Here is a 288358-nt window from a genome sequence, read left to right as displayed (position 1 = left end):
CAGGTGGACTCTCAACCACTGCGCCACCAGGGAAGCCCATGTTATTTCTCCTTTTTCATTTCTAATTTTATTGATTTGTGTCCTCTCCCTTTTTTCCTTGATGAGTCTGGCTAAGAGTTTATCAATTTTATTTATCTTCTCAAAGAACCAGCTTTGCTATTGTTTTCTTTGTTTCTATTTCATTTATTTCTGCTCTGATCTTTATGATTTCTTTCCTTTGAAACATCTTTTTCCCATGCCCTAGATATCTTTCAGAAAGACAGTTCTGGTGACTTTGGGATTCATCTTAGAGTCTTATCTGTGTCAATAGTGTGAACTTTTCATTACAGTTTGCAATTAGTTTTTTCAATTATTTCCCAGAGATACTTGTGATTTAAAATGACAGAAACCAAGAGGTTCAAGCCTAGAAAGGTGGGTGAAAAGTGATTTCCACCTGGAGAAAGTCATGGCATTTCTATGCAGAGCCGTGTGCCCTGATCCTTGCTTGAAAGCTGGAGGAGTTTACTCAGAAGAGGCAGGTGGGAGCAGAGGCCGCTTAATGTCTCCCTGGGAGGAGGTGAGGAGTCTGGCTCCTGGTTAAAAACCTGTGGGTGATTTGTGTGATTTTGCAGGCCTGACCATCAGCAATTACAAAGGCTTTGCCTGGCAGGCCTGCAGGCAGCTTCCGTTGCTTTGGTGCATAGCCCGAGAGGTGCAGTTAAGGACTCAGGCCCCACTCGCTGGTCATGCCCTTCGCATATTTACATTCCTAGCTCAGAAGCGCCTTCATTCCTAGGTTTCTATGACTGAGGCCTTGGGCAGAGGTCCTCTTCAGGTGCTGTCTCTCCTGAGGCCTCCTTATGTGGGGGCGGGGGGAGGAGGAAACTGTGAAGACTCTTCCCCTCCTCTGACTCACTTCTTTTCCACTCCTAGCCCTTCCCCTCCCCCCACCCAACTTTAGGATCCATAAAACTGCCTTTTTCTCAGGGGCTCCCTCAACAGAGAGATGACCACCACATCTAGGCTGGTCCACCCGACCTTGGGCCGGTGTGCAGTTCCATGAGGGAAAATAGAACAGGGCCATGTGTACTTTCTCCAGTTGTAGAACTTTCATTTATGCCATCACAGTGAGTGATTAAAAGCTTGTTGCTTTAATTGGCTACCTGGACCCCTGAGAGCATAGCCCGCTCGCTCTTTCCCAGCTGAGCTCCCAACAGGGGGACCCCTCCAGCTCCCTCCCTTCTGGGAGCACACAGTCAAAGCATGGCCCCATTTCTGTTGGAGGCTATGACCTCTCCTACATGTGTTTCTATTTCATTTCTAGATTGGATTTCTCTGTCTCTCTCACAAACAGTAATTGACCAAGGACAAGACAAAACTCAGGATTGCCATGAGGGCTGGGCAGGGAGTCAGCAGAAAAGGGAAGAACAATGAAGCAGGCATTGGCCAGATCAGGACTTACAGACGTGAGAACAACCCAACCTCAGAGACTAACTTCTTCCTGTCTACACTTCTGAAGAGGAACCTAAAAGTCCAAGAGGTGAGTGACCTGGCCAGGGCCACCCAATCAGAACCCAGGTTCTGATTATTTCCAGGTTTCCTTCTTGATCTTCTTTCTGCTTCCTACTACAGGTTCTGTGCAGGGCTGTGCCCCTGGTTCCCAGGACCACACTAAGCCCTGTGTGGTCAGAACTCCGCTCCCACCCCCGGAGCCTGCAGCCTAACAGGGGAAGAAGAGACTAGAGCAGGGTTCTCAAATTAGAGTGCTTAGAATCCCCTGGAGGGCTGGTTAAAACACAGATTGCCAGCCCCTCCCCCAGGGTTTCTAATTCAGTAGGCCTGTGGTGGGGTCTGAGAATTTGCATTTCTAACAAGTGCCCGGGTGTAGCTGATGAGAACCACTGGACCAGCCTATATATGACCAAAAAGCAGCAGAGAAAGGAAGAATGGAAGCTGAGTAAAGGGAAGTAGGAAGAGGGAAAGGAGTAGGAGTGACATGGTTTATTAGGGCAAGAAATGAGCTCCACGGGATGGTTTTTGGGAGGTTTGTTTTTCTCTTCCTCGTCCATCCTGACTTCAGGCTTATCTAGAAGTTTTCACAGTATCCTTTAAACCCCTCCCCTGACTGCTGAGGGAACCTGGCCCACAGGTGAGGTAATCTAAGCCTCCACTTAGATTATTAGATTCCCTAGAGCTGGAGTTAAAAAGCCCTGAGCTGGCTTCTCTCCCAACATGCCTCACGGCTGCTTCCCTGTTCAGGTAGCTACAGGCTGCACAGCTACCTGCCTCCCCTGAAGCCCGAGGGCTCGTGTCCCAAAGACCTTGAGAATGAAGAGTCTTGGAAGGTGGTTGCGGACAACTCAGTCACCTCTCTCTGGCTTCCGTGGTGCACTTCCATGAGCCCTGGAAGATCAAGGCTGCTGACTCAGAGAAAGGTAAGGAGGTGCGCCCATGGCAAGGAGATGGGTGGAGGGATTAAATAAACTCCACAGCCACATTGACTCAGCTCATCTTTCAAGTTCTTCTGAATCATCAGTGAACATGGACTTGCTTTCTTAATCATTGGATCTGAATGTGGGTCACTGAGGTCTCAACCTGTGTTTGAATGTAATAGCATGGAGAAGAGCCAGATATACACACAGGAAAAATAAAAATAGTTCTCATGTGGGTGTGAAAACCCAGGAGCGACCCTCCTCTCCAAATCTGTTTACTGTTTGCCGAGCTCCACAGGGCTGTGGGAAAAATAAGGCACAAATGTTATGTCCAGTGGCCCAAAGCTGTTCCAGGGGTAGCAGTAACCTCAGGAGGAGGCCAGAGATTGGCCAAGGCAAAGGCAGAGATCAGGGACCCTCCGCTTGGGGTACAGGCACGAGAGGGCCCAGAGTGATGACAGTGGGAGCTGTGCCCCACCTCGTTTTCCTAAGCCCTGTCCAGCTGCTTAGTGACCCACAGAGGACCAACCAACAAGCTTCTGGGAGCTTCACAGACCCTGGCTGGCTCTGTATTTAAGAGACTGATAACACATTGAGGCAAAAGCACACCATGCCACTCAGAATGCAGAGACTTCTACGTAGTTTCTGTGTTGTGATGAACTCCAGAAGAGAGAATCAGAAACCTGAGATCGATTTTCTATAGCAAAAGCCTGAGAATGTTTTCAAAAGACTCAGGTAGAGGCTTCCCTGGTGGCGCAGTGGTTGAGAGTCCGCCTGCCGACGCAGGGGACACGGGTGCGTGCCCCGGTCCGGGAGGATCCCACATGCCGTGGAGCGGCTGGGCCCGTGAGCCATGGCCGCTGAGCCTGTGCGTCCGGAGCCTGTGCTCTGCAACGGGAGAGGCCACAGCGGTGAGAGGCCCGCGTACCGCAAAAAAAAAAAAAAAAAGACTCAGGTAGGGTCTGGGGCTGTGAGGTCCCTCATGTCATCCCTGTTCCTCCAGCTTTAGGGGTGGGGAGCTGCCATGGAGACCCCCAGTCCCTTCCAGAAAAGCCCCTGCGTGCCTGGTGGGTGTTTCTCTTCCTGGAGAGGAGATGGGTGGGGCCCTGGATGAGCTTCCTGAAACCACAGGAAAAGAGGAGGCTGCTGATTCACCAACAGCTGCTTCCTGGAATTGCAGTGTCAGGCTGGCAAATGAGCGATATTTTTCCAAGGTGATCCAGAGCTGTTACAATATTCCTGCTCTATCCCCATCAGACCTTCCTGTAAGTCAAACCAGAAAGCTACCCAAACCACACATTCATGAGCAGTCAAGGACACGAGATTCCAGACACACTGTTTCCAACATGCCTTAATATCCCTCTTGAGACCTGGTCCAATCAACCCCATGCCTCTGGACTTTCTTAGCGGGGCCATGCAGTTGTCTGGCTGGCCCTGCAGTCATGTGGAAGTCCATGTGTGTTTCCAGGTCATCCAGGAACTGCAGGACTGGCCTGATTCCCAAAATGGGACTGTCAGCTGAGTAAAGAGCAGGGCCTTGCGCTGGCTGTGCCTAGCCTTTCACAAAGATCCATTCTCTGTCTGGTCCTGCCCAGCTCTCCAGCTTGTCTGAATAGAAAGCTACCATGTCTCATGCTGGATCAGTCTTGGCCTTTCCTCAGAAATAAACACTGGTTTGGAAGTGCCCCTGCTTGACCCTGGTGTCTGTTTCTCACATAAAAGAGATACAAAAGAGAATCCAAGTCTCTCTCCTGCTTTTGGAAGGTCCTGGCTTCTATTTGGGATGAAATCCCTATGGGTGCACCTGGGGAGGTGCAGAGAGGGGCGAGGAGAAATTCTGGGCTTCTCACATTCTGCCTCTGAGACAGATTGCAGTGGGAAACAAAAAATAAAGCTCCTTGGTTCCACTTCACTTATTCCTTCCTCGGCAAGTGGAGAGCCAGTGAGAGTGGAGGTGTCTGGGGAATAAGACAGATGGAGCTGAGAACTAGGTCCTGCTCTTAGGAGCAGTGACTGAACTCCACACCTCCTCTAGGATTAGCTGGAACATGATTCTTCCTCCTCCCCTCCCCCCTCCCCTCCCCCCTCCCCTCCCCCTCCCCTCCCCCCTCCCCTCCCCCCTCCCCTCCCCCCCTCCCCTCCCCCTCCCCTCCCCTCCCCTCCCCTCCCCTCCCCTCCCCCCTCCCCCCTCCCCCCTCCCCCTCCCCTCCCCCTCCCCCTCCCCCTCCCCCTCCCCCTCCCCCTCCCCCTCCCCCTCCCCCTCCCCCCTCCCCTCCCCTCCCTCCCTCCTCCTCAACTGATGCTTATGGAGCCTTTAGATGGGGGAAATGCTGACTGAGCTAAAGGTCTCTGCATTTTTTTTAAATAAATTTATTGACTGATTGATTTTTGGCTGCATTGGGTCTTCGTTGCTTCCCACGGGCTTTTCTCTAGTTGTGGCGAGCGGGGGCTACTCTTTGTTGCGGTGCGAGGGCTTCTCATTGCGGTGGCTTCTCTTGTTGCAGAGCACGGGCTCTAGGCGCGCGGGCTTCAGTAGTTGTGGCTTGAGGGCTCTAGAGTGCAGGCCCAGTAGTTGTGGCGCACGGGCTTAGTTGCTCCGCGGCATGTGGGATCTTCCCAGACCAGGGATCAAACCTGTAGTCCCCTGCGTTGGCAGGCGGATTCTCAACCACTGCGCCACCAGGGAAGCCCCTAAAGGTCTCTGCTTTTAAACCTAATTCCTCAGTTATGCTAAATGTAACTATAACTTGTATGGAGAGGTAAGAGTTTAAGTCATCCTTTTTAAAAATCCTCGTCACAGTCATATAAAGTGGGTATTGTTGCTGCTTAATCAATGAAGGGAGGGAGGTTTGGGAGAGTTTAACAACTGGCCCAGGGAGAATGCAGGGTCAGGTTTCACATCCATGTCTCCTGACTCAAAGTCCATATTCTTCAAGATCCATAGTATAGACTCAGCAGTTACTGCTGGCAGCCCCTTGGAGTCCAGGAGACAGCTCTGAGCCTCAGAAAGTCAGTCCCTAGAATCACACTTGGGGCCTGTCAAATGATAAAACTAAAACAATCCAGTAACATGTTTGATGTGCTTTGTTCAAGGGAAAGCCATCCATAGATTGGAGGAGGACAGTGCCTCAAGTGCTACTCTTGAGGGATTTTGGGTGAGAGGGAGTTCTTTAGTGCATTAGAAGAGGCAACGCTGAAGCAAGGCATGGTTGGCTAGGAGGTCAGGGACTTCCTTATAAGGCTAATGGATCCTATTTTTCTAGGCTCAGGTGAGCTAGCTACAGCTGAGTTGGAGGATTATGATTGGTGTAGTTAGGTTTCCTTGACAGGTGTTTCCCATAAGTGCTGGCTGACTTAGGTTTAGATTTGTGATGTGGGCTGCCCCCCCGGGGGCAGCCTCCATTTAGGGGTCCTGATATATGAATTAACTTTATTAGGGCCCCAACATTCTGAGAAGATACAGACCAAGCAGAAAATTCTGCTGTGCCTGTGGCTGTGTCTCAGTGTCAGTCTGCAAAAGCACTTGTGGTTGTGATATTGTGATTTATAATAAGAAATATATATTTGGTCTTGGACACTATTCCTGGCACAGAGCTCCTAAGACCCTTGGGATTTCCTATGATGAGAGTGATAAAGATGTCTTGTTATATTAATGAAGCAAATTTGGAAAGCACCTAAGGATGGGGTTGGTTGCCAGTGGAGCCATCATGTGATTAGAGGGCTGGAAATTCCAGTCCCACCCCTCCCCCTGCATCCCTTCCCCTGCACCCCTCCCTCTGCACTGAGAGGAGAGGGGCTGGAAATTAAGTTCAATACAAAGGCAATGATGTAATCAACCATGCTTATATAATAATGCCTCCATAAAAACCCAAAAGGACTGGGTTCAGAGAGCTTCCAGGTTGGTGAACACCCAGAGATTTGGGCAGAGTAGTGTGCTCTGAGAAGCATGGAAGCTCCGTGCCCTTTCTCCATACCTTGCCCTATGTACCTCTTCCAGCTGGCTGTCCCTGAGTTACATTCTTTTATAATAAACCGGTAATCTAGTAAGTAGATGTTTCTCTGAGTTCTGTAAGCTGCGTTAGCAAATTAATTGAACCCCAGGAGGTGGTTATGAGAACCTCCTATAATCTATAACTGGTTGGTCAGAAGCACAGGTGATAATCTGAATTGTAGGACTTAACCTGAGGGATCTGCCACTATCTCCAGGTAGGTGTCAGAATTGAGTTGAATTATAAGACACAGCTGGAGTCAGGGACTTGCTGGTTGTGGGGAACTTACCCCTCCCACCCAGCCTCACTGAATTGGTGACCAGAATCTTAGTGGTCCTCACAGGGCTTGCCCCAGTGCTGTAACACAGGACAAACAGAATGAACAGAGCAGCGTGTCTTACCCTCTCAGGATAAGTTGCCAAAGCTTTCTTTTTTTCTTTTAAAGAAAACTTTTAATTTGAGAAATATTTGGTAATTTAAAAGGTTATTGTCTATTGATCATTTTCCTATATATCGAGATATAATTGACATATGACATTGTATTAGTTTCAGGTGTACAACATAATGAGTTGACACATGTGTGTATTGTAAAGTGATCACCACAATAAGTTAAGATCTGTCACCTCACATAGTTACAATTTTTTTCTTATGATGAGAACTTTTATAATTTACTCCTAGCAACTTTTTTTTTTTTTTTTTCGCGGTACGCGGGCCTCTCACTGCTGTGGCCTCTCCCGTTGCGGAGTACAGGCTCTGGATGCACAGGCTCAGCGGCCATGGCTCACAGGCCCAGCCGCTCCGCGGCATGTGGGATCCTCCCCGACCGGGGCATGAACCCGTGTCCCCTGCATCGGCAGGCGGACTCTCAACCACTGCGCCACCAGGGAAGCCCCCACTCCTAGCAACTTTTAAATATACAATACACTATGGTTTACTATAGTCACCATGCTGCATCCTCAGAATTTATTTATCTTATAACTGGAAGTTTGTACCTTTTCACTCTCTTCACCCATTTCACTGCCACTCCCCCATCTGTTCCCTGTATCTGTGAGGTTTTTTTTTTTTTAAGATTACACATATATTTGAGATCATACAGTATTTGTCTTTCTCTGTCTGACTTATTTCACTTTGTATAACACCCTCTAGGTCCATCCATGTTGTTTCCAATTGCAGAATTTCCTTCTTTTTATGACTGAATAATATTCCGTCCTCATATGTGTATACCACATCTTCTTTCTCCATTCATCCACCAGTGGACTATTAGGTTAAATTCATGTCTTAGCTATTGTAATAATGCTGCAATGAATTAACATGGAATGTATATATTTTTCAAGATAGTAACTTTGTTTCTTTTGGATAAATACCCAGAAGTGGAATTGCAGGATCACATACGGTAGTTCTGTTTTTAATTTTTTTAAGGAATCTCCATAATGTTTCCATAGTGGCTGCACCAATTTACATTCCCACCAACAGTGCACAAAGGTTCTCTTTTCTTCACATCCTTGCCAACATTTGTTTCCTCCTGTTCTTATAATAGCCATTCTAATGGGTGGGAGGTGATATCTTACTGTGTTGTTGTTTTTTTTACCACTTATTTTAATTGAAGTATAGTTAATTTACAATGTGTTAGTTTCGGCTGTGCAGCAAAGTGATTCACTTACATAATGTATATATAAGTGAATATATATACATATTCTTTTTGAGATTCTTTTCCACTATAGGCTATTATAAGATATTGAGTATAGTTCCCTGTGCTGTATAGTACATCCTTGTTGTTTACCTATTTTATACATAGTAGTGTGTATATGTTAATCCCAAACACCTAATTTATCTCCTGCCCTGCCCCGGGCTATCCCCTTTGGTAACCATAAGTTTGTTTTCTTTGTCTGTGAGTATTTCTGTTTTGTAAAGTTCATTTGTATAATTTTTTTAGAGTCAACATATAAGTGATATCATGTGATATTTGTCTTTCTCTGACTTACTTCACTCAATGTGGTAATCTCTAGGCCCATCAATGTTGCTGAATGGCATTATTTCATTCTTTTTAATGGTTGAGTAATATTCCATTGTGTGTATATGTGTATGTGTGTGTGTTTGTGTGTGTGTATATATATATATATACACCACATCTTCTATATTCATTTATCTGTCAATGGACATTTAGGTTGCTTCTACGTCTTGGCTATTGTAAATAGTACTGCTATGAACATAGGAGTGCATGTATCTTTTTGAATTATAGTTTTGTCCAGATATATATACCCAGGAGTGGGATTGCTGGATCATATGGTAACTCTTATTAATGTTTTAGGGAACCTCCATACATTTCTCCATAGTGGCTGCACCAATTAACATTCCTACCAATAGTGTAGGAGTGTTCCCTTTTTTCCACACCCTCTCCAGCGTTTGTTATTTGTACACTTTTTAATGATGGCCATTCTGAGTGGTGTGAGGTGATACCTCATTGTAGTTTTGATTTGCATTTCTCAGATAATTAACCATATTGAGCATCTTTTCATGTGTCTATTGGCCATCTATATGTCTTCTTTGGAGAAATGACTATTTAGGTCTTCTGCCCATTTTTTGATTGGGTTGTTTGGGTTCTTTTGATATTAAACAGTATGAGCTGTATATTTTGGAAATTAATCCCTTGTCAGTAGCATCATTTGCAAATATTTTCTGCCAGTCTATAGGTTGTCTTTTTATTTGGTTTATGGTTTCCTTTGCTGTGCAAAAGCTTCTAAGTTTAATTTAATTTTTGTTTTTATTTCCATTACTCTAGGAGACAGATCCAAAAAGATATTGCTGCGATTCATGTCAGAAGAATGCTCTGCCTATGTTTTGCTCTAGGAGTTTTATAGTATCCGGTCTTATATTTAGGTCCTTAGTACATTTTGAGTTTATATTTGTATATGGTGTTAGAGAATGTTCTAATTTCATTCTTTTACATGTAGCTGTACCATTTATTGAAGAGACTGTCTTTTCTCCACATCCTTGCCAACATTCTCTTGTCTTTTTGATAATAGCCATTGTAAGGGGTGTGAGGTGTATCTCACTGTGGTTTTGATTTGCATTTCCCTGATTAAGTCTATTGAGCAACTTTTTAATGTACTTGTTGGCCATTTGTATGTATTCTTTGGGAAAAAGTCTATTGAGATCCTCTGCCCATTTTTCAGTTAGACTTTTTTCGTGTGCTATGGAGTTGTATGAGTTTTTATATTTTGGATATTAACTTATCAGATATATGATTTGCAAATATCTTCTCCCATTCTGTAGGTTGCCTTTTCATTTTGTTGATGATTTCCTTTGCTATTCAGAACTTTTAGTTTGATATAGTCCCACTTGTTTGTTTTCACTTGTATTGCCTTTGTTTTTGGTTGTCAAATAAAAAGAAATTATTGCCAATACTTATGTAAAGGAGCTTGCTCCCTTTGTCTCCTTCTAGGAGTTCTGTTGTTTCAGGTTTTATGTTCAAGTCTTTAATCCATTTTGAATTGACTTTTGTATATGGTGAAAATAGGGATCCAGTTTCCTTCTTTTGCATGTGGCTGTCCAGGTTCCCAACACCATTTACTGAAGAGACGGACCTTTTTCCATTGTATGTTCTTGACTCCTTTATAGTAAATTAACTGACCATATACGCGCTCTCTATTATGGTCCATTGACCTATGTGTCTGTTTTTGTGCCAATACTACACTTTTAAATATATATATATTTATTGGAGTATAATTGCTTTACAATGCTGTGTTAGTTTCTGCTGTACAACAAACAAAATGAATCAGCTATATGTATACATATATCCCCATATGCCCTCCCTCTTGAGCTTCCCTCCCACCCTCCCTATCCCACCCCTCTAGGTCATCACAAAGTATCAAGCTGATCTCCCTGTGTTATTCAGCAGCTTCCCACTAGCTATCTATTTTACATTTGGTAGTGTATACATGTCAATGCTACTCTCTCACTTCGTCCCAGCTTCCCCATCCCCCACCCCGTGTCCTCAAGTCCGTTTTGTATGTCTGCGTCTTTATTCCTGCCCTGCCACTAGGTTCATCAGTACCATTTTTTAAAATTCCATATATGTGAGTTAGCATACAGTATTTTTCTCTTTCTGACTTTCTTCACTCTGTATGACAGACTCAAGGTCCATCCACCTCATTACAAATAACTCAATTTCATTCCTTTTTATGGCTGCGTAAGAATTCCAATGTATATATGTGCCACATCGTCTTTATCCATTCATCTGTCAATGGACATTTAGGTTGTTTTCATGTCCTGGCTATTGTAAATAGTGCTGCAGTGAACATTGTGGTACATGTATCTTTTTGAATTATGGTTTTCTCAGGGTATATGCCCAGTAGTGGGATTGCTGGGTCATATGGTAGTTCTATTTTTAATTGTTTAAGGAACCTCCATACTGTTCTCTACAGTGGCTGTATCAATTTACATTCCCACCAACAGTGCAAGAGGGTTCCCTTTTCTCCATACCCTCTCCAACATTTATTGTTTGTAGATTTTTGATGAACATTCTGCCTAGTGTGAGGTGATACCTCATTGTAGTTTTGATTTGCATTCCTCTAATGATTAGTGATGTTGAGCATCTTTTCATGTGTTTGTTGGCAATCTCTATATCTTCTTCGGAGAAATGTCTGTTTAGGTCTTCTGCCCATTTTTGGATTGGGTTGTTTGTTTTTTTGACATTGAGCTGTATGAGTTGCTTGTATTTTTTGGAGATTAATCCTTTGTCAGTTGCTTCGTTTGCAAATATTTTCTCCCATTCTGAGGGTTGTCTTTTTGTCTTGTTTATGGTTTCCTTTGCTGTGCAAAAGCTTTTAAGTTTTGTTAGGTCCCATTTGTTTATTTTATTTCCATTACTCTAGGAGGTGGGTCAAAAAAGTTCTTGCTGTGATTTATGTCATAGAGTGTTCTACCTATGTTTTCCTCTAAGAGTGTTATAGTGTCTGGCCTTACATTTAGGTCTTTGATCCATTTTGAGTTTATTTTTGTGTATGGTATTAGGAAGTGTTCTAATTTCATTCTTTTACACGTAACTGTCCCGTTTTCCCAGCACCACTTATTGAAGAGGCTGTCTTTTCTCCATTGTATATTCTTTCCTCCTTTGTCAAAGATAAGGTGACCATAGGTGCATGGGTTCATCTCTGGGCTTTCTATCCTGTTCCACTGGTCTATATTTCTGTTTTTCTGCCAGTACCATACTATCTTCACTACTGTAGCTTTGTAGTATAGCCTGAAGTCAGGGAGCCTGATTCCTCCAACTCCACTTTTCTTTCTCAAGATTGCTTTGGCTATTCAGGGTCTTTTGTGTTTCCATACAAATTGTAAAATTTTTTGTTCTAGTTCTGTGAAAAATGCCATTGGTAATTTGATAGAGATTGCATTGAATCTGTGGATTGCTTTGGGTAGTATAGTCATTTTCACAATGTTGATTCTTCAGTCCAAGAACATCTTATATCTTTCCATCTGTTTGTGTCATCTTTGATTTCTTTCATCAGTGTCTTATAGTTTGTGGAGCACAGGTCTTTTGCTTCCTTAAGTAGATTTATTTCTAGATATTTTATTCTTCTTGTTGCAGTGGTAAATGGGAGTGTTTCCTTAATTTCTCTTTCAGATTTTTCATCATTAGTGTATAGGAATGCAAGAGATTTCTGTGCATTAATTTTGTATCATGCTACTTTACCAAATTTATTGATTAGCTCTAGTAGTGTTCTGGTGGCCTCTTTATGCTTTTCTATGTATAGTATCATGTCATCTGCAAACAGTGACAGTTTTACTTCTTCTTTTCCAATTTGGGTTCCTTTTATTTCTTTTTCTTCTCTGATCGCTGTGGCTAAAACTATGTTGAATAATAGTGGTGAGAGTGGGCATCCTTGTCTTGTTCCTGATCTTAGAGGAACTGCTTTCAGTTTTTTACCATTGAGAATGATGTTGGCTGTGGGTTTGTCATATATGGCTTTTATTATGTTGAGGTAGGTTCCCTCTATACCCACTTTCTGGAGAGTTTTTATCATAAATGGGTGTTGAATTTTGTCAAAAGTTCTTTCTGCATCTATTGACATTATCATATGGTTTTATCCTTCAGTTTGTTAATATGGTGTATCACATTGATTGGTTTGCATATATTGAAGAATCCTTGCATTCCTGGGATAAACCCCAGTTCATCATGTGTATGATCCTTCTAATGTGCTGTTAGATTCTGTTTGCTAGTTTTTGTTGAGGATTTTTGCATCTACATTCATCAGTGATATTGGCCTGTAATTTTCATTTTTTGTGACACCTTTTTCTGGTTTTGGTATCAGGGTGACGGTGGCCTCATAGAATGAGTTTGGGAGTGTTCCTGCATCTGCTATATTTTAGAAGAGTTTGAGAAGGATAGGTGTTAGCTCTTGTTTAAATGTTTAGTAGAATTCGCCTGTGAAGCCATCTGGCCCTGGGCTTTTGTTTGTTGGAAGATTTTTTTTTTTTTAATTTATTTTTGGGTGTGTTGGGTCTTCGTTTCTGTGCGAGGGCTTTCTCTAGTTGCGGGGAGTGGGGGCCACTCCTCATCGCAGTGCGTGGGCCTCTCACTGTCGCAGCCTCTCGCTGCGGAGCACAGGCTCCAGGCGCGCAGGCTCAGTAGTTGTGGTTCACGGGCCCAGTTGCTCCGCGGCATGTGGGATCCTCCCAGACCAGGGCCCGAACCCATGTCCCCTGCATTGGCAGGCAGACTCCCAACCACTGCACCACCAGGGAAGCCCTGTTGGAAGATTTTTAACCACGGTTTCAATTTCAGTGCATGTGATTGGTCTGTTTATATTTTCTATTCCTGGTTCAGTCTAGGAAGATTGTGCTTTTCTAAGGATTTGTCCATTTCTTTCAGGTTGTCCATTTTATTGGCATATAGTTGCTTGTAGTAATCTCTCATGATTCTTTGTATTTCTGCAGTGTCAGTTGTTACTTCTTTTTCATTTCTAATTCTATTGATTTGAGTCTTCTCCCTTTTTTTCTTGATGAGTCTGGCTAGTGATTTATCAATTTTGTTTATCTTCTCAAAGAACCAGATTTTAGTTTTATTGATCTTTGCTATTGTTTCTTTCATTTTCTTTTTTTTCTGATCTGATCTTTATGATTTCTTTCCTTCTACTAACTTTGGGGTTTTTTTGTTCTTCTTTCTCTAATTGCTTTAGGTGTAAGGTTAGGCTGTTTATTTGAGATTTTTCTTGTTTCTTGAGGTAGGATTGTATTGCTGTAAACTTCCCTCTCAGAACTGCTTTTGTTGCATCCCATAGGTTTTGGGTCATCATGTTTTCATTGTCATTTGTTTCTCGGTATTTTTTGATTTCCTCTGATTTCTTCAGTGATCTCTTGGTTGTTTAGTAGCGTATTGTTTAGCCTCCATGTGTTTGTATTTTTACAGTTTTTTCCCTGTAATTGATATCTAGTCTCATAGCATTGTGTTCAGAAAAGATGCTTGATACCATTTCAATTTTCTTAAATTTACCGAGGTTTGATTTGTGACCTAAGATACGATCTATCCTGTAGCATGTTCCATGGGCCCTTGAGAAGAAAGGGTATTCTGTTGTTTTTGGATGGAATGTCCTATAAATATCAATTAAGTCCACCTTGTTTAATGTGTCATTTAAAGCTTGTGTTTCCTTATTTATTTTCATTTTGGTTGATCTGTCCATTGGTGAAAGTGGGGTGTTAAAGTCCCCTACTATGATTTTGTTACTGTCAATTTCCCCTTTTATGGCTGTTAGCATTTGCCTTATATATTGAGGTGCTCCTATGTTGGGTGTATAAATATTTACAATTGTTATATCTTCTTCTTGGATTGATCCCTTGATCATTATGTAGTGCCTTTCTTTGTCTCTTGTAACAGTCTTTATTTTAAAGTCTATTTTGTCTGATGAGGATTGCTACTCCAGCTTTCTTTTGCTTTCCATTTGCATGGAATATCTTTTTCCATCCTCTCACTTTCAGTCTGTATGTGTCCCTAGGTCTGAAGTAGGTCTCTTGTAGACAGCATATATATGGGTCTTGTTTTTGTATCCATTCAGCCAGTCTATGTCTTTTGGTTGGAGCATTTAATCCATTTACATTTAAGGTAATTATTGATATGTATGTTCCTATCACCATTTTCTTAATTGTTTTGGGTTTGTTTTTGTAGGTCTTTTCCTTTTCTTGTGTTTCCTGCCTAGAGAAGTTCCTTTGGCATTTGTTGTCAAGCTGGTTTGGTGGTGCTGAATTCTCTTAACTTTGCTTGTCTGTAAAGGTTTTAATTTCTCCATCAAATCTGAATGAGATCCTTGCTGGGTAGAGTAATCTTGGTTGTAGGTTTTTCCCTTTCCTCACGTTAAATATGTCCTGCCACTCCCTTCTGGCTTGCAGAGTTTCTGCTGAAAGATCAGCACTTATCCTTATGGGAATTCCCTTGTATGTTATTTGGTGCTTTTCCTTTGATGCTTTTAGTATTTTTTTTCTTTCTTTTTAATTTTTGATAGTTTGATTAATATGTGTCTTGGCATGTTTCTCCTTGGATTTATCCTGTATGGGACTCTCTGTGCTTCCTCGACTTGACTATTTCCCTTCCCATGTTAGGGAAGTTTTCAAGTATAATCTCTTCAAATATTTTCTCAGACCCTTTCTTTTCCTCCTCTTCTTCTGGGATCCCTATAATTCGGATGTTGGTGCGTTTAATATTGTCCCAGAGGTCTCTGAGACTGTCTTCAATTCTTTTCATTCTTTTTTCTTTATTCTTCTCTGTGGTAGTTATTTCCACTATTTTATCTTCCAGGTCACTTATGCGTTCTTCTGCCTCAGTTACTCTGCTATTGATTCCTTCTAGAGAATTTCTACTTTCACTTGTTGTGTTGTTCATCATCGTTTGTTTGCTCTTTAGTTCTTTTAGGTCCTTGTTAAACCTTCTTGTATTTTCTCCATTATAGTTCCAAGATTTTGGATCATCTTTACTCTGAATTCTTTCTCAGGTAGACTGCCTATTTCCTCTTCATTTGTTTGGTCTGGTGGGTTTTTACCTTGCTACTTCATCTGCTGTGTGTTTCTCTGTCTTCTCATTTTGCTTAACTTACTGTGTTTGGGGTCTCCATTTCACAGGCTGCAGGTTCATAGTTCCTGTTGTTTTTGGTGTCTGCCCCCAGTGGGTGAGGTTGGTTCAGTGGCTTGTGTAGGCTTCCTGGTGGCAGGGACTGGTGCCTTTATTCTGGTGGGTGGGGCTGGATCTTGTCTTTCTGATGGGCATGGCCACATCCAACCATGTGTTTTGGGGTGTCTGTGAACTTAGTATGATTTTAGGCAGCCTCTCTGCTAATGGGTGGGGTTGTGTTCCTGTCTTGCTAGTTGTTTGGCATGGGGCGTCCAGCACTGGAGCTTGCTGGCCGTTGGGTGGAGCTGGGTCTTAGAGTTTAGATGGAGATCTCTTGGAGAGCTCTCGCCAATTGATATTACGTGGTTCTGGGAGGTCTCTGGTGGTCCAGTGTCCTGAACTTGGCTCTCCCACCCCAGAGGCTCAGGCCTGACATCAGGCCGAAGCACTAAGACCCTCTCAGCCACACGGCTCAGAAGAAAAGGGAGGAAAAAAGAAAGAAGAAAAATAATAAAAAGAAAAAAATAATAAAATAAAAATACTAAAATAAAATTTTTTTATTGTTAAAATTTTTTAAAAAATTTTAATTATTAAAATAAAAATGTTTTTTAAAAAACAAGAGAGCAACAAAACCAACAAACAACTCCACCAATGATAACACATGCTAAAAACTATAATAAGATAAACATAAAAATCAGAAACAAGTCAGTCACAGAGAGCAAACCCCAAGACTATAGTTACTCCCAAAATTGAGGCAGTGGGCTGCCTCAATTTTAGGTTGATTCGTTGTCTATTCCAGTATTCCACAGATGCAGGGTACCTCAAATTGATTGTGGGTTTTAATCCACTGCTCCTGAGGCTGCCTAGAGAAATTTCCCTTTCTCTTCTTTGTTCACACAGCTCCTGGGGTTCAGCTTTGGCTTTGGCCCACCTCTGCGTATAGGTTGCCCTCAGGCTTTTGTTCCAGCCCAGACAGGATGGGGTTAAAGCAGTGGCTGATTATGGGGCTTTGGCTCACTCGTGCCGGGGGAGGGAGAGGTAAGGTAGTTATAATTGGAATGCAAGTCAGGCCTAAAGGGGCAGAGGCCGGCATGACGTTGCAACAGCCTGAGGCGTGCCGTGTGTTACCCCGGGGAAGTTGTCCCTGAATCACGGGACCCTGGCAGTGGCGGGCTGCACAGGCTCCTGGGTCAGGGGTGCGGTGTGGATTGTGACCTGTGCTTGCACACAGGATTCTTGGTGAATACAGCAGCAGCGTTAGTGTTTCATGCCCATCTCTGGCGTCTGTAGCCATGGCTTGCACCCGTCTCTGGAGCTCTTTTAGGTGGTGCTCTGCCTTCTGTGGGCAGACAGGGAAGGAATCCCCTCTCTTCGCGCACCCCGAAACAATGGTCTCTTGACTCTTAGGCAGTTCCAGGCTTTTTACTGGACTCCCTTCTGGCTAGCTGTGCGCTGTAGCCCCCTTCGGGCTGCGTTCATGCAGCCAACCCCAGTCCTCTCCCTGGGATCTGACCTCCGAAGCCCAAGCATCAGATCCCAGCCATCACCCGCCCCAGCGGGTGAGCAGACTAGCCTCTCGGCTGGTGAGTGCTGGTCAGCACCAATCCTCTGTGCAGGAATCTCTCCACTTTGCCCTCTGCACCCCTGTTGCTGCGCTCTCCTCCATGGCTCTGAAGCTTCCTGCCTGCCCCCTCCCGTCTCTGCCAGTGAAGGGGCTTCCTAGTGTGTGGAAACTTCTCCTCCTTCACAGCTCCCTCCCAGAGGTGCAGGTCCCATCCTTATTCTTTTGTCTCTGTTTATTCTTTTTTCTTTTGCCCTACCCAGGTATGTCGGGGAGTTTCTTGCCTTTTGGGAAGTCTGAAGTCTTCTGCCAGCATTCAGTAGGTGTTCTGTAGGAGTTGTTCCACATATAGATGTATTTCTGATGTATTTGTGGGGAGGAAGGTGATCTCCACTTCTTACTCCTCTGCCATCTTGAAGGTCCCCCCTCTATTTTGTTGCTTTTGAATGGACTGTTCTATATATGTCTGTTAATTCCATCTGATCTAACATGTTATTTAAGGCCAATGTTTCCATATTGATTCTCTGTCTGGATGAATTATCCATTGATGAAAGTGGGATATAGAAGTCCCCTACTACTATTGTATTGCTGTCTATTTCTTCCTTTAGGTCTGTTAATATTTGCTTTATATATTTATATGCTCCTATTTGGATGCATAAATCTTTACAAATGTTATAACCTCATGTTGGATTAACTCCTTTATCATTATATAATTATCTTATTTACCTCTTATTACAGTCTTTGTCTTAAAGTCTATTTTGTTTATGTAAGTGTAGTTACCCCAGCTTTCTTTTGGTTTCCATTTGCATGGAATATCTTTTTCCACCCCATCACTTTCTGTCTGTGTGTGTCCTTCAAAGTGAGTCTCTTATAGACAGCATATAGTTGGGACTTTTTTTTTTAACATTATTAATCCATTAAGCCACTCTCTGTTTTGATTGGTGAATGTAATACATTTACATTTAAAGTAATTATTAATGGGCCTGGACTTATTGCCATTTTGTTGATTATTTTCTGGCTATTTTGTATTTCCTTTGTTCCTTTTTTTTCTCTTTCTCTCTTCCTTTGTGATTTGATGATTTTCTGTAGTGATATGCTTATATTCTTTTATCTTTCATGTATCTACTATAGGTTTTTGCTTGTGGTAACCATGGAGCTCATATAAAATATCTTATATTTGTAACTGTCTATTTTATATTGATAAGTTCAAGTGCATTCTAAATCTCTACAGTTTTACTCTCCTATATCCATTTTATGTTTTTGACATCACAATTTACATCTTTTTATCTTGTGTATTCCTTTTTTTTTTTTTTTAAAGGTTTCTCCTGGGGTTTTTATTCTCCATCTTTTTTTTTTTTTATTAGTTTCTGCTTTATAACAAAGTGAATCAGTCATACATATACATCTGTTCCCACATCCCTTCCCTCATGCATCTCCCTCCCTCCCACCTTCCCCATCCCACCCCTCCAGGCGGTCACAAAGCACCAGGCTGATCTCCCTGTGCTCTGCGGCTGCTTCCCACTATCTATCTACCTTACGTTTGGTAGTGTATATATGTCCATGCCTCTCTTTCGCTTTGTCACAGCTTACCCTTCCCCCTCCCCATATCCTCAAGTCCATTCTCAAGTAGGTCTGTGTCTTTATTCCCGTTTTACCCCTAGGTTCTTCATGACTTTTTTTTTTTTTTAATTCCATATATATGTGTTAGCATACGGTATTTGTCTTTCTCTTTCTGACTTACTTCACTCTGTATGACAGACTCTAGGTCTATCCACCTCATTACAAATAGCTCAGTTTCGTTTCTTTTTATGGCTGAGTAATATTCCATTGTATATATGTGCCACATCTTCTTTATCCATTCATCCGATGATGGACACTTAGGTTGTTTCCAGCTCTGGGCTATTGTGAATAGAGCTGCAATGATCATTTTGGTACATGTCTCTTTTTGAATTATGGTTTTCTCAGGGTATATGCCTAGTAGTGGGATTGCTGGGTCATATGGTAGTTCTATTTTTAGTTTTTTAAGGAACCTCCATACTGTTCTCCATAGTGGCTGTACCAATTCACATTCCCACCAGCAGTGCAAGAGTGTTCCCTTTTCTCCACACCCTCTCCAGCATTTATTGTTTCTAGATTTCTTGATGATGGCCATTCTGACTGGTGTGAGATGATATCTCATTGTAGTTTTGATTTGCATTTCTCTAATGATTAATGATGTTGAGCATTCTTTCATGTGTTTGTTGGCAGTCTGTATATCTTCTTTGGAGAAATGCCTATTTAAGTCTTCTGCCCATTTTTGGATTGGGTTGTTTGTTTTTTGCTATTGAGCTGCATGAGCTGTTTATAAATTTTGGAGATTAATCCTTTGTCCGTTGCTTCATTTGCAAATATTTTCTCCCATTCTGAGGGTTGTCTTTTGGTCTTGTTTATGGTTTCCTTTGCTGTGCAAAAGCTTTGAAGTTTCATTAGGTCCCATTTGTTTATCTTTGTTTTTAGTTCCATTTCTCTAGGAGGTGGGTCCAAAAGGATCTTGCTGTGATTTATGTCATAGAGTGTTCTACCTATGTTTTCCTCTAAGAGTTTGATAGTTTCTGGCCTTACATTTAGGTCTTTAATCCATTTTGAGCTTATTTTTGTGTATGGCGTTAGGGAATGATCTAATCTCATACTTTTACATGTCCCTGTCCAGTTTTCCCAGCACCACTTATTGAAGAGGCTGTCCTTTCTCCACTGTACATTCCTGCCTCCTTTATCAAAGATAAGTTGGCCATATGTGCGTGGGTTTATCTCTGGGATTTCTATCCAGATCCACTGATCTATCTTTCTGTTTTTATGCCAGTACCACACTGTCTTAATTACTGTAGCTTTGTAGTATAGTCTGAAGTCAGGGAGCCTGATTCCTCCAGCTCCGTTTTTCGTTCTCAAGATTGCTTTGGCTATTCGTGGTCTTTTGTTTTTCCAAACAAATTTTGAAATTTTTTGTTCTAGTTCTGTGAAAAATGCCAGTGGTAGTTTGATAGGGATTGCATTGAATCTGTAGATTGCTTTGGGTAGTAGAGTCATTTTCACAATATTGATTCTTCCAATCCAGGAGCATGGTATATCTCTCCATCTATTTGTATCATCTTTAATTTCTTTCATCAGTGTCTTATAATTTTCTGCATACAGGTCTTTTGTCTCCTTAGGTAGGTTTATTCCTAGATATTTTATTCTTTTTGTTGCAATGGTAAATGGGAGTGTTTTCTTGATTTCATTTTCAGATTTTTCATCATTAGTGTACAGGAATGCCAGAGATTTCTGTGCATTAATTTTGTATCCTGCTACTTTACCAAATTCATTGATTAGCTCTAGTAGTTTTTCGGTAGCATCTTTAGGATTATCTATGTATAGTATCATGTCACCTGCAAACAGTGACAGCTTTACTTCTTCTTTTCCAATTTGGATTCCTTTTATTTCCTTTTCTTCTCTGATTGCTGTGGCTAAAACTTCCAAAACTAGGTTGAATAAGAGTGGTGAGAGTGGGCAACCTTGTCTTGTTCCTGATCTTAGTGGAAATGGTTTCAGTTTTTCACCATTGAGGACAATGTTGGCTGTGGTTTTGTCATATATGGCCTTTATTATGTTGAGGAAAGTTCCCTCTATGCCTACTTTCTGCAGGGTTTTTATCATAAATGGGTGTTGAATTTTGTCGAAAGCTTTCTCTGCATCTATTGAGATGATCATATGGTTTTTCTCCTTCAACTTGTTAATATGGTGTATCACATTGATTGATTTGCGTATATTGAAGAATCCTTGCATTCCTGGAATAAACCCCACTTGATCATGGTGTATGATCCTTTTAATGTGCTGTTGGATTCTGTTTGCTAGTATTTTGTTGAGGATTTTTGCATCTATGTTCATCAGTGATATTGGCCTGTAGTTTTCTTTCTTTGTGACATCCTTGCCTGGTTTTGGTATCAAGGTGATGGTGGCCTCATAGAATGAGTTTGGGAGTGTTCCTTCCTCTGATATTGTTTGGAAGAGTTTGAGAAGGATGGGTGTTAGCTCTTCTCTAAATGTTTGATAGAATTCGCCTGTGAAGCCATCTGGTCCTGGGCTTTTGTTTGATGGAAGATTTTTAATCACAGTTTCAATTTCAGTGCTTGTGATTGGTCTATGCATATTTTCTATTTCTTCCTGAGTCAGTCTTGGTAGGTTGTGCATTTCTAAGAATTTGTCCATTTCTTCCAGGTTGTCCATTTTATTGGCATAGAGTTGCTTATAGTAATCTCTCATGATCTTTTGTATTTCTGCAGTGTCAGTTGTTACTTCTCCTTTTTCATTTCTAATTCTATTGATTTGAGTCTTCTCCCTTCTTTTCTTGATGAGTCTGGCTAATGGTTTGTCAATTTTGTTTATCTTCTCAAAGAACCAGCTTTTAGTTTGGTTGATCTTTGCTATCGTTTCCTTCATTTCTTTTTCATTTATTTCTGATCTGATCTTTATGATTTCTTTCCTTCTGCTAACTTTGGGGGTTTTTTGTTCTTCTTTCTCTAATTGCTTTAGGTGCAGGGTCAGGTTGTTTACTCGAAATGTTTCCTGTTTCTTAAGGTGGGATTGTATTGCTATAAACTTCCCCCTTAGAACTGCTTTTGCTGCATCCCATAGGTTTTGGGTCGTCGTGTCTCCATTGTCATTTGTTTCTAGGTATTTTTTAATTTCCTCTTTGATTTCTTCAGTGATCACTTCGTTATTGAGTAGTGTATTGTTTAGCCTCCATGTGTTTGTATTTTTTACAGATCTTTTCCTGTAATTGATGTCTAGTCTCATAGCATTGTGGTCGGAAAAGATACTTGATACAATTTCAATTTTCTTAAATTTACCAAGGCTTGATTTGTGACCCAAGATATGATCTATCCTGGAGCATGTTCCATGAGCACTTGAGAAAAATGTGTATTCTGTTGTTTTTGGATGGAATGTCCTATAAATATCAATGAAGTCCATCTTGTTTAATGTATCATTTAAAGCTTGTGTTTCCTTATTTATTTTCATTTTGGATGATCTGTCCATTGGTGAAAGTGGGGTGTTAAAGTCCCCTACTATGATTGTGTTACTGTCGATTTCCCCTTTTATGGCTGTTAGTATTTGCCTTATGTATTGAGGTGCTCCTATGTTGGGTGCATAAATATTACAATTGTTATATCTTCTTCTTGGATCGATCCCTTTATCGTTATGTAGTGTCCTTCTTTGTCTCTTCTAATAGTCTTTATTTTAAAGTCTATTTTGTCTGATATAAGAATTGCTACTCCAGCTTTCTTTTGATTTCCATTTGCATGGAATATCTTTTTCCATCCCCTTACTTTCAATCTGTATGTGTCTCTAGGTCTGAAGTGGGTCTCTTGTAGACAGCATATATATGGGTCTTGTTTTTGTATCCATTCAGCCACTCTGTGTCTTTTGGTGGGAGCATTTAGTCCATTTACATTTAAGGTAATTATTGATATGTATGTTTCTATTCCCATTTCCTTAATTGCTTTGGGTTCGTTATTGTAGGTATATTCCTTCTGTTGTGTTTCTTGCCTAGAGAAGTTCCTTTAGCATTTGTTGTAAAGCTGGTTTGGTGGTGCTGAACTCTCTCAGCTTTTGCTTGTCTGTAAACGTTTTAATTTCTCCATCAAATCTGAATGAGATCCTTGCTGGGTAGAGTAATCTTGGTTGCAGGCTTCTTTCCTTCATCACTTTAATTATGTCCTGTCACTCCCTTCTGGCTTGTAGAGTTTCTGCTGAGAGATCAGCTGTTAACCTGATGGGGATTCCCTTGTGTGTTATTTGTTGTTTTTCCCTTGCTGCTTTTAATATGATTTCTTTGTGTTTAATTTTTGACAGTTTGATTAATATGTGTCTTGGCGTATTTCTCCTTGGATTTATTCCGTATGGGACTCTCTGTTCCTCCTGGACTTGATTAACTATTTCCTTTCCCATATTAGGGAAGTTTTCAACTATAATCTCTTCAAATATTTTCTCAGTCCCTTTCTTTTTCTCTTCTTCTTCTGGAACCCCTATAATTCGAATGTTGGTGCGTTTAATGTTGTCCCAGAGGTCTCTGAGACTGTCCTCTATTCTTTTCATTCTTTTTTCTTTATTTTGCTCTGCATCAGTTATTTCCACTATTTTATCTTCCACCTCACTTATCCGTTCTTCTGCCTCAGTTATTCTGCTATTGATCCCATCTAGAGTATTTTTCATTTCATTTATTGTGTTTTTAATCGATGCTTGATTCATCTTTAGTTCTTCTAGGTCCTTGTTAACTGTTTCTTGCATATTGTCTATTCTATTTCCAAGATTTTGGATCTTGGAAATAGAATCTTGGATCAGCTTTACTATCATTATTCTGAATTCTTTTTCAGGTAGACTGCCTATTACCTCTTCATTTGTTAGGTCTGGTAGGTTTTTATCTTGCTCCTTCACCTGCTGTGTGTTTTTCTGCTTTCTCATTTTGCTTATGTTACTGTGTTTGGGGTCTCCTTTTTGCAGGCTGCAGATTCGTAGTTCCCGTTGTTTTTGGTATCTGTCCCCCGTGGCTAAGGTTGTTTCAGTAGGTTGTGTAGGCTTCCTGGTGGGGGGGACTAGTGCCTGTGTTCTGGTGGTTGAGGCTCGATCTTGTCTTTCTGGTGGACAGGTCCACGTCTGGTGGTGTGTTCTGGGGTGCCTGTGGTCTTATTATGTTTTTATGTAGCCTCTCTGCTAATGGGTGGGGTTGTGTTCCTGCCTTGCTAGTTGCTTGGCATAGGGTGACCAGCACTGTAGCTTGCTGGTCGTTGACTGAAGCTGGGTGCTGGTGTTGAGATGGAGATCCCTGGGAGATTTTCGCTGCTTGATATTATGTGGAGCTGGGAGGTTTCTTGTGGACCCGTGTCCTGAAGTTGGCTCTCCCACTTCAGAGGCACAGCACTGACTCCTGGCTGCAGCACCAAGAGCCTTTCATCCACCCGGCTCAGAATAACAGTGAGAAAAAGTAGAAAGAAAGAATTAGTAGAAGAAAGAAAGAGAGAGGGAAAGAAAGGAAGAAGGGAAGAAAGGAAGGAAGGAAGAAAGAAAGAAAGGAGGGAGGGAGGGAGGAAGGATGGAAAGAAAGAAGGAAAGAAAGGAAGGAGGGAGGGAGGAATGAAAGCAAAAGGAAGAGTGAATGGAAGAAGGGAGGGAGGGAGGGAGGAAGGAAAGAAAGAAAGAAAGAAATACAGGAGGGAGGGAGGGAGGGAGGAAAGAAAAAGAAAGTGGAAAGAAGAAGGGTGGGAGGGAGGGAGGGAGGAAAGAAAAAGAAAGAAGGAAAGGAGGAGCGGAGGGAGGGAGGGAGGAAGGGAAGGTAGGAAAAAAAGAAAGAGCAGGTAAAGTAAAATAGAATAAAGTATGAAATATAGTAGCGTTATTAAAATTAAAAAGTAATTATTGAAAAAAAACACAGACCGATCGAACCCTGGGACATATGGTGGAAGCAAAGCTATACAGAGAGAATCTTACACAGAAGATTACACATACACATTCACAAAAAGAGAGCAGGGGGAAAAATCAAAAATCTTGCTCTCCAAGTCCACCTCCTCGATTTGGGATAATTCGTTGTAAAAAGAGGAAAAGGGCGAGAAGTCTGAAATCTTGCTAAGTCCACCTTCTTAATTTGGGATAATTCGTTGTAAAAAGAGGAAAAAGGGGGGAAAGTCTTAAATCTTGTCCTCAAAGTCCACTTCCTCAATTTGGGATGATTCGCTGTCCATTCATGCACTCCACAGACGCAGGGCACATCAAATGGACCGTGGAGCTTTAATCCGCTGCCTCCTAGGCTGCACAGAGAGATTTCCCTGTCTCTGCTCTCACAACTCCCGGGTCTCAGCCTTGGACCTGGCCCCGCCTCTGCGCGTAGGTCACCGGAGGGCGTCCGTTCTTCGCTCAGACAGGACGGGTTTAAAGGAGCCGCTGATTCGGGGGCTCTGGCTCACTCAGGCAGAGGGGAGGGAGGGGAATGCCCTCTCCTCGCGCACCAGACAACAAAAGGGAAAAAAGTCTCTTGCCTCTCCGGTAGCTCCAGACCCTTTCCCCGGACTCCCTCCGGGCTAGCACTAACCCCTTCAGGCTCTCTTCCTGCCGCCAGCCCCAGTCCTCTCCCTGCGCTCCGACTGAAAGCCGATACCCGAGCCTCAGCTCCCAGCCCCGCCCGCCCCGGCGGCCGAGCAGACAAGCCTCTCGGGCTGGTGTGTGCCTGAGGGCACCGATCCTCTGTGCCAAAATCTCTCCGCTTTGCCCTCCGCACCCCTGTTGCTGTGCTCTCCTCCGCTACTCCGAAGCTTTCCCCCTCCGCCACCTGCAGTCTCCGCCCGCGAAGGGGCTTGTAGTGTGTAGAAACCTTCCCTCCTTCACGGCTCCCTCCCAATGGTGCAGGTCCCGTCCATATCCTATTGTCTCTGTTTATTCTTTTTTTCTTTTGACCTACCCAGGTATGTGGGGAGTTTCTTGCCTTTTGGGGGGTCTGAGGTCTTCTGTCAGCGTTCAGTAGGTGTTCTGTTGGAGTTGTTCCACGTGTAGATGAATTTCTGATGTATCTGTGGGGAGGAAGGTGATCTCCGCGTCTTACTCTTCCGCCATCTTCCTCCGGCTCTATCTTGTGTATTCCTTAACACATTATTGTATTGTTGTTTTTGCTTGTTTTGTCTTTTAACTTTCATACTAGATTTACAAGTGATTAACCCACCAACATTACAACATTAGGGTATTCTGAATTTAACTATATGTTTACATTTACCAGCAAGATTTATAATTTCATATGTTTTCCTGCTACTAATTAATACACTTGGTTAGCTTAAAGAAGTCCGTTTAACATCTCTGTAAGGCTGGTGTATTTGTGATGAAACCCTTCAGCTTTTGCTCATCTGGGGAACTCTTTATCGCTCCTTCAATTCTGATAGACAATTTTGCTGGGTAGAGTATTCTTAGTTGCTTTCTTTTTTTTTTCTTCCTTCCACCGGCACTTTGCAGACCAGAAGAGAGTGGCATCATATATTCGAAGTTTCTACTGAAAAATCTCCTCATAGTCTTATGGGGGTTCCCTTGTACATAAGTTGCTCTCTCCTTGTCTCTAACTTTTGGCAATTTATTGTGTATCTTGGGGCAGATCCCTTTGAGTTCATCTTATTTGGAACTCTCTGGGCTTTCTGGATACAGATGTCTGTTTCCTTCCCCAGGTTTCCTTCTGTTTTAGCCATTATTTCTTCAAATAAGTTTTCTGACACTTTCTCTCTCTTCTTTCCTTCTGGGATCTCTATAACGTGCCTACTGGTTCAGTTGATATATGCAATCAGTCCCTTAAGCTTTCTTCACTCCCTTCACTCTTTCTTTCTTTCTTTCTCTTTTTTTAACTCCTCTGATTGGGTGATTTCCACTGCCATGTCTTTGGATACACTGATGCTTTTTTTTCCTTTCATACAGTCTGCTATTGAACAGTTCTATTGAATTTTTTAGTTCAGTTATTTTATTCTTCAGCTCTGTAATTTTTGTTTGGTACTTTCTTATATTTTCTGTCTCTTTGTTGAAGTTCTCACTTTGTTCATGCATTGTTCTCCTGACCTTAGTGTGCATATTTATGACCATTATTTGGAGCTCTTTTTAAAATTTTTAAATTTTATATTGGACTATAGTTGATTTACAGTGTTGTGTTAGTTTCAGGTGTACAGCAAAGTGATTCAGTTATACATTTACATATATCTATTCTTTTTCAAATTATTTTCACATTTAGGTTATTACAGAATATTGAGCAGAGTTCCCTGTGCTATGCAGTGGGTCCTTGTTGGTTACCTATTTTAAATATAGTAATGTGTATATATCAATCCCAAACTCCCAACTTACCCCTTCCCCCCACCTTTCCTGTTTGGTAACCATAAGTTTGTTTTCTAAGTCTGTGAGTCTGTTTCTGTTTTGTAAATAAGTGCATTTGTATCCTTTTTTTTTTAGATTCCACATATAAGCAATATCATATGATATTTGTCTTTCTGTGTCTGACTTACTTCACTTAGTATGATAATCTCCAGGTCCATTCATGATGCTTCAAATAGCATTATTTCATTCTTTTTTATGGCTGAGTAATATTCCATTGTATATATGTACCACATCTTCTTTATCCCTCTGTTGATGGACATTAAGGTTGCTTTCATGTCCTGGCAATTGTAAACAGTGCTGCAATGAACATTGGGGTACATGTATCCTTTTGAACCATGGTTTTCTGTGGATATATGCCCAGGATTGGGATTGCTGGATCATATGGTAGCTCTATTTTTAATTTTTTAAGGAACCTCCATACTGTTCTCCACAGTGACTGTACCTGTTTACATTCCCACCAACAGTGTAGGAGGGTTCCCTTTTCTCCGCACCCTCTCCAGCATTTATTGTTTGTTTGTAGACTTTCTGATGCTGGCCATTCTGACTGGTGTGAACTGATACCTCATTATAGTTTTGATTTGCATTTCTCTAATAATTAGCAGTGTTGAGCATATTTTCACGTGTGTCTTGGTCATCTGTATGTCTTCTTTGGAGAAATGTTTATTTAGGTCCTCTACCCATCTTTTGATTGGGTTGTTTGTTTTTTTAAGTATTGAGCTCATGTGCTGTTTGTAAATTTTGGATATTAATCCTTTGTCAATCACATCGTTTACAAATTCTTTCTTCCATTCTGTGGGTTGTCTTTTCATTTTGTTTATGGTTTCCTTTGCTCTGCAAAAGCTTTTGAGTTTAATTAGTTCCCATTTGTTTCTTTTTGTTTTTATTTCCATTACTGTAGGAGATGGCTTGAAAAAGATATTGCTGCAATTTATGTTAGAGTGTTCTGCCTATGTTTTCCTCTAAGAGATATATAGTATCCAGTCTTATATTTAGGTCTTTAATCCATTTTCAGTTTATTTTTGTGTATGGTGTGAGAGAATGTTCTAATTTCACTCTTTTACAGTAGCTGTCCAGTTTTCCCAGCACCAGTCATCGAAGAGACTGTCTTTCTTCCATTGTATAGTTTTGCCTCCTTTGTCATAGATTAACTGACCACAGTTAATAAGGTGTGTGGGTTTATCTCTGGGATTTCTAGCCTGTTCCATTGATCTATATTTCTGGTTCTGTGCCAGTACAATACTGTTTTGATTACTGTAGTTTTGTATTATAGTCTGAAGTCAGGGTGTCTGATTCCACCAGCTCTGTTTATCTTTCTCAGGATTGCTTTGGCTATTCAGGGTCTTTTGTATCTCCATACAAATTTAAAAAATTTTTGTTCTACTTCTGTGAAAAATGCAGTTGGCAATTTGATAGGGATTGCATTGAATCTGTAGATTGTCTTGGGTAGGATAGTCATTTTGACAGTGTTGATTATTCCAATCCAAGAACATGGTATATCTTTCCATCTGTGTCATCTTCAATTTCTTTCACCAGTGTTTTATAGTTTTTGGAGTACAGGTCTTTTGCCTCCTTAGGTAGGTTTATCTCTAGGTATTTTATTCTTTTTGTTTCAGTGGTGAATGGGATTGTTTCCTTAATTTCTCTTTCTGATCTTTTGTTGCTAGTGTATAGAAATGCAAGAGATTTCTGTGTATTAATTATGTATCCTGCAACTTTGCCAAATCCATTGATGAGCTCTATTAGTTCTCTAGTAGCATCTTTAGGATTTTTTATGTATAGTATCATGTCATCTGCAAGCAGTGACAGTTTTATTTCTTTTTCTTCTCTGATTGCTGTTGCTAGGACTTCCAAAACTATGTTGAATGAAAGTGTCGAGAGTGGACATCCTTGTCTTCTTCCTGATCTTAGAGGAAATGCTTTCAGCTTTTCACCATTGAGTATGATGTTGGCTATAGATTTGTCATATATGGCCTTTATTATGCTGAAGTATGTTCCCTCTGTGCCCACTTTCTGGAGCATTTTCATCATAAATAGGTGTTGAATTTTGTCAAAAGCTTTTTCTGCATCTACTGAGGTGATCATATGGTTTTTATTCTTCAGTTTGTTAATGTGGTGTATCACACTGGCTGATTTGCATATACTGAAAAACACTTGCATCCCTGGGACAAATCTCAGTTGATCGTTGTGTATGACTCTTTTAAAGCATTGTTGGATTCAGTTTGCTAGTATTTTGTTGAGAATTTTTGCATCTGTGTTCATCAGTGATATTGGCCTGTAATTTTCTTTTCTTGTAGTATCTTTGTCTGGTTTTGGTATCAGGGTGTTGGTGGCCTCACAGAATGAGGTTAGCAGTGTTTCTTTCTCTGCAATTTTTTGGAAGAGTTTCAGAAGGATAGGGGGTAACTCTTCTCTAAATGTTTGATAGAATTCACCTGTGAAGCCATCTTGTCCTGAACTTTTGTTTGGGAGTTTTTTAATCACTTTCAATTTCAGTACTTGTGATTCATCTGTTCATATTTTCTATTTCTTCCTGGTTCAGTTTTGGGAGATTGTATCTAAGAACTTGTCCATTTCTTCTAGGTTCCCATTTTGTTGGAATATAGTTTCTTGTAACAGTCTCTTATGATTCTTTGTATTTCTGTGGTGTCTGTTGTAACTTCTCCTCTTTCATTTTAAATTTTATTGATTTGAGGCATCTCCCTTTTTTTGTTGATGAGTCTGGCTAAAGGTTTATCAATTTTGTTTACCTTTTCAAAGAATCACCTTTTAGTTTCATTGACCTTTTCTATTATTTTCTTCATCTCTGTTTCATTTATTTCTGCTCTGATCTTTATGATTTCTTTCCTTCTACTAACTTCGGGTTTTCTTTGTTCTTCTTTCTCTAGTTGCTTTACATGTAAGGTTAGCTTGTTTATTTGTGATTTTTCTTGTTTCCTGAGGTAAGATTCTATTGCTATAAACTTACCTGTTAGAACTGCCTTTGCTGTGTCCCATAGGTTTAGGATCGTTGTGCTTTTGTTTTCATTTGTCTCTAGGTATTTTTTTATTTTTTCTTTGATGTCTTCAGTGACCCATTTGTTGTTCAGTAGCATATTGTTTAGCCTCCACGTGTTTGTGTTTTTTATAGTTTTTTTCTTGTAATTGATTTCTAATCTCCTAGCATTGTGGTCGCAAAAGATGCCTGATATGATTTCAAATTTCTTAAATTTACCAAGGTTCGTTTTGTGGCCCAGCATGTGATCAATCCTGGGGAATGTTCCACGTGCACTTGAGAAGCAAGTGTATTCTGCTGCTTTTGGAAGGAATGCTCTATAAATACAAATTACATCCACCTGATCTAATGTGTCATTTAAGACCTGTGTTTCCCTATTGATTTTTTGTCTGGATGATCTGTCCATTGACGCAAGTGGGGTGTTAAAGTCCCTCACTATTACTGTGTTACTGTCGATCTCTCCTTTCATGGATTTTAGCATTTACCTTATTTATTGAGGTGCTCCTATGTTGAGTGCATATATATTTAAAATTGTTATATCTTCATCTTGGAGTTGTCCCTTGATCATTATGTACCGTCCTTCTTTGTCTCTTAACAGTCTTTATTTTAAAGTCAATTTTGTCTGATTCAAGTATTGCTACTCCAGCTTTCTTTTGCTTTCCATTTGCATGGAATATCTTTTTCCATCCCCTCACTTTCAGTCTGTATATGTCCTTAGATCTGAAGTGCATCTCTTGTAGACAGCATATATATGGGTCTTGTTTTCATATCCATTCAGCCAGTCTATGTCTTTTGTTTGGAGCATTTAATCCATTTACTTTTAAGGTAATTATTGATTTGTATGTTCTTATTGCCATTTTGTTAATTGTTTTGGATTTTTTCTTGTAAGTCTAGTCCCTTCCTCTTTTGTTCTCTTCTCGTGATTTGATGACTAACTTTACTCTTGTGTTTGGATTCTTTATTCTTTTTTTGTGTGTGTATCTGTTGAAGATTTTTGGTTTGCAGTTACCATGAGGTTTTGATATAGCAGTCTATATATAAACAAGATTGTTTTAAGTTGCTGGTCTTTTCATTTCAAATACATTTCCAATATCCTTCATTTGTGCTCTCCTTACGATTGCTAGTTTTGATATCATATTTGTGTGTGGATGATTTACTACCTTTACTGTATATTTGCCTTTACTGGTGATTTCTTCCATTTGTAATTTTCTTGTTTCTAGTTGTGTCCTTTTCTGCCTAGAGAAGTTCCTTTAGCATCTGTTGCAAAGCTGGCCTGGTGGTGCTGAATTCTCTTAGTTTTTGCTTATCTGTAAAGCGTTTGATTTCTCTGTCAAATCTGAATGAGAGTCTTGCCAGGTAGAGTATTCTTGGTTGTAGGTTTTTCCCTTTCATCACTTTAAAGGTATCATGCCACTCCTTCTGGCCTGTAGAGTTTCTGCTGAAAAATCAGCTGATAACCTTTTGGGAATTCCCTTGTATGTTATTTCTTGCTTATCCCATGTTGCTTTTAATATTTTCTTTTTGTCTTTAATTTTTTCAATTTGATTACTATGTGTCTCAGCATGTTCCATCTTGGGTTTATCCTGCCTGGAACTCTGTACTTCCTGGACTTGGGTCACTGCTTCCTTTCTCATATTAGGGACGTTTTCAGCTATTATCTCTTCAAATATTTTCTCAGGTCCTTTCTCTCTCTCTTCTCCTTCTGGGATGCCTATAATGCAAATGTTGTTGCATTTAATGTTGTCCCAGAGGTCTCTCAGACTGTCCTTATTTCTTTTCATTCTTTTTTCTTTATTCTGTTCCAATGCAGTGATTCCCACCATGAAATTTTTAGTTCAGTTATTGTATTCTTCAGTTCTGTAAATTCTGTTTGGTACTTTCTTATATTTTCTTATACTTTCTCTTTGTTGAAATTCTCACTTTGTTCATACATTGTTCTCCTGACCTTAATGTGCATCTTTTTTTTTTTTTTGCTGTACACGGGCCTCTCACTGTTGTGGCCTCTCCCGTTGCGGAGCACAGGCTCCGGACGCGCAGGCTCAGCAGCCATGGCTCACAGGCCCAGCCGCTCTGCGGCATGTGGGATTCCCCTGGACCAGGGCACGAACCCGTGTCCCCTGCATCGGCAGGCGGACTCTCAACCACTGCGCCACCAGGGAAGTCCCTTAGTGTGCATCTTTATTACCATTATTTTTAACTCCTTATGAGGTAAATCACTTATCTCCATTCCATTAAGGTCTTTTTCTGGGTTTTTATTTTGTTCTTTTGTTTTGAACATATTCCTGTGTTTTTCATTTCCCTTGACTCTCTGTGTTGGTTTCTGTGCATTAGATAAAACAGCTAGCTCTCAGTCTGGAAGTGGCCTTGTGTAGGAGATGAAACTTACTGTTCAACCCTGCCCTAGCTCTTGGTTGTCTCTCAAACATTTGTGATTGTCCAAGCAACCATCTTTAATCTTGGTGACTCCCAGTCAGTGAGGGGTGTGCCAAGACCTGTCAGTGTCACAAATGGGGGATCTCAGTCAACCCCAGATGTAGGCTGATAGGAAACCAAACCCACAGGAAGCAGCATTTAAAATATGCAAATATGCCTCTTTCAGGGGGAACACTGGATATGGGCATTTCAGTCTGTTCCCTCTGTACTGAGCCCTGGGGGATAGCCAGTTAAGAACTGTTTATTTTTGGCTACCATCCCATTGAACCTCTTAACACAAGCTCCACTGGCCACCAGACTCTCAGGGATGTATCCTTTGGGTAGCAGCCACAAAACCCAGGGTACCAGATGTATGCACAAGCTTCGTTATCAGAGACACTGGTTACCTGGGGTGGGACAGAGGGAGACTGCAAAGATGGCACCCACTGGCCTCCCTGGTATCTGGAGAGGATAGCAGTTAGCCCCTAGAGATGTGTTAAGTTCAAAGCCCGACCTTCAGGCTGCAGCTTTTTTTTTTTTTTTTTTTTTTTTTTGCTGTACGCGGGCCTCTCACTGCTGTGGCCTCTCCCGTTGCAGAGCACAGGCTCCGGACACACAGGCTCCGCGGCCATGGCTCGCGGGCCCAGCCGCTCCGCGGCATGTGGGATCCTCCGGGATCGGGGCACGAACCCGCGTCCCCTGCATCGGCAGGCGGACCCCCAACCACTGCGCCACCAGGGAAGCCCAGGCTGCAGCTTTTAAGATATGTAGATAGTCCTCTTTCATGGGAAGACTGGGCATTTCAGTCTGTTGCCTCTGTGCTGTGCCTTGGGTGGATAGCTAGTTAAGAACTGTTTTTCCATCTGTTACAGTGCTGTTGAACCCACAAATATAAGCTCTGCTGGCCACTGGAGTCAGGTTATCAAGGATTTCATCCCCTTGGTGGCAGCTGGTAATGCTGGGGTGCCAGATGTATGCACAAGTTCCTTTCTGTGAGATACCTGTGACCTGGAGTGAGACACAAGCAGAGTGTGAAAATGGCATCTTCCAGCCACCCCAGTCTCTGGAGATGACTGTAGTTGACCCCTAGATGCCTTAGAAGCCTACCCCTCAGGCCATAGCTTTTAAGGTAAGCAAATAGGCCTCTTTCCCAGAAAACCTGGGCATTTAGTTCTGCTGCTTGGGGTCATAGTCATGATGAATTCATGGGAATAAGTTAAGAACTGTTTCTTAGTTTTTTATAGCCTTGTGGGTCTCAGGGACGCAAGCCCAGTTGCCTTTCAGAGCTAGATATTTTGGGGGCTCATCTATCAGGTGGAAGTCTTAAAAGTTGTTACACCAGATATGAAGACTAAACCCTTCACTCCTCAGAAGTTGAGAGTTGTGAGTTCCCTCCTGGTTGTGTGTTACTAAGCTGGGGGTGGGGTTTATGGTGAGATTGTCTCAGCCTCTCCTATCTGTTTTGATGTGGGTTTTTTTCTCATTTGCCCAATGTGTACAAGTCACTCGGCTAGTGTCTGGATTTCTTTCAGAGGAACTTGTTCCATATGTAGCTATAGATTTGGTGTGTCCGTAGGAGGAGGGGAGTTCAGGAGCCTCTTATGATGCCATTTTGAACCAAAACTGCAAACACTTTCTTAACCTTCTCCCTCCCACACCTTATTTTCTCAAATCTTAATCTAAGACTTCATTTCTGTTTTTCAAAGAGTTGAGTGTCTTGACTCTAAGAACAACCATTTCTTAATGCTTCTGGTTTTTCCCACTGAACTCTTTGCCCCTGAAATGTCCAGTAGCTGGGAATGCAGACTGGGGCCAATACTGCTGGTTACCTTATACACAGCCTCCTTTATCCCCTTCACACTCCTAGAGCTCCGATTGTGTCCTCCATTCTTGCCCTCCAGGAAGAAATGAATCCCTCTCTAGGCCCAGTGGGCTAAGTCATAATTTGTCCAAGACTTAGCCTCTAAGCCACTGGTTTTATATTCTAAATGCACATTGAAACCATGTGGGGCGATTTAAAAGTCCCACCAATCCCACCTGGGACTCCTGGGCACACTCAGGAGCTGTAGTTCGGCTTCTATTACTCTTGTCAAGTATTGGTTTTAGGTATAGTCATGTGTGATGGTAAACTGGCTGATGGGATATGAAGATGTAAGGCTGGGACACTTCTGGGACTGTTTTACACTTTTAAAAAAGTAGAAGTCACGATTCAGAGGTGTTCTTTTTCTGTCTCTGGAGGTTGCTGTCTGTATGTGCCCCGAGGTGAAGGAGCATTGTTTAGTTTAGTAAGGGATATGTGGACGTTATCACATTTGATCCTCATACTACCCTATGAGGTACTTAATAGCTTGATTTTCATTATATACTCATTTTAAACAAGGAAACTAAGGTTCACAGAAATTTTAGTACTTTCTCCCTAGTGACAACAAGTAGAGCAGAGCCAGAATGAACCAGATCATCCCGGTTCTGAAGACCATGATTTTCTTATTATTTCTTACCAGGGGATGTGCTGGTAAGTGGTCAAAATAGTGCTGCAAAACAAAACAGAACCCTGATTTGTACCACTTACCAGTTTTCTGGTGTAAATATTCCCACCAGGCCCAATTTTAAGCTGACATTGTGAGCTCACTCAACACTGACTTGGGAAGAGATGTGTTTGATTGGTTCCCGTGAGCCAGTACAAGCCAGCTCCAGCAGAGCACGAGAAGATGGGACAACGGCTCAAAGGCAGCCTTTTTTTTTTTTTAAATTGGGGTATAGTTGTTTTACAATGTTGTGTTAGTTTCTACTGTACAGCGAAATGAAGTAGAGTTCCCTGTACTATACAGCAGGTTCTCATTAGTTATCTGTTTTATACATATTAGTGTATATATGTTAATCCCAATCTTCCAATTCATCCCACCTCCCCTTTACCCCGTTGGTGTCCATACGTTTGTTCTCTACATCTGGGTCTCTATTTCTGCCTTGCAAACCGGTTCATCTGTACCATTTTTTCTAGATTCCACAAATATGCGTTAATATATATTTGTTTTTCTCTTTCTGACATACTTCACTCTGTACGACAGTCTCTAGGTCCATCCACGTCTATATAAATGACCCAATTTTGTTCCTCTTTATGGCTGAGTAATATTCCATTGTATATATGTACTACACCTTCTTTATCCATTAGTCTGTTGATGGACATTTAGGTTGCTTCCATGACCTGGCTATTGTAAATAGTGCTGCAATGAACATTGGGGTGCATGTGTCTTTTTGAATTATGGTTTTCTCAGGGTATATGCCCAGTAGTGGGATTGCTGGGTCATATGGTAATTCTATTTGTAGTTTCTTAAGGAACCTCCATACTGTTCTCCATAGTGGCTGTATCAATTTACATTCCCCCCCAAGAGTGCAAGAGGGTTCCCTATTCTCCACATCCTCTCCAGCATTTATTGTCTAGATTTTCTGATGATGCCCATCCTAACCGGTGTGAGGTAATACCTCATTGTAGTTTTGATTTGCATTTCTCTAATAATTAGTGATGTTGAACAGCTTTTCATGTGCCTCTTGGCCATCTGCATGTCTTCTTTGGAGAAATGTCTATTTAGGTCTTCTGTCCATTTTTGATTGGGCTGTTTGTTTTTTTGATATTGAACTGCATGAGCTGCTTGTAAATTTTGTAGATTAATCCTTTGTCCATTGATTCGTTTGCAAATATTTTCTCCCATTCTGAGGGTTGTCTTTTCATCTCGTTTATGGTTTCCTTTGCTATGCAAAAGCTTTTAAGTTTAATTAGGTCCCATATGTTTATTTTTGTTTTTATTTCCATTATTCTAGTAGGTGGGTCAAAGGAGATCTTGCTGTGATTTATGTCCAAGGGTGTTCTTCCTATGTTTTCCTCTAAGAGTTTTATAGTGTCCAGTCTTACATTTAGGTCTTTAATCCATTTTGAGTTTATTTTTGTGTATGATGTGCAAGTGTTCTAATTTCATTCTTTTACACGTAGCTGCCCAGTTTTCCCAGCACCATTTATTGAAGAGACTGTCTTTTCTCCATTGTATATCCTTGCCTCCTTTGTCATAGATTAGTTGACCATAGGTGCGTGGGTTTATCTTTGGGCTTTCTATCTTGTTCCATTGATCTATATTTCTGTTTTTGTGCCAGTACTATATTGTCTTGATTACTGTAGCTTTGTGGTATAGTCTGAAGTCAGGGAGTCTGATTAGTCCAGCTCCATTTTTTTTTTTTCTCAAAATTGCTTTGGCTATTTGGAGTCTTTTGTGTCTCCATACAAATTTTAAGGTTTCTTGTTCTAGTTCTGTAAAAAATGCCATTAATAGTTTGATAGGGGTTGCATTGAATCTGTAGATTGTTTTGGGTAGTATAGTCATTTTCACAATATTGATTCTTCTAATCCAAGAACATGGTATATCTCTCCAACTGTTTGTGTCATCTTTGATTTCTTTCATCAGTGTCTTATAGTTTTCTGAGTCCAGGTATTTTACCTCCTTAGGTAGGTTTATTCCTAGGTATTTTATTCTTTTTGTTGCAGTGATGAATGGGAGTGTTTCCTTAATTTCTCTTTCTGATCTTTCCTTGTTAGTGTATAGGAATGCAAGCGATTCCTGTTGCAGGTTGTATCCTGCAACCTTACCAAATTCATTGATTAGCTCTAGTAGTTTTCTGGTGGCATCTTTAGGATTCTCTATGTATAGTATCATGTCATCTGCAAACAGTGACAGTTTTACTTCTTCTTTTCCAGTTTGGATTCCTTTTATTTCTTTTTCTTCTCTGAATGCCATGGCTAGGACTTCCAAAACTATGTTGTATAATAGTGGTGAGAGTGGACAGCTTGTCTTGTTCCTGATCTTAGAGGAAATGCTTTCAGTCTTTCACCATTGAGAATGATGTTTGCTGTGGGTTTGTCATATATAGCCTATATTATGTTGAGGTAGGTTCCCTCTATGCACACTTTCTGGAGAGTTTTCGTCATAAATAGGTGTTGAATTTTGTCAAAAGCTTTTTCTGAATCCATTGAGATGATCATATGGTTTTAATTCTTCAATTTGTTAATACAGTGTACTGCATTGATTGATTTGTGTATATTAAAGAATCCTTGAATCCCTGGGGTAATTCCCACTTGATCATGGTGTATGATCCTTTTAATGTGTTGTTGGATTCTGTTTGCTAGTATTTTGTTCAGGATTTTTGCATATATATTCATCAGTGATACTGGTCTGTAATTTTCTTTTTTTTTTGTAGTATGGTTGTCTGGTTTTGGTATCAGGGTGATGGTGGCTTCATAGAATGAGTTTGGGAGTGTTCCTTCCTCTGAAATTTTTTGGAAGAGTTTGAGGTGGATGGGTGTTAGCTCTTCTCTAAATGTTTGATAGAATTCACCTGTGAAGCCATCTGGTCCTGGACTTTTGTTTGTTGGAAGATTTTTAATCACAGTTTCAATTTCATTACTTGTGATTGGTCTGTTCATATTTCCTGTTTCTTCCTGGTTCAGTCTTGGAAGGTTATACCTTTCTAAGAATTTGTCCATTTCTTCCAGGTTGTCCATTTTTTTGGCATATAGTTGCTTGTAGCATTCTCTTATGATTCTTTGTATTTCTGTGGTGTCCATTGTAACTTCTTTTTCATTTCTAATTTTATTGGTTTGAGTCCTTTCCCTCCTTTTCTTGATGAGTCTGGCTAATGGTTTATCAGTTTTGTTTATCTTCTCAAAAAACCAGCTTTTAGTTTTATTCATCTTTGCTATTGTTCTCTTTGTTTCTATTTCATTTATTTCTGCTCTGATCTTTATGATTTCTTTCCTTCTACTAACTTTGGGTTTTCTTTGTTCTTCTTTCTCTAGTTCCTTTAGGTGTAAGGTTAGATTGTTTATTTGAGATTTTTCTTGTTTCTTGAGGTATGATTGTATTGCTATAAACTTCCCTCTTAGAAATGTTTTTGCTATGTCCCATAGGCTTTGGGTCATTGTGTTTTCATTGTCATTTGTCCCGGTATTTTTTGATTTCCTCTTTGATTTCTTTAGTGATCTCTTGGTCATTTAGCCTCCATGTGTTTGTGTTTTTTACAGGTTTTTTTTTTTCCTGTAATTGATATCTAGTCTCATAGTGTTGTGGTCAGAAAAGATGCTTGATACTATTTCAATTTTCTTAAATTTACTGAGGCTTGATTTGTGACCCAAGATGTGATCTATCCTGGAGAATGTTCTGTGTGTACTTGTGAAACCCAGCCTTTGATGGTAAGATCCATATTTCTCCCTAGCCTGACTCTCAACACATATCTCTCCAGAGCAGATCTCTGTGCTGGAGTTCTGCCTGGTTAGGGAGGATGTTTAGCTCTTCTTCCTACAAAGCAGATAAGCATGATGAGGGACAAATCAATAGGGGTGAATTCAGAGGTTTCCTAATGCCCCCAGGATGCTAATGATGCAGACAGGAGTCCCAGAGGACTATTTATCATTCTGCATGATGGTGAGTCAAGAGAGCCTTTATCATTTGCTTTACCTCTTTGTCATCTGAGCTGCTGTGCAGTTTGTACACACTTCCTGCGCCCGTCAGCAATGCTGAGCACAGGTGTAGGACTGTGTGGTATCGTGAAAGCAGCAGAGGCCAGGGCTTGTGGCCAGTGGAGACATTATGGTGAGCCAGCCCCAGGCCTCCCCCGGTGGGTCCAGAGAAGCAGCACAGTTACAGTGTGCTCGCTAAGCCCATTCAGTGTGTCATGATGGTCTCCCAGGGTTGAAAGGAGCCTCTCTGAGATGGTCCATTCTGACCTCCTGTCCACCATCTCACCAAAGATTGTAGAGTCCTTGAAGATGTCCAGTGATGGTGAACTCTTTCTTTCCCAAGGAAGCTGATTACACGTTTGAGTACCTTTGTGAAAAAATAGTTCCCTTTTATGCTAAAACAAATTATGTAATGCTTGTTGCAGCCTGACATGATCCTAGTTTTAAACCTGGGGGCTCTAAATTACCAGACTCTCTCCATATAGCAAGCATTAGGATGGACTAGGTTATGCCACAGTGACAAACAACCACCACAATCTTAGCAGTAATGAAAATATGAATAATTATTGCTGATCTTATAAAATGTCCATCAAGGGTTGGCCGGGGGCTTGGCTGGAGAGGAAAGAGAGTCTGTCCCAGCACTGAATGTTCAGGGTTACACACATTATACATCATTCTGCTCTTAACTTTTTGGCTAAAACTCTTCATATGGTCTCACCTGTCCATAATGGGGTCAAAAAGGGGCTCTTACTCAATGTCCAGGAGGCAGAGAGCTGGAAACACTTGAAGAGAAGCCTTAATGATCACCACAGTAGTTTTTGTATACTTGAAGGTAGTTACCATGTCATCCCTCATTTTCTTCTTGGGCTCACGCCCAGTTTACCCTCTCATTGCTGTGTTACACACTTTTTCTCCCTTCATCACCCAGTTCACTCTTCTCTGAATGTGATCGAGCTTTGTATCTCTGTACTGGTGTCTGCAACTGAGTGCAGTTTTCCGGGCATAATCTAATCATGGCAAGCTCAGTGGGGCTCATCATCCCCTTCATCTGAAACATGACATTGGGAACTCTGGGGCCTCGGTTGCATTTTTATTTTTTTGGGCAGCCACAGCACCCTGTGGTTGTCTATTCACTGGACCATAAGCTCCAGGGGGGAGTGTGGGGACTGTGACTGTCTTGCTTGTCATAGTGTCCCATAACTTAGCAAAAGTTCTTTTAAATCCTAATAAACATTCGTTGAATACATACATTGAATTTATTCTCTTTGCCTCTGCCCACTTTTTTGCTCCTGCTATCATCTCCATCTTGCCCTGATATAATCAGCTTTCTCAGACCCAAGTACAAGTTTCATTTATTTCTTAAATTTGTTCCAGGTAGAGCTGAGAAAGTGTATTATCTTTGTAGTCAAAAAGTGGGTGTTTGACCCCCAGCTCTGATGGTGTCATTCAAGAGCACATATTTCTGAAGCACCTATAATGGCTCAGGTGCCACAGGACCACAAGCCTGCCTTACATTGAGTGGGTTCATTTGGGTAAACACTATCACATCTCTAGATTAGAATGCAGGAATCTTTGGGTGTGTGTTTTGTTTTTGTTTTTTTTTTGCTTTAGTGTTTTCCAGCCACAAAAGCATGCCAGGCATATAGTCTGTGCTTAATAAATATTAGTTTCGTGATTGAATGGATCTCTAAGCTTCACTTTGCTTTTATGTATCAGAATCTCCTGGGAGGGCATGTGTAGTTTGAAAACAAAGTAGCACTTTGTCTCATTATCAGATTTTTGTGGTTGGTTATGATGTTTGAAATCTAAAATAAGACTAACGGAAGTTGTGAAATTTGTCTGTGAATCTCCGGGAAGCAAGGGTTACCCAAGGTTGCAGAACACTGTTTCAGATTGATACTAATCTATTAATCACCATACATTGGGTACCATTGTTCATTGAATCCTGCTGGGCCACATGGAAGTAAGACTTTGTCATGTATATTGTTGAAGCTCAGCTATGTGAAACTGATCATACAAACCTGATCCACCAGTCTAGTAAACATCAAAGAAGAAAACAAGATTAGACTTTCAAGACTCGTTTTTTTATGAGCCCCGGTACAGTCCTAATGATCAATAACCCTTCTGGTACTCATAAATGACTGCTTAAATAATTCTGCAATTTTGCCTCTACTTACCTAAATAATTGATATCTCTTCATCTACCTTGGCCTACGATTCATTTTCTCAATAACTATTGTATGCTTGAAAATCATTTTCTTTGAGAAAATAGAGAGGGAGCTGAGTTGAGGAATATTGCTTTCTCTTTCATTCTTAAGTGCTTGATTATCACTTGCTAAAAGGGGGCTTATCCGTCTTGTGATCTTGGGCTGATCATAATTTTAGAAAGCCTTTTTCCTTTCCATGTATGGACAAGCATGAGAAATATGAAGGGCAACCACGTATGACATATTGATATGTGATTTGGGGGACAAGCGATCTGTGTGAGCCTCAGGGGAATCCGGATGGAGAGAGCTAGCAGAGAGGGTGTGTGGGTGTGCCAGGGTGTGAAGTTTGCAGAGATGGACGGGGAGGAAATCTGAGTGATGGAGGTTTTGTGTGTGGTGAGAGTAGTATGGAGTTGATGTCTACTGGTGGAGGCTGATGAACCATATCCCTCTGTTCGTCTCTAGTCTTGAGAGCACAAGCCTGGAAGAACTTCAGAGATCATCCTGGTAATTTCTGACACTGTCAGATCAAATGACTACTAGACTAGCCCTGGTTTCTAATTTGAAATGTTTCCAAAGAAGATTCCTCTTTCAACCTTTACAACCACTTGAATGTTGGACTGTACTCAGTGCCTGCACAATCTTCACTTTGTCTAGCCCAAATTCTCCCAGCTGTGGTCCGAGCCCTTAGAAGAATGAAACCTCTGTGAGGTAAGAACTGCCTTGGTGGCATGAGAAAGGCAGCTCTGGGTGGTCTTTGAGTGTTACATAAGGACAGGGGTGCTATGGTCCAGGTTCTAGGGAGAAGACATAGGACTACGCGCTCTCTGGTTTTACCAGAAACCTTCATAGGTATCTTAATCCAGGAAGAACAGGCCCTGTATACTACGGTTGGCTTCCAATCCTTAGGTATTGCTAGGACGCAGTGGACATCTTGAGCACACGTGTTCTCTTTTCCGAGCTGGTGCACAGGCGTGCTGAGGGTCCAGAGGGTACCCGGCAGGTATTGGTGTTGAGGTGTGGTTCTTGTGTTATTTGGTCAGAAGTCAGTTAAATGTACCTTCAGATTAAATCCAGCAGAACGAAAGAATTCCTGAAAGGCTTGAGAGAAGAGCCATTTTAGGGGAAAACCATGGGTACTTCTTAGTCTCTTTTTTTAGGGTGAGCAGCACAGTTTCAAGCTTAATGCTGACTCTGCATGTCAATCAGGGCAGCATGGACTCCAAACAGCCTAGGAGAAGTTTTTAAAAGACTCTCCTGAGAAATCTCAGCAGCCAACTAGTTAGCAAAGTACAAACCCCTCCAACTTGGAGCCGGCAGGCATCCCCATAGGTGAGATGGGCAGGATGGAGAACATGGGGGTCCCACTCTGCCCATTTTCTGGGGGCCGTCACAGGCAACCTTCCCTTGGTCCTCTGGAATAGCTCACAGTAATCATTGTTACCACTGACTGAGCATTTTCTATGTCCCACCCTGTAGTATGGGCTTCACGTAGAGTATCACAGCTAAGCCCTGCAGTAATAGGATGGGCCAGGCAGGTGTCATTCTCACTCCCACTTCACAGATGAGCCCTGTGGTCACAGGTTCTTCTGAACTGATTTGCGGATTGGACCAAGCAGGCCAGAGTGCAGCGTGTGGGCCAGAAAATGGGAGGCCGGGGAAATGACCCCCTTTCTCCAAGCACGCGTGTTAAGAGGCAGAGTGAGCACACAGCCCTACGCTCTGCCCAGCTCACTCCTGTGACGGCTCGCCTCCAAGAACCATGGGCGGCACAGGCAGGGCTGCGCTCAGAGGCTGTCTATGCCAGGGCAGTAGCTGACACGGGGAGTGGGGTGCGGTGGGGGTGATGCTGGAGATGCAGAAACACAAGGGAAGGACGGCTGCCATTTCTGGGCTCTAAAAGAGCCTATAACGTAGGCAAATCAGGATTTTATGTCATCTTGGTGGTTGGAAAACTGGCTGTATGACCGGTTGGGCTGTAAAAATCAAATGAGAGAGGAAGGGAGAGAGTACAGAACTGACTTATTACACCAGGGAATAAAGAGTGTGGAAGGGGGGGCTTCCCTGGTGGCGCAGTGGTTGGGAGTCCGCCTGCCGATGCAGGGGACGCGGGTTCGTGCCCCGGTCCGGGAAGATCCCACATGCCGCGGAGCGGCTGGGCCCGTGAGCCATGGCCGCTGGGCCTGCGCGTCCGGAGCCTGTGCTCCGCAACGGGAGAGGCCACAACAGTGAGAGACCCGCGTACCGCAAAAAAAAAAAAAGAAAAAAGAAAAAAAAAAGAGTGTGGAAGGGGAGGGGGAGGAGAGAAAGCACCTACAAGGGAGTGGAGGTGATGGGGGGGCAGCTGAGACAGGAAGAAGCCGACGGTGGCATTCAGCTTTGGTTCTAATTCAACACAGGAAGGAAGGGAGACGACAAAGCCTCATTTATAGCCGCACTTGGACCCGTTCTGTCCGACCCACACCTCAGTTCAGAGCAACATATGACCACAGGGCTCATTTCCACCGCAAATGTCTCCGGCTGTATCTGAGTCTTATCCCCAGATGACATAAAATGAGAAGTTGTAGGACACTGAGCCAGGGGCAATCACAGTGCGCTGCCTAGTCATTTTAAGTCAACACAGCCAGATTAAGCAATCAGGATGACCAAATCCAGGAATAAAGAGGACCTAGAGCTTTATGACGTTGGCCTGTGGTATGGTCAAGGCCAGATCTGTGGCTGGAATATTTTTATGGCAATGTGAACCTAATTAAGATCAACAAATGATAAATGGGGCATTTTTATTTTGCTCCTTTCTCTACTACCAAGTTACATCAGCTCTGTAGCTGGAAATATGCAGCTGCCCAGGTAGGACTTGGGCTATATGCCTCTTTCCTGATGATGCCATACTACCAGCAGGGGGTGGATCACAAGGGTGCGTTACCAAAACACAAAGAAGCTCCTCCAGGAGGGGAGAGGAAGGGAATGGAACCCCTCACCCTGCACCCTCACCCTCAAGGCTCAGAGGTTACCCCAGGGGTTCAGGCAGGGTTTACAGCATCCAGTCTGGGTTTATGACCCAGACTACCAGACTGTTTCCTCTTCCTTGGGGCGGTCCAAGTCCTGATTGCATCATTCTGGCCTGCCCCAGTTCCTTTAAGGGGGGCGTGAGCAGCTCCAGGCCCTTGACATGCAAATCACACAGTTTCACTGCTGGTAAATGGTTCTGCAGACCGGCTGAGTAATACCATCCTGCCCAGCTGGCAGTTTATCTAGTGCTTTCTGCTAAATCCGGTTTACACGCTTTTTATTCTCAATACCTTACAAAAGTGGGAAAAATAAAATTGGCCTTAATAGAGGAATTTCAACAAATTGGGCTAAAACTAGGGACTCAGGAGTTAAACTGCCTTGTCCCAATCCTGACCCTACTGCTTTACTTGTGTGACTTTAAACAAGTTACTTAATCTCTCTTAATACCTCAGTTTCCCCAGTTGTACAATGAAGATGAGAGTACCCACCCACTGAATGAGTAAATACATTCAAAGTGTTTGCATCAGGGCTTCATACATAGTAAATGTGCAATCAGTGTTAGCCATTAGCAAGTGAAAACCCCTTCTGCAGTCAAAGGATCATCAACATGTCAGAGCAAATGCTTTACGGTTTATTCTCCTTTCAAATACTGCATGTCAAGGCTCCATGTCTAACTTAGTCAGATTGGCATGGAATAGTTTGGGAGGGTAGGGACAAATGGGTGTCGGGAAGAGGGAGCAGGGTGATAAGGCCTGAGGATTTCTCAAGATTCCTGTTGCAAGAGGCGAGATGGTCTTGAGGGAGGGATGTGTCAGTGTGACCTCATCTTGATCTCCATGGTACCTGCTGAGCTCAGGGAACGGGGCAGCCCCAGCAGACTCAGCACCTGCTGATCAAATGGCTTGTGGCCAGCCCGCCTCAGGAAGTGTGGGCCTGTGGCCTTGTGATTCTCAGAAGGGATGCGAGGTTTAGGAGAACTGATGAAAGTTGTGAAACAGAGCTCTAACCCTGGAGTCGGAGACTGAGCTTTAGGTCAATATCACGTACCTCCTCTCTCTCCTCACATATAAAGGAGCGATGGGGATGAAGCACTGGAAATCCCATCATTGCAGGCTTTGGCTGTTGGATAATCTGTCTTTGATAGGTCTGGAATGATCTTAGAAGAATGGACTGAACCTGAACTGGGGGACCCAGGTAGCAGGCTTGAGAATAGATTGTGACGAGGGAAGCTGCTAAGTCTAGAAGGTATTTGGGTCCTCTGCAGGCCTGTGATAATGGATTTTTTAAGTGAACACAGGAGGCCTGCTTTATTCTTTGTGGTTCTTTACACTGTGGAGTAAACCATATCCAGTAGCTAATCAGCCCCACTGCTCTTCAGAGCTGCGAAGTCACTACAAATGCCAAAAAAAGTCCTCAAGTCAGAATGAGCCTCCCTTTCCAGAAGTCTGTTGGATCAGAACAGCAAAGATTTAGACTCTAGACCAGATCCACTCTTTACCAAGTCTGAAACCTTTGGGTAATCAACTAACTCAGCTTCTCAGAGCCTCTCTTGTTCACAAGCCTCTCTTGTGTAAAATGTACCATGGTATTCACACTGGAAATAGTGGTAGAATGAGCTGCTTGCCTCACAGGGATATTGGGAAGATGTAGTAAAATTGCATGGGTGAGAGTATCTAGTGCACTGCTAAGAGCTAAACATAAAGGGCGGCTCCTAGCTACTCTCTTCACTCGAAAGTCATTTTTCACATTGGGATGCAAAAAAGAATCCCCAACAGAGACCATCACTTCTGCCCAGATACCCCTTGGCTGCTCTATAATTCCCAGTCCTGTTTGTAGTTAGAGGGAGGCCATGTTCTGGCCAACCTGGTGTGAGCAGAGCTGATGCGTGTCCCTCCTAGGAGACGTAGTTAAATAGTAAGCACCGCCTCCATCTCTCCCTTCCCTTGCTATGGCAATCTTGGAAGTTGCATTATCAGATGGCATAGTTATGAGTTGGAAGAGGGCCGTTGAACTTGCTCTCACTGCATGAGAAATAAGCAATTACTATGTCTAGCTGCTAGGAGTTTGAGGGTTACTCTGTGGCAGCAATACTTAGCAGTCATTACCCTGACTCAGAATGAAAGTCGTGGTTAGGAAGAGATAGGCCACATTCATTTAAGTGACATACACAATGTGATGCCAACCTTTGCTCTCAGGAAGTTGCTGTGAGTCAAGAGTTTTATCCATTCTGCTCAAAACTTATTTTAATTACATATCTCCTCTCCTAGTGGGGATGGGACAAATCCTTCTAGACAAGAGAAATCCCTTTTGTTACAAAATGTATTTATTTCAGCCAGATAAAATTCTCCAACTGCATACATGGGTACATATTATAAGGTCCTTCTTTGATACATGTCCTGCTTACAAGAGCCGTTTCTAATTATTAAAAGGCATACCAAACAAACATCTTTGTCTCTTAAAATATAATTTAAATAAATTGCTAAGGTATAAGCCGTAAGTCTGGTCATGGATGCGAGCGGAGTGCGATTCTTCAGTGATGAGTCCAGAGCAATATTGGCACACTGCCCCCACGATGAGATTCCACAAGTCAGCGAGCACCTGAGCTCACCTGCTGATTGACCTGCCAATTATGTGGATAGTTGCTCTTGGGGCATCGAGCTGCCTTCTGTGAAAAAAGTTATGTGCAAAGTATGACGTAGGCAATGTGGAGAGGCCTTTCACAGAATGCAAACGCCATTCACGCAACTTAAGGATGAAAGCTTGGTGAAAGCAAATCTGTTGTTTACACTGCTGGGTATTGTGGCCCCGTCTCACTGGGCACTCAATAAATATCTATTAAATGAAAGTAAGGATAAAAGAATAAGCTGTAGCAGTTGCCTTGGTGCTCATCTGTTGTCAGGATGGGGCTTTAAGTTATGAGCTTTATGGACACACTTTTTTGTTCAGAGTAAACTGTTCTATTTGGAAGCCATCCCTTTCCTTCTCTTCAAGTTCTTCATTAGCATTTACAGACTTCTTGCAGAAGTCTGCCAGTATTCGGGGCTCGTTGGCTTACAGAAGAGCCCGACACTCCATACAAAGTCTTGGTTTGTCCCTTGAAGTAAAATGCCTGATGGGCTCAGAAGTTCTAGGATCTGATTTATTCTTCACACCTTTTCTCCTTTTGGCTCCTGTTAATATCCCAAACCCCAAGTAGCTATGGAAACTCAGAGGCTGAGCAGTGTATTTCTTCATGAAATCTCATTTCAGTATCAACTGTTTCCAGGACCGTGGCTCCCTCAGGACTTGAAACACTGTAGTTGATCTCTTGACGTTCCGTCCTTCACAGAGTTCTCCACCTGCTCCCCGAAGGTAAGGTTCTTGTTCTAAGGCTGATGCTGAGGAGTTCCCCACAAAGGAAATTCCTGGAAAATCTCTGTTCCCCTTTTGATTCTCATACCATCTCTCCCATTCCCCATAAGGCTATGGATGCAATTCTGGAGAGACAAAGGAAAAGTTTCTAAACTCATCCTGGTTAATCATAGGAAGATGTCCCTCATCAATTGGAGTTAAAACTGGTTCTTCCTTTATGAAGTCAGGGTCAAAATTACTGACGTCTTCTCGGGATTTCTGTCAGAAAGGAAACAAGGAAAATTTCAGATTCTATGCACTTGAGGCTTAGTCATCTTCCATGGGACTTAGCCCATTTCAATGAGTTCGGAGGACTGCCCTGCAACTCTCGCAGTAGTGTTATTCACAGTTATGACAATTGGTTAAACAGTGCTTTATGCTAATTCTACTGCATTGTGTATTACTAGGGCATTTGGTAACTGCCAATTCACTAACCCCACAAAAATCTTGCTGAGCAGGCCAGCCTTAGGTTGGGAAACTAAAAAATTAATTTGCTCACCTGACCCAGCCAGCTGGTTCACCCTCCCCATTTCACTGAGGTACCACTTCTCAGCAGGCCTAATGGAGAGGCACAAAAACCAACAGAGGTAGAGCTAATTCACGCTTGCCCCACCTCCTGTTTTACAAAGGTCTATATGCTTGAAGAGATTTTTCTTGAAAGACTTCTTGGAAATGTTGAGTTTAGGGAACAAATGCCTCTCACTTTACTCAATGGTCAGATTCATTCTGCCCTGCTGGCAAAGCTTTCCCTCCTCCCAGAGGGGCTGGCAGGGGAATGTCCATTAAAGGAAGTGGCTTTGTCTCTGTGTCTCAACCTAGCAGGCCGTTACAGATTAAGCTAATGACGCTTGGAAATGTGTATTTTACATCTTCATAAACTAATGCTGGAGAGATCATTTTTACCATTGCGAGACCTCCTACTTCTCTTCCTTGAGTCAATGATATTTTTCTCTCTGCCTTTGAGCACGCCTCGTCCCCCTAACTCTTGATGTACTGCCAGCCCAGCTTCTCTGCCTTCCCATTGTGGTTCTCTTGACCCACCCATGAGAAAGAGCTTAGCTCTCAGACTGAGAGCTGGACCACCCTCAGGAATGCCACCCCACTCAGCTGCCTCACTTCCTAGTGAGGTGCTCCTAGTCAAAGAGGACTCGGCCTCTTCTGCCCTGAGCTGCAGTAGCTGTTACAGACCTGAGCTCTCCAAGCCAGGGAGCCAGGCTTAGGGCTTTGAGGAGCATTTCATGGCCTCTCTACTTTCTTGGGGGCTTGAGAAAGGCACCCTGACTAAGGAGCATAAGGAAATCAGCTAGGAACAATGAATTTCTCAACCAAACACTTTTGGGGAAACCTGGAAAGTTTCAAGGCCTCTTAGACCCCAGGAACTTTTAAATTAAGAGAGGATGGGGCCAGGGCAAGCAAGAGGTTAAAAACTTTTTGAGAAGTAACCCTGGCACACAGAGAGACGTTGCCTCAGGGGCAAGGAGCCCAGCCTCCTCCTGGGTGAAGTGCCTTGCAAAGCATCAGGCTGAACTTCCAGTCTGATCATTCCCCAGTGGACCATCTGGCTGCTCAGTGAAACACTGAGACATTTTAAGCAAGAAGAAGGTCTACTAAGGTGGTCTTGGACACTTACAATTCTGGGTCTGAAAGGTGGTTCTACTTGGCGATGGTTCAGCTGGGTCCAGTCGATCTCCTTAAAGAAAGGATGTCTCAGGATGGCATGCTCGCCACCCTGACTCGGGCTGCCCAAGCGCATAGTGGGGTTCTTGGTCATGAACTGAGAGGGAGAGAAAGAGAGTCAATCATTCAATCCTAGACAATAAGTATGTCACAAGACGGTAGGCATTCGCTCTGGCAGAAGAACCGATGTGAGGCTTTCTGGCTGATCTGGCTTAACCGGCTGAATTTTCCCATCACAGGCGGCACAGCCACCATGAATCATCCCGTAAAGGCGCAATTTTCCTTTACACATGAGGCGCAAATTGCTCATGTGTATTTATGGCCTTCCCCACTTCCATTTCAGACATGGCAACTAAAATAAAACCGAGGGGCCCGGTTTTCTTTCCTGTAAATACCATGTATATTTTTTTTCCTCTTTAAAGAAAAGAAACGCTTTATAAAATAGTGTGCTTTTCTCCAGCACTGCAGTTGTGGACAGCCGGCATCTTATGAATGGGGCTACTTTTCAGAACAGCTGTGCCATTCTTCTGAGAGACCCAACCAGCCGGCCAGGATTCCCACTCTCTGACAAGACCACAGAGAGAAGAATGAGAGTCATTTTTCTGAAGAGCTGTGTGAAGAAGCCGCAAGGGTGAAAACCTTAAAGTTCTGTGTTCGGGCTCCAGGAAAAACAAAGTTGGCCGCTTTTATTATGCAAAAAAGATATCACAGTTTTGAGTGAAAAGTTTTTTTTCTTTCAGATGCTCCCTTCTTTCCTGCCTGCCCCTCCATTTTGAAATGTTTCATGACTGAGACTCATGCCACATAGTCCAAAATTTAAAAGCACTGCCATACGTTCAAGGAATGTGTGTATATAAATCCTCTGTATTTATATCAATTGGGCAACTTCCTCGTGGCTGAGCTCCTATCAAGATGTTTTGGGCTAACCCTCCTTTCACAGAGTGGTCAGTAAAGGCATTCTGATCGTATCCTGACCAAAGACCAGTATAGGATAATTCACTTTTCATGGCCAGAATGTCATTTTCAATTTTAAAGACACATAAGCTAATTTCCCATTATCAAAAGAAAATTGCCTTGGATAAAAACTTTTTAAAAAACTTAAATCAAGTTATCTTTAAATGGATGTATAACAGTCCCCAAGCACCCCTTTCCAAGTCTGATTTATGAACACAAAAGTAATGGTGTGTTCATAGAAATGGCTTTGGAGTGGAATTTACACAGTATTTTGGAAAAAATCTTGAGGGTGCACCCAAGAAAGGGTAGGGTTGGGAGGTGAGCAGCCCTGCCATGTCAGGTGTCCAAAGCTGCAAAACCTCCTGGATTGCTTCAGGTGAACGGGATCAGGTGGAGGGAGGAGGCTGCCGAAATCCCTAAGCAAATCTGACAGGACAGACCTCATAAAATGCTAAAAAAGCTTCCAAGGGGAGCTAGTAAAAACTGAAGACACGGATGGGGTTTAATGGTTTCTCCTCTTTCCTAGAGACAAGGAATGAAAGGCCTGGTGCTGAATTTGGACGTGGAACTCGAAAGTCAAAGCAGCTTTCAGAGCTCCACAGCAGTTAGCACTCTGGGCACGCACGGTGATCAGCGTAGACTTAGGAAATATATCTCATAAACAACTCTGTTCTGACAGAGCTAGGAGCTCATGCTGCGTGGGCTCTCCCCAGATAAGTCTGTGCAACTCAGAAAGGCAGGGGAAAGTAAATACACAAAAGAAATGAGTAGGTTCTCTCCTTAGGAAAGTCAATGGGATACAATCCCTGATGGAATAGCCATGTCTGTTCTAAGAGCCAATTAACAAAAAACAAACAATGCTGCAAAAAACTCAAGCTACAAGGACAGCAGAACAGACCCAGATGGCTTGTGGGAAACTCCCAGGCCTGCCAACGGTGCGAGCAGAGGACACCTTGTGAATGTGTGAGTACAACTTGTTCTTCTGGGCCAGAGGAACAGTGTGGGGCTCTCGATGCCAGGGTGGAAGAAGCCCTGGTGTCTGAACAACTTTGCCCATTTTTCCCTGACCCGGCGCGGAAGCCAGCCTCCCAAGGGGCACTGTGGAAAAGCACTGCCCGAGGAACAGGAGACCAAATCGTGGCTGCGCTCCTCTGTAAACTTCATCCCTGGGAATGGAGTCAGGCAGAATAACCCTTTCACTAGCTTATGCTTAGAATTCTGGTAAATCCTTTCGAATAATCCAGCAGTTTTGTTTTAACTTTGGCTGTATCTAAAGGGCTCAAGATATCCATTCTCCACATTAAAAAAAAGTTCAATTTACAAAGGTTTGCAGGTGTCTATGCAAGGCAGTGCACTAGGCCTCATAGGGGGTGGGTACACGGATGACAAGGACAGTGTCTCCCCCCATGAAGGAGCTGATCCAGAGAAGGGGCAAAGGCAAGCACACTTTATCTGTAACACAGCTGGACGAAAGGAAGAGAGACACAGCCACGTGCAGCGGGAGCTTCGGAGAGAGACTGGGAAAATCGCATTGGGGGCTGGTGGTGAGAGGGCAGGCGATGGCCTCCCAGAAGAGGTGACAGTTGATGACATGAGGCAGATACATAGAATTAACAGAGCCAGGAAGGAAGAGCGCAGTCACGCCCGAGAATGCAGTTGGCACGGCTGTAGGCAAGCACCGGCCACGTTGGTGAGGGAGCCTGTAGGGTGGTAGGGCTGGCGTGAAAGGACGGCCGAGGAACCGTGGGGCAGCCAGTAGGACCCGACAAAAGCGTGCGAGGAGGTGAATGACGAGAGCTGCCCTGTGATTCAGGGATGACTCTAGCCATGATGGGATGGATAAATCCCTAATGGAGGGGTAAGAGATTTGTGGGTAGGGGGCTGACTAGTTAGGAGGCTGAGACGACAGCTGAGCAGACACGACAAGTCTGGAAACTAGATTTTCTGGTTAGTGGAAAGGAAAAGAGGGGAGCAGGTCCTGGAGGGCTTGTGGAAGAAAAATGAGCACATTCCGCACTGCCTGGAGCTGGGGGAAAGGGGCAGGAGGACAGCCAGGTCCCAGGGTCCTCTCCGGCTGTTGAGGGACGGAAAAGGATAGCAAAAGAGAAACTGATTATTGTTGGGAGTATTAGTGTTAATAGAAGTATCGTAGTAGTAGCGGTAGTAACTTTTGTCGAAGGGATGAAAACAAAAACATCTACCATTTCTCAAGGTCTTACAGATCTGGGAGGTTGGTGAGCTCAGCTTTGCATCTGAGATGCGCAAACATCCCCCAGGAGCTGACAAGCCCTGTAAGCCTGGGGTGCAGGCCAGGGTGAGAGGTCTGACACACAGGGCCATCACCGTTTGGTGAGAAAGAGCTGATGCTGGAAGGGCAGGTTGAGGTGCAGGGAAGGCAGAGGTGGAGGGAGAGAGAATAGAACTGAGAGCAGCTCCAGGCCACAGACATTTTATTTGGCCCATATAGAGTGTTTTTAAAATAATTTTAACTACTTGTCAAACATTTAAAAAGTAGCAAATGTCACATCGCACACACGAAAGTCAAGTTTTCCAAATTCCCTTGGAAGATGGAATATTCTGGAACATTGGACTTGCAATTCTTCTTGGTGAAAATGACCTGGAGTTGAGCAGTGGCTGCCTGAGGCAGGTGACCCCCTGGTCCCACCACTCCCCTCGGCCTCATACCTGGCTGGCTCTCCACATGCCTGAGCCCTGGCTCTGAGCCCTGGCATAGGGTGGAAAGAAGGCCGGGGTGGCAGCAGGAGCTCGTGAGAAAGCCGGAGCAGGATGAAGGCCATGGAACAGAAACCAGCGCAGGGACCATTCCGGGCAGGAGGAGGGGTGATCGGTGGTGCTGAGGGCGTGGAAGGCTGGGCGGGGAGGGTTATAGCTCCTCTATGACTAACCCCTCCCCCCTCCAAAGATGCAGAGGTGGGAAGTTCAGGGAACACTGGACATCAGTTCCAGGCCTGGAATCTTTCACAGTACATGTCGGTGGAGGGGTACGGGGTTGGGGGCAGGAGGGGTTCACTGCCCTAGGCCAGGCCCAGGACTCGCCTTAAACACCGTGTTCCTGCTGCTGTGATGGTGACAGCACGATCCCGTTGCAGAAAACTTCCTCTGTTTGCTTATGTCCCTACTGGGACCCGAATGCCAAACAAGTTAACAACCATGGCGTTTACAGCCACCACTCAGCTGTGTCTAAGGTCATACTGAAAACTTGCCTCACCTCAACTGACCTTCTCCCCGACTGTGGTCCCAACGGGGAAGTCAGCCAAAGAGGAAAATAAAGTGACTCCATGGAAGATTCTGGACGCATATACTAAAGGAAGCAGAATGGCTGCTAGGGTCAATGCAAGCACGTTATAAGCCGCAAAGAGGGAGGAGGCCAGGGTGGAAAATCTGATTCCACCCCGAATGTAAGTCTCCAGCTAACTGGAGAGCAGGGGCAAGAATGTGTGGACTCGTTTCATATTCCCCTTCCTCCTGTGGCCCTCATGAAAGTGGAATTTCTCTAGAGGATCCTGAAGGAATCAGAAGCACACCTGCCCAGAGAATGAGAAACAACAGTTCCTTCAAGGCTGCAGAGAAGGCATGACCACAGGGGAAAGCAGTCAGCCAGGCACCTTCCTGAAGAAACATAAGCAATGTAGGCCAGGTCTGTACAGGAATGTCCTGCAAAGCCTCCTGCCAGCCAGGGACGGATTATAAAGGATGTAAGAGCTCCTCTGCTATGGAGGGCCCAGAGGGGAGCTGGTTAGGCTCTGCAGCTTCACGGCTGTGTTTGGAGGCCAGTTCTCCCACTGGTGAGCTGTGTGACTCTGGACAAATGTATTAACTTCCCTGGACCTCAGATTCCTCAACTATAAAATGGAGATTTTTCTGTATATCCTAATATTATAATGAGTAAATGAGATAATCAGTGTAAAATACCTGGCACAAGGGCAAGCCTTCAACCAATGCTAGTGAGTTTCAGCAAGCATCTTGTTAAACCACTTGGAGGGCCATCCTGTCCTACCTAAAGACAGGGGCATGGACTGAAAAGCCTCTGAGAGATGAACATCTGAGGTGAGCCTGAGCCCCGAGGCTTATCTGGCTCTGTCTCTCTCTCTCTTACTTTGCAGCCCGGAAAAGGGAACAAGGTCTGTTTCTGCCTTCATAGTCCCAGACTCCAACGGGGGGGGGTGGTAGTGATGGTCTCAGGAAAAACAATTTTTCTGACAGCAAAGATTTCTAAAGACAATCGAAAATAAGAATACAGATGATACGCGGGTTTTAACGTGCAGTTGTATCTGCTTTCACAGCAGAAGGGAAGTGCTGAATGCAGGGTGAAGGGTGCACTGGAGCACTTTCCTGTAATTCTGAGGTCAGCTATAGCACTTGTCGTGTCTTGTGGGCTCTGCTACACCTGAGGCGGCTTTGGTTTTGAGTTTTCAGATGTTCCAGAGGATAGAGTTCAAACTCACCCCGTGTTAACAATGTGTCTAGAGATAACAGGGTCCAAATGTACTCTGAAACTCATTCAAATGTAGGCAATGACTAAAATCGTATTTCCTTTCAAAATCTGATTTCATAGGAAGAGGACTAGTTATATAAATAGGGCAATTAATCTAATGAGATTTTCTTCCAGGAGAGAGAGAACACTGTATTTTCTACTTAACAGATGGATTTGGCTGTTGGGCAAACAAAAGGACCTTTTCCTTTCATTCAACTTCGGACCAAAGGGCAGAGAGTTAGCAGATAGTGCTGGCTAGCATGCCATAGGACATCCCCATCAGTATTCCAGGGAGATGCTCCTAGTTAGGAAGAAGGAATTTTATGACTCTACAGAGAGTCCTGAGGAGGGAGTGCAGAGAAAGAACACAGGACACAGAACAGAGTATGGTTCACGGCCATGAAGGCCACCCTGGGGTGGATAAAATGCATGCTTGTGTATGTTGCAGCCTCCTGTGTCTCTGTGTTTTGCCACTATCACCGGTAGAGTCTGACCTCGTTATGAAGACTAGTCAGCAACCTTCTCCTCTCATACCCCTTCCTGCCAGCTGCGGTGGTGGGCATACAGCTGACAACCACCTGTGCCAGCCACATTTCTCCAAAGAAGACATAAAAATAGCCAAGAGGCGCGTGAAAAGATGTTCAACACTGCTAATTATTAGAGAAATGCAAATCAAAACTACAATGAGTTATCACCTCACACCAGTCAGAATGGCCATCATCAGAAAATCTACAAACAACAAATGCTGGAAAGGGTGTGGAGAAAAGGGAACCCTCTTGCACTGTTGGTGGGAATGTAAATGGGTGCAGCCACTATGGAGAACAGTATGGAGGTTCCTTAAAAAGCTAAAAATAGAGCTACCATATGACCCAATTCCACTACTGGGCATCTACCCTGAGAAAACCATAATTTGAGAAGATACATGCACCCTAATGTTCATTGCAGCACTGTTCACAATAGCCAGCTCATGGAAGCAACCTAAATATCCATCGACAGAGGAATGGATAAAGAAGATGGAATATTACTCAGCCATAAAAAAGAACAAAATAATGCCATTAGCAGCAACATGGATGGACCTAGAGATTGTCATACTGAGTAAAGTAAGCCAGACAAAGACAAATATCATATGATATTGCTTATATGTAGAATCTAAAAAAATGGTAGAAATGAACTTATTTACAAAACAGAAATAGACTCACAGATGTAAAAAACTAACTTATGGTTACCAGGGGGGAAAGGGAGGGAGGGATAAATTGGGAGATTGGGATTGTCATATACACACTATTATATATAAAATAGATAACTAATAAGGACCTACTGTATAGCATAGGGAACTCTACTCAATACTCTGTAATGACCTATATGGGAAAAGAATCTAAAAAAGAGTGGATATATGTATATGTATAACTGATTAACTTTGCTGTACACCTAAAACTAACATAACATTGTAAATCAACTATACTCCAATAAAAATTTTTTTTAAAAAGGGGAAACTGAGGAACAGACCTATCTGGAACCTGCCCCAGGCCACACAGTTTGGGAGCAGTGGAGCTGAGATTTGAAGCCAGGCCCATCTAACAGTAGAAGCCTTTGCCCTCAGTCACTATGCTAAACCTCCTTTTGAGGTTTACCAATCTTCTCATTTGGATTCTGGATGAAAGAGCAGTGACAGGTCAGGAGCAATCCTGGGATGATGCTCAGGACCTCACCTGGATAAGAATGCACAGCACTATGTGTGCTTACTTATGTTGTACTTCCTTTGCTGGCCCACAAGCTATTCTGCTTTCTCTGACTCTATGGAGGGAGAAGTGATGGAGATGTACACCCAGAGCAGGTGCTAAGAGAAGGGAGAGAAAAGGAATAGTCTTGAACCCAAGGAATCCTGCATTCTGACCACCTGGTTTTATTTCCAACAACTGGGGTCTTCATATTGGAGAAGAAAAGACAGATGACACTGTTGATAGTTTCAAATAATGGAAGTGCTGTTGGCCAGAAGAGGCGGTTCTAAATGGGAGAAATAAGTATGGGGAGTGGAAGTTAAAGGAGTGTATGTAAGGCTGTCATAAGGAAAATTAAAACAAAAATTTCTAATACTCAATGCCATTAAGTGAGGGAAGGCGCTTCCCTGGGAGGAGCAGGACTGTCTTATTGGAGACACTGGAAGAACCACCTGAATGACCCATCTGTCGTCAGGTGGGAGGGGAGAGCAATGTCCTCCAGGGTCTGTGCCTACATCAAGAGTCTACAGTCTTATCCTTTCTTCTCTATTTGGAATTAGAAAAAAAATTGAAGATAACTGTACCTCCCTCAGCTGAAGATGCCATGTTTTCCTTGGGTCTGAAGTGGACTTGCTTTATAAAAATGAAATAAAACATGTTTAAGCTGATCTCCAGGAGCTAGTTACTGAAGGAGTGGGCAGGTGAGTATGTAAGTATATTTGAACACACCAATGGATCAATGTCTTACCTGAGCCACATCAGAATGTTCTGTGAGATATCTCCAGAGACAGTCTACAGTGCACTTTATTCCCTCCTAGTGAAAACAAATACAAAAATGCCCTGTATTGTTTCTCTTTCTGCACTGGGGCAGGAATAGTGCTAAAATCTGTTGCAGGTTTGTTGGCTATATTTTCCATCCTGTCTCTGATTAGAATCCAGCAGCCCTTACATGGGCATATACTTATTCCTTATCAATGCTCTTAACACGCTGCCTTGCCTGTGTTTTATACTCATTATAGCTTCCCCTGAAACCCAAGCCATCTCAGTAGCTTCACTAAGGTCATGTGATAACACTGGTTAAAAAAAGGTAAAGATCAGAGATGAGTCTCAGAGACAGAAGCCCAAGGTCGGGCCCTTGTGCCAATGCCAGTGTTGTTGGCCAAGATGGTTTTATTCCTGGCAAACCAGTCCCGAGCATCTCTGACTAATGGTGAGGGCTTCACTGCTCTCCAATACCTCCCAAGTGTTGAAGGAAAAGGAAGCTCACCTGATAGCTGTGATCCCCCAAAGTGCAGCTATTGAAAGGAAGCAAGTGCTAAAGAAGGATCCCCCAGAGGCATACTACACAATGTCTTTATTTCCTCCTGATGAAACCCAGGCCAACACCCTTCTTTATCCTGGATACACATTATCTTGGGTGTCCAAACCAAACCTAACCACCACCTGCTAAAAGTTAACGCTCTTTGATCACTGGAAGGAACAAATGAAAGAAAACAAAGTGTGCTACTTAGAGTTTGTAAGTGTGTTCCTTAGAGTTTTTCCAACTTAAAACAAAAAGCTCTTCTGACCCGCAGACATCAGTTAGCAAACCCCTCCATAGAAAATATTTCCATGCTCATTTTACAAAACCTGACATCTTTATGCTCCTGTCTGAGATATGAAGATTAAAGAGTCATGTGGTATTAATACTTCATTTAAAAAAAAAAAGCCTTCACACTGCTAGCCACAGATTAAATGTAAGTTTCCTAAGAACAGAGGTCCTCAACAATCTAAAATGGGGGAAGGAAGTTGAGAATAGTAACTTTAATAAAATGATAAAGAATGCCAAAAATGAAGCCTCTAGGAAGATCAGTATTTTTCTGTTTTCTGCCAACACTAACCTGGCCTATCTGTGAATAAATGGTCCATTTCTGAAGGTGTTAGTTTCAGTAAGAAGCCTGAAGCTCCATTTCCTCATATGGGAACTCCAGTCCCGGCAAAGGGCAGGGGCTGCCAGGCTTCACGTTAACCATCCTCTTTTTAAAGGACCTTTTAGTAACTTACTTTTGGATTTTCCCCGTAACACTATTTGAAACATTGGCTCTAATGATGGAGAGCTGGGTCCTCTGCATGACCCTGGTCCCGGTTTTCCCTCCACTTCCTCAGCCTCCTCCTGGCTGACCACCTTTGGCTTCTGCCTTGAGCATTCCAATCTTTGCCAGGAGGGGAGGAGGAAATGCAGAGGATCAAGCTCAGTGCCGCTCTGGTCAATTGCCTGGTAACAGGTGTGAGACACACTCAGGGCTAAAAGAGGATCCCAATTACTTGTGGTTCCTTCTCTGTACACAGAGGCAAACGAGACTCCTGCAGACAATGCACAGAGGATGAAGTCTGATAGGTGTGATGACAGATAAGCCCACATGCAAACACACAGTTTAATTTCTGTAAAGCTTAGGAGCGAAAGCATGCTATAATCTCCTTCTGAGGCCAAGTTTACAATGCCTCCCAGACCGACAAAGGTGACTCAGGAGAGTGCATCCAACTCCTTTCAGCACTTATTTAACCTGGCCACCTGTGTGAGCCCGGAGAAAAGGGCGTTGACCTCACCCAAGTCAGCACTGGCGCCTTGTGATCTCTCACCGGAGATGATTTAGCACAAAGGAATGCTCACCTCAGAGACAGAGGGCATCACCTTCCTAAGCTCTGGGGACTCACGAGGACTCCCTCAAGTCTTTCTGGAGCTGATGAGGCCAAAGCTCAGCGCAACCGCAGAAGCTCTAAGCAAACTACACATTTTCGTCTGTGTCACGATTATTCACATTTTGGGATAATTCACTGCCAGTTTAGGAAACTCGGTAACATGGTGGCCAACAGAAAACATGTATTTATACCAAAACCAAGTAAAAAAAAAAACCCATTAAAAAATCATCTTTAAGGTCAGCAATCTAGAAGGTCTAGGTCTGTTTTTCACACAAGAGTGTGTATCTTTATTTATCTTTCCTGTGCTACCTTCTGTGGATGTTCCCAGTTTTTACAACCTGTTCTCTGAGCGGGGAGGGGAGGATGGTTTTGCTTTTGGAACATGCACATTCCATGTGTGTGTTTAACACACACACACACACCTTCACAGCGAAGATGAGACGTGAGAGACAAAAGGGCAAGCAAGAAAAACAGTCTTCCGCTGTACCTTTTGGGGTGAATACTATGGTTATTTTCAGTTGTCAGGATCCCTGGTTAATGACTTGGGAATTTTTTTCAAGTAGAAAACTGGGCTAAAAGCTGTGTGCTCCCCCTCCCTTCCTCCTGCGACTGTGCTCCGTGGGGAGTGTTCTCACACGCCAGTTCTCAGCTCTCTATCCACGCTCATGTGAAATTTGGGAGGACTTCTGAGTTTTGGGTGTATGGCTACCCAATCTTGGGGGTGGGGGTAAAGATGATGGGAAGGGTGAGGGAAGGAAAGTAGCGCTGGGTTAGGAGTTACACTGGGTAAGATGTTGGGGCCCATCCTGTCCAATCCCTCACTCTCCTTAACCGACAGACAAGAACACCCCTCACCCCGAATTCAGGGGACTCACTGACTTCATACCATACGAAGCCCCCAGGTCTTGAACATCTATGGCTCTCTAGTGTTATATAAATGGGCATCCAAACAGCTTCTACAGACATGGAATAATAATAATACCTTCTATTTAAAAAGGTAAGAAGGCATTCAGAAAGCATTTCCTTCTGAAGGGAAGAAACAAAAGGGCAAGTAAAATATCCAGAAGACACCAATTCCAGGAACAGTGCTGACCTTACGTTCCAAAGAAAGGATCATCAGGAAATCTCAGGAAGCCAAGTAGAGATGACCCACCATGCTGATTCGGTGGTGAGAACGGATGTGAAGGGCTGGCTCGGAGATCTTGGCTTTCCTGCCTCTCTGGTGGGGAAGGATCACACACAGAGGCAAGGGCAGCAGCATGGGTAGAGCTCACCAATGGGTGCCTTCTCCTTCTCTGTTTATTTGTTAAAAATCTTTCTTTGGGGTGCACTCAGGTACTCAACTTGGGGGTTGGGGAGTGGAGAGAGGTAAATTAGGAGTTTGGGATTAACAGATACACACTACTGTATATAAAATAGAAAAATAGGGGCTTCCCTGGTGGCGCAGTGGTTGAGAATCTGCCTGCTAATGCAGGGGACACAGGTTCGAGCCCTGGTCTGGGAGGATCCCACATGCTGCGGAGCAACTAGGCCCGTGAGCCACAACTACTGAGCCTGCGCGCCTGGAGCCTGTGCTCCGCAAAAAGAGAGGCCACGAAAGTGAGAGGCCCGCGCACCACGATGAAGAGTGGCCCCCGCTTGCCACAACTAGAGAAAGCCCTCGCACAGAAACGAAGACGCAACACAGCAAAAATAAATAAATTAATAAACTCCTACCCCCAACATCTTCTTTTTAAAAAAAAAAAAAAGAAAAATAACAGGACCTACTGTATAGCACAAGGAATTATAGTCAATATCTTGTAATAATGGAAAAGAATCTGAAAAAGAATATATATATATAATATATATATAACTGAATCACTTTGCTGTACACCTGAAACGAACATAACATTGTAAATCAAGTACAATTTTAAAAAGGTATAAGAAAAAAAATGCTTAATTGGAAAAAAAAAAAGGCTCCTGGGAAAAACAGAAATACAGCTCTCTCCAAAATAAAAAGCTAACACAGCCTCATGTACAATTAAGTGCTTAATAATCTTGATGATGTTGGTGGATTGTTCAAAGGGAGGATGAAGATAATGGCACCTCTCAGCGTGCTGTAAAATTACTACTCATAACTTAACAATACTAATAACTTACTCCTGTATTGTGCATACCACTTTGAAAATGCTTTCATGGGTGCTACCTCATTTGAAGTGGGCACTGTAGGTGTTATCATCATTGCGTTACAGAGGTAAAGACTGGAAAGCAGTGGCAGGAGTAGAATGAGGTCTTGTGATTCTCAGACCAGTGTGTGCTCCTTCCATTCTACTGTGTGAGGCTGGTTCACCTCTCAGCCTCAGCTTCACCTACCAACCAGGGAGTTAGACAAAGTGTTTTTAAAGATCCTCCATCTCTGAAATTCTGTGTTTATGTTTCTAATAGTCACCAAGCTCCATGACAAATGATTACAACCCAAAACAGCATGCATGACTTCCTAACAGTTTTGGGGACTATGTAAGACACTACCCAGTGGAGTCAACATTAGGAACTTTTTTTTTTAATTGAAATATTCTTGATTTACAATGTTATATCAGTTTCAGGTATACAACATAGTGATCCAAACTTGTAATAGATTATACTCCATTTATAGTTATTATAAACTATTGGCTATATTCCCTGTGTTGTACGATCTATCCTTGTAGCTTGCTTATTTTATACATAGTAGTTTGTACCTCTTACTCCTCTACCCCCGTCTTGCCCCCTTCCCTCTCCCCACTGGTAACCACTAGTTTGTTCTCTATATCTGAGTCTGTTTCTTTTTTGTTATAGTCACTAGTTTATTTTTTAGATTCCACATATAAGTGATATCATACAATATCTGTCTTTCTCTAACTTATTTCCCTAAGCACGATACCCTCTAGGTTCATAACATTAGGAACTCTTGAAGTCACCAAGCTCCCAGAATCACAGGTGGTCACAAAATCCTTGGAAAAGGCCTGAAGTCTATATTTTTCAAGAAAGCAGTGTACCTTACCTTGATCTGGAATTACACAACAAAATGAAAGCTTGTTCAGGGTCCTTAAAAACATTTCAACTTACCTACCTCCTAACAGATACTTCCCCAAGCTCTCGGTTTTCCGGCCGAGGACCATTTGCTCCTGAATCTGGCTAGAACTACTCAAAAGCTACTGTAAGCATCAGTTTCTGGGGAAATCACACTGTAAAACCACTGGCCTATTTCACCACAAGTAAAACTAGCAGATGAGCTGCAGATTGAGATGTTTACACAACCTGAAGTCATTCCTTCCTGACCTCCTCACTGAATCTTCTTCCACTGTCACCCTTTCAATACTGGTGTCCCCAGGCCTTGTCCTCCTTTGACTCTTCACCCTCTCCCCCAGTCCATGCCTTCTCCCCTGTTCTCCCTACCATGTTACAGTGGTCATCTCCGACCTCTCTCCTGAGCTCCAGACCTATGTGGCCAACTGCAAGGAACAGACCACTTTCTGAATGTCTCCCCAACCCCTCAGAGGTCCCATTTCCTAAACTCATCTTTCCCAGCCCCTACCCTGCACCTAACACACCAACGGCGGAAGTGGTGACTGCAGTTGTTTGAACACGCAGGCTGCCTCTCCCCTCCGAGGCTTTGCACAAGTTACTCCCTCTGTCTAGAATACCCTTCTCCCCCTTGTCAACCCTACTGAACCCTTATTTGTTCCTCAGCACCCAGCCTACATGCCGCTTCCTCTGCCTTGTCCTTATGTCACTTCCCTGCCCTTGACCCCAGAGAGAGTTTTGATCATTCCTCCTCGGCAGCCAGCTAAGTATCCATTTACGTGTCCTCATTCCTACTAGGCTGTGAGCAACAGAAGAGGATGTGTCTTTTCATCTTTGCTTCCCGGCACTTAGCGCAGGCCAAGCCAAGGGAAGGCATCTGACAAATATTTGCCAAATGGAACTAGACAGGGATCCTAATTCCCTAATGTATCAGTTTCTCCTTCTACGGTCACAGGCTCATCTCAGGTCAAAAGAGAAAGATTCAAATGCACAATCTTTAAATAACACTAACATTGTTATCATAAACGTTATATCTTACTTTATGGGAAGTTAAATAGGTGGCAGATTCTTGTTCTGTGGGTATTAAGTACACAGGACCCTGGTAGCTTCCTCCAGTGGCTCATGCTTCTAGGACAAGTGGAAAGAATCACATCAGGGAGTAATCTGGGTGCTAAAATGTGGGGCCCTAAGGGTACAGGACACTTATTAATGAGACGTAGAAGAAAAATGGGGAAAGGCCAGGTGTAGTTAGCTTAGAACCCTGGACTGGGAGTCAGGAAAAGCTGGATTCTGATCCCAGGGTTTTTTCCTTACTGTGGTGTAATATACAGAACAAAATATTTACCTTCTTAACCATTTTTAAGTGTACAGTTCAGTGGGATTAAGTCTATTCACATTGCTGTACAACCATCACCACCATCCACCTACAGAACTTCTTTCATCTTCCCAAACTGAAATTCTACATCCCTTAAACCCTAGCTCTCCACCCACCCACGCCGCCAGCCCTCGGCAACCACCATTTTGCTTTGTCTCTATGAATGACTATTCTAGGTACCTCCTGTTAGTGGAATCATACATTTGTCCCTTTGTATTTGGCTTATTTCATTAAGCATAATTCATTCAAGGTTCATTCGGGTTATAACGTGCATCAGAATTTCCTTCCTTTGTAAGGCTGACTAAAACATTTTGTTTATCCATTCATCTATTGATGGACACTTGGGTTGCTTCCACCTTTTAGATATTGTGAATAATGCTATGAACATTGATGTACAAATATGTTCGAGCCCCTGCTTTCAATTCTTTGGGATATACAACCAGAAATAGAATTGCTAGGTCCTATGGTACTTCTATGTTTAATTTTCTGAGGAACTGCCTGCTATATTACTTTCCGCAGTGCCTGCATCATTTTACATTCCCATGAGAGTTGCGCAAGGGTTCTAATCTATTTGTTTGTTTTAAGTAATGTGCTGAATGGCCTTTGGTGAGTCACAATTTCTCTGGATCTCAGTTTCCTCATCTATTAGATGAAGGAATTTTAATGGACAATCTCTTAGGTTTCTTCTAGCAATTAAAAAAAACTGTATTGGTCTAATTGAATCAAGTTGCAATTACAGCCAGAAAGCAGTTTAAATGGTTTCCTAATACAATAAATAGAGTCATAATTTTTCAGAGAAAAGGGCAAAGGATCTAAAAATACACCCAGGGCTTCCCTGGTGGCACAGCGGTTAAGAGTCCGCCTGCCAATGGAGGGGACACGGGCTCGAGCCCTGGTCCAGGAAGATCCCACATGCCACGGAGCAACTAAGCCCATGCGCCACAACTACTGAGCCTGCCCTCTAGAGCCGGTGAGCCTCAACTACGGAGCCCACATGCCTAGAGTCCGTGCTCCACAAGAGAAGCCACCGCAATGAGAAGCCCATGCACTGCAACTAAGACTAGTCCCCGCTCGCCGCAACTAGAGAAAGCCCGCACGCAGCAACGAAGACTCAACGCAGCCAATAAATAAATAAATTTAAAAATAAAAAAATAATAAAAATGCAGCCAGCTCTCACTGACGACAGTGGTGGCTGCTTCCTGAGCACCTACTCTGTGCTCAGCACTGCTCCAGCTATCCTCCATGCATTATCTCAGACCCTGAGGGTACAGATGTGGAAACGGAGGAATGGCAAAATTGCGCCACCTTCCCGAGGTCCCACAACCAGCAGGTGAAAGAGCCAACATCTGCCCTCGGACAGCACTGCTCTGGAGGAAGGTTCCTCACCACCGCGCCCTGACGCTTCCCTCCTGGGTGCTTCGCCCCAAGTCTTGAGCGCTCTTCAGTGTTTTCTTTCTTTTCTTTGATCACACTTCTGTTTAAATGTCTCAGTCCTCTGCCGAGAACAGCTGAATTTCCTCAGCTACAGCACTGAAGCTTTTTATTTTTAGGTCTGGAGGCTGTAATGTACAAAACTGTCTCAGAAATCCTCTCGGGGACTGTTTGTTAGTAATTTTCTCTGACACCTTTTCCAGTGTTTTCCAGAAAATCACTTTTAAGGTACACTCCTTGAAGGAGGAAGCAAAAGAATGCTTACTGTGTTCCTGTGTGGTGTACATGTATGAATTCACTGAATCTGGACAGTAAACCCTATGACATGGATTTTATTATCTCAATTTTATAAGATTTTATGAGCAAGGACACGGAGATTCAGAGAGGTGTGTTAGCTCATCAAGGTCACTCAGCCAGAATGTAACAGAGCTGGGAGATAAGACCGCCACGGGGTGAAACCCAAGCTCCTTCCTAGGGGGAGACTCCCGGCAGAACACAGAGAGCCACTTAGGAAAATCAGTGCTCGGCCAGTGACACACCATGACCCGCTACCGTGACCCGCTGAGCTGCTAGCATTAGAAAGGGGCCAAAATAAAGGGAAGTGAAGAGGTTCACAGCTTCCCAGAAAGAAGTAGAGGGAACAACTCAGTCCACACTGAAGAGTAGATTCTCTTTAGGCACCAGAGGCTCTGTTTTCTCCCAGAACAAAGATTGTGGAGGGAGGATATTCCTGGATAACATATATCCTGGTTACCAAAAATATTTCTATATACATCAAAGGTATAGTTTAAAGTAATTGGGGGAGGGATAAATTAGGAGCTTGGGATTAACATACACACACTACTACATATAAAATAGATAAACAACAAGAACCTACTGGATAGCACAGGGAACTCTACTCAGTACCCTGTAATAACCTATATGGGAAAAGAATCTGAAAAAGAATGAACACATGTATATAGATAACTGAATTACTTTGCTGTACACCTGAAACTAACACAACATTTTAAATCAACTATACTCCAATAAAAGTAATTGGATTTATCTGGTTAAGGAGAAACCATCTTAATAGTTCCATATGATCTTAACATTGCTTAGTGCCTGTTCTAGGTTTTACAGAGATTGAGTTAAAAGGGGTGAAATCTAGGTCCCAGATTTAGTCAGGAAGAATTCTCTTAAGAGGATTCTAAATGCCAGAAAGAGGTTGAGGACTCCTAAAAATTGGAAATAAAAAAATCGAGAGAAGCAGATGTGGGTTAACGTTCAACTCAAACGATGATGTGGTCTCTAAAGACCACCGTAGAGAATTCTCAGGGACAATCATGTCATCAGCCCCAGGACACAGTGATCTGTATACAAAATGTCCTTAAAATGACACCAATTATATGACTGGAGATTTCTTTTTTTTTTTTTTTAAGATTTTTTATTTTTTGATGTGGACCATTTTTAAACCATTCAATAAGACTTTACTGAATTTGTTACAATGTTGCTTCTGTTTTATGCTTTGGGTTTTTGGCCATGAGGCATGTGGGATCTTAGCTCCCTGACGAGGGATCAAACACACACCCCCTGCATTGGAAGGTGAAGTCTTAACCACTGGACCACCAGGGAAGTCCCTATGACTGGCAATTTCTAAAGAGAGACAAGTCTTTCACCAGCATGGCTAATATTTCCCAAATTTAGTTTTTTTGTCTCAAATCACTGGAAAGGATATGATTTGAGCAAAGTAATTCTTCTCCCTTAGACACTATCCAGGAGAGAATGGATTGTTCTGACTTTTCCCTATTTGAAGAATATTCATCTTTATTCCTCCTATGCATTTAGTGGGAAATAATACATGGTTTTCTAATACAGAACTGACCCAAATTATATGTTATTCTCTCATTACATGTTACTTTCTTATTTTCAACATACAGCATCAAATCCACTTTCTTCCACACTTGAAAATAAGGCTTCCAGCACAATGCCTTAAATGCATGAATGAAAGGCTTTTTCAATGTGATATTCTACACTGCACCTGAATCCTGGGCCTGGCACCTGACTTGCACAAGGATAACATGGAAGCAAATAAGATCTTGCACAACTTTGGAAAACCTCTCTTCTCCTCTCCCAGAACTCTGGGAAAGGCCCCTTCATCCTTCGATGTTGCCAACAGAAACACAATCCGTATCGAAACAACTGGGAGTGCTGTTCACATGACCCAACGGCCTTATGTGTCCTGACTGGATGAAGCCGGCGCATCACTTCACCTACACTGAAGCCACAAGTGCTAGAAATACTTGATATATGGCAAACAATGCTATCAACTGCTCATGCATCGGCTCCAAAATAACTATTGCATAAGAGAAAAAAAACAGCCTGAGAAAACTCTGCTTCTTTGATTCTACAGATTAAAACACAGATTTCAGTTAGAGCTGGTAGCTTACTTGTAGGTGGTATTAAAAACAAACAAACAAACCCAAAGCCCAAGAAGCACACTCAGCAAGCTGGTTTGCAATAGTTCAAAAGCTGGCTGAGAGCACCACACTTACAGATTTCAGGATCCCTGTGGCATCTTCATGCAGCCATGTAGGGTAGACCACTTCATCATTCAGTATGGCTTCAAAGAGGTCATCTTCGTTCTCTGCCTCAAAGGGTGCGTGGCCACAGAGCATCTCGTAGAGCAGGACGCCCATTGCCCACCAATCCACTGCGGGCCCGTAGAGCATCTCCTGGAGGATCTGTGCATAGGGGTAATGTGAGAAGAACTTCGTGCATCTGATGAACAAATGCATCATTAATGACTAACGAAAATGATGGATTAGGAGATGAAGTAAAACAAGGGAGTCTCCTGTGTTGGCATACGTTTCATTCCATCTCTAGAGAGTGGTCTGTTTTCCCTGGGGTCAATTCAGAGGCCTTGTCATCCAGGTGATCAAACATCTATGGCCTGCTTAGGCCAAAGTAATAGTATATGCAGATCCAAACCAGAAAGGGTTTTGGAACTATATCTGTGGGCTCACTCACTCCTATGGGAAAGATTCAAGAGCTTGTCTTTATTTCTGCTAAATGGGGCTGGGGTCAAAGCACTGAGTAGAGGCAGAGAAAAAAATTAAATAGCTGTGCCTGGAACGTACTTTGTCCTCATTCAGGGCTAAACCCTAAAGCAACTGCAAAGTTGACAAAACTTTTGGACTCAAATTTGTACTGGGAGGAACCAAGGACATTTTCAGCCAATGAGCCACAAAGGAGTCTGGAGGCGTCAACTTTCAATGCCACCCACCAAGATGCAGCACATAAATGCAGCCTGTGTGGCTTTTCTGACGGGGCTGCTAGAGAGCCTGGATTGCCAAAGCTGCTCAAGCAGCGAGCACACTCACCTCTGGAGCAATGTAGTCGGGTGTGCCGCAGAAGGTGGCCGTGGTGACCCCGTTACAGATCCCCTCCTTGCACATTCCAAAGTCTGCCAGTTTACAGTGACCCTCGTGGTCCAAAAGTACATTGTCCAGTTTCAGATCTCTGCAAGAAACAAAAAGCAGCATGTGGTGAGGCAGCCAGGCCCCACACCATCCACCTGGCTGAGCTGGGTCACGGGATGGGAGATCACGCAGCCGGGAGAGCTTTCTGCACACACCCTTCAAAGGGCACACACGTCTTTGTGTTATCTGGAGAAGAAATTTAGATCTGCTCTTGACATTTGCCTCGTGGCTCCTAGACGATGGTTCCATCTGAATGGGCCAATAACCACATATCAAAACACAGGCTGCCCATTAGAAACTGAGAAGGTGACTTCCAGGCTTCCCACTTACCTTAAGCCCATGAGACATCTACCCACCCGCCCCCCGTTCTCTGGCATCTATCTCTGCCCACTGGACTTCACTCGGTGAACATTCCGGGGCAAGTGGCCACTGTGTGGCACAGACTGTGACAGGCATCAAGAGTACAGACGATCCTTCTTCCTAAGGAACTCACAGTATAACGGGGAGACAGATATTTGCTAGACTGTGAGCTCCATGGAGGAGGGACCAGGTGGGTTTGGTTCACCACTGTGCCTAGCATAGTGCGCTCAATAAATATTTGTTCAAAATATATACATGTAGGGCTTCCCTGGTGGCGCAGTGGTTGACAGTCCGCCTGCCGATGCAGGGGACACGGGTTCGTGCCCCGGTCCAGGAAGATCCCACATGCCGCGGAGCGGCTGGGCCTGTGAGCCATGGCCACTGAGCCTGCACGTCCGGAGCCTGTGCTCCGCAACGGGAGAGGCCACAACAGTGAGAGGCCCGCGTACTGCAAAAAAAAATAAATAAATAAATTAAAATATATATATATATACATATAGATGTGTGTGTATAGAGATACATACACATGCACACACACACACACACACACACACGTGGGGGAGGGAGGAGAGGAGAATGAGAAGGGGGTTGGGGCGGGAGACAGAACCAACTGTTGTATAATACAAGTGGTACAAAGGAAGTATGAACCGAGTGCTGTGAGAGAAACACAAGAAGGAACAATTCATTCCTTCTAGTGGGAGGACAGAGGGACATTTCCACAGTAGCAATAGACATTGAGCTGGGTCCTAAAACACGAGTCAGCGTCTTCCAGACAGGGAAGGGGTGTGAGAAGGTCGCTGTGGGCAGGTGGACAGGGCTATTGCCTGGAGCAGACGCAGAGGTGTGAGGTGCAGGTGGGCGCAGGAATCCCACGTGGTGTAGTAAGGATGGAGAGGGGGCTCGCATGGGAGCACGGGGGCCATCAAAATGCCAGGGCTAGGAGGCAAAGTTAGGTCCAAACTGTGAAGTGTCCTGAATGCCACACTAAGGAATTCTGATATTTAGATATTAGGCAAAAGTGACCCACTGAAGCTAATTAAGATTTCCAGCTGATGAGAAAAGATCAGCTAGAGGCAGCTGAAGCAGTCCGGGGAAGAGATGACCTGAATGAGGACGGTGACAGATGGAATGAAAACCAGGCGGTCAGTCAGCAGTGCTTTGGTGAAAACACAATTAGTATCAAGGCTCGATGACCATTTGGAGGGAGATGAGGAGAAGCAGCAAAATTGATGACCCCTGGGTTTCTGTCTTAGATTCAGTGGGTCAGTGGGGACGTTAATAACCAGGGAAAAGCAAAACGGGGTAAGAAGAGGGCTTGTTTAGGTGTACCCCAGATACACAGGAGCCTCAGATATTATGGTGAGCACAGGACAAAAAGGCACTTACCACCCTTCGTCCAACCCCTAGGAGCAGAATCCACTTAAGGGAAGTGCGTTTCCAGCAGCAGAACTGTCTGGTAAAAGGCCTCAGTGGAGGCAGGAACATGGGTTGGATGCTAATAAAACTGTCTGCAAATGAAAGGCAGTGCCCCCTGAACACCCCCTCCCCAACACAGGCTTCTGGCACCACCTCTCCCCTCGCCATGCATATCCGGGCATCATTACAGATGGAGGTCTGGCCCATGGCAAGCTGGGAAACAGTCCTACACACCGACGCCATTGCCAGCCTCTAAGCTCAGCCTCGGGAGAGGTCCAGAGAAGCAGCTGTGCCTATGGGGCGATACCTTTATGCTTTGCTTTTTGAAGGAATGACATGCTCAGAGGCAGCCATGCGGGCTTATCAGTAAGGAGAGGCTGCCCAGCCAGAAGGCGACGCTAGGTGCCTACCCTGCCCTGGAGGTTTGCAGTCACCCGCCAGGTGGGAGGCTGCCGAGGCCGAGGCCTCCTGGGGCTGTGCTGTTAGGAGTGCTGGTGGCCCCTCACTGGGCATCTTCACAGCGGGGGCCGCTGACTGCTGTTCTGGAGCTTCACGTCCCCAGTGGGCGGTGTCGAGGCACTCATAGCTTTGTTCTCCCATCTCTGCTCTGACAATAAAGGTCTGTTGGGCTGCTTGGCTCGAGGGGAAAGGCTGGTCTCTGTCCAGCCCGGAATCACGCTGTGGCTCAGAGGAAGCAGGTGATGACAGAACTGGCGAGACTGGTTTCCACACTGGGCCCTGTGAGTTGATCCAGCTGGACCATGCAGGTCCTACAGACAGTGGTCACTGGAAGAGACCCAGGAATGAAAACCAAGTCCTGTTTTCCAGGAATCCCCGATAAGCAAGGTGACAGCAGCAGAGCTTTCTCAGACCAGCCTCCTCTCTGTGCTCACGCTCCAGGCGTCTCCCGGGTGTCAGGCAAAGATGTGCTGGGTATTTGTGCAGCCACCACAGGAAGCGAGGCTCCTCTGCCTCTAACCCAAACCCGGCCTCCGTCCTCCAATCAGGCTCCCGCCCCTTTCCCTGAGCAGAATCCCACTTCCCCCACAAGGAATGCTTTCAGTGGGCTGTGGAAACTGTATCCTCCTCCACTGACCCCTAGACACACACACCCAGCATGAGCAAGATTTGTTTAGCCAACGTGAAGGCGGAATCCCAAAAGCACAGGTTGAGGGTGAGGATGACACTGGTCACGGCCACTGCCAAGAGCACGGTCTCACGCAGTTGTTCTTCCAGAAGTGGTTTCAGACCCGAGGCCCTATTAGCGCCTGGTTGTCTGGCTCCTCTGGGGACTGATGCAAACATTATAATCTCTAACCTCAGCCAACCACCTCTAGTCTGTGGCTTCAGGAGAGACCAAGGCCGTGGGGGACCCAAGCCTGGGGACTGGCTTTATCAGCACCATGTTCCAGCCCAGCGGTCCAGGCTCGTGTGGTCCTGCTCCCAGAGCGCTCTGACTCTCTCACATTGCCAAACAGGGTGACTGCATTTCTGAATTCTCCTGAAGCCGTTATGCCTGATAAGGGCTCAGAAAGGATCTCCTTGGGTAGCAGAAACAAGTGCTAACAGAAACCCACAATGGTCTAAAAGAGCTGACCTGAGATTGCTCAAGAGAGCTTGTCACTAGCGACCCAGGTAAAGAGGTCTGATTGTTTATTGCTCTGCAGCTGTCACAGGTAGCAGGAATTGTTCAGGGAGAGAAAGTGCTTTGTCATCAGTTTTCTAAGCTGCCCGTCACAATGCCCTCTGCACACAGAACTCTTGGAACACAGCCCCGATACTCAGGACACAGAACCGAGCAGCACTGGGGATGAGACTCAGCCTGGTCACAGGATGCCCCAGGACACAGAGGCAGGTTTTATACCTCAGTCCTGAGTTTGCAGTCTCATTTTAGGCGTTCTCAGAACTGGACCAGCCCTGAGGGAAATGCCATTGCTCGTTTCACACCAGATGCTACCTAATAGGACAAAACTCTCAAATTGGGATCCTAAGGGGGTTCGATTAAGAGCATAACATAATCCCAGGCTATCAGTTCTGCCCTCAGCCCAAATATCTCAAACCTCCACTGCAGGGTCTGTTCTGATGTCCCCAGCTAGTCAACTATGCCCCTGGAGCACCCAGTTCAGAGCCCTACGATAGCACACCTTCCACGGCACTCCAGAAGACTCTGTCTATGCACCTGTCTCCTCCCTTGGCTGGGGCTGAGCCTTATTCCTCCCTAGCCTCAGCTCAGGCCTGGCAGAAGATGCTGACCAAAGAGATAAACAGAAGAATGTCAGATGGATAACAGTGAGTTGTGCTGGTCAGTTCAGAGCCTGTTTTATTTTTAGGGGAAGGAAGTAAGTTCCATAAACTTCACTGGGACTTTTGTTCCAAAGTAATTAAACCTATAAAAATCCATGTGCTTTACCCCTTAGAGAGAGATTCCAGGGGAAAAGAAGAGCCCTGAAATATAAGTTCAAATTCTTTGCTTTAGTGAAGCTGGAGAAAAGAAACTGCTTTAGGAGGGGCAACTATAAAGCAGAGAGGACCCAAGCATAATCGTTTCCCCTGGTTTACATGCAGACGGAAGAGGGTTTTCAAGCAAATGCAAAGGTTACAGAACCATTTATGGCCACGGTCAGCTTCCGCTCTAAGGGTAAATAGATACCTTCACTTAAACAAGAACAACAAAAAAAGCAAAAAAGTCACCCTCTGACTCCTGAATTGAATATGAAATATGCAGAGGTCCGGTTTTGGGCTTTGGAGTTCCTCAGCCTCCGCTGCCCACATGTAACTCAGCAGCCAAAGTTAACAAGACTACACAATGAAGACTGCAAGTTCATACAGGGCAGAGGCTCAGATCCTAAACTGCTGAGTACACAATTACGGGCTCATCATGCATCGGCTTATTGAGCACTTGTATCTAATAGCTATACCTTTGTTATGCAGGCACAGAAGGGTAGAAAGAGTTATTTTATCTTCCCTGATGGTCTGAAAGGTACATTGTTCTTTCTGGGTAATCAGGGTTACTTAAAATGCCCACAGTGGTTTCAGAGAGGATTCTCAAGCGGTTGAAGACAAAGGAAATTCAGAAATTGTATTTATTTTGTTTCCACCATGAGCTATTCTGAGAGTCATAAAACATAATGACAAGAGACTTACTGCTTAGATCACTAGCATCAGTTACTCTTCCAAAAGAAATAAAGGACAGTGAGTTGAGAGCTGGCTCCCTGAACAAGAATGCATCTAAGAGGCTATTCAGTAGCTATTTTTAATGTATTTTAAAAAATTTTTATCTTGGAAAACCTCAAAGTTATACAAAAGTATAGTGAATAACATAACGACTCCCGTAGTGATCTCACAGCAAAAGCCGCTATCAATGCCCAATCGTGTTTCATCTGTGCATTTTCTCCCTTCTTGACCCACCTTTTTCCAGATCTGGAAGCAAATCCAAAACATGAAATCATCTCATTTATCCATACTTTAATATCTAAATCTAAAGGACAACAATTTTTTAATGAAGTACAACTTTGCTATTAGTTTTCCTAAAATATACAGTCAATATACTATTGTAAGTATATTGCTTTTTGTCTGTTTGCTCATTTGGGGGTATGTGTGTGTGTCCAGAGAACCTGAAAAAACCTTCTGTGGATGATGATGATGATAATGATGGTAATAATAACAACAATCAGTGTCATTAGTCACTAACATACATTGAATGTTCACTAAATGCTAAGTGCTTAATCCATATTCTTATTTTACCTTCAAAACAACCCTATGAAGTAGGCTCTACACCAACATCATTTAGTGAGCCAGGGATAAAGTCAGGATTTGAACTCAGTTCTGCTCACCTCCCTCCAAGGCCTGGGCTCCAAACCCACTACAATAGGCACACTCTCTTCCATGCAGTGCTATTGTGTCACTGGCTAATCCTCCTAGTAGACTGCTTCCCGAGAGGACTACATCAATTGAGAAACAAGAACCATCTGAAAATCAACAAATATCCTGACACTGAATTATGCCCAGAGGCCATTTTTGTGCACATTATTCAATGCAAAATCAAAATCCTGGAAAAATGATTTTTTTGCTTTGGTTCTTAGCTTGTGCGTGGGGGAGTTGATTGGATTTCACACAATCCTTGAAGGTACAGGAGTAAGGGAATGCATAGCAAATCCCTCTCTAGTTGTCAAATATTGAGAAGATAACTTGCTGCCCTCTTCTAAGGAAGAGAGGCTGGCATGTGGTCAAGAGTTAAGAGGTGGCATTTGCCAAGAGAGTGAGTTTGGATTATGATCTTAGTTTCAAAACAAAACCATTTAGGGCTGGCTTGGGTTTTGAATATGTGGGTTTATATAAACTTGACATTTTTTCAAAGCAAGACGGACAGTATTAAATTGGTAAAAGAATTTTGAAAAGTCACTGAAATAGCAAAAGCCTAAAATTTGGTTTTATCACAAGTTAGATATAGTAATGTCACTCATGTCACCTCAGAGAAGACATTCAGACATTCATCCACCCAACAAATCTTTGGGTGTCATCTGTGAGCCAGGCAATATGCAAGGGGCTCAGAATATTGAAGGGGGCAGGAAATGGCAGGAGCCTGATATACCTGGGTCCAGGGAGGATTTCAGTCTTTAGCCCAAGAGGAAAAAGAAACCACTGAAAGGTCTTAGACAGGAGAAGGATAGCATTAATCTGATTTCACAACAAGCCTCCAGCCACAGGAAGGATAATAGGTCAGAGGGGATGAGAAAGGACATGAAGAGACCAGCTGGAAAGCTAATGGAGTATTCAGAAAAGAACTGACAGTGGCCTGGATCAGGGTGGGCCAGTAAGGTAAAGAGAACTAGATCGATGGAGAACTACTAGGGGAAAAAAAGCAATGGGATTTAGTAATGCAAGGATGTAGAAGGTAAAAGGAAAGAAGGTGTGAGCACGTTCTGGCTCAAAGAATTTATTTTGGACATATTTTGGACATCTGAGTGCAGAGCACAGGCTCCGGACGCACAGGCTCAGCGGCCATGGCTCACGGGCCCAGCCACTCCGCGGCATGTGGGATCCTCCCGGACCGGGGCACAAACCCGTGTCCCCTGCATCAGCAGGCGGACTCCCAACCACTGCGCCACCAGGGAAGCCCCCTGAGGTGTTTTTTAGACATCTGAGTGGAGATGTTTAATGGGCAGCTGAATATACACGGCTAGAACTCAGATGAAAGGCCAGGCAAAGGATAGAAATTTGCCAGTCATTAGCTGGGTGTGGATGAGTTCACCTGGGGAGGGAGAATGGAATAAAAAGGAGAGGGCTTGATACTAAGCTTTGGGAAGTGTATCCTGAGGATAACATCCCTGGTCTTTTTCACACTGAGACCACAAACACTAGAGAGAAATTACAGTCAGAGTGGGTAGCATAGCTGAGTGCCGGGAAGCAGGGATCCAACTCTTTTGCTTCCAGTGGATCATAGGTAGTCCTGTTAAGATTTAAAAGGATTAGAAAACATTACCCTTTTACATTCAAAACCATCTTATGGATTCTTTCTAGGTTAAACTGTCAACCTCTGCTACATGAAGTGATGATTTGGAGAGTGTAAACTTAAGTCTTATTTTACAAAGATGTTTGTTGCTGTATTGTGCATGACAGCAAATTTTGGAAGCAAGCTAATTTATTTATTAATAGGGGAACAGCTAAATAAATTATGGTATATCCATGACAGAATTTTATGAAAGCTATTAAAATCGTATGAAGGGCAAAAAATGCAGGGAAATGTTTATGACAGAATTTTTGTCTTTTGAAAGTTATTTCTTTGGGGATTATACAAGTACTATTTTCATTACCTAAAATTTGGTCATTACTGACAAAATTATGGCGAAAATGACAGGTTCATAGTCGTCCAATCTTTTCTTCTTAATGCTACACTACCATAAATCATGAATTAACTTGCTTTTCTCACTTAATGAACTTTTGGACACATTTCTATATCCTGTAGATCTGCCTCATTCTTTGTAATGGTTACAAAAAATTCCATTATAAAGATGTTTCATAATTTAACTAGTCCCCTCTCTATGAACATTTAGATTGTTTCTAATTGTTTGCATCTTCAAACAATGGAGTAATGAACATTATTTGCACTCTTGTAGGAGGGTTAAATCTTTAGAAGTGGAAATGCTGTGTCAAAGGGTATAAATATTTAAAATTTAAATAGATGTTGAGCAACGGCCCTCCAAAAAGCTGGCACCAATTTATACTCCCGCCAACAGTGTACGAGAGCATCCATTTAGCTTCCTTATTCAGGTTAGATGTAATCATCCTTGTATCCTTGTCAATTTGCTAGGGGAAAATGATCTCATTGCTTTAACTTCATTTCTTGATAATTGAGATTAATCTTTAAAATATATATATGGTTAATGGCCATTTGTATTTCTTCTGTCTGTTGCCTATTCACAAGTTTTACCTATTTTAAAATTTGAGTTATTTTTTAGATTCTTTTTTAGAGGCTCATTATACATTATGGATAGAAATAACTTGTTATATGGGTTGCAAATATTATTGTTCAGCTTGTTTTTGTTTTGTTTATGGTAACTTTCATATTTTTATATAGTCAAATCTATCGATCTTTTTTTTTTTTTTTTTTTTTTTTTTTGCGGTATGCGGGCCTCTCACCATTGTGTCCAGAGCACAGGCTCCGGATGCGCAGGCCCAGCGGCCATGGCTCACGGGCCCAGCCGCTCCGTGGCATGTGGGATATTCCCGGACCGGGACACGAACCCGTGTCCCCTGCATCGGCAAGCGGACTCTCAACCACTATGCCACCAGGGAAGCCCCTATCAATCTTTTTATAGCTGCTGGGTTTCACGACTTATTTACAGACTGATACAATTCTAAATACAAAAGCAGAACACGAAATTGTATTTTCAATATTCTCTTATGTTACAATTGTTGGAGTGGGGGACAGAGGGAAGAAAGAAAGACAGGAGGGAAAAGGGAGAGGTGGGAAAGGCTAAAAGAAGAAGATGACAAGTTTACTTCTAGGTTATATGTTTATGAATGATTTTTCCTTTTTTGTATTTTCTAAATTTTATAGGAATTACGTATTACTTTGATAACCAGCAAAAAGTCATAAAATATGTATTTATATATTTTGGCTTTAATCCTTTTCTTTGGTCTCTCTACTGTTTAAGGTTGTAATTCCCAAGGAAGATGTAGAGGGAAAGTGATCTACTGGTAGGAATGGAAAGGATTTATTCTGGAACCCAGGCCGTAAGGGAACGTTGAAAAAATCACCTTATTTGCTTAGGGAATGTGAACATTTGTGGACTCAGAATTATGACCTGTTGTCATAAGCTCAGTTTTTTAACCACTGAAATTACCAATGCTTGTGGATAGCACTGGTATTTTCAATAGCCCTATGATATGTCCCTGTAGTCTTAACGAACTTAAGTATGAAAATGAGGCCCCTGCTAAAAGAAGCAACGTTCCCAATTATTAAATGAGGTCCCCATGCCATTTGTCCTCATGAAGTGACAATCTATCTGGTGTTTGTGAAGCTGATCTATTGCAACATCAGCTTAAGAACAAATACATGAAGCATGAACATTCATCATTATGAAGGTAAATGGGAAATAACTTACTTTCCGGTAAATGAAAGTCGATAAAACAATTTCCAACCCAGGAAGTGTTAGAGGCTCCTTTGTGGCTCTTTTCCCCCTACCTTTTCATATTTCTTCCCAACAGCTATTTGAGATGGGAAATGATCACAAAAATGACTCCGTGGCGAGTCTGGCTATTATATTCCCTTTAAAATGGGGCCAGGGACTCACGAACTAACCCGCACAGGCCAGGTGCTGGGCTCTATCCAGTGCTGGTGTTTGGTACACTTGATATGCAGGCTGCCTGTTTCCACCTTCACTCCTGTGTACACACAGGACCAACTTAACTTGAGCAAAGGGACTGAGAGATTGCCCCTTGCCTTGTCTTATGGTAGGAAAAATAAGTGCAAAGAAAACATTCATTGACTCTCTGGACAAATGCAAGAGGCAATGAGTTTGGTTAATGTCCACACTGCAGATCACACACCTCCTTAGGACCATCAAATGAATGAGCCATCAAACCGGCAGTTGAGCCTTCGATATATATTTTTTCCTTCCACACACCCCCACCCCGCCCACTCCCAGGAGGGTTGAAATTCCCTGGCTGAAGCAGCACACATTTATTTAGCACTCCTTACAGTACTCTTATTTTATAGTTGCCAAGAAAACCTCTCTCACCGACACTTCTTGCCAAAACGCTTCCTACGTGATACCTGGCAGCATTCGGTGAGAGAGCCGGAGGCAGGGTGGAGGGCTTCAGACAAAGACACCAAGGAGATGATAGCCCCTTGGTGGTCAGGGAACTCCGGGCCATGGGGCCTAGCTCCGACCACACAGAAAAGATGCTGGGCCCAACGGCATACCTGGACTTGATGGTCCGGGGGGGCACAAAAGTGATCAACAAGCTGAATCCTGCTTTAACTCCGCAGGCTCCCCGACTGCAGAGAGCCAAGTGCAGCTGATCCATGGAAAACTATCTGCCAGGGCAGCGTGGCTTCCCAACCACAGAAATCCACCAAGGAAATGGAGGTTCTCATCTAGCAAGACCACAAATAGCATCGGTGAGTCACAGGGATGCTGAAAGCCTGCAAGCTGGGGTCACGGTAGGTGGGGAGGAGACCCTCACTGGCTGGCCGTCTGCAGGGCACGTGCATGAAGATGAAGGATGGAAAGATTTCCAATAAGGAGGAATCAGAGCACGGCTCCCTCCTAAGCAGAAAGATTTTAATGACAATCAGGGCAGCTGTGGAGGAGGGGGGGATGGGCAGGGGCAGACGGATCCTACTGGTTTATGTTGGACACACGGTGCCAATACCAACAAACGGGTTCACAGAGTGAAGCTCTGTTAACGTTACTGGGCACACAGCACTAGGGAAATGCTAGCCATGGTTTCTGGAGACAATGGAGACAGTGTAAGGGACAATGAGACATCTTAACTTGTCTAGCTGCGGCTGGTTCCCTCTAAGGAAACCCAGGGCTCTTCTGACTAATGAGACTAGATCCTGTCACTGGGGCTGGTTCCCTGAAGCCAGTCCACTGCGAAGAAACAGTAAGGTCCCTCCTCTGCCAGGGTTACAGCTTGGGGCAAACAAGCAGCAAAAGCTGGTGCAGCCATGTGCTGAAGGAACATGCAGCCTTGCAGACCACGTGAAGGGGGCCGCGGGTACTGCTGGGAGGGGGTGAGGAGGAATGTTTTATGACAGGAAGGAGTAGAGTTTATAGCCCCAGCCCCAAGAAGGGATATGCAGGCTGCTTTTGGCAAATGGCTAAACACAAATCTTTGCCAGCATTAGTAATACCTTATGCAATAGCAATTTCAGAGGGGAGGGGCGGGGAGAGCAGGGGAGGGGTGGGGAGGGAGGGAGCCCTCGGACGACCTGAACAGGAACGTTTGGCCACATCAACAGGTATCATCTGGTTACCTGCTCTCCCCATCCGAGCAGAAACCTGAGCCATCTAAACGGAAGTCTCTGAAAAAACCCATGGACATCTATTCAGAACCACTCCCAGGCCCTCAGAATTGAATAGGAACCTCACATCTTAGTTCTGGATTACAGTCAGCACTGCTTTGTTTTCTAATTATGTTTTGCATCAAAAGTCTTGCTTTTCCCAATCAGATTACAAACTCCAAGGGTAGGCCTGGAATATTCCACAGCTCATTCCCAGACTACTGATCACAGGCTGGACTCAGGACAGCAACACACATCTGAGTTCCTTTCCAAGAAGGAACTTTACTGATTTCCTCCTAACGCTGCGCAGGTCAGAGAAAATGCGCAAAGCATCACATTTTCCCCTAAGATATTCCCTTTGGGAGAAGTCACTGCTACTTCCTGAACACCTTCCTAGTCTGTTCCCAGTACTTGGTCTTGTAACCAAAGAGCCCAGGTTTTTCAAAACACACATTTAAGTTGTTCACTTTGAAATATGTGATACTTGTCTGTGGAGACACTGTCCAAAGACTCGCCAATTTTATGTAGTAGCATTCTTCTTAATAAAGGTAATCTGTTAAATGCGTAAGAGTCATCATAACTTCCTAAGATCTTAAAAGTCAACAGACTTCACAAATCAGGGGGAATTAGCTTATGCATCTTATTTTTACTTTAGAAAGTATCACCAAACTTGTAAGCAGAAGTAGCAGATGAACATAGCTTTTGAGAGGAGACTAACCTTCTTCTTGCCTAAATGCTGGACTAATCTTGATCCAGTAAATAAAGGCTATTTCAGTTTGGTCACTTTCCCCAGTTCCTCAGTTTCTCTGTTAAAACACTGTTAAGGTCACAAGGTGATCAACCTTAGTCTAAACAGTTACTCACCCTGGATTTCATTCCATAAATAACCCATGCCACAACATTATACATATTCCCATATGTATATTACAGAGGCAATTAAAGACCTCCTGCAAATATAAGGTTTCATGCAGCAATAATAGTGGGGCATATTTTACATTTCCTAGGGAACCATAGTCCATGCTGATGATCTGGTAACAAATCCAGAGTGATCAATTCTGAAGACAGAGCAAATCTGGACTTGTGGCCGAAAATGACGGATGGGCTACAATCTGCTTCCTTCCCCCTCCCCCAGGCAACCTTAGGGAGGTTATTTGACTGACTTTTGTCTGCCTGTTCCTAAGAAGTAGCGTAGTGTGAGGTTAAGGGACTCTGGAGCCAGGCATCCTGCGTTTGAGTCTTGGCCCTATTCTTTACTAGCTGTGTGATCTGGGGCCAGTTACTTAATCACTCTGCGTATATTTCCTTATCATGAAACGCAGATAAGGAGAGTTCCTGCCTCACGGGAATTATGAGTGTTTTAAATATGAATTGCTTAAAACAGTGCCCACAATGCACTGAAGTGCTGTGGAAGCATTAGCTATTATTTCCTCATCAACAACAACAAAGAAACACGTAACCGATAACAGCATGGCCGGTTACTTAAGATTTTTATGAGAATCAAAACCAATAGAGAGGATACATGGACTTTATAAATTCTAAGTAACTACTGTAAGCTTTTGAGTTTGAGGCAGGGAGGTCTATTAGGTTATTAAATGACACATCTGGCTTATAAACGGCTCTGCGGGGAAGAGAGCAAGAAGCCAAAGCAGCGTGCCACGCAGTGCCCCAGCCTGGCGCCAACGAGCAAAATGTCTCAAGAACTGGTGCAACCCCATCATCCAACACCTTCGTCTCCTTTGCACATCTTTGCTGAGACCACTTTCTGAAGCACTAAGATGTAGGAACAAAGATCTCTGTTCAGCATCAGCAGCCCTGCCCAGCACAACGAGAAAAGGTTGGTTTAAGTTGAACTGCCAGGCAGTTCACTACAGGTGATCCATCCTTTCAACCAGAATAAGCTGGAGGAGGACAGGGAAGCCACTAAATCCTGTTGTTGGCTATCAACACTATCACTGTGGCTGGGGACATTTATTTCCATTCTGAAGAACTGACATGGGATCCACATCTCACAATGCAATCAAATAAAACTCCACTGGTACACCCAGTCCTCGTTTTCTACCCTCTCCCTGCCTAATTATTTAGGACATAAACCCAGTTATGGAGATGGGTCTCATACATTCAATGATGTGATAAAACCCAGGTCCTGCAAGGCCACTTTTGGGAGATGTTGTTTCTAATTGTTCACTGTTTAAACAATATGGTGATAAATGAAGGTATCTTTTCAGTGTGTCTAAGTCTATTAATATTTTTTATTACGTGTTTTCACAAATGAGCAGTCAACTCTGGGTACCATGCTTCCATTTAAGAATTTCTATCAAGGCCACTGCACTGGTGTTCACCTTCCTTTACCACGGGAAGCCAACAACGGTCACAGGTATTCAAAGGAAGGGGCAGGCAGAGAGTACAAGTTCCAAAATCCTGCCTCGGGCTGCTGCTATTTTATGATTCTCATTAAATGTGATCTCTAAGGCGGTGCCTCCTTGTTTTCATTTTTCTATCTTTGTATTTTTGAGTTCCCTTTGGTGCCTAACGCCGTGCTTTGCACCTACTGAGCCCCTAATACATGGCTGATATTCTTTTTTTTAAATAAATCTATCTATCTATTTATTTATTTTTGGCTGCGTTGGGTCTTCATTGCTGCGCAAGGGGTTTCTCTAGTTGCGGCGAGCAGGGGCTACACTTCGTTGCGGTGGCCGGTCTTCTCATTGCGGTGGCTTCTCTTGTTGTGGAGCATGGGCTCTAGGCACGCGGGCTTCAGTAGTTGTGGCACGTGGGCTCAGTAGTTGTGGCTCGCGGGCTCCACAGCGCAGCCTCAGTAGTTGTGGCTCACGGCATGTGGGATCTTCCCAGACCAGGGATCCAACCCATGTCCCCTGCATTGGCAGGCGGGTTCTTAACCACTGCACCACCAGGGAAGTCCCAATGGCTGATATTCTGAAGAGCACGCCCCCTCTGCCCTCTGGTGTTGGTTTGGTCCTGAGACCCCAATGAAGGTGGATTAAGGGAGGACGTGGAGGACTCTTAGGAAGCTGGTTGATTCTGGTTTGTGCTGGAACCCTGGCACCCATCTGGGACCTCTGGAGCAGACATGAAGCTGCCACTGCCTGCTGGGGTCCTGTCTTGGAGGTGACCTAGGACCAGTACAGTACCCCAGGAACCTTTGTGGCTCTGAACACACTTTCAAGTCCACCCCGCTCCAGACATGAATCCTTCCTGTGCCATCTAGAACCAAACCAATTCCATCCAAGAGAGAAAGGTAAACTGGCCCTGCTTGGTGACTGCCTGTTCATATTTGGCTGATAGGTGAGAGCAAACTGTGTTCCTGTAAAAGGAGGATATTAAAAATTCTGTTGATTTCCTAAACAGGATGTATGTGAATTCAACTGACTACTACAGGACACAGTGAACCTGGGAGTGGATTCTGTCATTAAGACAGTGGCCATGAGCAGAGAGCACAGGCAGTCAGGCCGGCTGGCTGAGTGCTGCTGGGCAGTGTGCAGGCTGGCATCTCGGTGCACCAGAACCTTCTGAGGGATACACATCCTACCCTCTCCTCAGAGGCAGCACAGGGGGTCAGGTGGTCAAGCTGGAATGCAGGTACCATCTGGTGCACTGTCTAGTCAAGGGACAAGGACACTTGTTCCAAGCAAGAAAGCAAGGTTTCTTGCCTCAGCTCTGCCACCCCTCTGGGCCTCAGTTTCCTCATCTGTAAAATGATGGGATGGGATTCAATGACATCCCCTCTCTACTGCTCACATCCAGTCAATCACTAAGAACTGACAATTACGCCTCCTGATTATATTTAGAATTGGATGCCTTCTCTGCACCACACTGCCATGGTCTCTATTCAGCCCATCTCTTCCCAGGTGGATCACTGCATTTCCTAACTGGTCTTGTTCCCCTTTTCTCCTCCATTCTCCATGCTCTACCAGTTATTTTTCAGAACTACAGTTCTGATCTTGTCCCTTGAACGTCTGAAACTTTAAGAGGCTCCTGTCTGGTTGTAGCATCCGTAATGCTCCACCACTGGGCCTCTGCCTGCCCTGCCAGCCTTACTTCCTCCCTACACTGTCCTCGCCTGCTTTACATTCCCAGATGAGCACCGTGCTCTCTGGTGGACAAATGTTCTCTGTGCCTAGAGCAGTGCTACTCAAAGTGTGGTCCGCGGACTGGTACTCACCTGCAAACTGCTACTGGCCCACAATGAAGTAGAAAATGAATGAAGTAGCAATGAAGTAAATAGAAAACTTGAGAATCAGCATGTAGAAACTTTTATAACTATTCAACAGTAATTTTATGTCTGTTGAATCTAATAAAAATTTGGGCTTCTATTTATGTCTTTTTAAAAGTTCATTTTTCTAGGAATTTACTTTTATTACATTTTATACAAGTATTGGTCCTGAATGGATTGGAAAGGAAGAAAAATCCACTGGTTTACCACTGCAGATAGTTTGAGGAGCTCTGGCCAGCATCTTTCTTCCTTCTTCTCTACTGGGCTTGTCTGACCACTTCAGTCTCACTGAAGCCTCTGTGCCTCAGAAACTTCCTGCGTCCCTTCCTTGGACAAGCATGATGTCTCTCCTCTGTGCTCCAGGGGAATCTGCTGCATACTTCTAATTACAGCATTGATTGCACTGACTGTATTTGTTGTTTTCCCTGCAGGTCTTTCCCATGCTTAATTCAGCTCTCTAACCTCAGAGCAAGGTGCCTGGGCTGAGTGGGCAATTAAGTGCTGATTAAACTGAACAAGCCCTAGTTTTTTACCCTAAACTCTGGTTACATGCCCTTTACCCATACACCCCTTGAGTATAAAATTTTTCTGGCCAGTGTTTCTCCCTCAAATACCTAGTTGGTGTTCTGTACATAATGGGTGCTCAGGAAATGAAGAAGAAATAATGGGAGCTGCTTTCTGCATTTGGTGGTGACTTCTTTGTGTCACCCAGCCAGTTGTACTCAATACTCTGGCTCTCAATCTAGTCCTAGAGTTAATATAAGAAAGCTGGGCTTGTAGGTTACAACAGCACATGACTAATGTGTGTGCCTCGTGATTAAGCATCCTTACAACCGTGTAGTATTATAACCAGACAAGACAAATTACCCCTGTACATTTTGTATAACATTAAAAGGTCAGTCCAGGAAGAAAAGCAATAATAAGATTCCTGAAGTCCTTCATCAAGTTGAAAAGCTCATCGGATGTTTTTTTTAAAAGGCATCTCATGGAAAACTCCAAAACCAGAAGGGACAGAATATTACAGAAGAATCGACTTAAAATCTCAGAAAATCCTTTAAGCCAAAACTAAAGAACACAATTCCCATCGTATGGGACTACTTTCTTTTTGGAAGTTGATAAATCCAAAATTGTCACTGGGAACCAGTGGTTCCCTGCATTTTCCAGAGAAGGCAGTTGGAGAACACATTTCCTGAACCTCAGCCTCTTGGGTTCTACTCCTAGATTTTCCCTTTGAAGTCATGGAAAAATTCTCTCCCCTCCTCTCTGCTTCAGAGACCTTTCTTTTAAAATGGTAATGTAATCGCCCGCGTTTTCAGGATGTAGTGTATGAAATTATCCCAAGACTTCATGAGGGCTTCTGAAGTCAGGGCCCCTAGGTTCACTTATGGTTAGGAACCAAACAAGCAAGCCCCAGAGACAGAACAAGTGATTTTTTTTTCCTTGTTGGAGAAGGGAGTCTTCCTCATTCAAATGAAAAATAAAGGATCAGCTGATGAAAGAAAAATCAACAACATTTAAGACCTGAAAAAAGTGATTATTTTGAAACAGAACATTCTGACTGGCTGATGTAGGTAATGTACAAGCCATCGGGTTCCACCCACTCTGATGAACCCCAGTTTCACTCTGAGTTTTATGGCCATTCTGAACAATGTTTTATCTGCCTATAGGGCTGGGTCCCGTTGACACAGATGTGAACTCGGAATTTTTGGTCTGGGTTACGTGACACATTCCTGGCCAGGAAGGTGGTGTTCTCTCTCCTCCTGTAACTTTCCATCAATGCAAACGAGGTCACAAATGCCAGGAGGCAGCAGCGACAGGTCTACATGGGAGAGACTCATCAGCCAAGGCAGGGTTCGTGCTTTCTCTTCTGCAAAAAGCGTTCATACCATCCTGCTGGCACACGTCGGGGAGGCTGTGAGCTTTGTGCCACAGATGAGTCGAGACACTCTCCAAGCCATTGCTCTGGGGATGCCTTTTCTTCCTTGCATGGCTCAGGAGGCAAGAAGTTTCCCCTGCCCTTCCAGGCCCTCAGAGGTCAGGAACTCAGGGCCATCAGAGAGGTTCTGCCTGTTCTGGGCTGGGAGTGGCCCCAGCAACTCCTGACTTCTGGCTGGCTGGAGCCAAACGTGACAGGGGTGAGTGGCCTGACGGAGTGTCCTTTCCTAGGGACAGCGAACGTGGCCTGCCATCTTGGAGCCACCGGGGGATGCTCTGGAGTGGGCACTCCAGAGACATCTATTCACTCTGGATGTTGCTCACCTGCCCAGTATTGGCTCTCAGGGAGCAGAGCCCCAGAATTGATAATTCTAGGTCCCAACCGGATGGAGACTGTTAACCCTCCCATTGGCTGGGGTGGGGAAAAACCCATGCGATATGTGAAAAGGGGAAACTCAGGAATACTATTGGCAGGGGCTCCACCTGAATCCTTAAACCGAAGTAAGATGGGAGTTCCCTGAGTGGGACTACGTTGTCAGGTAAATTCCAAAGCAGCTAATAAACACAGTCTACCTCCCGTCTCTAACCACTCCTAAGTGTCTCCTTTCTGGGCCCCTCCTCCTCCACCCTCCCTTGAAGGGTAGGCGGTTCCCTGAGGTTCTGTTCTTGGCCCTTGCCTGGGTTTATTTCCAGCACAGCTGCTAGACCATATGGCACCTTTGTGCAAATTAGAGAAAGGCACCCTTTTCTCAAGACGTGTTACCACCATCGCCTAGGAAATTCAGAGTCATCACACACATTATCACAGACTCTAACGGAGGGGCATTCCCTGGAGTTGCTCAGCACATGGTCTGCCCAGTTGTGCAGTGGAAGCCCATGGATTCAGATATCACCCTGGACAGATGGCTCCCAAGTTGAAACCTCTACCCTGACACCTCTCTCTGGAGATCCAGAGATGCCTGAGAAGTTAGCCATTAACTGATTTGGGGGCAAAGCTACTCGGGATGTTTCAACCCTTCAAACCCAAAAGGATGAAACTGGACATTACCCACTGCTGTCTTCACTCAGTTAAAAGTTACAAAGCAGAAACGCACACACCATTGTAGAGCAATTATACTCCAATAAAGATGTTAAAAAAAAAAAAGCTTTATAGAGTTCTCTGCGGGAAATCTTGGAGTCATCCTGAATGCCTACTCCTTGGTCCCCATATCCAATTCACAGGGTCCTCTCAGCTTTCCCTCTACTCCATCTCCCATCCCTCTTCTCTCTCCGTCACTGGCACTGGCTTGCTTCAAGCCATGACTAGGTCTTGCCTGACTTACTCCAAAGACTCCTACCTGAACTCCTGGCTTCTGGACTCGCTCCTCCGCACTCCATTTCACACAGCACACTTATTTCCTATTAGTCTCTTTTCTCCAAAGCTTCTGATGGTTTCGACTGACAGGCCAATAAAACTGAAACTTCCTAGCCCACATCCAAAACCTTCCATGTTCTCACCCCAACTTACCTCAACTGCCACCCGCCCCCTGCTCTGGTCCCTCAGTCACATTGAGTCCTCATGATTCCCCAGCACAGGACACTTCCTGCCCCCAGGCCTCTCTGCCCCTACTGTTCCAATTATCTGGAAAGTATTTCCATATTTTGCTGCTAACGAAAAACCTATGGCTCAAGTGCCATCTCTTCTCCAAAGCCTCTGCTGACCCTCTGCATCAGAATTAATAGCTTCCTTTTCTGTGTTCTCATCACATTCTGTTTTCGTTTCACTTTGACCATTTATGGTACCATGCCTTGAGCTGTCAATTTTATTTTATTTTTTTTTTCTGTACGCGGGCCTCTCACTGTTGTGGCCTCTCCCGTTGCGGAGCACAGGCTCCGGACGTGCAGGCTCAGCGGCCATGGCTCACGGGCCCAGCAGCTCCACAGCATGTGGGATCTTCCCAGACCGGGGCACGAATCCGTGTCCCCTGCATCGGCAGGCGGACTCTCAACCACTGTGCCACCAGGGAAGCCCTAAGCTGTCAATTTATGTATGTGTTTGGAGCCCCCAAGAGACTAAAGCCTTGAGGGCAAGGACCCTGTTTTATGTATCTTTTGGTTTTTAGAGCCAAACCCAGTACCAAGCAGATGTGCAGGACATACTGAATGAGTAACTGAATGGTGGAGACGGCTCCTTCACGGTCAAACAAAGGCCACAGAAAGACTTAACAATGGTCTACTCTGAGCCTGCATGTTGCAAACCCCAGCCAAACAAGGGAAAATGAGTGCACCACAGTATGTCAGGCGGGGTGAAGGGTACTTTCCAAACCAAAAGGTCCATTTAAGACAAACACACATTGATGCCATAACTCACAACCTGCATCAAATGTGATTCCTGGCAACCAAAAGCTCTTGGCAGGGGGCTGAGGCTTGGCACCTTGGAAGAGAATCGGCAGGGTTTGGGGCTTCTTTCTGAAGTTCCCTTCTGCCTCTGCACAGCTCTCCAGACCCTGGACTGACGCAGCCCTACCGCCCATGTTAATAACACATTACAGGAATCTGGACATGACTCAGAATAATGCTCACCTTGGGAAGGTGAGAACGTGGGTGGGAAAGAAGCGCTGCCAAATGGGATGCTTACAAGTCTAATCAGTAGCACCGTCTTGAGAGCAGAGCAAAAAAACTGACTCTAAGTTCTGAGTGAAGTAATGCCCTCAAGCTCCGCTCTTTGAGATACATCTACAGACATGAGAAATCCATCTAAGAAAGACCATTTACAGCATAGGGCCTCATGTGTGAGACAAACCCAACCACCTGACCAGCATTTTTTTTACCTTTATCCTATGTAATGCCAAACCTCCTCTTATCTGAGATGGGGTTCCCCCACTTGGGGGAAAGAAATGACCAGGAGCACAAATCTACCAAGACAGAAACTGGGGAGGGGTAGACTGACTTTGCTTCTCTGACACAGTGGAAAATGTGGGTGTCTGCACATACCACTGCCCTTATATCCTGTCCTCATGCAGAAGCCTGACTAGCACAGAAAAAAAAAAGGAAGAGCTTTCAAAGTCAGCTGATCATACACTTTTCTGGCCATCTAGATTTCTGCTTCCTGGATGGATGTCACTAGGATGGCCTTGATAATATCATTAACCAAGCCATCCTCCATCACTGTGCCTAGAGAGGGGGAAAAAAACACACCCCTATCCATACCTAGAGAAGAACAAGACTCCAACCTCTGTATTGCCTTGATGCTAAGATCTGTGCCCACTCCATCCCCTTTAGTGCTTTTGCAACAGGAGAGTTTCTTGAAACTAACGACAAAAAAACTTGCCAGTTGCCAGTATCCTCATTTTCATCATATCAGATACCATCAGCATCTTGTGATCTTTGGTTACTTGGAATCAAGGATATACAGTAACTTTCAGCAGGCACTCCCCTTGTCAATGGCTGTGTTAAAGGCTGGGGGAACCAAAGGGAAGGAGCTACTAACAGGGAAATTAAGACTTATGCATATTGATTCACCTTCAAAGAAAACAGAGTCTAGGTAATTCCATTTGAAGACACCAGTGCCTTAAAAGAGGCTTTGTGGAAGGCCACGGGCTGCAGGAACTTTCCTACTGCATTAAATGTCTGTTCAGGAGAAGTCACTGTGTGGCCAGAGGGAATAAGAGGCAGTCAAGTTCCTTCTTAGGGGTTGGTTTTTTTTCTTTCTTTCTTGGTCTGAGAAAGCGCCCCATGGAGCCATAGGGCAGGTGACTGATAGCCTCTCCCATCCTTCATGAAAGTCTAGGTTAAGGATAGTGTCTGGTTTTCTAGGAGACTCACTCTTGGCACTGAAGAGAAATTTTCTGGGAGAGTGGCAGGGGGTGGGTGATGGCTAAAGAAAAAGGGAAGATGAGCTTTCCAGAGAGAGCCCACTCAAGAAGCCAAGGCGTTCAGACTTGGCTTGGGAGGGTCATCATCGCCCACTCGAAGGAGCCTGCATTCCAGGGCTGGCATGTATGGTAACACCACATACCCCCCCGACACCCCCCAGCTGGGGCTGGGAAACTGCCACAGCCCCTCTGATTTGAGGCCCGGGGCCACAGTGTGGTGGAGTTCCTCCTGCTGACTCACGGGAGCTCCACAGAACTGTGTAGAAATTCCATGATGAAAGATGATCTTCATGACATTTCTGCTAGTGCTCGGATATTCCATCAGATTTCCTGGAGCAGAGTCTGGCTGCCATCCAAACTCTGGAGGGATGGTTCAATGTTTCCAAAGTGAGGTGGAAGAGCTCCCTGTGGTTGTAACATTCTAACACATACTGCCCTCATTTCCTCCGAGGACCCACAAGGGGACCTACTGCAATGGAAGACTGAACCAGGCCTGTGGGCACTGATGTGGAGCTAAAGGACATCTGGGAGTTTTGGAGGAAGTGAATGAGTGGCCAGGGCCAAATGTGGTCTGGCCTTGGGTTTCTTGTTTTTCTTTTTTAAACTGAACTTTAGTTCAGTACAGACACATGAGTTCTATTTGGTTAGAACTGTGGGACTGTAGTGTCCCCTTTGGTCCCTATTCTGGAGCTATTTGAGTTTGAGACCCCGTTCAGCAACGAAAAAAGTGGACGGAGAGGTAGCTGTCTGTCTCTCTCATCTCCCCTTTCTTTAGCTCTATCGAGTAAAACTAAACATGAAAAATGCACTTATTTCCTTCCATGTCATTTTCACGAGTAATTACTTTTACTTTTTTATATGCTTACATTAGAATACATGCTTTCTGTAGGCAGGGTCCTGGCCTATCTTGGTCACTATGATATCCTTAGACACAAAGTAGGTCTCAATGAATATTTGCTGCATGAATAAATGAATGACTTAACAGACGCATAAATAGATAGATGAATGTGGACCCATAAAGTTATGACTACTGACAAATTTATCTCTCATGCAAATATATTAAAGTATCATGCAAAGGAGATAAAACATGGGACTCAGGGGAAAAGCAATTTTCTTCCATGTGTCTTTCAAATTAAGATAGTGACCAATGCTAAAAAGATACTTCTAAATGGTTAATAACTAAATTTCCAATTCATGGCCTGGGAGAGAATAGTCCATGAAAAGAAAATTCTGGGGGAATTCCTTTCCTACAGAAGGGGAACCCTCTAAACTTCTAAAAAATATCCCCTTTTCTTTGGTTCTGCCATCTCACAGAAAAAAAGAAAAAGCTGTAGAATGTGGACACCTCTTTGTAGGGTGACTGTGCAATGTACTGTCCAAAATGGGCCTCTGAGTAAAAGGGGGGCGCTACTAAGGGGGACTCACAGGAGCAAACTGGGACTTCCCCGGGAAAACTAAGACACGGGGTGACCTACCTCTTCACCATGTAAGCTACCCACTCAGAGTTAAATTTCAATTTCTTGAAATTCTTCTCTTGAGAGTGCTTGTTCTTTCCTGAATTCTTCTCATCTTAACTCTTGGCTGAGTTGTTATCTTGAGAACTCATTCTTAGGAAGTACAGTATCTTGAGCTTCTCTGGGAAGTTATCAGTTCTAGAGTTAACTCTTTACACACCAAGTGTGACCCAGGCCACCCTTCCTGGATCATGTATCAAGTGAGATACTGTGAAAATGCTCTGCACAGTAAGCCCTCGATGCTCCCTCTTTCTTTTGATGCAAACAGAACATAAACATATACCATAGCTGCAGCAAACTGAACAAAGCCCAGCAGCCCCTCAGACAGACTTCAGAGGGAACGTGCTTTTTAACATACTCACTTCCTTTGGTAGTACCACAGCACAAAGATTACACTCAGCCTTCCCAGCCATAAAAGCTTCAGTTTTTCCCATTCTTGCTGCCAAAGCTGAAATGCCAAGAAATGCTGGGAACTGTGATTATACACACTTCATATTTTACACTCTGAAACCCCAAGGAATAAGCTGTGGAGAACAGAGTCCTATTTCTTAAATGGCAGCTGAATAGATAGGGCGGGCACTCAAGCTTTGCGGAGCACGGCTGAGTATTTGCATGGGGAGAAACAAACAGAGACCTCACAGATTTGTCCCGTCTGTGTGGACCTTCCTGGCATCTGGGGCAGACCTTGGCTAGCTTTTCTCATTTCTCTCTTTTTTGCTATTTTTTAACTTTCTGTATTACTCATCCAGATTCTTACTGGAAAAAAAAAAAAAATCAATGCCACACATATAAGTCAGTCATAAGGAAACTCAGCAACTGCCTCTGACAGGTTTGAACCTGTCTCTTCACAGACAAGAAAACAAAATTTCAGTGTTCTTTAGGCCCAAACGGAATCCCCCTTTTTTTAGAGTAGTAATAAAGCGGCCAGCCTGACAGCATTTAGATCTCAGGTTTGCTTTGTCAAAATTTTCCTCCCAAGCTGTAAATTAAGTCTTAAGTTAATTTCACCGCTACAGAGTATTTTTCTCAATTCCAGCATCCAGTGTAGGAATTAGAACAAACACACACAAACCAAAAAAACTGGTCTTCCTTCCTCCCTCCCTCCCTCCCTTCCTTCAAGAATTAACACAAGAGCCCTGGGTACCTCACTCAGGAAGGGCTCATGATGTCAAGAGCTGTTCTTCTAAAGGGTGAATTTCATGACTCACCATCACCTGCTTTCCTCTACTGCTCCCTCCCATTTCTTTGTCAAAGAAGTGTTAAAATCCTCACTAAGGGCAAACTTGGGAGGGGCCAGCTTCTCATTGCTTGGATTAAACGAAGATTTAACACCCGCTGTTGCTTAATTCACAAGATCTGGAAGGCTTCCACATGTTTACAGAGCATAAGAGCTCACGTCTGATTTTTTCCTCCCTTTGCCAGTGCCTGCTCCAGCGCTTTGCAGAGAAAGGGGTTTGAGAAGCTGCTGGTAAATGACCACTCTGCATCAAACCAAAGCGAGCACCATGCAGCCAGCGTGGACATGAGTGCCGCTGCGCCTTAATCCCGTTATAAATATAACCACTGATGCAGCTGCACGACGTGTAGGGCTGGAAATAAATTTCTCTTTGTAGCTATATAACTGCAATAAACTTTTATAAGCCTGTTGCATGATCTCAACAGACCTGAACAGTTTCTCCAACAAGAGCAGAATTCTTGGCACGTTTGAACCCTCACCCACAGATCCTGCTTGGAAAAGAGGAGGAGGCTCTAAACTGTTAGCTTTTTTACAAGAGTTTAGAGCTGGTCTTTCAAAAGGCTTAGGAAATCTTCAAGTGTATCCTATAGCACCATTTGTTTTTTTGATAGGAAACACAGAGCTTGTGTATATGTAAACCATTTCTGGTAGGACATACAAGAAATGGGTAACTGGTTGCCTTGAGAAAGAGAAATCAGGAAGCTGGACTTAGCTTTCACTGTAATCTTTTTAGAATAGCTCAACATTTCTTTTTTTTATCATATGTATGCATTAACTCATCTAATTAAGTTACATCGACACTGCTCTTTAGTCAATAACTAATACACTTTTTATACCCATCTTCATATCTTTTATCTCCCCCAATGTGTTCCTCTGGACAAGCTCAGTAGCTAGAAATAAAACAGAAATGAAGAGAAGAGAGAAGAAATATTGCTACAGCATGTGCCAGAAATGGAGGGATACCAAATGAAAATGAACAAGGAAACCAAAGCTCTGGATGCCAAGCCCTGATAGAGCCGTGACAAACGAGAGAAAAAGCCTGAGGATCTTGGCTCTTCATCCTGCGCCCCCTGGAGAACATCTCTTCCCTTGCTGACAATTCCCTTTCACTCCCTACTGACTGATTTCTCCTCTTCCTCTGCCCATCCCCCACTCCTTTTGCTTATTTCATTCAAAAATATTGGTTCTCAAAAATCACAAAGGTAACACATTCTCACTACAATCAGTGTGATACAGTATAAAGATACCTATCGAAAAATTAAGAACTGTCCACCCCATCCCAAACTTGTTTTGTATCTGCTCTCCCACAACTTCTTCCATGCACATATCTATGTACAGTTGGGTTTTGCTACCTTTTTTTTTAAAAGCAAAAAAATGGGACTTAAATGAGCATATGAACCATTTAAATTATTTTTCTCACTGATTTATCTATCAGGAAAAAACCACCCAGGTGAATAAATGTAAATCTAACTCATTCATTCTTTCAACAGTTGTATAATATTCTGCAGGGTATACTGTAATTTATTTAACCTTTCCTTATTAAATCTGTCCACCTCTTAAATGGGTTCACTGTTCAAGTTTCTTCCCTGGATCATTTTCTTCTTTATAACTGATAACATGTACGGAGAATTAACTGATACCAGATATGGGGATAAACAAGCAGCATGAATTGAATTCTCAAAATAACCTCATGGGATAAGCAGAACTGTCATCCCCATGTTATGGATTAGGAAGCTGAGGCTTAGAGGAATTAAAGAGTTTACCCAGTATCACAGAGCTAGTACACTGTGGAGGTAAGTTTCAAATCCAAGTTTGATTCCAAAGCCTTGCTCTTAACTGTAAGTCAATACTGCCTCATTTGCACACTGTTGCCACGCAATCAACCTGGAGCCTATGGCCACTGTCTTCAACGTTAGCCTGGTATTTACAACTTTGAGATGGTCAGTTGACTAGGCGTTCCACAGGCACCTCTAACTCGAGGTGTTCAGGTCTTCATCTCCCCCATCCCCACACCTGTGCTCATCCTCTGCCTCATCTTTGCAAAAGCAAACTCTGAAGAGCCTATTCTAAAGTCACATCAACAATCAACTTCCCACCATGCCTGCCACCCCTATAATCAGCATCAACAAAATTCAATTAAAGCCCAAGTCTTATTTAAGAGGAATAACATGAGCTATTAACATCACAACTCACTTTAGTTAACCAATTACTAGTTATGATGCTGCTGATTTTACTAGAGAAGAAGAACGTAACATATCAAATAGATACTGAATCAAGAATGAAAAATTACATGGATGGCTTATGATTGCTCAGAAATCAGTGATTGCAAAAAGATAACCAGAATGAACAATATCACACTAATCATATTTCCTTCTTTGACAGGTAAACTACATTGGAAGAACCAGATTGCCTCCAAATATCTGAAAGGTTTTCTTTTAGATTTGTGTTTTCTCAGTTTCCTCCTTATAGGTGGTTCAGAGCCAGCAAATGGAAGGTACTGAGAGATATTGTTTGAGTCAATACAAAGGTGAAATTTCCAAGTCATTGATGCCTAAAAGTGGAGGGAACAAGTTCCTTTTTGTTTGGAGGTGTTTAAATATAGACAAAATGACCCCTCAGCAGGCTATTAGGTATTCATGCTTTGAAAAAGAAGGGTACATAACTGTGAACTCCCTTCCAATCCCAAGGCTCAAAAATTGTGTCAGTGGGACATGGATCAGGGAAATATCAAGAATGTAGGATAGAGATTCTATATGTGAAAAAGCAGCTTTGGAGGGATATTCTGGAGGTAGGAGAAGCAGTGCCAAGGGAGGAAAGAGAAATGAAAGGTCATACAGTCAAACTGCCACCTTCCCATTTTGAGCACCATGCACACACTTTGGGAACTGGATCCCTCAGTGGTGTCATTCTCCAAGGTGCGGGGCAGTTTGCCTGTCAGTTTCACTCACTTTTCTTTGCAGCTGAACCCAGAAATTCATCAGTGTCTGGGCATTTTTGCTAAATGGTAACAGGGTGCTTGCACCAAGTTATATTTCTTCTTAGGAAGTTTGCTGATAAGTAAAATTTGACATTTGCAAGACAATGGAAAAAATTCCACCTTCAGGCAGACTATTTATCAAAAGGCAAACGGTAATACCACGTTCCGCTTAGCTATTTCTCCTGCCAGGCTTAAGTACTGGGATCCAGGGGGAGGATTTGGTCTCAGCACAACTGGAAAACATACCCTCCAAGACTAACATACACGGCTCAGTGAGCCAAAAGAATGACAATGCCCTCATCTAATCCTCAGCTGTTCTCTCGCGTCAATCCACGGTGTGTTCAACTCCAGCAGGTACTATTCTCCTCAGGGCTGAAATTATTCCCAGGTAGATTTTGTACTATCAAGTAGTTGCAAAGCACCTTGCTTCACATAATAGAAAATGTTGAAAACTGAATAAATGTATGAATGAACCACTGCAATGCACTGAATGGTTGCATACCTCCCAAATTCATATGTTGAAGCCCTAACCACCCCATATTTGGAGATGGGGCCTCTGGGAAGTAATTCAGGTTAGATAAGGTCATGAGGATGGGTCCCCCATGATGGGATTTGTGCCTTTATAAGAAGAGACGTTAGAGAGCTTGCTTCTCATCTCTTCTCCACCAGGCATGTGAAGATACAGCAAGAAGGTGGCTGTCTGCAAACCAGGAAGACAGGCCACACCAGACACCAAAATGGCCAGCATCTTGCTCTTGGACTTCCCAGATTCTACAAGTATAGACATAAATTTCTGTTGTTTAAGTCATCCAGTCTATGGTGATCATTATGGAAGCCTGAGCAGACTAGGATGATGACTCACAGACAAGGAGTGATCACAGCCTGAAGGCCAAGGCTTGACAGAACTTAATTGGTACAGCAGCAGCAAGGTACCTATTTTTGACATAATCATGTTGAAAAACTCATATTGGGGTATATTCAATATCATATTTGAGATTCCCTTTTGAAAATAATATTTTTAATGATTAAAAAGACAATGTTTGTTCAATGTAGAACATTTGAAAAGCGTTAAAAGGAAAATAAAAACCACCTACATTCCCTCAGATACTCAGACAACCACTGTTGATGTGCTGATGTTTATCCTCTTGAACTGTTTTCTCTACAGAGAGTAAAGCTGACAAGGAATGAGGTCTTCTGGGGGGTTTCTTCTGAACCATGACCATCACTGCACTCACAAAGTCACCTTAAAGAACCCCATCCTCTTATACTCACAAGGATGTTACTGAGAAGTGGTTTTATTTTCAGGATCCTAATATGGATATTCACATCCTATACTATCTATATAGAATCAACACTGGTTGCCTATAGGGGTGATTAGGGATTAACTGAAAGGAGCACAAGGAAACTTTCTGGGATGATGGAAACATTCTATCTGTTATTTAGAGAATTGATTACATATTGTGTACACTCATCAAAACCTATCAAATTGTACACTTAAGATCTATGGGGGTGGTGGTGGAGTGAAGTGGAAAGACAAACACAACCCACTGGGTAACACCAATACTCATCATTAAAACATGTGCTTTGATGCACTTTTCCAAAGAATGTTCAAAAAGTGAACATTACTGAGCATGTACTACATACCAGGCTCTGGGCTAAAGGCCTCACATGCACCACTCAGGTGTGCATTTCTAGGATCTGCATTTTATCAATGAAGAAACTGAGGCTTATAGCAGTTACGTAACTTGCTCAAAATTCCACAGCTGGGAAGTGGCAAGGCAGAACTGGAACCCAGGTCCCTCAAACCCCAGGAAAAAATGTTATAACAACATGCATGCCTTTTGACTCAGCAGTAATACCTCCAGGAATCTGTTCCAGGAAAAGAATCAAAGACTGATCCAAATAGATGTGTACAAGGATATAATAAATTCACCATTATTAATAAATCAACTTAAATGTACTATAAATTAAGTAGGTCCATATGGTAGACCACTCTGTATCATGTAATATTAGGTTTAAAAGAGAATGTAGGGCTTCCCTGGTGGCGCAGTGGTTGAGAGTCTGCCTGCCGATGCAGGGGACACGGGTTCGTGCCCTGGTCTGGGAGGATCCCACATGCCGCGGAGCGGCTGGGCCCGTGGGCCGTGGCCGCTGGGCCTGCGCATCCGGAGCCTGTGCTCCGCAGAGGGAGAGGCCACAACGGTGAGAGGCCCGCGGACCGCAAAAAAAAAAAAAAAAAAAAAAGAGAATGTAAATGACTTTCATGATAGGGGAAAATGGTCATGACAAATTAAGTGAAAAAAAAATCAGGTTAAAAATGTATATATACTATGACCTCAATTTTGTTTCTTTTTTTTTTTTTAAAAGTAAATACATTTTAAAACTCTAAGGAAATATATCTGAAGAAAATGATTATCTTTCAGTGGTAGGGTTATAGGTTATTTAATTTTAAATTTTCAACAGTTACTATATGTTACTTTCATAATTAGAGAAGAATCCATTTTATTTTAAAAATAAAAAACACCAGGGAAAATCATTGCTCTCACTAACGAATGTATACCGGTATACCCAAGACTGTATATACACATCTTTATGAGAAAAATGTCTTTGCACAGCCCCTTAATAATTTTAGGGTATTGATGGTATTCGATAACTTACACATAACTGTAAAAAAAGTGAAATCACCAGGATTTCTAACATAGTCACATATGTAAAATATACATGATAGGTTTAAGGAACTTACAAAACAATGTCCGGTTTGTAAAAATGATCTTGAAGAAGTTTTTACCCTTCCTTTTAGCAGAAAGGCATAAAAAAATGGAACAGATTACTGTTAAGTCCTCTGAACACAGCAGATAGACCTGATGTACATCTGAGAGGAATTAGCATCACCTAAAGCAGAAAAGTACACAACTTAAATTTTCTACAAATTCTGTGGATCTAAGTCATCCAGTGTAGAAGGGTCATGGCAGAGACCACCACTGTTTCTCAAACCCAAGTACTGTACAGCTCCTTTTGAAAGAACATGTGAAGAAACACTGATAGACATGTCTTTTCCTATGAAATACCTTTCACTTGAGAATTACAATCGCAAGGAAGAAATTTTATCTTTATAGTGAGTGAAAGATGTATGTTATCATCAAAATGAAAATCCAGAATTTTAAAATCCATAAGAATTAAAACAATCATTTGAAAAATACTATTATGGATGCTCAAACATTCTTTTCAGTAGGTCAAATTCTCAAAAGGCATTCATTTATAAAAAACAAAACAAAACACTACCTTGATTTCTCAGCAAATCATGGGTTTGGACCAGTATAATAGTGGTGATAGATGCTGGGTTAAATAGGCATGGTCCCTGCTCTCACGAGGCGGCCCATACGCCGAGAGGCATAGGCCAGGAAGGATGCTGAGGGAAGGGTATTATAGGACACTGTGTGAGCAGAGAGGGTGGGCACCCAACCCAGACAGAGGTGGGGGGCAAGGGCGTCCAGGAGAATTTCCCATTAGAGGTGACAACCAAGCAGAGACTGCGGGGGTCAGCAGGCATTCCCTTGGCAGAGAGAGGAAGAAGCGTTCCAGGCAAAGGGAAATGCATGTTCCAAGGCCTGGAGGATGGAGGAACTGGCACCTTCATGGATTCAAACCTGAGGTGGGATGACAGAGTTCCACCACAGGCTGCATGACCTTGAGCAAGTTACTTCCCAGAGCCTCAAGTTTCCTTATCTGTAATAGAAGGATGATGCCATTTTCTTGGAGACATGTCATAAGAAGGCAAAATTAAATAGGTACAACTCCTTGCAGAGGTGTTTGTTCTCATGAGATACATGCTCAGCACACATGGCTATTATTCTGTGTGGTAGAATCAGGGAGAGAGCTTGGATCATCTCCTCCGCTCTGCCCCAGACCTCTCTGTCCAGCCATCCTTGACCTCGAAGAGCACATGCCCCTCCCACAGTGTCCCTGCCGTTCCTTCGACCCGGAATGCTTTTCCCCCCGTTATTCATAGAGAGCCTGTTTCCTCTATCTGCTCAAAGAGCCCTTACAAGAGTAGCCTTTCTTAATCCTCTGTGTAAACAGTAAAATCATTCTCCTCAAACTTTATCTTCCCTGACATAGCTTTTTCTCTACAGAGTTTATCACCCTGACACTCAATATACTTACTTTTTGGTTGTCTGACTACCTGTGCTAGAATTTAAGCTCCTGGAGGGTAGGTGGTTTTGTCAGCTTTATTTCCAGAGCTTTGAACAGCGCCTGGCCCACGATGTGTACTCAACACCTAAGTGTGAAAGGAATGAATAAGTAACCCAAGCTAGAGGGCGGGGCCTTCCTTTATTCTTCCTTTAGTCTCTGAGGGTGTGACATAAAGCTTTGCATTAAGTAGGCATTTCACAGGCATTTGTTTAACTGTACAACTGAATCACTTTTTACAAATGGCAGTGTTCATCTGGTACCTAAAGATCAACGATTATATTTTTAGAGCTTAGCAAACGAATCCAAGATTGTATTTAATTATAATGAAGCAGTAGATTGCTGGATCAATTTGGTGGGGAATACAGCAAGGCTGGTGGTCTGATTTCATTAGCCAGTGGAATCAATTAACACATATATCAATTAGTCCCAAATAACCACAGCCTTTGTTCATGCAAAGGTCAAACACTGATGATATATGCCAGGATCAGTATTCTGATCTAATAAGTGAAGTACAGAAACAATCAAAGTGTTTCAGGGCTGAAATTTCTTTCTGTCATTAATCTGGATCCTTGGAGAAATTGTACCAGGATATTTATTCCAGTGATGGTCCAAAAATGTTCTTGAATCGCCCCTCAAATGAACAAAAAAAAAAATTTGCTTCAATACCAGAAAAAGTAAACTCAAAGTGAGTTCGACTGTTTCCCCCATACATTAGAGAGGCAGCTGACATTTAAACAAAATGCAACAGTATAGTCTTCAAGTTTTACAATCTGTCCTCTATGCTCCAGGGCTTCCCAAGGAAACTATCTTAAGGACTTATGATAAGTACATGGTAACTATATTAACTATACATGATATCAAAATATGGCTAAAATGCAAAGAAAATTATTTGGCTTGAAAGGAAAGCATAATCAGATTTAGTTTACTGTAAAAAAAATTGGTTCCCTTTCAGCTTTTGGCTCAGAGGAGCCCAGGGTGCAACTTTCTTCATTCATCCCGAATCCCGGTTCATCTGACACCAGCTGCCTCCACCATGCTGCCTAAGTTCGACCCCAACGAGATCAAAGTCGTATACCTGAGGTGCACTGATGGGGACTTTGGTGCCACATCTGCTCTGGTCCCCAAGATCGGCCCCCTGGGTCTGTCTCCAAAACAGGTTGGTAATGACATCACCAAGGCAACTGGTGATTGGAAGGGTCTGAGGATTACAGTGAAACTGACCATTCAGAACAGACAGGCCCAGATTAAGATGGTACCTTCTGCCTCTGCCTCTGGTCATCAAAGCCCTCAAGGAATCACCAAGAGACAGAAAGAAGCAGAAAAACATCAAACAGAGTGGAAGCATCACTTCTGATGCGATTGTCAACACTGCATGACAGATGTGGCATCCATCTTTGGCTAGAGAACTCTTTGGAAGCATTAAAGAGATCCTGGGGACTGCCCATCTGTGGGCTGCAATGTTGATGGCTGCCCCTCTCACCACATCACAGATGACATCAACAGTGGTGTGGTGAAATTCCCAGCTACAAGAACTACAAAGAAAAATAATTTAATAAAGGATTATTTGACGATCCCCACGCCTCCAAAAAAGATTGGTCTTCAGAGGGTTGATTTTTACAAGCCACAACTCTAATTTCTGTGAAGAATTCTCTATTTTTGAGGACGCATCATGAGTGAAATGTCAGCTCAAGCCTATGCTACAGAGAAAGTGCAAATCTGCTGATAGCATGTATGCAAAGAATAATCTCTATCGACGCGGCATGTTTCAAAGAGCTTTCACATTTCCATTTCCACCTGATTGGAGCTTCATCAACACCCTACAGGAAAGCTATGTCAATGGTACCCCACTGGACAGAAGGGCAAACAGGCTCAGAGTGTTCAGCAACCCACCCACATCCTCAGGACCAGCATGAAGCAGGGCTGGGACTAGCACCCAGGTCCTTCTGAAAACCATGCCCAGCATTCTTTCAGTTCAAAGAATACATGCTGCCTCTCAAACTTACTTTAAAATAAGTGATGCTTTTCTATTTTTTTTTGTAGCATTATATTTTAAATGGAATTGTACTCTGGGGACACTTACCCTAAATGATGCAGTATATCAGTATTTTGTTTAACCACAGCGCCAAATTTAGGCAGCTTTCCCATGGGGCCTGATTCCCTAGGGTTCTGTCTTTGGCTCACTGTTCCATTTAAGACACTGTTGTTGGATGATCTCATCCAGTCCTATGATCTGAACTAACAGCTATGTCCTGATGACTTCCAAATATATAGTTCCTGCCCCCCTTCACTGGGCTTCAGACTCAAACCCATCTGCCCATCTAGCATTTCCACTGGAATGTGTCTCAAGTACCTGACATCTTATGTTTCTAGTTCTCGTCTTCATCTTCTGCTGAGATCTCTTCCTAAGCTCATGGTCTCTCCTAGCTAACGGTACCATCCAACATCTATTCAAACTTCTAACTAAACACCTAGGAATGACCCCAGGTTTCTCATTCATGCCCTGGGTCCACCTAGTCATTAAGCCCTGTCTGTTCTACTTGCTGGTATCTCATAAATGTATGCCCTTCTCCTCAGCCCTACCGTCAATATCTTAGTTCAGAGCCTCATTATCTTCTTACCCAGAGCACCGTAACAGCTACAAACTGAACCTTCCCCTGCCGCCCACATGCACATGTCCACACACTCCCCCCACCCCTGCCAAATACATGTAAAATATAAATCGACTCACTCATGTCATGCAACTTGCTGAAAATTCTTCAAAGACTCTCCTTTACCTGCTACATAAAGCCAAATTTCCTGGTATGAAATTTGTACCTGACAGTGCAGGTTTTCTATCAAATAACTATTCTCCTTCTTTTTCCTTAATAAGAGAAACTCAATTTTTAGTTAGAACATAGCCATGTAGTAATTTCCTAGCCTTCACTGAAGCTAGGTACAGCCATGTGACCAAGTTCTGGACAATTCCATGGTAAGTATTGTGTGGAAGTTCAGAGAGCTGACTCAGCTGGAAGGAGTGCCCTTTGCCCTTCTTACTGCCTGGAACTGGAATACAGAGATGACTTCTGGAGCTGCAGCAACCATCTTAGACCATGAGGTGACCTTGGAGAGGGCAGAATAGAAAAGATAGAAATCTGCATCCCTGAGGACTCCATGGAGCTTTAATGGCAGAGCTGGACACCCTACCTCCAGATTCTTTACAGGGAAGAGAAATACATTTCTATTTAGTTTAAGCCACTGTCATTTTATATTTCCTGTGACAGGCAATGGTGCCAAATCCTAAGTGATACAGAATTCATACTTCTCAAGAATGTTAAGTCTTGCATAACTTCATTTCTGTCAACCCCTCTGGCCTTATCTTCCACCATACTTCAATCTTTAGGCTCTAGTGCTACCAAAATTCTAGTAGTTTTCCACTCCACCCACAGATTCACCAGGGACTTTCACACTTCTCAGATTTTGTTCAAGTCTGCGCCCTACCTAAACACCCTACTTAATTTTATTCAGCTTTTAATTTTCCACACTCAGCTCAGGCATCACCTCCCATAGGAAGTTTGCCTAAATCTCCTTCTTAAGCTAAGTGGCCATTCTCTGTGCTCCCATAATGCCCTGGGCATACTCCAGTTTTGGAGCCCATCTGCTATTATTTACGGGCCGTCTCTCCCACCCCACAGAAAGAACCTCAGAGGGCAGACAACACATCTACTCATTTTGTATCTATACCTCGTAACACAAGTGGGAGCTCAGTAATTATGTTCTGAGCTCAACTGCATTTTCCTCACTGAAATGGAGTGAACAATATCACAGGCTTCCGAATGTTTTGCTTAGCCCTTCAGGTCAGCAGTACACTGAAGACTGAAACAAAATTCTCTAATGGCAATATTTTTTTCTGGAGGTGAAAAACAAGCTGCAAGCGAGCCATCCTAAGAAAACATCCATTCTGAGAAGCAATTTATTGTTTGGATGTCTCAGACTTGAATTCTTTCATCTGTAACCAGGAACTCGGCACTAAGTAATCTTGTAGGTCTCATCTGGCTCTGATACTTTATAATTCCATTTTTGAATACAAACACATAGATTTGGACACAAGAAACTCACTGTGAGTGAATGGTTCCTCCAGGGACTGACAACACGACTAGCCTTACCCAACTTTTAAATAAATTATTTACAAGGAGTGCCTAAAAAATCTCAAAGTCATCAGAGGCCAGTGAGCACATTAGGATATTGAAATGTCAATTGTGGGAAGATAGGCCTCCTAAATTCCAACCACACTGGACTTCTTTCTCTAAAAGCCCTTGAGCTCGCCATGCTCCCTCCTGACACTGGGCACTTGCATTTGCTATTCCTTCTGTCTTGAATGCTCTTTCCTTCACTCTTTACTAGTTACCTCAGCTCATGAGTCACTTCCTTAGGAAAATCTTCCACCTTTCCTTGACCAGATTGAATCACCCTATGAGAGGTTCTCGTTCATTGCAATGCATTCCTCTTCTTCACAGCACTGGTCACAGTTGTGATTTTCTATTGGTATGATTATGTGATTGATGTCTTTCTCCCTCACTAGACCATACTCTCCACAAGGGAGCACTTTTGTTTTTGCTTATCACTGTATCCATATCCTTGGCAGAGAGTCAATGCTCAATAAATTCTTGTCAAACGTCCCCAAAGGCTGTGCAAGGGAGGGGAATAGGGGCTGATGAGTTTCATTTGGGGGACATGTCAAGCTATTTTAGTAAGCTGGAAATCCTCAGAGCTCCCCATCACACCTTTGAAAAAAGATCTCAGGAGTTAGGGATTGAAGTCACTTTCTGGTGACGGAGGAGCAGGCACTGAATGAGCCCATCATCTGGCAGAACATGCATGACAAGCTAAGAAGAGAGAAGGCAGGAATATGACTAAAATGTTTGGAGCTCCAGTAATAATCCTGAGTAAGAGCTCACAGCCAAAATCCAAAGTGAAAGTTACTAATGGATTGAAAATCCCACGGCTAGCACATCCTGAAAAAGCAAGGATGATATGAAGATAAAAACACGACAATTTGTGGCTGTCTTTGTAGCATGCAGATCAAGAAAGAGTAGACCTACTTCTTGGAGCAGAAAGAATGATGTTATCACATGGCAAAGGGAAAACAGAGCTCCTAAATTTGACTTTCAACTTTACCTAAAAAGACCATGTTTCTCACTAGAGTGAGTAGAATAAATACAAATATAGAATCGAATTCCACTGTAGATAGGAGTCCAGAATTCCAGGCTCAAATGAAAGGCATCTGGGGACTCTGAAACTCTGCTGATAAATACTTAGGAGTAAGAAATGGGAGTAAGAAATGGGGGTAAGAAATTCCCAGGAAATGGGAATCAGACAGGTGTTGCCACAATTCTCAAGAGGGGGAAGAGCTAGATATCAGAGAACAATGACTCAAGCACATGATATTCACCACGGACCCAACACACAAGTTGATTTGGAAACAGATGACTTGTGAATTCTTTTTTTTTTTTTAAGATTTTTTTTTGATGTGGACCATTTCTAAAGCCTTTATTGAATTTGTTACAATATTGTTTCTGTTTTATGTTTTGGTTTTCTGGCTGTGAGGCATTTGGGATCTTTGCTCCCTGACCAGGGGTCAAACCCTCACCCTCTGCATTGGAAAGCAAAGTCTTAACCGCTGGACCACCAGGGGAAGTCCAGACTTGTGAATTCTTAAACATGAAAGCAATGCTCACAGAGGTGGTCTCTCTTGGCGTGGTCTCTCTTGGCGTGGCCTCTCTGAGCAAAATAGTACTCAGCTAACTTCAGATCACACAGGTATGTGGAGTCAGCAAGGAACCTGATGGTAGCTTATGGTATCTTTGAGAAACAAGAGTCAGATGATATAAAGATTGGTGTATTCATGCAGATACAATGTCTCACAGCTGTGCTCAGAGACTAGCTCGATAGATCTCATCTGGCGGGGAGATCGCTAATCTTTCCAAATTCTGAATTTATGGGAAAAAAAAGTCAAATTAGGTAGTGATTGTTCTCTAATTTGAGGAGAAATCAAAAGTGATTTTCCTTAAAAGTTAATGTACTGTATCAGTATATGAGTACAAAACAATATGTCAGGTCTGGCAGTCAGCCTCTGTGGCCAGTTCCACATCTGGACGATGGGATGGCAAATTACCATTGATATCCATGCAGCCCGCATGATGAGAACTGAACAGGGCACAAAGCAGTCAGACCCATGAGTTGAAAAGTGTGTGTTGAAATGTGCTGTGTTCAAGTATAACCTGGGAAGCAGGAATCAAAACTTAAACTGGGCTCTTCTATAAATTCTTCCTCACTCAACCTATTTTAGATACATTCCATGCTTTGTCAGAAACAGCAAATCCAACGTGCGCTGGCTGGCTTTGGGAGTTAGGGGTTGACACGTCAAATGATGTCTGAGTTCTCCTCTAACACAGTTTATGAAACACGATAGAAAACAGTGCCCATAATGCTGGCAGGCAGGTAAATGGGATGCGTGCCTCTTTGTTTTCCCCATTTCTGTAGGGCTTGACTCTGGAAAAAAGTCAGTGCCCATGTAAATTATTCATGAGCACTGTCTGGGATTCCAGTCAGCCAATAAGCCCCAGACAAAGGAATGAATAGTCTTTTTTTCCCTCAGCAAAGTGACTGACTGACTGCTTATTTTGCAGCCCTCTCTTTTCTTGGTCTGTGGGCCACAGCAAGGCTCCAGACCTTCCAACCAAAGGCAACGGGGCAGACTCTTTTCTTGCTGTAACTCCCAAGAGCTGGGCTTCTGTTCCTCCATGGAACGCAAGTGAACACATCTGAGAATCAGGGTCAGAACACAAGCGGAAAAGAGCTTGAATGTAACTGGCCTGTCTCCCCTCACACAGGCACCGTCCGCTGAGAGGGAGAAGAAAGGCATAAGGCACTACCTTCTAAAGTCCCATTTGATGATGACTTGCAAATGGTACCATCTTTGTAACTTGCTGCAAAAGAAACACCTCCCCCAGAAAAAACCAAAAACATAGAACAGCCAAACAACAACAGCTCTATTTGGAGAGATCAGAGGCATCATTCAGGCATCATTCATCTTTTTAGCTCTGATAAAGGCCATCCCAGGACATGTATGATAAACAAGGCTGTCCTATGCTCCCACATTTCTCGCTGTGCTCTCTGGATCAAATTCACACCCTCTGTGACCCAAATGTACCCTTTGCTCTCTGTGAATTACAAGGACTTGGTTTTCAAAGGCTTATCCTTAAGACTCTGCTCTCAGGCCAGTACCCTGAATGGAATTAAATTATCCCATGAAATAAATCCACAGGATAAAAACAGCATTGGAATCTATCCTAATTAAATGTGTTCCCTTCAAAGTCAACCATATCAGTTAGAGCCTGCACATGGAGTTCAAGTCAAAGAGTGAATTAAATTCTCAGATTTGAACCGCAATATCAAGAACTGAAATAAAATTTCTCAAGATGTGGGCTGATACTGCTTCACCAGAAACCACATCAGGCTACAATGTCCATCCTCCATATTTCAAGACAAATGAAACAGGGAGATGGAGAGGCAGTCACATCCCACACAGGTCATCTAGTATGTGCCTCGCATTAAGGTAATACAGTGCTTATGAAAAGCCTGAGTATTCAAGAAAATGATTTAGGCCTTACTGCTTTTCCCCACTGCTAGTCTGAATGTTTGTGTCCTCCCTCCCCAACATTATGTTGAAATCCTAACCCTCAAAGGGTGATGGTATTAGTAGGTAGGGCCTTTGAGGGGTGCTTAGGTCATGAGGGTGGGGCCCTGATGAATAGGGTTAGTGCCTTATAAAAGGGGTTCCAAAGAGATCCCTGGCCCCTTCCACCACGTGAGGTCACAGTGAGAAGGTACCAGCTAGGAGCCAGGAAGAGGGCCCTCACCAAACATGACCATGCTGGTTCTTTGATCTTGGACTTCTAGTCTCTAGAACTATGAGAAATAAATTTCTGTGGTTTATGAGCCACCTAATCTGTGCTATTTTGTTACAGCAGCCTGAATGGACTAAAACACCCATTCTGCCTCATTTTCACAAATCAAAGTCGCCCCATCACCAAAAGGGGAGTAAGAAACCCACTCTTCAATGGGTTTATGTGACACTTTACTTTAAGGTTGTACTCTAAGCCTTCAAGTCTCTCCTGAGGAGACAGTATAGCCCAGTGGTTAAAAACATAATTTGAATTCTGGCTTCACTACCAGTTAATAGTCTGGTTATTAACTCATTTGAAGATCAGTAATTCATCTAAGTAACACAAGTAATACTATTGTTATATAATACCATTGTTGGGAGGATTAAGGGAGAAATTCAGGTCAAGTACTAGGCCTGTAACAAGTACTCCATTTAGCTCTTGTTGCCATTGTTAATCTTTTTAAATTTACAACACAAGTCCCTGTCAAGTAGGGAAGTGATTATTCTTAAAAATTAAATGTGCGGAAGGCTCTCCCTGGGCTAAACAGAGCAGAGATGAGTAGCTAAAGCAAGGAGAGGAGAACAAACGTGGAACACACAGCCCAGAGTCCGATACCACCATCAGGAAGGACCTAGAACTCCCTCCACCACCAGAGATCATGTCAGCAACCACCACCAATCATGCACTGGGCGGAGGGCTGAGACAGGAGAAATGCCCTGCTGGAGCCACCAGGAGAACATCACGTCCTGGTTGAGAAAGCTCAAAGCACAGGTCATCCAAAGTGACCTGGGGCCGCCTCATGACTTAGGAATGAAAGGAGATTCCTTATGACCTTCAAGGGACTACCCCACTGCTGGTTATCCAGCCTGGCTCCCCGTGCTGTACCCCTCTTCTACTTCACAGGGTGGGCTGTGACAGAAGAGCTGTGTCTACTTGAGGTTTCATGCTCTGCACTGCGAATTCACTAGAAAACATTTCTGCACAGTGCCTGCTCTACCTTCTTGTTTTTCCACTTCTTTCTGGTACCATCGACCAGTCCTACTGCATTCTTTACTGGTCTCACTTCTCTTTTTCTACTTTTTTCTCCCAGGGTACTTAAGAATATTCAGTTTTTGAAGCTCTCTCACACTTTAATAATGATGTTCATGCTGTCATGAGCTCACGAAAGGAACAGCCTTTAGCAAGCTAGTAAACAATCAGGAAATTCTTTACTTCAACATTCATGTGCCTAATATGAGACAGAATTTTTCTCAAGGGAAAGAAACAATTGCTTCTCAAGAGGGGAAAAAAAAGGAGTATATGTGGCGACTAAGTCATAATGTGATGTAAAGAGCAGGATGACATTGTCAACAGGGGAAAAAAAGGGAAATTTAAGAATAAAAATTATCTAACACTCACTATTACATTTCCCACCTTACTCAGCTTTGTGTCTGACTAAAGTTTAATTTGATCTCCCCTGAGCTCTGAGATCTAACAACATCAACCAGATTTCAAGCCCATTTAAAGTATGATATATTACAATCAAAAGATTGTGTGTCATGAAATGGAATCAAACAATATTTGGGAGGGGGCTTCAAGTGATAGGTATCATTGAGCAGGAGGACACTGCTCATCAACTGGTCACCTCTTGGCTCCCGGACTGGTAAGCCGCAAGCTCATTGGACTGTGATTCCTAATCACAGCAATTTAGGGCAAGAGGCATCCATGCTCTGCAGTTTAGGCATGGATTCTGAAAATGGAACGAATCACTCTCAAGGTTAAAACAGAAAAAAGAGAGCAGCAATGTGCTCAGCCCTTTGCAGGGTTTGGCCTTAGAAAACTCCGGCTGAACAAGTTCATGAACAGTCTCTTCTGAGAACTCTCAAGCCTATTTTATGAATACCACATGGGGGCAAGTTTTAGTTTGCAGGCATTGTTAATCGCTCTGTTATTCATTTATTCTAATGGACACCCAAAGCTTTGTGAATTTAATTCCAAAAACATTTCAATTGTTCATCATCAGAAACGGAAGGATGGGTTGAACAGGGGAATGAACCAGGGATGAATTATGAGAGGGGTTACCAGCAACCAAAACTCACCTATAGATGATTCCTTTGTCGTGTAGGAACATAAGCGCCGAAATGATTTCTGCAGCATAGAAACGAGCTCGTGCCTCATCAAAACGACGTGACTTCTGAATATGAAACATCAAGTCGCCTCCATTCACAAACTCCATCACAAAAAACAGACGATCCTGGGTACAAACACAAAAGAGACAAAAGAGGATCCAACGTGGTGTAGCCATTAGCCTAGAATTCAGTCAGTATCACATGACCTTGGGCTCCGGCGTGGGGAGAAGAGGTGGTTAAATGGAGGTACTCAATGGAACATCCTGACAGCGGGTCAGGGCAAAGCAGGAGGGTCTGGTGGATTAAATCCTTGGAATGGTGGGGATGGGGGCTGGTGGTGCTAGTAACACCTGGATCTCCTTTAAGTAATTCCACACAAGCTTGAATTTCTGCATTAAATAAAAAGTAGACAAGGCTTTGGTTCTAGTTTTAGTTCTGCACTTTAAACACTATGTAACCTTGAATTTAACTTTTTTTGGATGTTCGACATTAATAAGGTGAGGATGATGATACTATCTCTACCAGAATCATTGAGTTTTATAAACTGGAAGAGAGAAGCATAAATCAAAAAGTGCATGCCGGGCTTCCCTGGTGGCACAGTGGTTGAGAGTCCACCTGCCGATGCAGGAGACACGGGTTCGTGCCCCGGTCTGGGAAGATCCCACATGCCGCGGAGCAGCTGGGCCCATGAGCATGCCGCTGAACCTGCGCGTCTGGAGCCTGTGCTCTGCAACAGGAGAGGCCACAACAGTGAGAGGCCTGCGTACCGCCAAAAAAAAAAAAAAAAAGTGCATGCCTTTTTGTCTGGAACATGCAGGGTTAATCACAGCAAGTAAGGGACATCTGATAGGTCCTCACACCTGGGCGGAGAATAATCACAGAGAAAGGAAAACATTTTTGACAAATCAGCCAGACGACAGTCTAATGACAGCCTCAGGGTTGCCTCAAAGTTAGAAATTCCATTTGGCCCCTCAGAAGGTTCCTGAATCAGAAAAGGGAACTTAAAGTCAAGTGAGATGCTGTCTCCATCTGGAAGGAACTCTAACCCAGCAGGTGAAATGGGCTCTTAGAAGTCACTGTTGCAGTCAATGCACTAAGTACTGTGCAAGTGTTATGAATAAAGTGCTATGGAAAGCAACACTGCTTAATGGAAGAAGTGTACAAGTCTCCATTAAAAAGTGATTCTCCAAGATGGACAGCATAAAACGCTTTGCTTCAGGAACCTCTGAGATCAATGGACTTCCTCATTCCCTCTCATTAGCATTTATGGAGTCCCAAGTTAGCCAGTGCTGAATTAGGTGATGGGGACCCAACAAAGAGTAAAAAAAGGCACAAAACAGACACAGTCTCTATCCATAGAGAGTCTAGTGTGGGAGATACACATTACGTTTAAAAAGCCACAAAGTCACACAAACAGGCAAATTTACAAATTCTGGTAAATGCCGTGAAGGAAAAGTGGAGGAAGCAATGACATTGTGTCATCCGCTTGGGGGGGTCAGGGGAGGTCTCTCTGAGCAAGTGATGTGGGAGCTGAGACCTTCTGAATGAGTGCCATCAGGGCCAGTGGTCATCCTTTTGGGGGGTAGGAGGGTGGGAGGTCATTTTGTAAGGAAACTGGTATTTTACCAATTCACAAAGGATGTGTATACGCACACAGAAGCCATCCTTATTTGTGGTTTCAGTTGCTGCCAGCTCTGCTTGGCATTGCCATGCATTCACAGCTGAATGGTGGACAGAGATTGTGTATGCTGTCGTTTATCTCCTGATCCATCACTGGTTTAATCAGGCCCTTCCCAATCAGAAGACACTACAACTTATGACCTCCTCCTATTCCCAATTTTAAGACAAACCTTAATTAGAAGGGGAAAAAAAAAATCCTCTGGGTCTATGAAATGCCTCTTTCTGCTAATGAGAAGCAAGAATTTAAGAGTGAAAATGGAATGGCAAGACTCATGCACACAAAACCCAAAACCAAACACCAATAAAACAACTCTTCAGGTTGACCAATATAAGCCAACAGAATACTAAGTATATCAAGCCGTCTGACTAAGCTAATGGCCTTCATGTGAGTGTGACTGACCAGGGGGAGAGGCCGAGTTGGGTGGGACGAGCTTGGATGAGCAATGGGGTTCCCTATTTTCCATATGGGAAGGGCTCGGGTGGAAGGAGTAGGTTAGCAGTGGGCGGGGCGGAGGGTAAGCCTGAGATAGAGACAGGTCTAAGAGCTGCATCCGCGTGAGAAATGGTTATGCCGACGCTGTGTTAATTTGGAGGGGCCTCAGGGGCCTGGATGAATCCCCAGGTGGTAAAGCCGCCTCAAACCATCCCTCAGCAAGAAGGTCCATCTGATACATTTTTGTCATCTGGCCTGTTCACCTTTGCATGGTTGTGACTGGCAGTCACATGAATCCCAATAGCTTGAAATACCTGGCTACTAGAATTGGGTCAGTAGGTAAGTGGCTACTCCTTAGGCTGCTGGAAATCAGCGGGGGTTAGCAAGAACGTCTAAGACAGTAGGCATCAAGGGAAATTGTATCCATTCCTAGTTCCCCCCTAAAATAATTCTCATAATCTCAAGTCTGAAAAGCCAGACCCTGGGCTAAATTCCAGATCTGGGGAAGGACATACTGCCTTCGCTCCTCAGTCATGCCTGTCTGTCTCAGCCCCACCACCTGCCCTGGCGGCAGATTCTCAGATAATGCACGGGTTCCTGGGAGGCACGCACACCTGGCATGCACAGCAAGAGGTCATAAGCTTTAGAACTGCGAAAATACGCGTTTTTTTTCACCCAGAGTCTCATTTCTAACTTCCTGTCTGGCACCACTAAGAACAGACAGTACAGCTTCCAGCCCTCGGGCTACACGCAACTCTTTAAGCAAGCAGGAAGGGAGAACGAGCCAGGAGATACAAGGACACTTTAATGAAAAGTAATAGTCCATCTTACCAAAGACCTACAATAATGTCACAAGGTAGAAAACGAAAAGCATGTTTATCAGCTAGCAAAATGTGTTTGCTGTGAGGAGACCTTCTGTTTACATACAATTCTGTTCACTCTATTTTAAAATGTCTGCTGCCAAGGCAGTTCAAATTTGGTAGCAATTTCTCCACTATTTCTTTTGTAGAGGTGGAGATAAATGATAAAAATATCCAGCTTTTAGCGAAGATTCACTCATAGTGGGGGTGAGTGAGAAGCCATCCTCAGCAATAAACTTTCATTAAACATGTCCTCAGGTGGGGCTTCTAGAAAGTGTGCGATAAAGAGTAGCGGCTGCTGGTGGTGGCTGTAATGGTGAAGATGTTTTCAGTTAGAAAAAAAAAAAAGATCATACCCATGAATGTGCAGAATTATTTCAGTTATAGCCAAAGATGCAGATATGCACAGAAAAGACAAAAAGATACCTATGTATGACAAGTCAGCTTTCAGTTGTGAGATCTTGTATGTTATTTATCTCTTCTTTATACTTTTCAGTATCTCTGAAGGTTTCTTTAAAAAAAATTTTTTTTTATTACAAAAATCATTTTTGGCCACACAGTGCAGCTTGTAGGATCTTAGTTCCCCGACCAGAGACTGAACCCGGGCCCTCGGCAGTGAAAGCATGGAGTCCTAACCACTGGACCACCAGGAAATTCCCTCTGAAGGTTTCTATGATGAGTGTGCATTATTCTTATAATTAGAAACAAAGCAAAGTCACATATGGCTTCCTCCATATTTCCCTAATTTTCATCTGAAAGATGAGAGACTGGAAAAGTGCAATTTTGAGACTGTCTTAGAGCAGGTACTTAGGCAGTGGGAGGTGGGATTAGGAAAGCAGCTACAGAAAGAGGGGTCTTCACATCCCTGGCTGCCCATTATTCAGGGCCCCTAATAACAACCCTCTCCCTTAATAGCCATTCTGATGCCTGATATAAACAGGCCATCAGGCTTGTTGGAATCACATCCAAAATGAGACTCAGCAGGCTCTGGTTTGGGTCCCAGGGCTCCACTGAGAGGAGAGGGTCTGAGTTCTGGTACACAGGCTTCATAGAGTCTACTGAGTCTTTCAAAGACTTTTTTTTTTTTTTTTTAATACTACTCTATTTACTTATTTATTTTTGGCTGCGTCGGGTCCTTCTTGCTGTGCGTGGGCTCCTCATCGTGGTGGCTTCTCTTGTTGCCGGGCACGGGCTCTAGAGCACAGGCTCATTAGTTGTGGCACACAGGCCTAGTTGCTCCGTGGCATGTGGGATCTTCCCGGACCAGGACTGGAACCCGTGACCTAACCACTGCACCACCAGGGAAGTCCCCTCAGAGACCTTTTATGCTTGCTTTAAGGGGCTCAACAAGGAGGAATACACGTTTACCGAGCACACAGTATGCCAGGCCCTGGGTGGGGGCCAAGTATCATAAAATGAACAAGAGCCCAGGCCTGCTCTCAGGAAGCTCTTGTAGCCGGAGCACATCAGCCCAGTGTGCTAAGCACAGTAGAGGGGCACAGGGGGCATCATGCAGAAACAGAGCAGGGACACCGGAGCAGCCTGGAGGCTGGGGTGGGGTTGTGGGAAAGCTTTGAAGAGGAGCCAATTCACCAGCCTTGAAGGATGAGGAAGCACGAGTCAGGATGCAGTGGGATGGAGGGGGCAGGAATCAAGGTGAATGAACAGCTGAAGTGTCAGGTGTGAGGCAGGGTGTCGTGAGTGCAAAGGGGGATGTTCCCCAGGTGCTGAGGCTGCTTTCAGGATCAAGCCCTGGTACAAAAAGCCAAGTCTGGGCTTCCCTGGTGGCGCAGTGGTTGAGAGTCCGCCTGTCGATGCAGGGGACACGGGTTTGTGCCCCGGTCTGGGAAGATCCCACATGCCGCGGAGCGGCTGGGCCCATGAGCCACGGCCGATGAGCCTGTGCGTCCAGAGCCTGTGCTCCGCAACGGGAGAGGCCACAGCAGTGAGAGGCCCGCGTACCGCAAAAAAAAAAAAAAAAAAAAAAAAAAAAAGCCAAGGCTAGTTAGGAAGCTTCCCTTCACCCTATCCGCAGGTCACCCACAGCTGAGAACGGGGCCTTAGTCCTATAAATACACACGGTCATTCACTATCGGCCTCTGCCATAATTACAGGCCCAGTGTCTGGGCTAAAGCAGGTGGCAGCTATGCTTTTTAAGGGCTAGGCTTGAAAAAGACTGCAGTAGTGTTGGAACCCGCCACAAATAATAAACATCGGCTACGAACACCAATGACTCCAGCTGAATTTTACTCCTATGGCATGAATGCCATCAAGCTGGAAACCTTTCACATTGAACAAATGCCCTTTACAAAGCAGCGATGAAGCAACGAAGCAGAAGATCACCTCCTGCCTACAACTCCACTGTCTGTGCTGCTTAAGACCTAGTCTCACTGATGACTTGACAAACACTAAGTCATGCTGAAGAAACCCAACTGGGAAGCAACCAGAGGAAGCATCTGCTGGGATCCATGCATTTAGGGAGGCTCTCACTGTACGGTGGATTAAGGCTGCCATGAGTCATTTCTGGGGCAGGGAAGAGTTTCCAAATCCCACCTTGGGCAGTGAGGGCAGACGGCTGTTTCTGTATTTAAGCCTGTGTACATAGCATTCCAGTTTTTTCTAAAATCCAATTTCCTAGATGCTGAGCCTGGACACCTGCACGGCTTTCCCCGAGGCTTCTGGCTCCTGGAGGGGAAATCTTGCCCTGATCTGCACAGTAGAGAATCTAAGGTCCTGCAGACTGGCTTAACCTCAGTTCTAAAGCCAAGTGGCCCAGCCCTTTGTCTGCCCCTTGCTTCTCTCTTTTGTTCCTGATTCAACCAACCACAAATGTAAGTCATTAACATGGGGTGAGGAACACCTGGGGGAATAAAAGCAACTCAGAAATCCCTTTGTCCCACTCAGCTCAGCTCAGCTCAGCCCAGCCCAGCCCAGCCCAGCCCAGCCCAGCCCAGCGTGAGTTACAGGAGGCCAAGGAGCTGGTGCCTGGTTAATAATAGAATTCCTGTCATCACGTGCCTGGTTCCATTGACCGGCTGCAGCCTGGGCCAAGTCTGCCCTGGCTACTGTCATTTCAGGGATGTTACTTCCCTAGGCCAAAGGGGATAAAAATATCTTCTGACCTGAAAGTGGCTGTCAGTATAAGCAGCGTGCATTCCCTAAAGCCCCTCCTAAGGACTGTTTTTTTAGGAGGTAAAACTGCTGGGCAATTGCAAAAGGAAAAGTTAGAGAGAAAACACTAGTATAGATAGAAGTGCTATGGTACCTGTGGCAAGGTGACGTCTCCTAATGAGGGTGAGTGCAGAGTGAGCATGGGCCAGGGATGAGACCCCTTAGTGTCTGTGTGCCAGACACCTTCAGAGGTGTCTGCTCAGCCCACTGAGCCTTTCCTTTCTCAGAAACCTGCCCTGGCACCGTCACATGGGTAAGTGCTGGACATCCTGCACACAGCAAGTTGGACCAAGTTGCTTCCCGCCTCCTGCCCCAGTCCCCTTCCCAGAAAATTGGAACTGAGAGATAGACAGGTGTTCATGTAGGCTGTGCTGTGTGCAAGAACTGAGGAAATATGAATTAGGGAGCTGAGGCTGCCGCCTCCGTGGTGTCAACACATGAGATGTCTTGGTATATCAGAGCAGTGAAAGCCTAGATGAACAGATGGGGGAGAATGGGGCAAAGATAAGAAAGCGTGAATGGGCTGAGAAGGAAACTACCTGGGTCCCTCACACCCTTCCAGTTTCAGGTCCCCAGAGAGACCTGGCCATTGTGTGCCCTTGGGTTCCATGAGACACCACTGTACCTCTGATTCTTTTTTTTCACTTCTCCCTTTTTGCATGACTCTGGTTAAGTGTTTTTCCATTATTTGCTACCAGGAGAATTGTAACTGAAACATTCACCAATTTTTAAGGGGCATGAGGCTTCCTGATTTATATATCTAGGGTAATAACACCTCTGACTACACTGATCGTGTGAGGATTAAACCAGAAGCCGAGTGCCTGGCACAGCACCAGACCCAGAAAGGGATCTCAACAAATAGACTCTATTGTTATTACTACATCACACAAAGAGGACCAAAGCTACATCTGGGAGACCTTGTGGCCGGCACTGAAGTCCCTGGTGTAGCTAAAAGAAAGCACAGTGTAGGGGTCAGGAGTCAGGAAGCCCGAGATGCCAAAGCAGCTCCAGCTGTGCTCTATTTATTTTTTCGCTCTCAAAACTCTCATCGGCCAAATGGGGATAATAAGGTGATTGAACTCACAGGTGTTCGAGGATGAAATGATTTAAGCTTAGAATTTCAAACAGTTATGCAGCACATGGTACGTGCTTGATGAATGTCAGCAACTATTAGTACTAGTATTATCCTCCGCCTCATCACCTGCACTAGGCTGCAGCTGCCATGGCCGTCTGCTCCTGGGGCCTCTGGCCCCTGGGGTGCGGACTACAGTGAAGCAGGTAGGGAGCCGCCTGCCAATGGATGCGGAGATGGTGCCCCACTCATGGAGCACTCGGCCTGGCGAGTACACAGGAGCGAAACGGCAGCTGCAACCGCTACAGCAGCAGCTCCCCGACCCTCAGTTCAGGACAGGAATCTCGAGGGATCAGGGAGTCAGGAGGACCCCAGGGCAGCGGCTGGGTTGCAGGAGCACTTCCTGATACTGCACAGTCATGGCCCTGACCTGATAAAGAGGACTTATCTTTCTTGGACGTGACTATTTAACAAGGTGTCACAAAACTAGATTTGATAAGCCAAGACACATTCACCAAATAAGTTTTCTCATTTTTCTAATATTAGATAATAATTCATATTCTCTATTTTAAGAGCTTTATAATAATCATAATTATTATTGCAAGGCAAACGGGCTCCCCTATGAACTGCAAACACTATGGTAAACGAGACTGTTTATAGTAGCTCTTCTCCCCTTCTACAAAGTCGATTTGTTCTTATAAACAGACTGAGAAAGATTTTTCTGTTTAAACCAAGGATCCATGGTCACTGCCATTGACACACGTAAATCTCATTTAAAGATGTATTTACAGTGAGGATGCAGGTTACCTTTTGGAAATAAGACAAAGAATAGAAACAACGTTTAAAGTTAATGACTAATTTAGTTATTGCTTTAAGGCAATGTTAAGCTGGGAGCCACATCAATACTTACTTATCCAAGTTCTAAGAATTGCTTTGGAATTACTTCTAAATGAGTAATACATCAACCCTGTATCAAAAGCTGTGGAGTGCTATTGACTGCTGTGGACAAGGAAAAGGAAATCTCCAGTAATAGACAGCATTGTGTTGTATTTCTCATAAGTGCCTCTGTTTTATAATTTTTCTCTGACAAAGTCATCTACAGGGTGAATAGGGAGTTCAAATCAACAGGAAACCATTACTGACGTCAAAGAGGTGACAGCAGAAAAGCACCCCCTGTGAGGAAATCTGATTGCACCATGCCTGAACTGGAAACAACTTGAACTTAACCACATTAAGAATGATTACAAAGTCTTCAAGGAAGAAACAAGGAGAGGGAGTCGAATGGCTTTTTGTCTGTTTGTTTTGTTTTTAATTTATCATTTTGTGTAGCCCAGAAGATATGCGAAGTTAATTCAATTACCCAGCAACTCTTGTCAAGCCCACAGGCATGGTACATCCTATCTGAGCTCAGAAACTAGTCTTTGGGAAGGTGAAATATGTCTCCAATATAATAAGCCCTTAGGAGCTTGCATTTTAAACCTGGAGGGACACACAGTTCTTTCCAAAGACCAAGTGTTCTCCTGGCAAACTGGATACATTACGGTCCTCTCTTATAATGAAACTCAACAAGGCTTATTGGCATAGGTACCAGATGAGGGAAACGAGGCAATCGAACCTGCAGGTCAACATCCTGTGAAACATCTGGGCCAGGATGGTTTTTTTAAAGCATAAATAAGCAGCAAACATACGATCAGGGATATAGCAAAGTTGGAGCACAAGTCCTCCCTTCCTGGTGGAGCCTCATTTGGTGTCTCTGGTCCACACACATCCTGCCCAGTATCACAGGGCTGGCTGTGCTGACTTTGTGCACTTGGTCGTGTTTTCTCTGGAGGACCTGAAACCTTTTAAGGCAGAGCCCAGATGCCAAATGATGTATCTCTAGTACCACCGCCCCTGGTGCCCGGACTATGGTAAGGTTTAATAAACCCTTGAGGAACTAACATAGCAGGAGACCATTTTTGTTTCCTGATAAAATTTAAAGTAGATTAGAAAAGTTGGAACAAACTGCCAAGACTAGTTTTACCCGGCCAGTTTGTGGAAGTGAAGTGCCTTGTCTACAGTTAAAACAGTTTGTGAAAGAGTTCAAGAGAGGCAGGTCTGCTTGACGCCACTTCATTTCCCTTTATTTATAAAGCTTTGGTTTTTCTGTTTATAAAAGTAATTACATGTTCTTCGTTCAAATGTAATTACAAAGTAAATACATGGAAAATTGAGAAAATAAAATTACCTGTTATCCTGACACCCAGAGAGAGAAGTCTAAATACAAGGAGAAACAAAACTATTTATGGCTTTTAGCATCCAAAGAACTGCAGATTTTAGAGCACCTAAGATATTTACAAAGTAATTTTAACCACATTTGATTTCCCCCTTATGTCCAAATTATACTGAACACTTTATAGCATGTTTAAAGAACAGAAAAAGAGAAAACAAAAAAAATACTTCCTTTTTCACTTACATTACATAATATTTCCTGATGTACTTAGTCATCAAAACCATGACTTTTTAAACAGTTGCATACTATTCCCCATGCCATTTCTATGAAGTCCTACAATTAGCTGGACTTCTGCTTACATTAATGAGAATAAGAGACATGGTATCAACAGTCTAGTCACTGTCCTATGATAAAGATCATTTTTATTAGCCTGGAAAAACAGGCATCTCTGAAAGCAGATTATTATGAACTGGACATGGTTTTTTAATTCTGAATGTAGATTCCAAAGAAGATAGCTTAGGTGATTATTCACTTAAAAAAAGAAAAGGTTTGGTCACTTAGAGGTATGCAGGATAGGATTCCTTTAAATCATTATTTCACATAGTACATTCTTTTTATAAAGATTTTGGTTTCAGCATCAAATAGGAACAAGTCTATTGAAGATATTTATGGATTTAGTTTGTATAGGGCTACAGAATAAAGAGTAAAAATTCCGTTATGCCATTTCACTTTAGATTCTTTTTCATGACAGAGGTTCCTAAACTTTGCAACTTTTTAAAGAAGATTTCATGTCTCCCTTTGATCTGTGGATCAACTAGACATTTCTTCCTCATGGGAAGAGATTCTGGGTTATAGCTTTCTGATTAAACATTTTGCCAATTAGGGAAGTATCAAATCCGGCCAAGAATATTCCATATCTGCCTCAAGATGATGCCTGGCAATCCACTGGCTGAGAGTCTGTTCCTTCCTCTGCTCTATGGTGCTGCACGCTTGCTGAAATTTCTGTCTGGAATGTGCCTTCCATGTGCTATTTTGAGTTTGAGACTTCCAGTGTAGCCACAACATCATTCTTTTCTGGCCCTCTGGCTGGGGAATGAGATCCCCTACAATCTCTTCCCAGATCCTTTTTGCAACGTGGGCAAAATATGGATCTCCACTGTCCACTGAGGAAGAAAGATGCAGACTTTACTATAAAGGTGGGGAGACCCAAGTAAAAGAAACATAGCTCTAATAAGATGATGGGCAAAGTAATCAGAAATAGATGAAAAAGTTTACCCAGGGGAGAGGACATTGTGTTACCTTCGTCGAGAAGCTTTAGCTGGTGAAATGAAGTTCGATGGGCCCTTCAAACCCCAAGGATGAGAATGGTGACTAAGATGGCCACACACCAACCACATCCTAGATCCAGTGGATAGCTTTGAATCCTTTGGTGAACGGACTTCATCTCAGCACTTGATGGCTCCTCCTAAGAAACCACTTCCTCCCGATTCTTCTTTGTTCCCCCTACCTTTAGACGCCCTTACTTAGAAATCCCTCTTCCGCCTTCCTCTCCTCCTTCTATAAACACCTACTGACATTTTAAATGATAGTTTCTACTATGCCAAGTGGATACTGATGACACTAAAATCTACTCCCCATCTGAACAGTGTTTCTGAGCAACATCTTACCACTGGATTTTCTGCAAAACAAAAACACAACAAAAAACCCCAAAACATTTATTCCGTTCCCGCAGGCTCCTAACTGGTCAGAACTCTGCTATTCCTCTCACTCTTTTACTCTAAAAAGTCCTATCAATTCCACCTCCTATGTGTTTCCTTGACTCCATTCCTGTGACTGCTGCCTTGGAGCAGGAAGGTTCAGCAGGCCGGTGGTTCAACAGCCTTACCAGGGCTGCCCCCCCAGTCTCCTCCCTCTGCAGACAGCCACCTGGAGCCCTCCCAAAATGCAAAGCTTAGGTTGCTCCCTGCCAGTCCCTTTCACCTCATGATTGAGTCTAAACTCTTCAGCAAAGGATGTCTTCTTTCCTCCCCATATTTCCTCTCCTGCAATCCTGCTACATCAAGTTATTTGGGGGTTCCTGGGTACATCATAAAATTTTAAGCTTCTGTGTCTTTGCACTGCTATTACCTCTGTCTGGGCTCCTATTCATATGCTTAAAACACAGCTCAGACAGCCCCTCCCATGGAAGGCCTTTCCAACCTCCCCAGGGACCAAGCTATGACTGTCTTCTATCACACAGTGATAAGACATATCTGTGTTTAGGAAGACCCTTGCTTGAAAGAAACAAAAGGGCAGGTCCACACTTTGTTCTTCCTTATGGCTTCAGTCCCTGGCACATAATGTCCCTGGCTGAGGAAACATTCACTGAATTGAATTAAAAATGCAACGTAGACACAATATTACCATTCAACATATTAACAGGTAATGTCTCTGGTGGCTAGGATCTACTTTTTTTTTTTTTTTTTTTTTTGCAGTACACGGGCCTCTCACTGTTGTGGCCTCTCCCGTTGTGGAGCACAGGCTCTGGACGCTCAGGCTCAGCGGCCATGGCTCACGGGCCCAGCTGCTCCACGGCATGTGGGATCTTCCCGGACCGTGGCACGAACCGGTGTCCCCTGCATCCGCAGGCGGACTCCCAACCACTGCGCCACCAGGGAAGCCCCTAGGATCTACTTTTAATATGTAGAGACCACTCAGTTTTGCAGATAGCCTCTAAGGTATCTGTATCTTAAGCTGAAATGGCATTCCCATACATGGAAACAAAAGAAAGAAAACAGCAAGTCTGCTTTCCCCAAAGGGCACTTGTATTGCTACCAGCACATTTTTATACACTGATTGGGAAATATTTCTTAAAGCTTTATCTCCATTTGTAAATTCCAATCATATGTACCACACACAGGATAGGAATCTGACTCACAGAGAGGCACCCCTTTAAGACCAGAGTGGTGATGATGATTTTCATAAAATGTCACTCATTCAATGCTTTGTTGGTAAAGTGGAAATATAATCATTAAATGCCAAAATACGAGAAGCTGCACTATTTGTATTGCTTGCTTTCTAACATAACCCATCTTTTTTTACATCTTTATGGGAGTATAATTGCTTTACAATGGTGTTAGTTTCTACTTTATAACAAAGTGAATCAGTTATACATATACATGTTCCCATATCTCTTCCCACTTGCAACTCCCTCCCTCCCACCCTCCCTATCCCACCCCTCTAGGTGGTCACAAACCACCTAGCTGATCTCCCTGTGCTATGCAGCTGCTTCCCACTAGCTATCTATTTTACGTTTGGTAGTGTATATATGTCCATGCCACTCTCTCACTTTGTCACAGCTTACCCTTCCCCCTCTCCATATCCTCAAGTCCATTCTCTAGTAGGTCTGTGTCTTTATTCCTGTCTTACACCTAGGTTCTTCATGACATTTTTTTCTTAAATTCCATATATATGTGTTAGCATACGGTATTTGTCTTTCACTTTCTGACTTACTTCACTCTGTATGACACACTCTAGGTCCATCCACCTCATTACAAATAGCTCAATTTTGTTTCTTTTTATGGCTGAGTAATATTCCATTGTATATATGTGCCACATCTTCTTTATCTATTCATCCGATGATGGACACTTAGGTTGTTTCCATCTCCAGGCTATTGTAAATAGAGCTGCAATGAACATTTTGGTACATGACTCTTTTTGAATTATGGTTTTCTCAGGGTATATGCCCAGTAGTGGGATTGCTGGGTCATATGGTGGTTCTATTTGTAGTTTTTTAAGGAACCTCCATACTGTTCTCTATAGTGGCTGTACCAATTCACATTCCCACCAGCAGTGCAAGAGTGTTCCCTTTTCTCCACACCCTCTCCAGCATTTATTGTTTCTAGATTTCTTGATGATGGCCATTCTGACTGTTGTGAGATGATATCTCATTGTAGTTTTGATTTGCATTTCTCTAATGATTAATGATGTTGAGCATTCTTTCATGTGTTTGTTGGCAGTCTGTATATCTTCTTTGGAGAAATGCCTATTTAGGTCTGCCCATTTTGGGATTGGGTTGTTTGTTTTTTGTTATTGAGCTGCATGAGCTGCTTATAAATTTTGGAGATTAATCCTTTGTCAGTTGCTTCATTTGCAAATATTTTCTCCCATTCTACGGGTTGTCTTTTGGTCTTGTTTATGGTTTCCTTTGCTGTGCAAAAGCTTTGAAGTTTCATTAGGTCCCATTTGTTTATCTTTGTTTTTATTTCCATTTCTCTAGGAGGTGGGTCCAAAAGGATCTTGCTGTCATTTATGTCATAGAGTGTTCTACCTATGTTTTCCACTAAGAGTTTGATAGTTTCTGGCCTTACATTTAGGTCTTTAATCCATTTTCAGCTTATTTTTGTGTATGGTGTTAGGGAGTTATCTAATCTCATACTTTTACATGTCCCTGTCCAGTTTTCCCAGCACCACTTATTGAAGAGACTGTCCTTTCTCCACTGCACATTCCTGCCTCCTTTATCAAAGATAAGGTGACCATATGTGCATGGGTTTATCTCTGGGCTTCCTATCCTGTTCCATTGATCTATCTTTCTGTTTTTGTGTCAGTACCATACTGTCTTGATTACTGTAGCTTTGTAGTATAGTCTGAAGTCAGGGAGCCTGATTCCTCCAGCTCCGTTTTTCATTCTCAAGATTGCTTTGGCTATTCGGGGTCTTTTGTGTTTCCATACAAATTGTAAAATTTTTTGTTCTAGTTCTGTGAAAAATGCCAGTGGTAGTTTGATAGGGATTGCATTGAATCTGTAGATTGCTTTGGGTAGTAGAGTCATTTTCACAATGTTGATTCTTCCAATCCAAGAACATGGTATATCTCTCCATCTATTTGTATCATTTTTAATTTCTTTCATCAGTGTCTTATAATTTTCTGCATACAGGTCTTTTGTCTCCTTAGGTAGGTTTATTCCTAGATATTTTATTCCTTTTGTTGCAATGGGAGTGTTTTCTTGATTTCACTTTCAGATTTTTCATCATTAGTGTACAGGAATGCCAGAGATTTCTGTGCATTAATTTTGTATCCTGCTACTTAACCAAATTCATTGATTAGCTCTAGTAGTTTTCTGGTAGCATCTTTAGGATTCTCTATGTATAGTATCATGTCATCTGCAAACAGTGACAGCTTTACTTCTTCTTTTCCGATTTGGATTCCTTTTATTTCCTTTTCTTCTCTGATTGCTGTGGCTAAAACTTCCAAAACTATAACATAACCCATTTTAACTATATGCTCACTGAGCTTATCTTTTGTTCCTTAGATGCCCCAGGCTCTGACAACTCTGCCCTATCCGAACTGCTGGGAGCGTGCTAACTCTTGTTCACATTCAACAGACCTCTTACTTCTGCCTCCACTTCCCAGACCAGGGCCCCAGTCCCCGAGAATGCCACAGTGCAGCCACTGACAGGACAGCTGTTAGGAGCCCCCAAACAGGAGCTCTGTCTGTCTACAAACTCAGAATAAAACAGAGATAATGCTTATGTCTTTACAAAGAAGATCTGTCACATTTTCTTTGGCCTCTGTGAAAAGGCTAGTGATGTAGCCTACTTGACTTCCCATATCTAGGCTGGACCACCAGAAACTCATGTAAGGCAGTGGTTTTCAGCTGGAGAGATTCTTCTCCCAGGGTTCATCTGGTCATGTCTGGAGACTTTTTTGGTTGTCGTAACTAGGGAAGTGCCGCTGGCACCTGGTGAGCGGAGGCCTGAGCAGAGGCCGGGGATGTTGCTAATCCTACAATGCACAGGACAGCTCCCTCCCCTCCCGTGACAAAGGGTTATCCTGCCCTCAATATTAGTAGTGGGCAAATGATATCACATTGTACAAATACGTGATTTAAATTTTTTTAACTTATTTTTTTAAAATCTTTTTTACTGGAAAGGTTGAACATTCACCAGTCATTCAATTCCTTAAACTATTGACCTATTGGTAAAGGTCAAGGTCTTGGAGGTAAAGTTCTGAGCAATGTGGAGGGAACTTCCTGCTACAGATCTGCCTTGAAGCCAAAGTAAGGAGGGACAAACCGAGTTTATGAGCAGGCTCTCAATTCTGCAGGTTTCCAGAAGAGGAACTTGAACCAGTCTCTAAGTCCAGTTCTCTACTTTGTTGGTTGTGGCTCACTTATCTTGAACCGCCTTTCACCACTGGTGAGAGACACGCTAGTGCAGAAGGTCTGGGCTTGTCGTGGGCACAGGCTAGTTCCCACTTCACAAGCAGTCTATGGGTCAGTGCTCCCTGGGGGTGAGGAGTGAGAGGAAGGACAAGGACGAAGGCACTTCCCACGCGGCCACCGCACAGGAGCAGGAAAACATGTATGGGTGGGAGGGGAGCAGTTTTGCAGGAAGGCTCTCCTCTTTTGTTTTGGTTGGGAATTATACATTACATCATTTTAACGTTGAAAATATCACACACAATGAGAATGGAATTGAGACGCTGGGAAGAGTTCCAAGACTCCCTTTGTGAGACCTAAGCAATACATCATTACAGACCATCCTAAAGAAATGGGTAGGAGTGAGCTCCAAATACAGCGGGCTCTTTTGCTGTGCAAATATACTAAAAGCTGGACGCCTGCACTGAAAGGCAACAGGAACTCCCTGGGTGGTCCCAAAGGGAAGACGGGGCCTGCCAGAGCCCGCCAGTGGAGCGGGACGGTCTGCTGGTGAGACAGAGCCAAGGTGCTCTCTGACAGTGGAAGGCTGGAAGAGGAACCCTGCCAGTCTTGACGGCACTGATAGGGGGGTGGGGGCAGGGAATGAGACCAGTCTTCCCAGCGGGATGAAGAACACTGCACCAGTTGCAATGGTGAGCCTGGGAAGTAAGCCGGGCTGCTGCTCTTCCATGACGCCTCCTGCTTTGGGCCCCAAGCCCAGTGGTGCTACAGAACCCATCGACGTCCCTGCCCCCAGGAATCTCCATCAGGTCTCCAATTCACTGCACCACACAGGAATCCACATGCAAATGCAGCTTTAAGACAAGCCCCGCAGACCCTCTTCTAAGCAGATGGCTGCTCTGAGCCTGTCCTAAATAGCAATCCCAGAACTGCTACCATGACCAGCCCACCGTGGAGGGTCAGCAGCTGACTCTATGTCATGAGCAGGCTGCTCAGGCCCCCGAACTGCCCGGGAGGACACCAGCTCCATGAGGGAAGGGGCTCCTCCTTGCTTTGTCCACTGCTACATCCTCAGGGCTCAGAGCCGAGCCTTCACCCTGAAGGAACTCTGTGCACATTTGCCAAATGAATGAACACCCTTGATCTTCACCTACTGGTGGACAAGTCTCTGTCACTACAAGTCGGCTAAGTTGATAGTGACTGACGGGGCTGATTCTGTCCTGAGAGGTCCCGGATTGTTCTGGGGCCTAGTGGAGACGGGCACAGCTGGGTTCTAACCAGTGATGAAGCAATTATGGAAAACGCAAGTATTTCAAAACTAGAAGACATGATGGTCTGTGGTTTTCACCCAGACCAGTTGGGTTTCTAGACTGCACGATTCTGGGTTCAGGGTAAAGGGGACACACTCCAGCCACCCACAGGTGTCGCGTCAGGCCCTGGGCCCAAGGTCCCAGTTGGTCCTGGCAGAGGCCAACCCAGCTTCCCAGGGAAACACCCGCAGGCCACCCTCAGGTGCTGCTAGTTAGACTGTTAGTTTTATAGTCATTCTGGTTGCCCTTCTGAGGAAAGACTGGCCCGTAGATAAAATTTTCCCCCAGAGGCCAGTGCTCGTTTTCAGCTACCTTTCCTTTGGTAGCATGGAGGGAACAGTCATTATACTGTCTATGCCATGTGTGTGAATCTCCTCTTCCCAGCTAGACTGAGGATTAAAAGCACTGCTTCTCCCCCTAGCCCTCCATCAGTGTCATCCCGGACTGGCTGACTTTTCACTAAACTATTTGGTAGAAAGCCCATCCCATTCTCATGCCTGGAGCCACTCCTGGCACTTCAAGCCCAGTGCTTTAAAACAGGGCCCTGCTGAGGCGGGAGTATCTATAGTTTGGCAGGTTCCCAGGCACAATCAGGTAAAACCGTAACCAAAACTCACTGCCACAAAGCCTCGCCAGTCATCGGGAAGCCCAAGGGCCGCGTCTGACCTTGGCAACTCTCAGATAAGTCAACGGAAGCGACACACAATTCATGGACCGCCTTACAACCACGGAGGTGGGGAGTCCAGGCCATCTCTAGGTCATCGGTGTGGATGACAGCTAGTGACAAGGCCAGTTACAGCTGAACAACTTCAAAGGGAAACACATGGCAACCCTTTCAAGCCCTTTGGTCACACCAAGTGTGCTGGCAGTCCTCCCTAAGCAGAGACAGCCAAAGGAACAGCAAGAACTTCGCGTCCTCCTATTTCCCATTCATTTTCACGGCCCTACTGAGTCACAGATAGTCGGGAAGCCGGGAAGCCTCCGAGGACAGAAGCAAAGGTCCTAAATCAGCCTCCCAGAAATCCAGAGCCCAGAGATGGCCTATGTGCATTCTGTTCCCAGCTGGAACACAATTAATAAGTTGGGAACATGCCCAACTGGGAAACACCATGTTCTGGCTCATTTTCTATTTTGATCTGAGCCAAAGGCAAACTATACCAAATGACCCAGAAGCAGACCAAATGGTGTTTATGGCACTCACTGCCCAGGGAAAGGAGGAAACCCAGTTCCAAACAGGTAAGTGGAAATGGCCTTTCCTTAGGTATTTTATAAAAGGCCACAAACCTGTATGCTGTGAAAAACTGCCTTTATTCCTGTCTGATGACACTCTCCTCAGCTGTACACATTGCAGAGAGAGGATACTTGTATTTGTGTGATATTAGAAATGGCATAGATTATTAAACTGGACGACCTGGTTAAGAATCCACAGACTGACTCCTGCTTGCTGTGTGATCTGGGGCAAGTTCTTCAACGTCTCTGGACCTCAGTTTCCAGATCCTTAAAATGAGGATAATAGTATCTATACCCCCATGGACTGTTTTGAGTATTAAATGAGATACTTCATTCAACAGCTATTTATGGAAATACCGAATTGTACACTTGTCTAGACACTGGTAGTGAATATAAGCACCCAGAATATGCTAGGGTCTCGGTGAACAGTACCTGCTGCTGCTACTTCATCCTTCGCCCACCCCTTCTGCAAAGCTGGTGCAGTTAGGCTCCAAGAATCAACCAGCTATGGAACGTGTTAACGGAGGGCTCTTCTCCTGGCCCGGGATGTCGCTGTGATTTAGAGGATAGCGGGTAAAGCTGTACTGGGGGCCAAGTGGCCCAGCTGCCGCTGCCAGATGCTCCCTGAACACTGGGAAAGGGAACAAGAGCTGGAGGGGCTGGAGGGCGGTTGGGTGTGCAGGGGCTGACTGCACCTCCCACCCCCACCTGAATGAAGTCAGTGGGGGGTCCCTATTGGGAGGCATTTCTGCCGACAGGTCTGTGACAGAAGGGTACAGGAGGTGCTTATCTGGAAAAAAAAAATCCAAGGCAGGGGACCTTCCTCAAGACAAGGGGGCTATTAGCTAAGTCAAGATGAGAACTCAGGGCTCTCCTATTGAAGGCTACAGTGTAGTCACCTCCTGATGAGATTCTGAAAGATGCATTCCAGGGCCACATGACCATCCTGCTGCCTATCTCTTCTGTCTGTCTGTCTGTGTCTCTCTCTCTCTCACATGAAACCCCTTTGCTAATATTTAATAGGACGATGGAGACAATAACCCAGAGAAAAGACTGTTCCCCTGCACCCATGCTGCCAGGCGATTTTCAGACATATTTTAAGTGTGACTTCAGTGCACCAAAATCAGCTTGCACCGGTTGTGTAAACTGACAGCACTTAGGTCACAAGATTCCTAGCCGCCCTACCCTTCAAAGGCTGCATTTCTGCTTTGTTGACCTACACTGAACCGCAGCTTCTTAGGGAAAGCGATGCCCCTGCCAGGAGCCCCAGGCACACTGCTTCGCGGACGACCCCTGCAGGTGACACCCGAGGACACCCCGTCAGTAGGGAGGTGAGAGCACTGGGTTTCTGTCCCTGTAAAAGGAGGTTTTGTGTAATCTGTCCCCCGCCCCTCCCAGGGCAGCAGCTCACAAATGCAAACAAGTTCTCTCCCAAAAACGGGCTCGTGGACCCGACGCGGCCGGGGTCGGGCCGACGAGAGGCAGCTCTTGGGCACCAAGCACAGTGTGTCTTATGTTTTCCAAATGGAAACCTTTGCTCTAACAAACTGGGTCTCTGAACAAAGGCTAAAGCATCTGACCAGTGTTTACTCTGCCACTCCCCCTCCTGCTGCTGCTGCCTCTTTGTTCTTCCTGGTCTCGGCCCTCAGCACTCAGCCAGGGCTCCAGGAGAGCCAAGGAGAGCCCCTGGGAGCTGGGGGTGGGGAGACCCGGATCCTAGGCCATAAATGCCAGCAGGCTTGGCTGCCGGCACAACAGTCACTGATTAAGATGAAAGGCGTGTGAAGTGAATTTAACCTGAAAGAGTGGGGAAGGTGGCCCACACCAGGCCAGCAGCCCAGACCCGGGGCCCTGTTCCTTTTACAAGGCCTCACTCCTCCCACCCTCCTCGCCAAAGAAACAGAAACACACTGCAGAAACTGACAAACAGACCGAAAAAGAAAAAGATCATCCCTAATTCCACAACCTTCCTAACAGTCCCTGATCCTTTACTGGCATCGTCGCCTTTCAGGCTTTTTTTGGAGCAGGGGCCAGGTTTGCCACATTGCTGTCCTGGGTGAAACCTGATATGGATTCATGCCCCTAATCATCATAAATTCTGACTATTTCCTGGCTTCCCATCTCCGTGTTCCACCATTTACTCTGTTAGATTTAGGGCAAGTAACTTAACTTCTCCTTCACTTTATCACTCGGCAAAATAAAGAGAATAATTGTACCCATCTTCTACGGCTGATGTAAGAATTATATGCAATAAATATTACACGTTAGATGCTTCCGACAGTAACACACAATGATCTAACTACTTAATATTCAATTATTTCTCTACTGGCTGAAAATCTTCATCAAACAGTACATTGTTTAAGTAGACTCCTATTGCTGAAGGCTGAAGCTGTTTCCAATATTTTCCTCTTATAAATAATGCACTGAAAATTAAACATCTTTATGCGTAACATTTATTTTTTTCTTTACGTTGTTTTCTTTGGCTAGATTATCGGGAATAAAATCAACAGATCCAAGAGTATATGCATTCTTATAAGTCTTGATCCAGGTTATCAAATTATTCACAAAGTATTAGGATTTACAGTGTTTTCAGAAATTTATGAGGATGCCAGTGAAATGATATACATGCAAGTAACAAGCGTTATTATGAAAAAATCAGGAGCAATAATTCATGGGCTCATAATTCTATGCAGCAAACAACAAATTATCTAATATTTGAAATTTGCTTATGTTTTTGTTCTGGCCAAGAACAAAAGGAGTTCCAAAATTCCTACTTTGTGGGTGTTTACTGTCACCTCCACGTGGGGTCTGTGCTGGCCCCTGGGAAGGCCCAGAACATTTTTCTGGCGTGGGGAAGGAGGCGGTCATCACAACACCGAGTTGCCGCGTGTGCAGCAACAGTGTGTCTGCATTCTCGCCTTTGGTCCTCACAGCAATCCTGCTTTCATCTCAACCATGAGAAGTTTAAGGCTCAAAGGAATTTTAAGGTAGTTGCAAGCCATTCAGACAGAGGAAAACAGAGATGGAAGAACTTAGGTCTTCCGTTTCCAAAGGCAGAGGTGTTTCCATATCAGCAGGTTGGAGGTGAGTCAGGGCAGACAGGAGGGGCTTTAAGCAGATGCTGAACCAACAACCTCACTGTTGTGTAAGACACCAAGTGGACGGAGCCGGGCTGCAGAGTCAGCCTGACGCAGAGATGAACCTCGTCTCCACCACTCCCAGCCTAAGGGATCCTCAGCAAGTTGCTCCCTTTCTCCTGGGCCTCAGAGACTCTCATTCTACAGGGCTGGACGGCAAGTGGACTGCTGTCTCTGCCAGCGTCTTCACAGTGAAGTGACACATTGCAGACGCTGCGGGGTGCTCCCACGCCTCACCTCGGCTCCCTTCTAAATTCTGTGTTACAGTTCAGCACAACACACTGATTAGCACCTCACTTTAGAGGCCAGGGCCTGCCAAACCCAGTAGCTGAAAAGTAGTCATTTACCTGCTTTAATTTCTCATGGTAACTAACATTTTCTGTTCTTTATAGTTAGTTTTTCAAAAGCAAATGGGGATAGTGACTGAGGATTTCTGACAGATGGACAGATGCAGAGAGCAAATGCTATGCATATGTGGAGTCTGATACCTTGCAAATCCAAGAGAAGGCTTAAACTACAGCAAAATGGAAACTGTATATCTCTATCTCAGCATGAGAAAAATGCACTTGGTTCTTTTAAGTTGGTTCTTACCACTTTATCATCTAGACTTAGGGCAAGGGAAAATTCCCATTATCCTTTGCTTTGGAGACATCTACTGTAACACACAAATTTTAACCCCAAAGTCAGCTCCTCTCTCTCTGGTGCAGAAATAAAAATCACCTTGCGGTAACGACTGCCACCTTGTGGCCATATATGAAACGGTCACTAGGAAGAATAGATGGTCCATGTTAAAATAAAGGCTTCACCGGCTGAACACTGTGGAAATAACATGTGGACACTAATATTTGGCTATACTGTATAGTTTATATTTTCCTGGAAAATTTTGCATTGTATATTCTATATTTATTGGTCCCCCAATCTGTTCCAGGTTAAGTTCTTTTCTACTACAACACCCTCTAATTGTTGGTAAGACCTCAGACTGCTTCTATAGAATCATGGGGATTTCCTTCGGTAGGTAAAAGTCCCCTGGAGTTGGGTAGGTGACACTTCTTTATTTGTTCATAGAGTAACTTGAAGCAGCCACTGCACAACCATGTCAGTCAACTGTTAATATCATCTAACCCAATGTCATAGAAAACCATCTGCACTTTGGTGCAGCCCTGGAAAGACGACCTGAGCATAGCCCTGTCCAGCTCATGGAATGAGGAGGAGGAACCTGAAGCTCAGGCGGGTGACCAGTACCACCCACCAGTCTTGCCTTCTTCACAAGGGTGTTCTTAAGCCCAGAGCTGTCACCCCACTCTTCTCTGGGAAAACAGCTGGATGAGGGCCGATGAAGGGCTTTAGGTGGACAGAGCACAGAGCATGGGAATTAGTGTTTTGGGGATACTCTGGGTAGCAGTGGAGAATGGGCAGAACCGGAGCTCTGAAGGAACCATGGACCCGGAGGTGGGAAGCAAGAATCAGGGGCAAGGTGGTAGGGGCGGCATGGACTCAGGGACTCCAGGGCTCCAGGGCTCCTGGAGCCACCGAGGACTCTGATGAGGAGGGCATGGCGTCAAAGAGCCTAGACCATGAGGGGCGGGAAGGAGTGCAGAGGAAACCGAAGCCCAAGAAGCTATTACTTGAACCCCAGCTCCTTCCAACATACTCAGATAGCGTGGGAGTGCACGCCGTGCATCCCCTTTCACACACCCTCCTGTCTCTCGGCTTCCAGTGTTCCCTGCTCCATCCATTCCCTAAGCTGTACATGTGTCTTTGCCAACACAAGGGACCCTTAAACATATGTGAATGCTCAGCCTCACTCACTGTCAGAGAAATGCCGATTAGAACTCCAAAGACACCTTTTTAAAAATCTCTCCAACCATCAAAATGATAAGTAGCACGCCATGACAGGAGGGTGGGGGAAATAAGCCTTCTCACACATGGTTTGGGAGTATGAATTTAGAAATACAGCCAGCAAGTGGTAAGAGCTTGGGCTCAGCAGTCAGACTTAAAACGTCTGCCACTTGGAAGCTAAATTTCTTCCTGCCTCAGTTTGTTCATCTGTAAAATGGGAGTGATGTTAACAGAACTTACTTCATGGGATTACTGTAAGGATTACTGAGATAATACACATAAAGCACTTAGAACAGTGCCTGGTATTTAAATGATAAAGTGTTAGCTATCTTTAACCACGATGGGGAAAGAGGGCCAACTAGATGAAATTGTATATGCATCTACTGCTGACCAAGCAATATCACTTTTAATAGTGTATCATATAGAAATCATAGCACAAGTACCTAAAGATAAAAGTACAAGGAGACTCACTGCAACTTTGAAATAAAAGTCTAAGTATAGCCTAAATATATAGCAATAGGAAACAAGTTAAATAAATTGTATCATGTTCTTAAAATGGAAAAGTATGTAGCCATTAAAAATGAGGCAGCCAGGTATATACAAATATGAAACAATCTCAAGATACATTATTACATTTTTTCAAAAAAATAAGGAGAATGGGGATGCAATGCACAATATGGTGACTACAGTTAATAACATAGTATTGCATATATGAAAGTTGCTAAGAAATTAGCTCTTAAAGGTTCTCACCACAAGAAAAAAATTCTGTAACTGTGTGACGATGGATGTTAGCTAGACTAATTGTGGTGATCATTTTATCACATATACAAATACCAAATCATTATTTTGTACGCTCAAAACTAATATGTTACATGTCAATAATACCTCAATTTTTAAAAATGTGTAAATTTTGCGAGATGCATTACAGAGATTTACTTCCTTAATAAAACCATTTTGGATTTTTTTTCCTTAAAAAAGGATACAGAATGGTGGACAAGTATATACTATCATTTGTGCTTTTTAGAAAAATAAATATGGATGTATATATGTGGTGTGTGTGTGTACTTTTGTGTGCAAAAAAATTCTCTGAAAGGCTACACTTGAAACTAGTAATAATTGTTCCTTTCAAAGAGAGGGTATGGATACTTGGAGGATGCTTATACTACCCATTGCAAAAAAAATAAAATAAAATGGTTTTTAATAGTTAAAAAATGCAATCTGGTATGTCATTCCTCTGCTTAAATGTCTTCCATTTGTTCTTAGCACTAAAACCCTAGCTCCTTTAACAGCGCCTACAGCGGCCTGGGCTACTTCTGCAGCCTTAGTTCTCATCAGGACCCTCCTCAACCTCACATTTTATGCTCATGAGCTTTATTCACACCTCCTGTTCCCATTTACTAGTAGATCCATGCCTGAGCTGTTTAACCTTTATTCCATATTCACTTTCATTCTCTTTGCCTGACTAATTCTGACTGGCCCTTCTGGTTCCGGCATAGCTGTTACTTTCCCTAGAAATGCATCGCAGCATCACTGGACCAGGTGGGACGCCCCCATCCTGCTCCCATCACACCCTTTACATCCCTGATGGTAGCAGACACAAGGGACGTGTCCTGAATTCTTTCAGAATGCCTTTGACAGCAAGAAGATTAAGAAATATCTGTGCCAGACCCTCTTGGTGCCTTCACAGGAGCCCTCTTCCCTCTCCACTGACAACAGGAGCCCAGTGCTAAATGGGCTACAGAGTGTCCTGCCCCAGGGGATAAGTCAAGGTTGATGTGAGCCAATCATGATAAAGCAGCTTATCTTGACTAGATATTTGCTCTTCCAGCCTCCTTTGCAGCTCAGGGTGAGCCTGTAACTCAGGTCTAGGAGAGCTTTTTCTCTCCTTGATAAAAGGAGAGTGGTCCATGAAGCCCTTCTGCCTCCGTCCCCCAAGCTTCCTTCTTTGGATGCTGTCATATGAGGTGTGATGTTTAGGGCCGTGGCAAATACCTTGAGACCCACGGGGAAGAGATGTCTGATGTCACTGAGCAACTAATCCAACCCTAACATTGCTACTGTCAGACTTCCCAAGAAAAAAGTCTGTACTAATGAACTAAACTCATCCTTTCTATTGTGTAAACCACTGTCAGTCACATATTCTGTTAACTGCAGCCAAAAGCATTCCTAATTGCACAACATGATGGGATATAGACAGAATCCCACAATCAGCCCACAGAATCAAGCTTAACTTAACTGAGGCCAGGAGCAATGCCTTGGGACATTACAAATCAAGGTGCCCCCTTTGGGCCTATCCTGGTCTGAACTCTTTTCCCCGGGTCAGAACCAGTTCAGCATTTAGCAACAGAGCTGAGGTTAAAGTCACCAAAATAAGCAGCCCATGACATTTACTGTATTCTTAGACTTCTGTAACCTTCACTCTGCTAGAGAAGACTTATGTATGAAGACGTTTTCAATTTTAGGACACACAACCCTCAAAGTGATCCTTCTCCAGGACAGCATGAAAGGAAGGAAGCAGTTAGCTCATTGGTTCTGGCCATCAGAAGTCACTGGATACTTCAAATGACCCTACCTTAGGAGTCCAACCCCCCAAAGTTTCTAATACTCTACTTTATGAAACCTTCAACATCTGTGATCTCAGCTTTTGAAGAAAGGAGGCCACGGAGGCAGTGAAGGTGGGTCATACTTACAGGGGTCTGAAAGCAGCAAAACAACTGAGTGAGGAAGGGGTGATTGCGGGCCAAAGACAGGATCCTTTTCTCTGTCATGGTGCACTCCACATCGTCATCTTGCAGGATCACGTCCTTCTTTAGCACCTTCACGGCATAGAGGTCTCCTGTTTCTTTTATTCTTGCAAGCATCACCTATGGCAAAGCAGGAGGAGGGAGCATGAGAACTCATGCAGCTCTTAGGGTGTGGCCTCATCTGGAGCAGAAGGCAGATGGCACGTGGGAGATGGGCATGTGTATACAGACATGCACAGGCCAACAATACACATGGAGCAGGCGTCCTTTAACCACCCAGACACTTGGAGCCAAGACTCACCTTCCCAAAGCTGCCCTTTCCCAGTACTCGGATGAACTCAAAGTTGTTGATCCCAAGTCGGTTGGAAGAATTAACCCCAATGCCATTTCCTTCTTTGATGCTCTCCTTTCCTTGTCGTCTTAGGGTTGATCTAGAAACAAGATTCTGCGAAGAGTAGGAATACATCGAGTCAGAAATCACAGCGGAGCATGAAGCATTTATGGATGAAGACGACCTTACTTGCAGCTTCAACCCTCAATACAACACATGGGGAAAGATCAATACAGCTTGACATGGGATCAGGTTCTGCCACTCAAAACTGCTTCAGCACCAACTCCTGATCTGAGCTTACTGTATTTGGGTCAGAATCATTTAAAATATATCTAAGCCACCGAGTTTCAGTTTGTGCTCAAATGGGAGTATATAGAAAATGTCTCAGTCTGGTCCACCTCGTTTCTTGTGGTGGCTTTCTACAGGGTGGCCAAAGTTCCAGGAGCGCCACCTGGTGTCCATGTCCTGCAAATAGCAGCTTTCACAACTGCTCAGAGAATTGAGCACCACGCCACAACAAGAAAGAATGAAGCAACATTTCTATATACAATATTTTAAATTATAAAAGAGAAACAAAAGTTAATGTAAATATATGAAGGGTAAGATTGAAAATACCTATAATCTCATCAGCCCTCCTCAAAAAAGAAAAAATAGAAACATACATATACACAGTCTATCTTTACACTTAATTAAAAAAAAACAACAAAATTGTTGTTTCATAACACGTTTTAATTTAACATTTTCCCAAGCATATTATCCATATCTCTAAATGTCTTTCAAGAACATGTTTCAAAAAGCTGTCCAATATTCCATTTTATGGATATATCACAATTGATTCACTCATTCCCGGTATTGGAAATATAGATTATCTCCCAGTTTTCACTAGTATAGATAACACACAGTGACCATACTTTGCATGCAAATCTTCAAATCAGGGTGATTAGGAGTCTAGCTTCTCAAGCAGGCTGCCTGGGTTCAAATCACAGCTCTACAACCTAACCCTACGACCGTGGACAAGTCACCTACCTCTCTGTGCCTCAGTTTCCTCTGCTAACAAAGGGGATGTTATAGTACCTGCAACATGGGTTGTTATGAGGAGTAAATGAATAACTGCACTTAAAGCACTTAGACCAGTGCCCGGCACATTCCATAAACCTAAGCTGTGTTGTCATCTTTATCAACACGATCATCCTCATCATCGTCTATTTTCTTTCTTTTTTTTTTTTGGCGATACGCGGGCCTCTCACTGTTGTGGCCTCTCCTGTTGCGGAGCACAGGCTCCAGACGCGCAGCCTCAGCGGCTATGGCTCACGGGCCCAGCCGCTCCACGGCATGTGGGATCCTCCCGGACCGGGGCACGAACCCGTGTCCCCTGCATCGGCAGGTGGACTCTCAACCACTGTGCCACCAGGGAAGCCCTCGTCTATTTTCTTAAGATAACTTTCTGGAAAGGCAACTCTTTGGGCCAATTTTGAAGACTTTTGATACATGGTCAACTTGCCCTCCAGAAAGGTTAACCACCAACACAATGAGAGCTCCAGGTTCACCACATAGAACCAGAAGTAGGTGTGGCCTCTTCGGGGAGTTCTCTAGCCCCATCCCACTAGTACAAGACTCATCCCAGGGAGGGTGCTACCTAAAGACAAAGTGACGTGCAGATGTCTACCTTGGGATATTTATAAGACAAGCTACCACCAGATAAGGGACCAAAAATCTGACATCTTGGAGCATTTGACCTATTTAGCTAAAACAAAAGCTTATCTGGGGCAACTTCTAAGCAATGTTTGTAATAAACAGCTGGGCAATACCCTGAAACTGCAAGGATTTTTCTTACTCAACCCAGTGAAACAGTGATTGAAGATATAAAATGGATCACCTTTAAAATCCAATTATTTTAATAGTTTCTCCTCTAGATTTCTGATCATAAATTTTTCAAAGGTGGAAAAATTTTACCAGCTTGAATCTCACTTTCTCCACTTAAATACTTCCCCTGCCAGAAAACTCTAAATCCAGTGTTTCTCAATCTTTTTGTTTGTTTGTTTAACCCATTCTTCTCTTTTGATAGACTAAAGATGTCTCTCTTTAATGCTGTACTGTCAGCTAACAGGTAATTTGGGCTTTCTCACTATTAAGTATCAGAACATGAAAGATACTTGGTTCAAGTGACAAGTGGCGATGCCCATTCCTAGAGGTTGTGCCACATGGCTCAGCTTATTTCCACGGTATTTCAGAAGCCCTGGGCCAGGCCGAAATCCCTAACCTACACTCTTCAGGCACAGCTGTCCCATGCACTGGAAATCCCCCTCATGGTATAGCATCCTGCCTGTCTGTCCACAAGAAGGACACACAGACTTGAAGGACTCTGCCAACGCCTTCCTGAAATCAAGAAATGCAATGTCAATCCAAGCCCCTGCTTTACCAGGCAGGGCCCTTCAGTGAAAAGGAAATGGGGTGGTTAGTGATGACATTGTTTGGATAACCAAGAACCTGACAGTGATTGCACTTCCCTTCCTAAGTGCCCAGAGATATTTGACAGTTAAGTCTAGAATTTTCCTGAACCCGGCATCAAGCTACACATTTCAGAAGCCTCAGCCATAACCATGGCTCTTTCCCAATTCTCAGCAGACCACAGCCAGGAAGGTGGCAATAGGATGTGGGCCTGGGATGTGGCTGAAGCTCTAATGGACAACAGCAGGTGGGGGAGGGTCACTCAGGGCGGTGGCAGGTCAAAACACATGCACAGCGACTGACATGCTCCACCCACTCCCTCTGAGAGGAAGGAACTCCTGTCTGTGGCTGGACTTGAGATAAATTCACGATCCATAAACAAATACTACACAACTGCTGGATTCCAGGCCCGTGGAGAACATCAGCTCTTTAAGTTCAACCCCTTCAGAGAAAAGGAAGCAAAGGCCCATAGTTACTCGTCAACTGCACTGCCAGGGGCCCCGACAAGAACAGAACAGAGGACCCTGGATTCCAGGCTTTTCACCAGACCACAATGACAGGAAGCTGCTTAAAAAAAAAAAATCCCTTTTCTGCTTCTTGCTATATCTGCACGCTCATTATTTCTTGTTATATAATTGTATAGAGAACCTTATTTGTGGAACAAAATGCTCTTTAAAAATGCAATAAATCTGTTTATTGTATTTGCCGAGACTAGGAACTTTGATAATGCCACACACAATACTAGGGCTCGCCACATCTGAACAACTTCTAAATTACAAAATATGAAAATAGCAAAGTCTCACCGAGGAGGGAGAAATACTTCCGGGTTGGAGGCCCATTCCTGCCAGAGTCTTGGCCAGCTCCGCCGCATTCACTCCGCAGTTTGGGGCCACGTTCGCCTGACATCGAATGTGTACATTCATTTTACATACTGGATGGAAGAGGAAAAGGGAATCCACATTCAGAAAGGAGCCACGTCAACATGTGCTGTGAAAGAGAGCTGTGATAACCTGAAAGACCGTGACTGAGGAACTGCACAGGCTGAATAACGATATCTTCTCATCAAATTCAACTGACACCCACAACGACCCCTGAGTGTAAGTAAATCCCTGATTTTCTCTAGTTCTGTTTTGTGCAAAAGCAGTAAGCCTGGCATATGGAAGAATAATACATTTCAAATTTCTTTTTGTTTTCACTGTGACTTGATGCAAGACATTCACTTAAATCATATTTTAAAAGTCATCACTGATTTCCCAGCATGATTCAATACAGAGATCAAAACATTCATCACGGCAACAGCTCACTCGATTCAATAACAAGGAAACGTGCCAGTCGACTTTATGCCATTCCTTGTAACTCTCAATAAAAGGTAGCAATCTAACAGCCACATGTAGATGGCTGTTCAGACAGGATGGAACTGGTGTTTCTGAGAGAAAAGCCTCTAAGTAAAGCTTTTTCTGAGCACTGTCTTTGGGTGGCCCTCACAGCACAGAACGCGGCATCCTGTGCAGCAGCTGAATTTCTCAGTGCTTGCAGCCTGTGGCTTCATGGGTGACAAAGAGCAACTTTTTTTAAAGGTCAAGGCAAGTGGCAGTTGGAAGAGGAGAGCGAAGCAAGCTAAGCTCCTGGTGCACAGGAAGCTGACTTGGGATGATGAAAGAGCCGAGGTTTAATCAGCACGGAGTTCTGACATGGTTTCTTGACACGGGCCCTGCTGATCAGAGGCAGGGATAAAGCAGCATCAGATGCGTTGAGGTGTGTCAGCCCATCTTTGGAAGCATACACAGAGCCAGGTTTCGTGGTGCCTGAAGTTATGCAATTTAGGGTTGCCCTCTTTAAGAAAAAGAGCACTTCATCAAGTAGAGAACTTGGAAGGTACCTTGCAAGGGAGGAGCTCCAAGGCTTAAGCTTCATTAGATTCATAGGAAATCCACCTCTCTCAGCAAGGCTGGTACGGAGACATACAAGCCTGCGGTGGCCTTTCTGAAGCTCCACGTGACCATAAAAGCAAAAATGATAGGAGCTGGAACACTGCAGGCGTGCTACCCTCAGCACCACCAGGGACAAGTGCAATGCAGATGAACCCCACCCATGGCTCTGCCTGTCGGCAACAACCATACGAAAGCAGAACGTGACTTTCACACTAGAAACCCACACCTGGGTGACACCACCCAGCTAATGATCAAGCAGTGCCTGAAACAAAGCTACATGTGAGTTGGCTGCTGTTTTGGTTGAAAAAGAATTATTTCAGGTATCTATGAAAAAAGAATAATTAAATGGTGCTCTGGAGAAATAAAAGAATTTGCCTTTCTTAAAAACAAGTGACTAGCCCCTTTCTGTTAATAGAAGCAGGTCTGGTTAAGTCCAGGCAGCCAGTGGAAGCTGTCCAGTTGTACTGACATGAACTCTGCCTCCCCTGGTGACTCAGAATGTGTCTCAGGCTTCAGGTTGAAACTCACATGTATTTCAGCAGAGGACAGTGCACCCCACGACAGCCAGATTGTTACAGCAACACTCAATGAGAGATGACTCCAGGCCAACAGCCCCTCAACTCCTAACAGGACAGGGACCAGCTCCCATATCCGTATCCTCTGCTGAGGCAAAAGCTCCAAACTCAGGCTCCACTGGACATGGCTGTTGAAGTGCATGTGCCCTCGCACGGCCAAAGCTGAAGTGTCCTTCATTACACCTACTCTCTGATCTCTATCAAGCTCTTTGAGAAGACACAGGGCGGACTGAGTTATGCTTCTTTTTTTTTTTTTTTTTGCGGTACACGGGCCTCTCACCATTGTGGCCTCTCCCGTTGCGGAGCACAGGCTCCGGATGTGCAGGCTCAGCGGCCATGGCTCACGGGCCCAGCCGCTCCGCGGCATGTGGGATCTTCCCGGACCGGGGCACAAACCTGCGTCCCCTGCATCGGCAGGCGGACTCTCAAGGACTGTGCCACCAGGGAAGCCCTGAGTTATGCTTTTATAACTCAATTCCTGCTTATTTCTGGTGAGGTGATCAAACCAACTCTTCTGCTAGTTCTTATTCATAACTCAACCTTCTCTGCTGGCCACCTCACCTCCTACCATCTTCCCTTTCTGACCAGATCCCAACTTTTCCTCTTTCAAATACCTGTGGAAATACACAATGAGTAGCCTGTACTCAGTACTAGATAGAGGATAGCCAGCAGGCTAGCTAACTAGACAGGACATTTCATTTAGCAAGTGAGTAAACATTCCATGGTTAGGAAATCTGTGGATCACATGTAGCTCTCTACGTGCCTGACAAGGGACACATACATATAGAGAGAGCCACTAAGATGTTCATTTACAAGGTATCTAAAACCATCTGTCCTAGGTCAGAGTCTGAACTGCAGAATTCTGAAAGCTTGCAGCAAGGTGTTCTCAAGAGGAAGTGGGTACCAAGCACCCCAGAATCTCACTTTTACACTGAAGTCCTTGTCGCATTATCCCCCAGAGCAGGGAGCCACAGTGATCACAGAACGTTGGCACCTTGTAGTTGTGGACGCTGAACTTGTGTGGGATGTTGATTCCGAACCTCTGCTCAGCAATCTGTAGCACGGAAACAGGAGGACGAGAGCTGAAATTCCATACCCACACCTTTTGTGAAAACTGTAACAGGAGCCCACCAAATGCAAAGTGTTACTATGACACCTGAGATGAGTATACTATTACCGCTCAGCCACGATGAATTACCCAGGCCTTACCACGCAGACGAAGCACATTTTCTAGTGAACAAGACTGGCTGGACAGCAATGTGTGGTATACGTTAAACTGTCCACCATCTTGGGAGATTAATAGAAACTTAAATATTCATTTCACCTTTTACATTCCCTTGGCTGTGTTTCTCTCCTGGCCAATTCCTCACACCCATGTCTATTTCTAGAACCTTTTAACTTCAGGATTCAACAAGTCTTTTATAGGCAACATACACTTGCTATCACAAGTTCTTCCAGAAATTGCATCATGAGGATGGGGTGACACCCAGAGGACAGGGCACCACAGAAGGAATTTATTCCAAAGTGACATTCAACTGGTGATCTTATTCAGCCCTTCCAGCCTCTGCCTGTCTTTGTATTTTGATATCTGAGTGCAAAGATTCTGCTTTTATCTCACAGACGATCACTTCTCAGGATCAGGTGAAATCTCACATACTGTTTCCAGCGAATAGTTGAATTAGGCATAGGCTCTATAGTCTGTATCACAGTTGGAAGCAATAACAACAGAGCCACACATAACAAGTAGTGGGGCAATATTACTCCTCTTGAAACGTTTCTGGCCTCTTTCTCATAAAAGAAAGTACACACGCCTCTGTGTGTACTCTATAGCAATCCTGGGTGTATACTGCAAAGAACCATCAAGTTCCAGAGTCGGACTCTTCAATGCATCTGTAAATCCACTGCTAACTGTTGGTAATACTCCAAGTACCTTCTACCTCCAGAATTTAGAATGTAGGCCCACCTCAGCTGGATGCAATGCCAAGGGCAAGAGGGATGTTCAAGCCTTTATGTATAGATACAGATCCTCCCTGAAATTCCTCGAGAGGCTGGAGGGGGCCGAAAGTCACTTTATTTAGGAAGTGCAATTTACACTTAACAACATACTTACCATATCAATTCTATCTTGTAGTATTGATCCTATTTTAGGTCTGAGGCTGAGAGAGAAGCTGGCTAGCAGAGGCTGGATTCTACATTCAAATCCCAGTCATCTGATGCCAAACTCAGGGAAATCTCTCTTCAAATTAGTAGAACTGATCCCTAGAGCTTTTACCCAGCTGATCACTAATGGAGTCGTTTCAAGGACAGGTCAAGCCATGCAAGTATAGAAATACAAATGCCATAATATAAAAAGGAGAGAAATTTCAATTCTGATACCACCATTGGCTTCAAGGAGTGTGGAAGGGAATTGGGAACGAGAGGGAGGAAGAAAAAGACAGAGGGAAGGAGGGAGGGAGAGAAAGAAAGAGAGACGGAAGCAGAGAGGGGGGGAGAGAGGGCGAGCAAGAGAGACGGAGCGAGAGAGTGAGAGAGAATATGCACGCCTGAGCTCATGCAGGCACTTAATCAGCAAACTGCTATCTTACCTTTGAATCCACTTTGTTTATATTGTTTTGGCAGGTGCAGGCTGTAACAATTAGATGATGGCAGCGCTTGTGGACGACACAGGTGCACACTAGGAAATTAAATCCAGCGATTATACATTTATTGGAGGCACCAGGCCACGGTGGCTTGATTTAGACGGTGGGCCCACATGATGGCAGCCAGTGCTCCCGTTCTTCCTGTATTCCTTACCACCACCCTAACTCAGGCCTTTGCTCGCGCTTGAACTATTCATACTCAGGTCCGGAACTAATGTCATCCTTCCTGGCTTTACTCCTTCCTGCCCCAACCTCCAGAGGAATCGTCTCACAGTATATGATTCTGGCCACCTCAGGCCCATAATCTAAAGCATTCCATCGTGTCTCACAGTCAGTCAGACTAGAGTTGAAATTTCCCAGATGGGTTTCAGGCTCTCCCAAGCCCACCCCAGGCTCACCTGTCACCTTTCTTCTCTGGGGGCTCTTTGTTCCACTAAAAACTAGACTAGGTGCTCTTCCTGGAGCAAGTCTTCACTCTCCCCAACACACTGTCCATGTCCCTCTCAATCCCTGGGGTATCTTCTTTTTCTATCGCTTCACTAAACTTTAAATGTGTAACAAGACACAACTTTAAAAAATGTCTTGTTTATGAAAATATCCTCCCCATGGCTCCCCTTCTAGACTGAAACTCTCTCCCTCCTCTAGTCTCCTACAACCTCTAGCTGGCCTCCCTCATTTCAGATCTTCCACATACAGCCTCTAATGTCCTCAGGATTCCCAGCCAGCATGATGACTTGAATAAAGTAGGCATTCATTAAGTATTTGCAGAATGACCCAATCCATTGCTTGAATAGTTAGAACTTTCTAAATAACATTTTTTTTAATTTTCATTCCGACAACTGATAGAGTGCAGAGTCCAGTTTCCATTAAAGGGTGAACATGTGCAATGAAGCAATATGAAAATACACATCATTTTTAAGATCTTTCAAGACATATGGAAGTTTCTAGGATTAAATACATAAAGACAGATGACATGTCAGCAAGTAGCACTATAATCTAAAACCCATCTAGCTTTCATCAGATTGAATTCTCAGGAGAACCAAATTGAAAGTGCCCAGAGAACTGGTCTTTTTATATGAGGGAATCCTTCACATAGAAAAATCTTATATTCCAAGGCATTTGTTTTTTTCACAGTCAGCTTGGCTACAGGTTTATCAATTTTATTGATCTTTTTGGAGAATTATTGATAGCTTTTGGTTTTGTGGATTTTTAAATTGTTTTCCTAATTTCAATTTTACTGTTTTCCACTCTATTTTTGTTATTTATTTTCTGCTGCTCACTTTAGGCTTAAATTTCTCTCCTTTTTAAGATGGAAACTTAGATTATTGATTTTAGACCTTTATTCTTTTCTAATATATGCATTTAATACTCTAAATTTTCCTCTGAGCACTGCTTTCACTGCCTCCCACAAATTTTGAAAAATTGTATTTTCATTTGATTTAAAATATTTTTTATTTCCTCTTGAGTCTTCTTTGACCCATGTGCTATTTAGAATATGTAGCTTAATCTTCAAATATTTGGAGGTGTTTGAGCTATCTTTTTGTTATTTATTTCTAGTTTAATTCCACTGTGGTCTGAGAAGATACTTTTTATGATTTCTATTCTTTTATATTTGTTATGCTTTGTTTCAATGTCCCAGAATGTGGTCTATGTTGGTAAATGTTCCTAGTAAGCTTGAGAAGAATGTGTGTTCTGCTGCTCTTAGATGGAGAATTCTATAAATGTCAATTTGATCAAGTTGTGATAGTGCTGTTTAGCACTATATTTAGAACTATATTCTTACTGATTTTCTGCCTGCTGGATCAGGCAGAAAATTGCTGAGCAAACAGAATCAGAAATTGCTGAGATATGAAATAAAATTAAATCCAACTATAATAGTGGATTTGTTTATATCTCCTTGCAGTTCTATCAGTTTTTGCCTTAAGTATTTTGATGCCCTGTTATTAGGCGCATATACGTTAAAGATTTTTATGTCTTCTTGGAAAACTGACTCCTTTTATCATTACATAATGCCCTTCCTTATCCTTTATAACTTTCCTTGTTCTGAAATCTGCTTTAATCTGTTTGCTCTTTTTAGCATGACTGGTATATCCTTCCAACTAGGCATGTGGTTTTATATCCCTTTGCAAGATGTGAACAAATTAGTGTCCTCATGTCTCCTGACCAGTGTTCTTTCCTGGTCCTTTAACAGGTGGCCCACTGAAAATCAGCTCTTCAAATATCCTGGTGCTACAGGCCATGGTAGAAGAAATAAACTAAAAAAACAACAGATACGTCACAAATCATGTATTTTTAAACTCAAAAATGTAATCTTGTTTACCAAGAGGTTCTCAAGTTATCTTTGTATGCATGAGATGGACAGAGCATACCCCTGTGCTGGAGAGGTCCAAGCCAAAAAGTGACATTGACTCTGACCTGTGAACTATGCTCTCATTTGAGGCTGAAATTAATAGCAGAAGGTCAATTATTGTTGTCATATCAATTCAGTTTTTCCTAAATTTGAGAACTCAGTAGAATTGTTCATACATATTAAAGCCAAAATTACATCTAAATGTATGTCTTATTCCATTCTTCTAAGGGAAATAATGTTTTACTTCCCCTCCTTCAGAAGAGAAGGTGGGATTTCTTTATGTACCTAGTTTACCATAGGTTACCACTCTAGGATAGGTAGTACTATTTTACCAATGATCTGTAGGGTGTAAATTAAGATAATAGGTACCATATGGACAAACCATGAGATGACGCTCAAGTTAATGATGAGGGAGGCCCAAATAAAAGAAAAGTCCAATCCAGCCTGGCTAAACCTCCAGGTTAAGGAGTCTTCTTTTACTCTTTCCTTTTTTATTTCATTCCAATTCTTCTGGAACACTAATTGAGGTTATCTTAGAATTGTGAAAATCAAAATAAATTGAATGGATAATAACTTACAAGACCATTAACAGCCTAACTTTGAACATTCTCACATTTAACTAAATTCAGAAAATCAAAAAAGCAACTTGGATAATAGCTTCTATTTCCAATTCAGGTAAAGAGAAATCAGCATTGTGCTACTTCTCATCCCTATGGACAAGGGGATTGTAAAAAAACAAAAATTTATCTTCAAGACTCAAGGGGTCCTGCTCACAAAATCACATTACCTTTTAGTATGTTCATGATCCTGCAGAGACAAAACTTTAAACAACTACATTTATATAGGTATCCTGGATTCAGGAATAAAAACATCCACTCTACTTTGTCTACAAAAAGACATGGCTAAAATTTAAACAAAACTAAAGGGTTGTAATTCTATGGGGGTCTCATTTGACCTACAGAGAGTTATTTATCAAAATATTAATGGAATGTATCCTGTTTCCTCTTGGTATAATCACTTTTTAACACAGGAACAAGATTAAACATAGTTTTAAAATGTTTTCTTACCTTGGCATTGATAACCCTGTTTCCCAAATACACCCCTGTTCAAGACAACAGAGAAAAAAGAAACCATTAGTCAAATATTTCAGCAACAATGTTCCTATAATTACAGTACTTAAGGAAAACAAATTTCATCCTCTGGTCCTTTATAAAAAACACAATTTCAGAGAAGCAGCAGAAATAATGTCCTTTTTGAGCCCTTTTTTGTTGCCACAAGACAAGGAGGAAATTGATGAGTTAGAATGCTCCGAATCACAGACAGGTGAGTTTGGCAATTCTCATTCTACCCATCACTGTGGCAATCCCCCAAGTCCTCAGTGAAAATAAACCCTCCTCTGTGTGTATGACTGAGCCTCTTCCTGAAGTGTCACTTTACTGCCTTATTGATCATTCCCTCTCACATACACATAAAGACATGCAGAGGGTGAAGTAAACAGATGTAGATATACATATGGATGTAAACAGGTGAGTCCACTCCAGCTGCCTGACCTGAGGCATCTTCCATCTTCCCTGTGCCCACATCACCCAGAGTCCACTGGGGAGCAGAAATGCGGTCACAATATGCCCACAGCTTCCATCTCTGTCTCTCCCTAATACAGTCTCTGGGTGATGGTGATATGATTCTCATTCTTACTAACAAAAACCACATTTTACTAAGCCAGTAGGATATGCCAGGCAATGAACCAAGCAGCTGACATGTACCATCTCATTTAATCCTCATAAAAGCCACGTGAGGTAGCACATATAATAGGATGGCCTAGAGCACAGATCCTGAAACTGGATGGCCTGGATGTGATTTGGGGCAAGTTGTTAACTACTTTGAGCCACTGTTTCTTAATATATAAAAAGGTATAATAATAACAGTACCTACTTTATAAGGTTATCATGAAGATAAAAAGTGTTGATAATGTAAAATACTTAGAACAGTGCCTGGCACTCTAAGTGCAAATAAAAGTTTATTATGTAAATAAAATAAAATTATTGTCTCTGTTTTGCAAATGAGGAGACATTGCTGGGTTATATAGCTTGTCTAGGTTCACACATCTAGTTGGTGATAAGATTGAATGCCAGAGTCCATGTGCTTAATCATATATATATATATGTGTGTGTATGTGTGTGTGTATATATATAAAACACATAACCACTATTTTAAGTGGGTGTGCATGTGTCGTGTGTGTGTGTGTGTGTGTGTGTTTCACAAGGCCAGTTAGGTGGGAGTTAAAGTTTCCTGGGTAGAAAAAAATTTGGTGAAATTATCAAGTAAGTTTCCATTAAGAACGTTAGTTGAGATCACAGGTTGTCACCACAAATGCCTACAGGGGCTGGCAGGTCATGTAAAGGAGGGAAGCCAAATGGTGTGACATGAAATAAAACAGCAACAGACAGTTACCCTTCTGGTCAGGCAAATCTAGGGAGAGGTGAGTCTAACTGGAGCATGCAAAGAAGAAAAATGGGCTCAAAGTTGCCAGAGATGCTAATTTTTTCATTAAAAAATGGAATAGGAACCTCTTCCTAAAGACTACAGTTTTAGGCTTCATACATATCGACAGCCAGTTTAGGGCCTTTGGTTTAGACAAGACTCTATACTTTTTCTTTCTTTTATATTTTATTAATTTTTTTTATTGTGTACAAACTTAATGTCTTATTTCTTTTTAAAATTTATTTTATTGAAGTATAGTTGATTTACAATGTTGTGTTAGTTTCTGGTGCATAGCAAAGTGATTCATTATATATATATATACGTATATATGTATATATATATATGTTCTGTTTCAGATTCTTTTCCATTATACGTTATTACAAGATATTGAATATAGTTGCCTGTATTATACAGTAGGTCCTTGTTGTTTGTCTGTTTTATATATAGTAGTATGTATCTGTTAATCCCAAACCCTTAATTTATCCCTGCCCCCTCCTTCTGCCTTTGGTAAGCATAAATTTATTTTCTATGTCTGTGAGTCTATTTCTATTTTGTAAATAAGTTCCTTTGTATCATTTTTTTAGATTCCACAAGATATCATATGATATTTGTGAGGGGATGGAAAAAGGTATTCCACGCAAATAGAAATCAAAAGAAAGCTGGAGCAGCAATACTTGTATCAGATAAAATAGACTTTAAAATAAACACTGTTTCAAGAGACAAAGAAGGACACTACATAATGATCAAGGATCAATCCAAGAAGATATAATAATTGTAAATATATATGCACTCAACATAGGAGCACCTTAATACATAAGGCAAATATTAATAGATATAAAAGGAGATATCAACAGTAACACAATAATAGTAGGGGACTTTAACACCCCACTTACATCAATGGACAGATCATCCAGACAGAAAATCAATAAGGAAACACAGGCCTTAAATGACACATTAGACCAAATGATATTTACTGATATTTATAGAGCATAATTGATATTTATAGAGCATTTCACCCAAAAAGCAGCAGAATACACATTCTTTTCAAGTGCACATGGAACATTCTTGATAGATCACATGCTAGGCCACAAAAGAAGCCTCAGTAAATTTAAGTCTTAAGTGAAATATCAACCATATATTCCAACCACAGCACTATGAAATTAGAAGTCAACTACAAGAAAAAAAACTGCAAAAAAAACAAACAGATGGAGGCTAAGCAGTATGCTACTAAACAACCGATGGATCACTGAAGAGATCAAAGAGGAAATAAAAAAAATACCTAGAGACAAATGAAAATGAAAAACGTGACAATCCAAAACCTATGGGACATGGGACTTCGCTGGTGGCACAGTGGTTGAGAATCCGCCTGCCAATGCAGGGGACACAGATTCAATCCCTGCCAGGAAGATCCCACATGCCATGGAGCAGCTAAGCCTGTGCGCCACAACTACTGAGCCTGTGCTCTAGAGCCCATGAGCCACAACTACTGACCCCAAGCCACAACTACTGAAGCCTGCGTGCCTAGAGCCCATGCTCCACAACAAGAGAAGCCACCACAATGAGAAGCCTGCACACCACAACGAAGAGTAGCCCCCGCTCGCCGCAACTAAAAGAAAGCCCGTGCACAGCAACGAAGACCCAACACAGCCAAAAATAAATAAATATTTTAAAAAAAACAACACCTATGGGACACAGCCAAAGCAGTTCTAAGAAGGAAGTTTATAGTGATACAAGCTTACCTCAGGAAACAAGAAAAATCTCAATAAACAACCTAAACTTACACCTAAAACAACTAGAGAAAGAAGAACAAAAAAACCCAAAGTTAGTAGAAGGAAGGAAATCATAAAGATCAGAACAGAAATAAGTGAAATAGAGACTAAAAGAGCAATAGAAAAGATAAATGAAACTAAAAGCTGGTTCTTCAAAGAGATAAAAAAAATGATAAACCTTTAGCCAGACTCATCCAGGAAAAATAGAGAGAGGGCCCAAATCAATAAAATCAGAAATGAAAAACGAGAAGTTACCACAGACACCACAGAAATACAAAGTATCATAAGAGATTACTACGAGCAACTATAACGCCAATAAAATGGACAACCTAGAAGAAATGGACAAATTCTTAGAAAGGTACAGTCTCCCAAGATGGAACCAGGAAGAAATAGAAAATATGAACAGACCAATTACCGGTACTGAAATTGAATCAGTAATTTAAAAGCTCTCAACAAACAGAAGTTCAGGATCAGATGGCTTCACAGGTGAATTCTACCAAACATTTAGACAAGAGTTAACACCTACCCTTCTGAAACTATTCCCAAAAATTGCAGAGGAAGGAAGACTTCTGAATTCATTCTGTGAGGCCACCATCACCCTGATACCAAAACTAGACAAAGATATCACAAAAAAAAGAAAATTACAGGCCAATATCACTGATGAACATAGACACAAAAATCCTCAATAAAATACTAGCAAACAGATTCCAATAGTACTTTAAAAGGATCATAGACAAGACCATATTCTTGATTAAAAAGGCCAGAAACACAAACTAAGCCTGCATTCTGACTGTTAAAAGGTATAAAATCCAAAGTAATCACAAAAACCCCCACAAAACACAAAGTAATTGATCAATACTCAGAAATGGATCTGAATCAAGTGTTTCTGCCTTAAACAAAATGACTAAAGTTTGCAACAACAAAAAAGATCTCCTTTTATGCTGCAGATATGAGAGTGTGTTTCTTCCTCCTGAGAAGGGTGTGTTTGTGTATGTTTTGTGCATGTGAGGGTACTTCTTCCTTCTCTCTGCAAATAAATATGTTTAATGTTGCCTCTAATTGAAGATAACTATTACTTAAATTTATTTTACATTATAGATTTGCCACTTGAGTAACATGTATAGTAAGATATTGCCCCAAATCATCTAGAATTTCTCAACTATTAATTATCTTGATTCTTAAATGCCAGGGATTATAGTATGTGATCACTGAAAGCTATTACCTTTGTGTACATACTATAAGGCTGAAGACTACTGTATGTTTAGTTTACTTGCAACAATTAATTCCATAAGTCTTCATGTGATTCATGCCTTCTTAGAGAAATACTGTCGATATATCTTTCCTCCTTAGGGATAGATCATTTATTAACTGATTAGCCTCTCTCTCTAATTAGTGCTTTTTAACCAGTTCATTAGCACTTTTACCAACATGATTGGCAAAAGAAATAACATATAAAACTTAATCTGTAAATTGTGTAATTTTTTTGATGGGGATTAAAATTTCTAGGTCAACATATTAGAGTAAGAGGAAAAAAATCAGATTCTAAAACAATTCTTAATAATCATGCTTTCTCCTGAAATCACACACAACCAGAGGAAGTCTCAGCTCTTGGGAGGAGAGAAGCCAGGGGACCTCTTACCAGATAAACTCCCTGCAGTGAGAGCAGTAGGTGGGCTGCCTCAGGTATGTGGCCATGAACTTATGTCCGTTGATCTGGTGGACTCGCCTTCGCATAGCCCTTTGGCGCTTCCTGGTAAAATGTTTGAAGATTCGGTCTCTCTGGAGAGTAGCTGTATATTAAAAGAAGGGAAAAAAGAATAATGTGTAATGAACCTACCTGCACCTAATGTACGAGCAAGTTTGATAGTTCAAATACTCCCCAAATTACTTTTTTCTTTCTTCAAGATGTAAAACACCCCAGAAAATCATCATGGTTTGTTAGACATATGTGAACCCTGGGATTCCCAATTGCCTAGTTATAATTGGCTATCTTGGGCCAGTCTCCCCCAGAACAGAGCGTGGGTTCCCCAGAGTTCCGATGCTCCAATATGTGACAGCAGCATGGTCCCACAGTCCCTGTCCAGCTGTCTGGGACCTCAGGTTCACCGACTGGCTGCAGTGACCTGCTGGCAAACAGGGTTCCTCATTACTCCCCTTTCATTCTGCTGTGGAACTGCCCCCAACACAGTGAGAGCCCTGCCCAAAAGCATCAGTTCCAGCACCACCTCTGTTAACTTGGAAGAGGTAGAAATTAACTGGGAATACACTCCGAGTTCCCTTTCTAATTTCATATTTTAAAAGTAGTGGCTCCTAATCTGAAGACTCTAAAAACTTTGCACCATTTAAAGATCATAAATGATATTGTCCACCTAACTGTTCTAGAACTTTTCCAATGTATGCAGAGACTTGTGATTATAAAATAAAGATTCTTTCTTCAATAATGCTTTTAAATGAATCACTGCTCCAAAGGAAACTAAAGGAATCATGCAAGAATAATCTGCTAATAAATTTTAAAACCTGGAAGAAATAGAAGATTTCCATGTAAATACATGGTCAAAATTAGTCACATAAACCAGTCTAATTTTTTAGAATGAATTGATAAAGTTTTTAAAGGACTACCTCTAATTCTGAAGGATTCATTTTATGTAGACTTTTCCCAGTAGCAATATACTCAAATAACCAGAAACTTCTATACTATCCAGAATTATCTTAAAAAGAAAAACTCACTATGACCAAGTGGGAATTTTCTCAGGAGCATAACAATGGGCATATTATTACAAAATCTATTATAGCTTATTCTATTAATAGGTGAAAGAATAAGTATGACAGTTTCAATAGATGTTTAAAAGGCACTTGATAAAATTTAACTTGTAATCCAATAAAAAATTCTTTTGAAAAGACTAAAAGATTGTCTTTTTAACATGACTAACACACATTTTCACAGGTCAGAAGCGTCAAACTGAACGGTAAATGTTAACAAAATTCCTGTGACAGTTAAGAACGAATAAGACTAATTATCACCACTATTATTTAATATTATTCTGAAAGTACTCGCCAAAGTTGTTAGAAATGAAACAAAAGATCAAACTATTAGGAAAAGGTGGCAAAGATACCATTATTTGAAGTTGTTTAATGTATGACTAGAAAACTCAGGAGAATTCAGCCTCATCTATTAAAAAAATGAGTTCGGTGTGATGGACAATCATAAATCATTAAAAGTCAAGGTATTTGGTATATCTAAAGAGCCAAAAATCCCATTCATACAACCAAAAAAACCAAATTATCTAGGAAATAATTTATCAGAAGTGCAAGATTTATATGAAAAAAAGACTATTAAATCAACTGAAGGGTATGAAAAGATAAGTAAAAATGAAGTTCTTAAATTGGAACACTCAATACTACAAAGCTGTCAATTCTATCTAAACTAATATCTAAATTCAACAAAATTTCAATCAACATTCCCAAAGGATGTTTTTAAACTTGACGATTTTTTTCAAGGTTTATTTGGTACCGTAAATATTTTAAAACTGTCCCAAACTTTCCATGAGAGAGGACCTGCTCTACATGTTAAAACATATTATAAAATTACGGTAATTTAAACAGTGCTCTACCCCCTCCAGAAAAGTCCAAAACTAGAAATCAATTTGGCTGAAAGAGAATATGGTTCAAATCAGTGGGAAAAGATGGATTATTCAATAAGTGGTGTTTAGACAATTAGGTAGCCTTTTGGAAAATATCTTTACCTCACTCCTTACACCCAAATAATCTCAGATAAATGTTGAGGTGGAAATTATAGAAAGAAAGAAAACATGGGAAAAAAATACACTCCTAGGAATGGGATGGGGATAACAAATGTCTACAGCCATAAAAGATCCACAGATTTGCAATCTATGAAATTTAAAGTCCTGCTTGTCAACAGACACAAAACAAAGTTAAAACAAACTGGGGAGAAAAGGATTTGCAACATGTGACAAAGTGTTACTATTTATAACATGTATAAATCATTAAGAAAAGAGGATAAACAATCTAGTAAAAAAGGGGCAGAGGGCTTCCCTGGTGGCGCAGTGGTTGAGAGTCCACCTGCCAATGCAGGGGACATGGGTTCGTGCCCCGGTCCAGGAAGATCCCACATGCCACGGAGCGGCTGGGCCCGTGAGCCATGGCCGCTGAGCCTGCGCGTCCGGAGCCTGTGCTCCGCAACGGGAGAGGCCACAACAGTGAGAGGCCCGCGTACCGCAAAAAAAAAAAAAAAAAAAGGGGGGGGCAGAGGAAGTGAACAAGCAATTCATAAAATTATAAATGCAGATAGACAATAAACATGTCAAGATGTCAATCCTATCCAAGATAGACATGTAAGAACTGCAAGGTAAATGACATTTTACCTCTTAAGTTGGCAAATACTTATAAAGGTAGTTAACATGCCCACTCCTACTACAGTGTAGGGAAATCAGCACCTCCAGCCTCTGCTGGTAGGAGCATAAACTGGTCTCTATGGGGTCTCTCCCCATAATCCTCTGGCTGTATTTACCCTGCTAAGCCTCAGTGTTCCCATCTATAAACCAGGTAGTGCCTTCCTCCTAGGTTTTTTCCAAGGACTGAATGAGATAATGCATTAGAAACGTTTTGCCCAGAGCTAGGCACATGGTCACATTCAACACGTAGCTATTTCAAGAATGATTTCTTTCGGTGACCAATTTGACAAATACCTATCAAAGTATTTATTCCAGTTTTGTTTTGTTTTGTTTTGTTTTTGCGGTACGCGGGCCTCTCACTGTTGTGGCCTCTCCCGTTGCGGAGCACAGGCTCCGGACGTGCAGGCTCAGCGGCCATGGCTCACGGGCCCAGCCGCTCTGCAGCATGTGGGATCTTCCCGGACCGGGGCACGAACCCGTGTCCCCTGCATCGGCAGGCGGACTCTCAACCACTGCGCCACCAGGGAAGCCCCAGTATTTATTCCAGTTTTATTGAGAAATAATTGACGTAACTTCACTGTGTAAGTTTAAGGTGTACAAGCATGACAATCTGATTTACAAATACTGTGAAATGATTACCACAATAGGTTCAACTAACATTCACCTTCTCATATAAATACAATAAAAAGAAAGAAGAAAAGGAAATATATATTTTCTCCTTGTGATGAGAACTCTTAGGATTTATTCTCGATTTTCCTATATATCATACATCAATGTTAGCTGTGGTTATCATGTTGTATACATTACATCCCTAGTACTTACTTATCTTATAACCAGAAGTTTAAACCTTTTGACCACCTTCCTCCAATTCCTCCTCCCCCTACACCCAGCCTCTGGTAACCACAAATCTGATCTGTTTTTCTGTGAATTGGTTGTTTTGTTTTTCCTGTTTGTTTTTTAGATCATACAGTATTTGTTTTTCTCTGACTTATTTCACTTGGCATAATGCCTTCAAGGTCCATCCATGTTGACATAAATGGTAAGATTTCCTCATTTTTTATAGCTGACTAATATTCCATTGTGTATATATATCACAACTTCTTTATCCGTTCATCCATCGATAGACACAGGTTGTTTCTATATCTTGGCTATTGTAAACAATGCTGCTATGAACATGGGGGTGCAGATATCTTTTCGAGTTAGTGTTTTTGTGACCTTTGTCCAAGTGTTATGTGCATTTCCTTTCATGCAACAATTCAACTTCAGGATTTGTTTTCTATAAAAAACACCAGAAAGCAGGAATATATGCTATATAGATATCAATCATTATATTCTTTTTAACAGTAAAAATTAGGGTCAATACAAGAAATCTCAAAGAATAAAATGTAGAAATAGTCCAAATAAACGTTGTTAAGATACCAATTCTTCAGAGGCTCTAGCATGGTTAAAATTGTACCTGCTTCAGGTTTTGCTTTGGGGTGTGTGTGTGTAACATCTTTGGCAAGCAGCCCAATTATTATCATTCTCAGGTTTCCCATCTATCTAAAGAAGATGAAAATATACCTTTGTCCTCAGTGCTATGGGGATAGTGTCATAATCAATATTCCTGAGAGGTTCTTACAATTTTGGATAAGGGTCACATAAGAACAGAAGTTACTCTACTGTACTGCTCTCTTCCATAATACTTCTAGAAGCCATTTAGTAACCACAAAATAAACAGATTTTAATGTTCCTTTGTTGACAGATGATGAAAGTTAGCCTAATGGTAACACCCTATACCTGATCTACATTATCACCAACCTAAAACCCAGCTCAGTACTGGCCAAAGCAAAACTTGTATTGAATTACTAAACACTTATCACATCTAAATGCAAATTAAATTCTCCCTGGGGGTCTAATTACCAATAATTTACTCATTTAATCCCTTAATACTATAAAGATTGGTTAAAAGGTCAGTTCACTTGCAGTTTTAATATTTCATGAATTGAGTCTTTTTTTTTCCCCTTCAACAGCTATTACCATTGCAGTAATGTGACCTATGAATTTTCCAGGTGATTTGTTATAGCTGGAAGGACATAGGAAGAAACCGCTTGTAGTTGTCCACCAAGTCGGTCATCCCCTAATGCCTTTGCTCCTGCCTTTCACCCCTCCTGGAATGTTCTTCCTTCCTTTTTTTTTTTTTTTTTTTTTTAAACTAGTTAACTTAGACTTTCCTGTGTGCCTCAGAGCCTAAGGAAAATCCTGAATCAGAGTGAAATGCTTCTCCCCTCTGTTTCCACAGCAACCTGGGAGCACACCTCCATCTTTTCCCTTATCCCAGGAAACTAGGGGTTATGTCTCTTTCACCTCCTATACCCAGGTGCCTCATAAGACCTCATACATGGTCATTTTTAACTAAACTTCACTCTTCCCTTTTCTCTATTCTTTTGCACATGTGCCTCTTTTTGTTTAAAAAGCAAACACACACTCACCCACACCTCAGAATTTGCAAGAAATTTAAGTCATGTAATTAAACTGGGGCCCCCATGGCTTCATATGGCTTTCCCTATCACCATTCTCTTGCTGGCTGCCCTGACCAGGAAGAAAGAACTCTGGGACTTAACTCTGTTCCCCAGAGCGCAGACTCAACCCCCATTTGACAATCAGAGTGCAGAGGGAGCTTCCTCATTGTTTGCACGGCGTCCTGTTGACTTAGGACTGAGTTAGAAGGGCTAAAAAAGACGATTTAATCCTGTTGTGCCTGAAACCACCCTGGGCTTTGAGAAACCTTTCAGATCACGTGCTAGTTGAACACATCAAGCAATCCTAACATGCTTTGCAGCCAAAACTTGCATCACAACTTCTGTTTTGCTCCTGAGGTGCTCAATGTCTCTAAGTAAATAGGAAGCTGGCTCAGTGCCCCAGAGTGGAAACTCACATTCCAGTCTCAGGAGGTGGGCAGGTCTGGAGCCCTGATCTGTCTTATCCACGAGTTGGTCTTGCCAAGCCCTCCCAACCACAGGGTAGAGAATAATTATGTCAAATGTAACGAAGGTTAACTAGTTTGAAATAAAATTATATTTCATAAAATCTGATTGTCATCCCACACACTCTTTCAGAACTCGAGGAGGCACAAGTGAGTAGGAGGCAGCCCAGGGTAAGTTTCCATCGCAGCAAGTTGTGCTGGTCTGAAACCTGTGCTGTTGATGTGAGGCTTTGCCAGGGAGGAGTGGCTCTCCGAAGTCTCTGTCAAACTGTCTAAACTTGATCTCAAAACTAGTAAATATTTCATCCTTTTTAGTCTTCTGCTCTCCCTACCTGAATTTAAGGCTTTATATACCAGACATAGACATCTGTATCTGAAAGTACTTCTGCAACATTCTGATGTGAGTCAAAAAAGCATAGTTCCAAGTTTCCAAGTGACTTGGAAGCATATTAAATCAGAAAGAGAAATCTATGGCACTTTTTAATTTTTAGAATTATTGATATAAAACATATAAAGGAAATACCTCTGATTTAGTGTAGAATGCAATTTAAGTTGAATTTGCTCAGCAGCAAAAGCACTTAGTTTACTAAAATCTGTGTCTGGTCTTCAAGGGGCGGTGGAGAGGAGGTCGTGCAGCCTTTATATATGGCAGGCAAGAGAGCGTGGTGGGTGAGCGCATGGAATCTGGAGCCCAGCTGTGAATCCTGCTTCTTCCCCTTATAAACTGGGTGATCTTGGGCAACTTGTTTTGTCTCCTATGCCTCAGTTTCCTCATTTGGAGAACACGAAGGGCTAGAGAACTCTCCTCAAAGGGCCATTCTGAGGACTTGTTGAGATAATAAGTGTAACATAATTAGAAAAAAACCTAGCAGGTGGCAACTAAGTGTTACCTATTATACTTGTTGTTAAAACTCTTACTTCAGAGTTCAAGAAATAGAAGGGATTTTTAATCCAATCACCTAATTGTCTCGAAGAAGAATCAACACCTAGGAAACCATTACCTAGAAGTTCAACAACGTGCTCAAGGCTCATCTGGTAGCTAGCTAGCACCAGAACTACCCCCGGAATCCTCCACTCTTGATCTTATCCCAGGACCATATGGTTAACATCATCCTGCACTTTGTCCTTTATTAAAATTATTAACATTGGGTCTCCTAGAATCTCCTAGAATCAATTGGGTCTCTCCCCCCGAAAGTAATAAATTTTCTGGTGAGGAAACAGAAACTAACAGGAAGGTTAAGTGAGGTCAGGCAGCCAATGATAGAAGTGGGGACGCCAGACCCTGTCTACTATGTTGAACTACTGAGCAATGCTATCAGATGTCTTTTTTCTTCTTCCTGAGATGTTCATTTTATCATGTGTGCACTTGGGAGGTGATAACTATGGGAAAAACAAACAGGAAAACCTTAGTGTTGACCAAAAGTTACCAGTCAAGAAAGAACCAGAGAGTGCTATGTTGTTAATGTCTCTAAAATACAAAATATCCTTGAAAGGTAATGCAGTAAGGTAGTGAGAGAATTTTGCTTAGTATTATCCAACATACTGAATAAGCAACCACGTGATCACAGAACTGTGTGATACGTGATAAAGAATGATGCTTAAGAACTTAAACTTAGATGATTCCTGTCTGAGACAATAGTGATAATACAGAACAATTAGCACACGTATTAAGCAAATACATAATTTAAATGAGTCTTTACAACAAGTACACACAACCAGTGGGTGAGAGCATTTGTTGGGTGTTGAGTGAAGAGAGAATCACAGGAGTTGTGTACCTAGTCATCTGATTAATTAAGGAAGACTTCATAAATGGGTTGAGATTAGCTGTTGTTTGGAAGAGGAAGGAGAAACTGGTGAACCAGGATAGGGAGAGGATTCCAGGAATTTATGCCAGCACCAGTCACAATGGCTGTGACAAACAGTGTTGGTATTAAAAATGGCAAGCAAAAGCCCCCAAATGGCACTGAGCAGAACAGAATCTTCTGTTTTTTGAAAAGAGCTGAATCACATGACTCATAGGTATTTTTAAATTCAGACAGAATGATTCAACTCAATGTAGTATGATACCTGACTCTTCAGGAGCTATACACAGGTGTTTCTCAGGGACTTGGCTTCCTCTGAGGAAGCCTAGTCTACAAAAGCATCTACCATCGTGCAAACTCATGGGGATGACTATCACTGGAAAGAGGAGAGAAAAACAATTTGCTACTAGATTGACCTTCTCGAAGAGGACTCAAGGCTCACAGCATCATGAAAGCTGAGCCCATTCTCACCCATCCCCACCTAACCCCCCAGTCTCCTCTGTCAGCAGAAAGAGGAGCAGAATAGAGGTCCTGGATGCGGCCATCAGAAATGGTACCCGAGTTCCATCAGGAACCTTGGGAAAGGCCCCTCACCCCACTGTTATAAGAGCCCTGATCTCCCATCATCCAAAAACCTCCTTCTTAATTTCACCCCTTGTATCTACGAGTACTGTCCAAAGTACAAACTCTCTCCTCAGCCCTGAAGAAAGGGACCTTGGCTCCAACAACATCTGGTTCCTCTCGCTCCACAATTTCTTCTTAGTCTCACTCACCAGCTGTTCTCTTCCCAACATTTTAAACATGTGTGTGTCCCAAGGTTTTTTGTACACCATTCTTCTGGTCTTTCAGGGCACTCATCTCCTCCAACACTTCAAAAGATCTCTTGACTTCCAACAATTGCCTATGTACTGAGGACTCGCAAATCTGCAGCTCTAGCTCTGGCTTCTAACTACTAAACTTGTTTCTAAGTAGCTTCTCAGTATCTCTTCAAGACATCCCCAAAGCACCTAAAACTTGACATTTGTAGGCTGAACCCTCTTCCTCAACCTCTTGAACCCACGTTTCTTCCTAGATAATAGTACCACTATGCTTGGAGTCATCCAGAAAAAGAAGGAAAAAAAACCCCAAAAACAGCATACAGATGTCTTCAGGTCCTACTTCTTCATCCACAACAAATTGATTGTCAAGTTCTACTAAGCCTTCTATGATCTGACTGGGTCTCTCCCTCCCATGCTCATTGGGTATAGTTAGTTCATGCCTTCTTCCTCTCATCTGGACTGTGAAATAGTTTCCTAACTAGTCTCCCTGCATAAGTTTGCTCCCCTCTGAAATCCATCCTTCATCCAACCAATTATGTGTATGAAATACACATAATTCACAGTGTATGTGAATATCCTGCATGGAAATCAGGCTTACTGTAGTTGTCCTATTTGAACCATAGTAAGGTAGTAGGGGGTATATTTTCCCCAAAGGGTGGTGCTTCCACTGTCCAACATCTGAGAGAAAGTTGAGTCCTCAGACAGCAAAAAGACTTTCAAGTGGGCCTTAGTCAGGTGGGAGACTAGGCTTTCCCCCGGTCCTCAATTTCTGGGGTCTGGACCTGAGGTACCAGGAATGGGGCATCCACAAGGCTCTGCGGAGAAAGATTGAGGTAGGCTAGGAGTAAGCCCAGTAGTAATGGGCTTGGAGGACCAGGATTCCTTTCATTAGGAACCCAGCAGATCTTATACTCCTCCACTAAGTCTGTTTAGCAGATACCAATGTTGACTTCCCTAACCCCACACCCATAGTTCTCAGGAACCCATCAAATCTTCTCCTCCCTTTCATCCTGCCACCTGGGTTCCTTCAGGGATCTCTAAGAGTTGGCAGAACATCCTCAAGAGGCAAGGAAACTGGGATATTTATCCTCCAGCTCCCATCTGACATTGGTTAATGGCTGCTTCAAGGAAAGGGGACATTAATTCTCCAGCATTTCCAGCCCTTCTTTGTGGGCTGAGAGGAAATATGGGCGGGTCATTCATAGCATCTACCATAGAATGAATTCATACTTAGCCTGGTCCTGATTTCTTATTTATATTTTGCTGTCATATATATTTCCTAACAAGCTGCTGTGGAATGAGATGAAGTATAACTAGAAAATTCTTACAATAATAATCTTTGACTATTATTGTGCCTACTCTTTTCTGCACATATAATTTAATGACAGAAATTTCTTCTTGTTCCCTATGACAAATGCAAGGATCCTACAAAGACTCACTGCAAAAAATGGTAAGGATTTCTCCTCTGTGATTCTACAAATATTTTATTTCCCCCCAGTGATTTCATCTGTAAATAGACTTCCAGCAGCCACTTCTTCATTCTTGTTTTTTAAAATGAAAATTAAACATTGCTCAGTGGATCATTAACCATCAGCTTTCAGGATGAGCAGGAAATATGTTTCTGTTCCATCAAATTTGTATTGGATCCTTGGAGGTATGTCCCTATCATCACTCTGTCATCCTAACTATCTGGAAAATATCTCAAAATGGCATTATCCACAACTCCAAGCTTAAGTTAGATAAAGTATCTTGGTTTTATATGCTTAAAAGTTGAAGCATTTTCCAGTTATCTGGCAATTTTTCTTTTATCCTTCATTACTAAATTTAACTGGAGAGAAAATGTCCCACTCACTGTATCTCCTGTCCCTTTGATAACCTTCTGAACTTAAGAGGATAATGAAGCCATGATGTGGTTTCACTTGTCAGAGCAGAGGCAGCATATAAAAATGTCTTCTTGCTCTTTCATTATAGTTGTTTATAAAGATAATATATGGTCACTAGAGAAAATGCAAATGATACAGAAAATAAAGAAAAATTTTTTTCTTTTAAAAAGTCATCTTCAATCTTACTATACAAATAATCACTGAAAATTTTGGTGAACATGCCAAATATATACACTGTATAGACATGCAATCTTATGTAAGTGGTATCATATTCTTTGTGCTACTTTGCCAACCACTTTCCAATTAAAACGTCTTTCCATATATTTAAAAAAAATTCTTTTTAAATTTTATTTATTTTTAAATCTTTGGTTGTGTTGGGTCTTCGCTGCTGCCCGCGAGCTTTCTCTAGTTGCTGCCCGCGAGCTTTCTCTAGTTGCTGCGAGTGGGGGCTACTCTTCATTGTGATGTGCAGGCTTCTCACTGCGGTGGCTTCTCTTGTTGTGGAGCATGGGCTCTAGGCACGCGGGCTCAGTAGCTGTGGCTCGCGGGCTCTAGAGTGCAGGCTCAGTAGCTGTGGCGCACGGGCTTAGTGGCTCTGCGGCATGTGGTATCTTCCCAGACCAGGGCTCAAACCCATGTCCCCTGCATTGGCAGGCGGATTCTTAGCCACTGCACCACCAGGGAAGCCCCCTTTCCATATATTTTTGAAGACTATATATTTTTAGAGCAGTTTTAGGTTTACAATAAAATTGAGAGGAGGTACAGAAATTTCCCATATACCCCCTGTACCTGCCGTACACATGCGTAGCCTCCCCCATTATCAATATCATTCACAGGAATAGGTACATTTGTTGCTAAGGATAAACCTACATCGACACATCATAATCACCCAAAGTCCATAGTTTACCTTAGGGTTCACTCTTGGTGCTATATATTCTATGGGTTTGGACAAATGTATAATGACATATACTCATCATTATTACAACATACAGAGTAGTTTCACTGCCCTAAAGATTCTCTGTGCTTGGCCTATTCATCTCCTTCTCTTCCTCTCACCTCTGGCACCACTGATCTTTTTGATAGTCTCCAAAGTTTGCCTTTTCCAGAATGTCATAGAGTTGGAATCACACAGTACGTAGCCTTCTCAGATTGGCTTCTTCCACTTACTAATATGCATTTAAGGTTCCTCCATATCTTTTCATGGATTGATAGCGCATTTCTTTTTAGCACTGAACAATATTTCATTGTCTGGATGCACCACAGTTTATTTATCTTTTCAGCTACTCAGGGATATCTTGGTTGTTTCCAAGTTTGGGATTATGAATAAAGATGCTATAAACATTCATGTGCAGGTTTTTGTGTGGACATAAATTTTCCCTATCTTTTTAAAAGTTACTATTTCTGCTTTTATAGCAACTAATACTAAAGTTACCACTTAATCATATCTTATAAAATGAATATACAGCATGGCTGACTTAAAAGTAAGCTAATAGCATTAGCACATCACCCCTATGAAAGTAGGGTTTCTCTATTTGAAATCTGTAGTTTTTTTCTCAGTCTCATTCTCTAACAGCTTAGAGACTGTTCTCTCCACCGCCAGCCTCCAAGCTCAAGTTAGTCTTCCTTCCTCACAAAAAAGATTCTTATACAAACAACCTGTCCAACCAAAATCTTTTCCAGATAAACATGTGTTTCCTGCTGAGAACTAAAAGAATCCTGCCCTTTAGTTTGGCTGATTCCATTTCCCTTTCAATTTTTGTTTTTTTCCTTTCTACTAGTAGACTTCTGAGGTCCCTTCAAAGCTCTCAATTTCTGATTTCATGATTTCAGAAAAACTTCACAGGATATTAGCCATGAGGAGTATGATGTCTAATCATTTCCTTTTCCAACTACATGGCTGGAATGAAAGCAATGCTGCTCCCTCATGTTGCTGATTCAACATGATTTTTAAAACCACTGCACCATTGCTCATTGTAAACAGACTGATTCAAAACCTAACACTGAAGGTAAAACACCTTTATCACACAACTAAATGTGCTCCAACACTGATGCCAGGGCTTTGAATCTCAGCAAGCTTTATTTGATAGTTTTTTTTAAAAAAAGGAGAGAGAGAGAGAGAGAGAGAGACAGCTGCTTTAATCAAATGTTATTTATATCATATGGTCACTTCCTGTAGAGGCTAACAACTTAGAAGCATACATCTGGCTATTAGGTTGGTTTTTTTTGTTGTTTGGGTTATTTTTTGACAATTGCTTTATGCCTTAAATTAAACAGGGACAAATAAAATTTAAAGGTGATAAATTAAACTTTTAAAAATAATGCAAACAAAGGTTTGGTACTGACAGGGATTGAAACCACTGATAAAAGTAGAGTTTGGGATTAGCAATAAATTCCCATCTTAATGATTCAGTGTTGTTATTACTGTGCTACCAGAAAGAACATTCCACTAGTCAAAGACAAATGAATCCTCTTTTCTTAAAATCCATTCAAAGGGGCTTCCCTGGTGGCGCAGTGGTTGAGAGTCCGCCTGCCGATGCAGGGGACACGGGTTCGTGCCCCAGTCTGGGAGGATCCCACATGCCGCGGAGCAGCTGGGCCCGTGAGCCATGGCCGCTGAGCGGGTGCGTCCGGAGCCTGTGCTCCGCAACGGGAGAAGCCACAACAGTGAGAGGCCCGCGTACCGCAAAAGAAAAAAAAAAAAAAAATCCATTCAAAGGATTCCTTCTTTATTACCATAAACAACCCACTCTATATCCTTGAATAAGAGTTCATACCTTTCTAGGAAAAGCAGAAATGTATACAAGAATACACCAAATAGCCGGATAAGGTGTGACAAATGCCTCCATCTTCTGAAGCATTTAGTACTAGCTCAACATATCACATTAACAAAAGTCTGGATATTTTGGTTTTAATTCAGAGCTTTATTATAACCTAGTAAACATAGTCTAAATACACAACAATTCAACAAACTGCTAGGGTTCCGCTGGAAAATGAATAGCAAAAGACCTCTCAACCTTAAAGCTGTCATTCAATGCACAAACCACTTTGAGGGCAAGGAGGTATTCTGTCCCATTTTGGACACTAAAGGGCAGGTCATCTTTTGTTTTAACCTTGGTCCCCATATAGGCTCTAAGGACACCCAACCTCTTCCTTCTCTATCATATATGCATTCAATCCACAGATTTTGAATCGTTATTAAGTGCTGGACACTGTGATGGGAAGTAGGGGTACAATGGTGAACATGGTAGAGTAATGCCTTCAACAACTGAAAGTCTACATTGGAGACAGACTGTAAATGGCTATTACTGTGCATAGTACACATTTCCATGTGAGTGTGGAAGGGGAGGAGCCTTACCAGGACAGGCGGCAATCAGAGGTGGCTTCTTTTTAAGGACAATGAAGTTACGACTTTCAGAACAAGTGAAGGGGAGGTGGAACAGGAAAAATGGGGAAGAATGTTGCAAGAAGAGGAAACAGTATGTACCCATGTCCAGAGGTGATAGAATACAAGGTTCAAGCAAATCCTAATATTCACCTTCCGACCTGATCACTTTAATACCTCGTAACTGCAGTACCATCATCAAATATTTACCAAATGTCTACTATTTACTAGGGCCCAGAACACCAAGAAGTAGGGCAAGATTACTCCAAGAAGTTTCTCGAATCGTTATGGTGGGATACAGGAAGAAACTACTGCACCTTCCATTTATTTGTTTCTCACATTCCTCACTTCAATTCTATGATACTTTGTGTTTATAGCAATCATAGTACTATATATATATATATACACACACACACTATATATATATATATATATATTTAAGAAAATATACATACACATGGGGTGCATGCTCAAAAAGTGTTCACTGATGTCTACTTGATCAAAGAAGTTTGAAGGCCATTTATCCAGATGGGCTTACATTCCAATTGGAGACACAAGCTATAAAGAGATGAAAAGCACCCAGCAGTGAGGCTAAGTGCTATCTATGTACAGGTGTTAAAAGGGTAAGGGGCAGGAAGAGGGCTGGGGTGGTCAGGAGAGGCTCCATGGCAGAGGTGGCATTTCATTTAGGTCTTGACGGAACAGCAGAACTTAGACCAAGGCACCTTATAAAGGTTAGGGAGGACTGACATAAGCCCAGGTATATGGGCGCTAGAGAACAATGAGAAAACCAACTTCTCTAATACAAAGGCTTCCCACACAGAAGCAGGACAGATGGTGGGGATTCTGGAGCAGAGACAATGGGGGCAGGACAGGGGCATCTTCATTATCAGGCTAAGAAATTGTACTTTATTTTGCAGGCAGTAGGGACCTTGGAAAAATTGTGTGCCCAGAGGCAGGCTTTCTCTGGAAATGGAAAAGCTGGGCTACATGGCCACTGAAGTTCCTTCTAACTCTTTAGTTTCTAATGAAACTTGCTTTCAAGAATGAGGGGAAGAGAAAGATATTTCAGAAAACTGAGATAGTTCACCACCAAACACCTTCACTAAATCAACTTTTAAAGGATGTACTTTAAGAAGGAGGATGTACTTTTAAAGGATGTACTTCAAGAAGGAGGATCCTCAAAGGAAGGTCTGAGCTACAGAAGAAAATGGTGAGTAAAACCTTATAAACATGTTAGGTGAGTATAAACCATGATGGAATAAGCAAGTAATGTCTAGTTAATAGAGCTTCAAAAGAAAAGTAAAAAGACATCTAAAAATAGCAACCAATTAATTACATATCAGCCAGGGGTAAGGGGACTGGAGTTGAAGCATTTAAACATCCTTATTTGCTCAGTAGAAGGTTAAGGTAGTGGCCAACTTTAGATTTTGTTACATAGATGTATTAAAATTCCAAGTATGGCCAGTTACAAAAAAAGAGGTTATATCTTCCAAACCATAAGAGCAGGGAAAATGGACTTGTTGGAGATGGTGGTGGGAAGAACCTCTATCAACTTAAAAAAAAAAAAAAAAAAAAGAAAGAAAGTTAACTACTTGTAGTTTATAGGACACAAACCTAAAACATGGATAGAAAAAAAAAAAAGAAAGTAAAAGAATCAAAGAAGGGCTTCCCTGGTGGCGCAGTTGTTGAGAGTCCGCCTGCCGATGCAGGGGACACGGGTTCGTGCCCCGGTCTGGGAGGATCCCACATGCCGCGGAGCGGCTGGGCCCGTGAGCCATGGCCACTGAGCCTGCGCGTCCGGAGCCTGTGCTCCGCAACGGGAGAGGCCACAACAGTGAGAGGCCTGCGTACCGCAAAAAAAAAAAAAAAAAAAAAAAAAAAAAGAATCAAAGAAGATACAAGGCAACTACTAACCAGAAGAAACAGAGTAGCCACATTAATATCATATTAAATACATTGTAAGAGAAATAGTATCTGTCGTGCTTCTCTGTGGGAAGCCTTTGTATTAGAGAAGTGACCATATAGTGATAAAAGGTTTGTTTCACCAGGAGGATATAAAATTTTATTTTATATATCTAATAGCACAGATTTACAAGAAAGTATTAAGCAGCATGAACTCATTATATACTTATCGCTTACTGAGGAGTTGAGCAGTACAATAGGGTTACATTCCCTTCTCTAGGTGTCCACCCTGAGACCCTCTAATAGAGGAAAGAAAACACGCCAAATGTCAGGCTCAAATATATTCTTGATTCTTTCATTCCTTCAGTTGTTCAAAATCATACTATAGTTGGCATCTTCTTTCCATTCATGGAGATATACTTTCATTTCTCTTGGATAAACACCTAAGATAAGAATTGCTGGGTCACAGAGTAGATATATGTTTAGTTCTGAAAGACAGTGCCTGCCCATTTTTCAAAGTGGTTGTACCATTTTGCACTCCCACCAATCATTTGAAAAGTTCTAGTGCTCCGCGGTCTTAACCATTTAGTGTGGTTGGTGTTTTACATTTTAGTCATTCTAGCGGTATCTTATTGTGGTTTTAATTTGCATTTCCTTACTGCCTCAAAACGTTGAGCATGTTTTCATGTGTTTATTGGCCATCCATATTTCTTCTTTTGGGAAAATGTCTGTCCAAATCTTTCACCTATTTTTTCAAAATTGAGTTGTTTGTCTTCCATTTGTACTATAGCTTTCTGATACAGCTGTTTACTTTTGGGGAGAAGTTAGCAACTGTTTTTCCTGTTGAGAAAATTCAATTGCATGGAATTCACCTGAGAACTCTCTGCCCAAGACTGTGTCCGGATTGAAGGCAAAGAAGCCTTCAGAAAGGTTAGGGCTCATGTTTACTTTTTTATACATACATATTGGTGGGGAGGAGAGAAAATCTAGACTTATGTTTTAAAATTCCATGTATATGGTATTATCCTGACCAGCAAGCAAAGTAAAAAATCACTTTTGCCAAGTTTTTTATACCATCTCTAGCTGAGTAAAATAATCCAGTTAAATGTTAATATTTTTGAATTTTAATAAAGTAATCTCAATTACATTGATTCTGCTTCATCACCATTTACAATTCCTAGCATACACAGATTTTTTTTTTCTGGCCTCATTAAAATGAGTCTTGTTAATATCTTTGTCAAGTTCTTTACTAACTGAAGTACATTTGATTTTAGCAACTGCCACTGCAACTAGGCAACTTCAGCAGAGTCCAAAGAACACATATTCCAAGACTGCCCAAGGCTCTGAAAGCATCAGCAATGGGTGTGACTGCTCACCTTCTTTATGTGGAAGCAGCGTCCCGAGCTATTGTACAGACTTATTTTTTAAAAAATCCTCATATCCATCTTTGATCACAAAGATCAAAAACAGTGGATGAGAGCATGCCCTCTAACTGCAAAGCATTTATAAACCTCTACCATTTGCCCTTGAGAAACAGAGTGTTCACTCAGTTCAATTTAAGCTCTTGCCCAAAGCTTACAAATTGGTTCCTTAATGTGACAATAGTAATTCTGATGAAAGAGGCCTAAAAAGAGTCTACTTTTTCTGTTTCTTACTCGTATTTAATGAGAAGATAGGAACCGGTTTCACTTGATCTGTAAGGAATGAAGCTTTTCATGTTTCCCTCTACTCTCCAGATCAACTGGAAACTCAATGTAAAACTGTAGGAGTGCTCTATAACACTTAAGAGATAAGTCCTTCTTGCTTTAATTTTGCTTCCTTTAAGAACTTTTTTTAAAGCTTTGGCCATGAATGTGGAACAGGGGATAAGGGTGGGATGGGAACAATGGCATTCAAAATTCTTTAAACCATCTACGCAAAAAAGGAAAAACTATCGTTACTCAAAGTTTGAGCCACCTCATTCCCTCTCCTCCAAAAAAGGGGTATTTTATTTTTTTTATTTTTGGCTCTGTTGGGTCTTCGTTGCTGCACGTGGGCATTCTCTAGTTGCGGCAAGCAGGGGTTACTCTTCATTGAGGTGCACAGACTTCTCATTGCGGTGGCTTTTCTTGTTGCAGAGCATGGGCTCTAGGCACGCGGGCTTCATTAGTTGTGGCTCTTGGGCTCAGTAGTTGTGGTTCACGGGCTTAGTTGCTCCGCGGCATGTGGGATCTTCCTGGACCAGGGATTGAACCCGTGTCCCCTGCATTGGCAGGTGGATTCTAAACCACTGCACCACCAGGGAAGTCCCAAAAGGGGTATTTTAAAGAGACAATTAGAGAAAAGTCTACCTAGTAAAAACATTTTTTTTTTAAATTTTTAGGCAATGATTGAATCTCAGAAGCAAACCAATGGGGAATATTTTCTGTGATTGACAGACACAGAATTTTTCACTTTCCCAAAATAAGAGTCCCCACTAACATAAACAAAACATTTTTGGTGTTTAAGTGCCATGTGAAAGCTCAGTAATTCTCAGCATCTGGTGTTGACCGGTAACAAGGTGGGGATTTCGAGGGGAGAGCCATGTTGCTGCTTTTGTGAGCACATATATTTCTCCATTACAAACTGACTCTAATCCACTTTGTAAACTGCGTTCCTGAAGCAATAACTCATGAGAGATGAAAGAGCAGAATTTCCTCAAACAAAACTTTCCGCATTTTCTTATAGTTGTGTGAGAAAATTCCTCTGTGAACACAAGGACAGGGTACTCCAGCTTCACGCTCTAATTGTAGATAAAAGACTCAAAACAGAAACATTTTAAAATAAGCTACAGCCTTTCACTTAGAACTGTATAAATACTTGTAACAATAGAAGACTTTCTTCTGCCAGTATCTGTGGCAAACTCTAAAGAAAACAAGAGCCTTCACGGGAGTCCTCTTATACTTCCTTGGGGCAAAACTACCATCTAAGACTATGAAGAAGTTATCCTGGATCAAAGGGTTATTAAGAAGTGACACCTCTGATGAAAACATTCTCAGTGAGGTTGTCCGCCCAGACTTGTGAAAGAGTGAAGAATCCGGCTTCAGCAATGACAGGGTCAGTGTGAACTGAAAACTTTATTCTAGATCATGTGTCTGGAGGCTTTAGCACTGTGTTTTGCATTAATGACTAAGGAAATCATAGTTCTGATTTTTTAAGTGTTTTCACTGAAGGCACTGGCAAACACATGGCACCACAGGGAACGTGACAGCTTGGTGGTGTGAGCAGGGCACGGGCACGAGGAACAGGCGGGGACGTGAGAACACTCCTCCCTAGGGAAAGCCAGACAAAACTGTCCCTGGATGCATCCTGGTCTGCTTTCCACTCACCTGGAACTCAGGTGCGGCCACGGCTCTCCAAAAAAAGAAGTATATGGTTGTTCTCTTAGATTCAGAAATGCAGGACTTTGTTAAGGTGAATAGAGTTGGAGACAAGGAAAACAGACCTTTCAACGGCTGAATTTGCCTGAAACTGCAAAGTACCCAGATCCCCAGCCTTTCCTTTAAGGCCCACCCAAGGCTGGACCAATATCCCTTTCCAGAGTAACACCCGTGGCCCCTCTACGCAAATCTGCTCCGAACTGGCGTCCTTGCCACTCAGAGCCCTTCCTCCAGCCAGACTCTGCCCAGGTCACTCTCCTCAGCACGACTGGCTGTTCATTTTCCCAAAGCCAATCCTCATCCAAGTGCTTCCTCATCCCAAGGTGTGTGGAGACCCCTCTAGCTACCTGCGTTCTCCTCTTCCTCATTATCACCGCAGGGTTCTGATGCTCGTCCGTGCACAGCACCCCACCTGGCCTCCAGCATCTCACAAAGTCATTCAATTGCCTGTGCATTCTTCCCTTTTACCTCAAGTAGACCAAAGATTTCTTGGAGGCCAGAGCTAGGTTTTGTATCCTCAGAGGATCCGTCATAATGAGGTTCTAACACCCATTAGTGGAATCCTTGCAGATTATACCAACACACAACTGAAAATCATGAAATGCGAGTTGAAGATCCCTTGTTCCCATTTCTGGGTCTCTAGGATTCTGTGGTTCAATGGGACTGCTTGCTTCTCCGAGGTCATCGCAATGTGGCAGCTATGATACAGTGATCTGTAAAAGAGCCTGGCCTCACAGTCATCCGTGAGCTTTCATTTAGGCTCCCACGCTACTTATATATATAAATTTGGGCAACTTCTTCCATTAGACCAAACACGTGTAGCATAGCAACTATGTACCAGGCACTCTGTTAAATATGGCTTTAAGTATTGGGTTGGCCAAAAACTTCATTCTGGTTTCTCCGATGTTAGATGTTATGGAAAACCCCGAATGAACTTTTTGGCCAACCCAGTATGATTAAGACAAAGTGTGTGTGTGTCAGTGTGTGTGTGTGTGTGTGTGTACAGTGTGTACACACACACGTAAGACATAGGGCCTCATTAAACTCACACTCTGCTAGAATATTTCTGCTTATTAAAAAGTGGAGATTCCCAGACTCTATTCCAAACTAAATCAGAATATCTGGGGTAGGAACCAAGAATCTGTATTTTAAACTCAGAGAACCAGTGGTCTAGCAGCAAGGACCCGCAAATCAATAGAGAGTTAAAATACAAAAGCAATTGTTGCCTTATTTCTAGGCTGTGTGTCCAGGGTGCTGTGAGACAGAGGAGGGAGTCTGGAGAGAGCCCGGGGAATCTGAAGCAATGCAGCGGGAGGTGTTGATTGCTCTGAATCCAAAGCCCCGAGCAGCACTGGATCAGGGGGAGAAGCAGAAGGAACAGGAAATACCGAAGAAAGTCTTTTTCAGCCATTCCCACCCAGCCAGTTCCTACTGAAAAACCTTTCAGTGGCTGCCTTCAGGCCTCAGGGCAAAGTCCTCAAAGCAGCACATGTGCTGGTTTATCTGCCTGCACTAGACCCTTAACATTCATCCATCCCTGCCTGGCCCTGGGCTCCAGGCTAGCCCTCATCTCTGTCCTCCTCTCTCCTGTCCTTACTCTCCCACCCTACTTCCCAGTAAAACAACTTCCTTAAGGACTTGCCTCGTTGACCCTTATTCAAGTCAGGGTTTGACTGTCCTCCTTGTAGTGTTTCCAGCCCCAACACCAAAGCTCTTATCACACAGACTCACATTTACCTGTTCAGACTGTGAACTAGGGGTATGTGGGGGTAGGGAGACGTATCACTAGTGTTCACATATCAATAGCCATGAATGAATAAATGGGTGAGTGAGTGAATGGATGGAGGAAGAAATGAATGAATGAATAAGTAAACAGAAGTATGAAAGAGCCTCCCACATTCAGGTACCCACAAGCAGTATACTATAGCTGGAACTACAGTGAGTATGAAGGCCTAGTAGGAGATGAGATTTAGAAGGAAGATGAATACCAGACCTGGGCAGGAAGGAGGAATGTGAGCCTGCGCAGATCACAGGAAGGCACCGAGAGGTTTCAGCGTTATCAGATTCCTGAAATTCTCTCAAGATAAGGCCAAGAGAGAACCAAGGTCACACGGGCTGATTTGTGATGATTAAAGAGGAGAATAGGGGCTTCCCTGGTGGCGCAGTGGTTGAGAGTCCGCCTGCCGATGCAGGGGACGCGGGTTCGTGCCCTGGTCCAGGAAGATCCCACATGCCGCGGAGTGGCTGGGCCCGTGAGCCATGGCCCGTGAGCCATGGCCCGTGAGCCATGGCCGCTGAGCCCGCGCTGAGCCCGCGCTGAGCCCGCGCTGAGCCTGCGCGTCCAGAGCACAGGCTCCGCAATGGGAGAGGCCACAACAGTGAGAGGCCCGCGTACCGCAAAAAAAAAAAAAGAACAATGTATACATTATAAAGTTATGTATAAGTGTAAGAATATTTTCTGCAACTCCTAGCTCTGAAACCCATTCAATCCTATATGTTTAGTTTTCATATCTCAGCAGCACCTAAAACTGGTTGCATAATTAGATGATTAAAGATGACAAAAGTACAGAAGTCAGAAAATGCAGCCACTTGTTAGAGCACTTCGGGGAGGAGTCCTGGGAACTCCACTCCCCTTTCAAAACAAACCAGTTCTATACCTGGGTCACTCATCAAACCATCCACTAGATAGCATCTATTATATACTCATATATCAGTGGTACCCTTTGCTGAGCCTCTGTTTTTAGCTCAGTGGTTTGTGTACTTACAGCAATAATCCACACCAAAGATTTAAGTAAATAAAATGGATTTCAAACAAGGAGTAGAAAACTTTTTAAGGAGTAGAAACCTTTTAAGCAAGAAGTCGAAACTTTTTTCTAGCTATTCTGGAGCTGGGGGGTCTCAGATCCCTCACCCAATTCCAACCCAAGGCGCCCCCCGAGCTCCTCTCCTCCAGCCGATGGTGGCATAAGTGGGAGAGGGCGGGGTGATGGAGAAGCATTACCACTGGCTCTTCACAGCCTCATCCAGGAATTCTAAGCAAACTGCTGCCAGACTCCTGCAGGATTTCTGGGAATGGATTTCTCAGAAGGGTTAGAGACCCACAGATGGACATACAGGTAACATGAGTTTTATTCATTCCTTTGTCCCCATAGCTCACTGTAGGGGTCATGCCATCTTCGAGGAAAACAGAACCTTGCTTTAAGGGCCAAAGACCTTCAACAGCAGCCCAACAGATGGCTGGGACGAGGGGTGAGCCCTCAAGCAAGGCACAGGCTCCCCAGGGATCTAATGCTGGACTCCAGCTGTGGCATGGGGTTAGGGGGAGTTTGCTGGACAGAGGGACTGAAGCTGAGCCCTCTAGGCAGACAATCCCCTCCCTCCCTGAGCCCACGTGTCCGCCCACTGGTGAGAATGACTCAGTGGTATTGTTTTTTATACTGACACCCACGTACCTGGGCTACAGAGTCTGCCTCTGGGATAGGCTTCCACACACTTTCCCCACCTGGGCCAGGGAGGAAAAGGTGGGAGCATGACGTGCCAAACTCCCAGAGTCCTCCTCCCACCCCAACTGGTGCTCAGAGTGGCAGGGGACAGGAGGCAGTGCTGGGCTCCCTGAAAGTCACTCTCACACGTACAAAAGCACGTGTTACCTAAGTACGAAGCCCAGAAGTACGAAAACCCATCCAATGATTTCAAAACAACTATCCAAACTGGGATCCAGTTAGCATCTGGCTGAAAGAGGCTGCAGGTACTAGCCTGCACTTCGATCCTACCTTGAGCAGAACCAGCTTGAGGAGAGCTGGTTCTGCTGAGTCTCACGGAAGCTGGGGGTCACACAGCAAGGGTGGGCTCTGGCACGGGGCTGAGAGCCACATGCCCCCAGCTGGCATCCCTGGTAAAAGAGGACAAAATGTGGTAGCCAAAGCCCAGTGCATACGCAGTTAGGTGGCTATCACCCAACCACCTCTCTTTCCTTATTCTACAGAGCCAAGTACACCTACAAAGTACACCTTCATACACATGTAACTGTTCAGTGCACATTCAGGATACCTGTACCTTTGTCTAATTTTAGATTTTTTTTATTTTGACCAGTTCCCCATGTTCCAGATCTTGAAAATAACAACCTATCCCTCTGGGATTGTGCACCTGTGTACCTCAGAGCCCCACACCAGTTCCTCAAATACCACCAGCAAGGGTCAGGAACCCTGGGCAGAGTTCAGAAGGAGTTTAATCCCCCTTCCAAAGCATCGGTTCCTTCTTTAAAAAAAAAAAAAAATCAGTTTTATATACTGTAGTGCATTGGTTCTCAACTGGGTGTGATTTTGCCCCCTGGGGACATTTAGCAATGTCTGGAGATATTTTTGGCTATCACAACTGGAGCGAGGGTGGGGTTGCTATGGGCATCTGGAGTGTACAGGCCAGGGATGCTGCTAAACTTCCTATAACGCAGAGAACAGCCCCCATGACAAAGAATTATCCCACCCCAAATGCCAATCATGCCGAGGTTGAGAAACCTTATGGTATTTGAATTCTGTAGATTTCACCTGCGGCTGGGGTGGGGGGAAGTATTTTGTTGCTTAAAAATAAGTTTGAAAACTTCTCCTCTTGGACACCTGCCTGGACCTGAACTATTCAACAGCTATAAAGACTCTTTTGTATTGGGCTTCAAAGTCCTAAGATAGTACAGATTTTCCCATCAGACATTTGCTTTTAAATTCCCATAATAGGTCTTTTGGAGAATCTCTAGCTGCTAAAAGAGCTAAGACCTTGTCTTTTTATCTTTAAACACAGGGTGGGAATCAAGGCCAGGTAGCCACCTACTAGGACTTAACACAAGACTCCTACCGAGCCAGTTGAGAATCTAAATAACTTCAACCAGAGAGGGGAAGATCAGATGAAGGCTGAGGGTTTGTCCTGCTGGGAAGCCACGGGTGTTGGCTTCATAGACATCAACCCTCCATCAGACAGGCAGAAAGCCAGAAGTTAAATATATTGCTTCTTTTAGGAAGGAAAATGAACAATGGCCTCTTCATTTGAAACCACGATGGGAATTTACGAAGTGGCAGAGCTTAATTCTCAGGATGGAAAACGGCCCGGACTTCAGGGTTAACGTCCTTGCTCCTGTGAGACAGCCTTCAAGAGGTTTTCCATGTCTGCCAGTGAATTCCCTGTTTACTAATTCCAATGCAAAACCCAGGGACTAAGTGGCATCTTTTGACGCCAAGCAAAGGGATAATTCTGATTCTGGGGTCAGAGGAGTAAGTACAGTTGCCCAACCTGTCACAACGGCTTCCGGCTACTCTGAGGGTCTCTGAGACATCTCTCAGTACATGAAACCGACACCCCTGGCTTAGGCTAATCCTGAGATTACAAGATACAAAGACAGAATCCACACAACCCATCACACGTGGCTCTCTTTCTGAGCCCAGCTTCACCTCTGTCCCCACCCTCTCTCCTGAAGCCATCAGGCCTCCTTCCAGGAGGCACCCTGGCCCCTTGTGCATCAACCATGACGTGTCACGCTGACTGTGTTTATTCCTCTCCAGACTGTAAGCTTTTTGAAAGCAGGGATGCTGTCACATTTCCCCTTTTTATCACTAGGACACAGGCTAGTGCCTGGCCCAGGACCAACTTAATATTTAATGAATGACTGAAGGAGCTTGACCTGTCAAACATGCAACATGCTTCAAAGTATGACCTCCCCAAACTGGACCGGCGGGCCAAACCCACCCTCACGCCGTACGTGCAGTTTGCAGGGTAAACGTAAGAGCAGAACTCGCTTTGGTAAACACAGCCAAGGAACAGGATAGACCTGTGCAGATGTTAGATCTTTCTCCAGGAACCATTCCATATGGAAAACAATTGTAGGGTGGATAAATTCAATAAACAGCTGCCCTTTGAGGTGGCAAAAGACACACTCTCCCTTTTCAAGTGTAATCAGCGGGTCAGATGACCTTGCCTCTGCCCTCCCAGTAGAGAAGCAACCCCGGTGTGGCTTCCTCATCAGCTCTGAGAAGCATCCACGAAAAAGCCCTCCCACCCAAGCCAGCTGCACACACGAACATACTTTCATCCTAGAGGCTTTCATTTAGACTCTCAAGTTTTGTAAGATAAAGATTCAATCACTCTATAGGCTGTTTTCTTTTCTTTCTTTCTTTCTTTCTTTTTTTTTTAAAGAAAACTGGTTACTGGGACCATTCCTCAGCTGTGGGTCCAGAAGGGCTGGGGTGGACTCCTTATAAAGGAAGATGAATCCACAATGCACCAAACACTGTCTCAGACCACAAAACATGTCTAACATATAAACAACTAGTGTTTACATACTTTTGTAAATGAAACAAAATCCAATTAGAGACTTTACTGAATTTAATTTTGCCATCAAATACATTATTGGTCCCAAAAGACACAGAGACTAACTAGCTACACTTATGTGAGGAGGTGGGAAATTTAGCAAAGGCCTTGCTAACCAGCAGGGTCAGAAACCACTAAGCCAGCCATTTAAAGCTGCTACACTGCACGAACAGCCCTAGAAATAAGGTTCTTTCAGTTAAAATGACGGTAGATCAGGGAAGGTTAGCAAAAAAGGAGACACTAATAGGAATTCTATTTGGTAAAGCAATCTGGGATGCAGACAGTGGGAGGAGGTCCTTTCAAAGAAGTTCACCTTAAGGAAAAGGTCTCATCTCCGGAGAGACTGAAGCTGCAGTCAGTGATCCTACAGTCATCTAGAACGAGGTCCCCTTTAATTTTTTTTTTTTTTTTGCGGTATGCGGGCCTCTCACTGCTGTGGCCTCTCCCGTTGCAGAGCACAGGCTCTGGACGCGCATGCTCAGCAGCCATGGCGCAGGCTCAGCGGCCATGGCTCACGGGCCCAGCCGCTCCGCAGCATGTGGGATCCTCCCGGACCGGGGCACGAACCCGTGACTCCTGCATCGGCAGGCAGACTCTCAACCACTGCGCCACCACGGAAGCCCTCCCTTTAATTTTTTAAATGTAGCAGGATGTTGGGTGGGACTTTTCCTGTTGTCCTAGAATTTTCACTGAGGACGAAAGGCTCTAGGTACCCCAAATCTAAGTTCTGAGAGCGGCCCCCACAGCAGGGCTTCCTAGAGACAGAACCGGTAACCCCATCACCAGGTCTGCACACTCCCTCAAAGTCAGAACCAGTCTGAGAAAGGAAAGGGCCTTCAGCATTAGAGGGGGTGAGAGTCTATTCCCTCCCCAACCTGAAGCAGAGGAAGGGAGGCTGGCTCCAAGACAATCACTCTTTGGGGAGAGGAGGGGAGGAAGAGAGGAGAAGAAGGGGAGAGAAGAAGGACAGAAGGGGATGTTGGATCTCAGAACAAGACTGCACCCTCCTCCCCAAAGGTACAAACTTCCAGTTATAAAATAAACAAGTCATGGGGATGTAATGTGCAACATGGTGACGACAGTCAGTAATACTGTATTGCATATTTAAAAGTTGCTAAGAGAGCAGACCTTAAAAGTTCTCATCACAAGAAAGAAATTTTTTTTTGTAACTATGTATGGTGATGGATGTTAACTAGACTTACTGTGGTGGTCATTTCGCAATATATACAAGTATCAAATCATTACACTGTACACCTGAAACTAATGTAATGTTACATATCAATTATACCTCAAAAGAAAAAGAGATTTCACTCTCGTCTTCACTCCAAGCAGCCGGGTCACAGTTGCGGGAGGTGAGTCAAGGAGGCCTCGACTGACTGTGAGATTGGAGCTTTTAAAATGAACAGGATTCAGTCTAAAATATTAACGTGAGACTGTTTTAAAACTGAAGGTGAACAATCCAAGAGTCCATTGACAGATGAATGGATAAACAAAATGTGGCATTTACATACAATGGAATATTATGCAGCCTTAAAAAGGAAGGGAATTCAGATACATGCTACAACATGGATGAATCTCGAGGACATTATACTAAGTGAAATAAATCAGTCACAAGAGGACAAATACTGTATGATTCCACTCATAAAAGATACCCAGAGTGGTCAAATTCATAGAGACAGAAAGAATGATGGTTGCCAGGGGCTGGGGAGAGGGGGAGTGGGATTTATTACTTAATGGGTAGAGTTTTAGTTTCACAAGAGTTCTGTTCAGTTTCGAAAAAAGTTCTAGAGATGGACAGTGGTGATGGTTGCGCAGGCAAATGTAATAAATACCACTGAACTGTACAGTTACAATGATTAAGACGGTAAATTTTTATGTTAAACGTATTTTACTACAATTAAAAATAACTTTAAAAACTGAAGGTATTGACAGATGTTAATTAACTGGATGGTGCAAATCCTTTCATGATGTATATGTATCTCAGATCACTGTGACATATACTTTAAACATCTTGTAGTTTTATTAGGCAACTGTACCTCAATAAAGCTGTCTGCATGCCCCGCCCCCAACATCTGAGAGGGTATAAAGTGAGGCAAAGAGAAGAAAAAAATCTGAAGGTAACAGGAAAGTGACGGAAGTGGCCCCATATGGTGTTAAGGAATCCACTACCCAAAGGGAAAGAAGATGGCAATAGCATAGTCTAAAGTAAGTGTTGTTAAAATAATTCCTGCAAACATCCCCAGTAAGAATCCTCATTAAACTGATTCCACATCCTCATCTTTCAATGGCTAATCTTCCCTAGCTCTCCTTCTGGTTGGAAATGGAAGTCTGGATGAAACCTCTTCCAAAAACATCACTTCTACTGTGATTACTTAATGTCACAGTTGGAAGGGGATGGGGGCGCTGCAGATGCTTGTTAGAATGGGAAATGGTAGGAGCCGCTTCTCTCTGCCTCACTTCATACCCTCACAGATGTCGGGGGCGGGGCGCACAGACTGAGGTACACAACAGAGCAGGAACTGCACACTGCTTTTGTTTTTAGTTGAAGAGACAAAATACGTAGGTGGGGGAAATACGTCAGTTCGAGCTTGGGTGTCTAGGAGAAGAGAAGTAGCAAGGACAGAAATGGAGTAGGCAGAGGGGGTTGAGAAGGGAGGAGAATGATGACTCGGGTCTGAGTCTATGGTGTCTGAAAGGTATCAGTGAACTAAGGCTCATGGGAAGAACTGAGGCTGCAGGTAATAACTGACAGTCTCCCTGAAGATGAAAGACCCTATAAGGATCTTATAGGTGCTCACTTTTAAGATATAGGAGGAGGAATGGAAGCCCATGAAGGAAGAGGAAAGAAAAGAGATGGGAACAGGATCAGACACCTAGCAGAGGGGGGATGCTTTCTTCCACCATAGCTAACATTTCATATTCAACGGAACATGGGGATAGAAGATGCATGTTTGCTACCTGAAAGAATGAATGAACACCGAGGTGGGAGTGCCCAGCATGTGACTGGATACGGGAAGCTGACACTCAGGTGAGGGGGCTGGACTGCAGACATAAATGTCAGGGTGGAGAGCAACAGGCAGAGTGAAATCCCCGGACTAAAACAGATCCCCAGGGATGTGAGTGAGGACAGCAGTGTGCTGAACACTGATGCCCGGAGAAGCAAACTGAAGGGGGATGGAGAGAAGTCCAGAGATACAGAGAAGGAAGAGTCAGGGAGGATGTCAGCCGACTTCAGAGTCAGGGAAGTCAAAAAGTGGAGGGCCCTGAGGTAGAGGGAGTGATGGGCATTGTCAAAGGCAACAGAGATGTCCAGTAAGATGAGGACTGAAAACTGCCACTGGCTTTGGCAATACAGGTGCCCCTGGTGACCTCATCAAGGGCTCCTTGAGCAGAATGATAATGAAGGAAGCCAGTGAGCTACAGCAGTGGCTGAGGGAGAAAACAGAAGGCAAAGACGGGGAGAGAGCGTACACAGGCTATACTCTGAAGACATCTGGATGAAATAGAAGAAACAAATTGGAAAGTACCCAAGGAGGTGCTGGATTTTTAGGATGAGAAGGCTTGGCCATGTTTACAGATTGAGGAAAGAAACCAAGAGAGAGGGAAGTGAAGAATTAGAGGTAGGGAAGCAAAATGCTTGAGGAAGCTCAGGTCTGTGGCAAAAACAAGCACAACTGTCCTCTGGGACAGAGGCTAAGGAACAAAGATGGTGGGCATGCGGATAAAGTCATGAGCAGGATGTAGCTGAGGGAGGTCACACCTGCTGCAATTTTCTTAACCACTTAGGAAGCAAGGCCACCTGCTCTGAATGAAGGCACGGGGTAAATGGGGGTCTTGAAGAGGATGAAAGATGAAGGTTATCATTGAAGGGAATGGGAGAAGGAGCTGAAGACGCTGAGGATCACCACTCAGAACACAGGGGAGATTTGCAGTGGTGATCTGAGGCTCCCAAAAGAAGAACAGGAAACAGAAGCAAATACAACAGCAAGGTCAGAGCGGAAGATTGCTGAGAAAGGCTCGTACATTTTGTAATCAGGAGGTGTCTGAACAAGAGAGAATCAGAGACTGGGGTGAAAGTAGGTGGTCAGGAGTGGATACAGAATATTTGTCAAGATAGTTGGCTATAACAGGGGGAAAGAAATAGGATGGTAGCTGAGGGTCAGGTGACGAATTTTTTTTTCCATCAGCATGACCAAAGGAGAAGCAACCAAAAGCACAAAGTGTAGTCAGACCAGATTAAATGAGCAAGCAAGAATATGTTAAAGAGGCCAGAGAGGATGAATCTTCCCAGGAAAAGGGTGTAGCCTCTGTGAGAAGAGTGGTTTCCCTGGCAACCGGCAGAAAGGAAGAAAGGAGATGGCCACACTGAGGGACAGTGAGCACATAAAGATGGAAGTTATTGCAGGATTTTTTTTAGCAGAGTATTAGAATCAGAATTTGTGTGAAAGGGGGGGAAAAAGAAAAAAAAAAAAAAACAAAGCTTGCAAGTGTAAAGGTTTTGTAATTGCTGAGAAAAACAAGAAGCACACTTGGATTTTTGCTGAGTGCCTGGGTGCTACACCAGGAATTCAGATGCATTCTTTGTCCCAGAAGCAGCACTGCAGAATGATTTGCTCACGTCTGGCACTGGCACAGCAGCCATGAAGGAAAGTTAAAGGTGAAGTGAACTCCTGGCATCACTGAGTTAGCATTGCAGTGGTGACCCCAGCGTCTGGGCTCAAGAGAACACTGAGTGGACCAGGATGGGCTTAGGGATCAGATAAATCAGTAGGGCCCAGGTTTGGGTCATGTGGATTTGGTGGAAGTAACATTAAGGATTAAATTACATAAGGCTTGATTGTAGGCACATCATGTTTGAGATCCGATTTGTCGGGGGGGGTGGTGTTTAATCTTCCTTCTCTGTATTTAACTTTTTTGAACATATGGAATAGTTAGCATAACTGTTTTAATATCTGGTCTGCTAATCCTAACATCTGTGTTAGTTCTGGACCAGTTTCAATGGATTAATTGATTTTCCATTACAGGTCATATTTTCTTGCTTCTTTGCATGTCTGGTGAGTTTTGATAGGATGCCAAACATTGTGAATTTTACCTGTTGAGTACTGGATAGTTTTGTCTTCCCATAAATATTCTTGAGCTTTGTTTGGGGACACAGTTAAGTTACCTGGAAATAGTTTGATCCTATCAGATTTTGATTTTTAGATTTTTTAGGTGGGCCAGAACAGTGCTAAATCTAGGGCTAGTTATTCCTCACTAGGGAGGCAACATCCTTCTGTATTCTCAACTCAATGTTCCATGAATCTTGAGATATTCCAGTCCAGCTGGTAGGAACAGGCACTATTCCTGGCCCTTTGTTAGTACCAGGCACAGTTCTCTCTAATCCTTTTGGATGACTCTTTCCCCTGCCTCAGTTGTTTCCTTATACTGTTTAGTACTCAGTACTAAAGGGGTCGCTTTGCATATTTCTGGGCAGTTCCTTCTCTGGGCAGCTGTCTCCTCTCGGGTATTCTATCCTATCTCTAGCTGCCTTAGTCTGTGGACCCTCAAATCCCCATCTCCTCAACTCACGGAGTCCACTGGGCTCCAACTGAGAGAGGGGATGGGGGAGCATCCCAGAATATGGTGGGGACTGCAGAAGGAGCAACTTAGCCGTGACAGTCTCCACTGTCACAGTCCACGAGCCAGAAATGGTGCTAGCAGCAGGAAGTAAACACCCAGATCTAGACTCTGTTCACCCTCACAGGCAGCAGCACTTCCCCAAGACCCCTAGAGAAAAAAAGAGCCCTTAACATACCCTGATGACACCTGTCAGCCTTCCCAGAAGCAGGAGCCTACCTTCAGCCCTTTGGATACGTATTACTCTCCCTATAGGCACCACGGGGCAGAGTAAAGAAGCTAACCCAAACCGCCACAAAAATTCCCAGTTTTCTAGCACATGCTCCTCCTTCACGCACAGCTAAGTTGTAATTTTGCCTCCAAAATACACAAGAGATATTTTAATTAATAATTAAATACTGGATTTAAAATGGATTTTCACTTGAATATAGCACCATCCTTAACTTAAGAAGGAACTGGGTAGTGGTTAAGCCCTCAACAAAACAAGCCAGTCCACAAACAAACCCTGCTTATGGACTCAAACAAGAGATGCCATCTGGCAATACAAAGACAACCAAGCCTGTAAAATTAAAACCACAAAAGTCAACACACACTTTAACTGATAAATGAGGAACTAATTTAATAAACTAAAGTAAATATTTGGGAAAAGACCAAAGGCTACGAAAACATCCACATGCAGTGAACCAACTGCAATGTGTGAATAAATAACAACAGCAACAAAATAAAACAGCTAGGGCTGCTCCGAGTTGATGGACAGCACTTAGGTCATCAGGCTGGTGACCAAACCTAACAAAATCCAGGTACGGGGAAAAGGTAGAGGACAGGAGCCAATGCTGCCTGACAATTTACAATGTGCAACCTGTCACTTAAAATTCAATCCTCTAGGGATAAGAAATTAACAGCAAGCAGCACATGCAATCTGCTTTTAAAACACACCTTTCTGGGACCTAGAAATGTCTTACAAACATTAACTCATTCATCTTAAAATAGCTATGTGAAGAAGGTACTCATTGCACCCATATATCTGCACTGAAGGAACCAGCCAGCCATGGGAGCTGGTTTTCAATATGATCCCAAAGGACAATTCCTGGACCCACTGCTCCTTGGGTCACGCTAGACAGGGGAGTAGACCCTAATGCCTGTCCTACTGTCCTACCACCATTCCTACTGAGAGACCGTGGCAGTTACACACACATACACATGCACACACACCATCAGCCCTCACAAGGAGACACCGTGCAGCAGCAGCATCAATCCAGGCGTTAGCGAGATCCTCAAGGGGTGACTTGGGAAAAGACGTAACATTGGCTTTGGCGGGCAGATTTAGGAAGAGGGGCAACCTATGTTCCTTGGGGCCCAGCAAGCAGGAAACTGGCAAAGCAGCGCCCCCCTCACAGGGAGTGAATTATTGCTGTACCTTCTCTCATGTCCACGGCTTCATCCACGGCACCTCCCATCAAAAGCACTTAGACACACAGACTGGAATGTACCTTGCACCCCTTCCAGAACATGAAATACATGATAGGTTCAAATGCTGTCTAGGATTTGAAACAATGACTGAGAAAGGAGGCTTATGTCATCATATTTTCCCCAGTGCCTTTCAGATGATTCATCACAAAGTACATGGAAATAAACTGGGTACAGATTTCCTTCCCAAATGGGTGGGTACATAATCTGCATCAGGCCATAATACAACACTGTGGGTGTGTGCGTGTGTATAATCTCACATAACCTTCACAACAAACAATCCTGGGGGTAGATACCACCAGCCCTGTACTCTTCATGTAAGGCAACTATTGCTCAAGGTCACACATGGCTGGGAAGTACAAGAAGCAGAGCCAGGTCCATCTGATCGAAAGCTGATGCCCTTTCTACCACTGACCCCGCATCTCCAGCACAGTAAGAGATTCCCAACAGCAGTTCCCAGGGGATTGTATCTGTGAGGTTCTGTTAAAGAAAGGATTAACACTAACACCAGAAATGAACATTTGGGGGCATTTGGGAAGCTGGAGACATCACTAAAAGTGACCTATTATCTAAAAGCCTGACTTATTTCCTGGATTAAAAAACAAACAGACAAACAAACAAAAAACAACGAAGAGAGATTTCTTTCCCTACCCTTCCCTGCAAAACTCCCCTGAACAGTGAGACTCTGCCTGACCCCAAACCGGAAGTGGGAGTGCCACTGGGGTCGGTTGGGATGCTGAATGGTGCGAGAGGGGAACTTTCACGATCTTCAGCGAAAGGAAAGTTTTCAGTTGACTCCAGCAAAGAAGCGATCCTTCCCTGTAAAAGACAATTAAGAGTGCCCCACGGCTACTACACACTGCCAAGAAAAAACAGATTCAGGATTGCAAACTGAGAGGTGGAGCCATGGAAATGTGAAGTCAGAGGGAATTCAGACAACGGGCAGTGCTGGGAACAGGGATGCCCTGGAGGACCCTGCCCGGCCTGAAGAGTTCAAGTTGAAACACTTCAAAAGCACTGTATTGTGCCACAAACAAAACAAAACCCACCTTGGGGCCAATTTCAGCCCGTAAGCAGTTCGTGGTTCCTGGTTAGAGGGAGAGAGAGACGACCAAACAGACACAGCCAGCATACAGTCAATATGCTACATATTAGAAAGAGGGCCCGTAAGACTGGACTTAGAGTGAACTTGGATCACTCACAGAGGCAAGACCAAGAACCTAGGAATCAGAGTATCTACTAAGGACGTGCAACCCCTGAGGCAGAGGCATGGAGCAAGACATGACTGGACACAGGTACACTTGAGCAGGACTCAGAAAGTTTCTTTTGCATCCTGGCTGAGTGTCCCCACAGGGTCCTGAGGGGCCAGCAGGAGGTATCAGAGTCCTACTGAATCGGCACTTATTAATATGTTTAACAAAATCAATGGTTCCCTCTGAGAGTTAAGTTCAGTCTTTTTTTTTTTTTTCTTGTGGTACATGGGCCTCTCACTGTTGTGGCCTCTCCCGTTCCGGAGCACAGGCTCCGGACGTGCAGGCTCAGCGGCCATGGCTCACGGGCCCAGGCGCTCCGTGGCATGTGGGATCCTCCCGGACTGGGGCACGAATCCGTGTCCACTGCATTGGCAGGCAGACTCTCAACCACTGCGCCACCAGGGAAGCCCAAGTTCAGTCTTTGTCAATGAATCCTTCCTAAAGTTCACTGCTGGAAAGACCCCTCCAGTTATTGTAGGTACCCCTTCAGGTGGATTCTAAGTAACCATTCGATGAGATGGTGGTACCCAGATATGCAGTCCCTTTTACACAATGGAATCTGAACACTACTGACTTATTCAAGAGTTACTACACCCTTCCTAAGAAATAAGTTATTTATTTCACTGAGACACCGGTACTCATCATCTGAGTTTTCATTTCCAAAATCCCTCATAATAGAGAGATTGATATAGGTAAACTAAATGCTCAAAGCATAAAAATAGTCATCAAGGAACAGACTGACCACTTTTAAACTAGTCCCTTCTCTGTCATTCCTACCTGCTTAAAACTATCCTATTCTTACTCACCATGTGAACGGCTGCTGTTCTCATTTTCTGAGCATCAGCTATACTCCACAATACAACTTACACAATTAAGTCAGGTGCAGGGTCAAAGTGAGATCTTGTAGCAGATGCAGGTCTTGAAATTGATTGACAAGCTGCTGCAATCACAGCTAAGGCCCTGACAAAGTAAATCCAGGTGTCAGGTCCACCACCAATGAATAAGAGATCAACACTGATGGAGCCATGCCCAGCCTTTGGAAAACTTGATCACATCTTCAAATATTTTTGCAAAAATAACCCTCCTCATGATAGTGCTGAGAAAGTCAGCATAAAGTGAAAGATATCAAGCCTTCAAATCAGTCAGAAAAGTACACGCTGAGTTATTTGATCCGTTCTTGGTTCTAAAAATTAGCATGCAGGTGCCATTGTAACCCAAACACTGATAAATAAGAGATGAAAGAAACTTTCAAAATTTTTGTCATCATTTTTAAAGACAGAGCACCAATCAAATCTTTTAAAACATTTATACTATTTTTTAAATCTTGGCTCCTATTGTAACTGGAATCACTTTAAATTGCCTTTTCCTGACCCCAGTTACTTGAAGAGAAGGGGAAATGCCTAGAACCTGTCTCAAAGCCAACATTCCCATCCTGATTTTGCCATGTTTAATCCTGACTTGAGTCTCAGCATTAGCACCAAGTGTAGACATTAGCAAGGCCCTTTGCCTCTGAGTCTCATTTTCTCCTCCTAAAAGTGAAAAAACTACAACCCAACCATTTTACATCATAGCATTTCAAAGGCTCTTTAAAAAAAAATGAACTTGGAGTTCTGTCAACTCTTAAAAGACTATGCATCAAAGTAATACACTCTGCTATGCAGTTTTTTTTCTACATATTTTTTTCAACTAGCAAACCTCCCAATCACCAGAATGTTCCAATAATCAAATTAGATATGATTTAAGGTACAACAGGGGCATCCAAACTTGGCCAACTATTAGAACCAAACTAAGTGCTTATTAGGAATCTGTTTCCCTGGCCTCTTCCCCAGAGATTCTGATTCAGTCTGGGGCCTGAAAATCTGTATTTTTCAAAATTCTCAAGTGATTCCACTGATCTAGAATATAGATCCTCTCTTGACATTTCATACTTTTTGAAGGCCCCATTTTCAGTACTTGGTAATTCCCAATCTAAGGACTCAGGTAATGGAAGTGTCCTCATTTACACAAAAAAAGTATCATCAAAATGCAGTAAGAATTAACCTTCCAAAAGGTATATACTAAATCCCCTATGTACCCAGACTGAACTTCAACCTATTTACTTTTCCAGATGTTTAGTAGATGTGTCACTAACATTTATTAAAACTTAACAAATGATAGTTCCCACCATGTTCACAGACAGAAGACTAGCTGAACCTAAATTTACTGTGTTTTAGATGGGTGAGGCTCACAAATAAGAGTAATTTCTTAATAACCTATAACTAGAATTGAATTATAGCTAATTATATTTAGCAGTGCATGGACTTGTTATATATCCCCAGATAGTACATTTGAACTTTTAATGCTTATTAAGCTGTGTAATGGATCCTAATGTAGCTTAGAACAATAAGAAACCCTGATGGAATGCACAGAACTTGGGAAAGTCTTCATGATAAATTTAAAAGTTTCTGCTTTAGCAACCTACATTAAATCATTATACGTGGCTGTAAATATGGTGCTCTTCAAGCCCCTAGCCAAAGGGGAAATATTATGTTCAATCAGCCAAATGGCAAGCCAGCATCAAATATAGGTGAACTTCAACTTCACTTAATTAACAAAGGTATGTTCCTGAAAAGGGAAGTGACATTAACAGGGTACACACCTTGTGTCAAAATGATGCTGGTACCTCCCCTGGACCCCAAGGCTCAGCCATGATCCTCTCCCTACTGCTCTCACTCACCTACCATGCCCCTGCCTCAGGGTTTTTGTATTTCCTGTCCCCTCTTCCCCCAACACAAACACATGGTCCCTCCCTTCCTTCAGATCTGCAGCTCAAATACCAACCTGATCTGAACAGAACTGCACACACACAGTCTTCATCTCTGTCCCCTTGCTCTGCTCTGTTTTTTCCATAGCACTTACCACTTGGCATACAATGTTAATTTGTCTAATTGTTTGCGTCTCCACCTACACACTTTTTTTTTTTTTTTTTTTTTTTTTTTTTGCGGTACGCGGGCCTCTCACTGTTGTGGCCTCTTCCGTTGCAGAGCACAGGCTCCGGACGCGCAGGCTCAGCGGCCATGGCTCACGGGCCCAGCGGCCCGACGGCATGTGGGATCTTCCCGGAAGGGGCCACAAACCCGTGTCCCCTGCATCGGCAGGCGGACTCTCAAGCACTGCGCCACCAGGGAAGCCCCACCTACACACTTTTTGAGTTCTGTTATAATAAACTCAGTGTCGCTATTAAGTACTTGCCTACACACATGCATGCATATATACATCACATAATGTTATACACAAATACCCTGTGTGTGTCCAGAGAGAGTTCCCTTGATCCACTGGATCCAAGCGGTGATAATTTAGAAGTATCGCTCAACCCCAGTATATTCTGTAACCAAGTAAATTCACAGAGATAGCAACTGACTTTCTCCAAAACAATGTTAGAACTAAGTTGCACTTAGAAAATCGAAGGCAATCTCTGACAGACACCAAGAATGTGTCTTCAACCCTAGACCACTAAGGGCCCCTCGCTCACTCTCAAGCTCATGCAGGAAGTCAGCGAGTGCTGAACAGAAAGTTCAGACACCAGGATGAAATCTTAATGCTGAAGACAAGTTTCGGGGGTGGGGAAGGAAAGAAACAGGTCTTCCTGCCTCTTTACCTGCCCACTGACACAGGCGTTACTGGGGAAAACCTAATAAAAGGGATGTCAATGTAACTGGCCTGGCAAACAGAACCTCTGCTGCCTTGTTCAGTTGAAACAAAAAGAGCAGAGAGCTCTGAGGTTGCTGGAATGAGATTGAAACCAGACTCTGGAGCAATTAATTTTTCTATCAGATAATTAAATCATTTCTGTTTTTCCCAAATCTCAGATCCACTGAGAGAACACTGCATGAGTATAATTTCAACTAAAAAAATATGAAGCTGGAGAAAAATGAAGATACCAGTCAGACTCTGTTTTGCAAGAACCTTGATTTTAGAGGAACATGCTGGTTAATAAGTGAGTGTCACATAAGGTGAATCTGCTGATGCTTCTGTCCATAGACTTTTGAGCTATTTTTGCAGTTCAGCTTTTAGTGCTTACAGCTCTGATCACCTGCTCAGAAGTATTGCGACTGCCTTGTTCCGCTCAAATCAAGCAAAGGTTTAGCATCCAGCTACCCATAACAGGCATCTCTAAAGTTAGAAACCACCATACGCTTTTGGGTTGTTTGGGCGTCATTTCCTGACCTCCCTATTTTTATGAGAAAGGGCTTATAACAAAAACCGGCTGAAAAAGTACATTGCACAGTAAAAATACTTAGAGAAAAAGGATTACAGTTTCAAAAAATGATTGAATTATTCTGTCGTGTTTGTCACCTAATTGTCACCTAACATCAGTCCCCAATAGAATGTACACAAATGTTTGTCAGTTCCTTCTCTTTAAATTCTCACTAAAATTAAAAGTTCTGGACTTCTGAAAGAAAGATAAAGGGGAAAAATAACCTAGAAATTCTAAAATAATTTGGTCTCAGGACCCTTTTATAGTCTTAAAAATCAAGGACTCAGTTTTGGTTTATGTGGGTTCTCTCTACCAATATTTGCCATATTAGAAATTAAAATTGAGACTTTAAAAAATATTTATTCATTTAAAACAAGTCCTTTGCATGTTAACAAAAATAATATTTTTATGAAAGATAACTCTTTTCTAAAGCAAAAACAGTTAAGTGAGAAGAGTGGCATTGTTTTACAACTTTGCAAATCTCTTTGATGTGTGACTTAGAGGCCAGCTGCATTCTTAGATCTGCTTCTGTATTCAATCTGCTGAAACATTGTTTTAGATGAAATATGTGAACAAAATCCAGCCTCGCATGGAGATTAGTGGAAAAGAGAGTGTTTTAATAGCTTTTTCAGGTACTTCTTTGATTCTACATCAAAACTTGACAAGTGGTAGCTTCTTAAAAGTTAGTTGCAATGTAGAATCTAAAACCAATCAATGAACTTTTTATACCGTTGTATTAAATCGATTAGTCTATCTTCAGCTTTCAATGGATCCTGGACCCACGCATGGTTTTGTAACATTTTGTACTGGTCATTTTGAAAACATGGGCTTACTGAGTTATGAAGATCCTCTTCCAAATGTTGACCTATTTTACAATATTAAAAATCACAGTTGTTAATATCAACAACAAACTCATGTGAAAAGTCTTTTTTAAGTACTGCAAGCTGACAAGCTCATACGGTGGATATAAATTTTCCAAAATTCTACCTATGGCTTGCAGGATCCAATTTTATCACTGGCATCATACTCACAGTTGCTTGCCTTGAAGTAACAAGCTCATTTCACTCATTTTTAAGAAAATACCTGATAAAATCCCAAGTCTCCATAACTATAGTTTGTCCATCATTCTTTCAAGTAAATATGGTGCCCCATGGGGGAAAAAAAGTGGCTAGCTCAATCATACAAGTGTTCTTCCTTGAGACACGGTAGTACTGCAGTATGTAGCAGAAGTGCCTTGTGCATATTTCCCATTTTGTCACACAGAATATTATAAAGATATATAGTCAAGGGATGAGCTTAAGAACACTAATCACGTTTAGTGCTTCATCAAAGATATTCTTAAGTGAAACTCTTCCTCCCTGCAATTTCCACACAATTGCAGGGAGGAAGAATACACTGGCTACGTTGACAACTGTACACTTTGGTGGCTTGATTCATTCTAAGGCACCAGCAGTTTTACCCACCACTTCTTTTGCACCACTGGTGCAAACGTCAACACATTAAAAAAAAAAAACAGAACATCTTAGTATTATAAGGAAAATAGTTTTGAACTACAGACCTCTTGAAAATGTCTCTGGAACCTCCAGAGATCTGCAGGACCACATTTTGAGAACCAAATGAAGAATTTTGAACAAAAACACCACTTAAAAGTTTATCATCAATAGTCAATGCAAGTAAGAGAAGTAGTCAGGATGAAGCTAATGATGGCTGAGGTACAACTAGGCAAATATAGCTATCATATCCTAAGTTGAACTCGTTTATTTGACTTTTAATTCCTTCCAAGTTCTAGTTTAATGCCTGCATTAAGAGAAACTACGGATGATGATGGTAAAACTCAGCAAATCTTAAGCTCAGCCTTCTCAGAGCTCTCTGATCCGTACCTCGTATTTGAGAAGGTGGAACCTTTCCTAGGTCAATGTCAATCTTTAGGTTTAAGAAGGAGGAATCCAAGGAAAGCCTTGCAAAATGACATTATTCCAAAAGATGACAAAACTCTGAGGAGGGTGAGATTATACCACCTAAAGGACAGTCTTTTTTTCCCCAAGGTAGAATAAAGATAAAACATGGAAACACCTCCCAGATAGCTAGATGGCCTAGAAAGACCTTGGACTTCAGCATCCCAGTCTGAGCTTGTGTCTGGGCTCTGGCAATCATTATTCAGGAGACCATAGCAAATCAGTGTCCCTGAGTTTGCATACTGAGGATCACATCAGCCTCAGAAGTTTGTTGTGACGAGCAAATGAAATAACACAGAGGACAGCAGGAACATACAGAAGGCATCAGTTACGAGGGTACGAGGCTATCCTGCTACCAGAAGAAAATAAAACAAGGGATGCTATTGCTACTTGCTCAATTACAGGCCTACCACAGCGTCTGGTCCTCAGAAGGAGTTCAATAAATGAGCCCACTGTCATGGAAAGGAGGAGCAGGTCAACTATGACATGGGACGATTAGTCTCAATCCTCTAAAAAGATCATTTCTTCTTTTTCCAGTTCCCCATTCCTTCAATACCTTTCTTTCTCTCCTACCCTGTCTCCAACCTGGCTGTCATTTCCAGTGGGAGCCACATAACTGCTTGGACCAGCAAGAGAATGGAAGTAGTCACTCATCCCTCAGGTTGAATGTACAGAAAGAATACATTAAAAAAAAAAAAAATCTAGGGGCTTCCCTGGTGGTGCAGTGATTAAGAATCGCCTGCCAATGAAGGGGACATGGGTTTGATCCTCGGCCCGGGAAGATCCCACATGCCTTGGAGCAACTAAGACTGTGTGCCACAACTACTGAGCCCGTACTCTAGAGCCCGTGAGCCACAACTACTGAGCCCGTATGCCTAAAGCCCGTGTTCCGCAACAAGAGAAGCCACCGCAATTAGAAGCCCGCGCGCCGCAATGAAGAGTAGCCCTTGCTCGCCGCAACTAGAGAAAGCCCGCGCACAGCAACAAAGACCCAATGCAGCCAAAAATAAATAAATAAAATTTAAAAATTAAAAAAAAAAAATCTAAATTAAGAAAAAGTATATCAACAAGCTGTCACCAGGCTTGAAACATGAGAAAGGAATACTAAAAAACAACTGCCATCAGAGATAACATTTTCCCCTTTAAAAATGACACACATTGAGACTGTCAGATACAGTGAGAAACTGTGGGTTGCAGCCTTCAAGCAGTTAACACGTTTCATCTGCCTTGGTACATGTGGCCACGATGATTTAGCAGAGAACATAATTATGTGTAAACCAGTGGTTTGACACAGGAAATTTGAGTGAAAATGGTTCAAAAAGATCATAATCTTACTCTACATTATAATGCACTGCCTTAGTAGAAAGAATAAGCAGATACCAAAATTCAAGCACTTTCTATATTCTTCCCCAGGGGAAATGTGTTATTAGTTCCAAGTAACATAATAAGAGCCTGAAAGAAGGGGGCGATTCGAAGTTTTAGTGAAGTTTTCTCAACGAGCTTCAAATCCACAAATGACAGGTGCTCTGTCAGGTGGCATTTTTGCTTGTCTTTTAAGAAGTTACTTTTTCCTCCTAAACTGGTGCAGCATACTTTCAAGTTTGCTTTGGGAACTCTGGGGAAGAAACATGTCCACAAAGAACTTTCATCTTACTATCTTCATAAAGCTACTTCTACCATTAATTCTTTTGATTTACTTTATTCTTTTAGGAAACTATCTTAAAATTAAACTTTCTAAGGGCAAAATGTTATGTAATTGTTAATAGGAGATGATTCACATGTCATTCATTATGAGTGAGAACTTTGCAACAGAACGAAGGGAATTATCTCACTCATCTCTTCCTACCTGCAGTTTTTGACTCACAGCTTAGTATTTATTTAGCACCTTTAAACTATTTCTGAAATACTTTAGTCATTTAAAATTTTTAACTCACCTCTTTGTAATACATAAAAATTGGGAATTAAGGATAAAATATATACAGACCAAAAACACCAGCTTTAATTTATAAATGAGAATAGGTAGCATGTGTTCAAACTTAAAGCATCATTTGGATGTTGGAGAGGCAACCCAGATTCTGTTTTTTGTTTAGAAAATAGATTTTTTAAATGCGTACTTTTAATTTCTTATTAAAGAGAATCTCAAACACATGCAAAAGTAGACAGAAACTTATAATAAACCTACATGTAACCATCACCCAGCTTCAACAGCCAGCTTGTGGCTAATCTGGTTTTATCTGTACCCTATCTCCCCTCCTTCCACCTCTGGAATATTCTGAAGTACATCTCAGCTATCATTTCATCAGTAAACATTCCAATATGTATCTCTAATAGATGCTCTATTTTAAACAACCAAAATGCGGCAATCACTGCTAAATCAGGTTAGTAATTCCTTAATATCATCATGTATACAGTTACTGTTCCCATTTTCCCAGCTGTGTCCTGGGAGCTATTGTTTTGCAATCTGTGTTTGATATGTTCTATATGTTGAAACTGGTTAATATGTTTCTCTTCCGTTATTTTGATTTTCCTTCCTTCTCTTTTCTTTTTTTCTTCCATTTTTTAGTCAAAGGAACAAAGTCTCTTGTCCTATCAAATTTTTCCACAGTTTGGGTTTTGCTGATTGCATCTCCTGGTGTCATTTAAAATGTGCCCCCATCCACTGTATTTTGTCTACAATGGTGGTTAGATGTGGAAGACTGACCGGATTTGGGCTTGATTTTTTGACAAGACTACCCTACACATGGGGTGGTGTGCTCCCATGAGGAAACACACATTGTCTGGTTCTTGCTCTGTGGGCCAATCACTGAAGTATGAGGTACCCTGAATCCAGGCAAACTTCACTTATGCAAACTACATTATCATCTTCAAATCTTATACTGTATTTCTTAATAGCATTACAAGGCAGCAACATCTTTTTTGATTTGTTCTCACATGAGGGCATATCACTACTTTAACTTAATTTCTTTGTGTTGCTTCTCTTCCAATTATAACAGTTATGAGTTTAGTTTGATGCACTTTCATCAGTACTTCATCTCTTTTTTTTTTTTTTTTGGCCACTCCACTCTTCCAGGTAAGAACTAGTCCAAAATAGTGACAATTGAACAGGGCCACAGTGACAGCATCTAGAGGTTGCATTAAAAATCCAGGTCTATTTCATCGCCTTAATAAATTTCAGCTTGATTAGGTGACCAATCCAGTCACCTAAGCTCCAGAAAGGCTTAGCCAGAATGAAATAAAGAGTGACATGAGACAGCCCTTTCAAAAGAATAAATCATTTCAACTGTGCCTTGACAGCAGTGCTGAGGGGAATTTGGTATCTGATCAAGAGTGATAACACATTTCTTAAGATGAACAATGGTGATGGGTTTTTGACCCAGTTGATCATGTTATGCCTTCAGCTCTGTGACAGACTTCCATGAAGAGTTTTCTTGCTCCATCTCACTTTAATGAAGAGCCCTCACTGTAGGTTTTTAAGCAGGCTCATCTTCTTACCTCAGCATTAAACAGAAACCTATACACAGCATACTTTATCATCAACTTGTGAAGCTACTACTGTTAACACCAATTCAAGTATGACTTTTCAAAAAGACTTTTATGTTCTGTCCTTTCTCCAGACTTCATTATCACCATTTCGATGCCAATTTCTACCATCTGGCGAAACAGTCCCTGGCGTGCAGTAAGCACTCAACTATTATTGAACGAGTATATTAACAAAATGGGTGTTCATTAAGTAAACCTTCAGCAGAGTTTGGGTGAGTTTGACAAATTATAATCTGTGATCCAGGTCCTTAATTACTGGTGTTCCACAGAGTTCTGTTCTTAGCCAACCTTGGCTTTCTCTCTAAATCTTCTTATTGGGTCCCTTCATCCTTGTGCCTGTCTCCCACTGGCACCCAGAGCTACACCTCAGGCCTCAATCTCTTGCCAAATTCTAGACTCCTACTGCTAGTTCTTCCTAAACATCTCCACTTGGGTTTCCCACAAGCTTCTCAAACTCCACCCGTTCAAAGCTGAATCCATCACATTCCATTCCTATGTGTCTGCTCTGGTGAATGACCCCACAACACCCCTCTGAGCATCATTTGGGTCTCATCCCTGTTCATCCCTGACACCCTATGAATTGCCAATTCCTGTTGGTTTCGAGATCTATATATTTCTCATAGCTGTCCCCTCCTCTCCATCCATCCTGCAGATTCCCACTGAACTTGGGCTCTAGTAACCTCTCCCTCAGACAGCTTTAACTGTCTCTTACTGGCTGTCTACACCCCTGTCTCCTCTTATGATCTGAACCGCCCCCAGCCCCAAGCCCCTTGTACCCACAGCTACCAAGTCAGATTTTGTTTCTCATTCCTTAAAACCCTTCACTGGCACCCCATCACGTCTACTAGCCTAGAAGTAGTGTGTGACCATGCAATTTATCCTCTAACCTGGGACCCTTCTGAGAGTGAAAGGTGACACTGTTAGTAGTTACAGTGGTATAGCCGACAAACTCAGACTGTCCCGGGCAAACCTACACATGAGGCCCTCCCAAGTCTCTGCTACACCTCCCACTGCACTCCCTCACCTTCGGCACCCCTCTCGCTACTTTCAATCTCTGGAACCCGTCACTGTTCTCTCACCCTTATGCCTGTGAACAAACTATCATCCCCTCTTGAACCATCTTCCCCGGCCTGGGACATTTCTATGGATCATTCCAACTTGCTTTAAACATCACCTCCCGGGCTTCCCTGGTGGCGCAGTGGTTGAGAGTCCGCCTGTCGATGCAGATGACGCGAGTTCGTGCCCGGTCCGGGAGGATCCCACGTGCCGCGGAGCGGCTGGGCCCGTGAGCCATGGCCGCTGGGCCTGCGCGTCCGGAGCATGTGCTCCGCAACGGGAGAGGCCGCGACGGGGAGAGGCCCGCGTACCGCAAAAAAAAAAACAAAACAAAACATCACCTCCCCTGTGAAACTTCTTCTAAAATCTCCTGGCAGATCCAATCACATATTCCTGCCAGGCAACACCATGCCTTGGACTTATTCCTATGCTGGGACCTGGGCCCCTGCCCTGCAAACATGGGCTGCACCTGCCTGCCTCCTATGAGCTCCTTCAAGTGTCCGTGTCTTCTTCATCTTTATCTCCCCAGCATCTGTGATGAGATCACAGGTCTGCACCCAGCAGGCATTTCTCATGTCATTTCTCAGTCATGTCTTATATTTAATAAAAACTTTTTTGCCTTAGCTACTAATTCAGCACAATTAATGAAAGATGAAAAGATGAGACAGGATGAAATAAGGAGTAGTCAGTAGCTCCTAATGCCAGTCCTGTATATCACAGACTACAGCTCCATTTAAGCGACTGCTTTTTAAAGGAGAGCTTTGGGATTATAGCATCTGGGCTAATGGCAGAACCCCTATAGGAGGCCATGAAAGGGAAACAGCCATGGCAATAAGCCAACATCATATTAGAAATTGTCCACTAAATTCTCGAAGCTTCTAGTATAAAATAAAGGCAGTGTCGAAATAAAACACACTTGCTGAGTATACTTGGGGTCCCAGGCAGGGGTGGGGAGAATGACAGGACTCCTGCTGCTGTGACAACAGGAACACAGAGATGAGAACCCACTCGTGTGCCTTCATAGAGCACTCTACAGTTTGCAAAGCATTTCCCTATGCATTCTACCACCTGACCTTCAAAACAACCCTGTGAGATAGATCAGATGCGTGCCGAGGCTCAACCAACACTTCTTTTTTTTTTTTTAATTTAACTTTTACTTTATATTGGAGTATAGTTGATTTACAATGTTGTGTTAGTTTCTGTTGTACAGCAAAGTGATTTAGTCATATATATCTCCATTCTTTTTCAGATTCTTTTCACATATAGGTTATTACAGAATATTGAGTAGAGTTCCCTGACAATACAGTAGGTCCTTTTTATCTATTTTATATGTAGTGGTGTGTATATGTTAATCCCAACCTCCTAATTTACGCCCCTCCCAACCTTTCCCCTTTGATAACCATAAATTTGTTTTCTAAATCTGTGAATCTGTTTCTGTTTTGTAAATAAGTTCATTTGCATCATTTTTTCAGATTCCACATACAAGTGATATCATATGATATTTGTCTTTCTCTAACTTACTTCACTTAGCATGATAATCTCTAGGTCCATCCATGTTGCTGCATGTGGCATTATTTCATTCTTTCATCAACCAACATTTCTTGAGCTTCGACAATCCCTCTGGGATCCCAGGCCAATGCCCCCTTCACAGCCTGAGCCACACCAGGCAAGCCTGACCACATCCTGCTTCTTTATGTAAAACCCTTCAGCATCCCAGATGGAAACTAGAGCTCCAAATGTTCTATCAGCCTACCTGTCGCTTTATGGCCAGGGATGATCTAGGGTGGCTGACAGGTGAGAGGCCAAGCCAGGGACATTCTCACAGTGCCAGGTCCAGGCGCTGCCATAGCTGAGGCAGGTGTGTGTGGGCTGGGAGGCTCCATTCCCTCCTTGTGTAACACACACAGAGGCAGCCATCACGTTGTCTGCATGTGACAAGGAAGCTGTGCCCTAAGGCAGCAGCAACGTGCCAGCTCAAGCTGAGCCCCGGCCTAGGAGCCAAATTGACAAGGCAAGGCTCCCACAGACAAAGAGAACAGACCTGAGCTTCTAAAATACAGCCCACACCGTGATGCCATAGATCCTGAAATTTCAACATTAAAAAAATCTATTTCTCATGGATAAAACAGCTCTTTCAGCATCTTTTAAAATACGCAGGCACACCTAAGAGGGGTAGAGTGCTAAGATAGCGATCATTATCATTTTAGTGTGAATTAGTCCATGAATTCACTGTCTTCCTTATTAGCAAGTGTTCCTGGAGAGAGGAGCTCACTGGGCATCTTACTGGAGTAAGAAACAGTGGAAGGCAGAAAACAGGAAGGACTAACTTAGAGGGGAGGTGGAATTACCAAAGATGAACTCGGCCTGCCTCACCATTTTACTCAGGGTCACCTTCAAAAGGAATATAATTGCAATGACCTGGTAAGAACTCACCCCAAATAACACTTGACATTCCTTTCTTCTTATCACTATAACTAATAAATTAATATTGGGTTGGCCAAAAAGTTCGTTTGTAACACAGAAAACCCGAACAAACTTTTTGGCCAACCCAATACCATGAGAATACCGAGGAGTATTCCAGAGCCACTGTTCTGATGTTTCTAGTGTAAAATTAAGGAAGATAAAAACTTAATAAAATTTAGTCCTAGAGAGCTGGTTTAACTCTAAAAAAAGATGTCATGTAACAACAATGGCACCATCAGACCTGGTCTAACATGCATGGCCTTACTCCACTGGTCCCTTGTCACTCGGTGCAAAAACGTAGTTCAGCACATTCAGAATCTCACTCACTCCTCATTCACACCTCTATTCTCACTGCTGGGCTTGTCTATACTATGGCTGTACCCATGTTCCGTGTGCTGTAAGAATGTTCTATCAGCAATGTTCTGTAATATTACATTATATTTTATTTGACCGAGTTATGAGCAGACTCATTTTTCCCACAAATCCTGTATGTTCAAGATACCAAGCCAAACCAAAAGACCTGTGAGCAGGCAGAAGACCCCCAAACTATAATCTGGACAGTTTTTTCATGTTCAAGTATCCCAAGTTTCTGCTAATTTCAAAAGATAAGATGTGACAATTGAGACAACAACTTGAAAAATGTTCACATGAAGACAATTTGCCCACATGAATGACAAGGGTTGGCTGAGACGAGAGAAAACCACTTCTCAAAGGTGTCATCAATGTGCAAAATGCCAACACCAAACAGACAAACCATGAAGCCACACATTTACAGATATTTGCAAGGATTTTAGTTAACAGTGGAGTAGCTTGTAATGGACTAATCTTTCCACCAAAAACAATTAAGATATTTAGAAATACATTCTAAAACAATTAATTGGAAACACTGGAGGGCCACCAGAAAAGAGACAGAGATTAGAGGGAATTTGATATGCAACTTAAAACCACAAGATATCATTTCATAGCCACCAGCATGTCTAAAATTAAAGAGAATGACCATACCAAGTGTTGCAGAGGATACAGAGTAACTGGAACTCTTATACATTGCTGGTGGGAATATAAGAATACAACCACTTTGGAAAACCATTTTGAAAGTTTCTTATAAAGTTAAACATGTATCTACTCTATTATCCAGCAATTCCACTGCTAGGTATTTACCCAAGAAAAATCAAAGTGTAATGTATGTATAAGAATGTTTATGGGAGCATTCTTTATAATAACCCCAAACAGGGAAAACTCCAAAATGTCCATCAAGATGAGAATAAGCAAACAAAATTGCACTACATTTGTGTAATAGAATACCCAGCAGTAAAAAGGAACAGAATACTAATATACACAATGACATGAATGGGTCTCACAGAAATTATGCTGAGCAAAAGAAATCAGACACAAAAGAGAACATGCTATGTAGTTCCATTTATATGAACTTCCAGAATAGACAAAATTAACCTATGGTGAAGAAACAAAGCAAAACATTGCATTTACTGCCTCTGGCAGCAGGGGATTAACTGGGAGAGGACACAGGGAACTTTCAGAGGGATGAAAATGTTCTATGTCTTGGATTGGAGCACTAGTTGCACAGTTGTATGCATTTGTCAAAACCAAACTCTTCACTTCTGATCTATTCATTTCTCTGTATATAAATTTTACCTCAATTTTTTAAATATGGGGAATGGGAGATGGAGGTAGAGCAAGGGGGAGAGGAACAGAATACCTTAAAGGACAGAACGAGATAAAGATTCTAAGGAAGAGAACACAACCCTTAAATTTTCAATACACTCCTAGGGCAAACTAAAAGGTTGGTCCAAAGCCAAAAATCTAAAAAACAGTTTAATAGACATGAACCAAAAGAGGCAAGAACCTCTTGAACTAAGAACTAAGATGATGATGAATAAAAACAAAAACTCCGTGAGTATGTTAAACAAAACACAAGATTACCAGAGTTAGCAAATATATTTAACCTGGCAACCCAAACCAATAGACCATTAGACAACAAAACACCAACCAGCCTGGTTTATACAGTCAATTTTTAAAGCGTCTTTGACGAAATGCTCTTTTTATATGCTCCATGATACAAATTCCTACTGAGTATGAACTAAGAGTACACAAATACCAGAAACCACCCCAAATTCATTCTTACCTTCAGTGAAACTTCCTGTTAGGGTTATTACAACAAAAACTTTCCCTTCCGGCTCCAGATCCACCTAGAAAGAGAGAAAAAAAATTGCATGTTATATGCTAGTTTTGAAGTATTTTTTTGTGGGCCTCAAATAATTCTTGACAGAGAGGCCTCAATGCACAAATCACAGCCATAAATCAGATCTATGCTTTTCACTGAACAGTAGAGGGGCAGGAAACAAGTGACAGCACAAGAAACTGTAAAGGATGAAAAGCAGATCTAAACGAAACCACGCGATGTTTTCCCTCTCTCGAATGTCTTCCTCTTCCATTGTGGCTCTTTGTGATATGGATGAGCAACCACACATGTGGTCACTGTTTCTGAGACACGCCTAACTGATGTGCACCATTTGTAAGAACAATATTTTACTAAACCACGTGGCAAGTGAGTGAACTAGAGAAATAAAGGCAATGAACCAATGTGCCGTGGTCAACTGCGTACCTTTAGTTTGAGGAAGTAAAGAGTTTGAATGGAAGAGTGCTGTCTCTGTCTACACCATTTCCACCTGAGTGCAGTTCATCTTCAGGGAGCACCAGGGGAGGCAGTACGTGTGCTGTGCATTCACTACACTCGACTGTTCATGGGAACATCAACGTTCCTTCAAGTTCTTATCTACGAGCTGAGAAAACGAGACAGATGTTCTGCCAACGAGGCAGCTGTACGTCTTCTCACTAGAGCCTGTCCTCTGCACACACTCCTGTCTCCCAAAGACCTTCACACAGCATGGCCCCAGGATGGGGCAGCACCCTCCATATCTGCTCTGACCACACTGGCCCAGGTAGGCAGGCTCTGCCCTCTTCATGCTAACCTTGAACTACCCATGAACACCTCTAAGCCATGGATTCTGAGGTTCTTTGGGGCTCTGATACATACATTTACAATTGTCCTTAAATAAAATCCTGTCAGGTTTAGCCTATGGCTTCAGCTCTGCCTTTGACCTTTTGTCTAAGAGAGGGAGGTTCAGAGAATCTGAGTATAGATATGGATGGCCTTTTGGGTAGAATATTAAATTTAAATAAGCTGCAAATCATATGGTACAACGTCCAAACTAGACCAGGACACGGACTCCAGTCTGACTGCCGCAGCAGCTCTGCACTCTGGGCAAGGTCTTTAACCATGCCCAGCTTCACTGCTCCCATCTCCAAGTCCATGATGTCATTATTCAGCATTTCTGACATGGCTTCTGTCAGACAATCTCAAAGAGCCTTAACAGTACTATTTATTGTTTGTATTGTATCTATAGGTGACCAATACCGAAGAAAAGAAATGCACTGACCTTACCCTAGAGCTCACCACCACCTGTTTTTAAGTACTACACCCTGTTGCTACTTCTTCAAAATAAAAGATGCCTGTTTTATACTGACTGGGAGAGCTTCATCTATATAACAGCCAATTCTTATAAACCCTGCCTTTTTCTGCATTCAGTCTGTTATCAGTGTGGTTACCACACCGTAACTCACTCCAGTGTTCAGATCAGCTTCTTGCATCACGACTACTAACTTAACAATATCCCCTTAACTATCTTAACACCACTTGTGAACCTTTATAGAACAGTTCTGAAAACAGAGCTCTCTGGAGAGATGACTAAACAGGATGTCAGTCTCTAATTGTCTCCACTCTCTGCCTTGACTTGTTTCAAGTCAAAAATATTTTATTTTTAAAAGCCACTCCCTCATCTTCAATATAAAAGCCTGGCAGAGCCACATACATGCACACACATTCGACCTCATAACATCAACTGCTGCTGGCACAGCAGGAGCTGCTGCCAGCCTCCAAACTGCCAGGCCACCTCCGAGATCCAACCCATAAACTCCCTCCAACACTGCCCGAGGGCCCACAAAGAAGGCCACGCCACCACATGGTCAGGAGCTGCTCTGACAGACAGCAGGAGACTCCAGCACTTAGAATCAGGAGCTCTCACAGTGCAACAGGTTTGATCCTCATTTTTGACCCAAGTCACCATCACGGTGGAAAAGCCAGACTCAAATGCCATCTGTAAGCCTAGTCCATCTAAGACCTCTGACCTTAGAACAGGGTTTTACCAACTGCAGGTCGAGACTCACTAGTGAGACATGAAAACCATGTAGTGGGCTGCACACAACAGGGATTTTTAACTAGAATAAAGTGGAACAGAAAATATGAACACGCCAAATAGTAAGGAAAAGTACCACACCATGAAAATTCTGTTTGCAGTTTTATACGCGTGAGAATGGTATACTGGGTTTTAGTGTAAAATGGCTTCCTTACTGTATCACAGAGAAACAGTTTGAAAATGCGGCCCTCGAGGTTATCTGCTTCACCTGTACAGTGCTGATGGCTTGGCATCTATACATGGTGGTGGCTGCTTAGACACCTCCAGGGACAGCCAACTCACTACCACCACAGCTGGCGTCTTTCATTCCTGTACCCCAGAGAAGATCCTTCTCTAACAGCAGAAATGCAGTGACCAATAGCTTCCATTCATTGACCCTAGCTTTGTCCCCTACTGCTGTAGTGCATACTTTAGCTCTACAGATTCTGGGAAGAGCACTTCAGCTTTACTAGAGAACCACCCTGCCCTCATATTAGTCCATGGCTCAGCTGAGAGTCTACCCCTGGTTCCAGAGTGGACATGTGACCCAGGCTTGCCAAACTGAGCACTGAATTCCCTCGGCCAAGATGAGGGGCCTGGAGCTGGCCTATGCCCTACATGTGGCCATCTGAGTAATTGCTCCTCCCTACCCTCAATCACTGGTGCAGGTTTGGGCCCCAAATCCAAGTAGGTCCAATCAGGAATCCTGGATCTACAAGGAAGAAGTACGATCTCACTCCTGCTGAACTGTAATCTGGAAGGACATACACTTGGGAGTGTCTGGCACCATTCTTACTACCACACTGGGCTGGAGAATGAAGTCAATAAAGAAGGGAGAGCTGAGAGACTGAAAGAGACCAGGTCGTGATGTCATTTAAAGCCTTAGATCAAGCCCTGCTTGATTCTTCTGGAGTTTCAGTTATTTGAGCCCATAACTTCCTTTTGCTTCAGCCAGTTTGAGTAGGGTTTTCTATCACTTGCACCCCAAAAGCCTTATCCAAATTGGCAGCCAAAGAGAATAAGTCATACTTGTAAAGACAATCGTCACCTCCCCTCTACACTTTCTAACATCCATGCCATCTCCCGCAATCTGTCCCCCTGCCTCTCTCTGGCACTGAAACAGCTCCTGTAACCCTTGTCACATCCCACGGTCAGATCCAAAGTTGTGTCCGTCTTCCCCTCAGCTGACCCCTCTGCCGTATCTGATGCTCTCGCCCACTTCCTCCTTCATGAATCTCTCGTGAAACCCTGCTGCTCCTGAGTCCTCTTTTCCTTCCACTGGAAGATTCACACTCACGATTTCAAAACCCACCTGAGATTCTTTGGGGGTAGGAGTAGGAGAAGAAACAAACAAATCAGAACCTCCAAGAGGGTGTAGTCACATTCATTTCCTAAGTCTCAAGCACACACTTTATTCCCAAACCTATATATGCACCTTTTCTGAAAGTCTCCATCTCAGTGTCTAAGACAAGACCCTTTAATTCAACATGTCCAGAGTCCAAAGTCTTATCATGTACCCCCAAATGAATCCCCCATTTCCCCAGCAGCCCAGGCTCCTCACTGTGTGCATATAACCCTACCAGATCCCACCAAGTCCACTTTCTGAACCTCTCTTAAACCCTCCCCTTCCTCTCCACTCCTCCTGCCCTGCCTCACCTTGCCTCTTGCAGGGGCCTTCTAGCTGGTTTCCGTCTCCAGACTCACAATCCATGAGCTGCTACCACTGACATTTCAAAAATGAAAATCTGGGGCTTCCCTGGTGGCGCAGTGGTTGAGAGTCTGCCTGCTGATGCAGCGGATACGGGTTCGTGCCCTGGTCCAGGAAGATCCCACGTGCTGCGGAGCAGCTAGGCCCACGAGCCGTGGCCGCTGAGCCTGCGTGTCCGGAGCCTGTGCTCCGCAACGGGAGAGGCCACAACAGTGAGGGGCCCGTGTACCGCAAAAAAAAAAAAAAAGAAAATCTGACCATGTGACTTTCTAACTTAAAATCCTTCAATGTGTCCTCTCCCTTCTATGATAACAGCCAAACTCCTTAGCAGGGCACACAGCCCCACATGCTGTGTCCTTACCATCCCAAACACATACAACCCGTATCTCAGCATCTATAAATTATTTGTAGACTCTTCAGGGAGGCATATTATTTCATTTATAACCTTAGAGATCAACAAAATGTATTATGGGTCAGACAGCATAATGGAGAATGTAGTTAAAATGATGAAAAATATACATTACCTATCTGAAGCTTATTGCCTAGTGATTTGAGGCATGCAATCTTTATACCTAGAAAATCCTTCTCTTTTTAACCTTTCAAACTCCTATTTGTCTATCGAGAATCAACTCAAAACTCACTTTTTACAGGAAGACCTTCCGAGACCTCTTTTAGACAGGTGGGCAACTCCACACCATTACAGAAACCATTGCTGGAACCCCCTCGTGTTGTAGCCACTATGCCCTGGTCCCTTAGGACCCTGACTTGCACATAAGAGGACTGAAATGGTTTTGTGAGTGAGTAAATTAACAAACAAGCAAGGATACTCCAAGTAGCTTCATAGAGGACATGGTTTTCTCCTCCTTCACCATTCTGATTGGTTTCCTCCAGATATGCTCCAGTTTCTCCACACTCCCATGAAAGAGTGAACATCAGCCTGCAGGTGCACCAGATATTAACAGGGCAAAGCAACGTTATCACCAGCTTTGATTTCAGCAGTGACAACAGTGCCCTTTAGTGATGCGGCTACAGACTTCATGAACACTTTGAGAAGCCCCAGTGACCCAGCTTGAGTTTGCCATCAGCTAAAACCTTTGCATCTTTTCTACATGCTGTAAGGCTCTGCTTCTCACATCCTGTGCAGTGCTTAGGCCCCAAATCCTAAGAGCTCCATATTTTTTCTGCAGAATTTCAGCTGGTTGCTCTGGGCTCCAAGGCTCACTAGATCCCAAATCCAGTCACTCAGTCACTCTCCTTGTCAGCTTTATGGCCTTCCAAATCAGGGCCTGGGTTACCCTGTCATCATGTGAGGCACTTACAGAATGTCCACCATGACAGGGCTGAGGCCAGAGTGCCATGGAGATCCCACATAGAAATGGATGTATTGTGCATTCTTTCTGTAACAGTCATTCAGGGAGAAGTGACTATGCTAAGCCCTCTTTCCTAGAGACCACTTCTATTAGTGAGGAGGGCAACTCCTGGGCCCTTGTCAAAACTCAGAAAGCAATGGCCTTTAAAAGTGACATTCTGACACACAAATAGATAAATCACCAAAACTCAGTGTAAACAAATGGTGCTGTAACTGGATGTCCATATACACAATAGTGAACTTCAACTCACACACTGTAACTTATACAAAAATTAACTCAAAATGGATCAGAGACCTAAATGTAAAACCTAACACTTTAATACTTCAAGAAAAATACATCAGAGAAAATCTTTGGAACCTTGGATTAGGTAAATATTTCTTAGATATAAAACCAAAAGCACAATCCATGAAAAAACAAACTGACAAACTGGACTTCATCTAAATTAAAATGTCTGCTCTTTGAAAGACACAGTCAAGAGAATGAAAGACAGGCCACAGATCAGGAGAAAATAGTGTAATTTTTTTCTCACTTGTATCCAAATAAAGAACTTGCAAAACTCTATAAGAAAACAACCCAACTTTTAAAAAATGGGCTTCATCACTTCATTTCACCAAAGAAGACATAATATAAAGATGGCAAATAAGTATATAAAAACAAGTTCAGGGCCTCCCTGGTGGCGCAGTGGTTGAGAGTCCGCCTGCCGATGCAGGGGATACGGGTTCGTGCCCCGGTCTGGGAGGATCCCATATGCCGCGGAGCGGCTGGGCCCGTGAGCCATGGCTGCTGAGCCTGCGCATCCGGAGCCTGTGCTCCGCAACGGGAGAGGCCACAACAGTGAGAGGCCCGCGTACCACAAAAAAAAAAAAAAAAAAAAAAAAAAAAAAAAACAAGTTCAACCTCATTAGTCATTAGAGAAATGCAAATTAAAACCACAATGCAATAACAATACCTACCTATTATGAGGGCTAACACTAAAATGTCTGACCATACTAAATGTAAGGATGTGGAGCAACTGGAATTCCCATATGTTGCTGATGGGACTACAAAATGGAACTATCACTTTGGAAACAGTTCGACATTTTCTTAAATTGTTACACATACACCTCCCATTTGATCCAGCCATTCAACTCTTAGGTATTCAACCAAGAATAAAGCAAGCATATGTTCAAAAATATGTATGCAAATGCTCAAGGTGCTTTTTAAAGAATATGGTATAGCCATACAATGGACTAGTATTCAACAATAAAAAGAATAAACTATTGATGCATGCAACAACATGGAAAAATAGTAAATGAAAGAAGCCAAACACAAAAGAGAACACTCTGCCTAGAAAAAGAGAGACAACGTATAGTTTTACCTGACTGTAAACATATAGTTTCTATAGCAGCAGAAAACATCAGTGGTTGCCTGGGGATGGGTAAGGGAAATAAGACGGGTGGTAGAGAGGGATTAAAAAGGGGCAGGAGAGTACCAAGACAATGAAATGGAGAAAGAGTACTCTTTTCAACAAATGGTGCTGGGACAACTGGATTCCACATGCAAAAGAATAAAAGCAGACCTCTACCTCACACCATATATAAACATGAACTCAAAATGGATCATAGACCTAAAAAGTAAGAGCTAAAACTATAAAACTCTTAGAAGAAAATAGAGGAATAAATTTTCCTGACTTTGGGTTAGGCAACGGTTTCTTAGATATGACATCAAAATTACAAGTGACAAAAAAATGATAAATTGGACTACATCAAAATTTAAAACTTCTGTGGTATAAAAACAAACAAGTGTCTATCTCTCTCTGCCCAAATGCCCTTTCCAAAGTGCCACTCTCATCAACCTTCCTCCATCCAAGCCTCCAGAGGCTTCCTAGTGCCTTCAGAAGAAAACTCATTCTCCTTTACCTGGCTTTCCAGGGCACCGTGGGCTCCCCACTAATTAACCCAAACCTGTTTTTCAAATTTCCATTCTTTAAACCTGCTCTTCTAGTCAGGTCCATCTCCTCACTATGTCACAGTGACATCTGTGCTCGTGCTGCTGTCTCTACTTAGAAAGCCTTTCTCTCTTCACCTATCCACTCATTCCAACATTGACTGAATGACTCCTAGGGTCAGGATCATTGCCAGGTGCTCAGGATTTCCCAGAGAAGCTCCCTGAGGCTGCAGGTGGAAGAAGCAGCTGAGTGTACCTGGCAAAGATGACGTAGCTACAGAAGCTGAAGGAAGAAACTTTTGCCAGGAAGATCTCACATGCACATCGATCCCTGAAGTCTCAAAATTCCTTTCTCATTATCTTAGTATTTGTTGATACCCTTAACAATTAGATAAAATTTCATAGACTTACATCTCATCACTTGCAGTTAAGTCTGTAAGCTCCTTTCCAGTGGAATCTGACACTTTTTTATTCCCCGAAGGGCCTAGCAGAGCTCCTTGAACCAAGTAAACATTCAAAAAATATCTGTTGATTTGGTCTAATGAGCTGAATTGGAAGGTCATCTGACCACCTCAATTTCATCACCTATAAAATGGGAATGATAGCATTTTATCCTGTAATAAACACTCTGACAGCACTTTGTAAAATAAAAAAGCACTTCAAGATGGCTCCACGGCAAACCAGTAGCATATGGACTACACAGGCCCCCTGCTTAAGGATCATACTCTGCTCGCTTGACGAGCCAACTGATCGCCAGCCCCCCTCCTCCACCACACACCCTGAGCCAGTGTTTCCTTTCCTTTGGCATCATTTTGCAGAAGTTGGGCAAGTCACCTATATCCCTGAGTCGGTCTTCTTGCCCATGAAATGAGAGGATTGTTAAAAAACTTTCTAGCTCTAATGTTCCATGATTCTAAACAGGCTTGGATAAAAGCCTGCAGACAGGACTCAACGGAAACACTCATTTAATTAACTGGTAATAATTTACAACCATTTCCCTTCACAGAAGGCATTAGAATTGATCACAGGCAGGAAACTTCTGGCTACTTAATTTTCATCTCAGCCTGGGATAAGCAAAAGGCCCTAGCATATTAAAAGAAAAAAAAAACAATCCTTTGGGCAAAGGTAGAAGGTTCACCTAAACTCTATGGGCCTCGGGCCAGACATCTGTGATACTCAGATTCTTGGCTAGGTGGATCAGTAACTCTTCTAGGTCTTACTCTAGGGATAAGTAACTAAAGAACTTAAAAACATGATAAAACACTGCACAATTCTCTTCCAGCTAAAACCATCAGACTTAAAAATGAGAGTTCAAATTCTTAAAGGAAAAAAAATTTCTTTATGGAATTGTACCAATAACCAACAAGGAGACGTGTAGCTATGTTCTTTAGTAATAGAAATAACAGTTACTGTGTCTTGAATTCATCAATGTGCAGGAGCCCTGCCGGGTAGGTGCCTGACCTACATTATTTCTCACCTTCACCCCCTGCAAGGTATCACCACCACCATTACAGATGGGAAAATGGAGGCTCCATGAGGTTACGGAATTCACCAGCAGAGAAGGCCAAGCCAAGATACAGACTCAGGGAAGATCCTGCCCCAGTTCCACACCAGCCTCCCTGTAGGCTGCTGTGCCTGCATCTGCCTGCAGGTTTGCCTGATGCCTTCTGTTCCACCCGAACCAGCCTGCCCAAGCCTTGGCATGTTAGGTCAATCGCATCACCCGTCTCCCTGGGAACTTGGGCTAGACTTGTGCCCTCAGCACCTGAGGGTGCTCCCAGCCAAATGCCAAGCCTTGGTGTTTCAGCCTTGCTTCCTCACTGCCAAGGCCAGTGGGAGTGGTATCAGCCTGATGGTGTCGCCTGATGGCTCTTCACAAGGGCATGTGGCAAGTCTATGCTGGGGCTAGCAGAATGCAGCGGGCAGCTCAGGTTCCATTAGTCAGCTGCCTGGAGGACTTGAGTCAGGGTCATGTGCTGCAGACACACAGCGCATCGCTTCGCCATGGGAAGGAGTTTAAAGGAAAAGGGGGTGAATGAGGCAAACCCTATGTCCCTGCTGATTTTCTGTTTTTGCAATCAGACAAGGTTTATGTGTTAAAAGCACACTAAAAAGCACCACAGATTAAAAAAGATCAGAAAAAGAAGATGGCAAAAACTGAACAGAAAGGTGAGACTTATCAAATACGACTGTAGTTTAAAGCGAAGGAAAATACTATCTTTAGTCAGTGATTAAATCCTCATCTTTCTAAGTCTGGACTCTCCATGTGGTCGAAGAGGATGGTAGGGAAAGAGCCCTCGGCTGTGACCACAGCTCTGGTGGCAGGTCATCTGGCTTCTGCACCAAGACAATAAAGGTGGACAACTAGGCTTTTAAGTCCTTTTCATATCTAAGATTCTACAACTCCAAGCCACAAACAGGTTCTGAACTCCACAGAGGAAGTAAAGACTACAGAAGAGTATGCCTCTCACATGCATAAAGCCTCATGGTAACTCTTCCCCACCCCCAGCTAAACATACCCAATCACTGCAAATTTAAACTTAGAGTTATTTCAATTCAGAGCCCATAACCCCTATGTCCTAGTGTAAATAGTGCAACTCCTGGCAAAAGGGGAATTCTTTTGTATTAAAATTAGTTTTTCAAAGTGTCCCTGCCCAAAATGAAAAACCAGGAATAAATAGTCCAGATTGGATATCTCTGAGGACTAAAATACTTTTTCTTTGCCAAGAAGAAGGCTAAGGATAGATAGAAATGGTCTATTGTACAAGTGCTGTGTGTGTGTGTGTGTGTCTCTCAATCTTTGACTCCAATATCCAAGGGATTGAAAATGTCAATTAGATGATGGGATGCCTTAGGCTCTTCAAAACACTCCACTACAATTCCTCCCTCTTTACCTCCTAGGGAGTTCAATTCTGTGCTGGGAGGCCTACCTGACACCTTCTTTGTGAAGGAGGACAGAGGCTCTGAAGGATCTGCCCAGCCCAGGAGATCCAGAGCTGCTGGTACTCCTGATGGACCAAAAAGGGTGGGCTGAGCTCTTCTGGAGTCAAATGCCCACCCTTGCAACCAGCAGAGGACTCTCAGAACAGCACCCTCCAGAACTAAGAGGGCACTTTCTTTCTCTTCCAATAAGGTGTCTGCCCCCCAAGGACCTCATGCCAGAGCAGACCCTAAACTGAGAGAGGAACCATGGTAATTGTGTTCCCTACATCAAAGAACACTTTAAAAGGGCACTTTCAACATGATCTCAATCCTTCTCTCTTCTGTTCCATAGACCCTTCCAAAGAGAACATACTCTGTCCTTGTCAGGATAAGGTATTAAATGAAAGGGACAGGTGGCCTTTGGACTGTGGCTGGAGGTGAGGATTGCCATCCTTGCCCACCCTCCTGCTCAGTGGCCTCACAGCCCCCTTCCTTCTTCACAGCTTCTGTGGGTTGCCTGGGGAGAGCTCTCAGCCCCCCAGTGAGCCTCCTCCTGAGGTGAAGCTCCCACAAGGATGGAGAAATATTAGGAGATGGAGAGTCTAAGTTTTGCCACAGAAGATTTCAGTTTTTTTTTAAAAAAGATATAAACAAATCCAGAATTATTCTACATTGTAATGGAGGAAGAAAGCAAAACCAAAGCAAGGAGTAAGTCAAACTATATATAGCATACTTAAGCATTCAAGAGGTTTGTTTGTTTGTTGTTGTTGTTGTTTTACTATGGCATTCTTTTCAGCATTGAATTGAGGTCTTTTTGTTTTCCAAGTGGCATGCGGGATTAGTTCCCCAACCAGGGATCGAACCCACTCCCCCTGCAGTGGAAGAACGGAGTCTTAACCACTAGACAGCCAGGGAAGTCCCTCAAGATGTTTTATAGATGTGTCTACTTAATTTCTCATTGCTCAGACTCTTGGTCACCTTTAGATAACTGTGAATCTGAAGGAACATTAGAAAATACATCAAGCCCAAGGTCTCTCCCAAGGGTTATCTTGTGAAACTTTCACTCCTTTTGGCCTTCCAGAGGGAAGGAAAGAGGAAAGCTTTGCCAAAATGGACATGGGTGCCCTACCTAGAAATACAGGTAGCAGTTTTCCAGGTGGGCCAGGGAAGGAGAGACAGAGCAGAAGTATGTGCAAATGCACAGAGGACTATTAGGGTTGCGTATGGTGGAATGCAGGCGGTGTAAATGAGATGGGTCAGAAACTAGGCTGGAGAGAAAAAGCTATCAGGTCAACAGTGGCCTCCTGGCACCCTGGAAGGCTAGCTCTTATCCCAGGGCAATGGGGAGCCACTGAGGGGTTTCAATCTGCAAAGTTTCAGGATTATACCAACATGACAGAGCCCTACAGACAGGGTGTTGGGATTATAAGGGGAGAGAAGCTGGTGGTAGGGATACATATTCAAAGGCTATTCTGTTGGTCTTAGCAAAGGCTGCAGGTGACCTGAGTTAAGCCAGCAGCAGAGGGGGATGGAGAGGGGGAGGCAGGCGGGGGAAGACAGGGGAGGGAGCAGCATCTGTACTTTGTAATCAGAGGTGGGGTAGAAGGTAAAAGAGAAGTGGTCACAGAGAGTCACCAGGCCAATGACAATCTTGGTGGCATTAAATGAGATAGAGACTCTAAAGGGATAAGCTGATCTGGAGGAAAGGTAGAAAGTTCAATGTATGACCATTACCCATGTCATCTGAGCATCTACTGGGCCACCCTGAACAGCTTCTTAAAGTTTAGATGGAGAACTAGGAACACCACAAAGATAGAAAATACAACCCAGTACAGTCTCAGTGGAACAGGTAAGAGCAACATCAAAAGCACTATTCAGATCAAGAAAAGGAGTAATCAGATGACATGATACTATACATAGAAAATCCTAAAGACGCCACCAGAAAAATACTAGAGTTCATCAATGAATTTGGTAAAGTTGCAGGATACAAAATTAATATACAGAAGTCTGTTGCATTTCTACACACTAACGAAATACCAGAATGGGAAATTAAGGAAACAGTTCCATTTACCATCACATCAAAAACAATAAAATACCTAGAAATAAACCTACCTAAGGTGGCAAAAGACTTGTACTCTAAAAACTATAAGATGCTGATGAAAGAAACTGCAGACAACACAAACAGATGGAAAGATACCAATATTGTTAAAACGACCATACTACCCAAGGCAGTCCACAGATTCAATTCAATCCCTATCAAATTACCAATGGCATTTTTCACAGAAATGAAAATGGAAACACAAAAGACCCCAAACAGACAAAACAATCTTGTGAAAGAAGAACGGAGCCAGAGGAATCACACTCTCTGACTTCAGACTACACTATAAAGCTATAGTCATCAAACCAGGATGGTACTGGCACAAAAAAAGACACACAGATCAATGGGATAAAACACTCAGAAATAAACCCGTGCACTTATGGTCAATTAATCTATGACAAAGGCAAGAATATACAATGGAGAAAAGACAGTCTCTTCAATAAATAGTGCTGGTAAAACTGGACAGCTACTTGTAAAAAAATGAAATTAGAACATTCTCTTATACCATACACAAAAATAAACTCAAAATGGACTAAAGACCTGAATGTAAGACCAGATACTCTAAAATTCCTAGAGGAAAACATAGGCAGAACATTCTTTGACATAAATCACAGCAATATTTCTTTGGATCCGTCTCCTAGAGTAATGGAAATAAAAGCAAAAATAAACAAATGGGACCTAATTAAACTTAAAAGCTTTTGCACAGCAAAGGAAACCATAAATAAAACAAAAAGACAACCTACAGAATGGGAGAAAATAGTTGCAAACGATGCTACAATTAAGGGCTTAATTTCCAAAATATACAAACAGCTCAATATCAAAAAAATTAAACAACCCAATCAAAAAATGGGCAGAAGACCTAAATAGACATTTCTCCAAAGAAGACATACAGCTGACAACCAGCATATGAAAAGATGCTCAGCTTTGATAATTATTAGAGAAATGCAAATCAAAACTACAATGAGGTATCACTTCACACTGGCCAAAATGGCCATCATCAAAATGTCCACAAATAATAAATACTGGAGAGGGTGTAGAGAAAAGGGAAACCTCCTACACTGTTGGTGGGAATGTAAACTGGTGCAGGCACTACGGATGTTCTTTAAAAAACTAAAAATAGAGTTACCATATGATCCAGCAATCCCACTCCTGGGCATATATCTGGAGAAGACAATAATTGGAAAAGATACATGCACCCCAATGTTCACAGCAGCACCGTTAACAATAGCCAAGACATGGAAGCAACGTAAATGTCCACTGACAAATGAATGGATAAAGAAAATGTGGTGTGTGTGTGTGTGTATGTATACATACACACACACACACACACACACACACACACACAATGGAATATTATTTGGCCATAAAAAAGAATGAAATAATGCCACTTATAGCAACATGGATGGACCTAGAGATTATCATACTAAGTGAAGTGAGTCACACAAAGACGAATATCATATGTTATCACATATGTGGAATCTAAAAAAATGATAAAAATGAACTTCTTTACAAAACAGAAATGGACTCACATACACAGAAAACAAACTTATGGTCACCAAAGGGGAAAGGGGGGAGGAATAAATTAAGAGTTTGGGATTAATATATGCACATTTACTATATATAAAATAGATAAACAACAAGGGCCTACCATATAGCACAGGGAACTATATTCAAGATCTTTTAATAACCTATAATAGAAAAGAATAAATATGTATATATATATAAATTTATATATTTATAACTGAATAACTTTGCTGTACACTTGAAACTAACACAACATTTTAAGTCAACTATACTTCAATTAAAAAAAGAAATAGAGGGGCTTCCCTGGTGGCGCAGTGTTTGAGAGTCCACCTGCCGATGCAGGGGACATGGGTTCATGCCCCGGCCCGGGAAGATCCCACATGCCGCAGAGCAGCTGGGCCCGTGGGCCATGGCCGCTGAGCCTGCGCGTCCAGAGCCTGTGCTCTGCAATGAGAGAGGCCACAACAGTGAAAGGCCCGTGTACCGCAAAAAAAAAAAAAAAAAAAGAAAGAAAGAAATAGAGCAGAAGCAAGAAGAACTACAATCCTGCAGCCTGTGGAACAAAAATCACATTCACAGAAAGACAGACAAGATGAAAAGGCAGAGGGCTATGTACCAGAGGAAGGAACAAGATAAACAGAAAAACAACTAAATGAAGTGGAGATAGGCAACTTTCCAGAAAAAGAATTCAGAATAATGATAGTGAAGATGATCCAGGACCTCGGAAAAAGAATGGAGGCAAAGATCGAGAAGATGCAAGAAATGTTTAACAAAGACCTAGAAGAGATAAAGAACAAACAAACAGAGATGAACAATACAATAACTGAAATGAAAAATACACTAGAAGGAATCAATAGCAGAATAACTGAGGCAGAAGAACGGATAAGTGATCTGGAAGACATAATGGTGGAATTCACTGCTGCAGAACAGAATAAAGAAAAAAGAATGAAAAGAAATGAAGACAGCCTAAGAGACCTCTGGGACAACATTAAACGCAATAACATTCGCATTATACGGGTCCCAGAAGGAGAAGAGACAGAGAAAGGACCAGAGAAAATATTTGAAGAGATTATAGTCGAAAACTTCCCTAACATGGGAAAGGAAATAGCCACACAAGTCCAGGAAGTGCAGCGAGTCCCATACAGGATAAATCCAAGGAGAAACATGCCAAGACACATAGTAACCAAATAGGCAAAAATTAAAGACAAAGAAAAAATACTGAAAGCAACAAGGGAAAAATGACAAATGACAAATAATATACAAGGGAACTCCCATAACGTTAACAGCTGATTTCACAGCAGAAACTCTACAAGCCAGAAGACAGTGGCATGATATACTTAAAGTGATGAAAGGGAAGAACCTACAACCTACAACCAAGATAAGTGACCGGGAAGACATAATGGTGGAATTCTACCTGGCAAGGATCTCATTCAGATTTGATGGAGAAATCAGAAGCTTTACAGACAAGCAAAGGCTAAGAGAATTCAGCACCACCAAACCAGCTCTACAACAAATGTTAAAGGAACTTCTCTAAGTGGGAAACACAAGACAAGGACCTAAAAACCCAGAACAATTAAGAAAATGGTCATAGGAACCTACATATCGATAATTACCTTAAACGTGAATGGATTAAATGCTCCAACCAAAAGACACAGACGTGCTGAATGGATACAAAAACAAGACCCATCTATATGCTGTCTACAAGAGACCCACTTCAGACCTAGGGACACATACAGACTGAAAGTGAGGGGATGGAGAAAGATATTCCATGCAAATGGAAATCAAAAGAAAGCTGGAGTAGCAATACTCATATCAGATAAAATAGACTTTAAAATAATGTTACAAGAGACAAGGAAGGACACTACATAATGATCAAGGGATCAATCCAAGAAGAAGATATAACAATTATAAATACATATGCACCCAACATAGGAGCACCTCAATACATAAGGCAACTGCTAACAGCTATAAAAGAGAAAATCAACAGTAACGCAATAATAGTGGGGGACTTTAACACCTCACTTACACCAATGGACAGATCATTCAAAATGAAAATAAATAAGGAAACAGAAGCTTTAAATGACACAATAGACCAGATAGATTTAATTGATATTTATAGGACATTCCATCCAACAACAGCAGATTACACTTTCTTCTCAAGTGCTCACAGAACATTCTCCAGGATAGATCACATCTTGGGTCACAAATCACCCCTCAGTAAATTTTAAAAAACTGAAATCATATCAAGCATCTTTTCTGACCACAACACTATGAGATTAGAAATTAATTACAGGGAAAAAACCATAAAAAACACAAACACATGGAGGCTAAACATTATGTTATGAAATAACCAAGAGATCACTGAAGAAATCAAAGAGGAAATCAAAAAATACCTACAGACAAATGACAATGAAAACACGACGTGCCAAAACCTATGGGATGCAGCAAAAGCAGTTCTAAGATGGAAGTTTATAGCTATACAAGCCTACCTCAAAAAACAAGAAAAGTCTCAAATAAACAATCTAACCTTACACCTAAAGGAACTAGAGAAAGAAGAACAAACAAAACCCAAAGTTAGCAGAAGGAAAGAAATCATAAAGATCAGAGCAGAAATAAATGAAATAGAAACAAAGAAAACAATAGCAAAGATGAATAAAACTAAAAGCTGGTTCGTTGAGAAGATAAACAACACTGATAAACCATTAGCCAGACTCATCAAGAAAAAGAGGGAGAGGACTCAAATCAGTAAAATTAGAAATGAAAAAGGAGAAGTTACAAAAGACACTGCAGAAATACAAAGCATCCTAAGAGACTACTACAAGCAATTCTATGCCAATAAAATGGACAAACTGGAAGAAATGATCAAATTCTTAGAAAGGTATAACCTTCCAAGACTGAACCAGGAAGAAACAGAAAATATGAACAGACCAATCAGAAGTAATGAAATTGAAACTGATTAAAAATCTTCCAACAAACAAAAGTCCAGGACCAGATGGCTTCACAGGTGAATTCTATCAAACATTTAGAGGGCTTCCCTGGTGGCACAGTGGTTGAGAATCTGCCTGCCAATGCAGAGGACACGGGTTCGAGCCCTAGTCCAGGAAGATCCCACATGCCGCGGAGCAACTGGGCCCGTGAGCCACAATTACTGAGCCTGCGCGTCTGGAGCCTGTGCTCTGCAACAAGGGAGGCCGCAATAGTGAGAGCCCTGTGCACCACGATGAAGAGTGGCCCCTGCTTGCCACAACTAGAGAAAGCCCTCGCACAGAAACGAAGACCCAACACAGCCAAAAATAAAAATAAATAAATAAAATTTTAAAAGTGACTCTCATAGGCTGTCTTAAAAAATAAATAGTGAATGCTTTAAAAAAAAAAAAAACATTTAGAGAAGAGCTAACACCCATCCTTCTCAAACTCTTCCAAAAAGTTGCAGAAAAAGGAACACTCCCAAACTCATTCTATGAGGTCACCATCACCCTGATAACAAAAACCAGACAAAGATACTACAAAAAAAGAAAATTACAGACCAACATCACTGATGAATATAGATGCAAAAATCCTCAACAAAATACTAGCAAACAGAATCCAACAACACGTTAAAAGGATCATACACCACGATCAAGTGGGATTTATCCCAGGGATGCAAGGATTCTTCAATATACGCAAATCAATCAATGTGATACACCATATTAACAAATTGAAGAATAAAAACCATATGATCATCTCAGTAGATGCAGAAAAAGATTTTGACAAAATTCAACACCCATTTATGATAAAAACTCTCCAGAAAGTGGGCATAGAGGGAACCTACCTCAACATAATAAAGGCCATATACGACAAACCCACAGCAAACATCATTTTCAATGGTGGAAAACTGAAAGCATTTCCTCTAAGATCAGGAACGAGACATGGATGTCCACTCTCACCACTATCATTCAACATAGTTTTGGAAGTCCTAGCCACGGTAATCAGAGAAAAAAAGAAATAAAAGGAATACAAATTGGAAAAGAAGTAAAACTGTCACTGTTTGTAGATGACATGATACTATACATACAGAATCCTAAAAATGCTACCAGAAAACTACTAGAGCTAATCAATGAATTTGGTAAAGTAGCAGGATACAAAATTAAGGCACAGAAATCTCTTGCATTCCTATACACTAATGATGAAAAATCTGAAAGAGAAATTATGGAAATACTCCCATTTACCATTGCAACAAAAAGAATAAAATATCTAGGAATAAACCTACCTAAGGAGACAAAAGACCTGTATGCAGAAAACTATAAGACACTGATGAAAGAAATTAAAGATGGTGCCAACAGATGGAGAGATACACCATGTTCTCAGATTGGAAGAATCAATATTGTGAAAATGACTATACTACCCAAAGCAATCGACAGATTCAATGCAATCCCTATCAAATTACCAATGGCATTTTTTTTACAGAACTAGAACAAAAAATCTTAAAATTTGTATGGAGACTCAAAAGACCGCAAATAGCCAAATCAGTCTTGAGGGAAAAAATTGGAGCTGGAAGAATCAGATTCCCTGACTTCAGACTATACTACAAAGCTACAGTAATCAAGACAATATGGTAGTGGCACAAAAACAGAAATATTGATCAATGGAACAGGATAGAAAGCCCAGAGATAAACCCACACACCTATGGTCAGCTAATCTATGACAAAGGAGGCAAGGATATGCAATGGAGAAAAGACAGTCTCTTCAATAAGTGGTGCTGGAAAAACTGGACAGCTACATGTAAAAGAATGAAGTTAGAACACTCCCTAATACCATACACAAAAATAAATTCAAAATGGATTAGAGACCTAATCCATCCAAATGAAAGACCGGACACTATAAAACTTTTAGAGGAAAACATAGGAAGAACACTCTTTCACATAAATCACAGCAAGATATTATTTGATCCACCTCCTAGTGTAATGGAAATAAAAACAAAAATAAACAAATGGGACCTAATGAAACTTCAAAGCTTTTGCACAGCAAAGGAAACCATAAACAAAATGAAAAGACAATCCTCAGAATGGGAGAAAATACTTGCAAATGAATCAACGGACAAAGGATTAATCTCCAAAATATATAAACAGCTCATGCAGCTCAATCTTAAAAAAACAAAGAATCCAATCAAAAAATGGGCAGAAGACCTAACTGGACATTTCTCCAAGGAAGACATACAGATGGCCACGAAGCACAGGAAAAGCTGTTCAACATCACTAATTATTAGAGAAATGCAAATCAAAACTACAATGAGGTATCACCGCACACCAGTTAGAATGGGCATCATCATAAAATCTACAAACAACAAATGCTGGAGAGGGTGTGGAGAAAGGAGAACCCTCTTGCACTGTTGGTGGGAATGTAAATTGATACAGCCACTATGGAGAACAGTAACGAGGTTCCTTAAAAAACTAAAAATAGAATTACCATATGATCCAGCAATCCCACTACTAGACATATACCCGGAGAAAACCATAATTCAAAAAGACACATGCACCCCAATGTTCACTGCAGCACTATTTACAATAGCCAGGTCATGGAAGCAACCTAAATGCCCATCGACAGATGAATGGATAAAGATGTGGCACATATATACAATGGAATATTACTCAGCCATAAAAAGGAACGAAATTGGGTCACTTGTTGAGATGTGGATGGATCTAGAGACTGTCATACACAGTGAAGTAAGTAAGAAAGAGAAAAACAAATATCGTATATTAACGCATATATGTGGAACCTAGAAAAATGGTACAGATGAACTGGTTTGCAGGGCAGAAATTGAGACACAGATGTAGAGAACAAACGTATGGACACCAAGGGGGGAAAGTGGCAGCGGGGTGGGGGTGGGGGTGTGATGAATTGGGCGATTGGGATTGACATGTATACACTGATGTGTATAAAATTGATGACTAATAAGACCCTGTTGTATAAAAAAATAAATAAAACTAAATTTAAAAAAAGAAGCAATCGCTGGTCTAGGGCAGAGCTTCACCTGAGTTGAGGCCCGAAGGCAAGTTTCAATAAGCAGGAAGAGACCCTTGTGAGTCAGGAGCACATCATGAGCAGAGATCGATCCAGTATCAGAACACAAACTAAACCAGCGTGAATGAAGAAGTGTCCATACAGAGGAGCAAGAGAGAAGGTTAGAGGCAAAACTGAAGAAAGAGCTGCACTTAGAGAATTTTAACCTTATTAAAGGTGAGACACTAGAGGTTTTTTTGTTGGGTTTTTTTTGCGGTACGCGGGCCTCTCACTGTTGTGGCTTCTCCCGTTGCGGAGCACAGGCTCCGGACGCACAGGCTCAGCGGCCATGGCTCACGGGCCTAGCCGCTCTGCGGCATGTGGGATCTTCCCAGACCGGGGCACGAACCCGTGTCCCCTGCATCGGCAGGCGGATTCTCAACCACTGCGCCACCAGGGAAGCCCTAGAGGTTTTTGATTATGTAAATTGATGGACAGTAACATGTAAAAGGGGCATTTTATCTACTAGACCAGTCAATGAGGGAGAGTATGGTCTAGAAATATGAAAGGTTTCATAAGGATGGAATCAGTGGAAATTAAAATCATATGAAGAGAAAAAGCAGTAGGAAGGTCAAAGGAATATTGAATCTGAGGCCCAGGTGACCTAGATCAGAGGTCAGCAAACTATGGCCCACAGGCCAATTTCAGCCCCACTGCCTGTTTTTGTAAGTAAAGCTTTACTGAAACACAGAGACACCCATTTTTATTTACATATTGTCTATGGCTGCTGTTATGCTACAAGGGCAGAGACGAGTGGTTGTGACTAAGACCTTATGACCCACGAAGACAAAAATATTTACTGGCTGGCTCTGTACAGAAAAAGTCTGCCAACCTCTGTTGCCATTAATCAAGCAGGGAACTCAGGGGGAAGGAACATGTTTTAGAAGGAAGGAAATGAGTTCAAATTTGGACACAAAGGAACCCAAATAGAAACAACTGGCAAGAAGATAGAACTAAAGACAAACTGTGGAGTGAAGACCAGGCTGGAGCTCTCATTTAGGGATCTTTCTCAAAAGGTGATCTCTAAGAGTCTGAAATTTTTCAAGAAAGAGCACAGGAAAGGGAGAAATAATAAGAACCAGAGATGCAATCCGAGGGGTAGAAGGGAGAAATAAGAAGAACCAGAGATGCAATCCGAGGGGTGGGGGGAATTCGCCCAAGTGTGGTATTATGGGACATGGGAGGAAGCAGCTTCAGAAAAGAAGAGACATGCTGCAGAGGTGTAGGAAGATAAAGACTTTAATGGGATCCCCAGGCTTGGGAACCAGGAGGTAACAGCTGGCCTTCCTCCATGATACCCGCCCCCTCCTTAGCAGCTCTGTTGGAATGGTCCTCCTCATACTTAGCTAAAGTCCATCCATATTGCTGTACCCTCTACCTGCAAGTTTAATTCCCCCTGTAAAATTTACCCTGCCAAGAGAAGGGGGGTGGGGAAAAGGAGAGCAAACAGTACAGAAGCAAGAAGGAATATGTACTTTAGTTAAATAGTTGAATTAAGCTGGAAGGTAAAGCTAGAAATGCCAAGTTGTACCTTGGATGCCAAGTTAAGAGTTTAAATTTAAGAAAAATTAGGCTAGCAATAGTAGAGGAGGCCAGGCTGGGAGACAAGGTAGAGGGGGTGACCGGACTGGGGGAAGAGGACACAGTTAAGAGTTTATTCCAATGGTACAGGTCGGTGGTTGGGGGCAGACAGGAAGGAAACATTATAGGAGCTCAGTATGGCTTGGGGGCTAAGGGCCAGGGAGGCTGAAAAACCAAGGGCTCCAGGATCTGGAAGCCTGGAAGACTTACCCTGGAAGAAGTAAGAGAATCTAGAAGGTCAGTTGGTTTAGGTTGACTCTAATTTTTAAATATACTGATTTTTTGAGGAGACATTGAGGTAGTAATGCTTGGCAAAAAGATAGATGGGGCCTGTAGCTTGAAACAAAGGGCTAGACAGAGTGGTAGGTGCCATCCATAAACTAAGGACAACTGAACTGCAAGACAGTGAGCCCAAGGACACAGGATGGAGTTCAAAGAGCAGAGTCAAGGGGTAAAGCCATGTTTAGAGAAAAGGAGAAAGCAGAGCCAGCAAAGGAGAAAGACGAGGGTGCAGAGGGTACAGGCACTCCATGAACCTTGGGTACCTGAGCGATGTCACACATTGTTCTCCATTTATCTTCACAGCCACCTTCCGAGTAAGGGAAAGTAAAGTACCATTGTGCCCACTGTGTTGCACAGTCATCCAGGGGTAAATGACTTAATAAATTGGCAGGTTGAAATAAATTGGCAGGTTGAACTAGAGTTGGATTTTAGGTCCTCAAGTACCATTCCCACCACCCTGTGAAGAGAATCCTAATACATGTATGGCTTTCAATAAACTCGATTAATATTTACCACACAGGAAGTTTTCCTAAAGTTCACCTGTCCCATTCTCTCACTTCTTACTAAATTAACTTTGCCTACTCTTAGAAACTAGTTCACAACCACAGCTGAAAGCCAACTAGGGCTTCAGCCACAGGACAGGCTGACAGCAGACCAGTTTCTGAACATCACTTAGAAGTAAAACCGGAACTGCTTTCAGATGTAACTGATTGGTCACTGTAGGGCTTGGAAAAAAGAAGAGAGGCCTGAGACAGGATGTCCAACCCCCACCTCCCACCGCACATCTAAACCAGAGGTACTTCAACTAGGACTCTTTGGAGGCTTTTTGCTAAAATGAAAACCCAACCCATATTCTTTTCTCAGTCATGTCACTTGACTCTAACCTAAACACATCCCTGGGCCCTAGGCTCTGCCTTCTCCTAAAGCAGCAAACAAGGCCCCACCAGCCTTTGCCTTTTCATGAGAAGCTGTTTTCTAATATTTATTCCTATTTCTTTCACCTAGCCATACTTTCAAGTTCTTAAAAATGCTTCATTAGCACAGGGGCTTTTTTGAGGGCAGTAAAACTATTCCGTATGATGCTGTAATGACAGATACAGGACACTAAGCATTCACCAAAACCCGTAGAACTTTACAGCACAGTGAACCTGAATGGATGCAATTAAAAAAATAAAAAGCATTCAACGAGTCAAAAGATCCCTGGATGGAATGCAACTGCAACATGAGAATCAAGTGTACTCAAAACTATGTTAACCTCACTGAAGGGAGAGAGGGAAAAGGTGCTGACCTAGTAACTTGGGAAATGAGTGAGGACTCAAGACTAAAGCAAAAGGAACTTCACATAAGCACTGAACTCTAGCTGGAAAAGCTGAGGGGTGTGGGTGGGGTGGAACCAGTAAACGCTTCTGAAGCCACTACACGCGTATATAAATGGATGGCAGATGGTGGGAAACAGTTCTCACTGTTGGAATCTGCAGACAAGCAAGGGACAAAGGCTAGAACGATCCCTGTAGCAGTGTATTGGAGTTGAAGACAGTGCAAACTCACGTTTGGCTTAACACAGATACATACGTATATAGAGAGAAATACTTATATATATGTGTATATATAAGGCTTGGTATAAATACATCTCTCCTTGCTCTGTCAGCTGAGAGGACCTAGAAGCAATGACACTCTAGTGGCAACAAGGACACCCAATGCCCAGAACGTGGTTTCTAATAATATTTTGCAATAAAAGGAACAGCACTCCTTGGGGAAATGGTTGATTCTACGGCTGGGGCAATAAATACACAAAATGAGCCTGGAGCGTCTGTAGTGCCAGAAAGAATAAGGAAGTGCTCAAAAAAACCCCCCAAAAACAAAACAAGACAAACCCACAATGATGGGGATATGTCACCAAGGGACACAGGAGCCTACTGAAAGAGCTTCCAAAGGCCGAAGCTGGAACAGTTTGGGCAACCGAATAACAGAGTGTTGGATTATAACCTAAAGTATGAAATAAATATCCACAATTCCACACTGACCTAAATAAAGTGTTGAATAAATAAGTAAATGCGGGGGGGAGAATCTCATGAGCAGAACATCAAATAATGTACGTATATACTTATCCTCCATCCACCAGCCCAGGAGTGGAGGCTAACTCTCCAACCTTAAGTGTGGGCTGTGCAGAGTGACTTCCTTCCAAAAAGTACAGGACGGAAAGCGGGGAAAGAGGAACCCCATGGGAAAAACCTGACAAACATGAGCTCATCCATGCAATCAAGGTTTCCATCAACAGTTTTTTGCTAGTATGTGTGTATGGAATGTGTACTGATGTAATTGATGTGATGTAATGACACACAACACTTTACTCTGGTCTTCCTCACCACAACCCCATCACCTCAATGTAACTACAAGGGAAACATGAGACAAACCCAAACTGAAGGATATCCTACAAAATATCTGACTAGTGCTCCTCAAGCTTTTGAGCTCACCAAAAACAAGGAAAATCTGAAAAACTGTGACAGTCTCAAGGAGCTTAGGGAGACAGGACAACTAAATATAATGCAGTATCCTGGATGGGATCCCAACACAGAAAGGGGAAATCAGGTAAAAACTAAAGAAATGTGAACAACTATGGAGTTTACTTAGTAGTAATGTATCATTACTGGTTCATCAGCTGTGATAAAAGTACGACACTAATGTAAGATATTAAGAGAGGAAACTGGGTGTGATGTGTGTGGGAAGTCTCTGTACTGTCTTCACTATTTTGCTGTAAATCTGGAACTATTCTAAAATAAAACGTCTATTTAAGAAAAGTCACTTTTAAATAAAAACTGCCTCCATGGAGCCCTGAATCCAGGTAACCCTTAGAGAAATTTAAATCTGAATTAGTAACAATACTACAGGTGATAAATGTGAGTTTTTCACCAAATGGATGAAAAGCCAGCCAGAGGCAGCAGTGCAGAAGGAGCCCTGACCTTTTTAGATTGTGTGCGTAGCTTTGCCATATCAAAGCTAAGTTGGCCCTGTTTCCCACTTTCCCCTTCTGGTGCGGGTTAGCCCATCCCAGGCAGAGCCAGTTTTCATACTGCAGCCTTTACTGCTGCAGCACGCTCCTGGAGACGGCCCTCGGTGAGAACCCAAGACTTTTCTTTTAAGAAGTACTCCCATTGATTCCCTTTTTCCAGATTGTTTTTAGACAAGCTGTTGGTGAAGGGTCTTCCATTAAACTAAAAGTAGGAGAGAGCAAGAGAAAGAGACAGAGAGTCAGAGAGAGACAGAGACAGAGAGACAAAGGGGCAGGGGAAGGAGAGAAATCAGCTATAAACTGCTTCCAACCAGCATCTAACAGGAGTATTTTTTTTGGAGCTAACGCTGTGTAATGCAAATGATGTCATGCCCATTACACTATCTGATTTCACAAAGAGTTGCAGAAAATCTGAACAGGAACTCCTCATCCTCCAAAAAAAAAAAAAAAAGGATAAAGACTTGGGAGGTTTTTAAGACACCCCCGCTTTTCATTTTTCTCCCCAGTACTAAAGGAGTAAAAGCGCAAGAACTTGTCCCAGGCCCCCTGAGCCAGACTCTCCTGATGTACTTAGTAAAAATGCAGGCCCCAAGCCCAGGCCCAGTAAACCAGCACCCCATGTAACAAACCCCTCAGGTGACTGACTCTGATGCACACTAACGCTTGGCAACCCACTTTATTAGTTCTTCCTCCCCTGTTCTCACTGCTCCATCCCTTCTCTGCTCATCCTACAATCTAAGAAACTATATAGTTTGCTTTTATACAGTAAGGTTCTCAAGCAATATAAATTTCTGCTTGTATGTCATATTACCTATGCACCAGTTGTTTAAAAACAAGTCTATAATTTTTTGAGAACTTTGTTTCTCACCCTCTTATCCAAGTTTTTATTTTCAATCCACTTTGGTTAGTTGCTATGAATAATTTGACTTTTCTGGAGAAACTACTCCTATAGCTAATATATTAAAGAGTTAAAACATAAAAGCCAAATGCCCAAGAACAGTGACTGCAATCATATTTATCAATATGTACTATATTCCACAAAACAGTTTACCGGAAGTTATATAATAAAATTGCAAAATATAAACAGGTAAAAAAATCAGAACGGGGAAAATGAAATAGGAGGTCAAGGCTGGGGCTAAGTTTAAAAGTAAACAGTTTAACTTTTATTAAAGTTGATCTAAAAATTTCAGTCCAAATTTCTGAAGCAAAGCAAAAAGGGAAGCAAGATCATAACCATGATTCACATTAACCACAATGAAACCACACCAATTTCTGAGGAGGAACAGAACTCCCAAGGCCTTTAGGTCTAAAGAAATGTCTAATGTAAGAGCACATCCAAGCGTGGTCCCTAGACCAGCAGCATCAGTACCACCTGGGAATTTCTTAGAATGACAAATAGTTAAGCACCCCGCTCCCCTTAACCTGTCAATCAGAAACTCTGGGGCTGGGTCCAGCAATCTGTGTTTTAACAAGCCCTCCAGGTGATACTGATGCAGGCTAAAGTTTAAGAACCACTGTTTTAGTGCATCTTCATATAGGATGTACTGAAAGTGGTTACAGACCTGCCCAGAAATATCCCAACAGTAACTCAATGGTGCATTTTGCACAGCAAATTCTAGCAGCATTCTTCTAAAGCTGATTTACAAAACCCAAACCATGTGGCCAAGTACACAGCCTGGGTGTCAAAAGGCTGAAGTAGGTTTCCAGGGTCTGGCACATATTAGATAGACTCCTACACATTTTTCTGAATAAATGAATAATGAATAAATGCACGCATGCATTGATAAATATCCTTAAACAATTCCCCACAAGTACCAATTGGATGCCCATATATATAATTTCGAAGGCTGCAAAAATGTCTAATGAATTTATTTGCAGGGGGGAGATCACCATTTGTTTATAAGCAAACATCTTTCTATTCTAAATTTTTGTAAAAATTTCAAGAACGTTCAGACCTCCACAGCACACTCCCCTTGTTGGCTCCACTCGGGAGGTAATTGGTACCAGCCCTAGTTTTACAGATGGAAAATACCTACAAGAGAGTTACAGGAGCTGCCAAAGGGCACATCAGCATTAAGTCCTCTGACCTCTGGCCTAGTTGTTCCTCCTCTGTTACTTCATAAACATCCATCTGTCTGCTGAGCAGAGACTCCATAAAGTCAGCTCTGCCTCTAAGGACTTTCCTTACAAATCGGTCTGGAGGAGTCTTCCCATCTCCAGCATCAGGCTGAGGACCATCAGCAGGAAGTCTTCTTCCCAGTCAGGACACACACCGGGCTCAAAGGCAAGATCATCTTGGAGGCACGGTTTCTCTCTCTCTTTTTTTTTTTTTTCATAACAAAAGGCAAAGTGTGGGCTCTGTCAGGAACCTCCAGCAGATGCTGGAACTAGAAGGCGCTGGCATGCCCACGGGAGGGTTAGGCTGGGTTAAAGCACTGCCCCTCAGGAGGCCAGGTTGGGTCATAGACCCCTCTGACTCTCTCCCTAGAAAACCCCAACTTTGCATCCTATTCCTGAGGCCCATGGACACCTGGAGGCTCCTCCAAGGAGCCTGGGTTTAGAGCCTGTAGTCTATCTGAGCAACACATTATTTTGCAGTTGTTACAAGAAAGTCACAAGCAGGACACAAATCTCCCCTGGGCTCTCTTGTTCCTTGCAGAATGATTCCAGGTCACAGAATTTCCAACAGGGGTCAGAGTTAGCACCTATTCATCCAGTTAGTCATCCAGCAAGCATTTTTTGAGCACCTACTGTGTGCCAGGCACCAAGGTGGATGCTGAAAACAGGGAAATCGTGGGAGGAGAGCAGCACCAAGGGCAGCTCAGGTGTGCGGTGCCTCTTGCATGTAACCTCGCCCACCATGACCTCAGTGGCAGTTACATCAGGGCTGATCTCTGACACACATGCACGCACACACACTGCAATAGCAGAGCCGCACCGTCTCGTATCTGTTTCTCTGGGTGCGTGTCCTCTGAGGACGTTGAGTCAGACGTGGATGTTTAGACTGGGGAAGGGGTGGATGTCCCTTGGAGTACGAGCTGACTCCACCCCGTCCCTGTGGCTGCAATGCATATGCTTTCTTCAGCTCCCTGTCTCACCTCTGTCCCCACTGTTCTTTGACCTACTTTCCTAGCTCTAGGTCCCCAATCTGCCAAAGTAGGAGAAAGTCATGTTTATGGCCCTTGGGTTACCAGTTCCAGAAGCAGTGAAGGAGTGGAGCAATGGAATATGTAGGCAAGTGGATACAGTCAGGAAAACAGAATTCCCTACTCAATGTATTTATCTCAGAAATTTCCCTTTTTGTCCATGTTACTGCTGCTACCTTAGAGGAGGGAAGACCACAGCAGTGTGAGCCACCTCCCTAGACAGAGAGGTACTCTCTGAATACTCAGTGAATTTTAGGCTAAATTTCCAAGGTCCCATGTTCATCACCATTACGCTAAGAGCCCTCAAAGTCTTTGGCAATTGGGGCAAGTATAAATGTTTGCATAAACGTGGAATACAGAGATGTTGAAGGATCAATAGATGTATGAGAAGGGTCCACATTAGTTACAGTCTGGGTACAAGCTTCCTTGCCTGGTGAATACCATTCATATCCCCAAAGCAATTAACAATAAAGTTGACATGACTAACATCCATGTCCTTATATCTAGGAAACCCATGAATTCCGAGGCCGTCCTCTCCAAAATGCCAGGGGTCAGGCTAGGTTCACCCAAAGTGGTCACCAGCCACCCTGCAACTTCCAGTGACTTTTTTAAGGACGCCAGGTGAACAAGTGAATTACAAATTATTTTCCCCCTAAATTGGAATCTGGCTCCTCTCTTGTTTTGCTTACTACTTGTTATCTTTGTTCAAGGAAATAAAGAAATAAAAAAGGATACAGGGCCATGGAAACAATTTTTCCAAAGCAGTAATTTGTCTAGTAGTTTTGCATAAAATGTCTTCCGAGTTTTATGAGTCTTTCCTTACTGAAAAAAAAAAAGGGGGGCAAACAAGGCCAAACGTTTAGCAATATGCTCATTCTTTCCATCTCAGTAAATGCGAACAACAGAAACGAAACCCTAGTAACCTAAAACTTCACGCACCTTCCAAAGGTTGGCCATTTTGTACCTCCTACACATTATGGAAGGCCCAGGCCTTATTTGCAAACAACTTTGCAATCACTGTCTCACCTCCTGACAGTCTGGGAGGCAACATACCATCATGCCCTTCTACCGATTGGGAAATGGAGGCAAAAGGTAAGCAGAAGTTGTAGAACAAGACTTCATAATTCCCAAGGTTCAGTCCCTCTACTTAATCTTTTTCTTCTTTCCCTCCATTTTCTGTCATTAACACCCCTTCCTTTACCGTCACTGCCTGAAATGGCCTTTCTTCTGAACTCCTGCAGAACTGCTGCCCAAACCATGTATCTATCTGTCCACTAGTCACGTCATGCCTTGCTGTTTACTTCCTGCATAATTATCTAACTTTTCCTGTGTTTACGTCTTGTTTCTTCAACTACATTCAGATCTCTTCAGATTCAAGAAGCAAGTCTTATGCATCCTCTTGCCCTCACACCACCCAGCACATGGTAGGAGACGAGAAACTACATGCTAATGTGATTTGCTTCTATTTTTTCTCATCTTAGAAGACATACCTGCAGTTTAAAAAATCAAATACAGAAATATATAAAGTTGAAAATGAAACTTTAGGTGGAATTGCATTGAAGTGTATATAATTCAGCATCTATCTACTGCCTTTCTTAGCACAAGAAAACAAATTTACTTTAGAGCTTTCAGTTCTTTTTGTTACTCAGTGAAATATATGGGTTATATATTCCTTTCTACCATCTCTGCAGAAAGTAACAAACTAAAAATTGACTTTTAATGGATTACCCAGAACTACCAAACTAAACTGAATAGCAAACAATATCTTTGAAAGTATAAAGTATTATCATAAATTATATTCATTGTCCAAGCTTTCTTATTTTCCTCCTTAAAGGGACACAAACCCAGACTTCTTCCCTCACTTTAAATAAATGACGACAGAATCCCAACAGGTGCCTTCAGAGATGCTGAAGGGAGATGCCCCTGCATCTAGGAAGACTGCTCAAAACGTTTAGGACACATACCTATCTACTGTGTTCTTAAACATCCAAATACAGTTTTTTATTCAACACATTCTCTTGTAATTCAGAGTGAATCCTACAAGTTTGTGCAAGTGGAATCAAAGTCCCTTTTCTATAGTTTTCCTTGCAGGCCACCCTCCACTGAGCTGGCCTTCACTGCCAGGCCACTTCTGCCACCCACTCCCATGACCACACACTGGAACTGCAGCCACCCCGCAGCCTCCTGGCTCCTCCCTCTACACCTGTTCTTTGACCACACAGAGCCCTCCAAGGCCATGAACTGTTCCTTTCCAACCTGTGAGGCCCCCTCCTGGTCACATTTCCTTCCCAGTTCTTGCTAGTAGCTTCACGTCCTCACACCCTGCTTTTCTACCACCTCTGATTGGCAAAACCCCACCCTGGACCAATCTCCTCATCTGCTGCCTCTGTTCCTGCACACAGGCTGAGGAGTCACATACACGGGCCACTGGACATTCAGAGTTTCTAACCTCAAGCCTCAGCATCTCTTCACCTTTCTTCCACTCTTCTTTGGTCAGCTCACCTCCCATTTTCTCCAGTGACTGGATTATTCCAAATAATCTCCATTCTCTTCAAACGCCCACACCCATTCTACCTTGACTGCTACTTCATCAAATACTTAGGGTGGCCTGGGTTAGCTATCTCAACTCCAAACCTCTCAAAAGGCTCCCCCACCCAGCTTCTATGACAAGCACAGATGCTGCCTGGAGAGCCCTTCTTCTCAGTCTTTTCTAGGAATATCTTCTTTCATCCATCCTTCCACTTCTGTCTGCTATCCCCTAGGACTTTGTCCTCTGTCCACTGCCTTCTTCGTTCTGTGCTCTCCTTGAGCATCAAACTATTCATATTTGTTCTAACTAACACCTCTATGTGGATGACTCCTAGGTTCCTGTCTCTAGCCATCCATCCTCCCAGAGCTTCAGATTCACATTCAATTGGCTGGTAGACACTTTAAAATCAATACGTCATCTTGGCCCCCACACCAATTCTTTCTCCTACATTCCCCAGATCCATAACACCACCAGAACTGGAGGAGTCATCCTGGTTTCCTCCATCTCATTCATTTCCCACAGCCAACTGATCAAAGTCATACAAACTTCACATCATGGGAACTTCTCACACCTATCTTCTCTCCAGCCCTAACTTCCATTGCTTACTTGCATGGCTGATCCTCTCTCATCTGGCTGACCATGATAGCTTCCTGCCGTTCAGCCTCAAGTCTCTGATCCACCAAGCTGCCATGGCAACCCATCCAAAAGGCAGATCGGACCATTTACACCCCTGGTTAAAATTCAGTGGCTCCCCAGCTAGAGCATATCTCTAAGCCTTCACTTAACAGACCTGGCTCTTCATGGTCTAGCCCCCAACTACGCCACTCCCCTTGCAGCCCTTGACCCTCACCCTATGCTTTTTTTTTAAGAAGACAATTTTTTTTTTGTTTTTTTAATGGCTGTGTTGGGTCTCCGTCTCTGTGCAAGGGTTTTCCCCAGTTGCGGCAAGTGGGGGCCACTCTTCATCGCGGTGCGCAGGCCTCCCACTATCGCAGCCTCCCCCATTGCAGAGCACAGGCTCTAGACGCAGGCTCAGTAATTGTGGCTCATGGGCCTAGTTGCTCCGTGGCATATGGGATCCTCCCAGGCCAGGGCTCGAACCTGTGTCCCCTGCACTGGCAGGCAGATTCTCAACCACTGCGCCACCAGGGAAGCCCTCACCCTATGCTTTATGCTCAATTGAAAGGCTTGCACTTACCAACATACACAGGATGTTTAGTGTGTTAACACTCATGCTATTCCCTTAGCCTACAAACAGTGGCCCTCTCTCCTGCCCATTCATCATATGACTAAGTCCTACTCATCATTCAAGACTCAGTTCAGGTGACTTCTCCACAAAGACTCACATGGGGTAAGGAGCTGTTTTCTGTCATCTCCCAGCTCCCTGTCAGGGCACTCATCATCTGATACTGACATTGCCTGTGCTCATGTCCACATTCCCTTCTATAGGATATGTATCTCCAAGGCTGGGACCCATCCTTCTACCTCTGGGAATTAGCCCAGTATCGGGTGCAAAGAGGGTCATCAACACACGCTGTAGCTTCAACAGGGCACACATCTCCAGTAATGCTGGCCCAAGCAGCCCAGACATTAAGGAAAAGAGAACTTCATTTCCTTCTGTGATGATCGCTGCATAGTGTTCATGGGAGGAACACTGGATTATTCCACCTCCTCTGTGTCAGAGTCACATGAATCCTGACTTTTGTAAGTCTGTGATAATGTTTGTGATCACTCAAAACTGAGTAGTCTGTCCTCAAAAACTCTCTGGAAGATAAGGTGGATTCTTTATTTCTCTTAGGCTGGATTGAAATCAGTGAACAATGATATTCCTCAAAACAGCAAAAAGTTCAAATAATCAAGGGCTTTTTTAAAAAAATGAACTTCCTTTGAATTTCCTAGTTTTCTCATTTCCCTTGCCCCCTTTGTTTTCTTTTAAATAATACAGTGATTTGCCTTAAAAGGAATAGATCCTTTTGAGCACATTCAATTTTATTTTCTGATTAATTCCCTAATAGTAGGACAGATTCTGAGACTGTCTAATTTCACTGAGAGCCCTTTCTCCTCATAGTTTTATAACACTGAGTGAATACATGTGGTAAAACTCAAAGAAAATGACGAAACTTAATCATAAAAATGATCAAGAAATATGGCATGTTTATTAATTTTCAAAGGTCTTTCTGAAAATGAGTCAACGTGACTTAATTTTGTATTCCACACATGAAAATGTCCTTCTCTTGCCTGTGAGGTAAGCATTATTATTCCCATTTTACAGGTTATAAAATTAAGGCTTGGAAATTTAAATAACTTGTCCAAGCAGTGACCATGGGTTTCCATCCCCCATCTATCTGCTGCAAAGCCCACGTTCGTAACACTAGGCTATACTGCCTCTTTTCAAAAGGGGACATAAAGGGTATAAAATTGAGCCCCATTGTGATGAAGGGAGACAGAGTTGAAAGTTTTAGAAAAACCATGAACAAAGTCCACAAATAATTAACTGCCGGAAATTCTAATGTTTCACTGGGAAGTAAAAGTTCATTGGTAAAATAAACTTGTAATGTTGGTCAGGAACCCACTTTGCCTATACTATAACCACTGTGATTATTATCTAGGACAAATACCCTTAGCCCTGTACTCTCTTACAAGCTTTTCCACACTTACATGCCCTCTATTCTCTCCCTCAATAAGGAGGCACCCTAAGAAGACAAAGGTACAGGAAGGTCAAAGTAGAATTCGGTGCCCTTTACCCTCAAGCTCACATCCCTCCTCCCAAAAAATGTTAAGCAGAAGAATGTCCCCAGGCACTGTTTTAAACAGGGTGGGGAAACAAGGTGCTAATATGAAATCACAGCTCTCTGTAATCCAAAAAATATCCCACCTGCTGCAGCCTCTGAACTGGGTGTCAGAAGCCATCCAGATGGGAGTCACCTATGGTCTCCTGGGGTCTTTAATCACGGAATGACTTATACCATACCTCCCTGTGCACGGCAGTCATGCGTGAATCTGTGTGTGTGAGATGAACTGTACAGGCCTGTCACTTTTATTCCTTCTGAAAGATCATTCCAATCCCTGCCATCCCTCTACAGTACTGGCATCCAAGATATTCAGTGTAAAAAGTTGCTGCTCCACAGTGAAATATTCTAGTGAGTTCCCTGGTACTACAAGATAGCTAGAGCTTCCTAGCATGGTTCCAGTTGAACTAAGCCTATGCTTACTTCTTAAATTCCTCAGGCCACCAGAATCCAAGTGGATAAGGCAAATATGGAAGAAAACAAAAGAAAGTAGAAGATCTTTGCTTTCATTTTGCTTTTAATTTTTTAAGTGTTTTTATATTATACAACAATACAGATCATTTGTTTCCCTTTCATCCAACACACACACACACACACACACACACACACACACACACACTCACACACACACACTCTCACAGAGATGGCATTCTTTAAGAAATGTAAATATTTAGTTCCAGGATATATTTTAGCCTGTGAGTTTTTCTGATAATGTGAAGCAAAGAAAAATAATTCCATTTATTCAACCCACATTCTTCATTTTCCCCTTTGAGTTGTATAAGAAAACATTTCCAGACAGACAATATAACATTTGGTGTCTGAATATCATTGTCCCTGAAGATAAAGACAAGTTCAAATGATAAGGTGATATAATGCTATTATATACTATATAAAATGACACAGCAATTATATGGTGTACCCAGTAAAAATTCTTATTTCATAGCTCTGTAAAACTCCCTCTGTGGTTAGGTGGTTTTGAGATTATCCATCAAGATTTTCACATTCAAAAGCAGTGTGTCTAACAGAACTTTCTGCAATGAAGGAAATGTTTTATATCTGAGATGCCCAATATGGTAGCCACTAATCATATGTGGCTACTGAGAACTTGAAGTGTGGCTAACATGATTGAAGATCTGAATTTTTTAATTTTAATTCAATTGAAACTTAAGCAGCCACATGTGGCTAGTGGCCACTGTATTGGGCAGCAGAGTTCTAAAATGTCCTAAGCTTTTCAGTGTTCCGCTGTCATCTTTTTAAAATAGAAAATTAGGAAACAATCAGCCTCTGAAGTAAGTCAGTCTATTTTCCATCTCTAAGGAAGTTCTGTCTCACAGTATACATGTTCTCTATCTCTATATCAATGGAAAGTAGTTCCACCGTGGTGTAACACTACTCAGAAAACTTTACACCTGTGGTATCTTTCATCAGGGAAGTTCTCATGCAAATAGAAAGTGTTAATATTACCATAGGCTTTAAAATATTACAGTTTTCTCTGGAAAAAAATTAAGCCAATAATGTGACACATTTTATTCTTCACAGGAATAATTTTCAGGCTCTGACACTAGTGAGTTTACAGACTCACTCCAGGGCTGTCATCTAGGACGAGGAACTCCAAGGAAGGTATATGAGCGTGTCTACCTCTGTTGTGGCTGCCCAGCCATGGCTTGAACTGCTGAAACCCAGTCCTGCCCCAGAACACTGTAGTCCACACAAACCAGAAAAACAAGGTCATCAGGAGGTTTGCTCGTCCTTGAGTTCAGTCATTCATCTAACAAACATTTCAGAAGTCCCTACTACATGTCAAGCATCGAGCTAGGTACAAAAAAATATAAAGTTGAATGGTACATAGTGTCTGCCCTTCTGGATTTATGTTGGTAGGAAAGACCATAAATAGACCCTGATCCAATCTGGTAAGCGCATGATGAGTACAGAGAATGACAGGATTCTGTGGAAGATGACCTAACCTATCCTCCGAGAGTCAGGCAGGGAAGGCTTCCTGGAGGAGGTGGCAACTGAGGGGAGTCCTCAGAAGAAGGAGGTAGTAAGGCAAAAGCAGGGAAGGGAGCATTCCAAGTAGTGTGGATAATAAAAGTGAGAAAAAGCCTAAACAGCATGGCATGCGCAGGGAACAGAGCAGGATATTTTTGCTCGTGAATAGAGCTGGAGTCAGGGAGTGGGGAGAAATAAGCTAAAAGGCCACCAGGGGCCATGAGACACCAGAAATACCATGTTAAGGAGCTTGGTCTTTGATTTACACGTAACAGGAGTCACCAGAGGGCTTCAACCAGGGGAGAGGTCCTGTTAAACAGAGAGAGGCCACCTGGTAGCAGACTGGACTTGCAGGAACAAAAAGAAAGCAGGAGACTGTGGCCTCATCTTGGGGAGCAATAATGAGGACCTGCATGGAGGCAGTGGTAGTGAGAATCAAGAGAAGAGGAAACTCAGAAATTTCCAGGACTAGGAAATAAATGGTAATTAGAAATCAGCCAAACTGGGAGACTGGTTGGATATAGGAGCTAAAGAAAGCAGGTATTAAGGATCACTCGATGGATGCGGGTAACTAAAAGAGAATACCACCAGTAGAAGCAAACATGTATCGCCCTCTTATTCTGAGCCAGGCACCGTACGGATATATTAGGGTCTACCTCCTAAGAACCTTCTGAGATAGGTACTATTTCTATCCTCATTTTAAAAAGGAAGACTCTGAGTTTTGGGAATTAAATGATATGTTCAAGATCAAATATCAATGAGTGTCAGAATCCAGATCTGTCTGATTCCAAAGCACCAACCTTCACCACCATGCAATATAGTCTCTGAAGATGGGAGAAAGGGGAGACTTCGGGGGAAAGGTGGTGCGTTCAGCCCCCATGCAATTAAGGAGCTTTTCAGATATATACGTGATGACCAGCAGATGCTGCACACCAGGCTGCAGTGTAAGGCAGAGAACTGGGGGGTCACGGCACATAGATGGTGATGAAAACTCAGTGAGTGGATGAAGCCCTGAAGCCAGAGTATGTGAGAAGAGACGAGCATTACTCCAGAACTGAACTTCAACAGCAAGGGCTGAGTAAAGGAGGGCAATTGCACAAAGGAGATAGAAGATAGAAAAGCAGCAGGAAAACCAGAGGCCTGGACCATCCTTTCTAGAAGCCAAGGACTCTTAAGGAGAAGAGCGTGGATAAGCTGCATCAGACACAACAAGGATGGCCAGAGCAATAACGACTACAGCACGTCCACTGGATTTGACAAATATATATTAGGAAGTACAAGAAGTGCAAACATAGGAAATGCTGAGGGCATTTCATAGCCAAAGGGAAGGAGAGCGTCAAGATGCAAAGGTTGAAAATTAGAGAGGAAGGCATAATGACTAATAGAGTACAGCCTAGGAGCAAGCAGGAGGGGATGGGAGAAACCTAGAGGAAAGCAGGTGAGGTGACTACACATATGTTTGCAGGCACCAGGACAGGAAATTGGTGGAGATCATTCTAGGAAGTCTCAAGTTTCTTAATGCACTCAGATGCAGTCATGTGAATGAGGGGGTGGAGAGGCCTTCTGGAGAACCAACTGCTTGGAGTAAGTGTTCAGTAGCAGGGGGATGAAATGGACAGCATCAACCTGCCCAGGTGCAAGTCTTCCCTGCACAACTTGGTGGCCCAGGTACGGGACCTCCACCTTCTCCCAGGTGGAGAAGACAGTCCTGGCTTTGGTCTGGGCCTGGGGTGCTACCAGACAAGGATGGCAGAAGCACAGACAGACCACAGAATTGGGGGACTGACCAGTTTTCAGATGACCCACCACTGCCCTCCTCACCACTGGTTGCCTACTGAACTCCCCAGTGGGTTCTACCCAAAGTAACAAAGAACTAAAGATAATTTTATTTCCCCCCAAAGATGTCCCAAGACAACACTTCATAAATTATCAAAATAACACTCAGTTAGGTCTTTTGACTCTTACTATGTAAGCTTCTAAACTGAGACAAAAATCAACTGACACTCAAAACATGTCAGTGGCAAAGCCAGAAATAGCCTGTAAAGAGTCTTCTGGCTCTCAAATTTCACAGAATTTGACACAGAAGAATCTCAATTCTTAAAATGATGCTAGATTTATCATCAGTAGAGTCCCAAGGTCAGTGTGAGGGGAACAGCAGGGATCACAAGCAATCCAGATTCTGAAGCAACGCAAGGATAAAACGTGTACAAATTCCCCTCCTTGACAAAAATGGTACAATACATTCCCTTAGACATAGACAATGAGGTACATGATTCCAACTCCTCCCCTCCCCCAAACAACCACTGCACTAGAGCTAGCAGCCTACAAAATAATGGAAATGTCAGGTCACCCTCCTGTTCTGTGACCCCCTCTACTTCCTCTTTCACCCTGAATGAGTTGTCATCTTTCCATGAAAGAATGCCAAGCGTTCAGTCAGTCTGACTGGCAGTTCCTGCTCTTCAGGTTCTCTGGATACTTCAAAAGGGTGGTGATGTGTTACCAGAAAGACTACCCTCCTCGGCAGGCTGTTTTCAGGCTTCCACCCATGGTGAGTCACCTGCCAGTTTCTATTATGTATAAGGAGATTTATGATTAAATCATTTGAATGTCATGAGCCTGAGGTTGCCTCTCTTGCAAGTGACACTTCTGAATTCAGACTGAATTATACAGGTGTTTTGGTGGACATCTTCCAGATTCCAGGTCAGCTAGAATGTGGAAGTAGCAACAAATAAAATCATGACATAGCAATACTAACAACACTGGCCATGAGTAGCAACATTCCAAGCAATGAATTCAGAAGCCACCCATGAAGCAAATGATAAGTCAAAGCAATAGTAGTCAAGAGATTTCAGTCTTGAACACGAGACTACCAAATCTTCCCTTAAAATTATTTAGTGTATGTTTTTAGTAAAAAGGTAAGAATATACATTTTGGTCCAATTACTTAAATACTTATTTGATCATCATCCTTTTTAAAAAATCCTCCATTTGACCCAAGGGATACATTAAAACATATGTAAGAAAATGAATTTTCTGGTACAACCACTATGGAGAACAGTATGGAGGTTACTTAAAAAACTAAAAATAGAACTATCATATGATACAGCAATCCCATTCCTGGGCATATATCCAGAGAAAACCATAATTTGAAATGATACATGTACCTCAATGTTCATAGCAGCACTATTTACAATAGCTAAGACATGGAAGCAACCTAAATGTCCATTGACAGAGGAATGGATAAAGAAGATGTGGTTTTGTTATAAAGCAGAAACTAATTAAAAAAAATAAAGTTATAAGACAACAACAACAACAAAAAAAGAAGATGTGGTACATATGTATGATGGAATATTACTCAGCCATGAAAAAGTATGAAATAATGCCATTTGCAACAACATGGACGGACCTAGAGATTATCATACTAAGTGAAATCAGACAGAGAAGACAAATATCATGTGATATCACTTATATGTGGAATCTAAAAAGATGATACAAATAAACTTATTTACAAAACAGAAACAGACTCACAGATTTAGAAAACAAACTTATGGTTAACAAAGGAGAAAGCTGGGAGGGAGGGATAAATCAGGAGCTTGGGATTAACATATACACACTACTCTATATTAAGTAGATAACCAACAAGGACCTACTGTATAGCACAGAGAACTCTACTCAGTATTCTGTAATAACCTATATGGGAAAAGAATCTGAAAAGGAATGGATATATGTACATGTATAACTGAACCACTTTGCTGTACACCTAAAACTAACATAACATTGTAAATCTACTATACCCCAATATAAAATAAAAATTAAATTAAAAAAATGAATTTTCCAAAGTATCCTATCCAAAGTTTTATTACCAACACTGTTCCACATGAATTTGTATTAGATACTATCGGAGATCAAATCATCCCTTCCCTCAAGGAACTAACAGTTTTTAAAAGGGCATAAAGACCAAAACAAGAATAGCCATCAGATAACACCAGTGAAAGAGGCCCTGAAAAAACTATTTTTTAAATATGAGGAAAACAAAGATGTCAAAATAAGTCCAAAAGGTGAATGCTATTGGTATACAATGCAATGACAAAGAAGGATTTGTACAGAAAAGCAATAGCTTTAGCAGAAAAGAACTTAAGATGAGCCCACTCCTAGGGCAGAGTATGGGTAAAATCAGGTAAGACATTGTATAACATGCTGGCACTGAGTTCTCCTCCAGGGGCTTTGTTGCAAAGGGGAAAAAGGTTATTTTCATAAAGCACTTATATATCACTGAAATTATCAACCCAATCCATTGGTCACCTCTAATGTTCTAAGTTTCTCAAAGCAGGGAACACATTCAAACATTTAATTCATTTATTCAAGCACTCATTTATTAGAGATATTTGAGTGCTTAGTAAAGTACCAAGAGGAGCAAATCAGACATGGGACCTGTTCTCAGTGTTCATAGTCTATTGAGGAAGGCAGAAATAAAACAAATAATCCCAGAATGACCATGTAGTTATAACCATGATTAAATGAGAAGAAAAAGTACAGAAACACCTAAACTACTTTGGGGGACTCATAGAAGGCCTTCTGGTGAAGTGGAATTCAAATGGAGAATTAACCAGGTGATGGGGAGAGAGTTCCAGGAAATGGACACAGCTCATGCAAAGGTTCTAAAAACTCATCTTTGTATCTCCAAAGCCTCAACACATAGTAGGTGCTCAATAAATGCTTATGGAAAAACTTCAAGTGCTTATTACATTCAGAAAATCTTTCATAAGAAAACATTCCCTAGATATATGAGGAGAAATAAAAAGGAAGATCTACTGGCACAGAGAGGTGTTATTTGTAAAAAAAAAAAAAAAAAATTAGAAATAGCAATAAGTCAGCAAATTATTATGTAAAGCAGTGACTGAAATATTATGCAGCAACATACGAAGAGTAATTATACAATTAAGTGGGAAAAGGTAACAAATGAGTCGAGTATATTTTGATTAGAAATATGAAAAAATGTGAAAACTAAGAATAATATAGGTCTTTATATATGAACTGACAAAATTAAACAATCAACTATCAGCCATCCCACTTATGTTCCATACATAAAACTGCAAGTGCAAGTTCCTTCAATTTTGGAGGAATTCTTCCAGTCCATTTTCAGACAAAGCACATTCCCACCTACTCCATTCATTCCGGGTCGCCAAAGAATTGCAATGTTACTTCAATAACACCTTTTATTTCTGTAAGGCCTTATATTTCCATAAGGTGTTTTCCCATACATTATATTTTGGCTACCATTATTTGCTCCTTCCATGTGATTTTTGTTATTTAATAGGTCACTATAATGTGCTCTACAAACCAGGAAGGAGGAGGTGTCTCCTGACCTCCCATATGGAGCTCCAAAGGACTTATTTTTTTACCACTGACTTTTTAATTACTATCACATATTCTTTTTATATTTCTTCTAATATTATTATCTAGAAAAAAATTTAAGTATATGTAAACTATAGTCACACTTCAAAAATTTGAAAAATTGAGGAAAAACATCATTCAAACCTTAATGTCCTAACAAACAGTGCAATGGATTTGTTAAATGTATCTCTAGCTATTTTTTATACATATCTTTAATCATTTTTTCTGATTATAAAATTAGACACGCTCACTAGAAAATATATATATATAATTTGGAAAATAAAAGTCCTCTGTAACTCCACCCCACTTCTCTACCCAAGAAAACCATTGCTAAGAGTTTGATACATAATCTTCCAGATTTTTTCCCCCTTTGGCTATACAGGTCCATAATCCCTTACCTGCAATCCTGATATTCAAAAGGCTCCAAAACATGAAAAACTTTTATAATGTTTGTCGTCAAAAATCTGACCTCAACAAATATAAGGCAATTTGCCATCTTCATTTATCCCACTTAGTGTGAATATTCATGTTTCACTGCAGAAGCATTAATGCTTTTGATTACAGGGTGCCATCCAGCCCCTAGGGGAAATATTATTTAACAGAGGACACACGGCCCTGTGTAAAACTGAAAAATCCCGAATTCAGGAACACATCTGGCCCCAACAGTTCAAATAAAAGATGTCGACTTACACTAATGTAGATATTGCAGAATTCAGAGCCAGAAAAGCCCATAGAGATAACGGTCTGATTCCTCTGTTGAAGGATAATCTCAGTGGAGACAGGCGTGATGGTCTCCTTGAGTTCACACCGCTATTTAGCAACCAACCTGGGACAATCACCCCAGGGTCCTTCCTACCACAGTCAGTGCTGCTGCTCTAAGACTCTGCACTTCACAGTTGACTGTGAAAAGTGTGAAAGCAGCCTTCTCTGAGGGGGAGCCCCAATTGTTCCCCAGGGTTAGCCCAAGGCGTCAGCGTAAAAGTCTGTTCACCTGCCCTGGTGAGTAGCAGCCATCCAAATTTAACAGCATGCATTTTTATAGTTTTGCAGCTAAACAGAAAGAGATATGGGAAGCCACCTCTTCGTTAAATTCATTACTAAGAATTCAAGTTGAAAGCTCAAATTGGGGTCACTTTTTCCTCAATGCAAACTGCAGCGTGCCAAGAGCATGTCATTTTCTTTGCTAATCTTGATTTGTCTTTTGGGCCCCAGAGAGCTACACCTGTACCAGAGAAGAGGGCGCCGACACTATTCTACCAACTGGAAAACCACCAACACCGTGTGGGCCTCCCCCAGAATCTCCCCACCTCTCACTGTGCCTCCAAACACCTCATAGTTCCCTCGAATATGTCCCTCCCAGCAAGCAAGTATGCTTTCGTTTACGTAGAGCAAATCTTAAATGTATACATGCATCCAAATCCTGAAATTCAGGAGACAGAAAGGCAGAGCAGGAGAAAAGACAATCTAAAGCTACAGAATGCCAGCCCGCCTTTCCCTGTCCTCTTCCCCAGCAGGCCCCCAACCATGACCACACGCAGTTCCCACTCCCCACGCCCACATGCCCAAAGCAGGAAGTGCAGTGTGGCAGAATGCAACCCTGCAGGACCTTAGCTAGAAGCGCCACCTGTGAGAATGAAGATTTAGAAACACATTCTTCCAGAATCCTGGGGCCCTTCAAAGGAACCCTCATCCCACAAAGACAAGGGAAATAAAGGCCAGTGATGCAGCCCTCACTCAACACTCAAGGTTGCAACTCAATATGGCAACTCAATGTTGCGACAGCCCAATCATTTATTTTGGGGAATCAGTAGCTACCTTAAAGTTTTCTAATAGGGTATCATTTCATGCAGCTTCTGCTATGTTTTAAATGAGCACTGCTTAAGCTGTGTAAACTGACTGCGAGATTAGAAACACGTGTAGCGTACTTCTTACCCTGGGATCCTAACACGCAAAGCAAAGCGGCGCTTCATCAAAGGTGTGGGGTGAAGAAAAGGCAGCACCAGAGCCTACTTATTTCCTCGGCTGAGGCTGCATGAGGCAGACTGGGCTCTTCCAGGGAGAGTCGAAAAAATAACCTACAATCCCTCAACAGATATGTTTGCCACCCCTGACACTAAAGGACTGGTCTTTGAGCACTGTAAGATCGAAGTCAGCAAGGGTATTTTGGAATAACCTGAAGGTCTAAGCTAACAGACACAGTGGATACCTCTGCCTCCACAAAGGAGAACTGACTGTATTCCCTTCCTTCCCTCCCCAGGTTGCTGTGGCAAGTGTAGTTATAAAGCGCTTTGAGCTCCCCGGTACAGACAGACACGGGGGACAGGAGACATTCTGATAGTGTCTTTAAGAGGCATGGGGGCTTCCCTGGTGGCGCAGTGGTTGAGAGTCGGCCTGCCGATGCAGGGGACACGGGTTCGTGCCCCGGCCCGCGAAGATCCCACACGCCGCGGAGAGGCTGGGCCTGTGAGCCATGGCTGCTGAGCCTGCGCGTCCGGGGCCTGTGCTCCGCAACGGGAGAGGCCACGGCAGTGAGAGGCCCACGTACCACAAAAAAAAAAAAAAAAAAAAAAGAGGCATGGGACTCTGATGAAGAGGTGGGGACAGAGACTCTGCTGCAGTTTCTAGACTCAGTTTCGGAAACGAAACGATTCCGAGGGCCAAAGAGATGTTCTTACTCTCCAGAGGAGTATGGAGCCAGCAGCCAAGGCATAAACACTGACCAGATAAAAGTAATCTTTATTTTGTGTACAAGTCCATAGATCTAAATATCTGTCAATTCTCTTCTGTTTTTATACTGTTTGTATACAACACCAACCAGGCAGATGCATGTGCTGGTGTTCTTCTAGGGCCCAGTAGCTGACAAGTAGCCTTTGGACAGGCTACTGTCTCAGCCTCAGCCCTGACTGGAGAGGGAGGGGGATGGCGGTACGGGGTTGGGGGGGGAAGTGCAGGGGATGGGGGGAGAAAAAGAATACAAAAAGGGTGACCGTGAAAGCAAGAGACATCATAAGAATACAAATGTTGGTTATCTTCCCAGCTCTACATTCCTACAACGCATAGACCTTTTGGGGGTCATTTATAACATATTACATTGTCATAGTTCTCTGTATGGTTACCTTATTCATCTTTGCATGCCAAGCACAGTCCTGGCATCTCACTGACACTTCCTAAATATCGTACAATATTTCTAACACCACCATGAACATAAGGATGAACATACAGACAGCAACCAGAATTTCTAAAGTGACAAGCACTGCTCCCCATTCCCCACCAGAAGAGTCAACAAGGTTTCAGCTGGCACTCTGTGCCCTCTGTGGCAACAGCTGTGCCCTCCAGCACTGGAGAACTGGGTTTGAACCCAGACTCTTCCTATGCCTTTTATTATGTGTCTCTAGGAAAGTTACTTAACCTCTCGTAGCCTCCATTTCCACATCTGCAAAATGGGCATAATACGTACCTCAACAGAACTGATGAGAGATTAAATAAGGTAAAAAATATTGGGCTGGCAAAAAAGTTAGTTTGGGTTTTTCCATAACATCTTGTGGAAAAACCTGAACAAACTTTTTAGCCAACACAATATTAAGGACTGGTACATAGTAGGTGATCAATAACCATGAGAGGGCTTCCCTGGTGGCGCAGTGGTTGAGAGTCCGCCTGCCGATGCAGGGGACACGGGTTCGTGCCCCGGTCCGGGAGGATCCCACGTGCCACGGAGCGGCTGGGCCCGTGAGCCATGGCCTCAGCTGAGCCTGCGTGTCTGGAGCCTGTGCTCCACAACGGGAGGGGCCACAACAGTGAGAGGCCCACGTACCGCAAAAAACAAAAACAAAAACAAAAAAAACCATGAGAGTAGGGGGAGGAGCAGCATGAGATAGCAGGAAGGTCACTGGATGTAGAGTCAGAAGACCTGTCATCAAGCCCCAGCTACACCCCTTAAGTTACAGGCCGTGTAACCTCCTATGTCCCCTCAGCTGAAATGGAAAATGATGATATACCTGCCTTAGAGAATGACTGTGAGGGTCAAAGTAGGAAACGCATATGAAAGGAAACAGGGAAAACACTGTGAAACCTGTAAAGGGCTAAGCAAACCAACTGCCACTTACAAGCCTCAAGGGCAGACTTGTAAGAGTATAAACTGTTACCCACCATCATTTTAGCAAATTCTCAGAATGATTCCATTTAACGCTTCCAAAGGCTGCCTCCGCGCCAATCTGTCAGTCTACTGGTGGGTTGCACAACCAATACTAACTGGTCACCTACTGTGTGCCAGGCGTGTGTTGGGAGCAGAGGATGCTGATGGACCCTGCGCCTCAGGAAGCTTACAACCTAGGAGGGGTAACCAATCAACTGTCAATAACTGTGTGCAAAGTGCTACAAGGCAGAAGCGCCAACGGCTAGGGAAGTATAAAGTGGGGGTGGGAGACTAACCAAGCCTGGAGGATTCACAGGAAAAATGATATTAATCAAGGGCTAACTGGCTTTTGGTGACGGTGACAGGGGAGAAAGAAGAGAAAAAGCTCAGCCACAGAAGTTATGTACTAAGGCTGGTATACAAAGCAGCTCGGCAGAGCTTACTAAAATTAAGAACACCAGTAACAAAGGCCCTTTCTCTCGTATTGGCCCCAGTAAAGAACCAGAGAAGCTTCCCTCCGTCTTAACACAATCAAAGTAGCAAAGTGGCTGACCAAGCCTGCATGCCAGAGGCAGAGTTTTGTTTCCCTCCGTCAGCAAACCTCGTCCTACCTCCTGCCTCTCCAGAGGCCACACATGGTTCAAAAGGCCTCACGTGTTGATCCACCCAGCCTTTCCTCCTATTCATTCAAAATCCACTCTCTGGCCACGCACCTCTGGAGCATTCTAATGCAGGGTGAGCCCCGACAACTCGCGCTGAACAAAGGAGCAGGCGGTCCTGTCCATGGATGGCACCCTGCTCTCACTGTGACACCCTCCCCCGAAAACACCACACTGTACAGTCTGCCATTTAGGAAGATGTGAATATAGACCAGTGCAGACAAAACTGGAAGGTTGGCCAGTAAATAAACTGGTCTAAGATCATATCAGAAAGAGGAATGGAAAGGAACCGGGCAGTTCCTCTGTGAGTCTCGACAGCTTTCTTGGCACCTGGATGAACCAGCTTTGGAAAGCTAGTGAGACGCTCTCCCCCACAAGCCTGTTAACTCCCCTCCTCATCCCACTGCCCCAGCCAAGCTCAGTAAAGTGCATTTCATCCCATTCCCTGAAGAACCTGGGTCCTCTCTTCCTTTCTATTTGGGTAAAGATGGTTGCATCCTCCCTCACCCTGAGGACACTTCACTGACTGAGTGAAGTTAACACACATGGCGTAAAATGTTTTAATATCTAACGCTACAGATGTGCCAATATAAATTACGAAGGCGATGCATTACTAGTTATATTAGGCTTCTGGTGTGTAAAACAGAAGTATTATTAACCAAATTCTGATGAAAATGGACTGAGCACTTCTCTTCAAGGGACATACATTAGGTGTCTTTCCTCCCATGACCCCGAGTTAACACTGACCACCACTCAGGGGTAATTAAATCTAAGCTGAGAGTACAAACCTCCATAAAACCGGGATTTTGGAATAAATTACAAATGCTCCAACTGCATTAGGGCCAGAGACACCACTGTTAAGCCCAGCAGGCAAGAGGTACCAGGTGGCTGCCAACCACCTGGATGTGGGCACCAAGGCCTGGGCCAGAGAGCAGGTGATAGTGGAGGAGCACATGGATGGACCTGTGCTAACACTTTCCATACAGTCTTGGAGATCATCAGAAAATTACCATTGGTACAAGGACATCGCTTTACACTGCAACATCCCATCCCCATGACTCCAAGGAAAACAGTGAAATAAAAAGCAATTGCATTTTTTTAAGTAACTAAATTTCCTCCAAACTTGGCACAAACCAAACCACCTTGGATAAGCAGCATTGTGACAGCTTCTCCTGGATTTTCACCCAAATACCTTCACAGTTTTTGGAATACCTATCATTGGTTCCTCTCCCTACCAGTCCCCACCTCTTACCATCAACTTCAAAGGAACTCAAAGAAACAATGCAATCATTAGTGAACAGACTGTAAAGCAAGGGACAGCAAACAAGTCCAAGTAAATACATGGCACAATTCCTAAGCCACCTCTAAACTTAAAAATGACTTGGGAGAACTTCATTAGCTAATCATGGAATGAAGAGGTGAATGAGGAAAATCGTAATGCTTAGGAAAAGGAACTCATTTAAATGTTCATTCCTATAATGGCTGCCTGTTTGAAGTCTGGGTTCACTGAATGGTTCACAAAACACAGGCAGAAAGATGTGAAATGTTTGCTCATGCTTGCTTTGCTCATGAAGTTTTATTCCTTTAGAATTCTGCATTAAGGTCACGTTAGACACAAAATAAAATCTGTGGTCCCTAGAAGTATTTAGGTGTCTGTTTCCCCTATGAGGTAAGCTCCTTGAGGGCAGAGAACCTATCCTTTTATTTCTGCATGATCCATGTCTAACAGAACCCCAGACACATAATAATTGCTTGAAGAAAGTGTTGAACCTATTGGCAAAGTAAAAGTTAATATTAAAATATTTCAAAAGAGGAAAAAAAGGCCATTGGCATAGGCTACAGCCATAAGCACTGGGAAATTCCCCTGACTACCTCTAGTGACTGTTTGTAGACTGCAGCCAACACTGTCTGCACCATGCTTGTGCTGGTAAGCTCCATCATGTCTTTACCTAGTAATTCACTGTTCTATTAAGAGAGCATAAAATTAAAGGTAGAAGAAATGTATAGTGCAGCAAGCACAGGGTTTGAGGGGAGGTAAATTCCAGAGAAAGCCCATCAAATTTGTGCTATGTAATCATCTGATACTTCACTCACCCCACTGCTAAGACAGGCACCAAGCTGAGGACCTGTCGTCTGCTACAGAAGCACATGCAGTGCATGGAGCATGTTCTCCCCATCCAGGCCCTATGAACTCTTAAGCTCTTGATAATGCCACAATATCAGAATTAAGAGACATATACCTTTAAAAGGTAAATACACGGGAGTTCATTTACATCTTGCTTCTAATCAATCACCTGAAGCAGGTGAAATACCACCTAGTGACTCTATACAGGGGTTCAAACTCTAGTTCCATCACTTACCTGGGCAAGTATCTTAACCTCTCTGGGCCTCAGTGGCCTCATAAGGAATGGCTAATAATAAAATCTATATATCTCAGCAGTATTCTGAGGATTGGATAAGTTAATGTGTGTGAAGCACTCAGCCTGACACCTAATTAACCTTTATTGAGTACCTACTATTACTATGCATGACCCCACCCTCACCCGACTCCATTTATCACTTCTCTGCTCCCTCTGGACCCTGCACAGCAGAACTCTAAGATAGAGGAAACAAGTTGAGACTCATGGTGGAGGATCATTTATCCTCTTCAATATGCACAGTTCACATTTGATTTGCACCTCCATCAAATTACTATTTGAGGCTCTGTCAATCTGGTCTCCAGATACAAATACTAAAGGTTTTGGTCTACAGATGGGGAAAGGACACAAATGACCTACTACTCCTATGTAGTAGTCAGTGTTAACCAGAGGCCGTGGGAGGTAAGACACCTAACGCAGGCCCCTCTCTTTTAATGAGAGGTCTTAGTCTGAAATAATTAAATATTAAATGGAGACTCTTAGAAAAGACTTGGTAACACCCTACTCATGGTAGCCTCAAAGGGACTACAGATGACAGAAGACTCTAGAGACAGACTGTCCTCCATAAATGTGCTCACTAGAGAAGAGTTTGAGAAAGGAGGGTATCTATATGTGAGTATCTTAGGATCTGCTACCCTAAAAATAGGGGAAAGAGGACAACGATTTGTGAGGAAATATACTAGAAAAGGGAACTGCGGGAGGGTGAGTGTGCGGCCTAGTATTGTGACAGGAACAGAAAGAGCCCTTTGCAGGCCTGAGAAGGTCATTCTCTCAAAGTGGAAACCAAAAAACTATCACGTGAAGTAGGAGACTTGGTAAGCAATTCGAGCCTGGCTTCAATCACTCAACTGGGAGTTCAAGGTGGTCATTGGAACTTAAAAGAAAAAAAAAAAGAGAGAGAGAAAAGAAAACTTTGGTCCTAGATGAACTCTAAGATCTCTTTAGCTTGAAGGAGCTAGCAATCCGAACCTGGTGAAAACAGAAGGTCACATAGCCCAACCATGGGAGGAGCTTTTAGAGTCACACCCAAGCAAAGATCAGCAGGGCCAGTACTTTCATCAGAGCAGACCAGCAGGTGTCCACTCCACCTATCTCATCCACAAGCAAACCTGTTGATTATAGGCCCTGGTGCTGCTCCGGCTGTACCTACATCTGTTTGACTGCCCCGGGGCTGGCTCTGCCGGCCTGAAAAGAACAGGTCTGGTCCCCCAGCAGCCATCCAGCACTCTCCATGGGCTCTTCTTCTCTCAAGTAAGTTACGTCCAAACATTAAGCACTTCATTTAACAAATCACCAAAAAAAAAAAAAAAAAAAAAGATTAAATTGGTCACTCATTCCAGTTGGCAGCGTGCTACACCTGTCACACAGCAGCTTATTTTCCTGAGAACCCCTGGTACACAATGGACCCGTCAGCCTGCTTCTGTGTGCATCACAAGACACTTCTGCTCTGATGTGGCTGGGAAATGCCAGGCACCGTCTCACTCAACTCCTGACCCACTTCCCACTGGCCTAGCAGAGCTAAGTCTCTCATATTTATTTCCTTTTCTTCTTACACCTCCAGTGTCATGAAGCTGGAACCCTGGCAGTGGATGTGGATAACATCAGAATTCTCAGAGCTGGGGGAGCTTTCAGAGATCACCCGGTTCCATCAACAGCATGAACCAATGCTACAGCTCTTCTTTCTCAAGCCCACAAGAAGCCATGTCCCTCAAATGACAACCTTCATGATGTTCTTAAAGTAAACGGGCATCATTTCAGGACGACGAGGAGAGATTACTAAAGGCAGGAAGTCACTATCCAAAAGAGCCACTATTACAAAATACAGGCCCGGTGTAGCATAAAGAGGACGTGATTCTGGGGGTAGAAGACTGACACTTAAGACTGTAAGACCTGGGCTTCCCTGGTGCCGCAGTGGTTGAGAGTCCGCCTGCCGTTGCAGGGGACACGGGTTCGTGCCCTGGTCCGGGAAGATCCCACATGCCGCGGAGCGGCTAGGCCCGTGAGCCATGGCCGCTGAGCCTGTGCGTCCGGAGCCTGTGCTCTGCAACGGAAGAGGCCACAACAGTGAGAGGCCCACGTACCGCAAAAAAAAAAAAAAAAAAAAAAAGACTGTAAGACCTAAGAATCACCTAAGAACTCACCTAAGAATCCTGGACCCAAGAGAAAGCCAAGGGGTAAGGCTGTGCTTGTCCACAGAAGATGGAATCCGGAAAAAACCTGTTCTAAATAATCCAGACCAATTTCCTCGTGCCAAATATAATTCCACCCATCTCAGCCTAACAAAGTTATGAACAAGATTCTTTTTAAACATCTTCAGACTCATATAATTTTTCAACCAATGTTTACACTTTCGCAGTGTGCCATGTGCTATTACACAATGAACATTACTCAAAATACTGCTTGATTACAAGAAAAAAAGAAGGCCAGGTCTTACTCTTGCACATTAAAAAAACAAAAGCAAACTCTGTCTGGTTCAGACCATTGGCAGGAACTTGCTTCATGAGGGCAAGGGGACTATCTTGGCCCCTGTTGATTCCCAGATGTTCTGTGTTTAAGATAAAAGTCTAAAGAAATCTGTCGCTCCGCCTTTGTATTGTCGAGTCCTTGTTCTAACACAGCTCCAGAACGAATGAAAATTTAAGACCTTTTGCTTATAGAGCCTAGTCCTTTCATAGTTTTAGAAGAGGAATCAACCAGTATGAACACAGGTGTCTTCTCTATCTAGCCTAGTGTCTTCTTTTTCAATGAGCTGGTCGCTGTTTCTCTGAAGAGCCACTCTTTTGGAAGATCTCTCACTTGGGTTATAGTCATTTGAGATTCAGTAATTTCTTAATCAGAGTTACAGTGAACCTTCCTCCAGACAGTACACTAGCCTCCAAGCCATTCCTTTGACTTATCAATGCAGATAACTACTCGATCACAGTGGCAACTGCTCTGCCATCAACACCAACCAGGCATAACGTGAAGTCCAGTTAACAGCCAACTATTCCAGGCCACCCTGTAAGCACTCAGAAAAAAAGGAAAGCAAGTGGCTCAATCAGAACAATGTCTGTTGATCCACTGAGAAACTGAAAGGGACAAAACTGCCTTAGCCAGAGGTAAGTCTTAACTCGGCTTACTTAATGGTGATGTCCTTGGCTGTCTTAACGGACCTTAAACAGCAACTTCTGCATGGTGTTGCCAAATGTTAGCTGCTAGCGGTACACACTAAATGGCCTTTCTGGATGCTAGTCTTCAACGGATCATTTAAGACATCTAATGGTCAGTTCTCATGTGGTAATCAGTAAACCTGGTTTTAAGACTCCACAGTGGACCAGAACGCACTGGAAAATTTGCAGTGAGAGATGGAAAGACCTGTGGCATTTTCAGCGAGGGCTAAAACACCTCCGCCCTGTGGTTCTGCCGTATGGCCACAACAATGACACTGGCAAAGGGCAGAGTTCCTGTGGAAACACTTACGGTGCGATTCTTCTGGTGGAAAAACAAAGGCTTCACACCAATAGTAGGCAGTGACGAAGCCCAGTGGAACGGGGGTCTGGGGCAGATAATTCCGAGCCCAAACCAGATAATCATTAACTTCACATATGTGGAGATAAAAATCTGGACAAAGCCCACAGATATGACATATTCTGGTATTTTGAGATCTTTGAGCAGCTGCTCATTGACTAACTCATAACCCAGGGCATGTCTCCCAGGCTTTTCTGCAGTCGGGAAAGGACAAAGCATCATCATTTACATTTACAGAAGTTACAGTGATCATATTAGTTAGCTCCACCTCCATCACCCTTCTGCTTGAATTTAATTACTCGTTTAGCCTTTAAAAGGGCACTCCCTTCAACTGCAAATGAGTTTGGCACTGGTGTTCAGAACAGGGTTGGACATCTAGCCTACACACTGCCCCTCCCAGGAGCCAGCCCAGTTCCACAACACAGGCAGGCCGCCATGCTTCGACCTCACAGGCCCACCCCACACTGGCCTCAACTGTCACACTGACTTGTCTCACCTCCAGGGTAAAGAGGAGAACCCTTTCTCACCCCTCACTCAAGGTGTCCAATTCAACCATTTATTCAGCACCTACCAGGGCCAGGCACTGGGAATCAACAGGGGCCAAGATAGTCCCTTTGCCCTCATGAAGCAAGCTCCTGCCAATGGTCTGAACCAGACAGAGTTTGCTTTTGTTTTTTTAATTTTTTAAATGAATTTAGCACTTAAAATTTTTTTTTAATTTATTTAATTGAAGATACTTGATTTACAATGTTGTGTTAGTTTCAGGTGTACAGCAAAGTGATTCAGATATATATACATATTACATATATATTATATGTATATTACATATATATAATATATATATCTTTTTCAGATTCTTTTCCCATATAGATTATTACAAAATATTGAGTATGGTTCCCTGTGCTATACAGCAGGTCCATGTTGTTTATCTATTTTCTATATAGTAGACACAGTTTGCTTTTAAAAGGCACTGAAGTGTTGTTAGCCCTGTGTAAAATGACCCACATGGGTAAAATTCTATGGAAAAAATACAAATCCCTAAGGGAGACAAGGCACAGGAGTTTGTGCCACCTTAAATCTGGTGAATACTGTCTTTCCCTGAAGACTGAACTTGGATATCTCCTCCTCCACGAAGTCCTCCCTGAAGCAGGCTCACAATCCCCTATGTCCTGCACGCACTTCTATTCCAAAGCTACCCTCTGATGAAATAGTGGGCTTGTGATGTCTCCCTCACTACAGGTGAGCTCCTTGAGCTGTGCACCCATAGCACCTGATCCGCCTCTGGCTGTAGCAGGTGCTCTGGGAATGCCGTGTGTGTTGTTATGTGCATGTGCGTGCCCAGGCCTGTTTGTGAGTGTGTGTGTGGTTACATGGAAAGTGACATATTTTTGCTATGTAACCTCCTTCACTCCTCCTATCTTCTCCAGTGTTATGCAACAAGTCCTCTGCACAAATTACAAAGGAATACCTGCTCTCCTCCCCCAGTATGTACTGAAAACAAAGTGAATTAGACGTGAGTAGCAGCAAGAAAACCTAATTAGCTCATTTGTACCCAGATCATGAGCTAGGAGACAAGGAGAGGTGGCAGAAGGGGCGGGGGAGGGAGACAAGGGCCAGACTACTGGGAATCTTCCCAAGGAGCCTGAACTTCATAGGAGATGGGAAGCCTTTAAAAGATTTCTAGCAGGAGAGAGGCTAAGGTCGAGTTTTAGACAGCTCATCCGGGTAGTTCTGTGGAGGATGGATTTGAGGGAGTAGATTCATGGCGACCCGTTCCAAGGCTACTGGAATAATCCATCTATGTGTTAAGGGCCTGAACAAGTGTGGTGCTGATGGAAAAGAGAAACTGACTCAAGAATATTTAGCAAGCCAATTCAGCAGGACTTGGAAGTTGGTGAAAATGGGAAAAGAAGTGAAGAGAGAAAACTCCACAATGATGCATAGGTACCTGAACGATGGTGAGATGAGTTCTGACTGGAAAAGTGGGTGGAGGAGTAGGTAGGGATAAAGGTGGGGTATTTAGTTGTGGACACTGTTGACTTGGAAATGCCTGAAGGATGCCCAAGTAGGTCTTTCCAGCAAGCATATTAGACACAAGGCCTTGGACCTGTTCTTGGACATTCTAAGCCACAGTCTCCTCGGGTAGGAAATGCAGGAACCATGGCACTGCTCATCTCTCACGACTGTTGTATAGACTGAAGGAGACAGAGTATAAACCCCTCTTCCCTGAGCCTACCCCAATCCTAGAAGCTGTAATCAAGCCCAGGGACAAAGATGGGAGACAGAGCTTTGGAAATTCTTGGCATATGTGCAATATGGTTAAGACCATGAGAGCAGATTAGACCATCTGGAGTGAGAAAGACAACAATGTAAGGACAAAACCCCAGGAAACACCAATATTAAAGGAGATTAAGGGATAATGAAAGGGGTACAGTAAGAAACAAACAAAATTCCCAGAAGGTGCTGGAGAAACACAGAAGCAGGGAAGCAAAGAGAAGGTAGCAGTCAACAAGACAAATAAGTACCATGATTACACGGTCATTCCTGGGCTTTGCAGGAGCGGTATTCACACAGTGATGCAGGCAGAAGTCAGCCTGCATTGGGAAGAAGAATGAATGGCCTAGGGAGGACAGATGCAGACAGCTCTTTGGGGAGGTGGCCGAGATGGGAAGGGGAGAGACACTGAGCCTCACCTCAAAAGGGAAACAAGGGCTTCCCTGGTGGCGCAGTGGTTAAGAATCCTCCTGCCAATGCAGGGGACATAGGTGCGAGCCCTGGTCTGGGAAGATCCTACACGCCGCGGAGCAACTAAGCCCGTGCGCCACAACTTCTGAGCCTGTGCTCTAGAGCCCGTGAGCCACAACTACTGAGCCTGCATGCCACAACTACTGAAGCCCACGCACCTAGAGACCTGCTCCGCAACCAGAAGCCACGGCAATGAGAAGCCCATGCACCGCAACGAAGAGTAGCCCCCCCTCACCGCAACTAGAGAAAGCCCGCGGGCAGCAACAAAGACCCAACGCAGCCAAAAATAAATAAATAAAATAAATAAATTTACTAAAAAAACAAAGGGAAACAAGCAAGGCAAAGAGAGGCCTGGGTGGTTTGTTCTATGGGGTTTGGGGATGCTGAGTGCTTAAGAGATCTGGGTCATTTCTAAAGGAAAGGTGTCAGGAGGAAGGGAGAGGATGAAGGTACAGGAAATGAAACACCTGACCCAGGGTGGACACAGAGGGAGCCCAAACAGCAGGTGTAGGACTGGGCCTCTTCCCAAAACTGCCTGCAGGAGATGCCACAGGCGGGAGCAGGAAGTTCACACCTGTGCACTTCAGTTTTCTTGGAACATTAGGGCCCTTGACTACAGAGAAGAATCTGGGTGCTAGGAAACAAACTTAAATTCTCCCTGATTATAACTCTGACTCTAACCTGAGCTCTTCCAACCAATGACCCAAGCAGAAGACAAGTAAGGAGCAAGGGTCCTGAGAAGAGTAAGGAGAGGGGGAGTTGTGGGGGAGGGGCTTGGGGAGAGTGCTGAGAATTCATTATTTTTCTTCCAATTCTCTCAGTCAGTTTCTTCTTTTTAATGTAAGCTTCATTGAAGCCAAACTGTCCCTAGGTAATTTGACTTCAAAATACTAATGGAAATGATATTAATGGAAAGACTCATTTAATATCTTGACAGGAACAGTTTTGAGAATCATTGTTTTTCCTGTTTTAAAACAAAACTCTACATGCACAAGCCCAATAGGACCAAATTACAGCAGGAGGAGGAGACAATGAGCCATCAGATATTCTGTTCAGAGAGAAAAATGCAAACTGGATTCCTAACGAGGCAACTTCAGGGGTCACTCATTTATTTTGCTGTAACAGGATTTAAAAAAAAATAATAAGCTTAAATGGTAACTATTCCTTCAAGGTCACAGTTAAACCATGATCTAGTTTATGCCCCTTGCTGGTGTCTTGTTCTTACCAAGGGTAAGCTGCCATTAATATGGTCCTGACATCTGGTATACCAGAAGATGGTTCGAGTCAGTTTTTCCTCCTTTGAAAATCATCTTTTATCACCCAAACACAAGTTAACATTTTATTTGGGGAGCCTGGGATTCACCTAGTCTTTTCACACACCTTTTACACTTATTAAAATAATCAAGGGAATAAAAATCACACTGGCATATTCATTCTCTCTAAATGACTCCTGAGGCCGCTCTTAACCTCACACCAAGTATGAATGTCTATATCTGAAATAGGAATTTTTTTAAAGAGAAGATCTCTTGGGGGCTTCCCTGGTGGCGCAGTGGTTGGGAGTCTGCCTGCCGATGCAGGGGACACGGGTTTGTGCCCCGGTCCGGGAGGATCCCACATGTCGCGGAGCGGCTGGGCCCGTGAGCCATGGCCGCTGAGTCTGTGCGTCCGGAGCCTGTGCTCCACAGCGGGAGAGGCCACAGCAGTGAGAGGCCCGCGTACCGCAAAAAAAAAAAAAAAGAGAGAAGATCTCTTAGCAAAAGTGAATGCCAGTGTTTGCATCCTGAGGAAGACTCAAGACAGGAGAACAAGGAGGGGTTTCTTCATTCTACAGATGTTTCCTGAATCTCTACCACGTGCAGGGCACTTTGCCAGGGACCAGGGAGCCACGGAGGGTCTCTAGGGCTCACACAGATAGCGGTAAAACTGGGCTGAAAGGAGGTCAGCGGACGAAGTCAGGGCAACACTCACGAACAAATTCTCATTCGCCCCCAGATACCTACAACAGCAGCGCCCCAGCAAATCAATATGACCACAACCCAGGTACAGGAAGTACATGACAAGAAGGCAAGGAGGCCCAGCAGGGAGACTCAAAAACAATGTATTCTCCGCAGAGCCAACGAGCTAACCGAGGCTTCTGAACAGCCAAAACCAAGGCTGCGCTGAACATCACCATGAACACTGTTGGCCCTTACTATGGAGCAGATGCAACTTTTGTTCTGAAAAATTACGTATTTTCATATCAGAAAACCTCTAACTTAAAATCACCTGTGAAAGATCTAGGACCCCCCCCCCCCAAACAAGTATCAAGTCGACAGATAAAACTAGAGGGAATCGATACAGGGGGAAATCGTCATATTTTCTGTAAACCAAATCAAAATTGCTGGCATCTTTGATTCACCCAGAAATCCACAAGTTCAAACTATGCACTTTTAAAATTGTAGTTTTCCTCCTTGAAAGCGTGAAAGAACAATTCACATCCAATGCATTACACGTTCAAACTTAAATCAAGGAAACGTCTTTAAATGCCTATTTAAAGAGGCTATTTACCATCTTTTCTCAACTGCAGCAATAAACGTGCTCACTTCAGCTTTTGAAAGGGGGCTCCATCAGACTTTCGTAACTAAAATGTTGCAACTTTACTTCTTTCTGATTACTCACCCTAACTCAGAACCTTCTCTCTGTCCAATATCCGATGAGCAAACCAACAGACTCATACTCAAGGTTTTCCATAAACTAACTTTGGCCAACATTGCAACTATAGTAATTCAAGCTTCATTTCCCCAGATTCCTTGCAAGATCTTTCAGAGTGGACATTTGTGCAGCATTTACCCCAAACCCAGGATAAGGAAACCATCTCCTCTTCCACCAGTAACCATCCGCTGATTTACACTCCAGAATCTTAAATAAAAAGCAAACACGGCGGGCTTCCCTGGTGGCGCAGTGGTTGAGAGTCCACCTGACGATGCAGGGGACACGGGTTCGTGCCCCAGTCCGGAAAGATCCCACATGCCGCGGAGCGCCTGGGCCCGTGAGCCATGGCCACTGAGCCTGCACGTCCGGAGCCTGTGCTCAACGGGAGAGGCCACAACAGTGAGAGGCCTGCGTATCACACACACACACACACACACACACACACAAAGCAAACATAGCAAGAAGGCTGTACTCAAAAATCCCTTCTAAAATTCTAAATATTCTAAAGTCTAGATTCCTTAAAATTAAAAACTCCAAAATTCTAGGTAAATAAATATCATACTGTTTTCAGAGTTAATTTCAGAAAAGGCTGGGCTCATGACTTCATATTTAAGTACTGGGGTAGAGTGGTGATGGTGGTGGTAGTAATTGTGACATTGATGATTCTCCTATAGTGGTATGTGTCATGCACTGTGCTAGATGGTTTACATAAGTCTTCACTATATTGTCACATAACCCTGTGAGGTAGGTACTATGTTATGATGAAAAAGCTGGGGCTAGCAGAGGTTAAATGACCTCTACAATAAGAGGCAAAACAAATAGCTGAACCCCAATCTGGCTGACATCCAACCATCACACTATGAGGCACTGCTAATTATGGTAGTTGTCCAATAAATATTCCTCAAAGCTGGTATTTGTGTGCTATGACTCTGTCATTGTAGATTCTGCATCTTAATATGCAGAATCTTAATATGCATCTTAATATGCATCTTATATGGCTTAGGCAAATGCTAATGTGTCTTTTTACATTGAACACAGACCAAATGGATATTGAAGGGACAGTCAGAAATTCCGGAGATCAGGGAGATGCCAAAATAGGCATGATCCAAAATTATTCAAAATAGACAAAATTATCCAGAATTAATTCACAAAATTATAGTCAATAAGGTAAGTGAGCTTTCAGTAGTCAACAAGAATCAAATGTATCCACTTATTCATAATTTTTGAGGTTTTATTTCCTTTATCATTACTGGCACCATTGTTATTAATTCTCATCCATACATTTATACTGATAGTTTCCTAAAAAAAAATTAAATTAAAACACCTGGGACCCTATCAATTATATCACTGCAGTACAATTATCCTATCCCTCTAAGTACTAAAATTTTCCATTAATACTTATGACTCCATAGAAAATAAAAACATCATTCAAAAATTCAAGAATCCTGAATAAACTTTAGTGTCTTTGTTTCCTTTCCCCTACTCTTTTTTGTTTTTGGAAAATATGGCACTGAAAGAGGTAGAGAGCAGGCAGACACTATTCCCAGGAAATGTTCACATCGTCACCTTCATTGTCTAAAGTGTAACCATCTGAATGTCTTTCCTTGGCCAATATTATTTTCAGAAGACCCTTGTCAAAATATCAATTTCCTTGGGAGATTAAAAGCAGCCAAAGCTACCATTTCTTGAGGGCCTATTTTGTGCTGGGCATGTTTAATGTATTAAATCTAATCTTCACACCAATCCTAAGAGTGATCTAACTTTAGCACCATTTTCCAGAAGGGGCAATAGAGCTGAAGGGATTGGTTCATTGTGGCAGAGCTGGGGTTAACATAGTGCACTTGCTAATATGAAGTCTATCCTCTTTCTAATAACTTCTGCCTGTTCCTCCACATGTCAAGCCTGTTGCCACCTTTGGGGCTTTGCCTTAGCTGTCCCCTCTGCCTGGGATGCTCTCTCTAACCTTCACATGGCTGGTTGCTTCTTGCCACTTGGGTCTCAGCCAAAATGTCACCTTCTCTTGAGTCCTCTAACCATTCTAGGTAAAGCAGTCACCTTGTCACACTCCATCACATCACCCTGTTTTAATTCGCCACTGAGCACCTAACCACGATTTGTTATTTTGTTTTGTTTTGTTTGCTAGCTTATTATCTGTCTCTTCATGAGAGGGTAGAAGCCCCGTGAGAGCCGAAATTCTGGATGTTGTGTTCTCTGCCCCATCTGTAACACCTAGAACGGAGTCGGGCACACAGCAGGTGCTCAATAAAGATCTATGAATGACTGAATGGCTTTCCTGCTGCCTCCATCACACACTAAAGTGGCATCAGGAAAGAATCTTGAAGTCCAGAGAGTTAAATTCAAGTTTCACCTTCAACTAGCTAGAGGGCTGTGCTCTGGGTGCCCTCCATTCAGCTCAATTTCTACCACCATCAGGTTGTTTTCCAAGGTCTCAGCAAGGTGAGCTGGAACTCAGGACAGAATCAGAAAATCTTGTTGGGTCAGAGGGACCCAGGACATAGGAGACCAGGGGCCACAGGGCAAGAGAAACAGGCAAGCATCACTGCTTTCATCATTTTGTCTTGGACTGACACAGTGGTTCACCGTAAGGCCCAGTACAGCTCAAGAAGAGGGTAAATGTTTTAAGTATACAGATAAATTCTATCTCTTTTTACAGGGGAAAAGTTTATATTAACAAAAGACACCAAGCCAAGGTCACTCAAACTGTCCTAGTTCTTTTTTTTTTTTTAACATTTCATCTATTGCAAACCTCAAAGAAACCCCTTCAACAGTAGAGACTTTTGAAAATACCTATATAACACAACCAAATAGGTCCTAAAATGGGTCATTATCTAGTAGATTTCACCAGCAGCCAGAAGTGAGAACACACTTTACATCTTTTTTCTCTAAAATTTACAGCTTCTCTTTTCTACTAGTTAACTGTCTCCTATAATTAGTTGAAGTGAAAATGTCCTCTAATTGCACTGCGGGAAAATATCAGTACAATGCCCTAGGAATTAGGAATTAATAAAAACCTTATTTTTGACACTTTTCATTGGAATTTCTTAACCTGAGGCCATGGGTCCACAGTCAGGCTTGAGGGAACCACTAACCTGATGACACTTTTCCCAGCATGCTGGCAATATGCACATACGTGCATTTTTCTAGAAACAGGGTCCATAGCTTTTAACATCACTAAAAGGGTCCAGGGTACAAAAACAGTTTCAGAAGCACTGCTTCTGCTAAAAATTTGTTCTGAACTCTTCTGTACTGTGATGGAACAAGAGTAATAAAAAGAAAGCACTTAAGAGGTCCACAGCTCACAAATTAACAAATGCATTTTGTTTAGGAAATTCTGCTAATATGGCTTTTGTGTACTCTTTCAAAAATAATTTCAGAGCCTAGAACAAATCTGAGTATCAGCAGAACAATGTCCAGAAGACATTTCCGAAGGGAGCAGAATTTGCATTGTCCAATGGAACAATGACCAGAACCACATAACTCTGATACTGGAAGGGGCCACAGAGCACTGGCTGCCCAGACGCCAGCATCACACATCACAGGCAAGAACACCAAAGCCCAGTGTGAGGACAGAGGCACATCAAATGTAAGTGCCACGAGAGAGATGCAGAAATAGCGGCAAGCAAGTACAAGAGATATACATGACTTGCAAATAAAAATGCAGCTTTGTGGTTTTGGTTTAAGCACTTGGAGAACAGGCACTAGGTCTAGAGTATGCTCACACTGGCCCCATGTGACTTATTTCATTAAAGTAATTACAAGGAGCTCATGTTGGCCATGGTTCTATCCTATAGCAAATGTCTTAATTTTTTTTTACCGCAGCACAAACTAAACACCTTTGGTTACCTTTTAAGCATTTCTCTCCCTGTAAGGCCAAAGTTGTGCAAGGGTGAAACTTATGCAAAAATCAAAGGAACTTTCCAGAAGCCAACACATAATAAAAGCACAGTTTAGTCTTTCTACTAAAACATCCTATGTGCTCTGGCAATCACTGATCTAATTTACAGGTGCTACAGAAACACACTAATGTAATTCTTGATAAATCTCTCTGTATAGTACCACAACTCTCAACAAAAATTTCCCATCTCATAAAATTCTTCAGTATAGCACTTAAACAGTACAATAGCCAATACCCTTGGGCCCATTCCTCCATCTAATTAAAATGTCTGTCCTACAAGTGATTTATAGTATTTGTCATCACCTAGGGTGGATAGATAGACTGGTGGCTACAGACATTTCATGACAACAAAGCATTAATTACCATGCTAGTGAGAATGGCTTCTAGCAAAAGCTCAAATGGTGGGATTCTCAGTCGCTCTCTGATGCGAGAAAACAGGGACATAACTTACCATCCCATAGAACAAGGAGCCCGTTAGTGTAAATCAAGAAATATAGGCTTCCCTCGTGGCACAGTGGTTAAGAATCCGCCTGCCAATGCAGGGGACACGGGTTCCAGCCCTGATCCAGGAGAATCCCACATGCCACTGATCAACTGAGGCCGTGCACCACAACTACTGAGCCTGCGCTCTAGAGCCCACGAGCCACAACTACTGAAGCCCACGTGCCTAGAGCCTGTGCTCCGCAACAAGAGAAGCCACCGCAATGAGAAGCCCGTGCACCCCAACGAAGAGTAGCCCCTGCTCGCCACAACTAGGGAAAGCCCGTGCGCAGCAATGAAGACCCAACGCAGCCAAAAATAAATAAATGAATAAATTAAAACAAAAAAGAAATATAACTGCATGGCTTGAAATGAGGACCCACTGTAATTCCTTAAGGCTGATTCTAAGCCAAGGAAATAACATCAACATCACTACCAATGCTGAAAGTCATTTAGACACGAGTTAAATCCTCTCCAAGCCTGAGCAATTTAGATTTGGACCAACTGAATTCTTAGGAGTTACTAACTTTGAGAAGATATAAGTCATTTTGACTGCTTAAAACCAAACCAGTTACTCCTAAAGCAAAGAACTGATGTAACTGCCTAACATATGGAGGCAGAAGCTTTAGAGATGGAAGGGTCCTTAGAGAGATTCTAGTGCAGGCCCCTCCTGATAGAAACTAGGGAGCCGAGACCCTGATACACAGAGGCTTGCCTGCAGTCACAGCTGACAGATGGCAAAGCCACACCTTGAACCCAGCTCTCCTGACTCTCACAGAACAGTACCTATATATTGCTGGAAGCTGTACAATGAAACACAAAGAGTTTCTTTAATTGGGTAGTTAATACTATACTAATTTACAGTTAAAGTTAACTTCCCATATATTTACTAATAAGCAAGCTTCCACTAAAATTTTAGGACACAGATATATATATATGTAAATAAATATCTAACTTAATGTATTTACAAATTAATAAATTAATACATATCTAAATAAATTGAAATAAGTACATCTTCATATGTATGTAGATGGTAAGTGTGTCTTGTCTGTCACACATCACATGAGCTAAGGCAACAGTAAAGCTTTGGCTGGAGCTCTGGTTTCCACATTCTGAAAACAAAGGACTGAGCTATAGTAGGTTCAAAAACTCAAAAACTTCCCAGGACCAAGCAGGTAATGAGTCAAGGGGACTAAGTATTAGCGGGTGGTGGGGTCTGCAGCAAACTAGAGCACCACAGAACTAAATGCCTTCCAACTGAACGTGAAAAACATCACTGCCAGGGCTTCCCTGGTGGCGCAGTGGTTGAGAGTCCGCCTACCAATGCAGGGGACACCAGTTCGTGCCCCGGTCCGGGAAGATCCCATATGCCGGGCTTCCCTGGTGGCGTGGTGGTTGAGAGTCCGCCTGCCGGTGCAGGGGACGCAGGTTCGTGTCCTGGTCCGGGAGGATCCCACGTGCCGCAGAGCTGCTGGGCCCGTGAGCCATGGCCGCTGGGCCTGCTTTTCCGGAGCCTGTGCTCCGCAGCGGGAGAGGCCACAACAGTGAGAGGCCCGTGTACCGCAAAAAACAAACAAACAAACATCACTGCCAAATGAATACATCTGTAGTCTGTCCATGGGCCTAAGAGCTGTCAGGCTTTGTGCTGCTGTTCTGAACTAGACCCTCCTGCTTCAACATCAGTGATTCTTTTCTGATCTGTACAAAGTTTGGGGTATTTGATGGTTCAAAAAGGGTGTTACTGTTTTCTGTCTTGGGAGTTAAATGTTCTTTTGGGTCATCTGTTCATAGATATTGAAACTTAGTTCCCTCCAAACTTTCGGACGATGGAAAGATTTCTGTGGGTCAGGAACGTTTACCTTTCAAAAGGGATCTGTGATGTCTCTCTGGGAAAGCATTATTAGGTCAGACGTTCCTTATCTTCTTTTGAGGGATGGTTTTTCACGGTCCTTGAACTGAATCAGGCCTGTGGCCGTGCTATCTATGCTGGAGCCTTAAAAATCAACTGTTTTTCCTCCAGGAAAATGTTTCTGGTCTCCCCAAAGCAGGCACTCACCAGCATCTTAGTCCTTACTTCTGTCATTTCCTGGTTGTTGTCCCCCCTACCTCCCCAATCTCTCTCCCCCTTGGAACTACGAGGCCTGTGAAGAAAAGGGCCATGTCTGTCTTGCCCACTTGCCTCTCCAGGGTAGAGCACAGTGCCTGGTACATAGGACATGCTCAGTGGTGCATGAAAGCTCACCTAGGGCTTGGCATTTCATAGAGAAACATGTAATAGTCTGTTAGAGTAGCTACCCCAGGGGCAGAGGGGATGAATCTCTGTCAATCACCCACACTTTTAAACCCTGAACTCCTCTGACCAATATCATACACTTCCATGAGAGCCCAATCCATTTATATATCCATCCTTTCAGGATAGAGGGGGAGTGGGCAGTGGAGATCTTAGGATGCTGAGGGAACACGAAGGAGGAGGAGGAGGACCAAACCCAGACTTGGAATGTCAGGGAAAGTTTCCTGGGTAAAGTGAGGTCTATGGTGAGGCCTGAAGCACAGGTAGGAATTAGCATGGTCGCTCCTGAGGAACTGAAAGCTGCTCATTGTGGCTGGAGCATGGAGTGTGGGATGGGGTGAGGTAAGCAATAAGGCTGCAGAGGAAATCGGGGTCCAGATCATGGAGAACATTCTATAGCATTTTGAAGAGTTGTGTTTTATCTAAGGGCAGTGGGGAACCACTGAAGGGTCTTAAGTAAAGGAATGACTATCAGCTCGGCAATGGAGAAAGATCATTTTGGATACAGCAATGATGAAAGTGGAAAGAAAGTGGTCAGGAACTGACTTTCAGGCCTCATTTTTATCATATTCTAATAAAATGGAGCAAGCAGCCAACATAAATGGAGTACCAGATCTAGCCAATTGTTTTACAAAATAGAAGAAAGACTACAGAAAATCCAAGACACTTCTCTGATTCTACATACATGCTACCCATCTCATTAAAAAGTACTGCACTTTTACTATCACAACTAGTCATCATTCTAAACATTTGCTAGATACCAAAACTGTACTAAGAGTTATGTAAGATAAAATGATTCCCTCTGCCCACCAACCTCATTAGCTCTCCAGGGTTGAAGCACAACCGAATTTAACATGTCGGGCTCACAAACTACCAGTGAACAAAGTTACACCATATTAACAGGTTTAGAAATCATAGTCTTTTAAAATAAGCAAAAGCAAAGAATTCTCCAAACAGTTTTCCATCCATTATCATATTCAAAGGACACAAGAATCTGGTCCAGTCTTTCAAGTGCAAGTTGGTATGTAATTAATTGATTTTTTACAAGGAACACTGTGATCATTCTAATAACTGGTCACTCCCGAATTACTTTCATTTTGTTTTTAGAAAGATGAATAGGGACTTCCCTGGTGGAGCAGTGGTTAAGAATCCGCCTGCCAGTGCAGGGAACATGGGTTCGAGCCCTGGTCCGGGAAGATCCCACATGCCACGGAGCAACTAAGCCCATGCGCCACAACTACTGAGCCTGTGCTCTAGAACCCACGAGCCACAACTACTGAGCCCACTTGCCACAACTACTGAAGCCCACACACCTAGAGCCTGTGCTCCACAACAAGAGAAGCCACGGCAATGAGAAGCCTGCGCACAAGGAGTAGCCCCCGCTCGCCACAAGTAGAGAAAGCCCATAGGTAGCAACGAAGACCCAGTGCAGCCAAAAATAAATAAATTAAATTAATTTTTTAAAAAAGATGAATAAAATGTTTAAGTCAAGATCCTTCCAAAGTGCTTATACTTTACTTGCTCCAAAATCACATTTCAACAGAGATTTAGTGCCTACTATATACCAGACACTGCTCAAGATGCTGGACTTAGAACAGTAAATAAGAGAGGTGGGGTCCCTGCTCTCAAGGTGTTTATACCCTAAAGGAGGAAGGTAAAATAAGAAAATAAATTAACAAAATGATCTCAGAGAGGGATGAGTGCAATGAAGGGTGACAGATAATAATGTGGTCTGGAAGGTGTTCTCTGAGGGGGGAACATCTGAGTCACAACTTAACCATGATGAGAAACAGCCAGCCCCACTGCAGCAGAATTCTTACCACGAAACTGAAGATGCAATATACCCAACACAATTCACATACACTGGGATAAACCTCCCTAGAGATGCTAAAATATGTTTCTTCCCTAAACGCTCCTCACCAAATTGGCTCCGAAAAAAATGATTGTGAGAACGAATAACTGTACCACAAAGTACAAAAGAGAATGAGCCGCTGGATAATGAATCTAGAAGATTCAATCTGATGCTATAAATTCATGTACCTGGATCCAGGAATCAAGGGCAAAGATAATCAACGATTGCCAAGTGGTAACCTGGCTGCTTCCCTTGACAAGACTACTAAACAGGTAACCAAGACTACTAAATAGGTAACCTCACTGAGTTGGAGAGAAAGCAGCCCTCCAGTGTTGCAGGGAACAGAATGTCTTCAGGAGGGTTGAACCAGGAAAACAGCCTGGGATACTGCCAAGCAGGTCCTTCCTTCCTGAGGGGATGCCAAGGCCTTTCCATGACGCAGCCTCCAGCCCCTCCTGCCTCCTGCCATGTCCCTATGCTCTGCACTAAGTATGAAGTGCTGGTCCCCATTTGGAAAGTCAGCCAATACAGAGCAAATCTGTGAAAGGAGAAGATAAGGTTTTAACTTAGACAAACTTTCGGGTTTTAGAAGTTCAAGAAATTATGCAAAATAAACCGGTTCTAGAAGAAACAGAAAAAAAGCTGACAGTGATCATTTAGAAAATGAGACTGTGTCCAAAAGTCAGAAACTGTATTTAATGAGTTTGGTGTTTTTTAATGCTCCTACTCTGATAATATTTTTTGCACTAAAGAGGCAACGTAGTTTTCAAGAGTCAGCCTTGGCTCAAATCTAATTCAGGCACTTATTTACCTAACATCTTCTTTGGTAAAATAAGGATAATAAATCCTCAACGATTTTTCTCTACAGCTTTATTGAGTATAACTGTCACGCAACAACGTGCACACACTTAACAGTGAACTATCTGATGTGCTTAGACGTAAGTAGATAACTGTGAAACCATCAGCACAATCAAAATAATGAATATATTCATCTCGCTCAGAAGTTTCCTTGTGCCTCCTTTGTAATCCATCCCTCCATCACCTTCATTCTCCCATTCCCAGGCAACCACTGATCTGCTTCCTGTCACTACAGACTAGTTTACATTTTCCATAATTTTGCGTAAATGAAATCATATAGTATGTACTCTTTTGTGTCTGGCTTCTTTCAGTATGTAAATTACATATTTTAAGATTCATCCATACTGTTACGTGTATCAATAGCTCATCACTTTTTATTACTGGGTAGTATTCCATTGTATAGATACAATTTGTTTAAATATTCACCTGTTGGGGCCTTCCCTGGTGGTGCAGTGGTTAAGAATCCACCTGCCAATGCAGGAAACATGGGTTAGACCCCTGGTCCGGGAAGATCCCACATGCCGCGGAGCAACAAAGCCCGTGTGCCACAACTACTGAGCCTGCGCTCTAGAGCCCCTGAGCCACAACTACTGAAGCCTGCGTGCCTAGAGCCTATGCCCCACAACAAGAGAAGCTACCTCAATGAGAAGCAAGTGCACCTCAACGAAGAGTAGCCCCTGCTCGCCGCAACCAGAGAAAGCCCGCACATACCAACGAAGACCCAACGCAGGCAAAAATAAATAAATTAACTAAATAAATTTAAGTATTCACCTGTTGACTGACATTTTCCAGTTTGGGGGCTATTACAAATAAAGCAGCTGTGAATATTCACATACAAGTCTCCATATAAATGGTTTCATTTCTCTTGGTAAGTACTTAAGAGTAGCTAGGTCCCATGGTAAGTATATGTCTAACACTTTAAGAAACTGTTAAAGTGTTTTCTAATGTGACTATTGTTTTATATCCTGCACAGTAGTATATGAGAGTTCCAGTTGCTCCACTTCCTCACCAACTCTTGGTATGATCAGTCTCTTTAATTTTAGCCTTTCCCATGGGTTTTGGTTTTAATTTACTTTCCCTTGACTACTCTTTTAATGTGCTATTTTCCATGAAGGGTGCCTATTCAAATCTTTGTCCCATTTTTAAATTGAATATTTTTCTCATTGCATTTTAAGAGTTTTTATATATTCCCGTTAAAAGTCCCTTGTCTGATTTTCATGCTGCAAATAATTTCTCCCAGTCAGTGGCTTGTGTTTTCTTTTTCTTAAGTGTCTTCTGAAAAGCAATAGTTAATTTTAATAGTCTGATTTGATTTTTTTTATAGTACTTGCTTTTTTGTGTCCTGTCTAAAAAATGTTTGCTGAACCCAAGGGCACTAAGATCTTTCTTCTATGTTTTCTTATAAAAATTTTACAGCTAAAATCCTTTTTTTAGGTCCATGATCCATTTTGAGTTAATTTTTGTGTGTGATATGAGGTAAAGGTCAATGCTCAAGTTTCTGCACATAGCTATTCAATTGTTCACGCACTCTTGTTGAAAAAAATTATCATTTCCCCATTGAATTGCCTTGACATCTTTGTCAAAAAAGAAAGTCAATTGATCATATATGTGTGAATCTATTTCTAGACTCTCTTCTACTCTGCTACTTCTACTCTATATGACTCTCTTTACTCCGATACCACATTATCTTAATTATGGTAATGTTATAGTTATCTTGAAATCAGATAGTTTAAGTCCTCCAACTCATCCTTTTTCAAAATTATTCTTAGATGAGTCTGGGTCCTTCACATGTTCATACAAACTTTAGAATCAGTCTGTTAATTTCTACAACAAAGCTTGATGGTATTTTAACTAGGATTGCATTAAATCTATTGAACAAGTTGGGAAGAATTGTTAAGAATTGAGGTCTTAACAATATTGAATCTTCCCATTTATGAACATAGTATCTCTTTCCATTTATTTAAATCTTTAACTTATTTCAGTGATGGTTTGTCATTTTCAGTGAACAAGCCTTGCATGTTTTATCAGATTTATCCAATTTCATATTTTGATGCTCTTTTAAATGGTACTTTTCTATTTCAGTTTTCAATTGTCCACTGATAATATATAGAAACAACTGATTTTTGTAGATTGGTTTGGATGCTGCAACCTAGCTAAACCTAGCTTGTTGGTTCTAGAAGCCCTTTTGTAGGTGTCTTAGAATTTTCTACAGACAGTTTTACTTCTTCCTTTGCCTGTACTTTATTTTTTTAATTGCCTATTGCACTGACTGGGACCTCCAATACACTGTTGAACAGAAGTGGTAAGAGTAGCTATCCTTGTCACTCCTGGTCTTAGGGGAATATCATTATGTTTTTCACCATTAACATGTTACCTGTAGGTTTTTCACAGTTGTCCTTCATCATGTTGAAAAAGTTCTCTTCTATTACTAATTTGTTGAGAGTTTTTATCATGAATGGGTACTGAATTTTGTCAAACACTCTTTATCTATTGAGATGATCATATGAATCTCCTTTTTTATTCTGTTAATATGAAGAGTTGCACTGATTGATTATAAAGGTTTAATCAACCTTGTAGTCCTGGTTATAACACCACTTGATCATTTGCTATATTGCTGGGTTTGATTTGCTAAAATTTAAGATTTTTTATATCTGTATTCACGAGGGGCACTGGTCTGTAGTTTTATTTATTTGTAATGTTTTCATCAAGTTTTGGTATAAAGGTAATGCTGGCCTCGTGAAATGAGCCGGGATGTGTTTCCTTCTCTTCTGTTTCCTGAAATAGTTTGTGTAGGTGGCAATATTTCTTCCTTAAATGTATGATAGAACTCACCAGTAAAGCCTTCTGGGACTTTGAATTTGCATTGTGGAAGGTTTTTAACTACAAACTCAATTGCCTTAATAGACATAATGCTATTCAAGTTATTTGAATGAGTTTGGGTCATATGTATCTTTCAAAGAATTTGTTCATTTCAGCTAATTGTGGAATTTCCTGGTATAAAGTTATTCATAATATTTTTTTAAATGTCCATAGGATCTATAGTGATGTTCTCTCATTCCTAACATTGGTAATTTGTGTCTTTTTTATTCTTGATCATTTGAGGTTTATCAATTTTATTATGTTTTTTTTCCCCAAAGAGCAAGCTTTTTGTTTCATTGATTTTTCTCTGTTTCTATTTTCTGTTTCAACTAACCTCTGCTATCTTTACATTTCCTTCTTTTTGCTTACTTAGGATTCAATTTGCTCTTCTTTTCTAGTTTCAGGTGGAAACTCAGGTCTTTGAGATCTTTTCTAATTTAAGTGTTTACTGCTGTGAATTTCCATTTAAGAATTTCTTTAGTTGTTACATTATATCCCACTACCTCCTTGGATATAATGTAAATTAAATGAAATAGTATAGTTAGGAAAGAAATAGTTGATTGCCTACTCCATGGCAGGCACTGTGCTTGATACTAGGAATATACTGCACGGAAGAGATCTAACCCTTTCTCTCTCTCATCAAGCTTAGAAGGTAATACAGACGAAATTGGTACAAAATCAATGCCAATGATTATCTTCTTAATACTCAGAAAGCATGTTAAGCAAAAAAAGCATAACAACTTTGTTTTAGTCTAATAATAAAGGTGTCTTCTATTTTTTTCTCTTCTCATGATCTAGCAAAAACTAAGCTGCTAGATTTTTTTAGAGTTCAGCAATTTGTAATTTCAATTGCAACAAATAAATTTATTGTGGAGTAAATTACTCCATTTGTAACTTTCTGAATAAACTACACATTTCAATTTAATATGCTAAAGATAAATAAGTACTTCTGTAATTCTAAATTTCAAAACCACATTTAGACCTATAAAGGATCATTTAGAAAACAAGCATTCCATATATTTCCAAATATTTTCTTAAAATTATTTTCTTAACAAAAAATTTTAAAAGAAAGGAAACACACTACCCATTCTACCCTATCATCACAGTTTCAAAATACCCAGAACTTTAAAAAACTGCCTCCTAATTGAATATGAGTGTGACAAATCACCAGTTTCAAGGTCATTTAAAGGCTGACCTATCCAACCAAATACTCATATTTTCTGGAACACCACATTAAACATCTAAATATAATTAATTCAGACAATTATAGATATAGAAATTTAATTTACATTTAAATCTATTCAGCCAGTGGGACAATAGGCAGCTCTAAATACCCCCACCTTGTCAGGTAACCTGAATCTTCCTACACTTAAGCTTCTTCCAGTCCTTATCTTGTGGTCTTCATTTAGGCTACAGGTTCTCAAACTTCACTGCACATTGGAATCACGTGGAGAGCTGAAAAGTACTGATGCTGGGGTCCACAGCCATAGATTCCTGTCTAGAGTCTTTAAAAGTGGGGATTTTGAAAAGCTCCCCAGGTGATTCAAATGTGCAGACTAGGGGTAAAATGAATCAGCCTAGGATCTCTTTGGGAAAACAGGCTTCTAATGGCCATTGGTCAGTCTGCACCACCACATTTCAGAACCTAGTTCTTTTAGAGCTTTGCCCAACCTAACTCCTAATCAGACACTAATTTAATAATTCCATTCAGATTCCTAGACTCACCTCTATTTCCTGTCCAGAAAGTCACAGGATAAAAAGTCTATCTCTATTTTGGCCATTCCTCTCCAGTCCACTTCTAAATTCCACAAAGTAAATTCAGCTGAAGGGAAAGTAACTCAATATAATTTGATGATATGGTTAAACAATCAGTATGGGTTTTTCTCCTATTTAAGAGACTACTCCACAAGCTAGCTGTAAGCTTACAAAGTATATGATAAAATAATCAATTCCTCAAAGTGTAAAGTAAATACCTAAATGAGTCTTCCTTATTATCCATCTGATTCCCCCACTTGTTAATTTCAAACAGGTTTTCAATACTGAGTCACCATTCTGGGCTCAAAACTGACATTCTCCAGAATTTAAATCATTAAACTCTCGAGACTCTTCCATTTTGCCAGGCCAGACCACTTCATTAAAATTATCATTTCATCACATAAGAGTGGGAAGGATAACACCTGCATCACAAAAACAGTATGAAGATTAAGAAGCAAAAGCATTTTAGCACTGTGTAGAATGCTCTAGACATTTTAATTTATTTGCAGCAGAAATTTCGCCTCATGGGAACTATGTGAAAAGCACAGTCAAGTAGGAAGTTGCGGGTTAACTACTTGTCAATATGCAGAAGCACCAGCAGGTGAGGCGAGGGGAGGGGAGCGGTTCACAAACTGCCGCAGAGCCCTCTCAACTCTCAGTACCAATAACAACAGAAACACATACTGCAGGACTCACACCTCTCAGGCTGAAACTGAACTGAAGTTACAAACACACGTTAACCTCATCTCCTTGGAAAACTGCTAAACAAAACTTGGCCAACTGAAGACCCAGGCACTCCAATCCCTGCCAATGTAGGCTATGTACCTCTGGGATGTAATGGATGTGCATGCTGAAACACGTGTGCACATCTGAGCTGCTGAACCAACACGTATCCATAAACATTATGAATAATACCTGCGAGAATGTATCGCTTTCTCCTAAAAAGCGCTTAAAGAACTTGACCCAAATCAAGTCACTTTCCTATCTATCACACCTTCTTTGCCTGTCCTGCGTATTACCCTCAAGCTGAGAGTTGGGGCGCCTTACCCAAAGTGTGGGCGGAGGGGGGTGACCGCCCCTACCCCGACTTCCCGTTAGCCCAAGCTGCCATCCCGAAAGGGGACCGTGTCCAGGATGGCTTCCTAGAGACAAACCTGTGCCCTCGCGCGCCACCAGCCACCAGTGCCGTGGCCACCTGGGCGAGAACCAAAGCGAGGACCGCAGTGGAGGGAATTGCCTGCGCTTGGGAAGATGGGAAAGCGGGCCCCGGGCAAGTTTTGTAAAATGAAGGGGGGAGAAGGTGCGGAGTGGACACAAAGGGGAGGGTTCAAGGTACTCACCCAGCCCTCGAAGGTGTCCGAGGCGCCGGCTGTGCGCAGCAGCTCCTGGAACTGCAGGGTGCAGTTGGCCACAAAGTGGTCGTAGCCCAGGGGCGTCTCGTGGAAGACAGCCAGCTCGAGGTGGCCACCGTCGGTGACGTTGGCGCAGAATTCCTCGTTGTACGTGGGTTTGTTGGTCTTCTGCTTGGTGCTCGTCTGGCCCACGCGTACCTGGTCCACGCTCACCGTCAGGTAGGGGTCCAGCAGCTGATAGCCCTTCTTGAAGAGCGAGTGGCGCAGGGACCAGCGGGTGGGCTGCAGCCCCACGGCCTCGCCAATGCGGACCCTCAAGTAGCCATTGAACTTCATGGTGCCGGACGACATGCCGGGGCCGCTGTCCCAGCTCAGGGACCGCGCGGTCTCGCAGCGGGAGAGCGGGGAGCCCTCGTTCAGGCCAGCCCTCGCGGCGGCCGCAGGAGTGGAAGCAGCTCCCGGGAAAAGCAGAGCGCAAGCCCCCCTCGACCAGCCATTCTGCGTCCCCCGCCGGACCTTCCCTCCCCTCCTTCCCTCCCTCTCTCCCTCCCTCGCGAGGTGGAAAGGAGGGGAGCCGGGCGCCAAGCCCTCAGAGGGCCGGGGTCGCCCGACCGTCCCTCTCGAGCCCGCGGCGCCTCCCGGGGGCTCGCGCGGGACTCGCCCCTTCTCCAGGGCCGGGAAGCACCTCTCCCCGGAGAGCCGGAGCGACCCGTCCGGTTAGCTCGAGCCTCAAGCGTCTCCTGCCCCCGCCTCCTCCCGCTTCTGCTCCTGCCCCCGCCTCCGCGGGCTCACGCTCTCCCCCACTCGGTGAGCTTCAAACCAGGAAGCAGCTGCCGCCCCATCCCGAGCAGGAGCCTCGCGCCGCCGGGCTCCAAGTTCACGGCAACCCTGCGCGGGGCTGGCGCGCCCTGCGAAGCCCAGGGGCGCGGCGCGCGGCCGGCGCCCGACCCTGCATTCGGTCAGTAGCGGGGCGCAAGCGGCCTGGGGAGCGCGGCGCAGGCCGGTTCGCACCGCTCTGCTCGCACTCCCTGCAGCGGGGTCTGGCGGGGAGCTCTGGGCTGGAAGCTACCCCAGGTGCAGGCCAAAAAGGGAAGGGCTTGCGGCCCAGCCTGAGCGAACACCTGAGGCGTGGGAGACAGACCCGGGGAGCGCCGGAAGGCGGGAAGGAGGAGGAGCAGGGAACCCACGCGGCCGGGAGTCGCCCGCGTCCCCTAGCCCCCCTAGGAGGTGGGCTGGCGACCCAACGTGGCCATCTGGGAGAGGCCCTGGCCGGAGGCGGGTGCGTGACGGGAGGTTCCTTTACCTAATCTTTACAGGGATGGCTCATCCCGAGTTCAGCTTGGGCCCATCCTGTTTGTGTACCTTTCCTGCGGAGAGTAATTACAAGGTTGTTGTGTGTGTGCGTGTGTGTGTGTGTTTTTAATAGAGCAGTAGTGATGATGGAAATCCTGTCCGCCTCCGTCCTCGGAGAGGTGTGTCTTGTTGCACAAAGAGCAGGAAACTTCAGTTCTGAAGACAGACATGGCCGGGACGTAATAAATCTCTTCCTCTGCGGGGTGATTCCCGGTCCACCCGGCCCTGCATGACAAGAGCAGTAGATGTTCACACACACAGTCCCTGGCACATGTGCTCGATTGCCTCTTCTAGGAACACTCGGGGCTGTTGCTCTATGAGTCAGAGGGGGCAGCCTTCAGTTTTTTCTCCACTCAGGGCTCCTGCAGTTTTTGTCCACTGGGAGCTCCTTACTCCCTGAGGGCCAGGTCCACCAATTTGTCTCCCATAAAGCCTAGGCCATTCTTAAGATACTTAATTACATTCTCTCTGGCGACTCAGTCTTCTGCTAGCAGGTCAGTCTTTCTAGCCCCCCTACCCACAGTGCCCTATTTGGGGGCTCTCTAACCTAGGTTCTCAACAGTTCACTGAGGCACGCTATGGAATGAAAACAAGTAAGAACAAAGGGTCGGTGGGGGAGGGCCTGTCTTAAAAAAAAAGCAAAATATCCTTAGAAGAACAGGGCAAGGATGCAGCACATCACCCTAAGGACACCTTAGCTTTAGATGGGGCTTGTAAAGCAAGCTCTCAAACACCCAAGGAGTTCCTGCCTGGCCCTGGCGCTCCAGGAGAAAAGGTCGAGAGGACCATTTGGGTCAACTTTGTCATCCTCTCCTCCAAAGAGTGGGACTCTAGCTTTAAGAACCACTAAAGGATTTGCTGCTGTTGGGCTATAATACTAAAAGAAGACTGTCCCAAATCGTGGCCAGCTATACAGCTGCCCTAGGGTTGTGTGATGAGAGACACAAGATACTCCATTTTTGCCCTATCAGTCAGTGCCAGGCCTAGGTGAGCAGTGGTGACAGAGCAGTGAGCAGGATAGCCATGGTGCCTGCTCTCCTGGGGCTTACAGTCCCACAAGGGAGGAAAAACAATGAAGGGAGGGTGCAGTGGAGGAACAGGCCAAGGTGCCATGAGATAATGTAACCTGGGGGTCAGGGGTAGTCAGAGAAGGGTCACCTAAAAAAACTGACAGCAGAAGCATCTGTTTATTCAGGGTTCCTGAGAAAAGGGACAGTTTGACCTGTTTGGGGAACAGGGAGGATTCCATGTGGCTAGAGGGGCAAGTGACTGAAATGAGCCTGAAAAGGTGGGTCAGGGTCCGAGACTGACCAGAAGTGGTAGGTTTTTGGACATTAGCTATGAACAGCTGGAAACCTCTGGAAGGCTGTTCAGCAGGGCCAGGACAGGATGAGATTGGGGTTTGAAAATCCTCCCTGGGGCTGTGTGAAGCATGGACTGGAAGGGGCAAGCACAGGTGTGGGGAGACCAGAGAGGAGGCTGCTGCTGAACTCCAGACGGGAGAAGATGGTGACCGGGACTCAGGTGGTGTGACAGCAATGAGGATAAGGAGGTGGGATTGACAGGTCTCGGGGATGGATGGAAGGGAGGGAATGAGGAAGAGGAAAGTATCAAGGGGGAGCTTGCAGGAAATCAGCCTGAGCAACTGCATGGATTACAGAGCCATTAGTGATTAGGAAACACTAGGAGAGGAGCCGCAGATTTGTGGGAGGTTTGGGAGGGGGTGGAGTTCAATTCGAAACATGTCAGGTTTGATACACCTTGGATACATTTAAGTGTAAAACCAAAGTGGGCAATCGGGGCTATGTGGTTGTGAAGGTCAGAGGTGGAGTCTGAAGTAAAGGCATAAATGTAGGCGCCATTAGTATAGAGATCGCAATCAAAGCTGGAATAGTGGATGAGATCTCTGTTCCAGGAAATATAGGAAGAGAACGTAGCTTGAGAAAAGAAGGGGCTTATGATGCGGACTTCCAGAAACCCCAACATCTATAGGTGGAGGGCAGGCAAGGGAGTTGAGAAGTGGCAGGCGGGAGTGAGAGAAAACGCGGGAGGATGTGGTGTTAAGTTATTGTGGAAACTAACCCGAAAGTTCTCCAGCAGGAAGGAAAGGTCAGCTAGGTCAGAGGATGCTAAGGGATTAAATAAACAAGACTGAAGAAGCCCTGTGGAGTTGGCAATGGACAGGTCCTGAGTAATCTTTGAGCCGATTCAGTAGAAGGGTAGACATGAAAGCCTATTTGGAGTAGGTTGAGGTGAAAAATAAGAAGTGGAGAGAGTGAGTTTAGACACTCTTTCAAGACGTTTGGCTGGAGTGAGGAGGAGAGTGAGAGCTGAGGATCAGGACGCAATCACCAGACGGAGGGCTTTTTAATAATGGGAACAATGCAGGAAAGGAGAGAGTTCGCACCGTTCTGAGACTGCAGGAGGGAATGCCATCTAAGGCACATGTGAAAAAATGGGCCTTAGTTTAAGAAACATCTATGCTTGTGGCTCTTAGCCTGCTGTCTAAAATTGTCTGCCTATAGTCAGGGTAGATGGTCTACAGCAGCCCCAGCTTCCTGGATTTCTAGTTTAACAGCCCCAGCAGAACGAGGATTTCCTCTACTAGTATCCTTAAATCAATCTTGAGGAAGACTCTGTCTCCGGCCTATGTCATGCATCATTAGGTGGCTCCTGGGGTACACTAGACAGGTAGAAGATAGCACATAGCACCAAGTCCCTGTAGGGAAAGACTAGCTGCCCATACAGACCTCACCTACATGACAGCTGTTATCCAGAGCTGGTCCTGACTTTTAAGGAAGGCAGGGGAGCAAGAAGTTCCCTCTCTCTACACATCCCACCCTGCTCACTAGTGGCTTGTACATAATACAGTGTAGCAACTTGCATATCTGTATAGACTACTTTGAAATATGTGTTATAGGTTCTTTTATAGACTAGAGGTTTGTTTCTTTTTTTCTTATCACTATTACTTTTTCTTGTCTTAGTCACATTATAACTTTGGACTTTTCTATATACAATTCCTAGTACATTGTCTAAATGCTTTTTGATTGATGGCTTGATTGACTAAATCACTGCCACTTTTCTAATTTCTTAAGGAACATTTCACACAACCCCCATTCCACTTTAAAATAGAGAATTTAGAGAATAATGCAGCCAGGTCAAAAACTACCCCATGTTACTATAATATGACACAGCCTTTGGAGGGCAGTTTGATACCATACATCAAAATCTTCAAAGTAAGAAATCACTTCTTTGCCTGAAGAGGTCCAGTAATAGTGAAATGGCTGAGTAAATTATAGAATAACAACTCAATGGAATATCACATAGTTATTAGAATGACATATGATAACATAGAAAAAAGATAGTAAATAGCATTTTAAAAATCTAAAGTAAGAAATATAAATATGCTATGAAGTACATAAAATATGCATACCAAAGGATTAAGATTGGAGTTTAACACAGATAAACGAACACAGTTCTTAGAATGCTGGACTTACAAACGAATAATAAATGTACTTATCTACAAGGGCTCTGAAGATTACATAATTCAATATAAAATATGTGATACATGGCCAAGCACAAGGTACATTTCAGCTGTTACCTCAGCTGCCACATTACCATTGATTAAGTATCCACCAGCATTGTAACAAGGCACTTGACAAACATTTCATTTGAGTCTCATGACAACCGTAGAAGTAAGTGTTATTATCTCTATTTTACACATAGGAAAAGTGAGGGCCAGAATGGTTAAGTGAATTGGGTCACATAGTTAATACATGAAAGAGCTAAGATTTGGTCCATTTTTCAAAACATGCACACCTAACCCCCATCCCAGGTGGTTTTAATGCATAGTAGGAATGAAAACTATTATACACACTGAGTACAAAGAGGAAGAAGATGGAGATTCTCAGCAGTCAGGAGAGAGTGCTACACAGAACAGGGGTTATAGCAGTGCTGTTCCTTATCCACTTCTAAATATGCAAAGGCACGTATGTATAATGGTATATGTATAAAGGTACATATAAAGTGGCAAAGGTGGGCCACAATGTCCTTATACATGTTCCAAAAAGAACAGAAAAAGGTAAGCTATTTCACAGATGTTGTACCATTTCTCAGAATGCAAGGAAGACACGAGTGTCACATTGAAAAGGACATGTTGTATTAGGCAGAATGAATGAAAGAAGACCCAAACCTAGACACATCACTGTGAGGCTTCTGAAGCCAGATAAAAGGAGAATCTTCAATGACTTGGAGGAAGAAACAGAGGCAAAGTCGGGAGGTAGGGTGGGGTGGGAGGAGTCTGGGATGAGATCAGAGTAACGAGGTCTTCAGAGAGCCAAAGGGTCCTGACACAACAGTCTGTGAGTCAGTGGATGAACAGCTCATAATGAGGGAACGAGGGAAATGAAGGCTGAGGGGCAAAGTCCTAAAGAGCCGATGGGGTAGACCGGCTGAGCTTCTCACCCTTCCCCAAAAGAAGGGCCTTCCAGGGACTGAGATCAGAACGGAGGAGCAAACATAAAAGTAATACCCCCATAAAAAGCAGTCAAGTTGCCTGGACATAGCCTGGTGATCAGGAGCAATGACTCCATAAGTCATTTCTGCCATTGTTTTCTAACAGGAAACTCCAGTGAAGTTAAATATTTTCTGAGTGTGAACCGAACAAACACAAATCTCTCCCACGGCTGATTTACTTTTTTACATAACTCATCTACTTGAATCTACCCATGTTAGAATATTTTCATTTTAAATCCCTTATATCACCTAAGTGCCTTTCTTATTAGTACTATGGAATCCTGGAAAACCTTACAGGCATTCTGTTAAGAAACAGATTCATACAAGTCCTCGGTCTGAATTACAGTTTGGTAGATTTTTTTAAAAAGACATACCTCATATACCATAAGAGATAAATAGTTTAGGGGAGCCAAGACTAATTTGCATTTAGTGACCTCCAACATTTCTTCGTCTCCACTTCTATAATCACAACTTACAGAAGCATGTCACCAAATGAGGCAAAAATATCTTTTGAAACTAAGATAATTCAAAATTCCTTAATTCTGAATGCAGAACTTACTGTAACTCTTCATTTTAGTATGTTTCGTAATATTTCTAAAAAGCACTAGTGGTAGAAGCAAGCAAATATGGTTTAAAATAGTAATAATTTTCTCTAAACCTATTATTAATGTAGTTAATGGTCCAGTTGTTCCGTTAACTTTTATCATTTGGTTCTAGTCCATTAACAAGCTAAGTGGTTATTAAGTAACAACCAAGTTATTAGATTTTACGGGTTGTGTAAGAAACCTGTGAGAGGAAAATGATTATTTTGCTCTAATGGCATCTTTCTTTTGCCCTTTGCTGGATTTTCTCTATGTCTCATTGATGGCTCTCTTGGGTTTACTCAGTGGCCATCTAATCCGTAATTCCATTCTGGTCATTGGGCATCATACTCAGACTTTTCAAAGTCCTCTGGAATTGCCTTTAGGTCATTTGTAACACCCTCTACATGTTCTTTCAGCCATGGAACTGAATAGTAGATAGTGATAAATTTAGTACATAAAATGGCTTTTGTCAATTCAAGTAATCTTAATAGGAAGATCACTTGGGCCTTCTTGGCTATGCTTTTTCGTAGTTGTACAGAGGGAGAGGGGAGGAGCTTCACTTTAAATAGAATATTTTGCCAGAATGTAGCAGTTACTATTTACTAGAGTAGCCATTACAGATGTTCACAATATACTGTTAGTGAAAAAAGCAGGCTATCAAACTGTAATTCAGCAGGATCCTATTTGGTGTAAAGTGTGCATGTGTATGTTGTGTGTGTGTGTATGTGTAAATTTGGAAGGGTAGACCCCTAAGTGTGAACAATGGTTATCACAGGTCATAGATTACAGAGCAGAGTCTGGCTAGTGTAGAGGTTGAAAACAGAGACTCTGGAGCCAGGTTTCCTCCACCCAAATCCTATCCCCTATAGCTGTGTGACTTTAGGCTCTACCTCTCCTTACTATGCCTTAGTTTTTCATCTATAAAGTGGGCTAATGTGTGTTCTATAGAGGTGTTTGTAAAGCCCTTGAAACAGTGCCAGGCACATAGTAAGCAACTTTATAAATGTTTATTATTGTGGGTGGCTTTTTCTTCTTTTCATTTGTCTGTATTTTGTGATTTTTCTATTTTTTTCTGTAATGAACATTTCAGCAATTTAAGTTTATTTAGCTAATATTAAAAAACTGCACATCAAAATCACAGATAGGTGGACTTTAACCCTTTCAAACTGAAATCATTTCCTGTCATCTTTCTGGTGAAACTTGAACGTCTTCTGGTTCTTGGAAATGAAGAAGCAGTTTGTCCCCTCTTCCCAAGAGCTTATAGTTCATAATAAGGAGGTATAAAAAAAGCTTTTCCGTCCTTGAAATCTTGGTAATGAAGTATAAAATTTTCACGTCAACCCCAATCATCTTTCTCAGGGAAGGAGAAAAATTTAACTTTCTACAAAACCAATACATATTTCCATATTAAAATCCCCCAAATCCCTTCCCCTCTTTCCTTTTTAGAACTCTGACTCGAGACATTTGTTTAGAATACAAAAAGTTAGCAATTGTAGATACTAGAAGAGCAAAGTAGGTAAATACTTTGTAGTAAAGCAATGTACTGTTTGTTTTCTAATAATTTAATGAAGTCCCACAATACAGGCAACATAATTTTAGCTCTAGAAGCCAACAAGTGAGAGAAGGGCAATTCAGGCTTTCTGGCCATGATTTTGGGGATGGAGTAGGGAGTTGGATGGCCCAGGAATTGGCATTTTTGACAAAGTTTGGCAAGCTTAGCTGATTCTTTTATACTTAATTTTTCAAGAAGCCCAGGCATGAGAGACAATAGCATTCAAAGATTTAGGTTTGCATCCTCTAAAATCACTAGATGACCTTAAAGAAGTCACATGATTGCACAGAATTAAATGAAAAACCAACTTTAATAAAACAAGTGGCGAAGTCCTATAGTATTATATAAATGTTATCAGTTCTTCCTCACCCTGCTGCTCACTTTCCCTTCCCCCACCTCATTCTTGCTGCTTCACACTACGCTGTGTGTCCCCTCTCTGGGCTGAGGAATTTGTGCTCAAGACCAGGGCTCAACTCCACCACCCTCAGAGACTCTTCAACTCAGAGGGAGAATTTTTGACACATTGTCTTAGTTCAAATATAATCACTCATATTGAGATTCTAAATATGGAGGAAAACTTGAAAAAAATAACACCAGTAACAAGACAAACAAATACGGAAAAAATAAGCTCATGGGCTAAATGGGCATGGAAACACAAAAACCACTTATAGTACTAAGATGAAACTTGGGCTCAATACAGGAGAAAGGAAACCAACAAAGGAATTTTATACATTTCCCTGACTTACTCATTTTTTTGAGAGTTTGAACAACTGAAATCAGGAAACACCTGTGCTTGTTAACATTAGTTAGGAAATGACTTTTAAAAACTTGGACTCAGCTTGAGATAACTGATGGCAGGCAGTGATATCATTCCAGAGTCTATATTTCCATGTAAATGCACAAGCTACTTCTGTTAGTTTGGGTCCATTTTTGTAATAGCAATCGAAGACTCAATGCATTACATTTATGGGGTAATTGTTTTCTTTTCTTGTTTTAAAATTACCTGGCACATTGCCACATGTTCGTTTTCTTTGTTCCCATTTATAAGTATTCGATGAATATGATAACCACCCAGAAATACAGCTGTCATTACTTTGAGATGAAAATAAACGTATGGAATGAACGTTTTAAGATGAAAGACAAAAATATAGCATTGTAATAAGAAGATGGGTTGGAAAATAAAGATACAAACTCAAAATGGTTGGGTCCTTTGATCTGGAAGTCATGCCTGAAAACTCTAGACCAAAACTATTTTACAGATGAGGAGCCAGAACCAGAAGTTGGCCATTTCTCATGTTGTTTATTACACATCCCCTGGGTCTTCAGAATGTGAAGCCAGAGCTCCCCAGAGCCGGTTCTAGTCTCAAGTAAACTACTGACTCAATATGCCTTATCTCTAATCGATTTATACATACAGCAGTATCATATATATTGCTTGGATATGTTTTGTTAAACAATAAAGTAAAACACATAAATTATGGTACAGTCGATGATTTATTTCAGTTTCTTAGAAATTCAGTGTCAGGAAAATTTGTTTCTAGCATTTTCCTTTGACATGCCAGTTAAATTATAACCAGTGAGAAATGTTATTTTTGATGTTTTTAAGAAAACTACAAATAGAATTTTGTGCCAGTGAACAAGGTTTGTGTAGATCATTTTATTATCTCATAATTTTATCACACTTTTTTTTTTTTAAAGAAGATGTTGGGGGTAGGAGTTTATTAATTAATTTATTTATTTTTGCTGTGTTGCATCTTCGTTTCTGTGTGAGGGCTTTCTCTAGTTGTGGAGAGCGGGGTCCACTCTTCATCGCGGTGCGCAGGCCTCTCACTATGGCGGCCTCTCCTGTTGCGGAGCACAAGCTCCGGACGCGCAGGCTCAGTAGTTGTGGCTCACGGGCCTAGTTGCTCTGTGGCATGTGGGATCCTCCCAGACCAGGGCTCGAACCCGTGTCCCCTGCATTAGCAGGCAGATTCTCAACCACTGCGCCACCAGGGAAGCCCTATCACACTTTTTAAAATAGAAGGATATTAGAATACACTTAGTTCTACCCACATTTTGTTTTAAAGTCTTGAAAAATGTCTTTTCAATGTTTGATATACACTGTAATGAGTCTCACAGATATTAATGTTAATTATTGATCATTGTCATTTAGAAATATTATAGTAATTTAAATGAACTTCAACAAACTAACGATTATTGAGGTTAGATTAAGAATACGTAATAATCATCAGGAACAGTGCCCTGACATAGAAATGAAACAAAGATTTTTAAGTGAAAAAAAGAAAAGTGATGTTTTGTTTTAGTACTTTATTAAGGTGTACCGGGTTGGTCAAAAAGGGCCTTCGGTTTTTAAGCAAAAATAAAAGACACATTTTTCATTTTCACCAAGAACTTTATTGAACAACATATTCACCCTTTTGTTCCACTACCTTCTACCATTTTCCAGGCAACTTCACATTTCCATCTTCCCAAAACTTTTTATTTTTTTGAGCAAAAAACTGTTCCAGGTGCCCTTTACAGTCTTCCAGGGAATTGAAATTTTTTCCATTAAGAGAATTTTGTAAAGACCTAAATAAATGGAAATCCAAAGTTGCAATGTCTGGTGAATATCGCAGATGAATCAGAACTTCCCAGCCAAGCTGTAACAGCTTTTGCCTGGTCATCAAAGAAACATGTGGTCTTGCATTATCCTGATGGAAGATTATGTGTTTTCTGTTGACTAATTCTGGACACTCTTCATCAAGGGCTGCTTTCAGCTGGTCTAATTGGGAGCAGTACTTGTTGGAATTAATCATTTGGTTTTCTGGAAGGAGCTCATAATAGAGGACTCCCTTCCAATCCCACCATAATACACAACATCACTTCTTTGGATGAAGACCGGCCTTTCGTGTGGTTGGTGGTGTTTCATTTCACTTGCCTCACGATCTCTTCAGTTCCACATTATTGTACAGTATCCACTTTTCATCGCCCGTCACAATTTGTTTTAAAAACAGAACATTTTCTTTACCTTTAAGTAGAGAATTGCATGTGGAAATATGGTCAAGAAATTTTTTTTCACTTAACTTATGTGGAACCCAAACATCAAAGCAATTGACATAACCAAGGTGGTGCAAATGATTTTCAGCGCTTGATTTGGGTATTTTGAGTATGTTGGCTATCTCCCACGTAGTATAATGTTGATTGTTCTCAATCAATTAATGTCTCAATTTGATCGCTATCAACTTCAACTGGTCTACCCAACCATGGAGCATCATCCAGCAAGAAATCTCCAGCATGAAATTTCGCAAACTTTTGACACATTTGATGAGTCGCAGCACCTTCTCCATACACTGCACAAATCTTTTTTTTGCATTTCAGTTGTGTTTTCACCTTTCTTGAAATAATAAAGCATAATATGCTGAAAATGTTGCTTTTTTTTCCATCTTCAATATTAAAATGGCTACACAAAAATTCACCAATTTTGATAAGCCTTTTTTTAAATGCACGCTGGTATGACAGCTGTCACATACAATCTAACAAAATTGTTTTGAATGAAGTTAAAGACACCTAAGTGCTACTAGAGACATCTTATGGAAAAAACTGAACGAACCTTTTGACCAACCCAATACATATCATACCAAATCATACAGAAGAGGACATCCACTTCTGGCTGTACAGAGTGACTGGTACCGGACTGGCCCTCCCCTGAAACCAATTATAAATATCTGAGGTAACTGATTTCAGGCACTTGGCAATAAACACTGTAGGACTGTGATACTCGGGAGAAGGGAAACACACAGAGAGCTCCACATCTTCTTCAGCTGTCTGCTTGGGGTCACCAACTGGACCATAAGGAAGTGGAATCCAAGGGGATATGGATGTCCTGCTGAGCTGAAGAGGTGCAGATAGAGTTTAGGATATCCGTGGTCTCTGGAATTTGTAAGGCAGGATATCATAAAGGAAGAAGCTGTGCAGAGAAGGGTGACAAAGAAGGCTTCATGAGTGTTGCCTAACAGCCTGTGTGCAGGATGAGATTTCATGAGGCCTAAGACAGAATAGCTCTGCAAGTAAGAGAGCTGGGCCAACGGATCACAGGCTGTGCAGTGCTGGAAACATGAGAATTTTGTCCCAGACACAGTGGAGAGGCCTTATTAAGCACCTAATGTATTCAACTGAAACCCCAAAGAGGCCATACCTTAGGAGTAAGTACCATGACCCAGAGAAAGGACCATGCCTCAGGACTAAGAATCAATCTGAAATAGAACTGTCCTAACAAATAATAAAGCCTAACAAGATCAAAAAGATTTGCCAGTAATTTAACAGCCTGATAGAAGGAATGTCAACACCCTTCAAAGGAAGGTAAAATAATCCAGACTCTCTATAACTCCCTTATAACAGTATTCAAGAATAATATTTAAAATACTAGACATGTGAAGAAGCAGGAAAATGTGACTGATAATCAAGAAAAGGAACAGTCAATAGAAGCAGAATCCAAGAGAACACAAATATTGGAATTAGCAGATGAGTTCTTTAAAACAGCTCTAAATACATTTAAGGGTGAACAGGAAAAGATGAATATATTGAGTAAACAGATGAGGAGTATCAGCAAAGAAATAAAACAAATGGATATATTAGAAATAAAAAGAACATATCTGAAATTACATATATATATATATATATATATATATATATATATATATATGTAATTTGAGTCCTAGTAGAAGAGAAGAAAGAGAATGGAGTAGAATAAAATTTGAAGAAACAGTGGTTGAGAACTCTTCTAATTGGGTGGAAAACATCAGCCTACAAATTGTGTAATCAACAAAATCCAACCAGAATAAATCCAAAAAACCACCCCTAGGTATGTCATAGTCAAAAGGCTGAAAACCAAAGATAGAGTAGAGAAAAGTCAGTTACATACAGGGAAACAATGCTGTGAGAGTCGACTTCTCACTAGAAACAATGGAGGCCAGAAGAAGCGGAATGTCATCATTAAAATGCTAAAAGAAGTGGCCAACCCAGAATTATATGTGCAGTAATAATATCTTTGAAAAATGAAAACAGAAAAAACATTTTCAGATAAATGCATGCTGGGAGAATTCATTGTGAACTATAAGAAATAGTCATAGAAGAGTTTTTGAGGATGACGGGAAATGATAGCAAGGGGGAAACCTGCAGTAGAGGAAGGAAGCACCAGAATACAGGAACTCTGCAGGAATAAGAGCAGCGGAAATGGCAAATAGGCATGTAAATATGAAGGACTGTCTTTTTTTCTCCTTCTCATAAGTTATTTAAGTGACAAAAGACTGTTAAAAGACAAATATATTGTAGGGGTTTTAACTCATGTAGTAGTAAATATATATAACAACAATAACAAAAAGGATAGGGTTGATATTATATTATTGTGAAGTTCTTACATTTTACGTGAGGGGGTACAATATTAACTCCAACTAGAATGATGAAGATGTGTTATCCAACAGAGTAATCACTAACCACAAGTGACTAAATTTAAACTTTAATTAATTAAAATGAAATATAATTTAAAATTCAGTTTCTGTATTCTGTTAGCCACATTTCAAGGTCTTAATAGCCACATATTAAGCTCTTATATTGGAGAAGCACATGGAATATTTGTATCACTGAAGGGAGTTTAGTTGGAGAATGTGAGAAACCACCGTGAAAAAAAAATACAGATGTATAACTTAAAACCAATAGAGAAATTGAATTAAAATAGAGTACTAATCATCTTAGATCTGCTATCATGCAAACTCAGTAGATGCAGAAATGTTCATTTTCTTCACTATTGTATGCAACACCAGGCTCAGCGCCAGGCATACAGAAGAAGCTTTACAATTATTTGTTAAATAAATAAGGTCTTCCAACTCTTAAAGATTAAATAAAATAGAGTACTAAAAATGTTTTATTAACCAAAACAAAGACATAAAAGGAGAAAATGAGGGGGGCAAAATGGGACTATAGAAAACAACTAGCAAGATAAAAGACTTAAATCCAACCATATCAATAATTACATTAAGTGTAAATGAACTGAACCATCCAAAGAAAAGAAAGAGATTACAAGGATGAATAAAGAGCAAGATTCAACTACATGCAGTTTACACAAGATGTATTTTAAAGACCCAGCAAAGTTGAAAGTAAAAAGAGGTGAAAAGACAGGCCAAACAAATCTAAGAAAGCTGGTGTTGATATTGTCATACAAGATAAACTTCAAGTCAAGGAAAATGATCAGAGTTGAAGTAATATTTCTTAATGATAAATGATCATTTCATCATGAAGATGTAAAAATTCTAAATAGCTATGGGACTAAAAAAAGGTTTAAGTACAAGAAGCAAAAATGAGAATTTAAAGGACAAATATACAAATCCATAATCATAGTTGAAGATTTTAACACCCTTCTCTGTAACTGATACAAGAACTAGACAAGAAAAAAAAAGAATAAGGATTAAATGATTTGAGCAATATTATCAGCCAACTTGATTTAGCTGACATTTATAGGATATCTCACTTAGTATCTGCAGAATACACATTATTTTCAAATGCATATTAGTATCTGCAGAATACACATTATTTTCAAATGCATATGGAATAGTCACTTTATGAGTCAAAGTTCTTCATAGAAACAGAACCAATAGGATAGACAGGTAGGTAGATAAATGATTGATAGATAGATAGATAGATAGATAGATAGATAGATAGATAGATGATAGATAGGAATTTAGTATAAGGTATTGGTTCATGTTATTATGGAGGCTGAGAAGTCCTATGATCTGCTGGCTGTGAGCTGGTGACTCAGGAAAACCAGTGGTGTCCTTCCATGCCCTGAGAGCCAGAGACCAGTGGTATAGGTTCCAGTCCAAGTCTGAATGCCTGAGAACCAGGAGCACCAAGGGCAGGAGAAGATCAATATCCCAGCTCAAGTGATCAGGCAGACAGGGAATTCAACTCTCCTTTTTGTTCTATTCAGGCCCTCAACGGACTGGCTGAGGTCCACCCACACTGGGGAGGGCCGTCTGCTTTATTCAGTTCACCAATTCAAATGCTAATCTCTTCCAGAAACACCCTCACAGACACACCCACACAACATAATTCTAGATAACTTATAAGTCAAAAAAGAAATCACAGGGAATTTAGAAAATACTTTCACCTCACTTATAATAAAAACAAAAAATGTCAGAATTTGTGGGATACAGCTAAAGCAGTGCTTAGAGGGAAATTTAAACATTTATATTTTCATAGGAGAAAATAAGGTTTTAAAAGCTGGGGGGAGGGGGCGGGGGGAAGAGCCAATTAAACCCAAAATGAGTAGCAGAAAGGAAATACTTGAGAGCAGAAACGAATAAAATAGAAAACAGAGAAAATGAGCAAAGTCAAAAATTGGTTCTTTGAAAGATTAATAACATTTTTAATCCCCTAGCAATACTTATCAAGGAAAAAAAAACCCACACAAATTACCAATATTAGGAATGAAAAGGGGACCTCACCACAGAACATAGAGATATTAATAGAATAATAGGGAATATTATGCTTAACATTGTGTCAATAAATTCAACAACGTAAATGAATTGGAAAAATATCTTGAAACAACACACCACATAAAAACTGACACAAGAAGAAACTGACACAAGAGAAAATCAGAATAGCCCTATGTCTGTTAAAGAAATAAAACAGGCAAAACTCTGGTAATAGAAACCAGATCAGTGGTTGCCTATGGAGGATGGTGCCTGTTAGAGGTCTTGAGAGAACTCTCTGGAATGATGGAAAAGTTCTCTACGGCAAATTTTTGTGCTCATTACCATGATCATTGACACACTCATAAAACTGTATTCTTGAGTACATTTTACTGTATGTACATTTCACCTCAATTAAAAATAA

The 288358-nt window shown here is 42.8% G+C and overlaps 1 protein-coding gene and 1 pseudogene across 2 annotated transcripts; one reads left to right on the top strand and one right to left on the bottom strand.

Annotated features, from left to right (window-relative positions):
• Positions 1–47538: 47538 nt before the first annotated feature.
• PRKCH (protein kinase C eta) lies at positions 47539–272833 on the bottom strand (the record flags this gene model as incomplete). The annotated part of the gene is made up of 14 exons (XM_079701199.1): positions 47539–47685; positions 49097–49240; positions 67366–67554; positions 68194–68332; positions 109528–109682; positions 135332–135505; positions 135687–135830; positions 138968–139095; positions 141595–141724; positions 143256–143344; positions 146727–146761; positions 151549–151699; positions 200553–200616; positions 272471–272833. The coding sequence occupies 14 exons, from the start codon at positions 272831–272833 to the stop codon at positions 47539–47541; spliced, it is 2052 nt and encodes a 683-aa protein (XP_079557325.1).
• Positions 100558–101157, top strand: LOC307050841 (large ribosomal subunit protein uL11-like; annotated as a pseudogene). The gene has a single exon. The product of its transcript is annotated as a large ribosomal subunit protein uL11-like (transcript).
• Positions 272834–288358: the final 15525 nt, after the last annotated feature.

This window comes from Hyperoodon ampullatus, assembly GCF_949752795.1.
Source record: "Hyperoodon ampullatus genome assembly, chromosome: 3".
Taxonomy (NCBI): domain Eukaryota; kingdom Metazoa; phylum Chordata; class Mammalia; order Artiodactyla; family Ziphiidae; genus Hyperoodon; species Hyperoodon ampullatus.
Note: the sequence above shows the minus strand (reverse complement) of the source record. Positions and strands in the feature narration are given on the sequence as shown.